The following is a 288,358-nucleotide window of genomic DNA, read 5'->3' as shown; positions in this document are numbered from 1 at the left end:
TTGGGAAATAACTGGATTATAGGTTGGGCTTCAAGTGGTGCAAAAAGTTACTATTATGAGAAAAATTATAAAAGAACAAAGATCAAAGTAAAGGGATTCGCATTAAACTACAACAATATTCAAAAGCTGAATGGCGAATCTATGGTAAGATTAATCAAGAGTGAAGTGAAGGAAAAGATACAGCTAGAATACAGTCAGATCACTAGAGATGTTAATACTAAAAATCTAGTCAACAAACACGCTAAGAAAGAATTCTCATTTCTGTGTGATAAAAGAGTAAATCTAGACAATTATGACACAGTGCCTTATGGATATTAAAAATTATTTATTATTTAATAAATTTTAATAAGATTAAAATATTTTTTCTATATTTTCTAATGTAAAAATAAAATTCACGCCAAATTTCTTATACCAATAATATAAATTTATTAGTTGATTTTTACAGTAATCTCTATTATCTAAATCTCTAATTATTGAGTGAGAAATTATTGAAGATAATGAATATGATTTAATATATTTTTGTATTAGTTTTGGTAAATTACTTATAGGTAAATTATAAGTAGCTAATTTTTAGAATCATAAAAAAGAGAAAATCTGAGTTTTCTGTTTCCTCCCATATTTCTATATCAGTTTTATTATAACTATTAAATTTTCATTTCGTATTCTCCTTTATAAATTTGCTTTAATATATTAATAATTTTGGTATGGTCCTCACTTCTCAAATGTTCCATAATTAAAGTTAGTTTAAAATATTCTTTGCAAATATTACATTGAACTTGGATCTGTCTTTGTTTATTATTTATATTAACAAAAGTATAAAATTTAAATTCATCTCACACATTAGCCTTATTTATATAGATAAAAAATTTGTAATATTATTTTTTTATTCTATGTAAATGGATACTCTACTGAAGAAGCTAAATAATGCAAGCAGTTCTAATTTGTTTAAAAAGATTAGTGAGCTAGAAGCAAATGAATTGTATTATGTTACAGGTTGTGAACATTTAAAAACTAGTTATAGGAAGAAAATTTATATGGAGCTTGATAATAAATGTAAAATTATTTTGCCAGACAGGTTTAATAAAATAATAAGTAACTGGAACTTTAAATGTTTTGAAGATGGTAATATTGAAGTATAAAGGAATGAAGAGAACTACAAATAATGATAACGAATTTCATTATCTAGAGTTCATTGTTTGAGTAAATTTTTATTGATTTAATTTTTCATCTTATTTTTGTGTGTAGATTGGGTTTGCTCAGTAAATAATCTCCTAGTGCACTCAAGGTACCCAATTAGTACTCTTACACAGTGACTCTTTACCTACAACTAGGGTGCAGGCATAAATGTGTATGCAGCTATCGTCCACAGGATTATGAGCCTTCTATCTCCTTTGTATTGCCGGCGCGAACTATGATAAATGGTGATGCATTTGTATCTACGAATTTCAGTTGGCAACCCTGACAAAAAGTTTGTTAATGCTGTACATGTGTGTATCGCTGAGTAGAAGGGTGGTTTGTGCTGAATGTGAATTGTGGCAGTGGAAGCCTTTATTTGATGTGGTTTTTTTTTCATGGAGGCTCAGTGGGCATTGCAATGGAACAGTAATGATCGCCATTGCAGTACCCTAGAGGCACAGCATTCTCAGGTGGTAGGGACATTGGAGGGCCATTGGTAGTGTTTTGAACAGACAGCCAACGGCCCAGGGAAGAAGTGTTCAAACAGGTGAAAATCTGCAATGAGCATGCGTTTCTGTTGAACGGCGTCTTAGGCATTCAGCATGGCGAAATGCAAGAACTTTACAACTGTCGTGACACTCACTAGGCCGCATATTAGATCTTTTGAAGTTTCATCCCTATAAGTTGCAGGTAGTTCAAGTATTGGAAGACACTGATAGGGAAAAAAAAGACGCGCCAAATGCAGTTTAACCAAGAACTATCGTTTCTTCAACTGTTGATGTCCGATTTACGGAGAATGGTCCTTTCAACAGATCCGCTATGTATTGCTTCTCGCAGCTGAACTTGTTCTGTCTGACGAAACCACAGTGACCAGGACACTGAACACTAACAAAGAATCCTAATATTTTTTTGATGACGAATCTGAAACATCAACCTGTTTACACTATTTTCTGTTTACATTACCAGAATCTGAAGACCTTATCTCCAAGCAGCTGCTTAGAATGCATATGCATACACTATGAACGGTGGTTGATGACCAGATCTGTGCCAGATAGCAGGCCAAGAAAAAATAGGCTGATAATTTTCTGTTCAAGTACGACATTTGAGAGTAACTGAAAAAAAAGGAACATAATGTTCGTCTTTACTTAATATCTTATCTCACCGACTTATGTAGGGACCAGTATATCCTCGACTCTTTAAAGAAACGAACTCCCAGGTATAAAACGTCTGATTAAAAATTAGTTAATGAGTTAGATATTTGTTTTAAGCATGTAAGCGAGAAAAAGTTATGGAACGGTTTGAAATTACTTTTAAAATTTGTTAGAAGTTGCTAAGTGCTCTCATGATGAAACACTGGACGAATATAAACTAGGCAATTTGCACATCATTTGAAGCAAAAGCTAGTTTATCACGCATCTCACTGTTTATGCCATCATAGTTACTGAACTACGTGTCGCACAGTGACATAATTGTGCGGGTACATTGTGTGCTGTATGCAGATACTGTCCAAATGCTCGCAAGCTTCCAACTCTCAATTGCAATCAAGACTAATAAAATTGCAAAGGTAATGCTAATCAGAACACTGGGTGGAGTTGTGGTCTAAATAACAAATGATTTATTCATTCTTAACTTCACATGACAAAAGATGGCTAAAGAAATGCCACACAAATATTTATATAGGAGAAAAGCTTTCAATAATTTGCGGTCTGTGGTGCACAAAGTGAGCAGCTGGGGATCAACACACTACACTAACCAGAACTAATCGCTTTATCTGACTTCATAAATGTGAATCCGTGGTATGGCCGAAAACTACGCTTCTATCAAGGATCTATACTCTACTATTCAATAAGAAAAAATATGGTTCCAAAGAACAGGGTGCTGAGAACCATACATCAGAGCCCTACGCCGAAGTGGCGAATACTTTACCCTTCTGCAGGTAGGGCAACACAGCACGACGCGGTCGCCAATTGAAGTCACAGAGAGTAACAATCTGTCATTAACAGCGGCCTGTGGAAATATCCCAATACGCGGTCTCGCGTTCGGTTGATTCGGAATGCAGGCACTTCCCTATGAGTGTCTGAAAGTCCGGTGGATTCCAGTGTGCAGACGGACCCGCTTGCTGGTCTGTCAAACCAATTTGACTCCGTGACATGACTATGTGTGTCAGAATATGGCAAACGTTTAGATGGCCGACTCAAAACAAATAAGTACACCCACGCATCACTCAGTGTGTGCACGACGCAAGAAGCAGTACCCCTGGCAGTTCAGATGGTGACTGGCACAGGCTGTCAGTGGCACACTAGCAAAGAACACAAGCCCCACCATTTAGGTAAAGACCTGCTATCTCGGTAGCATAGCGCATTTACATGCTTAGACTACTCCCACTTTAGCACAAGCCAATCACGAGCTGGAGCGCGGCATTCGAAGCTGGGAGACCGCCCCTTGCGCTGCATACACAGACTTGACCAACCAGCGACTTTAAAAATTAATTGGGAGAAAAGGAAAAAAGATTCAGCTTCGTGGCCTCTCTCGCGTGTGTTTACGCCCTGACCAGAACTGAACCACCCCCCCCCCCCCCCCCCCATAAAAAGATCGTTATCTCTCCTGTTGCGTCATTTCGAACTTTCCAATGAACGGCCATAAACTCGCTAAAACCTCGTGCCTTCACAAATATGTTTTGGAGCTGAGTGTGGGCACCTGGGCGCCACTGCCCTGTCCCACGGGCATTCGCAGAACCACACAGTCGTCTCATCCGCTTTCTCTACGCAACAAGGGCCCATCCTCTGCTTTACTGCCAGTAGTCAGTGCTCTGCTCACTGGTGCAGCGACTCATTGGCGATGGTCAACCTACCTGAACGCGGCCGCCGACCGACCGGCGCTTCCCAATGTGTCTGCACAATGAGACCGAGGGATCTGGCTGTCCACAAATGTTTCCACCCAAGTCCCGCAGAAAAAACGCTCCCCTCGGCCCTCAGCCGCAGTACGCTTTTACTGCAGTCAATTAACTCGGCACCCTCTTTTTTTGAACACAGGTAAAGCTTACCACTATGCCTTCACTAGAGCATACAAGCAGCAGCGTTAACTACTACCAACCATTCCATCACATGAATGAAGTCAGATCCTATTACATACAGCAAATAAGTAATAAAGATCATCTTCCATAAAAACATTAAGCAGCATGACACCATATCAAAGTGAGAGTGCCCTGAAACCTCTCAAACTGTGTTGCAAATAAAGTTATTGATAAAGAAATTATAAACTAAAAATGTCTAGAAGAAGTTTAAAATTACACGTAAAATTTATTGAAAGTCGCTAAGTGATCTCATTCTCAAATACTGGATGAATAAACTACAGGATTTGCATGCCATTAGTTGCACTGCCTCGAGACAAACACATAGTTTGTAACTGTAATACTTGTCCTTTATGCTACAGTTTTAAGCCAGGGTTAGACATTTCTACGACTCGAATATGACAGAATCCCAAATTTTTAAATTCCATCAGTAATTATGGGAAATATTTAAAATCAAATATTTGTTGCTTCTGGAAGTCGTTAGATAGGCAACCTGCATGTGCCCTGGGTTCCAGGATAGTCATTTGGTAATATAATTAAACTTACCCTATTTGTCACGTTATAACAAGGAAAGTCATTACCGTTCAAGGGCCAAACTTGGTAGCATTAATGTTAAGGGCATGGGGAAGAGAAATAATACAGAATCAATCCAAATGAAACACTTTTGATGTGTTGCTATAGTACATGATACCATTACATAGAAACACTTTTAATGTGTTGCTACAGTACATCATACCCTTAGACACCGGTACCATTACTGCTACAAAAGGGGCTCAATATGGCACCCATCAGTGCCCATAAGAGTCTGAAAGCACAGGATTGTATTTCGCACAGCAGAAAGAAGAATTCTGTGGGCATGCTGGCTACCTCTCTTGATTTGCTGCGCTACACAGCTGCACATTTGTGAATGTTTCCCTGGTAGACCCTGTCCTTCAGGTAGCCCCACAACCAGAAATCACCGGTATTGAGATCAAGTGATCATGCCTGCGAAGGATTTGGAAACAATGGGCTGATAATTCGATCGTTCCCAAATGTCTTTCGGGGAAGCAGGTGAACTTCACGAGCGATGTGAGGTGGCACGCCATCTTCCATGAAAACTGTCGAGTTCAATGCGTGTCTCTCCTATAGGACGGATATGACATGCGAAGCATATCATAGTAACGGTGGTCAGTCACACTGCACGTCTTTGCCCCTTGAACGCCAACTGCTCAAAAAAGAACATGCCAATGATGAACGTAGCCGTGAAGGCACACTATACAGAGGAACTTCATGCACAGTGACTGGGGGTGGAGATCCCCATACTCGACCATCCTGTGTGTTCACTACGTCTGTCCATAGGACGGTCCAGGGCCAGCCATCATCAACTTTCAATCTTTACGAGAAAGTGGAGAGCGTTGTGCGTCCTTTGGTGCAAGCTGTACGATATGGATCTTGTACGGATACCATTTGAGAATGGTTGGAAGCACCTTCCGTACTGTGGACCACGGGATGTTCGACTGTCGTGACACAGCAAGCGCAGTGCCTGATGACCGGGAATTGCGCGCAGCGTTGTCTGCCATAGCAACAGCGATTTCATCAACCACCTGTGGCGCAACCGGTCGTTGGCCTCTTCCCAGAGCGACGCCCGGTTCTCCAGTTGATTTGAACCCTTCATTATGCTCCACACAGCAGGTGCAGAAAGAGGACCCTTCCGTAATCTTTCAGCCAGCGATATTATCGAAGTGCATCTCCAGCATTACTGTTGTTTTTATAATATAACTTCACCAATAATCTCCCGCTCCTTTTGTCCAAGATCATGTTGATACGTCAACAAGTGCACTGTGTCTGGTCAGATGTGTGAGACCATGAGTCACGATGACTGATCACGGCACCTGGCGACCATAGTTTGAACTGCACGGCGGCGCTGTGACGCATGGAAATCATGCACCCCGTACTCTGGACATTAATGCTACCAGGTTAGTTTCCGTATTGTAACGTGTTAAACAGGGAAAGTTTAATTATAACCACCCAGTAGACTGTCCCGCGAAAGATAGGACTCGAGATCGCGTGCAGATCCACAGCACGCCAAACCATCACATTTGTCATTGGTTCATTATGACATCAACATTGCATGCTGCCAAATCACGGACACAGTGCAGACAAAGTAAAGAAGAATATGGTTTAACGTCCTGTCGACGACGAGGCCATTAAAGATGGAGCACAAGGTCGGAATGGAAAAGGAATTTGGCCATCCCCTTTTACAAAGACACCGTATCGGCATTTGCTTAGGCGATTTAGAATAACCACGGAAAACATACAAATCTGTTTCACGGAGATTTGAAATGCCGAAAAACCATGCAAGAAATTAAAACAAATTTAAAAACTGATGACGTTAGAATTAATCAGGTGAAACAATTTTTTGTTATCTCGGTAGTATAATCGCAGAGGACAATAGAGGCTTCATAGAATTGAAGAGAAGGATTGTATTGGCCAAACAGGTAGTTATGACTAATAAAAACATATAAGTAGTAAAAATATAAAACTTTTTTTGCAAAATCGTTTGTATTGTATACGTCGCTCTATGGAAGTGAAAGTTGAAGTCTGGGTAAATTGGAAAGGGGTCCATTTGAGGCTACTGAAATGTGGATACGATTCAAAATGACAAGAACTGGACAGAAAAAAACCCAACCTGGGAGTCTTAAGGCAAGTCAATGAAGAGAAAAGATTACTAAAGCAAATGTAAAGGAGAAAAGTAAAATCTATTGGACTTGCCATCAGACACAATAGTTTGATTGTTATTCTTGGAAGGAAAGTGTCCGGAAAGACAGACGACGTGTGTGTGTGAATTCCTAAAAAGAAATGTTCAAATGTGTGTGAATTCCTAAGGGACAAAACTGCTGAGGTCATCGGTCCCTAGACTTACACAGTACTTATGCTAAGAACAACACACACACCCATGCCCGAGGGAAGAGTCGAACCTCCGGCTGGAGCGGCCGCGCAATCCGGGACATGGCGCCTCTAACTATGCGACCACACCGCGCGGCAAAGAAAGACGAGAACGGCCTAGAACGAAGTAATTAGAAAGATATTGAGAAGAAGATAGGAAGATGGATGCGTCCATAACCTAGTGGTTGCATAGATAAGGCATTACTCTTTAGAAAATGTGTATATCTACGTGTGCTCCTGAAAGGGAGTCTCGTGGCTTAAACACTGTTACACCTCACACTCGGTAGAGCCTAATATGGATACAAACTCCACTGCAGGACAGGTTGGTCTTCTCTGAACACTACATTTTGCTACTCCGCACGCCAGCGAAGGCTCGACGAGTGGTTTCTGGAAAAAGGAAGACGACGTAAAAGTATGGTTGCCACCAGTCCTGTCCCCGAGAATTACTTTCGACTGACCGCGGAGTAGTAAGCCAAAGCTCGTCCAAATCGATGGTTCGCAGTGTGTGGCCTCTCCTTGAATATGTCGAAGATCCTCAGGAACGCCCAGGGCTACCGTCCTAACATTTGTCATGGAACCCGTGAAACCACACTTTAAGAGATGTACCAGACATCCAAAGACAACTGACATCAATAATGTCATCGATTCCAAAACAAACTTTCCTTGTCAGTTTCCAACAGTTTAATACACAGGGTGAAGAATAAATGCCGCACTTACCGGTCGGTATGCGGTTCCTCATCCCAGTTCAAGACAAAACGTTGTAACTGCATACAGCGTGGCCAAGAACAGGTAGCATGACCTCTGCACTGTGTCGGAACTGTCCCTTCAGCTCAGTGAGGCGAGGCACAGCGGTGGGGAACGGGTATGTAGACTCACCGATGTTCGAATCGCCTAACGGTTTTTCAGTTAAGGCATCAAACTGTGCCTAATTTACACATCCACAATGCGGTATCTTGTGTATTCCTTTTTGTTGCTACAAACTTGTCCCTGTCAGTAAATAGTTGCATAATTCATTGCAAAGTGTGGCGGTGTACCATTACGCTGGAAACATACCTGTCGCTAAACACCAACTGGAACGTTTTATAATGCGTCAGGAAAAGTACAGCAATAAAACGTACGATGCAGGGCCGCATTCAACTTGTCCTGTAGTAGGTAAGGGCCCAAAAGCACTTCTCCCACGGTTCCACTTGTTTATGCCAAAGCGTGCCTGAAAGCCACGTTCACTGGTGACATGCTAGTGGTGTTCCGACCAATAACTGCTGTTGCGGAGGTTGAAAATACCGTCACGAGTGAACCGAGGTTCGACAGTCCGTATCACATTATTTATGAATCGCTCGTTATGCTCCACTATCTGCAAAAGCCCTTCACAAAGCTGTACTGCTCGTCGAATGAAGTCCTCTGGCCGCTGGTGTTGAGTTCATGTGTAATGATATGGATGCAGTTCTTCATCTTGCAACTATTCAACAAGCAGTATTAGATATATCCGGTTGGTTGGTTTTGGGGTTTTATGGGGGCTAAACACCGAGCTCATCAGTCCCCAGTTCCAAATAGACACACTTGTAAAAGGCCTATACAGTAAATCGTAACCTCTGCACCCAGAGGGAGGGAACACCAACGGGTACAGAGTTAAAATGAACAGCGCAGTAACACAAAATAGAGGATACTTAAAAAGAGCAGAGCAAATAGTTGACTAGAGTAAAACAGATTACAGTGGTTGATGTATCACGTAAAAGGTCAACCACACAACTACAAACGAAGAACCTCCAGCCGGAAAGCGTTGATAGAGGTACCAACACAACTTTTTACCATAAAAGACACTATTTTGGCATCCACGTCACAAAAGTCGTTGGAGTGGGTGTAGCCTGTGAAATCATGCGAGAGGCGTACACTATAGCAAGTGATAAAACCCAGCTGGACGGATAAAGCGTAAAACTGAGTCAGCTATAGAAGCATCGTCACCGAGAATTAAAGAAAGTGCAGCTGGTAAATTAAAGGACTGCCGCAAGGGGGCTAAAACGGGGCAGTCCATCAGAAGATGGACCACTGTCAGCCCTGCATCACAGCGACACTTGGGCGGGTTCTCACGACGAAGGAGATAGCTGTGGGTCAACCGCGTATGTCCAATTCGGAGACGCCAGAGAACAACTGAGTCCCTACACGTGCCCCTCAAGGATGAGTTCCATACGGCCGTGGACGACTTGACCATGCGGAGCTTATTTGGCGTGTTCAAGACAGATCATTCAGAGCTCCAGACATCGCGGACCCTGCGATGTAGGGCTGACCCGAGGTCTCGTCCCACGAGACCAAGCTCCAGGGTTGGCGAAGTGGTGGCCTGCTTGGCCAACCGATCGACACGTTCGTTTCCTGGAATGCCGATTGGCCCGGAGTCCACACAAACGTCGCTGAACGACCACACTCGGCGAGAGCAAAAACAGCATCTTGAATACTGCGCACCAAAGGGTCCCGAGAAAAACACTGGTCGAGTGCTTGCAATCCACTCAGGGAGTCACTGCATATGACAAATGACTCCCCAGGGCAGGAGGAAAGGTGAGAGAGAAACCAGCTCCGCAGTGAAAACACTGCTCTCACAAGGCAGGGAATGCTGCTCAACGTAGTCGCCGTGGATGAAAGCAAACCCAGTGCGTCCGTCGACCACAGAACCATCGGTGTAGACTACATCTGCATCGCGAAACGAGGCAAGAAGAGCCAGGAATTGTTGACGAAGACTGGCAGGTGGAACGGAGGACTTGGAGTGACATGACAAATTCAAGCAAAGCCGCAAGCGAGGGAGGGACCAAGGAGGGGTAGTAGAAGAGGGCCGGAAGGATGGAGGAAGGGGAAAGGACTCGAGTGACGAGAGAAGGGAACGAACGTGGACCGCGATCGGGAGACCCGACCTAGACCGCCGTCGTGGGGAGGGGAGTGCAGGAGATGGAAAAAGGAGCCTGCGGTTTGGGTGGTCGGGCGAGACATGGAGGCGGGCGATGTATGGCGCAAGCAACTGTTGTCGGCGGAATCGCAGAGATATCTGGAACTTCCTTGTAGTATCTGGGGTACTTCGCCGAGATGACTGGCGATGTGAACAGTTTCAAGACTCAGGTCTTCTGTGTGTGGAGCACGTCGAGTCCCTGGACGACAGCTAACCATTACTTGTGTGCGATGATTACCGGTTCCCCGAAGGCGTTGCTCCAGACAATAAAAAACATTTTTACCGGGATGGAGTGTTTGAGGGTACCGTGCAGCATACGCACGAGCAGCAGTAGCAGCCTGGTTATCGGATGCGTGCAGCACCAAAAGCATATCGAAGTATTTTTCGTTTGTGTACTCCATCGGGAAACCGCCCTTCATGAACTCGACAGGACCAGTTCTGCTTGTGCACCATGTGGTTAGTAGACACATGCATGCGGTTTAATGGTTCCCACTGCCACGTGGTATGCTATTGCCATGTGACAAAATGATGTCCTGCTTATAAACGACAAGAACAAGTAAACGGACATCGGAAAAATAGAAAAGGAACCAGACAGGGATTCGAACCATAGCTCCATGGTGGACAGGGATTGCTATCCCAGAAGTCTACTCAATGGGTTCCAAAGGGTGGTACAACTGTTGTTGTTGTTGCGGTCTTCTGTCCTGAGACTGGTTTGATGCAGCTCGCCATGCTATTCTATCCTGTGCAAGCTTCTTCATCTCCCAGTACTTACTGTAACCTACATCCTTCTGAAGCTGCTTAGTGTATTCATCTCTTGGTCTCCCTCTACGATTTTTACCCTCCACGCTGCCCTCCAATGCTAAATTTGTGATCCCTTTATGCCTCAGAACATGCCCTACCAAACGGTCCCTTCTTCTTGTCCAGTTGTGCCACAAACTCCTCTACTCACCTATTCTATTCAGTACCTCCTCATTAGTTACGTGATCTCCCCATCTAATCTTCAGCATTCTTCTGTAGCACCACATTTCGAAAGTTCCTATTCTCTTCTTGTCTAAACTATTTATCGTCCATGTTTCACTTCTGAACATGGCTACACTCCATACAAATACTTTCGGAAACGACTTCCTGACACTTAAATCTATACTCCATGTTATCAAATTTCTCTTCTTCAGAAACGCTTTCCTTGCCATTGCCAGTCTACATTTTATATCCTCCTACTTCGACCATCATCAGTTATTTTGCTCCCTAAATAGCAAAACTCCTTTACTACTTTAAGTGTCTCATTTTCTAATCTAATTCCCTCAGCATCACCTGACTTTATTCGACTACATTCCATGATCCTCGTTTTGCTTTTGTTGATGTTCATCTTATATCCTCCTTTCAAGACACTGTCCATTCCGCTCAACTGCTCTTCCAAGTCCTTTGCTGTCTCTGACAGAATTACAATGTCATCGGCGAACCTCAAAGTTATTTATTTCTTCTCCATGGATTTTAATACCTACTCCGAATTTTTCTTTAGTTTCCTTTACTGCTTGCTCAATATACAGAGAGGGAGAGGCTACAACCCTGTCTCACTCCCTTCCCAACCACTGCTTCCCTATCATGCCCCTCGACTCTTACAACTGCCACCTGGTTTCTGTACAAATTGTAAATAGCCTTTCGCTCCCTGTATTTTCCCCCTGCCACCTTCAGAATTTGAAAGAGAGTATTCTAGTCAACATTGTCAAAAGTTTTCTCTAAGTCTACAAATGCTAGAAACGTATGTTTGCCTTTCCTTAATCTTTCTTCTAAGATAAGGCGCAAGGTTAGTATTGCCTCACGTGTTCCAACATTTCTACGGAATCCAAACTGATCTTCCCCGAGGTCGACTTCTACCAGTTTTTCCATTCGCCTGTAAAGAATTCGCTTAGTATTTTGCAGCTGCGACTTATTAAACTGATAGTTCGGTAATTTTCACATCTGTCAACACCTGTTGGGATTGGAATTATTATATTCTTCTTGAAGTCGGAGGGTATTTCACCTGTCTCATACATCTTGCTCACCAGATGGTATAGTTTTGCCATGACTGGCTCTCCCAAGGCCGTCAGTAGGTATAATGGTATGTTGTCTACTCCAGGAGCCTTGTTTCCTGTATAGATTCCGATGCGCTGCGTGATGTGACAGTGTTCCAGCTTCCCGTTTTCATACCTGTGTTTTCAAAATGCATCCGAAAATTGGAAATTTGTGGTGAGGTCCCAGGAGACCAAACTGTTGAGGTCATCGGTCCCTATGCTTACACACTACTACTTAACCTAAATTAACTTACGCTAAGGACGACACACACACCCGCGCCCGAGGGAGGCCTCCAAGTTCCGACGGGAGGAGCCGCGCGAACCGTGAGAGGACGCCCCAGACCGCGCAGCTGCCAAGCGCGGTAAAATGCATCCGATCTGATTTTGGTGGATTAACTTTTGTCTAGAATCTGGATGAGGAACCGCATGCCGATCTCCAAGTGCGGTATTTCTTCTTCAACATGTACATCGCTAAAAACACACTGTAGCAACTGAAAGTTACTCTAAAAGTAAATAAAGATGTTCATGGAATAATTTTATGCAAACGCGTCTTTTTCCTCCAGAGCGACGTCACATTGCACTCCTTAAAATTAACTGTATTTCCTGAGCTGGCTACGTTACACCAGTAGAAAAACAAAGTGATGTCGATAGCGCCGCTGTTCGTAGAAAACAGTACCTGACACTAAACATAGAAAAATACGTATCGTGCCGCAACAGTAAATGGAACTCGCTAATGTAACATGTTTCAAGTATCGCCTGGCGCAATCACTGACGCCGCCAAACGGCTAGAACTGCAGTAACACACTGCTTGGAAATACAGTGACGTTGAATGCGTGAACCTCCTAGAAGACTGTTGCACAGCTGTCGTTCTTTTAGGAAGAAGACACTCGCCAAAATCAGTATGGAATGCTTCTATTCGTTAGGCATTAACAGTAAAAAAATCAACAAGATGACCGGGATCATCTCGCTCCTATACAGAGTGGTCCATTGATTCTGACCATACCAAATATCTCACGAAAAAGCGTCAAACGAAAAAAATAGAAAGACTGAAACTTGTCTAGCTTGAAGGGGGAAACCAGATGGCGCTATGGTTGGCCCGCTAGATAGTGGATATCAACTGCGGTTTTTTTTTTTAAATATGAACCCCCCATTGTTTTATTACATATTCGTGTAGTACATAAACAAATATGATTGTTTTAGTTGGACCACTTTTTTCAGTTTGTGACAGATGGCGCTGTAATTGTCAAAAAACCTATGGCTCACAATTTTAGACGAACAGTTAGTAACAGGTAAGTTTTTTAAATTAAAATACGTAACGTAGGTACGTTTGAACATTATTTCGGTTGTTCCAATGTGGTACATGAACGTCTGTGAACATATCATTTCTGAGAACGCATGCAGTTACAGCGTGATTACCTGTAAATACAACATTAATGCAATAAATGCTCAAAATGATGCCCGTCAACCTCAATGCATTTGGCAATACGTGTAACGACATTCCTCTCAACAGCGAGTAGTGAGCCTTCCGTAATGTTCGCATATGCATTGACAATGCGCTGACGCATGTTGTCAGGCATTGTCGGTGGTTCACGATAGCAAATATCCTTCAACTTTCCCTACAGAAAGAATAAGATCCAGTGAACGTGCGGGCCATGGTATGGTGCTTCGACGACCACTCCACCTGTCGTGAAATATGCTATCCAATACTGCTTCAAACGCACGCGAGCTATGTGCGGGACATCCATCATTTTGGAAGTACATCGCCATTGTGTCATGCAGTGAAACATCTTTTAGTAACATCGGTAGAACATTACGTAGGAAATCAGCATACATTGCACCATTTACATTGCCATCGATAAAATGGGGGCCAATTATCCTTCCTCCCATAATGCCGCACCATACATTAACCCGCCAAGATCGCTGATGTTCCATTTGTCGCAGCCATCGTGGATTTTCCGTTGCCCAGTAGTGCATATTATGTCGGTTTACGTTACCGCTGTTGGTGAATGATGCTTCGTCGCTAAATAGAACGCGTGCGAAAAATCTGTCATCGTCCCGTAATTTCTCTTGTGCCCAGTGGCAGAACTGTACACGACGTTCAAAGTCGTCGCCATGCAATTCCTGGTGAATAGAAATATGGTACGGGTGCAATCGATGTCGATGTAGCATTCTCAACACCGACATTTTTGAGATTACCGATTCTCGCGCAATTTGTCTGCTACTGATGTGCGGATTAGCCGCGACAGCAGGTAAAACACCTACTTGGGCATCATCATTTGTTGCAGGTCGAGGTTGACTTTTCACATGTGGTTGAACACTTCCTGTTTCCTTAAATAACGTAACTAACCGGCGACGGTCCGGGTACTTGGATGATGTCGTCCAGGATACAGACCAGCAGAAATAGCACACGCCCGTTGGGCATTTTGATCACAATAGCCATACATCAACACGATATCGACCTTTTCCTCAATTGGTAAACGGTCCATTTTAACACGGGTAATGTATCACGAAGCGAATGCCGTCCGCACTGGCGGTATGTTTCGTGATACCCCTTACGTATACGTTTGTGACTATTACAGCGCCATCAATCACAAAGCGAAAAAAGTGGTCCAACTAAAACAGTCACATGACAGCGTCATCTAGCGGGCTAACCATAGCGCCATCTGGTTTCCCCCTTCAAGCTAGACGAGTTTCGTTCTTTGTAGTTTTTTCGTTTGATGCTTATTTCGTGAGATATTTGTCCCGGTTACTATCAATGGACCACCCTGACGTTCTTGAACCTCCTTGTTAACTACGATGCGCAGTGCCTTATCGTGCTCATATTTAAATTTTTCCTCCTCTCGTGCAGTAATGAGAATCAAGAATGTCTTCGTGACATTCTGAATGCAAACCACGTACTCCTAAGCAGAGCTGTTACCTCAGAGAGCTTACTGTATTCTTCCCTTGGATACCTCAACATACACCATGCCCCATTTATCTTGACCGCTCCAGATAACTTTTTCTCTAGATGAAAAATAAAAAATATACTAAGCAAATGTTGTTTAGCTATTAGGAGGATATCAAGCAGCACGATTGACTTTATCGTAACTTTCTTTTTAACGAAGATATAAACAGCAGTATGTCTTTTTGAAAAGCATACTATTTTTGTTCTTCCGTGTGTCATTTCTTCACCTACAGATGCCTCTTCATAGTTCCTTCAAAGCCCCATTACAGCAACACATCTTTTCCCATCTCCATCGTAAACATGATGATTTCCGTACAACAATAATATTATGTCAGTATCATTATCATCTTCATATATTTTAAACTGTTGTGCAAATAACCCAGCTAAGTCTCTTCCAATTCATGAAAATGTCTTGTGTTAAATCATAAACACAAGTATCATAAATAGTTTTTAAAGTGTGTTTATTACCTTGTTTGACTTTTATACTTATCCGTTATCGTATAATTGATATTTTTGGCTGAAGGCAATGTAGGATAAAACGAGTCATACTTCAATTAGTTTCGTTCTGAACGACGATGAGATTAACCGTCAAAACAAGGGCTCATTCAGACGATTTTAGAGGCTCTGTTACAGCCGTCGTTCACAAAACATCTACGAGTAAGTAACTTGTTTCCACGTGGTATGGTGAGTGACAGTACTATTTAAATCTGGATCTACACTGCAGGAAAAAAGAATGCAACACTGTCAAGAACTGTTTTCAGTGGCACTAGGAATTTATGTGCGCGCGCGCGCTCGTGTGTGTGTGTGTGTGTGTGTGTGTGTGTGTGTGTGTGTGTTTTCCACTTCTCCTTCTAAACCACTGGATCGATTTCAACTAAAATTTGCACATATGTTCCTTTCTTATTGTCAGGCAACAATCGCCGAGAGAGTAAGAACGACCTACCTTTATACTACCATAAACAATGAGATGCGTGAAAAAAACCCACATCATGCGTGACGTTTAAATTGATGACTTCTTTGCTACTATCTCCATTCGCAATATATTTTACAGGCAGTATCCACATATGCCGCCGAATGTACCTACACAAATATACCATTGTACGACACACAGTTCAAGAGATATGATATCACAAACACTGAGAAATGTGAAGAAATGCTGCGCCGTGTGTGACGTGATGGATTTATTCTTTATTACTAAGGCACTCCTACAGTTGAGTCTACTCAGGAAATCGCTAGCACCTGGCTGCGCTTTTAACAGGTTTCAGCTGCGAGCTCAAATGACATTAGGCTAAAATAGCTGTCTACAGAGCATTGACGGGACATTGTCATTGAGACGTTTACAAAATGGCACTTTAGACACGCAAAGCAGCTGCCACTGGCAAAATGAATGCCCGGGTCGTGCTTTAGTGATTCATTTGTCACGGTAAGCGGCGAATCTACCAGTAAAACATTCAATCCGTCTTGGTGTGTATCCCAAACACTCGAGATGTCCTGAAGACTGTTCTATACGCGGTCTCCTTTACAGGGCCTTCCATTTCTAATGTCTTTGCATCATTAAAACAAGATATTTAATCGACGTGACTGTGCCAAGGACCACTCTGCTAATGCTGTATTTCGCCAGTTGCTGCACTGCAGACAGTACAGAATATTGTAATGTGTTTTTACATCCTTTTACATTTAGCATTTTATCTGTATATTGAGCAAGCAGTAAAGGAAACAAAAGAAAAATTCGGAGTAGGTATTAAAATCCAGGGAGAAGAAATAAAAACTTTGAGGTTCGCCGATGACATTGTAATTCTATCAGAGACAGCAAAGGACTTAAAAGAGCAGTTGAATGGAATGGACAGTGTCTTGAAAGGAGGGTATAAGATGAACATCAACAAAAGCAAAACGAGGATAATGGAATGCACTCAAATTAAGTCGGGTGATGCTGAGGGAATTAGATTAGGAAATGAGACACTTAAAGTAGTAAAGGAGTTTTGCTATTTGGGGAGCAAAATAACTGATGATGGTCGAAGTAGAGAGGATATAAAATGTAGACTGGCAATGGCAAGGAAAGCGTTTCTGAAGAAGAGAAATTTGTTAACATCGAGTATAGATTTAAGTGTCAGGAAGTCGTTTCTGAAAGTATTTGTATGGAGTGTAGCCATGTTCAGAAGTGAAACATGGACAATAAATAGTTTGGACAAGAAGAGAATAGAAGCTTTCGAAATGTGGTGCTACAGAAGAATGCTGAAGATTAGATGGGTAGATCAGATAACTAACGAGGAGGTATTGAATAGGATTGGGGAGAAGAGAAGTTTGGAGCACAACTTGACGAGAAGAAGGAATCGGTTGGTAGGACATGTTCTGAGGCATCAAGGGATCATCAATTTAGTATTGGAGGGCAGCGTGGAGGGTAAAAATCGTAGAGGGAGACCAAGAGATGAATACACTAAGCAGATTCAGAAGGATGTAGGCTGCAGTAGGTACTGGGAGATGAAGAGGCTTGCACAGGATAGAGTAGCATGGAGAGCTGCATCAAACCAGTCTCAGGACTGAAGACCACAACAACAAACAGATCTTATAATTAAAATTTCCCCGAGACATTTTAATCTCTATGCACGATAATGATGGAAAAGAAGAAATGAATTAAAATTTGTGCCACCATAGCCGGGACTCGAACACGGCTTTTTTTTCCCCTCCCCTTTGATAAGAGAGTGTATTTATAATTTCGGATTTATCTACCTTATACATACTTTTCGTCTTGCAAATAAGTTCGAGTTAAGATACAGAATGACAATTATTGACCAGTATGAAATAAAATCGTCATAACCTCTGAACGGTTTGCGTTAAGACGTTCAAATTGCACTATTGGTCGCAGAGGATTATGGGAAACAGCATGCGTACTATGGTTTGGTTCATCGCCGAAGCCCACTTCCATTTCCGTGGTTCAAAAAATGGTTCAAATGGCGCTGAGCACTATGGGACTTAACATCTCAGGTCATCAGTCCCCTAGACTTAGAACTACGTAAACCTAACTAACCTAAGGACATCACACAGAGGTAGGATTCGAACCTGCGACCGTAGCGGTCGCGCGGTTCCAGACTGAAGCGCCTAGAACCGCGCGGCCACCAGGGCCGGCTCATTTCCGTGGGTTTGTGAATAAGCAAAACTTGTGCATAAGGGAACTGAGAATCCGCGTTTCGCGACCGAGAAGTCTCTTCACGCTCAATGGGTGACTGCGTGGTGTGCAATGTCTGGTCACGGAATACTCGGTGCGACATTCCTTGATGGCACAGTGACTACCGAACGGTACGTGTAGTTTCTGGAAGATGATTTTGTCCTCATTATCCAAAGTGACTCTTATGTCGACGAGATGTGGACATGCAAGACGGAGCTCGACCCCAAGAGTGTTTGATGACCTGGAGGAGTATTTTGGGATCGCATTCTGGCTCTGGGGTTCCTAGAGGCCATTGGCATGGGCTTCCATTGGCCGCCATATTCTCCAGATCTGAACACATGCGACTCCTTTTCGTCGGGTCACATTAAAAACAAAGTGTAGAGCAATAAGCCAAAACAATTGCTGAGCTGAAAACAGCCATTAAGGAGGTCATCGACAGCATCGATGTTCCGACACTTCAGCGGTTCATGCACAATTTCGCTATTCGTCTGCGCCACAACATTGCCAATGATGGCAGGCATATAGAACGTGCCATAACCGAAATCTGAATATCTGCAGTGACATCTACATCTTGAATAAAATTTGTGCACGCCATTGTTTGTCTTTTTCATATAATTCAATAACTGTTACCCTGTATCTGCCGAATGGATCACTCTTGCATGGCGCAGATCGTAGTACGAAATATTTGAGATAACTGTAGTTCAAAACTCATACTGAGTACTCTACGCTAAACAGTGCGGTGAGAAAAGTCGTGGGGCAGCGATACTCACATTTACAGATGGTAATATCGCGTACACAAGGTATAAAAGGAAGGTTAATTGGCGGAGCTGTCGTTTGTACTGACGTAATTCATGTGAAAAGGTATCTGACGTCATTCTGGCCGCACGACAGGAATTAACAGACTTTGAATGCGGAATGGTAGTTGGAGCTAGACGCATGGCACACTCCATTTCGGAAATCATAAGGGAATTCAGTATTCCGACATCCACAACATCAAGAGTGTGCTGAGAATACCATGTTTCAGGCATCACCTCTCATCAAGGACACAGTCGCCAGCGGCCTTCACTTAACGACCGAGAGCAGCGGCTTTTGCGTGCAGCTGTCAGTGCTGACAGACAAGCAATACTGCGTGTAATAACCGCAGATATCACTGTGGGACGTGCGACGAACGTATCCGTTAGCACAGTGAGACAAAATTTGGCGTTAATTGGCTACGGCAGCAGACGACCGATGTGAGTGCGTTTGCTAACAGCACGACAGCACCTACAGCGCCTCTCCTGGGCTCGTGACTGCGTGGGTTGGACCCCAGAGGATTGGAAAACCGTGATCTGGTCACGTGAATCCCGATTTCAGTTGATAAGAGGTGATGGTAGAGTTTGATTTTGGCGCTGACCCCACGAACCAATGGACCTAAATTGTCAACTAGGCACTGTGCGAGCTGGACGTGGTTCCATAGTGGTGTGGTCCAACTGAAACGATCATTGACTGGAAATGGTTATGTTCGGCTACGAGGAGACCATTTGCAGCCATTCGTGGGCGTCATTTTCCCAACCAAAGCTGGAATTTTTATGGATGTAAATGTGCCACGTCGCCAGCCCGGAATTGTTCGCAATTCGCTTGAAGAACATTCTGGACAATTCGAGCGAATGACTTGGCCACCCAGCTCGCCCAGCATGAGTCCCATCGAACATTAATGGGTCGTAATCGAGATCAGTTCGTGCACAAAATCCTGCTCTGGCAACAGTGTCGCAGTTATGGACAGCTTCATAGACAGCATGGCTGAATATTTCTGCAGGGGATTTCCAACGACTTGTTGAATCCACGTTACGTCGAGTTGCGCTAAGTCGAGTTGCTGTACCAAAAGACGATCCGACATGATATCAAAAAGTACACCGTGACTTTGTCACCTCAGTGCCTGTCACCTCGGCGCCTATTTCAGCTGTAGTCACAGCCAGTCAGTTAATCTTACGTCTTCTTGTAGCGAAGTCCTTCTGGATGCACCCATCCCCACTCTTACTGCCACGCTGTAGTCTTGAGTCCACCTCGTCAGCAAATATTCTGTAGGCATCGCAGTACAGCTAACTTTTTATGCACTCTATCAGTGTGATGCCTCCATTGAGTCCGACCTTTCTAAAATCCGGAAATTCGCGATAAGGAGCATGCTCTGATCTCCACCTGAAAAGTCCCTAGAATGTTTTCCCTCCTACTCCATTAATGTATTGAGTTATGGAAAAATGTTGATAAGCCCCTGTGCCTGCCTTACTCTCTCTCTCTCTCTTATATTATTCTGACCGATCTCTGCGCGAAATACACGACGGCGTCAGCAGAGTGGTTGCACAGTCTTCTAAAACACAGATTCCCTAAATCTAGCCAACATGTTATATATAGTCTTTCTTCCACGGATTATGATGTAACTTCTCTGAGCATTTCCGTTACACTTGTTGTTGTGGTCTTCAGTCCGAAGATTGGTTTCATGCGGTTCCCCATGCTGCACAATCCTCTTCATCTCCGAAAACCTACTGTAAGCTACATCCTTATGAATCTGCTTACTGTATTCATGTCCTGGTCACTCTCTACGTGTTTCGGCCCCCCCCCCCCCTCCCCAGGAACCCAGTGTTAGAATAGAATCAAAATTTAAAAGAGCTTTGGAGGCCTTAAGGTCTAAGGCAGAAGGGATAGATAACATTTCATCAGAATTTCTAAAATCATTGGGGGAAATGGCAACAAAACGACTATTCACGTTGGTGTGTAGAACGTATAAGTCTGGCGACATACCATCTGACTTTCGGAAAAGCATCATCCACACAGTTACGAAGACGGCAGGAGCTGACAAGAGCGAGAATGATCGTACAATCAGCTTAACAAGTTGCTTACAAGAATAACATACAGAAGAATGGAATAGAAAATGAAGGACGCGCTAGATGATGAGTTTGGCTTTAGAAAAAGTAAAGGAACGAAAGAGGCAATTCTGACATTGCGGTTAATAATGGAAGCAAACTAAAGAAAAATCCAGAAACGTTCATAGGATTTGATAGGATCTGTCGTCCTGGAAAAAGTGTTCGACAATGTAAAGTGGTGCAAAATGTTCGAAATACTGAAAAAAGTAGGGGTAAGTTATAGGGAAAGATGGGTCATACACAATATGTACAAGAGCCAAGAGGGAATAATAAGAGTGGGCGACCGAGAAGGAAGTGCTCGTTTTAAAAAGGGTGTAAGGCAAAGATGTAGCTTTTCGCCACTACTGTTCAGTCTGTACATCGAGGAAGCAATAATGGAAATAAAAGAAAGGTTCAGGAGTGGAATTAAAATTCAGGGTGAATGGATATCAATGCTACGATTCGCTGATGACGTTGCTATCCTGAGTGAAAGTGAATAAGAATTGCATGATCCGCTGAACGGAATGAACAGTCTAATGATGAACTGAGAGTAAACCGAAGAAGACGAAGGTAATGAGAAGTAGTAGGAATGAGAACGGCGAGAAACTTAACATCAGGATCGATGGACATGAAGTAGATGAAGTTAAGGAATACTGTTTTACTAAACAACCAATGACGGACGGAGCAAGGAGGACATTAAAAGCAGACTAGCTACGGCAAAAAGGCATTCCTGGCCAAGAGAAGTCTACTTATATCAAATATCGGCCTTAATTTGAGGAAGAAGTTTCTGAGAATGTACGTCTGGAGGACAGAATTGCATGGTAGTGAAACAAGGACTGTGGGAAACCCGGAACAGAAGAGAATCGAAGCATTTGAGATCTGGTGGTACAGACGAATGTTGAAAATTAGGTGGACTGATAAGGTAAGGAATGAGAACGTTCTACGCAGAATCGGAGAGGAAAGGAATATTTGGGCCGGCCGTTGGGGCAGAGCGGTTCTAGCTGCTTCAGTCGGGAGCCGCTCTGCTGCTACGGTCGTAGGTTCGAATCCTGCCTCGGGCATGGATGTATGTGATGTCCTTAGGTTAGTTAAGTTTCAGTAATTCTAAGTCTGGGGGACTGATGACCTCAATTGTTGAGTGCCATAGTGCTTAGAGCCATTTGAGCCATTTGCGAAATTTAGTACTCAGAGCTGACACATCTGGCAACAACAATGGCTCTAACCCAACCAGGTATTGAGTGGAACTAAGCTTTGATGACAGATGCGTGTACTTCATTCAATGCTGCTTCGAGTCTGTGACAAAGTTCATCAGATGGAGTGGCCAGCATGGGTTGCTGAGCCATCCGTCGGGATCCTATGACCAGTTGTTTTCAATGCGTCAGATCTGAAGACCGTGTTGCCCAGGGCAATAGTCAAACACGCTGTGTATCAAAATTGGTCAGCACAGCGCGGACAACTCACTTTTCAAATGAACCATCCCGGGATTTGCTTTAAGCGACTGAGGGAAATCACAAGAATAACCAGATAGGAACTGGAGCCCTAGTTTTCTAAAGGTTTGGTAGTCCCACAATTCAAACTCCTCATCTTTTCTGTAATTCTTTCACGCACTGCGAAGATATTCATTAACTTCCGCCGGATTACAAGGAAAGTGCAGACCCTGCAGACCACAGATTTAGAGGAGCTTAGGCACACTAAGTCGAGAGCCACTCGAAAGCATATCTTGTGCAAGGGTTTAGGTCACTAATATTCCGTTTACGATAAATTTAGATAAAAGTCATAATGTAGTATCCGTCTCAAACTAGGTGGAGTAGTTAGCACACAAGATGTTTACAGAGATATATAAGAACTTGTAATTTCGATATATTGCACGTGTAATTGAGATGGAAATGTTTGGCTTACTTAGGAGTGGATAGGAGATACAGTGGGGCGTTCAGATTACAGTCAACCTCTATGCAAATGGAAGGGACCACATGTTCTGCTTTTAAAATAAGAAAGCAACAGAATGAAAGTGTCGCGCAGTTTATATATTGGGATATAAATTGTTAAGAGTCAGTGTTTACGTTCTTCGAACATTTTTCCACTAACGTTTTAAAAGTATCATCAAGTATGTTTGTAAAATTATCGTGTTAAATCCGAAGCGTCTTTAATAAATCTATATCAGCGTATTCTGTGTGTGTGTGTGTGTGTGTGTGTGTGTGTGTGTGTGGTGTGTGTGTGTGTGTGTGTGTGTGTGTGTGTGTGTGTGTGTACACCAACAGCCAATAGGATAATGAATAAGCAATAAGTAAAAATGCTATCGATTGTGTTAAAAGAGCAATTCGTAACTCACATGAGTTGAACCGGCAGTTTTTCTGCAGCACTGTTGCTTAAGGCCTTTATCAGATTTCCTGTATCCGAACCAGTTGGCGAGGCACAAACGGAAGAGGACATCTCCGCTTAGCGACAGAGTAATTTCCTGCAAAACATCTCGCTCTACAGTCACACCGTTTCCGTCTCGAGGTGCGTAACTATGGTGCGTTGACGTGAAATCCATGGGTAAATGGCTCTGATACTGCTGGTGGAATATATTTGGTCAGAAGGAGGGAAAAAGGTGACGGCATTTGATTTCCAGTCATCATCTCCGCATTGTGGACGGATCATATGACACTGACGACGTAATCCACCTGTCAACAGACAATGTTATGGTCTACAGATCCCTTGCTGTAATTCGAAAATACTACATCCCACAAGCGATTTCGCACAATCGTTTACTTACATGACAATCATTCTTAATAACACTGTGTAGCAAACCATTGTTTTTTCTTCTCCACTTTAGTTTATCCTCTCGGCTAATGTGATGTTTTTACCTGAACGTTAATCCATATCCCAGTGGAGTTGGCAAAGCATGCTGTAGGAACCAGCATAGCATCCGCTTAACAGAGAGAGGGAACCCGCCTGAAACGGAACCATGCTGGCTCGATTTTCTAAGGAGATTGGGATCAATATGGGTCATTCTTCCCTGACCGTACAGAACAAGATCTATCCAGTTTCGAGGACAGCATCACACCACGAAATGAGCGTAAGTAATGCTTATCAATGACACTCTAAAAGGTATATTGTGGTAAGTATATAAATTCGTTGCTGTACTAGGACCGACCTATTCTGCATAATTTATTTTTTTACGAACAACACCGTCAGTTTCAGTTTTTGTTTTACACAAACTTCCCAAGCGCATTTTCTAATTATTTTCTTCTGGCACAATGTGTTGAGAACAAAGATTTTATTCTTTTTGGCAAAGTCTATTATTACACGACTATCATTTCTGATAACACAACCAAGGTTCCCACTGATGAATGTTATAACGTTACTTAATTTTGGCCCTTCCTTGCATTCAGATCAACTTCGGGTAATTTTTTTTAATTTTTTTTGTAATGAGGCACCCTCCAAGGATATTGGGAACATACAAACATGTTTTGGAGTGTACAGTTCTGAACTGTTTTTGTCCACATTAGCTACTTCTTCTTTAACATAGCCCCACCCAAAGCTACGTGTGCCTGGTTTGAACTACTTCATGCACGGAAAGGAAGATTTGAATGCCAAGTTACTGGGCTGAGTACAGACAGAGATCATTATCGATCGGTAACATGTGGGCAAAGGAGAAACCACGGAAAACCTACCGAGCCAGGTGGAGCAGTGGTTAGAGCACTGAATTCGAATTCTTAAGAAACAGCATTCTAATCCCCATCCCGTCTCATCGATTAAGGTTATCTCTATTTTCTGACAAATACCGATGATCATCCTTAAACAAGGTCATGACCGATAAAGCCTGCTCTAGTGATGTAGATTTCTAGCTTCTACTCCGTCTATATTGGCATCATTGCTAATAGTGCATTAAATCCCAGAGTTTCTTTGTTCCTTGCGCAAGACCTAAGTTAATATGGACGTCTAGGGATTTGAACTTACCGTTCCATATGGTGTACTAAATGGGCCACCATAGCACTCGCCTGAGGAAACTCAGAAAAAAATTCTGAATAGGCGCGACTGTTTGAAGCTGTGTTCTGGATCTCGTTTTTTTCCCTACTTTGGAGAGGAGAAAAACACACTAAAATGATATGTTCCTTTTTTCACGCTGTGTTCTTCACCAAATATTTGGTGGATACGGTATGCGTATTGACTAACATACGTGTTGACTCTATGAGAATTATACTTCTCTGGACCAGGATATAACCTAGGGAACACTGGAGCCAACAAAGTCAAACCGATACGATACATCAAACCTACGTTATTTTGGCTACAATTAGTCTGCTAGAAGCTTGATTGTCATTCGATTCACCATGTGATGATTAAGTGGTAGGTACGGTACTATAATAAAGTATTTCACCTCTAAATGCTAACCCATTCTAGCGATAAACGTTGAATTCAGAGGACAAGCGAAATAACTGCAAGGCGGTTGGTTAATTAGGAGGGGGAGGGAACCAAACAGTGAGGTCTTCAGTCCCGTCGCGTTAGGGAACGACGGGGAAGGAAATCAGCCAGGCCCTTTCAAAATAATCATACCCGGCATTTGCCTGAAGCGATTTTGGGAAATCATGGAAAACCTAAATCAGGATGGCTGGACGCTTGTTTGAACTGTCGCCCTCCCGAATGCGATTCCAGTGTGCTAACACTGCACCACCTCGATCGGGCCGGCCGGGGTGGCCGAGCGGTTCTAGGCGCTACAGTCTGGAACCGCGCGACCGCTACGGTCGCAGGTTCGAATTCTGCCTCGGGCATGGATGTTTGTGATGTCCTTAGGTTAGTTAGGTTTAAGTAGTTCTAAGTTCTAGGGGACTGATGACGTCAGCTGTTAAGTCCTATAGTGCTCAGAGCCATTTGAACCTCGATCGGTAGCAGGGTAGTTCCTACCCTTAAGCAAGACTAGGTGGCCGCCTAGGGCGGCAAAATTTTAGGGGCGGCAAAGCCTGGAAAAAAATAATTTCAAATCAATGGAACTGAGGATAAAGTATGAAAATTGAGGACTGCATCCAGAAAATAAGAGCATCTGGTCACCTTCGTTTAATTATTAAAAGTATAATAGGAGAACTGAATTGTTGCGCCGTTGGATTTTGGTGGTGGTGTTGGAGGAGGGGGGGGGGGGGGTATCGGGAAGACCGATGATAGAATAAAAGAGGGGGCGTCGTTTTTTCATTTCTCACCTAGGGCGGCAAAGCACCTAGCACCGACCCTGAATACCAATGTGATTGTCGAGTAAGGGGAGAATCGTCCTCCTAATTCGATAGAAAACGGAAATACTGTATTTTCTATAATCTACAGGGTGTACTAGTACGACAGTGTACCTCATTTTGTTAAATAATCAACAAAGAATTTGAATGCTGAGATCTTTTAATTTTTGCTTGCTGCCGCGACTTTGGAAAGAACCAAAGAGTTACTGATTAAATCTACTTACCCTAGGGGTGTTATCAAACAATTACGCAAATATCGACAGCTAGACGCATATACAGGACAGCTGCGAGAGTCTACTGCAACATTCTGATTAAAATATTTTAATAATCGGAATTACCAATATTATTTTAGCAGCGGAACATAATTGCAATTACCTTTAAAGTTCTGTACAACAGCTCGTCATTACGTGCTCTGACAACAGAATTAGTAGAAAAAATCATTAGCAATGCATTCACTGAGGAAAACCCTTCTTCCTAACTAACAACAGGAACACCAAGATATGAAAGAGCATTTGAGTCAACTAACAAGCATCAAAGGACAACGAAAGAGGCTTAACATTTCTCTAATGCTGTGACTTACCGTCATTTCCACTTTCATCATCGCCTAAACAGCTGTTCCAACAAGACAGAAAACCCGCAAGACCTTATACACACGCAGGCAACTCACTGTTAGACAGCGACAACAAATGTGGAAATTGCGACGCATGTACACATCCCGCAACTCATCGGTTTCCGCAGTCACCAATAGTGGCGCTGTCGGCAAGAACGCGATCGATAGTTCTACGGAGCGCCCAGAGATGACACTACATGCAAGGAACCTTCACACTTCATCTAATTTGTAAAGGCGTGAGTAGAGTGATGGCGGCTAATATGCAGAAAGTTCCACATCCTCTCCTGTACTCGGTGCTGTTAAGTCATAGGTTTGTACAAGCCTTTTGTTCTGCTTTTGGTCACTGGAATGCTGTAATGAGAGTGGCTCCCCAGGGCACTCTGCAGAGCCGGTACGCAAACGAAACATTTAGCGCTCTCCACGAAATTTGTTATTTTTCACTGGCTTCTTTGTAAATATAATTCTATATTTTCTTCATCATTGATGTAAACATTACACCATGTATTTTCCGCGTTTGCAGGAATCTCACTGGGTTGCTTTTCAGGTAGAGCGGAAGCAACATGTCTTGTGTACAGTCAAGTACTATAAATAAGAAGATAACGTTTTATGCCGTGTCTTGCGCGCACATCGACTCAGCGATCATACGGGATAACGGTTGTACCGGCGCATTTAACTTTGACAGCACACGATAGTCATCTGGGGCAATTAATATACAGTGTCGTGAACGGCTGCAGTTAAGATGTGAACGAGACGAACAGAGAAACAATTCGAATATCATTTAATTTTTAATCACAATGGAATAATACACAGCAGAACGTCAGCAATACGCTTCTTAGGGGACCGCTCGGAAAACATGACATGCTCTCGTTCTTAACGAACTACCATTCGTATATAAATACAGCATTGTAAATAGAAATGAGAGCGATGAAAATGCCTACATTAAACGCAGGGTAATTTTTCTGTATGAACTATGTCTGACGTATAAGCGTATTGCAGGGATTTTACAGTATAGGTGAATACTGAAGCCAATGAAGGTTATTAGTCTGTCCGATGATCTCTGAACACCTTCCATATCCGAAGCTGAGAAATCCATTTCAGTACTGGAATTCGCCACGTTGATAACGAGTCGATCAGGAACAGAATCCACGAAGCTATCCAAGCGCCATATTTTCTCCACTTCTTTCATGGCCTGCCGTTTTGTGTCCCGCCAGGGTACGGCACCACACGTATGACGTAGTTGCGGCAATAGTTCCAGTACGTCTGGCAGCGTTTTTTATTCCTCAACTTGGCTCCAGATCAGTTCAGTTCACACGTCAATTGTATGCTGGCAAATGTAAAAGTGTAACTTTCGTATGGTGTTCTCAACGTTGTGAAAATCACTGTTTTCCATGTCCAAATAAGGAGTATTTGATTTTTCGTTTTTGTCTTAAGTTGTTATGTTTCCTTAATCTAAACAACCTTATTAAAAACCTTTTATAAAATATCGATGATTAAGAATTTATACCTGCAATTAATACTGGAATTTTGCGTGCAATATGTAATTTGGAACAAAGACATACACGCTGATTATAGCATAAATATGACTAATTTTACGTTTGAAAGGTGTGCGTGCTCCAGACTGAACAAAAAAACAACAAACATCAAAGTGAGGTTTGAATAACCGATCCACAGAATGTACTAGGACTGTTGATATTTCTAAAACTATCGGAAATGCGATACATCGGTATTTAAAGCAGTATCACTATCGGCATTCGACATGTCCATAAAAGTTTCGACATACCGAAGGAAAAAATACCGGGTGATCAAAAAGTCAGTATAAATTTGCAAACTGAATAAATCACGGAATAATGTAGATAGAGAGGTACAAATTGACACACATGCTTGGAGTGACATGGGGTTTTATCAGAACCAAAAAAATACAAAAGTTCAAAAAAGTCTGACAGATGGCGCTTCATCTGATCTGAATAGCAATAATTAGCATAACAAAGTAAGACAAAGCAAAGATGATGTTCTTTAGAGGAAATGCTCAATATGTCCACCATCATTCTTCAACAATAGCTGTAGCCGAGGAATAATATTGTGAACAGCACTGTAAAGCATGTCCGGAGTTATGGTGAGGCACTGGCGTCGGATGTTGTCTTTCAGCATCCCTAGAGTTGTCTGTCGATCACGAAACACCTGCGACTTCAGGTAACCTCGCAGCCAATAATCGCACGGACTGAGGTCTGGGGACCTGGGAGGCCAAGCATGACGAAAGTGGCGGCTGAGCACACGATCATCACCAAACGGCGCGCGCAAGAGATCTTTCACGCGTCTAGCAATAAGGGGTGGTTTTAATAAAACCCCATGCCATTCCAAGAATGTGTGTCAATTTTTACCTCTCTATCTACATTATTCCGTGGTTTATTAAGTTTTCAAATTTATACTGACTTTTTGACCACCCGGTAAATGCATATCCCAAGTATAAATAACGGCTGCACGTCGTAAATATATTGCCGGTTTTAAAGTTGTATATTTAAGTACTGATTTATTATTAAATATTCTGAACAACAACAATCTATAGCCTGCCTATCCCTCTTAGAGCAAGAATTGAAAGAAAAACACTTAATCTGAAGATTTGTAAGTTAATAATGGGGCTTTGAGCAGAGGAAAAGCTTGTATTACAACACTTTTTTGGTCGACTGTTGCGCTGTTAATTCACAACTATGTAAGTGGTGCATTGTCATGTAATATCTCATTCCAGCTAACCTCTCATATCTTATTTTCTTAATTTGTCATTGGATAATGTCAAAATAAACATTTTTTTACGCTGATGTAGAAAAATTGCGTACTGACGCTAAAAGTTGCAGTTTCTGTTCGTAGCGTCGAGCACCGATTACGTCAATATTTCCTCTCACACATCTCAACCCGTCTCAAAGACAAATCTTGTCATTTACCTTTTTGTTCATCATTTCAGCAGCTGTTTTTGAAGAATGTCAATGCGAAGACGCAAGTGGCGTGCTATTTCCCCCCCCCCCCCCCCCCCCGCCCCCCCAGAATCGGGCTTCTTCTTTTGTGCCACCTGTACTCGCAGGGAAACGGAAAGACTGGATGTGATGAAAACTGAGAAAATAATAAAACTCCTTCACACAGTGAAACTAAAATTATGTTCTACTACAGTTTCAAAAGAGCAATTTCAAATATTTACCGAGAATTGCGAAAAAGCTATGATACAAAATACACTCCTGGAAACTGAAATAAGAACACCGTGAATTCATTGTCCCAGGAAGGGGAAACTTTATTGACACATTCCTGGGGTCAGATACATCACATGATCACACTGACAGAACCACAGGCACATAGACACAGGCAACAAAGCATGCACAATGTCGGCACTAGTACAGTGTATATCCACCTTTCGCAGCAATGCAGGCTGCTATTCTCCCATGGAGACGATCGTAGAGATGCTGGATGTAGTCCTGTGGAACGGCTTGCCATGCCATTTCCACCTGGCGCCTCAGTTGGACCAGCGTTCGTGCTGGACGTGCAGACCGCGTGAGACGACGCTACATCCAGTCCCAAACATGCTCAATGGGGGACAGATCCGGAGATCTTGCTGGCCAGGGTAGTTGACTTACACCTTCCAGAGCACGTTGGGTGGCACGGGATACATGCGGACGTGCATTGTCCTGTTGGAACAGCAAGTTCCCTTGCCGGTCTAGGAATGGTAGAACGATGGGTTCGATGACGGTTTGGATGTACCGTGCACTATTCAGTGTCCCCTCGACGATCACCAGAGGTGTACGGCCAGTGTAGGAGATCGCTCCCCACACCATGATGCCGGGTGTTGGCCCTGTGTGCCTCGGTCGTATGCAGTCCTGATTGTGGCGCTCAACTGCACGGCGCCAAACATGCATACGACCATCATTGGCACCAAGGCAGAAGCGACTCTCATCGCTGAAGACGACACGTCTCCATTCGTCCCTCCATTCACGCCTGTCGCGACACCACTGGAGGCGGGCTGCACGATGTTGGGGCGCGAGCGATAGACGGCCTAACGGTGTGCGGGACCGTAGCCCAGCTTCATGGAGACGGTTGCGAATGGTCCTCGCCGATACCCCAGGAGCAACAGTGTCCCTAATTTGCTGGGAAGTGGCGGTGCGGTCCCCTACGGCACTGCGTAGGATCCTACGGTCTTGGCGTGCATCCGTGCGTCGCTGCGGTCCGGTCCCAGGTCTACGGGCACGTGCACCTTCCGCCGACCACTGGCGACAACATCGATGTACTGTGGAGACCTCACGCCCCACGTGTTGTGCAATTCGGCGGTACGTCCACCCGGCCTCCCGCATGCCCACTATACGCCCTCGCTCAAAGTCCGTCAACTGCACATACGGTTCACGTCCACGCTGTCGCGGCATGCTACCAGTGTTAAAGACTGCGATGGAGCTCCGTATGCCACGGCAAACTGGCTGACACTGACGGCGGCGGTGCACAAATGCTGCGCAGCTAGCGCCATTCGACGGCCAACACCGCGGTTCCTGGTGTGTCCGCTGTGCCGTGCGTGTGATCATTGCTTGTACAGCCCTCTCGCAGTGTCCGGAGCAAGTATGGTGGGTCTGACACACCGGTGTCAATGTGTTCTTTTTTCCATTTCCAGGAGTGTAAAAACATCGGCAATTGATATTGCCATTTTGATATCGATATATCTTGTAACAGAATAACGTCGACTTACGTCGATATTTTCTGTGGTTGTGGGTTATGTTTACATCCACTCAGCGATAATACAGGCCAACAGCTTAAACGTCACCTTTAAGTTGGACAGCGATCTGATGCAGCTAACCTGCAGTGATGCGGACAGTTGCAGTAAGCTTTGCATGTCCTTCAGTTTTTAAACAGAACAAAAAAATGGCAAAATTTGGGCGATATGCTTCTTAGGCGATCTGATGGAAAACATAACATGCTCTGGATCTTAGCTAACATAGTACTGTAATTAAAAACGAGAGTGATGAAAATTCCTGGCTTCAACATGGGGAATTTTTGTGCATGAGGTATGTGTGGCGTAAAAGCCCACTGCTTGGTCTTCACCATGTAGTTAAATATTGATGCCACAGAAGGTATTATAGTCAGTCGTTTGGTAATCTCTTAACTCCTTCCATATCGGGCTCCGAGGAATACATCTCAGTACTGCTAGTCCACAGCTCGTGGTCGTGCGGTAGCGTTCTCGATTCCCGGCGGGGTCAGGGAGTTTCTCTGCCTCGTGATGACTGGGTGTTGTGTGCTGTCCATAGGTTAGTTAGGTTTAAGAATTTATAGGGGACTGATGACCATAGTTGTTAAGTCCCATAGTGCTCAGAGCCATTTGAACCATTTTTTTTTTTCAGTACTGCTACGTTGATAACGAGGTGATCAGCAACAGAATCCCAAGCTGTCAAAAAGTCCATTGCGACACATGCCTTAAGTTGGCTTCAGATCAACTCTACTGGGATCAGATTACAATGTTAAGGTAACAACTGTAAAAATGCAGCACATTTAAGAGTTCTCGGCGCCGTGAAAACAATTTCCCATGTTTCTATGACGCTTACCACTCTGGCTCGTGTGAAACAACATCTGCCCTACAAAACTTTTTGTATATTCAAATAAACAGTATCTGACTTTTTATTTTTTTCCAAAAATTTTTATTGTGTAATGTTTTCTTAACTTTAACAATCTTTTATAAAATATCGATGATTAGAAATGAGTATTTACAATGAAAACCAGAATTTTGCATGCGATATGTAATTGGAAACTAAAGGCGTGCATTTCTCTTGAAGAAAAAATGATAGTTAAGTATGAGTTAACTGACATATCTTTGATGAATTTCATATTTAAATGATGTAGGTATTCAAACGAAACAAAAAAGAATGGGAAACCACAAGGGATTTTGAGGCGCCGACCGTCAGTACAACCATTTTTCCTTTTTTTCATAGTAGTTTAAAATGATTCAGGATGCAGCTTACTCACATTAGAAAGGTAACATGGAAAGAGGGCTGCCAGTCAATGACGCTACCGATTACGCCACACAGATAATTCTACGGATTACACCACACAGATAATTTTGGTAAACTGCCTTATATTTAGAACACAGTGTTCCGTGATAAATATCATAGCTGATTTTTCTCTGTAATCTCGTGAAAAACATTAACAATAACTTCTTTCAAGCCAGTAATAGTGTTCCGCGCGCGCTTCACTACGAAGCATGAAGCAGTGTCATCCATTTTCACGGTGCTTCTGTCATCGTGACAGTCAGAACACAAGTAGGGCTTAGAGAGACTGTGACTGTACACGATTTTTGAAATGAAAATTACGTAGCTAAAGTAAGATTAGGAAAAACGTTGATAGCTGTTAATACATCAGAATGTCTTAAAAGCTTAATTTACAGTGGCACAGTAATAAGATAACTAATACATAAGTTGGACCTACTTCAAAGAGCAGCACAACACTAGTGTACGAGTGCTACGGCTATTGTCCAATCATCGCATTTGTGTTTGTTTACATCAGGTTTATTCTTATGATGAACGAAGTATAGCAGCGTGACAGGCAAAACACAACAGTACAGAGACTGCGACTGTACACGATCTCTGAAATAAAAGCAATAGCATAAGTTAGAGAAACTTTGATTACTTTATTACTAAGTAATGGTAAATGTATTATCTTAAAGTTTTATTTACCATTACTTAGTAATAAAGTATCTAATATATAATTAGGACCTACTTCCAAGAGCGTAACAACACCAGTGTACCCGTCCTACGGGTCTTGACCAATCACTACTTTTGTATTTATTTACATCAGGTTTATTCTTATATGAACAAACTATAGTGACAGTGGAAATGGGTTGGGTTTGTTTTTAAGTAAGTGCCACGTAGACATTCCTCGCTATCAGAAATAAGTTTCTGACTGTTATTCCAGTATTAAACCGTAAAAGAAGAAACAATACGTTTCCATTTAAGGTCATTACTGATATCTTTAAAGTTTTTATTGAAAGCAGACACGTTGTATTGTCCTAGCTTCAACGAAATGTGCTATCTATTAAATTTAGGGCACATGCATGATGGGGCATAGGCTAATTTTTCTGCTGTCTCAAGACAACATTTGTGGACCAAGATCAACAGGACGAGCACAGCCAGTACCTTGGCCTCTAAGATCATGTGATCTCTAATCTCTCGAAATTTTGTCTGGAGCAGTGGCGGATACAGATAAACCTCAAGGCGGGGGCGCTAAAGATATCTTTAGCTACCTTTACTTATACCGTAATAAAAAATAATCAAGTCACATGTAAAGCTTAAGACAGTTTTATTTAAACTGATTATACAAATATTCAAGAAAATGTCATCTTACGATATAAAAAAAAGTCATAATTATGGTTCTCTTCCTTAAATGATGAATTCTCTGCGCCTATTATTCCTGGCAAATTACATCGTCAATAGGACAATCAATGTCGGGGAGAGTGTTAAACAGAGTTAAGCCATAAAGTCGATCCTCCTCATTGTCGACCTCAGCCATGTCTCTGTACGCCGCAATGTTGAAAAACTTCTTTCCACTGCAGCAATAGATGCAGGCAGGCAAGCAAATATTTTGTACAGCGTGTGTGAAGTAGGATAGTCAGATCTTGGACAAACAGACAACGCTTGCGTAACAGGATCACGATCATTAAGGGTGTTTATGCTTGTTTGCTTTTATTGAAGAATCTCTCCCATTAGTCTCTTTTTAATCACAAAGAGTGATTCTTCTTCAAAGAACGGTAGTTCAGTTAAGCACTGATTCAATTTATGTGCCAGATCATTACCGTCTTGTTTCAGTAGTTGTGAGGGCTAAAGTATGTTGAATTTTAAATGATAAATATTTTCTTCAGAAAAACGTTCTCTCATATCAGTTGTAACATGGTCCAGTGTTGGGATAAAAACAGTTCTTTTCCAATATGTCATAGCATCATCATTATGATCGCAATTTTCCCTGTGACTTTGTCTGCCTGTAAGACGAGGAACACTCATCTCCACGTCTCACTTTGCAAACTCTTCCATAACAATCTTCGCCTCTTCAACAATACGAGCAAAATGGCTATCAGCATTAGGTATCATGCCGTCGTACACGTTGAGCGTCGAATCTAATTTTCCTTTTGTCATCGCGACGACCAAGCTAGGGTCTCTTAAGATTTTGCGGACTGCCAAGGGGGAGGTTACCATGAGAAAAAGATTGAATAATCAACGAAAGGATAATGTTCTACGAGTCGGGGCGTGGAATGTCAGAAGCTTGAACGTGGTAGGGAAACTAGAAAATCTGAAAAGGGAAATGGAAAGGCTCAATCTAGATATAGTAGGGGTCAGTGAAGTGAAGTGGAAGGAAGACAAGGATATCTGGTCAGATGATTATCGGGTAATATCAGCAGCAGCAGAAAATGGTATAACAGGTGTAGGATTCGTTATGAATAGGAAGGTAGGGCAGAGGGTGTGTTACTGTGAACAGTTCAGTGACCGGGTTGTTCTAATCAGAATCGACAGCAGACCAAGACCGACAACGATAGTTCAGGTATACATGCCGACGTCGCAAGCTGAAGATGAACAGATAGAGAAAGTGTATGAGGATATTGAAAGAGTAATGCAGTATGTAAAGGGGGACGAAAATCTAATAGTCATGGGCGGCTGGAATGCAGTTGTAGGGGAAGAAGTAGAAGAGGATACAGGAGAATATGGGCTTGGGACAAGGAATGAAAGAGGAGAAAGACTAATTGAGTTCTGTAACAAGTTTCAGCTAGTAATAGCGAATACCCTGTTCAAGAATCACAAGAGGAGGAAGTATACTTGGAAAAGGCCGGGAGATACGGGAAGATTTCAATTAGATTACATCATGGTCAGACAGAGACTGAAATCAGATACTGGATTGTAAGGCGTACCCAGGAGCAGATATAGACTCAGATCACAATATAGTAGTGATGAAGAGTAGGCTGAAGTTCAAGACATTAGTCACGAAGAATCAATACGCAAAGAAGTGGGATATGGAAGTTCTAAGGAATGATGAGATACGTTTGAAGTTCTCTAACGCTATAGATACAGCAATAAGGAATAGCGCAGTAGGCAGCACACTTGAAGAGGAATGGACATCTCTAAAAAGGGCCATCACAGAAGTTGGAAAGGAAAACATAGGTACAAAGAAGGTAGCTGCGAAGAAACCATGGGTAACAGAAGAAATACTTCAGTTGATTGATGAAAGGAGGAAGTACAAACATGTTCCGGGAAAATCAGGAATACAGAAATACAAGTCGCTGAGGAATGAAATAAATAGGAAGTGCAGGGAAGCTAAGACGAAATGGCTGCAGGAAAAATGTGAAGACATCGAAAAAGATATGATTGTCGGAAGGACAGACTCAGCATACAGGAAAATCAAAACAACCTTTGGTGACATTAAAAGCAACGGTGGTAACATTAAGAGCGCAACGGGAATTCCACTGTTAAATGCAGAGGAGAGAGCAGATAGGTGGAAAGAATACATTGAAAGCCTCTATGAGGGTGAAGATTTGTCTGATGTGATAGAAGAAAAAACAGGAGTCGATTTAGAAGAGATAGGGGATCCAGTATTAGAATCGGAATTTAAAAGAGCTTTGGAGGACTTACGGTCAAATAAGGCAGAAGGGATAGATAACATTCCATCAGAATTTCTAAAATCATAAGGGGAAGTGGCAACAAAACGACTATTCACGTTGGTGTGTAGAATATATGAGTCTGACGACATACCATCTGACTTTCGGAAAAGCATCATCCACAAAATTCCGAAGACGGCAAGAGCTGACAAGCGCGAGAATTATCGCACAATCAGCTTAACAGTCATGCATCGAAGCTGCTTGCAAGAATAATATACAGAAGAATGGAAAAGAAAATTGAGAATGCGCTAGCGACGATCAGTTTGGCTTTAGGAAAAGTAAAGGTACGAGAGAGGCAATTCTGACGTTACGGCTAATAATGGAAGCAAGGCTAAAGAAAAATCAAGACACGTTCATAGGATTTGTCGACCTGGAAAAAGCGTTCGAGAATGTGAAATGGTGCAAGCTGTTCGAGATTCTGAAAAAAGTAGGGGTAAGCTATAGGGAGAGACGGGTCATATACAATATGTACATCAACCAAGAGGGAATAATAAGAGTGGACGATCAAGAACGAAGTGCTCGTATTAAGAAGAGTGTAAGACAAGGCTGTAGCCTTTCGCCCTACTCTTCAATCTGTACATCGAGGAAGCAATGATAGAAATAAAAGAAAGGTTCAGGAGTGGAATTAAAATACAAGGTGAAAGGATATCAATGATACGATTCGCTGATGACATTGCTAACCTGAGTGAAAGTGAAGAAGAATTAAATGATCTGCTGAACGGAATGAACAGTCTAATGAGTACACAGTATGGTTTGAGAGTAAATCGGAGAAAGACGAAGGTAATGAGAAGTAGTAGAAATGAGAACAGCGAGAAACTTAACATCAGGATTGATGGTCACGAAGTCAATGAAGTTAAGGAATTCTGCTATCTAGCTAGTAAAATAACCAATGACGGACGGAGCAAAGAGGACATCAAAAGCAGACTCGCTATGGCAAAAAAGGCATTTCTGGCCAAGAGAAGTCTACTAATATCAAATACCGGCCTTAATTTGAGGAAGAAATTTCTGAGGATGTACGTCTGGAGTACAGCATTGTATGGTAGTGAAACATGGACTGTGGGAAAACCGGAACAGAAGGGAATCGAAGCATTTGAGATCTGGTGGTACAGACGAATGTTGAAAATTAGGTGGACTGATAAGGTAAGGAATGAAAAGGTTCTACGCAGAATCGCAGAGGAAAGGAATATGTGGAAAACACTGATAAGGAGAAGGGACAGGATGATAGGACATCTGCTAAGACATGAGGGAATGACTTCCATGGTACTAGAGGGAGCTGTAGAGGGCAAAAACTGTAGAGGAAGACAGAGATTGGAATACGTCCAGCAAATAATTGAGGACGTAGGTTGCAAGTGCTACTCTGAGATGAAGAGGTTAGCACAGGAAAGGAATTCGTGGCGGGCCGCATCAAACCAGTCAGTAGACTGATGACAAAAAAAAAAAAAAGTTATGCTCATAATGTCACTTAGTGTAAACAGAGCGATAATAAACTCGCAATTAGAGACAGCTCCAAGGAGATATTGGCTTTGGAAACCGTTGTTCTATCCCTCCAACACTGTATTTTCATTCAGTTGCTGTCAGACGGTCCATAAGTAAAAGTTATCTATATATCGTAATATTACACGCAACTGAGGAAAACAGGACTACAAAAGTTGAAGATGTCAACACTCTATTTCTTTAAGGACTTTGCAAACTGTTCCGAAATCAGTCGCGAATTGAATAACAGCATCATCTCGCCCAACCCATCTCGGTTGAGAAGGTGACTGCAGCGAGTGTTTTAGGTGACTCTTCATGTTGCGAGCCGCATGCTAGACGCTGTAAAGAACGTGCTGCTTTTTCAGTAGTATCAAGTGAGTTTCTCACACTTCTAACTTTTGCAACTGCGAGAAGAGTACTCACACTTCCAACTGCGAGAGACAGCGAGGTTGAGCTGACGACTTCGACACGGTGCTACTTGCGCGTTGATAGCTTTCATTTTTTTTATTTTAGCCACAGTTCCTTTCAATTCTGACATATTAACTGAGCAACCATCACAGCCTATACCTACGCACTTCTTCAGTGACTGAGAAAGGCTTTCTATTCTCCTTAGAATCGTAGTGCACAATACTTCGGCAGTAACGCTATGCTCTGTATCTTGACTCCTCTTGAGGTTCATCTTCAATGTCTCCACTACATCCATTGTCTTCATGGATATCAACAAAACCCAAAAATGTCTCGTGTAATTTGCCGTCACCAAAACATATCTTGCAGCTAAACTCAGTCGGGCGATGAGCGCTATGTCCATAGTCTCATCAAAGATTATGCTGTCATAACGAGAATCTTTGATTTCCTACAGTATTCTCGATAACATCACTGTTTCACAGCATGAAATAAGTCCGTTACGCGTTATTTTACTTGTGTAAGTGGCGTTCGCTTTGGTGGTCTCAAGGTGATGTTTTAGTTGCAAGTCTCCAGCGTCAATTCTAAATCTTAGAAGAGCTCTAAACTTTCCCTCGTTACTCACTATACTTTCACGATCATTTTCGTTTTCTAATAGACTCCCATCATCTCTATGCCCCCGCAGAGGAATATTTCGCTTTCCATGAAATGTGATTGTTTTTGTTATAGCTACAAGACGGTCTCAGTTTTCCTTAATTCTTTCCATTCCCTGCCTTGACAGTTGATTTATGACCTCAAGTTCGCGGTTGTCTCGTGTTGCGAAAAATAATTTTGCATCTGTTGACGCAAATTTAGGCGGTATCGTACAGTTCGTAAATTGAGCAGAAGTAAAGATGGGGTTACATTCATTACATACTGGACAGTGGATGGTCCACAGAAACTAAAATGACACTGGATGTCCAACAAGCAGCCCTAATAGGATCCTCTAATATTCTCAACTTATGTAAACGATTTATCAGGTAGAATAAGCAGCACTATAGATTGTTCACTGACGATTCTCTTGTGAACAGAAAACTATCGCCTTCGAACTGAAAAAAGATTTCGTCCGATCTTCCATATGGTGTAATGAGTGGCAGCTCTCTTTGAAACGTGGGTAACTGTTATATAATGTCTATAACAAAGAGAAAGAACACGACAGTATCTGATTTCAAGATTAGTGGCGAACATCTTCAGCACGTAAATCAGTATTAGGGAAGACAGATGGAAGACTTAAATTTGCTGGTTAGGGGAAAAATGTATTGCCTCTACAACGGAAATCACATACAAGACTCTAGAAGGACCGATTCTACAGTATTGTTCCAGTGTTTCGAGTCCTTATCAAGTAGGGATGGCAACAGATATCGAGAGAATTCAGAGGCACTCTGATAGTTCCGGCAACAGATGAGAATAGCCTATATGAACGTGTAACAGAAGTGCTCGTAGTTCTTAAATAGGAATCCTTTGAAGAAAGACAACGCAGTTTTGCGAAACCCTGTTGAGTAAAACGACGAGAATCCATAGAAGATAGTGCGATATTACTGTGGCATCATCCAAGAAAGTGAAATAGATTAAGGCATGTACAGAGGCATACGAACAGCCACTTCTTCCTCGAACAATATGCGGATAGAACGCGACAAAAATTTGTAATATTGATTAATGCACTTTTTGCCATGCACGTTGACAGTGGCTTGCGGAGTAAATACGTACGTGTAGATTAGATCTACCTGAGTTAGAAACCGCAAGTTGTCCGTACCCGAGTTGAAAATTAGGGGACTGGAACTAATAAACGCATCGTAAAGAAACAAACGAACCGTAAAACAATCTGAGAAACTTACATTCCAATTCAGTTCCTTCGCAGAAATTATCAAAGGGCGGCGCTAATTTTAATTCAGTAGAATACGAACAACCGAAGTTACTGTGAAACAAGTCGTGTTAGTGCACACTAGCTATTGCACTGTCAACAGTGCCAGACAATGTAAGAGTGGTTTCAAAAGAGCAAGTAAGAAGTTAATTTTTACAAAAAATAAACAAAATACATAATCATGTTAATCGAACCATGCATGCATGAAAAATGTGAGGCATATCAACACCTCTACTGCGCTGCCAGACAAGAACTCTGCCCATTAAATTCATTATGACTGCACTACAGGTTCCACTTTCATTTCTCTGACAACAAATAATGGGTGTTCCGGGGTTCACTGACATACACTATTGACTTAATATGACCCCAAAGATAAAAGTAACAAGAAATTAAGTCACACATGACGGTGGTGGCCATTGATGATCACCATTGCGCGAAATGAGGCGATCTGGGAACCGCTCATGGAGCAACTGAATGCTTTCGCAGGAAGTACAGAAGGTGGCACCAACCTGCTGCAATCACAGCTCTTCGACGTCCATTCCATCGAAATCAGACCACAAAAAACGGTCTTATAATCGTACGGTCGATGACACCGCCCGACCAAAGCCGCACCAAATTGTCACTCGTTGTGGATACGTTTCCCTGTCTTGGATCATGCAAGGATTTTATGACACCCAGATAAGGCAGTGCGGCTTATTCACTAAACCATAAGTGGAAATGTGCTTCATCGCTGGACATGATTTTGTTTGCAAAGCTGTCGTCCTCTCAGAAAACAGTCAACAATCTGTCATCTCTTCTGGTGATACCTCACTTTCAGCTGCTGCATCAACTGAATTGGGTGGTAATGGAGATCATACCGAAGCATTCTCCGTACTGAAGAAGAGCTTGATCCCAGTTGTTGGGAACGGTGACGAATTGATTTCATTGGGCTAACAGCCACACTGTCACGAACGACAGCAATGTTCTTCTCACTTCGACCAGAACGACGAGCCCAAGGACTTTTAAGGTTTACGACTGAACCCACCTCTAAAGACTTTTCCCTGATTTTGCGAATTGTCAATTCACTCGGTGTCTCATTACGCAGTAGAATCGCACGAAGTTGCCTGACAGTTGCTGCACAACTTTCTCCTTTCTGATAAAACGTTCTCACGATTAGCACACGTTGTGCGCAAGCGAACTGCTCCAAGGTTAGACACCGAATGCCAAAAATTCAAACTGAATCAACAATCGGAATGTTCCTGGAAACACAGACAAATCGAAACGTATCTGTGCACATTGTATGATCATATCTTGGTAATTAGTGGACAATGTCGTTCAGTGTAGACGTTGTTTCCGACAAAAAGGAAGACAAAATTTACCTCTACATCTGTATCTACTATTTCCAAAGCTGCTCTGTGTGAGTAAAGCAAGCTGTTTCTCACTCGAGTGGTTGTCCCCGAAGCAGTGCCGTATCTTGGAGAGAAGCTTATTTTATACTAGGAACGTCTTAAACTTCTAGCTTAAAATATATTATATTATGTTCTGCTGCAGATTAATTTCCGATTCTTTCCATTCGCCCTTTAACCCTTTTTGTAAACCGATGCGATCCTAAAGAAATATTCACAGAAGGCTCTTTCACTTCTTTGTCTCTGGTGATCCCTGTGAAGATGTCAGTCATTAAAAATTAATTTGCTATGACTCTAACGTACATTCTACGTTCTCGTACATAACTCTAACACTCTCCATAGTTACGTGATTATAACATAAACAGTAGCTCAGATAGGCGAAAGGTGGATTATGGGGAAATGTGGGGAATGATCCTGCCGTACTCGTGAGAGATGTTTTACCCGAGTACACTGGTTAATATCAAGGAGCGTTAGTTATCCCCATACAACAAGAAAGGAGGCGTATTTACGTTTAAGAGTGTCACTTTTCAGACCTCTAGCAGGGGCTTGTCGGCATCGATTCTAGACGAATTATTGATGGTATAAGTGAAACGTTTTGAAATTTCTATTGAATCTGCAGGAATTCCCAGTTTCTTACCTTATCTCTACAAGCAGCGGGTTAAGCATCAATCCGCCATATTATACAACTCTACTCTGCATCCAAGGCAGAGGGGTAATTTGCACCTGGAAAATATTTTTTTTCCTTATTTCTATGATGTAAACTGTAGTTGATTTATTTTGTCATTAGTTTTGGGAACTGGGTCAAAGCTTGAGAAATAAGCATGTACGTTCCTCTGCTGATCAATAAATGAACTACTTCATCAGCTGATCAGCGTGCTCAGTTTCAATTTATCCTCCAGATGGGCGCCAATGAATTTAACACAGTTAATTTAGTGTTTGTATTAGGAGCCCATTCTTCACTGATTTTAAATAGAAAACAAATTTTCTTTAAGACTGTTTACAGTTGAACAAATATAAACCTGTTCTGCTATCATCGGAACCACTTCTGGTATGGATGGTTGAGTCTGAATCTTCACTTAAATATGATAGTGACATTATCAAATATCACATGATTTAAACAGTCCATTACTATCATAGAATGGCTATTTATGTGTGTCAGAAAACGGTGGTGTGACTGGTATCACCATCATGTGTGGTTCTCATTTCATGCCTCCCCTTCGGAGTTTAGTTGTGGTAACGTGTCGTAAGTTTCCAATGTAGTCATCTGGTTGTTTCTACGAAGGCAAGATTACATACATAAAAACAGATGTATTAATGCCATAAGATTTCAGTTTTAGGAGCAAAATTTTATATTCCGCGGAAATACTTTGACAGGAGTTAGAGACCGCACAACTTGTGAATGGTAGATGTATAGCTGTTGATCTGCGCATGACTCCCACCAGCGTGCAAGGGGTTGAATTGTGATGAACGATTCCTCATCCATGCGAGCAAGCCCTGCTTTTTCAATACAGTTCATCATGTCCCTAGGTCTTTGTCTTTTTCTGCCATTAACCCTGTTCCCCTTATCCATGCAACATTTCTCATGCATGGATACTTGGTGCCATTCAACCTGTAGACTTCTCTAAAGATTTCATTTGCATATTCATTCACGAACAGCATGTCGGGTAGTTGCATAACAAGGTATAGCGCTATCTCATTAGGGCTGACTGACAGAGCCTGCGCAAAATAGATTGGCTCTTCGCAGAGCCGCATTCAAGTCGTGAGCGCTGGACGAGTCCATCGCTTTGTTCCGAATAGTCGTCTGGTTCAGGAGGCTGTCGCCTACCGACCCACACACATCAAGTGTTCTTGTTGCTGTCTGTTTAATACAAAGCATGCAGCCTTCATGCGCCGTAAGTGCTTGGCAAGTTAGTCACACTCAGGAAAGTGTGATCATATGTAATGCCAATAAATTGATGCTAGAAGAGGCAAACAAGGAAGCAAAAGTCTCATTACAGAGTCTGCTTGAGAGTGCCACAGGAACCGCTGGATATTCCAGTCGCACAACAAAGAGAATAAAGGAGGAGGGGGATAACGAGGTTGCAAATACTTCCCACGGCTTTAGCCCTTCAGGAAAGACTTTAAAGAAGGAAAAGAAAATTTTATATTTCGGTTATATTGAAGAGCAGATTGTCAGGGCACTTACACAATACTGTCTTTGTTTTAGACTAGTGAACACAGCAATGCTTTACAAATGGTAAATATGCATGGGAATTAGCTGTCCTTCTCCCGGTATCTCTGTCCGACTCCTCACCCTCTCTTTGTTCATCTCCTCCTCCCCCCCCCCCCTCCAATCTGTGTGCATCACCTCCTCCTCACACGTCCTCTCCATTTCCTCCAGCACCCTGTCTCTGTCCAAACTTTCTCCATCCCTACGTCCAATTCCTCTGTCTCCCCTCTGTCTGTCTCCTCTTCCCGTCTCTCTGTAATCTTTTGCCTTGTTTACTGATCTTCCTAATTCCGATTCTATAGTAGTACTCTAATAACAAGCCGATAGGCCATAAATACATCTTTCTTTTTTCTGCGAAAACCGACTGCGAGGAAAAAAAACAGCACTCGTTGTTTTTGTTTGAAAATATATTGAATGAGAAAGAACATGTATGGTAGAAACAATTTGTGTAATGCATAAAATGCCCTGCTATAGCAGTTAAAACTGACTGTGAGACAGGAAACAAAACCGAACGTTTTCAAAGGAGAGCACAGCATAGAATTTCTTTCTCGCAGTCGGTTTTAATAGAAAACCTGTACATTGTTGTTTAAAAAAATATACAGCATACGCCCGTCTAAATGTATGCTAGAATACCATGTAAATTACTGAAGTTAATCAGTCAAGCATTTTCCGAGATTTTGGTGAGGATTTTTTCTTTGTATATTAACATACATGTATATTGATATATTACATATAGTTGTTGTTGTTGTTGTTGTCTTCAGTCCTGAGACTGGTTTGATGCAGCTCTCCATGCTACTCTATCCTCTGCAAGCTTCTTCATCTCCCAGTACTTGCTGCAACCTACATCCTTCTGAATCTGCTGAGTGTATTCATCTCTTGGTCTCCCTCTACGATTTTTACCCTCCACGCTGCCCTCCAATGCTAAATTTGTGATCCCTTGATGCCTCAAAACATGTCCTACCAACCGGTCCCTTCTTTTTGTCAAGTTGTGCCACAAACTCCTCTTCTCCCCAATTCCATTCAATACCTCCTCGTTAGTTATGTGATCTACCCATCTAATCTTAAGCATTCTTCTGTAGCACCACATTTCGAAAGCTTCTATTCTCTTCTTGTCCAAACTAGTTATTGTCCATGTTTCACTTCCATACATGGCTACACTCCATACAAATACTTTCAGAAACGACTTCCTGACCATTAAATCTATACTCGATGTTAACAAATTTCTCTTCTTCAGAACTGCTTTCCTTGCCATTGCCAGTCAACATTTTATATCCTCTCTACTTCGACCATCATCAGTTATTTTACTCCCTAAATAGCAAAACTCCTTTACTACTTTAAGTGTCTCATTTCCTAATCTAATTCCCTCAGCATCACCCGATTTAATTTGACTACATTCCATTATCCTCGTTTTGCTTTTGTTGATGTTCATCTTATATCCTCCTTTTAAGACACTGTCCATTCCGTTCAACTGCTCTTCCAAGTCCTTTGCTGTCTCTGACAGAATTACAATGTCATCGGCGAACCTCAAAGTTTTTATTTCTTCTCCGTGAATTTTAATATCTACTCCAAATTTTTCTTTTGTTTCCTTTACTGCTTGCTCAATATACAGATTGAATAACATCGGGGAGAGGCTACAACCCTGTCTCACTCCCTTCCCAACCATTGCTTCCCTTTCATGTCCCTCGACTCTTATAACTGCCATCTGGTTCCTGTACAAATTGTAAATAGCCTTACGCTCCCTGTATTTTACCCCTGCCACCTTTAGAATTTGAAAGAGAGTATTCCAGTCAACATTGTCAAAAGCTTTCTCTAAATCTACAAATGCTAGAAACGTAGGTTTGCCTTTTCTTAATCTTTCTTCTAAGATAAGTCGTAAGGTTAGTATTGCCTCACGTGTTCCAACATTTCTACGGAATCCAAACTGATCTTTCTCAAGGTGCGCTTCTACCAGTTTTTCCATTCGTCTGTAAAGAATTCGTGTTAGTATTTTGCAGCTGTGACTTATTAAACTGATAGTTCGGTAATTTTCACATCTGTCAACACCTGCTTTCTTTGGGATTGGAATTATTATATTCTTCTTGAAGTCTGAGGGTATTTCGTCTGTCTCATACATCTTGCTTTCAAAAATCACACATAACAGATGTCACAAAGAAAAACAAACCATCGGAAAGAGTAACATGGGGCATTTCACAGACTTAACAATCCTCCATCAAAACATGCAATCAATAAAAAATAAAATACAAGCATTAGAAGTTGAGCTCCAATCTTTGAACTGCACAGTAGTTTGTATTACTGAGCACTGGTGTAGAGACACAGAAATCCAACATGTAGTGTTATCATTGTATGAAAGGGCAAACTCTTACTGCAGAACTACTTCAAGGGGTGGAGGATCATGCATTTATATCAGAAAAGGAACACAGTTCAAATCTAGACATGACCTCAGTACAGTAAGTGAAGACAAACACATTGAAATATCAGCTATTGAATTATCAGGGCTCGATATCACCAAGAAATTAATCATTTTGTGTGTGTATAGATCTCCCAGTGGTAGTGTGGACACTTTTTTCAATAAATTAACAGAAGTTCTGATAAAGTCTCAAGTACAAAGGTCAACACAATTCTGTGTGGGGACATAAACATCAACACTAATATCATAAATGAATCCAGCAGCACCTTCATAAATATCCTTCAAAGTTTTGGCATGTCCCTATTGGTCAATAGTGCAACAAGGGTTACTACAATGACTGCATCAGTAATTGACCATGTGGCCACAAATATAGACAGGGAAAAATGTGATGTAGCTGTAAAAGATCTCGGACTATCAGACCATCTCTGTCAAATAACAACAGTAAAATCAGGCATCGAATCATTCCCTAAACTACAAGCCTATAAACGACATCTATCAGAAATCAAAATAAAAGATTTTTCAAAAGAACTAGAAAAACAAAGCTGGGATGAAGTGTATAAGGAAACCAATGTGAATATGATATTCTCCAAATTCTCCACATTGTTTAAATTGAACTTTGAAACAGCATTTCCAAAACTATGCATGACTGTATCAACATCTCACAAAAACAGATGGATAACAGCAGGTATTATAAGTCCTCCCAAACACTTAAACACCTCAGTTCCATGAAAAAGATTCACAATGATCCAGAATTCTTAAATTTCTATCACAGATACAAAAAGATTTATAGGAAGGTGCTGATTGCTGCAAAAAAGTCATTTAATGACAAAATAATATATAATGCAGAGAATAAAAGCAAAGCAGTCTGGGATGTTATAAAAAAGGAAACGGGGAGAGGCAAACAAACGCAGAATAACATACTGCTAAGGGAGGGGGATAAGGTAATAAATGATCCACAACACTTAGCAAACTATGTAAACGAGCATTTTTCAAGTATTGCAGAGAAGTTACAGCAAAAATTCCCCAAAACAAATATAACACCTGCAAAAATTGTTGCACTAGATACAATGATGTTACTTCCAACCACAGAGAATGAAGTCAATAAAACTGTTCAAAAGCTAAAAAATAAAAAGTCAGAAGGCTTAGATGATGTACCAATGTGTGTACTGAAACAATGCATAGGGATTATACAAGGCCCATTAACAAATATAATAAATGAATCCTTCGCATCAGGGACATTTCCAGAGCAGCTAAAACAGGCAAGAGTTGTACCTTTGCTCAAGAAAGGTAATGCAGAAGACATAGAAAATTACCGGCCCATTTCCCTGCTGTCAGCATTCTCAAAAATAATAGAAGCAATTATGAAAGACAGATTAATGAATTATCTGAATAAATACAATCTTTTAAGCAAATCACAGTTTGGTTTTCAAAGTGGCAAAAATACGGAGTCAGCCATAGTAGAATTCACAAAAGTTGTACTTAATGCTCTTGATAAAGATGAGTGTGTCACAGGCATATTTTTGGATCTTTCTAAGGCTTTTGATACAGTCGACCACAAGATTCTATTAAATAAATTAGAAGCATTAGGAATAAGAGGGGTAGCTAATGACTGGTTTCGATCATACCTAACAGATAGGGTACAAAGAGTAGAGATAACACATACTTCAAATAGATCTAAACATTTAGTAAAATACTTATCAGAACCAAAACATATTAATATAGGGGTTCCACAAGGTAGCATATTAGGACCAATACTATTCCTGATATACATCAATGACTTTCCCAGTAGTGTTACTCATGGTGAGAAAATTCTCTTCGCTGATGACAGCAATATTATAGTCACTGAGAGAACAAGAGAACTCCTTACCGAGAAAGCAAATGAAACTCTCAAGGAAGTTTACGATTGGTCAATAAGCAACAAATTGACATTAAACATAAAGAAAACTAATGCCATGAACTTCAGTTTGAAGAGGAAAAATGACAATGTTAAATTAAATGTAGATGGCACCTCTATAGACTGTGTAACAAATGCAAAATTTCTAGGAATGAATATTGACTCTCAGCTGAAGTGGTGCGAACACACAAAGGTACTTGCAAACAGAATGTCATCAGCATGTTATGCCCTTAGAATTCTATTATCTGTGTTTAACATGCAGTGTCGTTTAGTTACATATTATTCATATGTACACTCAATTCTTAGCTATGGCATTCTTTTTTGGGGAACAAATCCACAAAATATAAACACAATTTTCAAACTCCAGAAAAGAGCCATAAGAATAATAACCAGAAATAGTAGTCGAGCTCATTGTAAAGATCTGTTCAAAACACTGGGAATTTTAACTGCTCCATGTGAACACATTTACCAGTCAGTTGTACACATCAAAAGTAACATTGGCAATTACTGCACAAACAGCTCTGTCCATGACCATGCAACAAGAGATAGACTCAACTTACAATTACCAAGAAAAAATAAACATAAAACTCAAAACAGCATTTTCTACCAAGGAATAAAACTGTACAATAAATTACCAAAAGAGATTAAAGAAATTTCAAAAATACACTTATTTAAGAAGGCAGCTAAAAAGTACCTGTTATGCAATACATTTTATACATTGAAGGATTACTTAGATAAAGCAGAGTAGGGGTTTGATAAAAAAATGTTATACAAACAAATAATAATAATAATAATGATTATAAAACATCCAATATTCCACATAACACCTTCACTTTATTATTTTTCTTCTTTTTTCCTTTCTAGAGACACTCTCCCCTCAAGCTATGCATAGCACAATACTAACACCTCTTCCTCTTTCTGAGCTCAACATCTCACTCATTATGAAGGGATGCTGACTCAGTTTTTCAGGATAGCAAATGGGAACTTGCAGTACAGAAAATGGCCCAAGGATCACCTGTGTGTGTGTGTGTGTGTGTGTGTGTGTGTGTGTGTGTGTGTGTGTGTGTGTAGTGAGTGAAGTGTTATGAAACAATGTGTGTATAGTGTGTGCAGTGACTGATAGTGAAATATGAGTGAATAGTGTGGCATTACATTATTTAATGAGTTATTTGTAAATAAATTATTGTATACCAGGAGTAAAATCTAATGATTGTCTCTAACTAGAAATCTGTAAATATATGTGTATACGAATTAGCTTATTGTAAATTGATCTAAGCTTGTAAATACTTTGACATGTCCTATATCCTTGTAAAAAGAGATCTACGGATGAATAAAACTACTACTACTACTACTACTACAGATGGTAGAGTTTTGTCATGACTGGCTCTCCCAAGGCCGTCAATAGTTCTAATGGAATGTTGTCTACTCCCGGGGCCTTGTTTCGACTCAGGTCTTTCAGTGCTCTGTCAAACTCTTCCCGCAGTATTGTATCTCCCATTTCATCTTCATCTGCATCCTCTTCCATTTCCAGTACATCGCCTTGTATAAACCTTCTATATACTCCTTCCACCTTTCCGCCTTCCCTTCTTTGCTTAGAACTGGGTTTCCATCTGAACTCTCGATATTCATACAAGTGGCTCTCTTTTCTCCAAAGGTCTCTTTAATTTTCCTATAGGCAGTATCTATCTTACCCCTAGTGAGATAGGCCTCTACATCCTTACATGTGTCCTCTAGCCATCCCTGCTTAGCCATTTTGCACTTCCTGTCGATCTCATTTTTTAGACGTTTGTATTCCTTTTTGCCTGCTTCATTTACTGCATTTTTATATTTTCTCCTTTCATCAATTAAATTCAATATTTCTTCTGTTACCCACGGATTTCTATTAGCCCTCGTCTTTTTACCTACTTTATCTTCTGCTGCCTTCACTACTTCATCCCTCAGAGCTACCCATTCTTCTTCTACTGTATTTCTTTCCTCCATTCCTGTCAATTGTTCCCTTATGCTCTCCCTGAACTCTCTACAACCTCTGGTTCTTTCAGTTGATCCAGGTCCCATCTCCTTAAATTAGGACCTTTTTGTAGTTTCTTCAGTTTTAATCTACAGTTCATAACCAATAGATTGTGGTCAGAGTCCACATCTGCCCCTGAAAATGTCTTACAATTTAAAACCTGATTCCTAAATCTCTGTCTTACCATTATATAATATATCTGATACTTTTTAGTATCTCCAGGATTCTTCCATGTATACAACCTTCTTTTATGATTCTTAAACCAAGTATTAGCTATGATTAAGTTATGCTCTGTGCAAAATTCTACCAGACGGCTTCCTCTTTCATTTCTTCCCCCCAATCCATATTCACCTACTATGTTTCCTTCTCTCCCTTTTCCTACTGACGAATTCCAGTCACCCATGACTATTAAATTTTCGTCTCCCTTCACTACCTGAATAATTTCTTTTATCTCATCATACATTTCATCAATTTCTTCATCATCTGCAGAGCTAGTTGGCATATAAACTTGTACTACTGTAGTAGGCATGGGCTTTGTGTCTATCTTGGCCACAATAATGCGTTCACTATGCTGTTTGTAGTAGCTTACCCGCACTCCTATTTTTTTATTCATTATTAAACCTACTCCTGCATTACCCCTATTTGATTTTGTATTTATAACCCTGTATTCACCTGACCAAAAGTCTTGTTCCTCCTGCCACTGAACTTCACTAATTCCCACTATATCTAACTTTAACCTGTCCATTTCCCTTTTCAAATTTTCTAACCTACCTGCCTGATTAAGGGATCTGACACTCCACGTTCCGATCCGTAGAACGCCAGTTTTCTTTCTCCTGATAACGACGTCCTCTTGGGTAGTTCCCGCCCGGAGATCCGAATGGGAGACTATTTTACCACCGGAATATTTTACCCAAGAGGATGCCATCATCATTTAATCATACAGTAAAGCTGCATGCCCTCGGGAAAGATTACGGCTGTAGTTTCCCCTTGCTTTCAGCCGTTCGCAGTACCAGCACAGCAAGGCCGTTTTGGTTAATGCTACAAGGCCAGATCAGTCAATCATCCAGACTGTTGCCCCTGCAAGTACTGAAAAGGCTGCTGCCCCTCTTCAGGAACCACACGTATGTCTGGCCTCTCAACAGATGCCCCTCCGTTGTGGTTGCACCTACGGTACGGCCATCTGTATCGCTGAGGCACGCAAGCCTCCCCACCAACGGCAAGGTCCATGGTTCATGGGGGGAGGATATTACATATACTAAAAAGTATATAGCCCACATCCATTCAAATATTCATTAGAGTATCGTCTACAAATTACACACACACTGATTAAAAAGATATATTGCCTATGCCCATCCGAATGTTCGTTACAATATCATGATGAAATCTGAAGTAAATTGGTGAAGATATTTTCGAGAGTTTTGCGAACAACCTTTCGCCTTTACATACCGCACATTTATTTACATGTTACATATATTAAAAATATGTAGCCTAAATCTGTTGAATGTTCATTAGAGTATCATGTAAAAATCTGAGGTAAATCAGTCAACCAATTTTCGAAATTTTTGGTAACAACATTAAACAACGACTTGTTCCTATATAGTAGTATATGTAGATTGTATCATATGTAGATTATCAGTATTGTAGTAAGTGATATTGTCCCCCACACTACACTTTATACTCCTTGCGTGTTGTATGAGATTTTAGACCTGTTTTGCTTTGGTTATTCCTTTATTTATGTAGCTACATGCGTGTCCAAAATTAAAGCAACAAACGGAAATTTTGGAAGGTTAGTTTATTTTGCCACAAAACAGTGTAAACAGGTGATAGTAAAGAATAAAGAACGTAATCAAATGTGACATGCATAACAATAGACCAAAATGTCCTTCGTTTTTTTACAACTTAACGGATTTGCACACCCAATCCGACAACAGTTTAATGTGCTCAGTACGGGGTGCGATGAATGATGTCATCAATCTCATGTTGAAGTATTAAAGCCCATTCTTCCTGCAGAGCTTCTCGCAAATCTTGGAGAGTGGTTGGTGGACTCTGACGTGACTCAACCCGTCTTGCTAATGCATCCCAGACATGCTCTATGGGATTCAAATCAGGAGAGTGAGCAGACCACGCCATGCATTCAGTATCTTCCGTTTCCAAAAAAACATCAACCACTTGTGGTCTATGAGGTGAAGCATTATTGTACATCAACAAGAAGTCTGGGATCAGAGCACCTCGCAAGAACCGCGTATAAGATCCTAAGCTCTCCTCACTGTACCTGACAGCAGCTAAATCTTGCTGATTCACCCATTTATGAAGAGGTGTTCATGTGGTCAACATAATCTCTGCCCACTCCATTAGGGATCCTTCTCGATATCAGTCTCTTTCCATAATGTCTGGGTCCCAAAATCGTGTTCCAGACGATGCGAATCCGTGGAGAATCACTCTCCAGACCAAATCGAGACTCATCTGTGAAAAGAACATTGGCCCAACCTTCGACCGTCCAGGTGGCATGTTGACGGCTCCACTCTAGACGTTTCCTTCTATGAAGACGCGCCAGTGGTAAACCGACAGCAGTTCTTCAATAAAGGCCACACTGCTGAAGCTCTCTATACACAGTCTGCCTCAATACAACACGTCCAGGGTATGCAACGAGGTCAGATGCCAGTTGCAGTGCAGTACTAAGGCGGTACCGACGTGCCCTTACAGCCAAATAAAGGTCTACTATTTCTAATGTCACACGTGGTCGGCCCTATCCTGGTCTCGGAATACAGTTTCGGGCTCTATAAACTGTCGCTTCATCTCAGAAACAGCAGAACGGTTCAGGTTAAGCCATCGAACCACATGAGTTTGTGACTGTCCTGCTTCCATTCTTCCTATGGCTCGCCACAGCAGGGAATCTGTAGGCGTTTTCTTTGTGCCATACTGCACCGTCTGTGATTGTATACACAGTGATTGTGGATGTGACACTACCCTGCAAACACTACCCCACTTGATAGGTGCCCTGACGTCATTGCTGGCTTGGTTGTCCTTTGATTTGAATGCCATCTTTCGTGCGGAACACGATCGTTACGACATCTGTTGAAAGTTTATATGATTATATCGTGAATTAGCCTCTGGAGGGGAAAATGACAGCTCGTTGCTTTAATTTTGGACACCAGTGTAATTATTTTACGAAATTCACGTGAGAAGTTATTGGTTATATTTGTTAAATCACTGGTGTTACAGACGTAGCTGGTTAATGCGATGGTTGCAGACTTACTAGCTGTAGTTTACAATTGATGCGAGGTATACGCTACACAGTTGTGGGTGGGAGTCAGGTGCACCTCCTCCCATCCTATCACAGGGCCCCAGGTTCGATTCCAGGCTGGGTTAGGGATTTTATCTGCCTGGGAACTGGTGTTGGTGTTGTCCTCATCATTTCTTCACCATCATCATTCGTGACAGTAGCTAGGTTGGATTGCGTAAAAAAAGTTGGACAATGTAAAAATTGGGTCTTTGTACGGGCTAATGACCATGTAGTTGAGCGCCCCACAAACGAAACATCATCATCATCCTCCCATCCTGCCCCCCAAATTATTTTGCGCCCCTTTCACGCTTCAATTACTGAAGTAATTGCAGAGCATTGCTTAAGGACTGACCACGCCATTTCACGCAATCCGCCATCTGCAGTGTGTTAGTGGAGTTTCCCATGCCTTGCTCTTCATGATGTATGCCTATATGTTACTTAGATTTGCATCTCCTACATCTGCATACATAATAAATTCAGTTCATTCATCGTACAAACAATGGTTCATAGGTTCTCGTATTCCATTGGCAGAGTTGTCTACAACATGTTTGACTTCATATTCTGTACAGTTTGTATTACTTTCTTGGAAACAACGTTCACCTCTAAGAACGGCGTCGGAAGCAACAATGGAAGACATACAATGTGCGGTGATGATTCTTGGTCTTCCCACTATGCTTAACTATAAAAATGTACTCTGGAGAGCCAACTGACGTCACACTGCTTGGAACACAAGCATGTAAACAGAAAATTGTCGCTGTTAAGAGCCAAACAGAAATAACAAGCCGTATCTTCCTCTGCTGAGTCTTGCCGACTGGCCGGTCGAACGTCCAAGAGCGACATAAATGCTGTAGGAAAGGGGACGTGACGTGGTCAAAGTAACATATGATGAGCAGAGATAATCCTTGTCAGAGATAAAACTTAGCTATCGATTGTCGCCTTGTCAATGGTAAAACTGTCTAGCGAGTCTGCAGAGCTGCTGTCCATATGTCGCTAAGTTTCATTGCCTCCTCTTTCCTATTAAAATTATCCTGAAGCTTATAAATTTCAATGGCTTCTCTACATAGTCTTGGATAATAATTTGACGTTTTAGATAAAATGTCTGTTTCAGAAAACTTCACTTCGTGGTTTCCTGATTGATTTTTCTATTTTTCCTAGGAACCATCAAGAGGAACATAAATACACGGCTAAAAGAGCACAAAAGGCTTGGCCGACTAGGAAAAATAGAAAAATCAGCTGTAGCACGATATATAAAGATCTTGAAATCATGATGTAATTAAAATAAATCGCTTGAAGCGGGTCGGCCATGCTTTTCGCACGGAACATCATAACCCAACAAAAATAGCGCTGCTACAAAACCCAGAGGGACGAAGAAGCAAGGGACTACCAAGGCTTCGATACTTGGATGATATACAGGAAGACTTAAAAATTATTGGTGTCAGAGGATGGAGACACAAGACGCTGGACCGGGACGGATACAATGATGTCCTACAGCAGGCCAAGGCCTGTCAAGGGTTGTAGAGCCAGGAAGAAGTGGGCCTAAGACTTCACTACCGAAGAACAGGAATTTTAATATGGTTACCACACTCTTATTTTAAAAGCTTAATCATTGCTTACTGATGAACTTCTGTGACATAAAAGACATGAGCGGTATACGGGAAATCCTGAATCTGCTACGGTTAAACTGATAATTTTAAGAGTAAATCATTCAATAACATTTATTTACCTTTAGACAAACTATTACTGTAGAATTATTGACACACTGGCTAGATAATGGAGGGGGGGGGGGGAGGAGGGCTAAAACTGTTTTGTCTATTAACAGGCCATTTGGCTAACCCTTTCAACATTATTCAGCAGCAACATAAATATATATAAACACGCAAAAGCGCTATTTACAAATCTGTTATATAAGTAGAAATTTTGAAAGACTTTAAACTGTTAAGGCTTAGTATCGATTCTGTAGTCATTGTTTTTGAGAACATTTCGTATTAAACATTCTTCTACAGTGTGTTGAACTGATCATCCTTAGCTACCACGGGAGCAGTTCACAAAAAAGATTACTTGCTAAACCAAAACTTATTGCTCCACGGAAATTAAAACTTCTTTCAATCATATCAGTTATTCAGAACCTCCCTATAACTTCTTCTTAAAGCACGAAATCTTTTCGGAAAAAGAACAGGACCTTATCAAGGTGAGTGACTTAGGATAAATTAAAGTTCGTGACACAAAGTGAATGTAAAACACTGTAACGTGAACACTCAATAAACACCGGTCAGTGCATGTCTAAACAAAACGAAGCATAACTTTTCCTGACAGTGGATGTAATAGCGATCTTCTGTGGCGATAGAACAATGTCGTATTATGCAATCATGGCTTTTGATGTATTATGCTCTGGATAGTCTTGCTGGCGTCGAAATTTCGCATTATCAAAGCCTTCGAAATAAGATTGTGATTCCACGACTAATAACAGTTCACATCCGAGGCATATTTAATCCGCTTTTTCAGAAATACTTGAGCACTCGGTATGTCAACTCGTCGAAGGCTAACCACAGACTATAAATACCACAAATGATTAGTCGCACTACTTCTCGCCTGTACACCTTCTACAACACCCACGGAAGCCTTTCCGTTGTGGAGGGACCATTCTTTAGCTTTTCTGTCTCATGCAATCCTACATTTCCTAAGCGTGAGCTAGTAATATATATTACAATTTAGTACAAAAAGATGGTTCTAATGGCTCTGAGCACTATGGGACTTTACATCTATGGTCATCAGTCCCCTAGAACTTAGAACTACTTAAACCTAACTAACCTAAGGACATCACACAACACCCAGCCATCACGAGGCAGAGAAAATCCCTGACCCCGCCGGGAATCGAACCCAGGAACCCGGGCGTGGGAAGCGAGAACGCTACCGCACAACCAATTTAGTACACACATAACGTAAAATAACATAGCTTTAGAAAGACATTTAAAAATATTTATGATCACATATAGTTACAGAAAGAGAAAAACTATTCTGCATACATCTTAAGTAAAAGAAGTTAAAGAACACAGATATTACAGTATCGATATTCGACATAAGTGTTACAAGCTATCACACCCTTTGAACATACATTGAAGAGCCAAAGAAACTGATTCACCTGTCTAATATAGTGCATGGCCCCCGTGAGCACGCAGAAGTGTCGAAACACAACGTGGCACGGAATTCACTAATGTCTGAAGTAATGATGGAGGAAACTGTCACCATGAATCCTACAGAGCTGCCCATAAATCCGTAACAGTCCGAGGGGTTGGAGGCAAGGCAACCAGATATTTTCAACAGTGTTCATTTGTGGAGAGTTTAGTGGCTAGCGGAAGTGTTTAAATTCAGGAGAGTATTCCTTGAGCCAATCTGTAGCATTCTGGACATACGGGGTGTCGCATTGTCCTGCTGGATTTGCCCAAGTCCGTCGGACTGCACAGTGGACACAGATGGATGCAGGTGATCAGACAGGCTGTTTATGTACGTGTCACCTGTCAGAGTCGTATCTGGAGGTATCAGGGGTCCTATATCACTCTGACTGCACATGGCTCACTCCATTACAGAGCCCCCACCGGCTTAAACAGTCCCCTGCTGACATGCAAGGTCCATAGATTCATGAGGTTGTCTCCATCCGATCGATGCAATTTGAAACTAGACTCGTCCGACCAGGCAACTGGTTTCCAGTAATCAACAGCCCAATGTCGGTGTTTACGGGCCTAGGCGAGGTGTAAAGCTTTGTGTTGTGCAGTCATCAAGGGTACACGAGTGGCTCCTCTGCTCCGAAAGCCCATATCGATGATGTTTCATTGAATGGTTTGCACGCTGACAGTTGCTGATAGCCTAGCATTAAAATCTGCAGCAATTTGCGGAAGGGTTGCACTTCTGTCACGTTGAACGATTCTCTTCAGCCGTCATTGGTCCCGTTCTTGCTGGATGCTCTTCCGGCGGATGTCGCAGATTTGATGTTTTCAGTGTGGGTGAGTCACGGCTTGTCGACAGCAAATACTTCCCTCTTGATGACGGGATTGTTTTAATCACACCATGGTAATCAAGGAGAAAATAAATTTACAGTACAACTTGATATAAAAACTGTAAATGAGTCCGCAGCTTGATTAGGGTTACAAGTTCAAGTGGATGTTAGTTTCCGTAGTTATGTAGAAATAACGAGACAAGCACGGGATACACAGCAATAATAACGATAAGAACAACAGAACTTTTTTCAGGCGACTTTTGTGCTCCCAATAAAGGCCTCAGCACTATAATATGTCATACAGAATCTATGACCGTTGTACTGGTGCGGGGACTTCAAGAAAGTAAGTTACACGTTGTTATGGCAGGGAAAGTAACTTTTTTTGATTGCTGCACTACACTTCAAAGTTACGCAGATATATGACAATATTTTTCAACGCGGTCACCAAGTTTCTGTAAACAACGGTTGGTGCTTTTTACCAATCGTTCAGTTCACCGATGACAGAAATCCGGTCCTTGGTCACGGAGCCACACGGGAACCGCTGTGTGAACGTCCACGTCGTTAGAAAATCTCTTTCCGCCAGCTTGCTTGAAAGATGTAGACTTCCTAATTAGCATCAGCCACGTCTGTACAGCACTGATCAAATCGTTGGCACCATTCTACTACAACTGGCTACGTCATTGCATTTAGTTCACGTACCGATAGAATTTCACGATAAAACTATGTGGAATTTAGACATTTTGACCACAGGAATCGCACTGTCCTGCGTACTTCAGTTTGGATCCAACTGCCGCGCCGTTTCTATCACACACTGTGATCCACCGCAGCAGAACTATGTCTGCAGGAAATCCGGGAGATCTACTCCATTCCGACTATCCGCAAGTCTTGTCCCGCAGTGGTCTTAGTGTGGAATGGTACGTATAACTTACACTACTGCCCATTAAAATTGCTACACCACGAAGATGACGTGTTACAGATGCGAAATTTAACCGACAGGAGTAAGATGCTGTGATATGCAAATCATTAGCTTTCCAGAGCATTCACACAACGTGCTGACATGAGGAAAGTTTCCAACCGATTTCTCATACATAAACAGCAGTTTACCGGCGTTGCCTGGTGAAACGCTGTTGTGATGCCTCGTGTAAGGAGGAGGAATGCGTACAATCACATTTTCGACTTTGATAAATGTCGGATTGTAGCCCATCGCGATTGCGGTTTATCGTATCGAGACATTGCTTCTCTCGTTGGTCGAGGTCCAATGACTGTTAGCAGAATATGGAATCGGTGGGTTCAGGAGGGTAATACGGAACGCCGTGCTGGATCCCAACGGCCTCGTATCACTAGCAGTCGAGATGACAGGTATCTTATCCGCATGGCTGTAACGGATCGTGCAGCCACGTCTCGATCTCTGAGTCAACAGATGGGGACGTTTACAAGACAAAAACCATCTGTACGAATAATTCGACGACGTTTGCAGCAGCATGGACTATCAGCTCGGAGACCATGACTGCGGTTACCCATGACGCTGCATCACAGACAGGAGCGCATGCGATGGTGTACTCTACGACGAACCTGGGTGCACGAATGGCAAAACGTCATTTTTTCGGATGAATCCAGGTTCTGTTTACAGCATCATGATGGTCACATCCATGTTTGGCGACATTGCGGTGAACGCACATTGGAAGCGTGTATTCGTCATTGCCATTCTGGCGTATCACCTGGCGTGATGGTATGGGCTGCCATTGGTTACACGTCCCGGCCACCTCTTGTTCGCATTGACGGCACTTTGAACAGTGAACGTTACATTTCAGATGTGTTACGACCCGTGGCTCTATCCTTCATTCGATCCCTGCGAAACCCTACATTTCTGCAGGATTATGCACGACTGCATGTTGCAGGTTCTGTACGGGTCTTTCGGAATACAGAAAATGTTCGACTGCTGCCCTGGCCAGCACATTCTCCAGATCTCTCACCAACTGAAAACGTCAGGTGAATGGTGGCCGAGCAACTGGCCCATCACAATACGCCAGTCACTGCTCTTGATGAACTGTGTTATCGTGTTGAAACTGCATGGGCAGCTGTACCTGTACACGCCATCCAAGCTCTGTTTGACTCAATGCCCAGTCGTATCAAGGCCATTAATACGGCCAGAGGTGGTTGTTCTGGGTACTGATTTCTCAGGATCTATGCACCCAAACTGCGTGAAAATGTTATGACATGTCAGTTCCTGTATAATATATTTGTCCAATGAATACCCGTTTATCATTTGCATTTCTTCTTATTGTAGCAATTTTAATGGCCAGTAGTGTATATTCTGAAGTCCCTACATACTTGCCAGAACTAACACAGCATGATCATTATTCACACGTTAATGTTAAGCCCTCATTTACTGTACCCTCGCCATTATACACTTATGTAAGTATATGAACAACTGCTTAGTTTAATTGCGACACCTACAGCAATTTACGTCGTTATTTTATTGCAGAAGTTACTCAGACGTGCATGGCAAAAGTACACACTGATAAAATTTTTGAACACCCGATAAATGATAATTAGAGATTTATTTGAAGAGTGCATAAATTTGCGACCTAACGTGTATTCGATTATCGCAGAACTCTATACGATCACATAATATTTGTCGAATAACCATTGTTGCTCTGTTTCGTTTATCATTCATCTGTTCTGACTTGGTAAAGTAACTAGCTGCAAATGACAAATGACTACTGAAGATACAACAATTCTTGTTCATGGTCTCCACTTCGTAGCTTGTTCTGCATTTCACCATTTACTTATCAGCTGAGAATAAAACGCAGAACGTAACATCACCGTTAATGCTACACTTCCGTTTTACGAGTGGTTGTTAGATGGCGACGTGAGGTGGAACCGCTATACAATTTTAGTGTTGACTTATCAGGCCAGCAGATGAAAAAAACTAGCTGTTGCGCGTTTTGTAGGAGTTATCTCGCTTCTGTTACAAAGAGCATTACTAAACTGCTGGCGAACTTGTAACAACCATATACAAGTATGTTCTGCGACATTTAATTTCCACTTATAAGGAATGTTATAACGTTCATTCTTGAAATAGCAATAAAGTTTCTATATGCAATGGTTCAAATGGCTCTGAGCACTATGGAACTTAACTTCTGAGGTCATCAGTCCCCTAGAACGTAGAACTACTTAAACCTAACTAACCTAAGGACATCACACACATCCACGCCCGAGGCAGGATTTGAACCTGCGACCGTAGCGGTCATGCGTTTCCAGACTGTAGCGCCTAGAACCTCTCGGCCACCCCGGCCGGCTCTATATGCATGGGGTATTCGGAATATGGAATGTGTATTGTCACAAAGTAACCCCCAGCTCAGACGACCATACTGACATGATGCCTGAAACAAAGAAAGTAAATTTATCTGTTACTTTATCACACATAGATATAGCTTTGTTACAAATTAGTTCAGTTTTACTAGTTTTGATTTATCCATACACATAAAAACATCTGTCACGAAGTTAGCTTTTATTTAATTTGCTTAATCACATCCAGTGCGTGTACTGATACAATTAGGCCTTCTCGTTGGTGTAACACTTATTGCTGCACGCCCCCGTGTGCCACGAACACAGGATTATGTTCAGGAAGTTGTTTACAAGTGGCTACACACAGTGCACGTTCGGAAATTACATGGTGTAGCGCTTCAGGAACAAGGCCACTAGGATTCCACCCCATTAACCGCGAAAGCACTCATTTTGTGCCCCTTATGATCTGTCGAAGCCCTACCCTCACCTCCACTGTAATGCTGTGCGTACGACCGAGAAAGACACCATCTACTCAATCAGGGCACCACACGGCTCCTATACCTGCACAACGCAACTCTGCCTGAGCTGACCATCGTTCGTCTGGAACTGTCCTGGGCACATTGCCTGAAGTCCTCAGACTTGGCTCCACCCAGAATTTACGTTTTTGGCGTCACCCCAGGAACTGACTACCATTAGCTGCCTATCCCGAAGCAGAGCACGAACCACCGCCAGCCTCGACCGCCGCCACACCCCTTAGCGCGGCTTGCTGACTGTTGACGACGCGTCGCTCGCTCCGACCATGGACACGGCACTGTCTTCAGGGAGATGTCGCTCGTTCCACTCATGCGCATGTGTCCCCAACTCGCAGCAGCGGCACTCACGTCCATCATACACTGAAGAGCGAAAGAAACTGGTACACCTGCCTAATATCGTGTAGGTCCCACACTAGCACGCAGAAGTGCCGCAACACGACGTGGCATGCATTCGACTAAGGTCCGTAAGTAGTGCTGAGGGGAAGTGACACCCTGAATCCTGCAGGGCTGTCCATAAATCCATAAGAGTACGAGGGGGTGGAGATCTCTTCTGAACAACACGTTCCAAAGTATCCCAGATTTGCTCAATAATGTTCATGTCTGTAGAGTTTGCTGACCAGCGGAAGTGTTTAAACTCGGAAGAGTGTTCCTGGAGCCACTCTGCAGCAACCCTGGACGTCTTGGATGTCGAATTTTTATTCGCACGAAGTAATGGCCGCTATCGACAGGGGATCTCAAGTTGATTCCGTATTTCGAGATTTCCGGAAAGCTTCTGACACCGTTCCTTTCAAGCGACTTCTAGTCAAGCTGCGGAGCTATGGGGTATCGTCTCAGTTGTGCGACTGGATTCGTGATTTCCTGTCAGGAAGGTCGCAGTTCGTAGTAATAGACGGCAAATCATCGAGTAAAACTGAAGTGATATCAGGTGTTCCCCAGGGAAGCGTCCTGGGACCTCTACTGTTCCTGATCTATATAAATTACCTGGGTGACAATCTGAGCAGTTCTCTTAGACTGTTCGCAGATGATGCTGTAATTTACCGTCTAGTAAGTTCATCCGAAGACCAGTATCAGTTGCAAAGCGATTTAGAAAAGATTGCTGTATGGTGTGTCAGGTGGCAGTTGACGCTAAATAACGAAAAGTGTGAGATGATCCACATGAGTTCCAAAAGAAATCCGTTGTAATTCGATTACTCGATAAATAGTACAATTCTCAAGGCTGTCAATTCAACTAAGTACTAGGTGTTAAAATTACGAACAACTTCAGTTGGAAGGACCACATAGATAATATTGTCGGGAAGGCGAGCCAAAGGTTGCGTTTCATTGGCAGGACACTTAGAAGATGCAACAAGTCCACTAAAGAGACAGCTTACACTACACTCGTTCGTCCTCTGTTAGAATATTGCTGCGCGGTGTGGGATCCTTACCAGGTGGGATTGACGGAGGACATCGAAAGGGTGCAAAAAAGGGCAGCTCGTTTTGTATTATCACGTTATAGGGGAGAGAGTGTGGCAGATATGATACACGAGTTGGGATGGAAGTAATTACAGCATAGACGTTTTTCGTCGCGGCGAGACCTTTTTACGAAATTTCAGTCACCAACTTTCTCTTCCGAATGCGAAAATATTTTGTTGAGCCCAACGTACATAGGTAGGAATGATCATCAAAATGAAATAAGAGAAATCAGAGCTCGAACAGAAAGGTTTAGGTGTTCGTTTTTCCCGCTCGCTGTTCGGGAGTGGAATAGTAGAGAGATAGTATGATTGTGGTTCGATGAACCCTCTGCCAAGCACTTAAATGTGAATTGCAGAGTAGTCATGTAGATGTAGATGAATTGTCCTGCTGGAATTGCCGAAGTCAGTCGGAATGCACAATGGACTTCAATGGATGCAGGTGATCAGACTGGATATTTACGTACGTGTCAGGTGCCAGAGTGGTATCTAGACGTTTAGGGGTCCCATATCACTCCGACAGCACACACTCCACACTATTACACAGCCTCTGCCGTCTTGAACAGTCCCTTGCTGACGTGCAGGGTCCATGAATTCTCAAGGTTGTCTCTATATCCGTACACGTCCATCCGCTCAATACAATTTGAAATGAGACTCGTCCGACCAGGCAACATGTTTCCAGTTATCAACAGTCCAATATCGGTGTTGACGGGCCCAGGCGACGGGCAGTCATCAAGGGTACATGAGGGGGCCTTCGGCTCCAATGTCTCATATCGATGATGTTTTGCTGAATGGTTCGCACGCTGACACTTGTTGTTGGCCCAGCATTGAAATCTGCAGCAATTTGCACGTCTGTCACGTTGAACGATTCTCTTCAGTCTTTGTTGGTCCCCTTCTTGCAGGATCTTTATCCGGCCGCAGCGATGTTACACATTTGATATTCTACCGGATTCCTGACATTCACGGTACACTCGTGAAATGGTCGTACGGCTAAATCGCCACTCCATGGCTGCCTCGGAGATACTGTGTCCCGTCGCTCGTGCGCCAACTGTAACACCACGTTCAAACTCACTTAAATCTTGGTAATCTGCCATTGCAGCAGCATTAACCGATCTAAGAACTGCGCCAGACAGTTGTCTTACACTATGTGATCAAAAGTATCCGGACACTCCCAAAAACATACGTTTTCATATTAGCTTCATTGTGCTGCCACCTACGGCCAGGTACTCCATATCAGCGACCTCAGTAGTCATTAGACATCGTGAGAGAGCAGAATGGGGCGCTCTGCGGAACTGACGGACTTAGAACGTGGTCAGGTGATTGGGTGTCACTTGTGTCACACGTCTGTATGCGAGATTTCGAGACTCCTAAACATCCCTAGGTCCACTGTTTCCTATGCGATAGTGAAGTGCAAACATAAAGGGACACGTACAGCACAAGAGCGTACAGGTCGACCTCGTCTGTTTGACAGAGACCGCCGAAAGTTGAAGAGGGTCGTTATGTGTAATAGGCAGACATCTAACCAGGTCATCACACTGGAATTCCAAACTGCATCAGGATCCACTGCAAGTACTATGAGAGTGGGTGGGAGGTGAGAAAACTTGAATTTCATGGTCGAGCGGCTGCTCATAAGCCACACGTCACACTAGTAAATGGCAAACGACACCTCGCTTGGTGTAAGGAGACGAAAGCATTGGACGATTGAACAGTGGAAAAACGTTGTGTGGAATGCGGATCACGGTACACAATGTGGCGATCCGTGACAGGGTGAGGGGTATGGCGAATGCCCGGTGAACTTCATCTGCCAGTGTGTGTAGTGCCAACAGTAAAGTTCGGAGGCGGTGGTGTTACGGTGTGGTCATGTTTTTCTTGGAGGGGGCTTGCATACCTTGTTGTTGTGCGTGGCACTACCACAGCACAGGCCTGCATTGATGATTTAAGCACCTTCTTGCTTCCCACTGCTGAAGAGCAATTCGGGGATGGCGATTGCATCTTTCAACACGATCGAGCACCTGTTCACAATGCGTGGCCTGTGGCGGAGTGGTTGCACGACAATAACATCCTTGTAATGGACTGACCGTCACAGAGTCCTGACCTGGATCCTATAGAACGCCCTTGGGATGTTTTGGAACGCCTACATCGTGCCAGGCCTCACCGACCAAAATCGACACCTTTCCTCAGTGCAGCGCCCCTTGAAGAATGGGCTGCCATTCCCCAAGAAACCTTCCAGCACCTGACTGAACGTATGCCTGAGAGAAGCTGTCATCAAGGCTAATGGTGGGCCGACGCCATACTGAATTCCAGCATTTCCGATGAAGGGCGCCACAAACTTGTAAGGCATTTTCAGCCAGGTAACCAGATGCTTTTGATCACGTAGTGTATATAGGCGTTGCCGATCGCAGCGCTGTATTCTGCCAGTTAGCATATATCTGTATTTGAATACGCATACCTATTCCAGTTTCTCTGGCGCTTCAGTGTATGACCTGCTCCGTCTGGCCTCTCGCTGCGCTCGGGGTGGGCAAAATTGACTGTGCTGTTCTACACAACACACCGCATGGGGAAAAAGAAAACGACAGGTCACAACTATCAAATTTAGCGAAATTTCCTGTTAGCAAGGTAATTATTTCAAATTATTTGACTCCTATTTGCTAGCTGCTTGATATGTAAGAAAACCAACTCATGACACAATATTCTGAGAAACGTCTACAGTTTTAGTTGTTATACTTGTCTCTGAAGATATAGATGCTTTCATAATTTCCCTTCCATTCCACGGAAATAACTTTATTCTCTTGGGAAAAGCTCGCGAATTTTTTTATAAAATTTGTTTGTTATACATAAATATCTGCCCATACGCTTAACTTGTTCATATCAACTTCTCTTCAGTTAACCAGCTCTTCAACGTTATCGGTAGCAGCAGAAAGTTCCTAAAAATCTACAAATACATTTTTCCACCTTCAGATGAAATGGCTTTGTGATCAGCTCAGGTGTAATACAAGTACTTGTCGTTTTCAACACTAATGGCAATACTATGCAAGAACACATTGCAACAGAGCTGCACGTTAATGTTGACCAGAGTTACAGTATTTAAGAATAAAGAGCTAGAATGCTAATTAACGCTTCTGTTACGAAACTGCCCAATTTTGCGGTACTACACATATTATTAGTTCGTTGTGGAAGCCGAACAGCTACTACTTTGAGTTGGAGCTGATGAATCAAAACGGTCCGTTTCAAATAAGTGGACAAACGTGTAAAATGATATATTTCATTCACAAACATTTGCTGTAAATGTACGATGGCAATTTTCTGCGTATCTGGTAATTAATTCGTTTGTAACGATCTAATTAGTGCTGCAATAAATCGCAACGATAGAGAGACAAAGGAAGCGCACGTATTCACATGTGACATGCAGTAATTGATGTTCCTTCTTACACCGATGATGCGCATTCTGCTCTGCTATTACAACAGTAGTGAACAGTGCACATGGGGAACGTCTTAGCTATTTATGCACATATGAAATAACTAGCAATTTGGCATCAAATTCCGCGTGGTGCACGACAGAAAGTGCAATGCGTTTTGTATATTTTGTTGTTTCAACGCAGTAATGTTACTGCATATTTCCAAAAATGAATTTATGTGTACACACTCTTTTTCTTGTCTAATATTAGAGCAACATGCAACGAGCAGGATAGTAATAATACGTTTATGGCTGGCAATTCTCCCATTCAGCACAAACAACACTTAAAAGACATTTTTGAAGAATGTTATATTTACAAAAAACTGTAATTAAATACTCTCATCAGAAAAAGACCTTATCGCTGATAATTAATACCGGGTGATAAAAAATTCAGTATAAATTTGAAAACTGAATAAATCACGGAATAATGTAGATAGAGGGGTACAAATTGACGCACCTGCTTGGAATGACATGGCGTTTTATTAGAACCAAAAGTTACAAAAGTTACAAAAATGTCCGACAGATGGCGCTTCATCTGATCAGAACAGCAATAATTAGCATAACAAAGTAAGACAAAGCAAAGGTGATGTTCTTTACAGTAAATGCTCAATATGTCCACCACCATTCCTCAACAACAGCTGTAGTCAGGGATTAATGTTGCGAACAGCACTGTAAGGCATGTCCGGAGTTATGGTGAGGCCTTGGCGTCGGATGTTGTCTTTCAGCATCCCTAGAGATGCCGGTCGATCACGATACACTTGCGACTTCAGGTAACCCCAAAGCCAGTAATCGCACGGACTGAAATCTGGGGACCTGGGAGGCCAAGAATGACGAAAGTGGCGGCTGAGCACACGATCATCACCAAAACGACGCGCATCTGTCAGACATTTTGTGAACTTTGTTTTTTCGGTTCTAATAAAACCCCATGTCATTCCAAGCATGTGTGTCAATTTTTACTTCTATATCTACATTTTTCCGTGATTTATTGTTTTCAAATTTATACTGACTTTCTGATCGTCCATTGTATTGAAGTAAAATATTTATGTCTTTGTGTAACTATATATAAGATGGACAAAACAAATCGATATTCTTCTGCTTCCTTTGTTATATGGAGATTGTGTGTAGCACTTAACGCTTCTAGATATTATTTTCTCTTGTTGATGATGTCAAGGTGTGTATTTGAATTATTGCTTAAAATACATGTATAAAAATAGCTCATGTTATTATTTCAAGATAATGCAGGCACCTCATTTTAAGGTTTCACTTGAAGAAAGAGATTAATTAGTATTTTTCACCTGCTACGCCCAAATATCAAGTCATTTTGCAATTTTCATTCATAGCAGAGGCTACAAAATCATTTCAAATCCTTATCTAATTTGATTTTGAGTATTTGAGTAATTCAAATTTGCGAGAGGTCAGATATTTTCAGCGATACCATTTGGGGCAGATATGTATATTCTGGCCTGGAGTTTATTTCGTGAAATTGTAAACTTGTAGGGAGCCTGGCGCTCATCTGAAATGAAAACAAACATTTATTTGGCCTCCTACAAATTATTCAACCTATATTGGTCTTACCTACGCAATGAAAATAACTAATGTTAAATTTTCATCGTACGTAGTTTAAAGTACGGAATCCTTATAAGGTGTAGCAAAGGCCGTTCGCGCGCGCCTAGCGAGCTTTGTGCAACATCTCAATGTTGGAATCAAAAGCAAGTCGATTGACTAGGATTCTAGGCGCTTCAGTCTGGAACCGCGCGACCGCTACGGTCGCAGGTTCGAATCCTGCCTCGGGCATGGATGTGTGTAATGTCCTTAGGTTAGATAGGTTTAAGTAGTTCTAAATTCTAGGGGACTGATGACCGCAGATGTTAAGTCCCATAGTGCTCAGAGCCATCTGAACCAACCCGCAGGGAAATGCCAATAACTCAAATCAGACGAGACATGTGAGGAGGGCTCATCTGGCTAATGCTGATACTGAAGACTCATGTGATTTTTGTAGTTAACCTAGGACTATTGCTAAAAATCGATGAGCGGCGGGCTTATGTGACAAAAAATAAGCTTTGTTTTTTGTGCACTCGCTCTGGTCATTTCTCGACTAAATACAAGATTTCTCCTTGTAAGACCTGTAAAGGAAGGCACAACATACTGCTCCACAAGCATGCTGAACCAAGGAATAGGCAGAATAGTGAATCAAGAGGCCATTCCTTGGCCCATCAAGCTACGAACGGAAAAGCAAACATCCATTGTAATGTTTTGTTGGAAACAGCTGTTGTCAACATTAAGGACAGCATGGGTAGACAGCAGGTTTGTAGAGTTGTGCTAGATAGTCAGCTATCCTTTATATCTAAGGGCATGGCAGAGAAATTAAAACTGAAACGAAGTAAACATTCGTTTCCTGTGAAAGGCATAAATAATTCCTTTCCAGCCTCAGTGTCTTACACCTGTAAAGTTGAACTGTCGACTAGGCTCAACGACTTTCATGTTAGAATCACTTGTGCTATCGCATACCATGTCATCAGTGACCTACCAGCGATCAAGAAAGACACAAGATCCTGGAGTGTCCCATTTAATCTTCCACTCGCTGATCCAGACTCCAACAAGCATGCCACAGTAGGTTTAATTCATGGTGCTGAGGTTTTCTTTAATGTTGTTTGTAAGGAAAGGCTGCAGAAACCAACTCATCCTTCACTGATCGAAACAAAATTGAGCTGGATTTTGCTTGGTAGGATGCTTTCACCTGATGCAACATGCCTCGTTCTACACTGACCTCGTGCTTTGTTAGGGATGACAATTTAGATCCAAACTGCAAAGGTTTTGGGAGTTAGAGGAACTGTCTACGAAAATGATGAGTAAGCAGGATAAAATATGTGAGGCTCACTTTCAGTGCCACACAGCACGAGATGAAGAAGGGAGATTTGTGGTTCGACTACCAGTGAAACCTGACTGCAAATCATTAGGCGAATCACGACAACAAGCCTGTTGGAGACTGGCGCATCATGAGATGAGATTTAAAAGGCAACCTAATCTGCAGAAGGAATGTGTTGCATTCGTGCATGAATATGTCGAACTGGGACACATGGAGATCTCTAATTCTCAAGATATTATTGGTCCGAGGTGTTACTTTCCACATCATGCTATCTTCAAAAGAATGCAGCTCCACTACTAAGTCGAGGGTGGTATTTGATGACTCTGCTGCCACTTCTAATGAAGTCTCTCTCAATGATATGGTTAGTCCCACAGATCAGCCAGATCTGTTTTTCATTACTATAAAATTTCACTCCTTTAATGTGGCTCTGTCAGCTGACATAGCAAAATGTATTGCCAAGAGTCTCTCCATCCTGATGAAAGGAACTTCCAGAGAGCCGATGCAACAATACAGACCGTATGGATTCATTTATGGAACCGCTCCTGCTGTCTTTCTTGCTACCAGATGTCTTCAACAGTTGGCTTTGGAAAATCAAAACAGGTTTCCAACGGTTTCCAACGGAATCGCAAGCGTTGAAGTCTAGCTTTTATGTGGACGACTTATTAGGTGGATCAGCTATGGAAGCCGAAGCTCAGGAACTTCAAACCCAGCTGACTCAACTACTTGCTTCCACTGAGGAAATGGTCTTCCAGTAGTCACAAGGTCATGCAAAAAAATTCCTCTGCAGGGCAGAGAAACGTCTTTGCCTTGTCATCTTATTGGTGAACAAGCCATAAAAACGTTAGGGATATTGTGGCACCCTGGCTCTGACACATTCTAACATTCATGGTGGTGTCTGTTTGTTCTATATCGTGTCTCCCTACCACTTTCGCGCAACGACGCTCTGAGCGTGTTTTTTAGGGAATTGACTAGTTTGAACCTGGGACCTGTTGCTGGTAAGAAGACGCCAGACCACACATGACATGTAGAATTCAGAAGAGTTCAGTGAGACTAGCGATGATATAACCAAATATTTCATGATCTCAGCGTCAGCTCCACTGCACTCCCTGTAAAAGAATCTTAATACTAACTAATTTTAGTGGAAGGGGTTCAAGGCTTTCCTATTTTTAGTTAGCTGGTAAAATAACGTCGAAAAAGCAGTTAAGTTTACCATTGGAAATTTTATTCTACTCACAAAACATTGCACTATTGATAAAAAGAAGTGTTTTAATACAGGATGGTAAAAACCAACTGCGTTCAACAAAAATGTGAACGAATATTCCCTGAATGGCCTTCCAGCTTAACACGGTTGTGCTCTCGGCTTCTGTTCTCGTTTCTCCCCTCGGAACTGCGTCTGCCTCACGGTGGGAGGGTATGACATGCATTTAGGCATTCTTGTGTTAGTCTGTGGTATTCCATTTGCTCACTCGTTACTCGTATTACTTTGGTTAATTTAATGTCACTATTTATTCAGGGCTATGTGACATACTACTGGATTTGCTTATCATGTCAGTGATTTCATGGAAGGTGTTGGATTTGCCTGACACCTTACATATCACCACCCTTCGAACTTAATTTTTGCACTGAATTTAGGCAATGACTGAATCGTTGTCTAAGTCAGTCAAAAATTTTCTAATTTATCTAAATTTTGTTGTGGACTGTTCAGCCACATTATTCTGTTCTATGCTAGTTTGTATTACTAATTTATATTTTTATATTCTTCCACATTATAATTAAAAATGACAAGAGTAGAATATTTTTATGCTATTATTAATTTTTAATTATTTTCTTTCTTTATTTAAGTGTGAAGTTTGTTTTTTAAGAAGTTTGTTTTCGAAAGTGAGAAGTCTTTCACATCGATGTTCTTAGAAATATTGTTTTTATAAATGTAGTAATTAAGTATCTGTTCCTAACACAGTTTCTAAATATCATGTGCAAATAAAATGTTTTTGTTTATAGACACCTATTTCAACATTGTTACGCTAACAAATAAGAATTATTTCCAAGAATTTCTTTGACAAAGAAATATACATACACAAGTATTGAGATATTATCCTAACAAATGGTACAAATGATAAAAAAAGAGAAAACATCCAACAAGATAATTGTTTATTCTTTGTTTTTATAAGGAGAAAATGAGTAAAATATAGTTATTCTTTTATTTTTATGAGGAGAAAATAAGTGGTATATAATTTTAGCGTTTATTATGCCTTACTTTGAGTTCTTTATGTACTGTCCATTTCAGAACTAATTACTTGTTTTTATCGATAGTCTATTTTTTACTTAAGCCCATAGTCAATGACTGTTATTTTTTAGTTTATTAGCTGTCTGGTGTGCTTAACGTATTTAGTTTTTCACACATTTCTTTTGCACAATTCCTACATCACATTATTTGATTTCACACATTCACACAATCCTATGAATGTTTAAGCATTAGGTTGGCGAATGTTTTTGCATGAAGGTGATGGACTTGAGCGAGATGGATGTGGGCAAGTATTTGATGTATAGCTTCGTTCATCATTCCTTGTTCGCTTTGCAAGTGTATGTTGCTGTTGTGGATTTCCTGTAATGGAATGGAGCTGTGAGTGCAGAATCTCGTGGTTTACTGGCTTTGTATGCGTGAAAGTCATCATTATGTGTCTCTGAAAGCGGTCGTTTTTCCTTGTAATACTTTGCAGACGACTAGTTTACAAGAGGATAGGGATATGGGAAGGTATGTCGTCTATTCTTCACCCATCTTCTTTCTTGGTCTCAATCTTGCGAATATTCAACTTCTGTTCTTCCTGCTTTTTCTCTGCTTCTTACTTGCTTCTTGGTTACTCTCTGGGTAGGATATGGAAATATTTATTGATAACTTGCCGCTTTGAAGTTCTCCTCCTAGTAACAGTTTGATAAATTGTTTGGGCGTGTCATTTTTAATTTGTGGAAGTTCTTCTTCAGTTTCGTGCATTAGTGTGTTGTTTAATAGCAGTAATGTGACTTTTACACATATTTTTTGCCAGCGGTGGCTTGCCCAAGCGGTCTTCGCGTCGGGCCGTTTTTGGCTCGCTCCGCTGAGTCGGGGGCGCCATGGGGTTTAGGAGTGGCGAAAGTCAGGTGTCTGCTTGTCTGTCCATGCACCAGTCCTTTCTGATGTTCGGCGTCCCGTCGCATCTCTGCAGGGCTCTGTCACTGTGTGGCTCCGTGTTCCATCCCAGCAGGGTTCCACCTAGCGGGTAAATTTATTGCCCACTTTCTATACAAGGGCCTTCTGTTGGCCTCGCTTCTACCTTGTAGGAATCGTGTCTTGCTAATTACGACCTTTACTTTCTTGATACTTCTCGTGTTGCAACTTGTGGGTCGTTGCATCTCTTCCTTGCTGGAGTTTTTACAATGGTTCTTACAAAAAGTTTTACTTATAGTCATCTAACATATGTCTAGTAGGTAAATTGTTTTGCGCCTTCTTAAAAAGCTTTACAAATTTCGGCGCCCTTTCCTTGTTACAATTCTAAGGTATTTGGAGTCTTAACGTCTACTCAAGAATCCTCAAATTCGTTTTTTTGTTTTTGTGCAGTGTCGTGGTGTACAGCATTTTAGTATTTCATGCTGTTAGACTATCTACGCTTTATCCCTTCACCTTAATCTATGGTACTATTGGTGTTATTATTGAAACTACTTTCTTTTTCCCACCTTCCTCTCTCTTCATTCTTCTTTCTCCTGACGATCTTATCTGCAACATAATCTTGAAATATTGTGCTGATTATTTACCAGTAATAAAATTAATCTTCAAACTTTTTGATATGGCTCACATGGTGAAGTCCTAAGGTTTTGCCTGTTTTTGGGTTCATTAGTTCCACAGCATTATCATGAGCAATTCAGCTAATTATGACAGGTCCTTTGTATGCAGCGTAAAACTTATGTAATTTGTGTTTCTATTTGCTGGAGAGATGGAGTGTTTTTACAAATACTTTCTGGCCTACTGAGAATGTTCTTTTAATTGCTGTTCTATCTCCTCTTTCTTTTCTTTTAATGGCTATATTTCTGATGTTGGAGAGTGCTGTTGCTATGACTTGTTTGTGCTGTCTACGTGGTACAATAGGAAATCTATGATTTTCTCTGGTTATGTTTGGGGGTTCAATATTTTTAAGTACAGTAACTGGAGGTAGTAGTGTAGTGCTATGTGGCATTTCATTTATTACTTCTTGAAAATCTTTAAGGTATATATCCCAAGTGTTGTGTCTTTTGCCTGCATATAATCGGCATAAAGTGCCTGTGTCCTTCATACACTCCTGGAAATTGAAATAAGAACACCGTGAATTCATTGTCCTAGCAAGAGGAAACTTTATTGACACATTCCTGGGGTCAGATACATCATATGATCACACTGACAGAACCACAGGCACATAGACACAGGCAACAGAGCATGCACAATGTCGGCACTAGTACAGTGTGTATCCACCTTTCGCAGCAATGCAGGCTGCTATTCTCCCATGGAGACGATCGTAGAGATGCTGGATGTAGTCCTGTGGAACGGCTTGCCATGCCATTTCCACCTGGCGCCTCAGTTGGACCAGCGTTCGTGCTGGACGTGCAGACCGCGTGAAACGACGCTTCATCCAGTCCCAAACATGCTCAATGGGGGACAGATCCGGAGATCTTGCTGGCCAGGGTAGTTGACTTACACCTTCTAGAGCACGTTGGGTGGCACGGGATACATGCGGACGTGCATTGTCCTGTAGGAACAGCAAGTTCCCTTGCCGGTCTAGGAATGGTAGAACGATGGGTTCGATGACGGTTTGGATGTACCGTGCACTATTCAGTGTCCCCTCGACGATCACCAGAGGTGTACGGCCAGTGTAGGAGATCGCTCCCCACACCATTATGCCGCGTGTTGGCCCTGTGTGCCTCAGTCGTATGCAGTCCTGATTGTGGCGCTGACCTGCACGGCGCCAAACACGCATACGACCATCATTGGCACCAAGGCAGAAGCGACTCTCATCGCTGAAAACGACACGTCTCCATTCGTCCCTCCATTCACGCCTGTCGCGACACCACTGGAGGCGGGCTGCACGATGTTGGGGCGTGAGCGGAAGACGGCCTAACGGTGTGCGGGACCGTAGCCCAGCTTCATGGAGACGGTTGCGAATGGTCCTCGCCGATACCCCAGGAGCAACAGTGTCCCTAATTTGCTGGGAAGTGGCGGTGCGGCCCCCTACAGCACTGCGTAGGATCCTTCGGTCTTGGCGTGCATCCGTAGGTCGCTGCGGTCCGGTCCCAGGTCGACGGGCACGTGCACCTTCCGCCGACCACTGGCGACAACATCGATGTACTGTGGAGACCTCACGCCCCACGTGTTGAGCAATTCGGCGGTACGTCCACCCGGCCTCTCGCATGCCCACTATACGCCCTTGCTCAAAGTCCGTCAACTGCACATACGGTTCACGTCCACGCTGTCGCGGCATGCTACCAGTGTTAAAGACTGCGATGGAGCTCCGTATGCCATGGCAAACTGGCTGACACTGACGGTGGCGGTGCACAAATGCTGCGCAGCTAGCGCCATTCGACGGCCAACACCGCGGTTTCTGGTGTGTCCGCTGTGCCGTGCGTGTGATCATTGCTTGTACAGCCCTCTCACAGTGTCTGGAGCAAGTATGGTGGGTCTGACACACCGGTGTCAATGCGTTCTTTTTTCCATTTCCAGGAGTGTAGATCGTTCTGCTGGATTTACGCTAGGTTTGTACATAGACAATCTATTGCTTATGACCTGTAGATTAAAACTGAAGAAACTGCAAAAAGGTGGGAATTTAAGGAGATGGGACCTGGATAAACTAAAAGAACCAGAGGTTATACAGAGTTCCAGGGAGAGCATAAGGGAGCAATTGACAGGAATGGGGGAAAGAAATACGGTAGAAGAAGAATGGGTAGCTTTGAGGGATTAAGTAGTGAAGGCAGCAGAGGATCAAGTAGGTAAAAAGACGAAGGCTAGCAGAAATCCTTGGGTAACAGAAGAGATATTGAATTTAATTGATGAAAGGAGACAATATAAAAATGCAGTAAATGAAGCAGGCAAAAAGGAATACAAACGTCTCAAAAATGAGATCGACAGTAAGTGCAAAATGGCTAAGCAGGGATGGCTAGAGGACAAATGTAAGGATGTAGAGGCTTATCTCACTAGGGGTAAGATAGATACTGCCTACAGGAAAATTAAAGAGACATTTGGCGAAAAGAGAACCACTTGTATGAATATCAAGAGCTGAGATGGAAACGCAGTTATAACCAAAGAAGGGAAAGTGGAAAGGTGGAAGGAGTATATAGAGGGTCTACACAGGGGCAATGTTCTTGAGGACAATATTTTGGAAATGGAAGAGGATGTAGATGAGGATGAAATGGGAGATACAATACTACGTGAAGAGTTTGAGAGAGCACTGAAAGACCTGAGTCGAAACAAGGCCCCGGGAGTAGACAACATTCCATTAGAACTACTGACGGCCTTGGGAGAGCCAGTCCTGACAAAACTCTACCATCTGGTGAGCAAGATGTATGAGACAGGCGAAATACCCTCAGACTTCAAGAAGAATATAATAATTCCAATCCCAAAGAGAGCAGGTGTTGACAGATGTGAAAATTACCGAACAATCAGTTTAATAAGCCACAGCTGCAAAATACTAACACGAATTCTTTACAGACGAATGGAAAAACTAGTAGAAGCCGACCTCGGGGAAAATGAGTTTGGATTCCGTAGAAATACTAGACACGTGAGGCAAAACTGACCTTACGACTTATCTTAGAAGAAAGATAAAGCAAAGGCAAACATACGTTTCTAGCATTTGTAGACTTAGAGAAAGCCTTTGACAATGTTGACTGGAATACTCTCTTTCAAATTCTATAGATGGCAGGGGTAAAATACAGGGAGCGAAAGGAGATTTACAATTTGTACAGAAACCAGATTGCAGTTATAAGAGTCGAGGGGCATGAAAGGGAAGCAGTGGTTGGGAAGGGAGTAAGACAGAGTTGTAGCCTCTCCTCGACGTTATTCAATCTGTATATTGAGCAAGCAGTAAAGGAAACAAAAGAAAAATTCGGAGTAGGTATTAAAACCCATGAGGAAGAAATAAAAACTTTGAGGTTCGCCGATGACATTGTAATCCTGTCAGAGACAGCAAAGGACTTGGAAGAGCAGTTGAATGGAATGGACAGTGTCTCGAAAGGAGGATATAAGATGAACATCAACAAAAGCAAAACAAGGATAATGGAATGTAGTCGAATTAAGTCGGGTGATGCTGAGGGAATTAGATTAGGAAAAGAGACACTTAAAGTAGTAAATGAGTATTGCTATTTGGGGAGCAAAATAACTGATGATGGTCGAAGTAGAGAGGATATAAAATGTAGACTGACAATGGCAAGGAAAGCGTTTCTGAAGAGGAGAAATTTGTTAACATCGAGTATAGATTTAAGTGTCGGGAAGTCATTTCTGAAAGTATTTGTATGGAGTGTAACCATGTATGGAAGTGAAACATGGACGATAAATAGTTTGGACAAGAAGAGAATAGAAGCTTTCGAAATGTGGTGATGCAGAAGAATGCTGAAGATTAGATGGGTAGATCACATAACTAATGAGGAAGTATTGAATAGGATTGGGGAGAAGAGAAGTTTGTGGCACAACTTGACCAGAAGAAGGGATCGGTTGGTAGGACATGTTCTGAGGCATCAAGGGATGACCAATTTAGTATTGGAGGGCATTGTGGAGGGTCAAAACCGTAGAGGGAGGCCAAGAGATGAATACACTAAGCAGTTTCAGAATGATGTAGGTTGCAGTAGGTACTGGCAGATGAAGAAGCTTGCACAGGATAGAGTAGCATGGATAGCTGCATCAAACCAGTCTCAGGACTGAAGACCACAACAACAAAATGTAGATGGGTTTTATTTTGTGTTGTTTTAACGTGTTCTGCCATTGCACTGTTTGTATTGTGGGTCATTATCAGAAATTATTCGTTCTACTCGACCTACTTGTCTGAGAAAATCTTGTCTAAATGCTTTACTTATAGCAAGACAAGTAATTTTTTTGTAAAATTTCAGGACTGAATATAGTATTAAGTCCCCTAATAAACGCTGCTGATGATATGTTTAAACCAAATGGAAATCGTTTAAACTGGTAACATCTACCGAATACGATAAATGCTGTACATTTTCTACATTCTGGGGCCAATTCTTTTTCCCAGGAACTACTCCGTAAATCAGTTGACGAAAATATCTTAGCACCGTGGAAGTTTTGGAGCAATTCCTCTAATTTTTCTGGGCGATCAGTCTAAGTGATTATGATTGTGTTGACCTGTCTGGAATCAAGCACTAACCTGATGCTCAAATCTCGATTTTGTAGAATATGGGGCGGGCTGTTATATGTGGAGGTAGCTGGTTCAATAATATCGTCATCTAACATTTTAGATATCTCCTGGAATACTTTATTCCTGTAGCTTAATGGGATTGTATAGGGTGGCACTCTAAATGGTTTGTGCTGTTTTACTTCAAACTTGTACTGGAAGTGTTTAATACTGCCAGCCTTAGGTAAAAATACCTCTGCTTTACCTCGTAAAATACCCTCTAATTCTCTTTTACTGTGTTCCGAAATACCTAGAACTTCTTGCAATTTTTCGTCGATTTCTTTATGGACTTCTAACATGAGTTGAGGCGATTTCCCCTTTTGTGCATACCATTCTAATTCTACATCCCCTTTATCTCGCGTCGTTCTTAATTGTTTGTTTATAACTGGTATTTCTTCTAATTTTAGCTTTTGCTCAAAGAGAAGTGTGACATTCCCGAATGTTACGCTACCTTTCCCCATATCTATTATCGCTCGTCTCTCATGTAAAAAATATGCACCTATAATCAAATCTACAGTTAGTTTAGGTATAATCACGAAGGTGGCTTCGATCTTTTGACCTTGGCACGAAAGAGTTTACATTGTTTGTCTCGTAACTTCCGCAGCGTTGTTTCTAATAGGACCTCTTACTTTAATCTTATGTGTTTTCAGAACTGGCAGTTCTTAATTGGCATTACACTGCATGAATAAATTTTCTGAGATCGCAGTCAGTTCACTTCCGCTATCAATTACAATATTGACTGGGATATGCTTTACCATGGCCTTCACAATTGGTTGAATTTGAAAGGGTTGGTTCTGTTCTTCTTCTTCTTGCATCAACGAATCCTCCACTGAATCATACATGAGTCTTTTTAGGAATTTCCCTTGTGAATTCCAACTTTCTGTAGGATAAGCTTCGGCTGCTACTTCTCTCTCTTTTATTTCCTCTTCTCTATTTCTTCCTTCAGTTACGCTTTCTTCTACATCCTCTACTTTTTCCTCATCCTCGTCTATCTTCTCCTTCTTCGTCGCTACTTCCACATAATCGCATCTAAATACACTAATTATCGCTTCATAACTTCCTTCATTATATACGTTGGGTTGTGTGCCCACTTGTAACTTATGTTCAACTTCTGTCGACTGCGCATTATCCTCATTGAATTCGCTTTCCCTGGGTTCCATCTCAAATAGCTCTGCAATACTCATCACTTCGTCCTTTCCTCCTACATTCGTTGTGCATGCCTCTGGTAATTCATCTTCCTCGTCAGTATTCTCCCAATTAATTTAGTCACAACACGATATTGTTATTTTCTTGTCTTAGTTTCCATCTGGTCCCTGCGGATTTGTTTCTTCCTTCTTCTCTTCTCGTGATAAGATTTATATTTCTCTGTTCAAGGTGCTGCAATTGTCCTGGGTCGGTGCGTCATTCTCTTTGGCATGGGCACTTAGCTGTCAATTCGAACGTTGATCTGGGTTTGGTGGTCTTACCTCCACCTCTTCTATCTGTATTCGCTTTTCTTGTTCAGCTTGTTGATAGTGGTTTCCTTGTTGATAATTTGTCGGTCTATTGGTTCTCCAGTACCTGTTCCGGTTGTCGTTATTCCCTCTGTAATAGTTGTTGCCGTTCCTGGGTGAATTATAGTTATTGCCATATTCTCTTCTAAATTCATAACCGGTTCTTTGTTGAAATCTGTTGTCGTTTCTTGGTGCAAAGTTATCACATGGTTCGTAATTATTGTTTCTTTGTACTGTGTCTTGTGGATTCCACTGCTTTTTCTTTCGTTTTCACGTGCGCTCCGTCTTTTTCTTGCGTCATCTTCCGAAAATATGAACTCTAGTTCCCTTAGAATACCTTTAAATGCTTCGACGTCATTACCTCCGCGACCTACTAATGATTGCTGGTATTTCAATGGTAGCTTCATCGCGCATAATTTAATCAACTCTCCGCCACTATATGGTACATCTAAGCATTGATTTTTCTTTGCCATTAATTCGAAAAACTTCACGGGACTCTTCTCTCCTGAATTTTCAAAATATGGGTTCTGTAATAATTCGTACTTCACTCTGTTCTGTGCTTCGCTGGACCAATATAGTGGGAGAAACTTCTCTCTGAAATCTTCGTACGATCGGCATGTCGCTGCAACATTCTGCATAGTTTCTGCGACTGTTCCTGACATGTGTGAAGATATAAAGTCTAATTTGTGTGCTAGCGTCCAGTGTTCTGGTAATCCTACTCGGAATTGATGAATAAAAGTTCGTGGATGTAATGAGTTTCCCTCGCGAAAGTGTTGAAATTTTCTGACTGTGGGGAAATGATAGTTGTCGTACTTCGTCATAGTTCCATATGAAATTCGCGATTCTTCGCCACTTTTAATTCTGATCATTTCTCCCGTCGTTCTTTCCGGTTGTGGTAGATCCATTGGATATTGTCCACTGTAACTTTCGCGTACCCGCGGTGCAGGCTGTCTGATTTCACGTATGTTACTTTCCGCCTGTGATTGGAATCGAAAATGCATGATATCTTCGTTAATTGCTTGTTTTTCCGGTGCTGTTACAGATGCGGATGTGGTTGCAGGCTCAGTGCTTGTTCGATCCTGTTCACTACGCTCTTCAATAGTTTGCAACAACTCTGTTCGCAATTTCTGAAATTGTCGCTTCGTTTGCGCTTCTATTTTGACTATGCGGTTATCATATCTTTTCAGCGCTGCTTTTGTGATATGTTTGTGTAACACACTGTTTTAGACAACTTCACGCGCTGTACCTGCTGCCTGTCTAGTAATTACGTTTATTTGTTTCTTTAGTTTCTTGACTTCTCCCTGGGTGTGTTACGTAATGTTTTGATCTCGTCCTGAGTGTCATTCCGCAATGTTTGTACGTCCGCTTCTACCTTGTCAATGTCTGTTCTCAATTGATTGTGACCTGTTATTAAGTTTCCTATCACTTCTCGAGATTCTTTTGCCTCGTCTTCAATATGACTTAAGTGTAACTGATTTTTTTTTGTTTTGTTCTTTAATCGCACTCATTTATCTCGTGGTTTCTGCATTTTGTTTCGTCATTTCTGAATTCTGGATTTTAATTTGGTTCGCAATTTCTTTATTTTGTCTTGTCATGGTTTCTGTCATTAATTGTAATAATTCTGCCACATTTGTGGGTCCTATTGCGTTTTCTTCCGACGTCCTACGCTCTGTGTTCTCGCCCAATTGTTGATTTGCAACCGATTGCATTGAACTGTGCTGTGACACGCTTCTGCTCGCATTCCTTGTACTCTGTGGTGAGGGAGCTCTGATTACTTGTACTATGGGTTCTAAGTATTCAAGACGCAAGTTATAATCCTCATCGACTGTCTCACTACTTTACTGCTCCTCTGTCGTATGCTGACCTAGATTTTCTGTGCCTTGGCGTACATTATCCTCGTTATGCTGCGTTATATGTCCTATTTCTCGCGATACTGCATCGTCTGTTTTACTGTCCTCTATTCTCTGTCCATTTTCATGCTGGGTTTCTACCTCAATTCGGTCAAGGTCTCGATCTGCCATTGCTGATCTTTCCGAATCCCTTATTTTCTGTTTTAAAAGCAATTCACGCGCCCTACTTTGCGTCAACATGAGCTCAAACGATCTCACGGGTTTCATAAACTTTTTGTTCACACAACTTGACAAACCATTCACTTACTTGTTGGGTCAGAAACAACTTGTAAACGATGTATCCGCCACCTGTGCGCTTGCATTGGAGAGAAAACTTAATTCTTACATTATTAAAATTAATAACTTAATTATGCTATTGTCTCTGCTAGAATTCTCACTTTTTCTTGATTACTTTTACTATCTATCGCTGCAGCTACTGTTTTCGACTTTGTATAACTTTAAGAAAAAAATTTTTACTACGGAAATTTTTCAGCAAGTATTTTTCTGACCTAGTTAGGCATGTGGCCAACGTTCAATCGTGGTATTTTACCATCCTGGCAGGGTCGCCATTTTCTAACATTCATAGTGGCGTCTGTTTGTTCTATATCGTGTCTCCCTACCACTTTCGCACAACGACGCTCTGAGCGTGTTTTTTAGGGAATTGACTAGTTTGAACCTGGGACCTGTTGCTGGTAAGGACACGCCAGACCACACATGACATGTAGTATTCAGAAGAGTTCAGTGAGACTAGCGATGATATAACCAAATATTTAATGATCTCAGCGTCAGCTCCACTGCACTCCCTGTAAAAGAATCTTAATACTAACTAAATTTAGTGGAAGGGGTTCAAGGCTTTCCTATTTTTAGTTAGCTGGTAAAATAATGTCGGAAAAGCAGTTACGTTTACCATTGGAAATTTTATTCTACTCACAAATCATTGCACTATTGATAAAAGGAAGTGTTTTAATACAGGATGGTAAAAACCAGCTGCGTTCAACAAAAATGTGAACGAATATTCCCCGAATGGGTTTCCAAGGATGATCGAAGGATGACCTATGCCGTATCACATTTTTAATCTAGGTTTAAATTAAGTTTCACAAAAGAGAAAACTATCAAAATGGTCTACAGCGAGCCTCAATTATCTTTAATTACTTATCTAACTTGTCGTAAATTACAGTGGCTGATGTGGCTTCTCACTAATTATACACTCCTGGAAATAGAAAAAAGAACACATTGACACCGGTGTGTCAGACCGACCATACTTGCTCCGGACACTGCGAGAGGGCTGTACAAGCAATGATCACACGCACGGCACAGCGGACACACCAGGAACCGCGGTGTTGGCCGTCGAATGGCGCTAGCTGCGCAGCATTTGTGCACCGCCGCCGTCAGTGTCAGCCAGTTTGCCATGGCATACGGAGCTCCATCGCAGTCTTTAACACAGGTAGCATGCCGCGACAGTGTGGACGTGAACCGTATGTGCAGTTGAGCGAGCTTTGAGCGAGGGCGTATAGTGGGCATGCGGGAGGCCGGGTGGACGTACCGCCGAATTGCTCAACAAGTGGGGCGTGTGGTCTCCACAGTACATCGATGTTGTCGCCAGTGGTCGGCGGAAGGTGCACTTGCCCGTCGACCTGGGACCGGACCGCAGCGACGCACGGATGCACGCCAAGACCGTAGGATCCTACGCAGTGCTGTAGGGGGCCGCACCGCCACTTCCCAGCAAATTAGGGACACTGTTGCTCCTGGGGTATCGGCGAGGACCATTCGCAACCGTCTCCATGAAGCTGGGCTACGGTCCCGCACACCGTTAGGCCGTCTTCCGCTCACGCCCCAACATCGTGCAGCCCGCCTCCAGTGATGTCGCGACAGGCGTGAATGGAGGGACGAATGGAGACGTGTCGTCTTCAGCGATGAGAGTCGCTTCTGCCTTGGTGCCAATGATGGTCGTATGCGTGTTTGGCGCCGTGCAGGTGAGCGCCACAATCAGGACTGCATACGACTGAGGCACACAGGGCCAACACCCGGCATCATGGTGTGGGGAGCAATCTCCTACACTGGCCGTACACCTCTGGTGATCGTCGAGGGGACACTGAATAGTGCACGGTACATCCAAACCGTCATCGAACCCATCGTTCTACCATTCCTAGACCGGCAAGGGAACTTGCTGTTCCAACAGGACAATGCATGTCCACATGTATCCCGTGCCACCCAACGTGCTCTATAAGGTGTAAGTCAACTACCCTGGCCAGCAAGATCTCCGGATCTGTCCCCCGTTGAGCATGTTTGGGACTGGATGAAGCGTTGTCTCACGCGGTCTGCACGTCCAGCACGAACGCTGGTCCAACTGAGGCGCCAGGTGGAAATGGCATGGCAGGCCGTTCCACAGGACTACATCCAGCATCTCTACGATCGTCTCCATGGGAGAATAGCAGCCTGCATTGCTGCGAAAGGTGGTTATACACTGTACTAGTGCCGACATTGTGCATGCTCTGTTGCCTGTGTCTATGTGCCTGTGGTTCTGTCAGTGTGATCATGTGATGTATCTGATCCCAGGAATGTGTCAATAAAGTTTCCCCTTCCTGGGGCAATGAATTCACGGTGTTCTTATTTCAATTTCCAGGAGTGTATAACAGAGAAATCATCGCGTTTCAGATTTTTACTTCAAGTGGAAATGTGAACACCATGAGCTTTAATTTACAATCGACACTAGTATTACGCAAAAAGGGGGTGCAACAGATGAGACTTCTGCAGTTCAGAGTGAAGCTTTATGAACTGTTATGTGTAATCTCATGCGTTCATTACCTTGTTGGTTAGGCAGCTTCAAGGGGGCACCGGGCAGCACGGCTCCGCTCACCTCGCCATCTCGGAACTAACTAACTCCTAACTTCTCCTTACGACCATTTACCGAAGTTGGTTTTAAAAAAAATATCTGGCTGTGTTTTCATCTGACCAATCAGGGTCTCAATGTTAACCTTAAGCTCCGACTACAAAAATTCTGTCTATCCAATGAGAAACGTTATACTTCTCATGGTGGGGCAATGTTTTTAAAGTTTGCAACGTAACAGAGACGTGAAAAAGTCTCACACTAAAACTTGCAGCTGGTGTGGTCCCTTTAGCGTTATCATAAGATCTATACTGTTTTTCTGCAGGGCTCTATCTTTTAACATGGGCTGGAGGGTGGTCCTAACGTAACAGAGACGCGAAAAAGTCTCACTCTAAAACTTGCGGGTGGTGTGGCCCTTTTTGTGTTATTGTAAGATCTTTACTGTTTTTCTGGAGGGCTGTAGCTTTTAACATGGGCTGGGGGGTGGTCCTTGACGTACCTGAGACGCGAAAAAGTCTCACGCTAAAACTTGCGGGTGGTGTGGTATTAGTGGTTAGCTGGCGACGTGGGTGTCCGTCCATCCCTTATCGTAGGGCCTTCCAGCTTAACACGGTTCTGCTCTCGGCTTCTGTTCTCGTTTCTTCCCTCGGAACTGCGTCTGTCTCACGGTGGGAAGGAATGACATGCATTTAGGCATTCTTGTGTTAGTCTGTGGTATTCCATTTGCTCACTCGTTACTCGTATTACTTTGATTAATTTAATGTCACGATTTATTCGGAGCTATGTGACATACTACTAGATTTGCTTATCATGTCAGGGTTTTCATAGAAGGTGTTGGATTTGCCTGACACCTTACAACATTCCAGTGCCATGTGCAGTTGAAGAGTCATCGGCTCTGAAAGGTTACCAAGCGCAATGTCCTGTCCACAATAGCATCAATCTATGACCGACAGTCATAATATTTAAATTGTTCTTGCAGTACTTGTGGCAACTAAGCCTTTACTGGGATGAAATTCTTACATCCAACCTCACTGATGAATGGAATGCTGTTTGTCGGCAACTGCCTTCCCCAAATGGTATTTTGATTAACAGGGAGATCATTCCTTGCCCCCAGTATTTTAAATTAGAAATTCATGGTTTTTGTGATGCTTCACAGTTGGCATATGGTGCGTTTGTAGATGTCACCTGTATTATTCCCACTAACAGTACCCGTGGTCTAGGGGTAGCGTCTTTGATCCCCGCCACTGCCTAAATTTTGATAAATAATCAGCATTGGCGACCGAAGAATTCCTGCATAATAAGTCAGCCTCATTCTGCCAACGGCCTTGTCAAAGAGGGCGGAGGAGCGGGTAGAGGTTCAGGGCACTCTCTTGTCCTAGGGGTGGGAAATTGCCCCTAAAGGCAGAAGAATCAGCAATGATCAACGACATGAGGATGCAGAAGGCAATGGAAACCACTGCATTAAAGACACGTAACGTGTATCCACAGGACATGTGGCCTGTAGTTGAATAAGTGTCATGATGATCTCTCCATTGGCAAAAGATTCCGGAATAGTCCCCCATTCGGATCTCCGGGAGGGGACTGCCAATGGGGAGGTTACCATGAGAAAAAGATTGTATAATCAACGAAAGGATAATGTTCTACGAGTCGGGGCGTGGAATGTCAGAAGCTTGAACGTGGTTGGGAAGCTAGAAAACCTGAAAAGGGAAATGCAAAGGCTCAATCTAGATATAGTAGGGGTCAGTGAAGTGAAGTGGAAGGAAGACAAGGATTTCTGGTCAGATGAGTATCCGGTAATATCAACAGCAGCAGAAAATGGTATAACAGGTGTAGGATTCGTTATGAATAGGAAGGTAGGGCAGAGGGTGTGTTACTGTGAACATTTCAGTGACCGCGTTGTTCTAATCAGAATCGACAGCAGACCAACACCGACAACGATAGTTCAGGTATACATGCCGACGTCACAAGCTGAAGATGAACAGATAGAGAAAGTGTATGAGGATATTGAAAGGGTAATGCAGTATGTAAAGGGGGACGAAAATCTAATAGTCATGGGCGGCTGGAATGCAGTTGTAGGGGAAGAAGTAGAAGAGGATACAGGAGAATATGGGCTTGGGACAAGGAATGAAAGAGGAAAAAGACTAATTGAGTTCTGTAACAAGTTTCAGCTAGTAATAGCGAATAACCTGTTCAAGAATCAAAAGAGGAGGAGGTATACTTGGAAAAGGCCGGGAGATACGGGAAGATTTCAATTAGATTACATCATGGTCAAACAGAGATCCCGAAATCAGACACTGGATTGTAAGGCGTATCCAGGAGCAGATATAGACTCAGATCACAATATAGTAGTGATGAAGAGTAGGCTGAAGTTCAAGACATTACTCAGGAAGAATCAATATGCAAAGAAGTGGGATACGGAAGTTCTAAGGAATGATGAGATACGTTTGAAGTTCTCTAACGCTATAGATACAGCAATAAGGAATAGCGCAGTAGGCAACACAGTTGAAGAGGAATGGACGTCTCTAAAAAGGGCCATCACAGAAGTTGGGAAGGAAAACATAGGTACAAAGAAGGTAGCTGCGAAGAAACCATGGGTAACAGAAGAAATACTTCAGCTGATTTATAAAAGGAGGAAGTAAAAACATGTTCCGGGAAAATCAGGAATACAGAAATACTAGTCGCTGAGTAATGAAATAAATAGGAAGTGCAGGGAAGCTAAGACGAAATGGCTGCAGGAAAACTGTGAAGACATCGAAAAAGATATGATTGTCGGAAGGACAGACTCAGCATACAGGAAAGTCAAAACAACCTTTGGTGACATTAAAAGCAACGGTGGTAACATTAAGAGTGCAACGGGAACTCCACTGTTAAATTCAGAGGAGAGAGCAGATAGGTGAAAAGAATACATTGAAAGCCTCTATGAGGGTGAAGATTTGTCTGATGTGATAGAAGAAGAAACAGGAGTCGATTTAGAAGAGATAGGGGATCAAGTATTAGAATCGGAATTTAAAAGAGCTTTGGAGGACTTACGGTCAAATAAGGCAGAAGGGATAGATAACATTCCATCAGAATTTCTAAAATCATTAGGGGAAGTGGCAACAAAACGACTATTCACGTTGGTGTGTAGAATAGATGAGTCTGGCGACATACCATCTGACTTTCAGAAAAGCATCATCCACACAATTCCGAAGACGGCAAGAGCTGACAAGTGCGAGAATTATCACACAATCAGCTTTACAGCTCATGCATCGAAGCTGCTTACAAGAATAATATACAGAAGAATGGAAAAGAAAATTGAGAATGCGCTGGTGATGATCAGTTTGGCTTTAGGAAAAGTAAAGGCACGAGAGAGGCAATTCCGACGTTACGGCTAATAATGGAAACAAGGCTAAAGAAAAATCAAGACACATTCATAGGATTTGTCGACCTGGAAAAAGCGTTCGACAATATAAAATGGTGCAAGCTGTTCAAGATTCTGAGAAAAGTGAGGGTAAGCTATAGGGAGAGACGGGTCATATACAATATGTACATCAACCAAGAGGGAATAATAAGAGTGGACGATCAAGAACGAAGTGCTCGTATTAGGAAGAGTGTAAGACAAGGCTGTAGCCTTTCGCCCCTACTCTTCAATCTGTACATCGAGGAAGCAATGATGTAAATAAAAGAAAGGTTCAGGAGTGGAATTAGAGTACAAGGTGAAAGGATATGAATGATCCGATTCGCTGATGACATTGCTATCCTGAGTGAAAGTGAAGAAGAATTAAATGATCTGCTGAACGGAATGAACAGTCTAATGAGTACACAGTATGGTTTGAGAGTAAATCGGAGAAAGACGAAGGTAATGAGAAGTAGTAGAAATGAGAACAGCGAGAAATTTAACATCAGGATTGATGGTCACGAAGTCAATGAAGTTAAGGAATTCTGCTACCTAGGCAGTAAAATAACCAATGACGGACGGAGCAAGGAGGACATCAAAAGCAGACTCGCTATGGCAAAAAAGGCATTTCTGGCCAAGAGAAGTCTACTAATATCAAATACCGGCCTTAATTTGAGGAAGAAATTTCTGAGGATGTACGTCTGGAGTACAGCATTGTATGGTAGTGAAACATGGACTGTGGGAAAACCGGAACAGAAGAGAATCGAAGCATTTCAGATGTGGTGCTATAGACGAGCGTTAAAAATTAGGTGGACTGATAAGGTAAGGAATGAGGAGGTTCTACGCAGGATCGGAAAGGAAAGGAATATGTGGAAAACACTGATAAGGAGAAGGGACAGGATGATAGGACATCTGCTAAGACATGAGGGAATGACTTCCATGGTACTAGAGGGAGCTGTAGAGGGCAAAAACTGTAGAGGAAGACAGAGATTGGAATACGTCAAGCAAATAATTGAGGACGTAGGTTGCAAGTGCTACTCTGAGATGAAGAGGTTAGCACAGGAAAGGAATTCGTGGCGGGCCGCATCAAACCAGTCAGTAGACTGATGACCAAAAAAAACCAGTGTATTGGAGTCATTGGCTGCAGACAAATGTCGGGTTGCCACTGTAAAACAACAGTCTCTTCCACGATTAGAATTATATGGTGCTCTGGTTATTGCTCGACTCATTCACAAGGTGGCCAGTGCCTACATCTACATTTACATGTACTTGACTATTCTGCAATTCACATTTATGTGCTTGGCAGAGGGTTCATCGAACCACAATTATACTATCTCTCTACCATTCCACTCCCGAACAGCGCGCGGGAAAAATGAACACCTAAACCTTTCTGTTCGACCTCTGGTTTCTCTTATTTTATTTTGATGATCATTCCTCCCTATGTAGGTTGGGCTCAACAAAATATGCCTTAGGCATCATAGATAGTGGCGACATTCATTTGTGGACGGACTCCACAATTAGTTCTCTGTTGGTTGCAGCATAGTCCTGGTCATTGGAAAACTTTTGTTGCCAATAGAGTCTCTGAAATCCAGGAACTGAGTTCAGTTGCCAACTGGAGACATGTCAAATCAGAGGATAATCCTGCTGACCACTTATTACATGGTATTAATTCAGCTGCTTTGAGTTCACTTGTTTAGTGGTGGTCTCGCCCGTCATGGCTATCCACTTGCGACCTCGACTGCAACACCTGCACTCTACTTAGTGTAGAAGATGCGCCCGACAGATGTCGGTCATTAAACATGATGATGAACTGCTCTGTAAATATTCATCATTCAAGAAAACTTTGGCCTATGCACTAAGATTTGCTAATAACACTAGGCTTCGGCAATCAGACAGGATAACTGGGCCACTCACTCCACAGGAATGCCAAAACGCTATCAAAAGGGCCTTTGGCACAGCTTAACATAGTGAATATGGTAATGAGATCAATTTGTTGAAGGGCAGTTCCTCTATTCCACATAACAGCTAACTATGGGATTTGCACCCGTTTGTTGATGCTGAAGGTATTTTACGAGTGGGAGGGAGATTAATGAATGCTGATGTACCATATAATGAGCGCCATCCTATTATCGTACCGCCTAAGCAACAGTTGACAAAAATTTTCATAACAGATGAACATGATAATCTGTTGCACGCTGGGTCCCAACTTTTTTTGGTTATGTTGCGTAGGAGGTTTTGGATCCCCAATGGGCGCAGCACAGTCAAACGCGTTATCAGGAAATGCTTAAAATGCTGAAGTCTTAAGTCCAAGACAGCAGTTCAACTCAAGGGTCAGGTACTGACAGCTAGAGTAAACCAGTCTCGTCCATTCCAGCACTGTGGAGAAGATTACACAGGCGCTATTGCTTTAAGGCATGGTGGAAGACGGAGTAAGGTTACCACCAAGGCTTATATTGCTTTATTCATTTGCATGGTAACTAAGGCCATCCATTTAGAATTACTTAGTGACTTGGTGACAAGTTCATTTTTGGCCGCCCTCAGGAGATTCATTGCAAAAGAGGGAAATCTTCTTACATGTACAGTGACAATGGCACCACATTTGGAGGTGCAAACAATGAACTTAAACGTTTTTTCTAAATTATGCTACTGTTGAAGGTGTGGTGAATTGTTCTACCTCACAGGGAATCAATTGGAGGCCTCTGAGAGGCAGGAATCAGATGTATGAAGTCACATCTCAAACTCGTCATCGGCAATGCAGTACTGATATTTGAAGAACTAACTAGTATGTTAATTCAGACAGAAGCATGCTTGATTTCAAGGCCGTTGTGTTTTCTCGCTGATGACCCAGATTCTTCTGCCGCTCTCACTCCTGGTCATTCCCTAATCGGACAGCCCCTTTGTGCTCATCCTGAACGCTCTGTCCTTGAGGTTTCCGCCAATAGGTTGCACAGATGGCGACTTTTACAGTAGTTGCACCAGTCCTTTTGGAACAGGTGGTCCACAGAATACATACATGATCCGCAGCAACGCAGAAAATGGACATGAGAAGCAGCATGGCAACCCCAGATCGGCGATCATGCGCTGGTCAAGGAGGATAACTTGGTGTGGGGCTGTGTTCGTCATTCATCTAATTACACCTTCTTCCACTTGACACTATTCTGGTGGAAGCACCGGGTTTTGGAACGTGTGATAGCGAACGTTATCGACGACAAATTGGCCCCCTTCAGGCCACGACAGAGCCGCAGTTTACGTGGCGAGAAACCCGAGTTCGACCATATTCAGCAGATCACAATCTATCGGACACAGAAGAAGAAGAGGGAATTACGATGACAGTAACTGTGTGCCATCACATGAGACATCCTTCCGGGTTCTCTGGTGACGATGGCCAAGATCCAAACAAGTGACTAAAGGTATATGAGCGTATAGCCAGATTGAACAAATGGAATGACACTGTGTGTTTGGCTAACGTTTTTTTTCTACTTGGAGGGCACTACCAAGCACTGGTATGAGAACAACGAGGAGAAGTTCACAAGCTGGGAAGTATTCCAGGCGGAACTGAGCAAGTATATTGGCGACACACAACGACAGAAGAGCAAGGCTGAAGATAAATTAAAGAGCAGGGCACAGCGTCCAGGAGAAACTACTGTGTAAAACAGTGGATCCTAGAACGAAGGAGGAAGATTAGGTTGCACATCTCATGAATGGTGTTGCTGAGGACATCAATCCCCACTCCTGAAGGAGGTTTCTACAGCAGACGACTTCATAAAATGGTGCCAGTATATCGAGATAATGCATCAAAAAAGAATTACACGCAAGAGGTTTGAACGGCTTCCAAACGTCGTATCCATGTCTTTGATGGAGGAAGCAACTGATTTCACACGTGTTCTTCGTCAGATAGTGAGAGAGGAAGTTCAGAAGGCACTTTGATTTCACGGTGAGCAAAAAACCGAGACGCTTCAAGAGGTCATAAGGGAGGAAGTGGAACAGACATTGAACCCAATCTCTCGACTTCATTTCCATTTAAATTGGTGAAAAAGTCGAGACCCAGGCGGAATTACGTTCTTATAATGCCGCATGAGGAACCTGTTTGGGCACCAAGGAAGACTGACGTCTGGAGGACCCAGGATAACCAATCAGTATGTTTCCACAGTAGACGACCGGGACACGTGGTGCGCTATTGTCGAGAAAGGCGGCGGATATTTGCTGACGCCCGCGCCAGTAGACAGCAGACCATCTTAACCAACGCTAACTCCGGGACGATGAAGATGAACAAGGTGTGGGTGCAGGACGACGTAGGTCACCATAAGTACAAGCTAGCCGCTGGAGAGGACGCTCCCCAACACGTCGATCAAGGTCTCCATAGCCGTTTAGAGGCTCCAGCCGATCACCTAGCCGCCGCTACCTAGAGAACTAAAGGGTGCGACCTTCCTTGGAGGTGAGGCCGCCGAAGAGAAAAATCCTCCGCCGTCGATCACAACAAAAATGATAGGAAACTACGTATACATCCTCATGGATGGCCGACTAGCCCAAGCTCTTGTGGACTCTGGAGCATCATGTTCAGTTCGGAGAAGTACCGTCGCCAGTTGCAGAAAACCGTATTCGTCGTCAGCAAAACATCTCTTCTGAAGGTGGCTAATGGGAAATATGTAAAACCTACAGGAATATGTGTCATTCGTGTGGGTATAAGTGGCCATACACAGCCTTTAGAATTCATCGTCTTACAAGAGTGCAGTCATGATGTCATTCTCAGATGGGGCTTTTTGAAAGCTTCTCAGGCAATTATAGATTGTGGTCGCTTGAAGATTATGCTAGACGAGATGAGATACTGTGCACAGGAAGATGCGCATCCGAGTGTGTGGAGCCTATGTGTACTGGATGAAGTGATCATTCCTGCAGTCAGCGCTAGAAAGGTGACTGTCACGTGTCAAGCCATGCATCAACCCATGGATCTTGTAGTGGAATGTAAGAGAAGCATACCACTGAAGAATAACTTGGTCATCCCAGCCTCTGTCGTCTCGTTTAAGAACGAATTCGGTGTTAACTGTCGTCGAGAATTGCATATTCTTCCAAGACGCCTGTGCATTGCAACCGGTGAGCCGTTAATTGAAGAATAGCTGAGCATCATAGAAACCTCTGTGGGCGAAATTGGCGCTACCACTACGAGACAAGATCTTCTAGCTCGACTATCACCAGATGTCACTAAGGAGCAACAGAAGAAGCTACTTCCCATTCTTCAAGAGTTCTCTGAATACTTCAATCCACTGGAGACCATCAACCAATAAGCCGGAGAGCATACCATGTGTCAGAACAGAATGTCGAATAATTCGCGACGAGGTAAAGAAAATGACGAAGAATGACATCATTCAGCCTTCAGAGAGCCCATGGTCGTCACCAATGGTCCTCGTCAGGAAGAAGGATGGCAGTTGGCGCTTTTGTGTTGATTACAGGAAGCTTAATAAGACAACTAAAAAGGGCGATTACCCTCGTCCACGAATTGACGATACACCAGATTGTCTTTCTCAACAATGACATGTACTCGGGATACTGGAAAATCGAAGTAGATGCGGCTGATCGTGAGAAAACTGCATTCATCTCCCCTGAGGGTCTGTATGACTTTAAGGTAATGCCGTTTGGTTTGTGTAATGCACCAGCAACTTTTGAACAGATGATGGATAATCTGCTAAGGCACCTGAAGTGGACGAGGTGCCTTTGTTACTTAAATGACATTACAGTGTTCTCAGAGACATTTGATGGACATATAAGAAGAAATGGCTCGAATGGCTCTGAGCACTATGGGACTTAACATCTGTGGTCATCAGTCCCCTAGAACGTAGAACTAATTGAACCTAACTAACCCAAGGACATCACACACATGCATGCCCGAGCCAGGATTTGAACCCGTGACCGTAGCGGTCGCGCAGTTCCAGACTGACGCACCTAAAACCGCTCTGTCACAATGGCCGGCACATGTAAGAAGACTGAGGGCCGTTCTTAAGTGTCTCCAACAAGATGGACTGGAACTTAATCCAAGAAAGTGTCTATTTGGAGCAAAAGAAATAAAAATACTTGGGCACCTTGTGTCAAACGAAGGTGTGCGGCCAGACCCAGAAAAGGTGAGATCTATAACAGAATTTCCTACTCCTAAAAGTCTTAGAGATGTGAGAAGCTTCCTCGGATTATGTTCTTATTACCGTCGTTTTATCAAAGACTTCTGTATCAAAGCCAGGACACTCCAAGAGTTGTTATAAGCCGATGCTAAATTTATCTGGAGTGGTACTCAACAGGATGCTTTCGATGTGCTGCGAAAAGTTCTAACGACTCGCCCTGTACTTGGTCTGTATGATAAGAGAGCGCCTACAGAACTACACACAGATGTCAGCGGGTATGGGATCGGTGCTGTTCTGGTGCAAATTTCGGATGGGAAAGAGAAGGTTATAGCCTATGCTTCCAGGACATTTGCAAAAGGCGAGAGAAACTATTCAACTATGGAAAGAGAATGTCTTGCTATAATCTGGGCCATGTGCAAATTTCGACAGTATCTCTTTGGAAGGCCATTCACAGGTGTTACAGACCATCATTCACTTTGTTCGTTGACAGGTCTTAAGGATCCAAGAGGACGACTCGCCAGGTGGGCACTACGTCTTCAAGAGTATGACATTACCATAGTGTACTAAAGTGGAAGAAAACATCAAGATGCCGACTGTCTGTCAAGAAACCCTGTGCAAGACCATCAATACTTTGATGAAGATAGTGACTGTCCGGCTGGGTTCCAGGATCTCTCTACTGAGCAGAAGAAGGACGCTAAGATATCTCAAATTATGTTTGCCTTAAACCGGTCAGAGGATGTGAAAGGACAATTTAAGGTAGTTAATGGATTACTTTGCAAGAAAAACTTTGATCCCTTTGGAAAGAGGTGGCTACCATTGATTCCTAAACACATGCGCTTAGATGTTCTACAGAAATTACATGACACACCTGAGGCTGGACATTTAGGCTTTATTAAGACATACGATAGAATCCGCAAAAGATTTTTCTGGCCAGGTTTATTTAGGAGTGTCCGTCACTATGTGTCGCACTGTCGAGAGTGCCAGAGCAGAAAGGCAGTTCCCCAGATATCACCTGGCCAACTCATACCAATTCCACCAGCCAAAACGCATTTTCAGCGTGTTGGGATTGACCTCCTCGGACGATTTCCAACATCTGTTAGTGGCAATAGATGGATTATTGTTTGCACTGATAATCTGACACGCTATGCCATTACAAGAGCCGTGAAAACAGCCGAAGCATCTGAGGTAACCAAATTCATCGTGAAAGACATTTCACTAAAACACGGTCCCCCAAGGTCGTTGATTACGTATTGAGGGAAAGTTTTTCAATAGAATCTTGTGACAGAGATAAACCGTCTGTGCAACATTACTCATTACTGCCTATCATCCGCAAACTAACAGGCTTACTGAACGCCTTAATAAGACCTTGGCCGACATGCTATCAATGTTCGTCAGTGTAGAGCAGAGCAACTGGGATGAGGTGCTGCCTTTCGTGACGTTTACCTACAACACCGCCAAACAAGACACCACAGGATTTACGCTATTTTTCCTGGTGCATGGGCGTGAGGCGACTACAACGATGGACACTGTGCTTCCGTTACGTCCTGATGACGTGGACGACGACTACATCAGCCACGTGTTTACCAGTGCTGAGGAAGCTCGGTAGTTAGGTCGACTCCGCTCTCTGAGAAGCTCCTCAGGCGCTACTTTGGACCTTATAAGGTTGTAAGACAGTTGTCTGATGTTACTTATGAAGTTGAAGATTTCGAGCCTGACACAAGACTACAAAAGATCAGAGATGAAGGCCTATAAGGATCCTGCAACCCAGGGTAAATTCGAAGCTCCAGCGACATACAACAAGCGGAAAGTTGACGAAGAGCGTAGCGGCAAAAGAAGTTCTATGAAGATCAACGCCACGGCGAGAATCAGTCAATAGGAGTTGGAGTATGCACGATCGATGACTCGTTCCCAGGCTAGGACAACGTAACACCGAGACACTGTTCACTTACAGAGGGATCAATGTCGCAGCACAAGCTGAGTAGCACCATGGTGTAGTGGATAAGATACTAAACTGTTGTATGGAGGGTCGTGAGTTCAAAACTCACCTGGACTGTATAATTTCTACATTCGGTTTGAGTACATTCTAGAAGTATCCACAAATGTCAAGAATCATTGTACTGGAATGCTCTATAGCTGTATAAATACTGTATGTGTTATGGCTGGAAGCAGTTCACTCTGCGCTCTTGTATGTGCAAGTGCTGAATAAACCTTCATTAAGTGAAGTTAGCCTTCGTCATTCATCTAATTACACCTTCTTCTACGTAGCAATATTAATATTTCATTGTTTTGTATCCTACATGTTAGTACCCATAGTGTTTCACATGCAGTGCGAGAGTGGTGATGGGTGGTGTGAGCATCCCAAATGTTAGTGTATTCATGTTTTATGTGCAGTGATATTGGGCCAAGTTATATTTTTATTGTTTTCCTTGTTTTGGTTTTGTAGTTTGTTAAAAGTATGATTATTTGTAGAATGAGAAAGCTCATTTTAGAGCGGGAGTATGTTTGGACTCTGCAACTCATTTGAAGTGCCATCTAGTGGCATCTTCCAAAGCGGGCAGGTCAGAATGTCCAGTATAGTCTGCTCCCTGTCAGGAGACCTTGCAACAATGTGCGGAAGTGGATCTCCCATGTCCTTCGTGCGTGCAGGTAAGATGACCCGCCGTTGTAAAGGCCAAGCAAGGTTGAAGGTAGTTTCGAGACCCCGTAGCGAACGGGCGTGTATGTCTCCCAGCTAAGCCACGAGCCGCAGTTGGCGTGCTGTCCGTGCACGTTGTACAGCTTATTCTAATAAACACTTATACCATATAATTTGTTCCGTCCAGTTATTGTGAGTGGAAAGAAGGGGAAGACAGTGAGTCCTCTCGCACTATACACTCAAACTCCAATGTACCACCACAGGAGGAATAGCCCGTGCATACAGACCCTTTGTATCGTTAACTTTGATTTTGTGAGCAGCCCAGATTAGAAGATTTTTTTGTGCCTTTTCTAATAGTCTTCCACTCTTTTTGGTACCTCCTCATAGTGTTAGCATCACTTTGTAATTTGATTTGAGTTTCAGTGAATTTTATTCTCTCAAAATTTTTATTGCGATTTTTGTCCCCATTAGAGCAAGTAAATGTTTGTTAACCTCTTTCCTGGTTTACATTACAAGATCCTTCACATTGTTGTACACCTTTTCCATGGTTACGCGACTCACTAGCTGATCTGTATGGGTCGTCTGGGTAGAATGGATTGCACACGTCATATTAGGTTTAGGTCCTCTGATGTGAATGGAAGAACTATGACAGTGCAGGGAAACTAGTGATACACATATATACACTTTAGTGTGCTGCAATACTTAACTAAAGTTGTACAGCAACTCACTGGCTGTGCTTGCAGACAGACACAACTAAGCAGTGCCTGTCAAGGCGTGCATTACTGAGTACAATGTTGACAGGACTACGTCCGTCCTGGGCGCTGCACTGCCAATCACTGTAGTAAACTCTTGTCTCTGTAGGCGAAAGCTGTAGGCAACTCCACTAGTAGACTAAGTCTCTCCGCTACAAACTGTAGCTATGAACTGCATCCCTTGAATCCCGTACTAGAACTGTCATACAGCGACACTGTACATGAACCATCCATTCCTGCCTGTGGCCACTGCTTATCGCAATGTCGAAGTCCATCTCATAGGCGGCAGCACAGAGGTTGCTGATTGGACCGCGCTTGTGGTTGATGGCGAACTGCAAAGCACCATCTGTGGGGCCAGTCGGAAACTGTCTCAGTACACCTGCTTCAGTTATGTCCATTGGTGAGGACACAACACTAATAAGAAAATTAAACAAGTGCGCACCTAAGCTTGTTGTTCTCACCATGACAGTGATATTGTACACAGTGGCCAAGCTCAACAATCAGTCATATCAAGAATTCAATGAAAACAAAGAGCATGGCATTTGCTCATCTTGTATGTTCATAGAGTCAGACATCACTGGATTGCTAACAAAAATTTAATTGTGAGATATAAGACGCAAAACAAAATTATCTTACCTGGAGAGCAAATTGTTGGCTGAAGTCAGCAGAAAGGTGGCACCCACATGGCTGCAAAACACCTCGTACTTACAGACTGCTTACGCATCATTGTCCTGTCGATAGAATCTACGCCTTGGCTCTGTCTTGTTTGTGACTCCATTGTGTAATACCCTTCCTACATAGGTTGCGTGGTATGTGACATTTTTCATGTCTGTATAAAGTGTTTGCAAAAACAGACATAATGTCTTATGGGATAACAGCAATCAGTGATTTTATAATGTTACTTAAAAACCGTCTTGATTGCAATTTTTTTTATTCATATGACCGGTTTCGGTTCATTCAGAACCATCTTCAGATCTGATATTTCAGTTACAGGAGTAGCCTGTCCAAATCCAGCAATTTTCACATGCTACGTGACATTGCTGGATTTGGACGGGTTACTTCTGTAACGGAAATATCAGATCTGAAGATGGTTCCGCATGAACTGAAACCGGTCATATGAATAAAAAAAATTTGCAATCAAGACGGTTTTTAAATAACATTGTATAAAGTGTCATCGCTATGATCATAGCAGAGGTATCCTCCCAGCACATGTCTATGTATGACGACAAGCAGATAAAAAATGTTAACAGGAATAAATACATGGGACTGCAACTTCATGACAAGTTCACCAGTATCCTCAGTCCTAGTTTTAAACCCCACCACAACTTAAATTTTCAGAAAAAATCATGAGCAACGATGGCCAAAGACTTCCAGCATTAGAAGTCATCCTCATTCTGCCAACAGCCTTGTCAAATAGGACAGAGAAGCAAACAGAGGTTCAGGGCACTCTCTTTGGAAACTGTCCCTGAAGCTGCTAGAATCAGCAATGATCAACATTGTGAGGATATAAAAGGGAATGGAAACCACTGCATTAAATACATAATGTGTATCCACAGGACAAATGGCCTGTAATAGAAAAAGTGTCATGATGATCTCAACATTGCCAAAACATTCCAGACTAGCCCCCATTCGGATCTCCAGGAGGGGAATGCCAAATTGGAGGTGACCATGAGGAAATGATTAAATAACCAACGGAAGGACAACATTCTATGACTCAAGGCGTGGAATGTCCGAAGTTTGAATGTGGTAGGGAAACTAGAAAATCTGAAAAGGGAAATGGTAAGGCTCACTCGAGATACAGTGTGAGTTTGTGAAGAAAAGTGGAAAGAAGACAAGGATTTCTGGTCAGATGAGTATAGTGTAATATCAACAGCAGCAGAACATGGAACAATGGGAGTAGGGTTGCTATGAATTGCGAGGTAGGCAGAGAGTGAGTTACCCAATTCAGTGATAAATTTGTTCTCATCAGAACCGACAGCAAACTAACACAGACACAGTAGTTCAGGAATACGTCCCAACATCGCAAGCTGAAGATGAAGAGTACGTGAGGATACTGAACAGGTAATTCAGTACCCACAGGGAGATGAAAATCTAATAGTTGTGGGGGACTGGAATGTCGTTGTAGGGGAAGGAGTAGAAGAAAGAGTTGTGGGAGGATATGGGCTTGGTACTAGAGATGAGAAATTAGAAGTAATTGTTCGAGAGTCGTAAGAGGGGAAAGTACAGTTGGAAAAGGCTGGAAGACATGGAAAGATTTCAGTTAGATCACATCATGGTCGGCCAGAGATTCCGAAATCGGATAACGGGTTGTAAAGTGCATCCAGGAGCAGATATTCTCAGAGTCTAGTTGATGAGACTGGTCAGGAGGAATAAATAAGTGAAGAAGTGGGATATGAAAGTACTAAAGAATAAAGAGATATGCTTAAGGTTGTTTGAGGCTATAGATACTGCAATAAGGAATACCTCAGTAGGCAATTGAGTTGAAGAGGAATGAACATCTCCAAAAAGGGGCAAGCACAGACGTTGGAAAGAAAACCACAGATACAAAGAAGAAAAAGAAAAAAAAAATGTGTTCTCAAGCTGTTTCGAATCCTTGAGAATGTTTTCACTAAGCGCTGATGACTAAAAAAAAGGTGTATTCACGTTTTATGGCATTTTCTGCATTCTTGACGATCTTCTCACTGTGCATCTATTGTACAAAATGTATGTGTAACCTGCTCTACGAGTTTATAATATGTGCTTTTCTAGTGCAAGAAATAAGCAACTAAAAGTTAGTTATGTTTCATGATAGCCAAATTTATTTTATAATACAGTAGACACAACTAGCACAGGTCAGTATAGAAGAGGTGCGGTCGGTGTTTTCTATTCCGCTCCAGGGAGCTTGCAGGTGGGGCAGTCGCCGCAGATGCCGCCGGGTTTGGTGAGGTAGCCTCCCTGGAGGGTGCATGCTGTCTCATTGACTGGTGGGCACACGAACAAGCAGATTATAGCCTCTGTGGCCACGTCCAGAGGAGACGCTTCTTGCTGTGGCATCAGCTCTCCAGGCCCCACCAGCACTAGCACCAACGCCGAGATCGCCAACACCTGTCGAAAGCAACACACAAGACATTGTACTAGAAACACACTGCATATATTGTGTTCGTTACTGGGAGGGGTAGTAGATTGTTACTGTATCTGTCTCCTTCTCCCCCCCTCCAGACTCCATCACCAAACCCTACGCAATATAACTTGCAGCCATCCACACTTTTACTGTGTGTCTCTATTCGTTTACAGTGATCACTAGCAACTGGATGAGTTTTGTTTCCCCAGGTACCTGGTTATGTGTTAATACAGGAGGGTCAGTCAATGTTTTTAACAATGGCATTTTTTCGTAGAGGATAAAGTATTCATTTATATTAACAACCCCAAATAATATTTGTAGGGAAGTAAAATAAAAAACGAACCAAGCAAATGTTGTTTGGCTAACCAGCAAGATTGCTTTTCTTCTAAATTTTTGTTCGTCACGAAAGTATGAACTGCAGTACGTTTTTAAAAATAGAATACTATATTTTGTAATCAGTAATCGACCTCCTGTTATCAAGACTTGTTCAAAAATTCATACAGTGTACCACTCACATAAACACGAGATTTACACTATATAAATACCAGCTAACCTTGCAACGCTTCAAAAAATGGTTCAAATGGCTCTGAGCACTATGGGACTTCACATCTGAGGTCATCAGTACCCTGGATTTAAAACTATTTAAACCTAACCAACCTAAGGACAGCACACACAGCCATGCCCGAGGCAGGATTCGAACCTGCTACCGTAGCAGCAGCACGGTTCTGGACTGAAGCGCCTAGAACCGCTCGGCCACAACGACCGGCTGCAACGCTTCACAACTGCTAAATATTTACCTCTATTTGATATACAATGATCAGCCAAAACATTATGATCAACTATCTAACAGCCAAAATGTCCATCTTTGGCACAGATAACGGCAGCATGGGAGCACTGAGGCCTTGGTAGGTCACTGGAGGGAGTTGGCACCTCATCTACACACACAAGTTACCGAATTCGCATGAATTCCGGTGTTGGGGGAATGATCTCATATGCCACATTCAAACACATCCCAGACTTTTTCGATCGTTTTCAGATCTGGCGAGTTGGGGGGGGGGGGGGGGCATCACATCAACTGAAACGTACCACTTTGTTCCTTGAACCACTCCATCATCACACTCCTGGCCTTGCGACATGGAGCATTATCTTGTTGAAAAATGTTACAGCCACTGGGAAACATGATTGTCATGCAAGGGTGTACATTTTCTGAAATCAGTGCATGATACTCGTTGGCCGTCATGGTACCTAGCATGAGCTCCACTGGATCCATGGATGCTCATGTGAATGTTCCCCAGAGCACAATGGAGCCGCAGTCAGCTTATCTCCATCCCCCAGTATGTGTTTCAAGGAGGTGTTCCTCTGAAAGATGACGGATCCGCGCCCTCCCATCAGCAGGATGAAGAAGATATCGGGATTCATCATACCATGCAATGCTCTGCCACTGCGCCAGCGTCCAGTGCCGATAGTCATGTGCCTATTTCAGTCATAGTTGGCGACGTTGTGGCGTCATCATTGGCACATGCTGGCTGCGGAGGTCAATCGTTAGGAATGTATGGTGCACTGTGTGTTCAGGCACACTTGTACTCTGCCCAGCATTAGAGTCTGATGTTAATTCCTCCACAGATCGCCGCCTGTTGTGTTTTACGACCCAGTCTAGCCTATGAGATCCGAGATCTGTAATGTGGAGTGACTGCCCAAGTCATGAGATCTGGATGTGGTTTCACCTTGGTGTGTTGAAGACACCACAGTACTACTCGAACACCTGACAAGTTGTGCAGTTTCCAAACTTGTCGTTCTGAGCCTACAGGTCATCACAAGCTGCCATTGGTCAAACGGAGATAGATCATGTACCTTCCCCATTGTACAGATGGACAGCACACTCACTGAGACTATATGCATCATGCATGTGTCTGACTAGCAGTCATTCCTCCACTTGTGACGCTGCTATCGTCTAGACTGGTTTATACCTACAGTAGGTCAGTGGGCATAATGTTCTGGCTGATCAGTGTACATTCTAATCTCCTTCTCTCCCCTCTCTGAGTCAATCTCCTCCTCCTCCCCCTATTTCTGTCCATCTCCTCCTTCTCCTTCTCTATGTCCATTTTCTCCATTCTTCCCTCCCTCTCCAGCTCCTCTTCCTCCCCTCCACCTTGCACTGACCTTGAACCTTTTTTTATTGTTACTGTCAAAGAAACTTTGATTGGGAATTGAAGTCGCTTAAAATACAAAACAGCAGTGACTGTACTATTAAGAAGTATAATGCAGACATGCATTCATCTCCGAAATAACATTGCATTGTACTTCTTAATAACACAGGCATTGCTATTTCGTTATTTATTCGCAAGTAGCAGGCCTTCGACTCTCAATAAAAATGTCCCTCCTGGGTGGAAATAGACTTGATGTACGAGTGCAGGTAGTGACACATGGACATGTGGGAGTTTGGGTCTAGTTGTGACTTGTGTTCGGATGGCCGAAGCAGTTGAGGCGACTGCTCAAGTAAAGTGAGAAATCTCAGTTCAACTCCCAGCATGGCATAAATGTTCATGGCCATCATTCCAATATACAGCTGATAATGGCACAAATTTGCGAATACCTTTGCTGTATTTATTGATGGCTTTAGCTGCTGCAGTGAACATTACATAGCACTTCTTAGAAACACAGGCGTTGCTATTTCATGTTGATTCGTCAATACGAGGCCCTCGAGTTTCAATAAATAAGATCTTCCCAGATCGGAATATATGAAACATATGAGTGCAGATTGTGGCACATGGATGATGACATATAGAAGTTTGAGTCTAGCCATGATTTGAGCTCGGTTGGCATAGTGGTTAAGGCGACCGCTTTGTTTGAGTCCCAAATCGGCATAAATGTTCATTGTCATCATTTGAATATACAACTAACAGTGTTTCTTATTCGCAACTGCCAATACATTTCCTGTATCACTTAAAATAAATGGCTTAATCGGTTGGGATCATTGCTATATAGACTGAGAGACATCTCCTGCTACTGGGTCTGTGATAGTATTTCTCATGTTTTTAATCTGCAAATGGATATGATTACAAAACTACAGATCATTCAGGTTCTGTAGTAATATACCCATCATAAGCCGATAAATGAAAAAATAAAAACTTTCCTATTTTCTGATAAAAGCGACTGTGAGAGAAAAAACAACACACCACATAGTTGTATATACAATATTTTTTTAAATTATCAGGGGAAAGAATTATATGAGAGAAATAATTTGTCTAATGACTTAAGTGCTCTGCTATTGTTGATAAAACATACTTCAAGAAAGAAAATGATATCATACATTTTCACAGTACGGCATTTCACAAATAGATATCCATTATACAATGTATTATAGAGACCATCTTCCTTCTGCCTGAGTCAGACTGAGGACAACCTCTGTTCAGGTGTATTTCGTTTACATCTGACATTGTCAGCTAAATGATTCGATTGGTTGTTGACTGAAATGTTTTTATACATAATGGGCAGCAAAAACTATATGTACATTAGTTCTGTGGAAATAACTAAAATTTAAACTATAATAGGAACTTACATGAATAAAATACTTTTACAGTTATTGTTATATCTCTTATTGTATAATGTAAAATTTCTTATTCTTAGCCCAGATTGTGATGAAACATAAATATTTAATTTTTAAACCAATGTCAATGTATAGTCCTGTAAAGTGTCTATATTTGGAGGATAATATTTAGTACTGTTTCTTGAATACCTGACGAATATGCACTATGGAGTATTTAGTAGGAACATTTTGTTATTTAAGTACAGTTCACTCAAAATAATTCTATCAACTGTTTGTGAAAAATGTGGCAGGCAATGTGATTCTGATGTATGAAAGAAATGTTAGCACATTTTCTCTACCAGCATAAAATTATAGAAGCTAGATGAAATTTTATTATGGAATGAATACCCCTAGCTGCATATGGGTGTTGATATAAGTCAACGGGGACAGTTGAAAATGTGTGCCCCGACCGGGACTCGAACCTGGGATCTCCTGCTTACGTGGCAGACGCTCTATCCATCTTTTTTTCTTCTTCTTTTTTTCTTCATTTTGTTCGGTATTGTTCGTCGTGTGTGGTCTGGGCGCACGTCACAAGACATCCGTTCAAGTTGATCGATGATTCCTTTACTTAGTTTTTTATTACAGAGGGCGAGCAGCCCTCTGACCGAACATGCTGAGCCACCGTGACGGCAACCATCTGAGCCATCGAGGACACAGAGGATAGTGCGACTGCAGGGACTTATCTCTGGCACGCCTCCCGTGAGACACATTCTCAACTTATTGTCCCGCACTATATTCTTAGTTACCCTGCCCATTATACTCATTACTCGCGGCTTTTTGCCGATTTCCTAAGGGTTCGAGCGCTGTTTGTGCATCCGTACAGAAGAATATGGTCAAATGGCCGGTGAGCCTTTTATATATATGGTATCTGTTCTTTCGGACATGTCCGAAAGAACATATACCATCTTCATATATAGATGAAATTTTGTAGAAACAGTCCCGCTTCTTAAACCAAGTTAGCCATTCAGAATGCAGTCAGGGTTATTGTGATTGTGGTGGTATATTTTTACAACAAATTCATCTGTACTCCTTTCTCAACAAAATGTAGTATCTCTGTTTTCTTCATTGTTATTCGGTGCATCTTTATTGGACAATGTTCACCAAATAAAATTATTAATTTAGATGCTTTAGTCTGAGAGCATCATTGTGTAATTAGTATTGTACAGTAAAACTCGTACTAATTTTACCAATAAACGATTTGGGCCATGCAGAGCAGTCCAGTTGTGTGCGCTTCTAAATTTTAAGTTATGAATTAGTTTATCTTTCATTTTATTATTTGTGGAAAAATTCATCTGGATAATTTTAACAGGTATCATGTTCACAAGAAATGAGAAACAATCCTTCAACGATATGCAGACATTTCAAAGAAGTGTGCCGTGAAAACTGTGATAAAGTGCTGTTTGTTGTGGATGTGGCGCTGCTTCTGCAATTGTATTTATTTTTAAAACTTTTCTGGTGTTTATTACTTAATGCAGCAGCTGTATGAACTATTAGTTTAATCTGTTTAATTTCTGTACCACATCTTCAGTATCCAATGGAATTCTTTCTGTTCTACTGAGAAATGCTCCACAGTATGCCATTTCATGTTGCTTGGGGTTAACGATGTGCTACTTGTCCTAATATCAGTTGAGGTTGCATCCCTATAATTTAAGATTTATGTGTGCCATTGTATTTACAAATCTTTAGTTCAAGAAAGTTTATGCCATTATCCATTTCACATTCTACACTAGAGAACGATTTTATACAATACTTCAGTGGCCATTCAGGTAGGCATAGGCGATATATTTTTAATACACACAACAAATGAATTCCTATGCCACAAATAAAAAATCTCGAAAAGTTCTTCAGCGATTTACTTCAAATTTTGACACAATACACTAATAAATATTCATATGGACATAGGCTATATATTTTTTCAAACGATAATGTAAAGATTTCCACTGAAACTGCGAGAATGAAAATGCAGTACTGTGCTATGGAAACGTGCAGTTTAGATTTCTGTCTTGCAATCAGCTTCAACTAGGATAGGAAGGCATGTAAATCATTAAACAAACTGTTTCTCACATGTGTATTCTTTCGACTTTTAAATAATTCCAAACTAAAATTGTAGGAACAAGTAGTACCAAGTAATATAGTGAGAGCTGATTGTTTTCTTGATATATAGTTTGGCATCTTCCACACATCTGAAAGTTCTCCTTCTTGATAAGACCTACAGGTCAGCATGGATGAATGAATGAATAAGAAGCTGAAGAGCCACAGATATGCCAGTGAACGTCGTCTCTGGAACGTTAGACTAATCGTTCGACACCAGGCACAGTGTGCGCACCTCGTAGCCATGTTCTCGCCAGAATGTGACATCAGAGAGAACTGTGCACTTTCTGATGATGCGTGATAAATGGTGTTCACACGTTGGGTAATCACAGAAAAATTTAGCGGTGTTAAATTTGCACAAATCCATTGTCGCTGTCACGTGGAAAAGTCACACAAGCACTAATCTCAACCATCGCTCACGATCTGGAGTAAGAATTCAACATGATTACCGAACTATGAAACACACTGGACGATACACTTGTCAGGCAGCTTTTGCAGCTATTGCAGATGACTGTCATTGGACACCAGACTCGGAAGTCAGTGGCAAAACGATTCGTCAAGGGTGAAAGGACTCTTCTCTCATGATCGCACTCCTGCTTACAGGTACGATGTGACGTGGCTAGATGTTGCTTACAGTCCTTCGAACAGTGAGACAATTAGTCTGTGGACCAGTTGGAGTGATATTCTCCGTGTACACTATAGGATCAAAAATATCCAGATACCTATATGATTTGTAATCCAGAACTGACCATCAGATGTCACGAGAGGCTGGCCTGCCAGAATAAAAAGAGGCAGGAGAGTTGTATAGTCAGTAGAGAAGCAGTGATACCAAACGGGTTAGTCATAAGCGATCTACGAGTTCGTACGTGGACTAGTCATTGCATGTCACCTGAGTAACAAACCCATCAGTCATTTCAACCGCCCTTCTAATGCTGCCTAAGTCGACTGCTGGCGATTTTGAACGCGGAACGGAAAAGCGAAGGAAAATTCACAGCTAAACCAAGACCGTGCAGACCTTATATGCTGACGGCGAATTGTGACAGTAAAAATCGCGTGAAATCAGCAGAAGGAATCACTCGCGAGTTCCGAAGTGATACCAGCAGTCCAGCCAGCACAACGACTGTGCATAGGGAGTTAAAAAGAATGAGGTACGATGGTCGATTGGCTTCTCATACGCAACACATTTCTGCAGTCATTGACTGACGCTTTAGGTGGGGTGAGGAGAGACGCCACTGGACCGTGAATGACTGGAAACGAGTGATGGAGTGAAGAATCACGCTGTACCCTGCGGCAATCCGATGGAAGGATTTGAGTTTGGCGAGTGCCTAGAGAACGTTACCTGCCGCCATCTATAGTGCCAACAGCGAAAGAAGGAAGAGATGGAGGTTCGATATGGAGAAGTTTTGCCTGCAGATCGCTAAATGCGAAAGGGATATTATTGATCAGATAGTGTACGCAGGAAGTTGGACATAAGAAGCTGGCTGCCAAAGGGAAAAGGAGTTTTCGTACCAAGCACAGATCTTAGTTCGAGAAAGAAATTTGTCAGAATTTACATCTGGAGCAAAGCATTATGTGGAAGTGACTCGTAAACAGTTTGAGAAAAAAGAGAATCGAAAAGTTGGAGATGAGATATACAACAAAATGCAGAAAATTACATGAACTGGCGCAGTTATGAGGTGGTTCTTTGCAGAAGGAGAGGAGTAGGTAGTAAACATTAACTAGAGTAAGGGATAGGATGATTGGACATATCTTAAGACATCAACGAATAGCTTACATCGTACAAGATGGAGCCATAGAGAGCTACACCTGTAGGGGATGGCAGAGACTATGCACAACAAAGAAATGAGAACGTTCGGTGTAAAAACTGTTGCGACGAGGAGGTAGGCACAAGACAGGTAACAGTGGCGGACTGCTGCATCAGTCCAGTCAGCAACATTGAGATGTGCTGCAGGTCGCGTGAGGACAGATTCTTGGGCTCCGTCCATTAGTTTATGATGTGGCAGTTTGGAAGTGGACATCAGCTCTGTCAGTATGATAACGCTTTACTATCAATAAAGGTCCATTGTGCAGTGCATTTGACAACTTGAAACACCAACGTGAACCGCTTTGGAAGAAGGAAGGAAAGAACACCGAAGTTTAACGTTCTATCTACAACATGGTCACTATCGACGGGTCTCAAGTTCAAATTGAACAGCATGGAGCAAAAAAAATCTTACGTGTCTTTTTCTAAGGAATCACATTGGCATTTCACTGAAGTGACAGCCAAACTATGTAACTTCTAAGTCTGGATTACTGAATAGGGATCTGAACCCTTAACCTCTTCCGTAATGCGAGACTAGTAAAAACTTTAATCATTGCGCCACTTCACCAGATAACATCTCCGCGGTGAATTAATCCCTTGCTAGCGGACCAGTGCACCCCAAACACGCAGTTAACATACATTCATAATGGTACAAGAAGAATAAAGCTAACCGCCCCATTTTTCTATAAATTAGTGTTTGTTTTCTTCGAGTATTAAACACTTCCATAATAGCAAGTTGTTGTCTTTCAAACAGTTGGTTGGCTGCATAACTGCTTTGAAAGGAAATTTACAATGGCCCGAAGACTTTTGGCCATACACACTGAGGTGACGGAGGTCATAGGATAGCGATATGCACATATACAGATGGCGGTAGTATCGCGTATTCAAGATATGAAAGGGCAGTGTGTTGGTGGAGCTGTCATTACTACTCACATGAGCCATGTGAAGAGGTTTCCAGCGTGTTTAGGATGCACGACGGGAATTAACAGACTTTAAACGTAGAATAGACGTGTGAGCTTGACGCATCGGACATTCCTTCTCGGAAATCGTTCGTGTATTCAATATTCCGAGATCCACAGCGTCAAGAGTGTGCCGAGAATACCAAATTTCAGCCATTACCGCTCACCACTGATAACGCAGTGACCAACAGGCTTCACTTAACGACCGAGAGTGTGCTAACAGGCAAGTAACACCGTGTGAAATTGTGGAAATAAGGTGGGACATACGACGAACGTATCCGTTAGGACAGTGCGGCAAAATTTCGCTTTAATGGGATATGGAACAGTCGTTAATGAGATATGGCATGGACGACCGAGCGAGTGCCTTTCCTAACAGCTTGCCGTCTCTTCTCCTGGGCTCGTCACCATGTCGGTCGGACCCTAGACTACTGGAAAACCGTGGCCTAGCCGCATGAGACCCGATTTCGGTTGACAGGAGCTGATGGTAGGACTCGAGTGCGACGCAGACCCCACCAAGTCATGGATCCAAATTCTGAACAAAGCACTGTGCAAGCTCGTGGTGGCTCCATAATGGTGTGGACTGCGTTTGAATGGAAGGGGCTGGACCCTCTGACTCAGCTTTGCCGATCATTGACTGGATATGATTATGGTCGGCTACTTGGAGACCATTTGCATTCATGGACTTTCTGTTCTCAGACAACGATACTACTGGGACTCAATTATTCGGTAGTGGTTTGAAGAATAGTCTGGACAATAGGAGCGAATGATTTGGCCACTCAGATCGTCCAACATGAATCCCTTAGAGGATTTATGGGATATAATCGAGAGATCAGTTCGTGCGTAAAATCGTCGATTGGCAACACTTTCGCAATTGTGGCTAAGAATTTCTGCAGGGAACTTCCAACAACTTTGGTCCATGCCACGTCGAGGTGCTGCACTATACTGGGCAAAAGCAGATTTGACAAGATATCAGAACGTATTCCATGACCTTTGTCACCTCAGTGTAGCGCAGGGTGATTCACGTATGGCGTTAAGGGCTGTCTACGCGTTGCGTGAGAGCCAATACGAGGCGGTCTACCTTTGTACTCCGTGTAGCAAATGCTGCAGGCGCTGCGTTGTCGGAGAACTCTCGGCGCACTGTCGAGTTTTTTGAGGGAAATTAGCAGGCAATAGTTTTGAATTGAAAATAACAACACTTTTCTATGCTTATGGGTGTGTACGGTATTTTCAAAGCACGGGAAAAACGTATGATTGACATAAAATTTTGGGTATTTTCAAAGTCTGAAGAATACATTCGCAATAATTTTATTTCACTAAATTAGATTTTACTTCTTTTTCAGGACTTTTGTTTACATACTTGCTGTGCTGTGAATTATTATGAATTTTCGTTATAATAAATTGACAGAGATTATTTTATTTACCTTATTACCAAAGCTCGCCTAGTAATTGTTGATAACCTGGCACCATTAGACCACAGGTACGAGGGCGTTCAGTAAGTAATGCAACGCAGGTTGATTTTATTCAGGATTCGAATACATCATATTATTTCCCACTCTTTTGGCTATAAACGCCTGTTTATACACGTTCAATGCAGCTGCTTTGGGCTATCTTACTGGGAGAATCTGTATACCCGCATTCTACCATTCTATTGGTCGACATCGGAGCCAACGTTTTGCTGCGTCAATAACAACCGCATCAACCATGAACTGCTTCCCGCGCAGTGCATCCTTCATTGAGTCAAACAGATGGACGTCGTAAGGTGCGCGATCCAGGCTGTAGGGTGGATGACGAAGTACAGTCAAATGGAGTTTTGTGAGCTCCTCTCGGATGCGCAGACTTCTGTGAGTCCTTGCGTTGTCATGGCGTTTGAGAAGTTCGTTTCCTTTTTTGTGGCGACGAACACACTGAAGTCGTTTCTTCAGTTTCCTAAGGGTAGCATAATATTCAGAGCTGATCGTTGCATCATGAGGAAGGACACCTAACTGAATAATGCCTTCACAGTAACAGAAGACCGTGGCCTTGACTTTATCCGCTGAGTGTACGGCTTGAACTTTTTCTTCAGAAGAGAGGTGGTATGGCGCCACTACATGGATTGCCGTTTTGTTTCCGCTTCGAAGTGGTGAACCTATGTTTCACAGCCTATGACAACGTTCGACAAAATAATTGTCACGTTCAACCTCGTAACGCACAAGCAATTCGGCACATATGTTCCTTCCTTCCTCTTTATGGCCTTGTGTTAGGTGGCGGTGACTCCAGTAGGCACACATCTTCGAGAAATCGAACTGTTGGGCGAGTGTGTCAGCACTACCGACAGAGACGTCCAGTTGTGCTGTGAAGTGTCTGAGATCCGTCGATCAGTTCTAATGAGAGTGTCCGCACGTTCCAATGTTACAGGAGTCACAGCTGTGTGCGATCGGCGCGCCGCGCGGAAGATCGGACAGATTTGCGCGACCTTGCGGCGATGGCATATGCCTTGCCCAGCTACTCTGAGCTGTATTCCTGCTCAAATTACGCGTTAGAGAAACTAAAATTGCAATTTAACCACAGCTAATCAAAGGAGATAGGAAGTTAGGGATCTTAGCTGATGGACAACCTCGTGGTTGATATATCATTTTACTTTCAACTAAAGAACAAATTTCATTATTACAGAATCAGAATGACAATATAAAAATTTAATTCGGACCTTTGTCCTCTTAAAAAAATACAAAATACAAAACAGGATTACCAAAGATCAAGTCTTTAAATTTCGGATGCTCGTCCTTCACCAAACTTAGGAAAACTATGTGACTGTATCATGAATTAATAGCCGATCGCGGTGGTCTCGCGGTTCTAGGCGCGCAGTCCGGAACCGTGCGACTGCTACGGTCGCAGGTTCGAATCCTGCCTCGGGCATGGATGTGTGTGATGTCCTTAGGTTAGTTAGGTTTAAATAGTTCTAAGTTCTAGGGGACTAATGACCACAGCAGTTGAGTCCCATAGTGCTCAGAGCCATTTGAACCATTTGAACCATGAATTAATATGACAAACAGCATTATAAAAATAATGATTAGATCTGTTTGCAAAAGGATCACAGACTGTGACCACCACAAGCACACTACTAAAGTTCATTGGTTACGTAACTAAAATTTACACAACCCTAATGATCCGTCTTGAGTTACTTATGAAAAGATCTCGTCCGTCCCGGCGGACAGGCCGGATATTTAACCAAAGGATGGAAGTGTGGTTTATACACGGCGGTACTCGGAACAAACGACTGGAAAGCAACGGCCAAGCAATTTCGAAGATGATCAGGCTGCAAGCCAGGGCAGAAAACACGCCGAACACACACGATCTCAGCCTGCGCGCCAAGTGACAAACTCCGTCTACCCCACATGCCAGACCATTTCTGTAACAGCAAATCGTTCACGCGGCAGACACCTTCAACTCGTGATTCGCCTTTTTCAAGACCATGCAAGGCTTACTAACTACGCGACTATCTGTAACTTAACTGAAAACCCAACTCAGACATTTACCGAATAAAAGAACAACTAAAATTACACTGACTTAACAAAAACTCTGCCCTTCATATTAGAAGAAAGTCTAAAACCAAAACTGGGCGAAGAGCACACTAACGTATTTCAACAAATTAACATAACAAGGAACCTTTAAAACAATCAGTAAAACTCTATTCCCTTTTGCATTTGCCGAAATAATTAGACTTCACTCCGCGGAAACAACACTTCAAAGCCTTACACTTCATAACTACAGTATAACACTCTCTTATTCAGTACCATCCTTAACTGATCTCCGACAGATACAACGTGCCACCATAAGTTTCACAAATCTTCACAGGTCGAAAGCAGAATATGAACCACACGTAACTTAATGCTTCCAGTTACGCGATAAGATGTCCAGCCTGAGATGACGGACCCGCCACCGTTTCACACGCAGACGCGTCGACTAATCAGCACCCTACAACCGGCGCGCGGCAAAACGGCGAGGACGGCGGGGCCCAGGCATAGTGAATACAGAAGAGGGCGTGCCTCCAAAACACGTTACCTCGTTGAACGCCGACCGGAGAGAGACCCCGGCCAGACGCCAAGCCGGAAAACCCGAGGCGGTACCGTCAGAGATACAAGACCAGGCGAGTGTCGATATCAGCGACGCAAGTGGAGCATAACTAGCGCCAGTCGCCACGGCTCAGACTCACCATGGGTTTGTTCAGTGTAGACATTCTGCAAGCGTCTATGAATACCTACGATGGTGTGGTTTTCCACCAAATGAAACTCAATGACGGCTCTCTGCTTGGAACGCACCTCCGATGCCATTTTCAAGGAAGCGTATAGCCCCGCCACCTATTGGACCTTCATGACTGAAGGGGAATATTCCACGATATCCCACAACAAGTTCCGCATATTTTTTAACCACAACTGGGCAGGGAAAAAATGTAAAACGTGTTGCATTAACTATAGACCGCTTCTCACACATACATACTACGCTCGTCCTTGATTCTGCTCTGTTAAGAGTTTGAAACCAGCATCAGCCACGTGAGTCAAGTTTCTGTCGATGCACGCAATGCAAAGTGGAGCCGACAGTAACAGTTCTTCCCATTTATGCCTGAAATGGAGCACTGATTTTAACAATTGAACATCTTGTTGTATTAGTGTGATATATATATAGTATTACAGTTCTAATATGTCAGTATTAAAATACGACGGTTATAACTTTTACATTTGATCTGGTTAAGGAGTAACAAACAGTTTGAGAAATTTCATTGACATGTCTTTCTTTTTACAAACGACAAAATTCACAGTTCTTCAGTGAATTCATGTTTCTGTTGCACTGTGCAGTCACATAATTCGCTGCTTTCACAGGAGTAGAAGATGGTGGTGGTGGTTAGTGTTTAACGTCCCGTCGACAACGAGGTCATTAGAGACGGAGCGCAAGCTCGGGTTAGGGAAGGATTGGGAAGAAAATCGGCCGCGCCCTTTCAAAGGAACCATCCCGGCATTCGCCTGAAACGATTTAGGGAAATCACGGAAAACCTAAATCAGGATGGCTGGAGACGGGATTGAACCGTCGTCCTCCCGAATGCGAGTCCAGTGTGCTAACCACTGCGCCACCTCGCTCGGTGAGTAGAAGATGAAATATCAGTTCGGCAAGAAGCATTTATTCTTCTGACGATTTCCTCAACAGTCATTGTGACATGTTTCACAGTGCTCATAGAAGAAATGATATCCATTCCGACCCAAAGAGTCCGCTTTAGGCCGCGCGGGGTAGCCGCGCGGTATAGCCGCGTGGTCTCAGGCGCGTTGTATCGGTCCAAGCTTCTCCCGCCCCCCTCCCCCCCCCCCCCAACCCTCTTAGGTTCGAGTCCTCCTCCCCACGGGCATGGATGTGTGTGTTGTCCTTAGCGTATGTTAGTTTAAGTTAGAATAAGTAGTGCGTAGCCTTAGTGACCGATGATCTCAGCAGTTTGGTCCCATAACACCTTACCACAAAAATCCGCTTTTACACATAAAAACATTGGTTTCATGACTTTTGCTTAATACCGTACAGACACCGAAACATCAAAATAAGAAGTTTTATAAGTTAGAAAACGTTGGTTAAACAGAACTCTTGTAGTGAATAAAAATTAGCATTTTGGTCTCTCAAAATATTCGTCATTCATCAAGCTTTCGATTTGAGGACCAAAGTATAAGGGGCAGTCAAAAGAAAACGTGACTGAAAGAAAAAATTCAGTTAACTGTCTACTATTTTAAAAGTAATAGACATAACTGTTAATACATTTATCCCGCTGTGAGGCAACACAGTCAATGCCTTCATGGAAAATTGTTCGCCGTTGCCCTATGGAACTACGGTTGTACCCAGGTGTGCACCTCTTAGTCCGAAGCAAATAGATGACCACAAATGTCTCCTAAAATACGGAAATTGCTTGGGGTTGGATCGGGATTGTATAGAGAGAGTGTAATGGTTCCCAGCGAAACAATTTTTGGAACATGTGCCCTCCTCTCCTCCCCCCCCCCCTCCCCCTCCATGTTTCGACTAAGTTCTTTACCTTTCAAGATCGTGTTCAGAGTTACTTTGACTAATGTTGAGTCCACGCACAGTGTGTTTCATTGTATGTTTGTCTACCATGGTTGAACGAATTTGTGAACTTGTTTCCGTGCATGCTTTCGAACACACCAATGTGCCGATTTTCTCCCGCTTCCCTCCAGTGTCAAAGTTGCAGCTTTCTGACACAATTCGCTGCATAGATGAGGCTTTTCCAACCAGTGTGCCCCAATGTTTTACTGCTTGCCACATTCGTATGGAGTTTTCTGGGAAATTTTGTTCTTTCCGTAAGTTTAAACGTGAGAAAGTTCCGAGACATTTTATTTTCCATCGCGAGCAAACTGTCGTTTCGTCTACCGGTAATTCGAACGTTGGTGAAAATTAAGAGCTCCCTGGCCACCGATCAGTTTCAGTGTATTCAAAGCCTTTATTTCACTTTTATAATGGAGATATTTTATTCGCAAACAGTCATTTTCCCTTGCAGTTTGCATGGAGACATTGGGATTCTGCTGAGACGGGTAAATTTTAGTGTCTTGACCCAGATGATCGTTCAAAAATCAAGGTGTATAGTATCTGTTAGAGCTTTCGTTGGTGAAATACAATTTTACTAATCGATACCTTGACACATTACATGCAAATAATATAACCCGTATAAAAATACAATAATACAGGGTGACACAGAAAACGGGAACATTTCCACAATCCAATAAAACTAGAACCGATAAAGGAAAAAAATTGTGTTCATAGTAATTGAAACCCTACAACTTCGAAATTTACGAAACACTGATGGCATTGAAACTTCCTGCGAGATTGAAACTGTGTCCCGAACGGAGACTCAAACTCGGGACCTTTGCCTTTCACGGGCAAGTGCTCTATCAACTGAGCGACCCCAGCACGACCCACGACCCTTCTTCACAGCTTTACTTCTGCCAGTACCTCGTCTCCTACCTTCCAAACTTTACAGAAGCTCTCCTGCGAACCTTGCAGAACTAGCACTCTTGAAAGAAAGGATATTGCGGAGACATGGCTTAGCCACAGCCTGGGGGATGTTTCCAGAATGAGATTTTCACTCTGCAGAGGAGTGTGTACTGATATGAAACTTCCTGGCAGATTAAAACTGTTTGTCGGACCGAGAAAGGCTCGCGAAAGACAAAGATCCCGAACTGGAGTCTCGGTCCGGCAAACAGTTTTAATCTGCCAGGAAGTTTCATATCAGCGGACACTCCGCTGCGGAGTGAAAATCTCATTCTGGATTGATGGCATTTGTCATTTTTTAAAAAAAATTTCGTTCTTCAGATGGCGTCCTCCTGTAAGAATGCATTCCTGAAATCTGCTGCTGAGATTCCTCATTGACTGCTGCGGCATCTTAGCTGGGATACTGTGAAGTGCATCCCGAATTTCTGTTTTAATTCATCCAGGGTTCTTGGTCGAGTCGTGTAGACTTTGCTCTTGAGGTAGCCCCACAAGAAAAAATCACAAACGGATAAATCTGGCGATCTAGGGGGACAGGGAATGTTACCGAATTGTGAGACCACACGGTTGCCAAACAATTCTTGCACATAAGCCACTGATTGTCATGCATTGTGTGATGTCACTCCGTCCTGCTGAAACCAGGCTTCTTGAACTTTTGGAAAATTGTTCGTAAGATCTCCACGCAACGATTTGACGCCACTTCGGCGACTTGTGCGTCGATGGGGATGAAATGACAGTGATTAGGACAAAACCACACCCAACCCCTGAGCGGAGAAAAATCTCCGACCCAGCCGGGAATCGAACCAGCCACTCCCCCCTTTTTTATTAATTTTTTTATTTTTGCATTTTGTTCGTTATTGATCGTTGTGTTTGGTCGTTGCGGGCGTCGCAAGACATCCTGTTCGAGTTCGGTGGTTGATCGTTCCACTCAGTTATTTTATTACAGAGGCCAACCGGCTCTCTGACCGAAAACGCTGAGCTACCGTGCCGGCAACCCTTAGGATTGACATTCTGTCGCGCTGACCACTCATCTGCCGGCGGTGGACGGCAGGGAGGTTAGGGTTTAACTCTCCGTGCACAATGTTTCACTGTGATACAGCCGAAAAAAATCGTCTGTGGACTTTCGGAATAGCTATTCAGACATTAGCTCGAAGCTATGCAGGGGAACCTATATTAGGGTTACGAAGCTACAACTTGTGTTATAATTGAAATAAATGATTGTAGCTCCGTCATAAGTTGCATTGAGAAGTATCATTTTTTATTTCTTGATGGTGACTAGTTCCGGACACTTGTATCTATTCTCAGGCCATCTGCATCGTAAGTGTGACAAATACAGGCAATAGCCTATGCACAAAACTGCCTCTGCAGCTATGATCAAAGCGGCACTATGGTCGACTCAACAACAGTAAATAGACGACTTATGACGGACATCAGAGAACTTCTCGATATGACGACTCGTTCCTGAGAAAAAGGGCAGACAGACACACACACACACACACACACACACACACACACACACACACACACGCACACACAAAGCTGACAACAAAGCGATCCTACAAGGGTTCCATTTTTACAGATTGACGCACGGAACCCTGAAAGTAAAGAATACATGCGAAAATAAGCAGAGGTTCTCGCAGTCATAATATTATTCTAGTTGTGGCCCAGCAAATTTTAATTTATGATTTTTAATCACACATTGTTATAGACGTTCAGTTTTAACTTTTCGTCTTTACAGAATTCACGTTATTTTTTGGAAACTTTTCTGATAAAAAAGACAAATTGAAGACTAGCACTGAATACAACAGATACAAAATTAAAGGCTTCATAGGGAAATAAACGGTGAGGAGGATGTAGAAACATATTTAACTAATATTTTCAAGTATTTAAATTAAATGAGCTACCAGAGGATGAGTTTACATAAAGCTATAAACGTTTTGTTTCCCGAAAGAAACCACAATTCCAAACACTCAGGAAAGATAAATTTCCAAGATTTCTTGGTTTGTGGAAATACTAGAAATACAATTGGACCTAATTGCTGGCGGCCTATCGTCCTAGGACGATAATGTGACATATTTTTCTCCCTACAAGAAAGCACCAAAGAGATAATTTTATATTTAGAATTATATATTAATACTTTCAGCTGCTGACGGGCGTTGATATATATCAACGGGGAGAGGTGTCCCGACCGGTACCCGAACCCGGGATGTCCCACTTACATGGCAGACGATCTATCCCTCTGAGCCACCGAGGGCACAGAGGATAGTCTGACTGCGGGGACTATCTCGCGCACGCCTCCCGCGAGACCCACATTCTCACCTTAAAAAAATTGGTTCAAATGGCTCTGGGCACTATGGGACTTAACATCTGTGGTCATCAGTCCCCTAGAACTTAGAACTACTTAAACCTAACTAACCTAACTAACCTAAGGACATCACACACATCCATGCCCGAGGCAGGATTCGAAACTGCGACCGTAGCAGTCGCGCGGTTCCGGACTGAGCGCCTAGAACCGCTAGACCACCACGGCCGGCTTCTCACCTTGTATGTCAGCACACTACATTCGTAGTGTCCCTACCCAACACACTCATTACTCGTGGAAGACATTCTTACCAAGTCCCGTAAGAGTTCGGGTAATATGTGTGCATCCGCAAAGAAGAAGAAGGTCATGGCTAGTACCGCCATAACTATATCCAGACACCATATCCATATAAGCATAAACTTCAAATTTCGTGCATATGTGAAATTTTACCATAGGTGAGACGCCCCCAAGCTTCGAATTACTATCTTACAGCTTAACAAATGTGTCATTCGCGAAAAAAGTCTTAGCACTCAACTGCAATAGATTGAAATACACTCCTGGAAATTGAAATAAGAACACCGTGAATTCATTGTCCCAGGAAGGGGAAACTTCATTGACACATTCCTGGGGTAAGATACATCACATGATCACACTGACAGAACCACAGGCACAGGCACATAGACACAGGCAACAGAACATGCACAATGTCGGCACTAGTACAGTGTATATCCACCTTTCGCAGCAATGCAGGCTGCTATTCTCCCATGGAGACGATCGTAGAGATGCTGGATGTAGTCCTGTGGAACGGCTTGCCATGCCATTTCCACCTGGCGCCTCAGCTGGACCAGCGTTCGTGCTGGACGTGCAGACCGCGTGAGACGACGCTTCATCCAGTCCAAAACATGCTCAATGGGGGACAGATCCGGAGATCTTGCTGGCCAGGGTAGTTGACTTACACCTTCTAGAGCACGTTGGGTGGCACGGGATACATGCGGACGTGCATTGTCCTGTTGGAACACCAAGTTCCCTTGCCGGTCTAGGAATGGTAGAACGATGGGTTCGATGACGGTTTGGTTGTACCGTGCACTATTCAGTGTCCCTTCGACGATCACCAGAGGTGTACGGCCAGTGTAGGAGATCGCTCCCCACACCATGATGCCGGGTGTTGGCCCTGTGTGCCTCGGTCATATGAAGTCCTGATTGTGGCGCTCACCTGCACGGCGCCAAACACACATATGACCATCATTGGCACCAAGGCAGAAGCGACTCTCATCGCTGAAGACGACACGTCTCCATTCGTCCCTCCATTCACGCCTGTCGCAACACCACTGGAGGCGGGCTGCACGATGTTGGGGCGTGAGCGGAAGACAGCCTAACGGTGTGCGGGACCGTAGCCCAGCTTCATGGAGACGGTTGCGAATGGTCCTCGCCGATACTCCAGGAGCAACAGTGTCCCTAATTTGCTGGGAAGTGGCGGTGCGGTCCCCTACGGCACTGCGTAGGATCCTACGGTCTTGGCGTGCATCCGTGCGTCGCTGCGGTCCGGTCCCAGGTCGACGGGCATGTGCACCTTCCGCCGACCACTGGCGACAACATCGATGTACTGTGGAGACCTTATGCCCCACGTGTTGAGCAACTCGGCGGTACGTCCAACTGGCCTCCCGCATGCCCACTATATGCCCTCGCTTAAAGTCCGTCAACTGCACATACGGTTCACGTCCACGCTGTCGCGGCATGCTACCAGTGTTAAAGACTGCGATGGAGCTCCGTATGCCATGGCAAACTGGCTGACACTGACGGCGGCGGTGCACAAATGCTGCGCACCTAGCGCCATTCGACGGCCAACAACGCGGTTCCTGGTGCGTCCGCTGTGCCGTGCGTGTGATCATTGCTTGTACAGCCCTCTCGCAGTGTCCGAAGCAAGTATGGTGGGTCTGACACACCGGTGTCAATGTGTTCTTTTTTCCATTTCCGGGAGTGTATTTACAGACGTAACCCGAAAGCGATATTTTTGCGATGTTACTGTCGAAGAACGTGTCCACAGAATAGTGTTAACAGATTCATTTCCTTTCAGCAACGGCGTTCCCTCAGTGCTAACTATTGAATTTGCTATAAAAACAACGCACAAGATGACGTCAGATAGCACTCACCTTGTATGCGATCATCGTGGCAGCGTCTCAACTGAAGCACCGCCAACTGCTGTGCCTTATTTATATGCTGCACAGACGGTTCAAAACATGACTCATCTCTAATCGCTGTTGCGTTGCGTCCGGCCTCACATCACGTCTACCGACTGTCGACACGCATTACATGATTTCCCGCATTATGGAAACAAAGCAGCCCTGATACGGGAACTCAGGAACTTGCCACGATTAGTCTCTCTGGATGATCACCCCGCAAACCGGGCACTGAAATTTCTTTCAGTTTACTACTTCGACACGGTCTTTCGCTACGTGACAAAACATTACTCAACGGGACTGGCGCAGACACCGAAACTTTCAAAGAAGACCAGCTCGGTTCATACTACCGCGAAATAGGTGAGAGACTGCCACGGATTTGATACGCGAGTTGAGTTGGTAATCCTTAGAACAAAGGTGGATTTCGTTGTAGCGGGATCATCTTACACTGCTCGAGTGTTTGGGATCCGCACCAGTTCGGATTAAAAGAAGACACCGAAGCTATTCAGAAGTGGGCTGCTAGATTTGTTACCATTATGTTCGTACAACACACAAATGCTACGGAGATGCTTCCGGAACTCAAATCGGAAACCCTGGAAGGAAGGCTACTTACTTTTCGAGGAGCACTATTGAGAAAATTTAGAGAATCGGCATTTGAACCTGATAGCAAAATGATGCTGATGCCGCCAGCATACATTTTGCATAAGGACCACGAAGATAGATATCCAGAAATTAAGGCTCATACGGAGGCATATGGACAGTGGTTTTTCCGTCGCTCTCTCTGCGAGTCGCGCAGGAAAGGAAACGAGTAGCAGTGGTACTGGGTACGCTCCGCCACGCACCGTACGGTGGCTTGCGACGTAATGTCACCAACTGTATGCTCCGAATGCGAAAATATACTTCGTGGGGTGATATGATCATTGGAATCAAATAAATCACAGCTCGTACTGAAATACCGTATTTAAGTGTTCGTTTCCCCCGTACTCTTCGATAGCGGAACAGTGGAGCAATAGTGTGAAAGCAGTCTGATGAACCCTCTGTCAGGCACTTAAGTGTGAAATGCATAGTTCTGTACACATAGAAGTAGATAAAAGACGACCGAATTTTGTGTAAAATATGAATAATTAAATGCCATATTGCCAGACTCAGAATACTCAAAGTAAACCTTAAGCTATCAACAATGATCACAGCAGATATCATATTGACACTAATACTGGTCATATAAGGGAGAATTAAAATTTAGGGAGAAGAAGTAAAATTTTGGATGTAACTATGACAGTGTAATTTTGTCAGAGACAGCAAATATAACTCGTTCTTGATAGCATTTGCAAACCTTGCCCAGTTATGATTTACGTTTACTTGAAGATACACTGTCAGCAGAATGACCGACCAGTCGCGTATATTCAATTCTGAGTATAACACAGGAGCACTCTCGTGGTTATCCCACGCACCCTGACTGCAAATTTGGACGTCAGCCTGGTGATTTGCCCTGTTGTGCAGCCATTCATGAACAGCACCCAGGGGGATTTTCCAACAGAATAACGCTCGCCTACATACGGCTGTTGTGACACAACAATCTCTACCAATGTCGACGAGTTTCCGTGGCCTGCTCGATCATCAGATCTGTCTCTAATAGACCACATATGGGATATCATCGAACGACAACCCCAACGCCGTCCACAAACAGCATAACCGATAGTGTATTGACCGACCAGGCGCAACAGGCATGGAACACCGTAACACAAACTGACATCCGGCACCTGTAAAACGCAATGCATGCACGTTTGCATGCCTGTATTTTAAATTCGGTCAATAATCAGGCGAAACATTTGAAATGAAGTGTTTGTTGTCCCTGGAAGCCGTTAGATACGAACCTGCATATATATATATATATATATATATATATATATATATATATATATATATATATATATATATAATGTGCCCTCGGTTCCGGGATAGTCGTTTAGTAATATATGATAGGTTGTCCGTAAAACATAGGAATCGAGGTTGCGTACAGTATCTACGGCGCTCCAAACCATCATAATTTTCATTAGTTCACTATGACGTCTGCACTGGAAGCTGTAACATTACGGTCACTGCGTAGAAAAGTAAAGAAGAATATGACTTAAGCCGGCCGTTGTGGCCGAGCAGTTCTAGGCGCTTCAGTCCGGAACCGCGCTGCTGCTACGGTCGCAGGTTCGAGTCCTGCCTCGGGCATGGATGTGTCTGACGTCCTTAGGTTAGTTAGGTTTGAGTAGTTCTAAGTCTAGGAGACATGATCTCAGATGTTAAGTCCCATAGTGCTCAGAACCATTTGAACCATTTTTGAAGAATATGACTTACCGTTCTGTCGACGACTAGATCACTGAAGATGGATCACAAGGTTTGAATGCGAAAGGAATTTGGCCATGTCCCTTTACTAAGACACCATCTCGGCATTTGCTTAGGCGATTAGGAAAACCATGCAAAACATACAACTAGTGGCTTTCATGGGGATTTAAATACCGAAAAAAATATACGAGAAATTAAACAAATATTAAAATTGATGACATCAGAATCGATCAGGTGAAACAAATTTTTGTCATATCGGTAGCATAATCGCAGAGAACAACAGAGGGTACAAGGAAATGAAGAGAAGGATTGCATTGGCCAAACAAGCAGTTATTACTAACAAAAACATTTTAACTACTAAAAATATAAACATTCTTTACTAAATCATTTGTATGGAATACATAGATCCAGGGAAGTGAAAGTTGGCGTCTGGGTAAATTGAAAAAGGATCAATTTGAGGTTCCTGAAATGTGGGTACGACGCAAAGTGACAAGAACAAACTGAACGGAAAGAGAAACCAACCTGGAAGTCTTAAGGAAAGTCAATGAAGAGAAAAGATTATTACAGGAAATGGAAAAGAGAAAAGTAAAATTTATTGGACATGTCATCAGACACAAGAATTTGATTATTAACTTTCTTGGAGGGAAAGTGTTAGGAAAGACAGAGGGGAACGGCCTAGGACGAAGTAATTGGAAAGATATCGAGAAGAGGATAGGATGTGACAGTTACATAGTGGTTGCATCGACAAGGCACTAGCCTTTAGAATATGTGTGTGTGTGTGTGTACGTGTGCTCCAGAAGGGGATTCCAGTGACTTAAGCACTGTGACACCACACACTCGACAGCGCCTAATATGGATAAAAACTCCACTGCAGGACAGGTTGGTCTTCTCTGAACACTACGTTTTGCCAGCCCGCACGCCAGCGAAGGCACGACGTGTGGTTTCTGGACAAAGGAAGACGACGTAAAAGTGTGGTTGCCACCAGTTCTACCCACAACAGACACAGACAAGGACTCTTGCAGCAGTGCTTCAGTGTTGAGTCTCTACAGTTGACGAAGCTGTACAGTTTTTCGACCTCAGTTTTGTCTTCTTTTTTGAGACTGGGTGTGTGGAGGGGGGGAGCCGGGGGGGGGGGGGGGGGGGGGGGACGTAAGCCTAGTAGACTAACCAGCTCCCAGGAGTTATTTTCGACTGGTCGCCGACTAGTATACCAAAGCTCATCAAAATCGATGGATCGCAGTGTGTGGCCTCTACTTGACTGTGCCGAAGATTCGCAGTACTGCCAGGGACTACCATTCAAACATTTATGTCAGTTTCTCATGGGAACCGTGAAGCCGAACTTTTCGCTTACGTGCCAGACATCCAGAGACAGCTGACACGAATACTGTCATCGATTCCAAAACAAACTTTCCTTTGCAATTCCCAACAGTTTAATATACAGGATGAAGAATAAATGCCGCACTTGCCGATCGGCATGCGATTCCTCGTCCCAATTCAAGACAAATGTGTTCTAGCAAAATCTAGTCCCTCCTACAGGTTTAACAGATGTGCGATTTTACAAAACGAAGCTCAGGCAACGCTGTAACTGCGTATCATGAACTCTGCGCTGTGACGGTGCTGTGTCATAAGATCAGTCAGACGAGGCACATGCTTGGGGAACGGATATGTAGATTCGCCGATGTTCGAATCACGTTCGCGCCAAACGGATTTTTCAGTTGAAGTATCAATCTGTACTTAATTTACACCTACACAATACGATATCTTGTGAATTTCTTTCTGTTGGTATAAACTTGTCTGTGTAAGTGATCCACAAACTGAATTTTCGTAGTTTAAGGTTCGGGAACGTCGAGGCCAGGATATTAGACCTATACGACCAATTCATTTTCTCTGGAAACGCTTCATTTGAATAGTTACGCACATTCATTGCAAAGTGTGAGCCGGCCAGTGTGGCTGATCGGTTCTAGGCGCTTCAATCTGGAACCGCGCGACTGCTACGGTCGCATGTTCGAGTCCTGCCTTGGACATGGATGTATGCGATGTCCTTAAGTTAGTTAGGTTTAAGTAGTTCTAAGTTCTAGGGGACTGATGACCTCAGATGTTAAGTCCCATAGTGCTCAGAGCCATTTGAACCACTTTGCAAAGTGTGGCGGTGTACCATCACGCTGGAAACATACCTGTCGCTGAACACCAACTGGAACGTTTTATAATGTGTCAGGAAAAGTACAGCAATAAAACGTACGATACAGGGCCGCATTCAACTTGTCCTGTAGTAGGTAAGGGCCCAAAAGCACTTCTCCCACGGTTCCGCATGGTTATGCCAAAGCGTGCCTGAAAGCCACGTTCACTGGTGACATGCGGGTGGTGTTTCGACCAATAACTGCTGTTGCGGAGGTTGAAAATAACCTCACGAGTAAACCGAGGTTCGTCAGTCCGTATCACGTTATTTATAAAACTTCGTTGTGCTCCACTAACTGCAAAAGTCATTCACAAAACTGTACTGCTCGTCGAATTCAGTCGTATGGCCGCTGCGCTCGTCGAATGCAGTTCTCTGGTCGCTGGTTCATATGGTTCAAATGGCTCTAAGCACTGTGGGACTTAACATCTGAGTTCATCGGTCCCCTAGACTTAGAACTACTTAAACCTAACTAACCTAAGGACATCACACAAATCCATGCCCGAGGCAGGATTCGAACTTGCGACCGTAGCAGCACCGACATTCCAGACTGAAGCGCCTAGAACCGCTCGGGCATAGTGGCCGGCGTCCGCTGGTGTTGAGTTAACGTGTAATGATATCGATACAGTACTTCATCGTGCTACAATTCAACAACCAGTCTTCGAGTTATCTGGAACTGCCTTGAAATATCAGGGGTACTTTGCCTAGCTGACTGGTAAACGGTTTCAAGACTCAGGTCTTCTGTGTGTGGAGTACGTCGAATCCCTGGACGACTGCTATCCATTACGTGTGTCCGATGATTACCAGTTCCCCGAAGGCGTTGCTCCAGACAAGGAAAAACATTCTCATCAGGATGGCGTCTTTGAGGGTACCGCGCAGCATACGCACGAGCAACAGTAGCAACTCGGTTATCGGATGCGCCCGGTACCAAAAGGGTATCCAAGTGTTTGTCGTTAATGTAGTTCATAGGGAAACAGGACTAGTTCTGCTTGTCCACTCTGCGGTTAGTAGACACACGAACGCATTTGTCATGTGATAGTCTACTGAATGTGACAAAATGATGTCCTGCTTACAAAAGACAAGAACAAGGGAACGGACGTCTGAAAAATGAAAAAGGAACCCGAAGGAGATTCGAACCATAGCTCCATGGTAGATACGGATTTGACATCCCAGAAGTCTACCCAGTGGGTTACAAATGGTGGTAAACTACGCGGGATGATGTATGTTTTTGTATAGATTCTGAAGGGCTGCGTGATGTGACAGTGTTCCAGTTTTTCGTTTTCATACCTGTGTTTTCAAAATGCATCCGAAAATTGGAAATTTGTGGTGAGGTCCCAGGAGACCAAACTGTTGAGGTCATCGGTCCCTATGCTTACACACTACTACGTAACCTAACTTAAACTAACTTACCCTAAGGACGACACACACACCCATGCCTGAGGGAGGCCTCGAACCACCGACCGGAGGAGCCGCGCGAACCGTGAGAGGACGACCATAGACCGCGCGGCTACCCAGCGCGGCGAAATGCATCCGATCTGATTCTGGTAGATTAACTTTTGTCTACAATCTGGATGAGGAATCGCATGCCGATCTCCAAGTGCGGCACTTTTTCTTCAACGTGTACATAGCTAAAAACACACTGTAGCAACTTGAAGTTACTCTAAAAGTGAATAAAGATATCCTGTTTGTATCTTCATGGAATAATTTTATACAAAAGTCTCTTTAATCCTCCAGAATGACATCACACTAAATTCCTAGAAGTTAACTGTGTTTCCTGAGTTGGCTATGTTACGCCAGTAGGAAACAAAGTGATGTCGATAGCGCTGCTGTTCATAAGAAATAGTTTCTTTCTTTCTCGGACCTTTGTCCCGCTCCAACCCGGGACGGAAGTAGTATACCCCAGCTGCCTGCGTCTAGTGTGAGTCACGAAATAGTGCGAACGTTTTCAAATGCCTGTGAGTCGTGTAACTGAGGCGGAACGTGGGGACCAGCCCAGTATTTACCTAGCGGGGTGTGGAAAACCGCCTAAAAACCACATGCAGGCTGGCCGGCATACCGGCCCTTGTCGTTAATCCGCCGGGCGTATTAGATCGGGGGTCGGCGCGCCTACCCGAGTCCAGGAAGCAGCGGCTTAGCGCTCTCGGTTCATAAGAAATACTGCCTGACACAAAATATAGAAAAATACGTACCGTGGAGCAACACTAAATGGAACACGCTAATGTAACATGTTTCTACTATCGCCTGTCGCAATCGCTGACGCCACTAAACGGCTAGAACTGCAGTAACATGCTGCTTTGAAATACAGTAACGTCGAATGCGTAAAACTCCTTGAAGACTGTTACATAACTGTCGTTCTTCTAGGAAGGAAAAGACACTCGCCAACCTCAGTATGGACTGTTTCTATACGTTAGGCTTTAACAGTAAAAAAAATCTACAACATGAGCGGGGTCACCTCGCTGCTATATATTCTTGAGTCTATTTGTGAACTACGTTGCGCAATGCCTTATCGTGTCCAGCGTTATACTTTTCCTCCTCTCGGGCGATAATGAGAATCAAGAATGTCTTCGTAATCGTTTTGGTGACGACATTCTGTATACGAACCACTAACTCCTAAGCACAGCTGTTACCTCGGAGAGGGCTTACTGTATTCTTCCCTTGAACACCTCAACATACAGCCTGTCCCATTTATGTTGACCGCTCTAGATAACTTTTTCTCTAGGTGAAAAATAAAAGATATACAAAGGCAATGTTGTTTGGCTAGTAGGGGAACATAGTGGAGCATGATTTCCTTCATTGTAACTTTGTTTTTTACGAAGACATAAACAGCACTATGTCTTTTTTGGAAAGCATCCTATATTTGTTCTTCCGTGTGTCATTTCTTCACGTTCAGATGCCTCTTCATAGATCCTTCACAGCCCCATTACTTCAACCATCTTTCTATCTCCATCGTAAACATGATGATTTCCATACAACCATAATATCATGTCAGTATCAACATCATCTGCATATATTTTTAACTGTTGCACAAATAACCCATCTAAGTCTCTTCAAATTAATGAAACTGTCTTGTGTGAAATTATAAACACAAGTTTCATAAATAATTTTTAAAGTGTGTGTATTACCGTGTTTGACTTTTATACTTATCCGTTATCGGATAATTGATATCTTTGGCTGAAAAGCCATCATGGTCCCCTGCTAGCCTTTTCCCATTGTAGGAAAAAAAGCAATTAAAGAAAAAGAAACAATGACGGAAAAACGAGTCATACTTCAATTTAGTTTCGTTTAGAACGACGGAGAGGTTACCCGTCGAAACAAGGGCTGATTTAGAAGAATTTAGAGGCTCTGTTACAACAAAAGAGATAAAATACCGTAGGGAGGCAACACCGAAACCATACTGAAACGCCCGCCGCCGTCGTTCACAAAGTATATCCGAGTAAGTAACTTGTTTCCACGCGGTATGATGACTGACAGCGCTCTTTAAATCTGCTTATACACTGTCGGAAAAAGAATGCAACACCGTCAAGAATTCAGTGTGTGTGTGTGTGTGTGTGTGTGTGTGTGTGTGTGTGTGTGTGCGTGTGGGTGTCAGACATCTCCTCCCGAAACAACAGGACAGATTTGAACTAAACTTTGCACACATGTTTCTTACAGTCAGGCAACAACCGCTGAGGGGATTAAGAACCACCTGCCTACCTTAGTTCAGGAGGTATGTCACCATAAACAATGAGATACGTGAAAAACACACACATCATGCGTGATGTTTAAATTTAGCGCTTCTTTGCTACTAGCTATATTCTCAACATATTTTGCAGACAGTATCCACATACGCCGCCGAATGTACCTACACAACAAATATACCATTGTACGACACACAGTTCAAGAGATATGATGTCACAAACGCTGAGAAGCGTGGAGAAATGCTGCGTCATGTGTGAAGTTGTGATGGATTTAGTCTTTACTACTAAGACACTCCTACAGTTGAGTCTACTCAGGAAATCCCTAGCACCTGGCAGCGTTTTTGACAGCTTTCAGCTGCGAGCTCAAATGACATTAGGCGAAAATAGCCGTTTACAGAGCAATGACGGGACGTTGCCATTGAGACTTTTACAAAATGGCGTTTGGACACGTGAAGCAGCTGCCATTGGCAAAATTAATGCCCGGGCCATTCTGGTTATGTCAACTAGTATGTGCTTACTTTAATGACTCATTTGTCACGGTACGCGGCGAATCTACAAGTAAAAAATTCAGTCCGTCTTGTTGGGTATACCGTAGACTCGAGATGAACTGAAGACTGTGTTCTATACGTAGTCTCCTTTACAGGGCCTTCCATTATTATCACTTTCCGTCGTTAAAACGAGATATTTAATCGACGTGACTGTACCAAGCAGCACACTGCTAATGTTGTATTCCGCCAGTTTCTGCACTGTAGACAGTACAAAATATTGTAATGTGTTTTCATATCCTTTTATATTTAGCATTTTGCAGATCTTATAATTAATTTTTCCTTGAGACATTTTAGTTTTACGATAATGATGGGAAAGAAGAAATGAATTAAAATTTGTGCCATCATAGCGGGGACTCAAACCCGGGCACTTTATTTCCCTAGTCCACGTCTGAAGTCACTGACCTCTGTTAACCGATTTATTCAGCTATTGCTGCATCTCAACTGACAATGCAATATTCACTGCATACCTTTGATAAGAGACAGTATTTATAATTTCCGATTTATCTGCCTTATATTTTATAAGTACTGATGCTAGATTTCTAATCCCGATTTCAGTAGATAAGAGCTGATGATAGATTTCGAATGTGGCGCTTATCCCACGAAGCAATGGATCTAAATCGTCAACAAGTCACTATGCGAGCTGGGGATGGCTCCATAATCAAGTGTATTGTGTTTACATGTAATGGACTGGGTCCTCTAGTACAACTGAAACGATGATTGACTGTAAATGCTTATGTTCGGCTGATTGAAGAGCATTTGTAGCCATTCATGGACGTCATTTTCCCAAACAAGGATGGAACTTTTATGGATGACAATGCGCCCTGTCACCAGACCGCAATTGTTCGCGATTGGTTTGAAGAACATTCTGGACAATTCGAGCGAATGATTTGGCCACCCATATCGCCCAATATGAATCCCATTCAACATTTATGGTACATAAACGAGAGATCAGTTCGTACACAAAATCCTGCAGCGGCAACACTGCTGCCGTTATGGCGGCTATAGAGGCAGGATGGCTGAATATTTCTTGCAACGACTTGTTGAATCCATGCCACGTAGAGTTGCGCCATGTGGAGTTGCCGTACAACGCTGGACAAAAGGAGATCCGACACGATATTAGGAGGCGTACCACGACTTTGTCACCTCAGTGTATGTCGTTGTACGCTGCCTGTATCCTCGGCCCGTATTTCAGCTGCATTCACAGCCAGTCAATCAATCTTATGTCTTCTTCTGGTGAGGTCCTTCTGGATGTACCCGCGTCTACTCTTACTGCCGCGCTGTAGTCTTGAGTCCATCTCGTAAGCAATACTCTGCAGGCATTGCTGTACAGGTAACTTTATGCAATTTATAAGTGTGACAGACGTTGCAGTACAGCTAACTGTTTATGCAATTTATAAGTGTGACAGACATTGCAGTACAGCTAACTGTTTATGCAATCTATAAGTGTGACACCTCCAGGACCACTGAGTCCCACCTTTCTAATATCCGGAACTTGGCGGTAAGGAGCATGTTGTGATCTCCATCTGAAAAATCCCGATAACGTTTTCTGTCCTACTCCATTAACGTATTGGGCTAGGGAAAAATGTTGACAAGCCCCTGTGCCTGCCTTACCCTCTATATATTATTCTGACGATCCCTACGCGAGATAATCTAGGCCATAGGGTTTCTCGAGGAGTACATAGTCTTCCCTCCACAAATTTTGATTTAACTTCTCTGAGCATTTCCGTTAAACTTGTGGTCTTCCGTCCGAAGACTGGTTTGATGGAACTCCCCATGTTATGCAAGCCTGTTCATCCTCGAAAATCTACTGCAGCCTACCTCCTTCTGAATCTGCTTACTGTATTCATGTTTGGTCACTCCCCCCAATTTTTACCCCTCTCTCCCCCCCCCCCTCCACCCTGCCCCACTCCCGACACACACACACACACACACACACACACACACACACACACACACACAAACTTCACTCCAATACTAAATTGGTGATCCCATCATGTCTCTGCATCACATGTCAAAAGCCTCTGCTGTCTTCTTGTCTAAACTATTTACACTCCATTGCTAAACTCCATACGAATACTTTCAGATACAGACTTCCTATCACTTGAATCTATATTCGATGTTAACAAATTACTCCTCTTCAAAAAATTTTTTCTTGCCATTTCCAATCTATGTTTTATATCCAATCTACTTCGCGCATCGCCGGCAGATGTGGCCGAGCGGTTCTAGGCGGTTCAATCTGTAACCGCAGGTTCGAATCCTGCCTCGGGCATGGATGTGTGTAATGTCCTTAGGTTAGTTAGGTTTAAGTTGATCTAAATTCTAGGCTGATGACCTCAGATGTTAAGTCCAATGGTGCTCAGAACCATTTGAACTTCGCCCATCGTTATTTTTCTGCCCGAATAGCAACCCTTATCTACTGCTTTTAATGTCTCATTTCCTAAACTAATTCCCTCAGTATCGCTTGATTTAATTCGGCTACATTCCATTATCCGTGGTTTGCTTTTGTTGATGTTTATCTTCTATCCTCTTTTCAAGACACTGTCCATTCGGTTCAGCTGCTCTTCCAAGTTCTGTGCTGTCTCTGGCAGAATTACAACGTCATCGAAAAACGTCAAAGTTTTTATTTCTTCTCTGTGGGTTTTAATCCTTACCCTACATTTCCTTTGGTTTGCTTTATTGCTCAAGGTTCAAATTGAATAACATCGGGTATAGACTACAAACTAGTCTTACTTCCTTCTCGACCACTGCTTCCCTTTCATGTCCCTCGACTCATAACTGGCGCCCGGATTCTGCGCAAATTTTCCGCCTGCTTAGCTGGGTGGTAACGTGCTTGCCTCTCATGCAAGCGGGCCCGGGTTCGGTTCCCGACCGGGTTGGAGATTTTCTCCGCTCGTGGACTGGGTGTTGTGTTGTCCTCATCATCATTTCACCTTCATCAGTGGCGCGCAAGTCGCCCACTGTGGAGTCGACTGAAATAAGACTTGCACTTGGCGGCCGAACTACCCCGAATGGGGCCTCCCTGGCAACGATGCCATACGCTGCTGTCCATTTTTGTGCAAGTTGAAAATAGCCTTTTGGTCCCTGCATTTTACACCTGATGCATCGAGAATTCAAAGAGAGTACTCCAGTCATCATTTTCATAAACTTTCTCTACGTCTACAAATCCTAAAACGTTGGTTTGTCTTTCTTTAACATACCTTCCAAGAGAAGTCGTAGGATCAGTGCTGCTTCGCGTGTTCCTACATTTCTCCGGATTTCGTAATGATCTTCCTCGAGATCGGCTTCTGCCGGTTTTTCCATTCTTCTGTAAAGAAGTCGTGTTAGTCTTTTGCAACCATGATATACACTGATAGTTGGGTAATATTCCCGCCTGTCAGTACCTAATTTCTTTGGGATTGGAATTACTACATTATTCTTGAAGTCTGCGGCCGTTTCGTCTGTCTCATACACTGAGGTGACAAAAGTCACAGGATATCTCGAGTATCGTTTTGAACGGCCTTTTGCATGGCGTAGTGCAGCATTTCGTCGTAGCACGGACTCAACAAGTCTTTGGAAGTCCCCTGGAGAAATATTCAGCCATGCTGCCATCTATAGCCGTTCATAATTGCGACAGTGTTGACGGTGCAGGATTCTGTGCACGAACTGATCTCTGGATTATGTCCCATAAATGTTCGATGAGATTCACGTCGGGCGGTCTGGGTGCAGAATTGTCCATAATGTTCTTCAAACCAGTCGTCAACAATAGTGGCCTGGTTTGGGAAAATGTCGTCCATTAATGGCTGCAAATGGTCTCCAAGTAGCTGAACGTAACCATTTCCAATGATCGTTTCAGTTGGACCAAAGGACCCATTCCATTCCATGTGAACACTGCCCACACCATTATGGTGCACCACCAGCTCGCACAGTGCCTTGTTGACAATTTGGACCCATGGCTTCGTGGGGTCAGCGTCTCACTCGAACGCTACCATCAGCTATCAACCGAAATCGGGACTCATCTGACTAGATCACGAGTTTCCAGTCGTCTAGGGTCCAGCCGACGTGGTCACGAGTCCCGGAGAGGCTACGTCGTGCTGTCAGCAAAGACACTCCGATCGGTCGTCTGCTGCCATAGCCCATTAAACCCAAATTTCGTCACACTGTCCTAACGGACGCGTTCGTCGTATGACCCACATTCATTTCTGAGGTTATTTTTCACAATCTTGCTTGTCTATTAGCACTGAGAATTCTACGCAAACGCCGCTGCCCTCGGTCGTTAATTGAAGCGTGTCGGCGACTGCGTTGTCCATGGTGAGAGGTAATGCCTGAAATTTGGTATTCTCGGCACACTCTTGGCGTTGTAGGTCCCGGAACACTAAATTCCTTACAATTCCCGAAATAGAATGCCCCATGCGTCTAGCTCCAACTAACATTCCGCATTCATAGTCTAATTGCCGTGGTGCGGCCATAATGACGTCGGAAACCTTTTCACACGAATCACCTGAGTACAGTCATCTCTCAGTACATCTTTGACACCGGACGGAAGAGTTTTGTCATGGCCACCTCTTCCACGGCTAATAGCAGATCTGACGGAGTATCGTCTACCCCCGGAGCCTTGTTTCGACTTACGTCTTTCAGTGCTCTGTTAAATCCTTCTCATCTTCATCTACGTCCTTTACCATTCCTATAATATTACTTATAGAATGATACAGTCTCCAAGGACTGGAACAGTATTCTGGTCGCACTGGCGTCTTGTATGTGATTTGCTTTATATTGCATATAAATGGTTCAAATGGCTCTGAGCACTATGGGACTTAACTTCTGAGGTCATCAGTCCCCTAGAACTTTGAACTACTTAAACCTAACTAAACTAAGGGCATCACACACATCCATGCCCGAGTCAGAATTCGAACCTGCGATCATAGCGGTCGCGCGGTTTTAGACTGAAGAGCCTAGAACCTCTCAGCTTCTATTTACAACGGGATGCAGTGATGAAGGTGAAGTTGAGACGAAGACATTGATACAGTACACTTGAGCCCTATCAAAGAGCCTCAAAAACCACCTAAACTTCTGCAAAACACGCCGCGAGAGATTTTGGCTAAAATAGTCTTTGATTGCGAGAAACCAGTTGGTCTTGCACTTTCGAATTTGTAATTTGACGTTTGTGTAAATTTTACCACGAAATACTGTGAATTTTAATAGCAGAAAAATAACACTAAAATCGTTTTGTTTATCTGGCCTTCTTACTGCAAAACTATTGTGGCTTGTATGGGTTATGTCTAGATCGAATTGCAAACTAATTAATTATTTTTGTATTATGTTTACAAAAATCTTTTTTCTTTCATTACCCCAATTGGAAAGTTTAACTTAGTATTGTTAACGAAGCAGTCGACTAAACCGTTGGCATTAAAAGAACGAGAGGATTTTGAAAGTTTCGTGCGGCGCATACGCGCAGTAGCTTAGGTGGCTTTTGTAAGCCAATATGATGTTATTTCCCAGCTTGATAGATCGCAAGCGTCCCGTATCGAACTGTTCGTCTGGGCTTTCCCTACAGGCAAGTACCAGAAGAGACACATGTCCGGCACTCTACACTTTTTGCGTTTCATAAGGGCAAGAACGCAACAGTTGCCACCAAAAACATTTGCGATGTGCCAGAGATGGTTTTCTACGTGCAAATCCGGTAATTCTGATCTTTTCCGTTCCTATCCATCAGGAAGACTAACAACTTTAGACAGTGATATATTACGGGTGGAAGTGAAAGTAAACCCGAATCAAGACAACCAAAGAACTGTCAAACACTCTTAATCAACCTCGGTCGTCCATCCAAGAACATTTGCGGCAGGTTGGTAAAGACAAACAAAAGCTAACCAAAACGTCCTGGCAGATTAAAAAATGCCTTTCGCGGGCAAGTGCTCTACCGACTCAGGTACCCAAGCTCGACTCACGACCCGTCCTCGCAGCTTCAATTCTGCCGGTACCTCATCTCCTTTTCATTCTGGAAAGAGCTAACCGGCTCCACAACACGCAACTTATTCCTTCTGCGGCACGATGCAGAACCGTTTTTTGATCTCTTGATCACAGGAGATGGAAAATTGGTCCTCTATGATAAAACAAAATGCAAATGGCAGTGGTTATCTCCGAGTGAATCCCCATGAAGTTCACCTAAGCCAGTTTACACCCCAAAAAAGGCGCTTTTGTGTATTTGGAGAAGTATTCGCGGGGTTGTTCGTTTCGAAGTGTTGAAACCTAGACAAAATGTAAATGCAGACCTTTACTTTGATCGAGTAAATCAATCTTTAATTGAGAACTGCACAACGATTGTCAGCAGAAGAAGCGTTATTCTGCTGCACGATAATGCGAGACCGCAATGCGAAGTACGAGACACGAAAAAAATTTATCAATTGGCGTGGGCGGTATTGCTCACCCACCATATTCGCTCCATATTGTTCGACCGGATTTTCATTTATTCCGCTCGCTACAACAATTTGTAAGAGGAAGAAATCTGAAAATGCTATCTCCCGACATTTTGTCCAAAAACCAACTGATTTTTATCGATCCCCGGCATAGGAAATTTGCGCATAGTTGGAAAAAGTTTATCGATAACAAATTTATTAACAAAAACCTTATTTAATAATTTTTCTGTTTGAATACAACGTAAAAAATCATTACTTTAGCGTACCTCTAATACTTTAGGATCCTCAAACGGACGGAGCTCAGCGATATTCGTCAGTGGTTCTTTGCATCCTATCCTTTAGCGTTTCTGAAAATAGTAGTGACGTGGGCTCGTTCGCACTGACATGCAGCTATTCTCCGCGCCAGAGTCTCGATAAAGATGAGCTAGGAAACGAGCGTTTCGAAGCGTATTGAGGATTCTGCACCACTCGAAGCGTGCTGAGGATTCTGCACCATATGTGGTTTTCACGAAATGTAATTTGTGATTCCTATTAAAAAATGATAGGCAGTTATGTTCTCAGAAGCTGGAGCTATTGCCTCAAACAGTGTATTGCTTTTCAAAAAAATTGTTAACGCCCCAGCTCAGATGGCCGTAAAAACTCGAGGTCAGTTTGACGAGCAGAGTCTGATACACCCAGCCCACTTCGCATCAGCAACCGCCGCGTTTGAACATCATTGAACCACTATGGGTTGTGTGGCAAAAACATTGTTGCGCTAATCCCTCATCTCTCGAGGAAATGAAACACTTGATCTGCGTATAATGCCATTATGATCTACTGACTACCAAATAGAATTTACATCCAGTAATGAGGCTGTTCTGAATTACAAAGGTGGTTCTACAAAATATTGCACTACTGTTGTGGTCCTCAGTCCGAAGACTGATTTTATGCAGGTCTCCAAGCTACTCTACACCGTGCAAGCCTCTTTATCTCCGAATAGCTACTGCAACCGAGACCCATTTCAACCTACTTACTGCACTCGTCTCTTGGTCTCCCTCTGCAGTTTTTAACACCTCCCACCCACGCCCCTTTCACACACACACACACACACACACACACACACACACACACTCACACACACACCTCCAATATTAAACTGACGATTCCTTGTTATCACAGAATGTATCTATCAACCGATCCCTCCTTTTACAATTAGTCAAATTACGCCTAAAATTTCTTTTCTCCCCCAGTTCTGTTCAGTGCCTACTCATTAATTACGGGATGTACCCATCTAATCATCAGCATTCTTCTGTAGCTCCACATTTCAAAAGCTTCTGTTCTCTTCTTGTCTGAAGTGCTTATGGTTCACGTTGCGCTCCCGTACAAGGCTACACTCCAGGCAAATACCTTCTGAAAAGACCTAACACTTAAATTTATAGTCAATGTCAAGCAATTTCTCTTCTTCTGAGAGGCTTGTCCTGCTATTACCAGTCTAGATTTTATGTCTACTGCAGCCATCATAAGTTACACTCCTGGAAATGGAAAAAAGAACACATTGACACCGGTGTGTCAGACCCACCATACTTGCTCCGGACACTGCGAGAGGGCTGTACAAGCAATGATCACACGCACGGCACAGCGGACACACCAGGAATCGCGGTGTTGGCCGTCGAATGGCGCTAGCTGCGCAGCATTTGCGCACCGCCGCCGTCAGTGTCAGCCAGTTTGCCGTGGCATACGGAGCTCCATCGCAGTCTTTAACACTGGTAGCATGCCGCGACAGCGTGGACGTGAACCGTATGTGCAGTTGACGGACTTTGAGTGAGGGCGTATAGTGGGCATGCGGGAGGCCGGCTGGACGTACCGCCGAATTGCTCAACACGTGGGGCGTGAGGTCTCCACAGTACATCGATGTTGTCGCCAGTGGTCGGCGGAAGGTGCACGTGCCCGTCGACCTGGGACCGGACCGCAGCGACGCACAGATGCACGCCAAGACCGTAGGATCCTACGCAGTGCCGCAGGGGACCGCACCGCCACTTCCCAGCAAATTAGGGACACTGTTGCTCCTGGGGTATCGGCGAGGACCATTCGCAACCGTCTCCATGAAGCTGGGCTACGGTCCCGCACACCGTTAGGCCGTCTTCCGCTCATGCCCTAACATCGTGCAGCCCGCCTCCAGTGGAGTCGCGACAGGCGTGAATGGAGGGACGAATGGAGACGTGTCGTCTTCAGCGATGAGAGTCGCTTCTGCCTTGGTGCCAATGATGGTCGTATGCGTGTTTGACGCCGTGCAGGTGAGCGCCACAATTAGGACTGCATACGACCGAGGCACACAGGGCCAACACCCGGCATCATGGTGTGGGGAGCGATCTCCTACACTGGCCGTACACCTCTGGTGATCGTCGAGGGGACACTGAATAGTGCACGGTACATACAAACCGTCATCGAACCCATCGTTCTACCATTCCTAGACCGGCAAGTGAACTTGCTGTTCCAACAGGACAACGCACGTCCGCATGTATCCCGTGCCACCCAACGTGCTCTAGAAGGTGTAAATCAACTACCCTGGCCAGCAAGATCTCCGGATCTGTCCCCCATTGAGCATGTTTGGGACTGGATGAAGCGTCGTCTCACGCGGTCTGCACGTCCAGCACGAACGCTGGTCCAATTGAGGCGCCAGGTGGAAATGGCATGGCAAGCCGTTCCACAGGACTACATCCAGCATCTCTACGATCGTCTCCATGGGAGAATAGCAGCCTGCATTGCTGCGAAAGGTGGATATACACTGTACTAGTGCCGACATTGTGCATGCTCTGTTGCCTGTGTCTATGTGCCTATGGTTCTGTCAGTGTGATCATGTGATGTATCTGACCCCAGGAATGTGTCAATAAAGTTTCCCCTTCCTGGGACAATGAATTCACGGTGTTCTTATTTCAATTTCCAGGAGTGTATTTTACTACTCACTACTTCTAGTGTCTCATTTCTTAATCTAATTCCCGTTTTGCTTTTGTTAATGCACATTTTATATCCTTCTTTCTTACGGTAAAGGAAAATGTTGCGCTATTAACACCTTGACAGAACGATACCAAACATATTCTATTGCTAGTTTTTATAGTGCTTTTATCCTAACTGTATTGGCGTTTTATTACTAAGTGACTTTTATCCATACTCGTCTCATACAATTTTACTAAGGGCACTGGGGCCTTGATGTCGTACGCCGAAGCCAACCGATCATTCTCTTCTTCATCATCATCATCTTCATCATCATCATCTAGTACTTCCACGCCTGTAGGACACGTTGATTAAACTTTCGTCCTTATGTGAGCTTATGTTCAGTATTTTCAATACAGAAAAAAGTCTTCCTTCGGTTGAAGGATGCTGTGAGTTCATGATCGCTATTAGGCATGTCTAACATTACTGGAACTTTTCCAGTGGAGATGACGCAGCATGCCCAAAGGACGTACACGTGCTGCTTATCACCAATTTCCAGATTTTGAGACAGGTAGAATTAATCATGTGAGCGACATGGTTGCATTATATCGACAGATTGCATATAGGGTACGTCAGGAGGGTGATAGTATAAATGATACAGCAGAAAAAAACTTCATATGGACATAGGGCCTATCCCGAATGGTTTCCGAGAGAAAAATTTAATCTACATTTTTACGATTCACCACAGTATTAAGGTGAGACGAACAATTTGATATGGGACACTTGCGGTCTATCAAGGTAGGAAAACTGTGAATCATTTAGAAAAACTGAACACGACATTTTTTGGGGAAATTTAATGTAGTTTAATTTTCTATTGCGACGCGATCTCGCTGGAGAGTGCGGTTTCCGAATTATTTAATAAATACGTACAAAAGTGATACTGAATGTGTTCTATCTCGGAAACCATTCGGAACTGGGCATATATCCAGATGAATATCTTTGCTGAGAATCACTGATATTGTCACCCCTCAAAGCATGTACCTTCCCTCCTGACTCAACCTGTAGACAGATGACTGTACTGCGATGACTTGCTGACGAGGTGGACTCGAGACTACAGTGTGGCAGTTAGAGTAGGCACGGGTACATGCAGAAGGACGTCACCACAAGAAGAGCGCAAAATTGATTGACTGGCTACGACTAATAGACGGATTAAAACAGCTGAAATCCGAGCAGAGGTTGTCACATACATTAGTTCCTACCTGTTATCGAATAAGCCTTGGTAGCTGCACAGTTTCGCTGGATCACCGTATGAAAGTGCTGCAGCAGAATTTGTCCTTAAAGAGAATAGCCAGAAGTTTCTATGTAAAGTTCGAGACTGGAGTTCACCGATTTCGTTGAACAAGTCACAGAAGTGTTATTAGTCACAAACATTGTTCAAATGATCCAAAATATATTTTGATTGTCTGTTGCCCATTATCATAAAGCAAATTCTCTCTGCACGAACAGAGACGCAACTCTTTAATCCACAGTACATTATAAATTCTGTAAGTCAGGAAGTTCATATTCTACTGGCCACTGATTTTGTCATTATATTTCGTTTGTGTATTATTTCTCATCAGCAGTACCTATTAGGGTATTTGGGCCTAGGTAACGGGAATTCCGAATTTATGATCATGGGATCTTGATACCTCTCACTGAGTGTGTAGTCAGAAGTGTCTGCACAGATAACACTTCGCCACATTTTGTGTAAGTGCGTGTGAGGTGAAGTAGTGAGCGGAAATTTGTGAAAAACTGAGTGAAACAATGCACTAAATAGCTGCTGATTAAGACTCCAACCAGCGACACGAAACAGGACGGATAAATATGCACATGACATACTGAAAAAAAAAACGACTTAAACGAGCACTAAAATCGATGTATAACAAAACAGTTCAGATAACTATGTAATTTTAAGAAATAAAAATTTGATCCACAGAAGATGACGCATTGGTGTCGATACATGTCTGGGTAAATATAAAAATAAACTAATTGTGTTTGCATAAGGCCGATTTCCAAAACAACCCAGTTTTCAAATCGCAAACACGGACGAACGAAAAGAGGAACTTCAAACTTTAGTAAAAAGTGCATTGCATGTTAAAATTTAGTTACTGAAAATTTAGTAATTTTTAATTAAGGACTCTTACTCATTAAAATAAGGGTATCAACAGATTCAGAAAAAGCAGATCAAAAGTATACCTTGGCAATTTACAGTAGTTTGATTGTAATTGGCACTGAAAATTTGGACCAAGTGAAGTCTTAAATTAACAATATCTTTTAAACTAATTAAGTCTGGATTAATGTGATTACTGTCCCGAAAAGCTCAATAATTTGCAAGTGGTCTTTCCTTCCCATCATTCCGTATAACTGCAATAACTTTCGATGGCCATCATTTCTGATGAAATTAATTAACTCGTTTCAACGGGAACAACAAAGTGGATGATCCGAATAATGAAGTTTTGAAGGGGTTTGGGGGGGGGGGCGGAGGGTATTTGTTTCTACATTTTGATGTAAATGTCGTGTGACTGGGGCCTCCCGTCGGGTAGACCGTTCGCCGGGTGCAAGTCTTTCAATTTGACGCAACTTCGGCGACTTGCGCGTCAATGGGGATGAAATGATGATGATTAGTATAACACAACACCCAGTCCCTGTGCAGAGAAAATCTCCGACCCAGCCGGGAATCGAACCCAGGCCCTTACGATTGTCATTCTGTCGCGCTGACCACTTAGCTACCTGGGGCGGACTACATTTTTATAATATGCATGACATGTGCTTAACGTAAGAACCTTAAAATCGGAATACTGGAAAGAAAATTGGCGAACATTTTATGTAGACTTTAATAAATGAAACGATTGCATAGAAAGTTAGACGGTGAGCGTGAACCTGCTCTATCACCAGGTTACATACGGGCAGAGTGTCACAACGAGATGTCGGAACAGATTGGAGGAAACTGGGTTGAGATCTGTGCCGCTTAAAGCTGGCACCAAGCCACAGCGAATAGACGCTATCACTCTGTAGAGCCAGAGACTACTGCGCAACTGAGTGGAATTGCGTGATAATTAGCGATAAGTTTCTCTTTTTTTGGAGTCAGGTCGACGCCTAAGTATCTGGTGAAAGGTCTCAGAAAGCAGCGATTCTCGAGACCCATGCCTCTCCAATTCCTGAAGATATTGGATGTGACAGCGGGACTGATTTGGTAATTACTAGAGGCAATATTTGGCAATATTTGACAAGTATGGTAAACCATGTTGTCACGCCCTTCATGGTCAGGATACCAAATGGCATATCCCAGAAGGGACATGCGAGACCCCGCACTACATTTTGTAGTACAGGTGCCTGAGGAGTGTGCGGATCCTCGACTGACCTGCCAGCTCCGCTGACCTTCTTACGCATAGTCACGTCTAGGGCAGGATGAGAAGTATACTTCCATACTAGTCTCCAGCCACAATATTCGCGAACGCAAACACCACTGATTTGAGGCACTGCAGGAAATTCCTCAAGGTGAGACTCAGACACTCCTTCAGTGTCACAAAGAATGCAGGAGTGTATTTCTTTCAGCATTGGGCAATAGTAACTTTATTCATTTATTTATTTTATGTATTTATTGCTTATTTAGACAGAGCAGTTTATGGCTGCAAGGCCCTCTCTTACATCTGGCACTGTAAAAAGATGAAAAACGAAAATTGTAAGATGTACGACCTGTTTTAAGCATCAGGTAACAGGTCTATAATTTGGCAATAAATAAATAAAAAATAAATAAAGTAAATCTGACAAGGAACAACAAATGCAAAAAACGTTGCATATCAATCGCAATGATAACAATAATTTGCATTATTAACAAAATAATAATTGGCAATAATAACAACAGTAAAACTACCAATGGCGGAATTCAGAAAGAAATCAATTAGTTATTAAGCAGCATACTTAATAATGTTGTGTTAGTAACAAAAGAAATAATTTGCTATAATATTAGTGATAATAACAATAATAATAAAATAATTAAAGGCGTTGAAATGATGTTGATTAGTTTAGCACTTCTGAAGACTTGTTTCGTATTTAAAAAAGTGAAAGGGATAATGAAACGAAAGTGTCAACGGTTGCTAGGAAAGAAGAGAATTTCAGTAGAGAACTCTGTACACAAGAGGAGGGAAAATTGATGAGGGAGGGTTGACGAGAGCTACAAGAAGAAATAGCTATTGTGGTAGAAGCTGAGCCATTAGCTGTCTTTTGAACTTTGAAAGGATGTCAATTTCTCATATATTTTGAGAAAGATAGTTCCAAAGTCGGGTTCCTGATACAGAAAATGAATTACAGAACATGGCAGTGTTGTCAGGTGGGACTGAGAGGATTTTACTTTGTTGGTCAGGTAGTAGAGTTAGGGCTAGAGATAAATAGAACGAGTGCACTCATTGAGAAGACGTATATCAAACACAGGACATGAAAATCTCTAAGCTTATTGGCACGTAGTCATGATAACTGTTCATAGGCAGGAGTGGTATGGTCGAAATAGCGTACTTCACGAACGTGTCGCACACAAGCAGTCATCGCCAGTTCCAGCCGACGTAAGCACTCTTTATCTGTTGTTCTCTTTCATTTTTTTTTATCGCTACCGCAACTGCAGTCATGACTTTGCCACCATGGTGTGTATGTTAAGCAGTCGTACGTCTGGTGGAAGAATGTCCACATAAGACGCAGTGTGCTGCTGTTACTCAGCACACGGGCTGGCATCCTCACAGGACGTCACCCACTTAGTGCGCTTGTCATGTGCCGCCACAAATCGGCAGGTGGTACAACCGGACACGCAATGGGCGGCTATTTCCGAGCCATATGTATCAGCTCATGACAGAACAAAGAAAACTCGTTTTAAAAATGACTTCCTGAGTAAGCTTCCATCTCCTGGTATCTGGCACTACATTATAGCGAGGAGATTTGGATGGAAAGTATTATCTTTAAAGTCATTTCACTAGCCATAACTCAACATTTCGTCTGAGAGATACCATGGCTTTGTGAAACATCACGAGCTACTCACCTAGCTAAACAAAGAGAAAAGTTAGCTAGATCGTAACATATATTACTGACCGCTTGCGTTGTTATGATTCCGATTACACCACTGGACTTGTTTGAACATGTTCAAATGTGTGTGAAATCTTATGGGACTTAACTGTTAAGGTCATCAGTCTCTAAGCTTACACACTACTTAACCTAAATTATCCTAAGGACAAACACACACACCCATGCCCAAGGGAGGACTCGAACCTCCACCGGGATCAGCCGTACAGTCCATGACTGCAGGGCCTTACAGATTTGTTTGAGTTTCTTGTCTTAGACGAATAACATGCAGCATTGAGATACATGTAGGCCTGTACAGGGTATCCCAGGAGGAATTGTCTGTGTTCAGGGATACGACAGGAATTATCATTCGAAGCAAAAAGGTCTAGTAAACAGGGGCAATAAAATGCATACCTTAAAAGCTATGAACATTTCTTCATCTTCGATACTGTGAAACACGTTTCTTCTGCTGAAAACTCTTTACTTTCCATAGTTCGGTAGGAGGTAGTATGGACCAAAATAAGGAAAAAGTGTCCAGTAAACGTGTACTCTAAAATGTATATCGTTAGAGCTATAAGCACTTGTTGATCTTCGCTTCTGTAAAATACACTTCACTGAACAAGTGCTCATAGCCCTTAGGTGAGCATTTTACAGTCCATGTTTACTGAACAATTTTTCATTGTTTGGGGTCCATGCTACCTCCTCCTATAATATGGCAAGCAAAGACAATGCAATAGAAGACATTTGTTTTACAGTATCAAAGATGAAGATGTGTCCATTGCTCATAAGGTATACATTTTAAAGCTCATGTTTGTCTATTAATGACTGGAACTGGAAAACAAGTGATGTACTGGATCACGAGTAATCAATTAATTGTACTGGAATTTCTAAATATCCTGGAGAGAGGGGCTCAAGCATTTGAAACCTTCTTTAAGTATACCCGACGCCAGACATTGAAAGAATTCAGAGTCTTCATGATAGAACCGCAGCAAGTCAGTAAAGTCATAGAAAATATAACAAACACACAGGAAAAGTAATTGGAGATTCGTTAAAAGAAACATGATATTAATCTCGCGAAATCCAAGGGGATAAATTTAGAGGACCGATATTATAGGAAGACTGAGCAACAATATCGCTACCTTCATCGAGTCTCTATGATATGGCCGCCCAAATCATCATCGATCTCCCGCCATGCTTCACTCTTGGGACGTAAACTTGGCCAGAAATTTGAAACAGTGCGAAACAAGGCTCATCCATCCAAGTGACAGTCCTTCAATTGCTCCATAGTCCAACTTTTATGGCGTTGGCACTTCGTTTCCTGTGCTTCTGGAGCTCCTTTTAGGTTAATACGCGTAGATCTGCAGTTAAGCTGGCTAGGCCGCATAAAAAGAGCACTTTCCTGCAAAACATCTCGCTCTACTTCCGTGTCGAAGTGGGTAACTGTGGTGTGATGACGTGAAACCCAGTTGTAAGTGGCTCTGATACTGCTGGTGGAACATATTTGGCCTGAGAGAGGAGGAAAGGTGACGGTATTTGATTCCCTATCATAATTTCCACGTTGTGGATGGGTCACATGACACTGATAATGTTAATCCACCTGTCAAAAGATAATGTTACGGTCCACAGACCCCTTGGTGCAATTCGAAAATACTGCGACCCACAACGGAATTCGCACAATCCTTTACTCACCTGACAATCATTCTTAATAATACGAACACAGTAATGCGCATGTATTCATCAGAAACACGGAGTGTTGCTGTGTAGCAAAACATTATTTTTTCTTCTTCACATAATTTTAAATTTTAGTTTATCCTCTCGGCTAAAATGACGTTTTTACCTGAACCTCAATCCATATCCGAGTCGAGTGGCTGGCCGGGGTGGCGGAGCGATTCTAGGCGCTACAGTCTGGAACCGCCCGACCGCTACGTCGCAGGTTCGAATCCTGCCTCGGGCATGGATGTGTGTGATGTCCTTAGGTTACTTAGGTTTAAGTAGTTCTAAGTTCTAGGGGACTGATGACCTCAGAAGTGAAGGCCCATAGTGCTCAGAGCCTTTTTTTTCGAGTGGAGTGGGTAAAGCACGCTGTAGGAAACAGCATGGCATCCGCTTCACAGAGACAGGAAAACCGCCTGAAACGGAACCTTGCTGGCTCGATTTTCTCTGGACGATGGGTTCCAAACGGGTCATATCTCCCTGCCCTGACTGTACGGTACAAGACCTATCCAGTTTCATGGACAGCATTCCACCGTGAAATGTGCACCTCATTTTTATCAATGATATTTTGCTTTACTAGGACCGACCTATACTGCAGTTTATTTATTTTTTTTTCATAAAATACAGTCAGTTTCAGTTTTTTTAGACAAACTTCCCAGGCGTATTTTCTAATTATTTTCTTCTGGGATAATATATTGATAACAAAACTTTTATTCTTTTTGACAAAGTCTATTATTACATGACCTCTGCCATTTCTGATAACACAGCCAAAATTCCCAGTGATGAATGTTATAGTGTTGCTTAGGTTTGGTCCTTCCTTGCATTCAGATCAACGTTGGGTAATTTCTATATACTGAGCACCCTCCAAGGATATCGGGGACATACAAACCCGTTTTGGAGTGTACTGTTCTGAAATGTTTTCGTCCACATCAGCTACTTCTTCCTTAACAAAGCCCCATCCAAAGCCATGGGTGCATGATTTGAACTACTCCATGCGCGGAAAGGAAAGAAACGCTTGAATGTCAGGTCATCGAGGTCAGTAGTGACAGTGATCATCATCGATTGGCAATATGTGGGTAAAGGGAAATTACGGGAAACCTACCGAGCCAGGTGGTGCAGTGGTTAGAGCAGTGAATACGAATTCATAAGAAACAGGATTGTAGTCCCCATCCCGTCGCCTCGGTTAAGGTTATCCCTATTTTTCTTACTCACTTCAAGCAGATACCGACGATGATCCTTAAACAAGGTCATGGCCGACAAGGTGCTCCAGTCATGTACATTCCTACCTTCTCCATCTACAATGGTATCATTGCTGACTGTCCATTAAATCCCAGTGTTTCTTTATTACTTACGCAAGACCTGAGTTACTATGGACGTTTAGGGATTTGAACGTATTGCTCCAGATGGTGTACAAATGGCGACCATAGCACTCACGTGAGAAAACTCAGAAAAAAATTCTGAATAAGGGCGCCTCTTTGAAATCAGATCTTCACGTGCTACGTCCTAGGGCGCGTTTGTTTTGTCGCCTTCTTTGGAGAGGAGAAGCATGCACTGAAACGGTATGTTCGTTTTTTTTCGCTCTCCTTATATGACGTTATGTCCTTCGCCAAATATTTAGTGGGTATACGGTCGGCGTATTAGCTAACATATGCATTGACTCAGTGATGAGAATTATACTTCTCTGAACCAGGATGATACTTTGAGAATATTACACCCATTAAAGTCAAACCGATACTCAACTCCACAGGATATCTCAAGCCTGCGTTCTTTTAGCAACTAGGCAACTAGAAGTGTGATGGTAATTCAATTTACCATGTGATGACATGTGGTCCATACGCTACTGTAGTAAAGTACTTACCTCTAAATGCTAACCAATTCTCGTGATACACGTTGAATTTGGAGAACACGGGAAATACAGCAGGGCAGTTCCTACCATTGGGCAAAACTAGGCGGCCGCCTAGGACGGCAATGGGCGGAAAAAATTAATTTCAAATCAATGGAATTAAGGACAAAGAAGGAAAATTGAGGACTGCACCTAGAAAATAAGGGCGTCTAGTCACCTTGGTTCAATGATTAAAAGTATAATAGGAGCATTGCATTGTTGCGCCATTTGATGTTGGTGGTGGTGATGGAGGGGGAAGGGTATTGGGAAGAGCGATGGTAGTAAAAAAGAGGGGGCGTCGTTTTTTACTTTTCGCCTATGGCGGCAAAACACCTAGCAATGGCCCTGAATAGCAAAGTAAGTGATTTCGAGTAAGGGGAGAATCATCCTCCTAATTCGATAGAAAACGGTAATATTTTCTATAATCTATTGGATGTATTAGTACGACAATGTACCTCATGTAGTACTATGATGGTAAAAAAAATTAACAAAGACATTTATTTGAATATTGAGACCTTTGCTGCCGCAACTTTGGACATATCCAACGAGTTACTGATTAAACCTGCCAAACCTAGCGGTATTGCCAAACAACTACGCAAATATCGACAGCTGAACGCATATACAGAATACCTTCAAGATTCTACTGCAAAGTTTTGGCTAAAATATCGTAATCATCGGGATTATCAAAATATTTTTCGAGCCGGAAAAAAGATGCATTAGAAATTACCGTTAATGTTCCCTACAACAGCTCGTCATTATGTGCTCTGACAGCAGAATTGGTAGCAAAAATTATTAACAATTCATTCACTGTGGAAAACCCTTCTTCCTAATGTGACAATAGAAGACCAAGATATGAAAGAGCATTTGACGCAACTAACAAACATCAAACGACAACGTGGAGCCTTAACATTTTTAATTATGTGTCTTACCGTCATTTGCAGTTTCATAATCGCCTAAACAGCTGATCCCACAAAACAGAAAGCCCGCAAGATCTTATACACACAAGCAATAATTAACCGTTCGTCAGCGACAATTGTGGAAGTCTGAGACGCACGTATATACGCATCCCGTATCTAATCGGTTTCCGCAGTCACCAATAGTGGCGCTGTCGGCGAGAACCCGATCTATAGTTCTACTGACGGTCCAGAGATGACACTACATGCTACGATCCTTCACACTCCATCTCATTTGTACAGGCGTGATTACCGGCTAGTACGCAGAAAGATAATGATGATGATGTTTGGTTTGTGGGGCGCTCAACTTCGCGGTTATCAGCGCTCGTACAAATTCTCAATCTTTGCTCAGTCCGAACTCGATATCCTTTCGTGTATACGGTGTTATTATATCATAGGTGTATAAAGCCTTTTGTTATGTTTTCGTTATTGGTATGCTCTAATGAAAGTGTTTCCCTACAGCACACTTCAGAGAACGTTTTTACACGCAAACGAAGCATTTAGCGCTCTCCTCGAAGCAGGTTCTGGGTTCTCTGTAAATCTAATTTTATACTGTCTTCATCTTGAAAATAAACTTGATGTAAGTATTACACCACGTATTTTCCGTGTTTGCTGTAATCTCGGCAGGTTACGTTTCAGGTGGAGCGGAAGCCAAGATGTCTTGAGCACAGTCAAGTACTATAGATAATAAGGATACGTTTTAAGCTGTGCGTTACGCGCACATGGACTCAGCGATAATAAGGACTAACAGTTTTACCGGCGCATTTAACTTGTACAGTACTGGATAGTCATCTGATGCAACTAACCTACAGTGACATTAACGGTTGCAGTAAGGCGCAAACGAGACGAGCAGAGAACCAATACAGCTTCGAATATCATTTAATTTTTAAACACAATGGAATAATGTACGACAAAATGTCAGCAGTACGCTTCTTGGGGGACCGAACGGAAACGTAACATGCTCTCATTCTTAACTAACGACAGAATTGTTAATAGAAATGAGAGCAATGAAATTGCCTAAATTAAACACACCGTAAAAGTGTATTGTAGGGTTTTCGGCGTAAATATACTGAAGCCAATGTAGGTTATTAGTCAGTCTGGTAATCTCTGAAATCCTTCCATATCCGAATCCGAGAAATCCGTTTCAGTGTTGGAACTGTCATCCGCCACGTTGATAACAAGTCGATCATCAACACAATCCACAAAGCCACCGTATTTTCTCTACTACTTTCATGGCATGCCGTTCTGTGTCCCGCCAGGGTTCGGCAGTGACGTGTGACGTTGCTTCGGCATTATTATGTCTGGCAACTTAAATGTGTTATTTCTGTCGATAAATCCCTAGACTTGGCTCCAAACCAGTTCGGTTCACACATCGATATCACGGTGGCAAATTTAAAACTGTAGCATTCGTACGGTATTCTCAATGTTGTGAAACTCATTGTTTTCCATGTTTCTGCAACACTTATTGCGTGAGACTACTGCTTTGGTATGAAACAATGAATAGTCCAAATAAGGAGTATTTGATTTTCATTTTTGTCTTAAAATTTAATTTGTTATGTTTTCTTAATATAAACAACCATTATTAAAAAGTCTTTCATAAAAAACCGATAATTAAGAATTTATATCTGCAATTAAAACTGGAATTTTGCGTGTGATATGTAGTTAGAAACAAGGAGATACGTGTTAATGAGCATAAATTTCATGAAAGTTATGTTTGAAACATGTAGGTACTACGAACAGAACGAAAAAACAACAAACATCAAAGTGAGATTTGAACCACTGATCCATAGAATGTACTAACACTGTTGATATTTCTGAAACTATCGGGAATGCGATGTACCGATATTTAAAATAATATCATTATTGGCACTCGCAGTGGCGGACACAGAAATACCTCAAGGAGGAGACGCTAAAGATGTCTTGAGCAACCTTTGCTTTTACCGTAAAAAAAAAAATCAAGTCACATGCAAAGTTTAAGAAAGTTTTATTTAAACGGTTTATATACATACACAAGAAAATGCCCTATTATGATACAAAAAAAGTTACAGTTGTGGTTCTCTTCCTATTCTATGAGCGTATTCTTCCTGGCAAATTGGTTAGTTACACCGTCAACGGGACAATCAATGTCAGGGTAAGTGTTCAACACAGCTATGCTATAAAGTCGATCCCAAAGTGCCAGGTAGAATCGTATAAAATACAATGAAGCGGACGCGCGTGCTACATAGGAAAGTACAACTACTCGATAACTCGATTCAGTCGAGTCGACTGACGAAAGAAACGAACAAATAGCGTGCGAGCTGACTCGCGGGGGCGGCGTGGGTGGCAATGCGGGCGGCCCTGCAAGGAAGGGGGTGGGGGGCGCCCCGCGATTCACCCATATCTATCGATAAAAGTAAGGAAATAGTATATGCCTAGCGGCCTATAAAAATACGGGCTGCATATTGTAAATATATTCCCGGTTTAAAAGTTGTATATTAAAGTATTGATTTAGTATTAAATATGCTGTATATCAATAAGTTAGAGCCTGCCTGTCCCCCTTTGAGCAACATTTGAAAGAAAAACATTTACTTTGAAGATTTGTAAGTTAATAATGGGGCTTTGAGCAGACAAAAGCGTGTATTACATTTTTCGTCGACTGTTGCGTTGTTAATTCACAACTGTGTGCACGGTGCACTGTCATGCAATATCTCGTTCCAGTTAATCTCTCATACCTTACTTTTCTAATTTGTCGTTGGCTAACTGTTGAAATAAACCTTTTTGCCCGCTAATGTAGAGAAATTGCATGGTGAAGCTAAAAGTTCCTGTTTCTGTTCGTAGCACCGAGCGCCGATTACGTCAGTATTTCCCCTCACACGTCTCCACCCGCCGCAAAGACCAATCTTGGCGGAACTTAATCGAAAAATTTACATTTCAAATACGTTTCTACCAACTACGCCAATATTTCACATTGAATTCAATGGCGGCTCGTAGCCAGCAAACTAAAAACTATACTCTAAGAAGACAGCGCGATCATTAGGCTGGTACCACCCAATAAGGTAAAATAGATTAAGCTACTTACAGAGACATATCAACAGCCATTTCTCCTTCGTTCAATATGCGCATAGAACAGGACAGAATGTTTAAAATGTTGACTAATGTTCCTTTGCCATGCACTGTACAGCGGCTTGCTGAGTTAATAAGTAAATGTAGATTCGATCTGTCTGAGTTAGAAATCACAAGTTATCCGAATCCGAGTTCAAAATCAGGGGACTGGAGCTAATAAACGCATGGTAAAAGAACAAACGAACCGTAAAACAATCTGAAAAACTTACATTCCAAGTCAGGTCATTCGTTCACAAATATTCATGGAATGAGATGATTGCCGTGACGAAGGGCATTAATTTGTGAAGGCATTATTACAGAAATCGCGCTGCAAACGGTTTTTTCTTCGAAATTTGACAAATAAGAAGCTCTATTGAGCCGACACAAGTCGCCACTCAGTCCCTTCGCAGATATTATCAGAGGGTGACGATAACTTTAATTCAATAGAATACAAACAACAGAAGTTACCGTGAACCAACTTGTGTTAGTGCACATCAACTGCTGCGCTGTCAATAGCGACAGACAAGGAAAGAGTCGTTCCAAAAGAGCGCCGGTTTTTATATATCAAAGTAAGAAGTTCATTTTTTAGAAACAACAAACAAAATACGTAAATATGTTCATCTAATCTTGCCATTTCATGTATGAAAAATGTGAGGTGTATGACCTCCTCTACTGCGATGGCATGCAAGAAATCTGTCCGTGAAACTCACTATGACTACACTACAAGTTTCCACATCCACTTTACTGACAACTCGTCTGATTTACTCCTTCATATCATGAATATTTCGGACATTCACTATTGACTTAAGATGACCCTCAGAGAAAAAAGTCAAAAGGAGTTAGGTCACATGACGTTAGTGCCCATTGACGATCAACATTGCGCGAAATGAGGTGGTCCGGGAAACGCTCATGAACAACTGAATGGTTTCGCGGGAAGTATGGCAGGTGGCACCATTCTGCTGAAACCACAAATCTTCTATGTCCGTTCCATCCAAATGAGTCAACAAAAACGTCCTTATCATCGTATGGTTGATGATACTGACAGACCAAAAGTCGCACCAATTTGTAACTCGTTGTGGATGCGTTACCCTTTCTTGGATCATGCAAGAATTTTCTGACCCCCAGATAAGGCAGTTCTGCTTATTCACAAAACCATTTAAGTGTAAATGTGCTTCATCACTAAAGATGATTTTGTTTGCAAAGCTGTCGTCTTCTCAGAACCCAGTCAATAAGCTGCCCTCTCGTCTGGCACAAGGAAAATATTTTTTGTCTTATTTTGATGGAGTGAACAGCAGCTGATGTATTCTGTCATTATTTTTTTGAAGAATTAAGGAGAAAAATATACTGGGAACTGCGTCAAAGCTTAAGAAATAAGTAGGTACGTTTCTCTGCTGCTCAATAAATGAACTACTTCATCAGCTGATCAGTGTACTCAGTTTCAATTTATTCTCCAGCTAGGCGCCAATCAATTTAACACAGTTAATTTAGTGTATGAACGTTGTACCATATATGCAACCAATATGTGACGTTCCTACAACAAATATATGCCATTGTGTATCTGTGAAAATAAGACTCGATAAACAACCTGAGCTATCAGAACGGAATCTAGTTTGCATAACACTGCGTGCGTGTTGTATGAGTGTCAGTTTCACTGTCATTTAAGCCTTCAACTGATCGTTACATGAAAAACTTAAAACTAGCATTTGAATAAGGTATCTGATTAGAGTACATGACATGTTGTGGTGTGTCAGTGTCTCTCTTTTGACCCTAAGTTTTGCACTCACCTCTTTAGATGACTGCCTTTTTCGATATGGCTTACAGCAATTCGCAGCAGCAATCAGGAGCAGTGGCTAAAACTTATTGTTACTAAGAATGAATTTAATAAAAAGGAAGTTTGCTTGGGTCCTTTTAACTACTAAATAACTTGTGAGCAGGGTGTTCAAAAATTAAGTCTATTTAAAACTTCTGAATCCTCATAACAATGACATAGGTGTGAATAATGGCTGAGTGGCAGATTAACAAATTATTTTAGTTTCAAAAATACAATAATATTTAATAACCACAGCATTTATTTATTAATTATATGTGGCTAATAGTAATTATTATTTGTAGGATAAGGAGGCTTCTTTAACTGACAAGCAAAACATGGGATTATTGCAAAATAGGACTAACAATCACGAGCCTAACCCTGCAATTGCTTTTGTTGTATACTTGCGAATTTTGTCTTGAATTCCATCTTCAAGCGTAGTTAAGCCATCTAAATCTCTCCAGGCTATATAAATGAAATCAGGCCTTGAGTGCGGTAAGATGTGCCAGCACGTGAGGGCAGCTGACACATTTTCTCTCTCTGAGCTCTCGACTAACACTACTACTTACACTGTCGCAGACAGACATCATCTCACAACAATGCTCAGAATCGCGCTCCCATGTTTCGCCCTCAGATTGTTACTATCAATATCTGAGTGCTTACCTAATGTAAAAGAATAGCGTTACGTTGGATATATTGTTTTCAGTGTAACGGAGAGTTCTGACACACTCCTTACAACGTTAGGGTCCATTCTTCACACATTTTAAATAAAAAAAGAATTCTCTTTAAGATTGTTTGCAGTTAAGCAAATGTAAACCTGTTCGGCTATCATGGGGACCATTTCTGGTATGGACAGTTAGGTCAAAGTCTTCATTTAAAAATGATAGTGACATTACCAAATATCACATGATTTAAAGAGTCCATCAGTATCATAGGATCACCATTTATGTGTGTTGGGAAATGGAGGTGTGACTGGTATCAAATCTTGTGTGGTTTCTCATTTCATGCCTCTCCTTCTGAGTTTAGTTGTGGTAATGTGTCATAAGATTCCATAGTAGCCATCTGGTTGTTTCTAACGGCAAGACTACATCCATAAAAACATACCTATTAATGCCATGACATATTAGTTTTACAAACAAAATTTTATATTCCACAGAAATACTTTGACATGAATTAAGGACCGCACAGCTAGTGAATGGTAGGTATACAGGGTGTTACAAAAAGGTACGGCCAAGCTTTCAGGAAACATTCCTCACACACAAAGAAAGAAAATATGTTATGTGGACATGTGTCCGGAAATGCTTACTTTCCATGTTAGAACTGATTTTATTACTTATCTTCAAATCACATTAATCATGGAATGGAAACACACAGCAATAGAACGTACCAGCGTGACTTCAAACACTTTGTTACAGGAAATGTTCAAAATGTACTCCGTTAGCGAGGATACATGCATCCACCCTCCGTCGCATGGAATCCCTAATGCGCTGATGCAGCCCTGGAGAATGGCGTATTGTATCACAGCCGTCCACAATACAGGCACGAAGAGTCTCTACATTTGGTACCGGGGTTGCGTAGACAAGAGCTTTCAAATGCCCCCATAAATGAAAGTCAAGAGGGTTGAGGTCAGGAGAGCGTGGAGGCCATGGCATTGGTCCGCCTCTACCAATCCATCGGTCACCGAATCTGTTGTTGAGAAGCGTACGAACACTTCGACTGAAATGTGCAGGAGCTCCATCGTGCATGAACCACATGTTGTGTCGTACTTGTAAAGACACATGTTCTAGCAGCACAGGTAGAATATCCCGTATGAAATCATGATAACGTGCTCCATTGAACGTAGGTGGACGAAACTAAAATGAGCTCTAACATGGAAATTAAGCGTTTCCGGACAGATGTCCACGTAACATCTTTTCTTTATTTGTGTGTGAGGAATGTTTCCTGAAAGTTCGGCCGCACCTTTTTGTAACACCCTGGATAAAAGCATTTTGAGACCCAAAATTAAGGCTCTCTCTGTCTTCGCTCTCTCTCTCTCTCTCTCTCTCTCTCTCTCTGTCTCGCTCTCTCTCTTGTCTCCTAGCGGACGGCACCAGCGTGTGGAAATAAGCGAAGGCGTTGGGAGTTTGCTTTCTGCGAAGTGAGATCGATACACTTCATGTATCGTGGCGACAGATAGCAAAGCGGTAGTTAATTATTCCTGTGGGAATGTTTGCGTGCAAAGAAATTGTGCACTTCGCTCCAACTCATAGCAAGTGTGCAAATAGCTATTATTTCGAGTAGGGAAAGATTAGTTCTACAGAATGCAGGAAAGTTGCAACTGAGTGAATTCAGTCAAGGCCAGAGTAGGGAATTAGCGTTTCAGATCTAGCACAGAGACAACAGCATTGCAGATGCCACTTGGTAAAGTAACATCGCGAGTTACGTCACAGTAAATGTTGAGTCTAGATTTTGCTCACTCCAACTTGCGTACGCTTTGACCATTGAATATCAAAAGCTAGGATACTAACCTATCCCCACATTGAGTACAAGAGAGTTTTTCCATTGGTTCAGAAAGTAAATTTATGCTCCACCAACTCGGTGTACTGACCAGCTACAACAATGTAGATTAAAATAAGCTGATGAGGATTTTTAATACTCATTCTTTCCTGTGGTAGAAAATTTTCATGTGTAGAGATAACGAATTTAATAAGCTTCATTTCAATATGTCCAAGAATTAAATATTTTGTGATTGAGTATGAAAAGTAATTGAACATGATTGTTGTTTACCACTTGACACCTGAAAGCAACAGTTGGTAAATTATGTGTAGAATAAAAAAGAGAAGAGCTGTTTTGTGTTTCTAGAATAAACCCCAGACTTCCACTTTTATAAATTCATCCATTCTAGGTACTTGACAGCAGCATTTCTAATGATTTTTGTTACGATCCACACCTGATATTACCTGCCTTACAGGGACAGGGTCATATTTATTTAGAATGTCTGTTTGACAGCCTGGGCTTGAGAAGACAGTTTAGAAGTTTTATCCATTTGCGTTCTAAGTGATAAGCTAAGTTTGGACACATTAGTACACTCACTGTGCAGATACAAAGGTCGGTTGTACGACAATGTGAATGTCCATTCCTGCACATTTCCTGCTCCACATGTCTAAGCCGTCTGGATGCACATTTTAAACAATGTAGAAGATAAGCAGCATTCCTGTTTTAATCTTTTTGTAATTTTAAAACGCTGTGATGAAATTTTATTCCTCACGTTGATTTCACACTCTGCAAACTTGTGAAGGCTGTAAATACTTCTAACAAATGTCTTTTTCAAGTTCGCTTCCCCTCAGGATTTCAGTTTCTTTAGCGGCATTGCGTCATACGTGTTCTCGAGATCTATGAACACTAAAATAGCTACTCAGATTCCTTTCTACCTTCTTTGCCATTAGTTGTCTTAAAGTAAAAAATGTTACTAAAGGATCTTCCCTTCTGGAATCCTCTTGTCTCTTCGACGTCCTTAACATCCCCTCTACCCTGTCTTTTAGGACTCTAATATGCAACCTTCAAACCTACCTCGCTTTTCCGTGTAACCACCATTCAGTCCAAAGCATTTTTCGTAGCGTTGCACTGGCTTCTTCAATTCCACTGCATAGAAGTCCTCAGCCTGAGAACTGCACCAATTTACTACTGCGTTTTTGAGTTCAACTTCAACTTCAAATCGTTGTCCAACACGCCATTGTTTCATAGATCGCGCACACTACTTCCCATTCTCAGGTCACCTCGACGAAAATCACGAAATTCGCCAAATCCTGAAATAGTGGACCCTGTGCTAGATGGGATACACACAAAACAAAAGGAAGTTCTGTTTCAAGGTAAACGGAACTTTAACTACTGTAGAGTTTACAGAAATATTTTGTTTATAACAGGCAAGTCAAAGTTCATTAGTTTCTATACATTCTCGTTTACTGTAATTTTGTACATTTTGCCTTCTACACACAATTAGAGTACGATAAAAAATAATAAAGTGCTAGTGACGAGAACCTTAAAGAGAAAGAAAAAACGAAGATTTGAAGCTTTGACTGAAATAAAACTAAAGTTTCCTCAACCATTTTTTTATTTCGACAGGGCATTAGTCACTTTCATGTAATAAACTTACAAGGCAAAATAAAATAAACGCAAGCGTATACAGCAAAGCTGGAACGGTAAGCTGACAGTAATTTACTACGAGCAATGCATAGTAATGTACAGTGTGGTACATAAGAACAAAAATTATTATAGAATTGCAAGGAAATAAAAAATGTATGTATTAAAAATACCCTAGCGAACATTGCTTGACTCTCCATTTGTCACTGTACGCTAATCGCCCCTTTCTTCTCTTGCAGAAGTCACTACTTCGCTTTGTGTCCCAAAACTAGCAAACCGAATTTTCCAAAATATGCTTACTTTAATTTATCTTTCAGAATTGAACATTTATCTCCTTTTCTTGTTCGTTTCATCCGGTTGTGTCCGCTTGGTCGCTGAGTTCTCGCTTGTCTCTCTCTGTGACTTGTAAATTCTGTAGCCGAGGAACACTGAAACAAAACAATGCGCGTTTTGTTATCCTCCAGTTAGAGATCATCATATCAGAACAGTCATAAAAAGAGAAACTGTATAGCTACTGAGTGTGTATGACAGGGATCTGGGTTCAAATCCCGATTCAGGATAAATATTAACTTGTCGATTGGATCCACTACAGCATTTTCTTTGTGTAGAGCAAGATAATTCAGAATTAGCAACTACAGCTTGCTGCACAATTGGAGTGTGGTCAGTATCACACAGAAGTTGGAAGACAGCTTTGGGGTTTTGAAAAGCGTGTGTTTAGAGTAGATACTTATACTTAGACAGTTTATATCTGATTTGAAGGAGAGGCAGGTGAATCTCTGCTGTGATACTTTTTTAAGTGTTCAGCGATGACAGTTAATTTTTTTTTCATTCGAGTGACAGGATGTGAAATAGGAACATATCTTCACAGTCTGTAATTGAAGAATTATTTGTCGCTGTGGTGTAAGATCAAGAAGCTTAAGAGCCAGTGACCAGAATAGAAAATTATAGTGAGTGTTTTCTTTAGCATGATTTTTATGAAAAGCAGCCGTTTCATCAACAGGAACTGGTATATTGGCTCACTCTAGAGGCTTAAGCCGTTTACGAGGGCGTCCTGTAAAGTGATGCCTCCGAATTCATTATGTGAAACCTCTTACAGCTTTTCCAATGAAACAAACGTTATTAACACTCTACATCTTTATTTTTTCTCGTCTACACGTTTATTTCTCAACAAAGTTATCTTGTAGATGAACACATTTCTCCCAACGAGAGACCAATTTGTTGATACCGGCACTGTGGAGCTACTTTGTTGATGGAGCTACAGCTTCACATCTGCCTGCACCGCTTCATCACTATCAGAGTGAAGTGATCGAAGGTATTCCTTACGTTTTGGAAACAGATGAAAGTCGGATTGGGCCAAGTCGCGACTATATGGAGGATGGTCGATGTCAGTGAATCCAAGGCGACGGGCTGTTGCAGATGTCGTGGCGCTGGTGTGTGATTCGGCATTGGCATTCTGAAGGAGAGGGTGCTCCGTGTGTGGACGAATTCTTCTAATTCGAGACTCGATTAAAGTATGCTATTTCTCACATACCGATACTGTTAAGTTACACGCCACCATTTTACACGCTGCAATCCGGAGCCCTCTAGCCGCAGAGGGCTGCATATACGAGGGCTATCCACAATTAAAAATAAATAAAGTACTGGATTTTTTTGTTATAGACAGATGAAAGCCACACTTAAATACTACATTTCTACATAGTTGCCATTTAAATTAAGGCACTTATCGTAGCGATGGACGAACTTGCAAATTCCTTCGTCGTAAAATTGGGCCGCCTGCGCCTTCAACCACGTGGTTACCTCTTCTTTTGGGACAGAAAAGGTGTGATTTTTGTGGATTTCCTGGAAAGAGGCACTACAATAAACTCTCAAGGGTATTGCCAAACTCTGCACAACCTCAGAAGAGCAATACAAAACAAGCGAAGGGGGAAAGTTGGGCTCAAAGATCTTGCTGATTCACGACAACGCCCGGGCCCACACGGCAAATGCCACTCGTGAAGTTCTCGAATCTTTTAAGTGGGAGTTGTTTCCTCATCCGCCGTACAGTCCCGACCTGGCACCGAGCGACTTCCACTTGTTCCCGGCAATGAAGAAGTGGCTAGCTATGCAGTGTTTTGATGACGAGCACAGCTTCAAAAAGAGGAAACCACGTGGTTGAAGACGCAGGTGGCCAAATTTTACGACGAAGGAATTTCCAAGCTCGTCCATCGCTACGACAAATGCCTTAATTTAAATGGCAACTATGTAGAAAAGTAGTATTTAAGTGTGGCTTTCATCTGTATATAATAAAAAAAATTCCAATACTTTATTTATTTTTAATTCCAAAACGTAATGTACTTTGTGGATAGCCCCATATGTAGACATGAAGAATAAAGACGTAGAAAGTTAATAACTTTTCAGCTATAAAACTTTAAGAGTTTTCACATAAAACATTTGGAAGAATTACTTTTTACCAAGCCCCTGTAAACGGAAAATACACACCTCAAAAAAAATTTAGCTTCACCTCGGTTCCGAGAGTTCCGGAACCTGTACAGAAAATTGGAATTGAGAACAACATAAACATCATTTCCGCCCTTTTAATTGCACATGAAAACCACACATTGCATGTTGTACCACCATACAGCGAGACCTTCAGAGGTGGTGACCACAAGTTCATCAAGGCACTGTTGGTCCAGATAGTCCCACTCCTGAACGGCGATTCGGTGTAGATCCCTCAGAGTGGTTGGTGGGTCACATCGTCCATAAACAGCCCTTTTAAATCCATCCCATGCTTTTTCGATAGGTTTCGTGTATGGAGAACACGCTGGCCACATGTCTAAGGCGTTCAGTCTGAACTGGTTGCCTCCAAACACGTCTCCGACGATTGTATGGTTGAAGGCATATGCGGCACTCATCGGTGAAAAGAACGTGGTGCCAATCCTGAACTGTCCATTCGGCATGTTGTTGGGCCTATCTGTACTACACTGCATGGTGTCGTGGTTGCAAAGATGGACCTCGCCATGGATGTCGGGAGTGAAGTTGCGCATCATGCAGCCTATTGCGCACAGTTTGAGTCGTAAAACGACGTCTTGTGGTTGCGCGAAAAGTATTATTGAACATGGTCACGTTGCTGTCAGGGTTCCTCTGAGCCATAATCTGTAGGTAGTGGTAATCCATTGCAGCAGTAGCCTTTGGGCGGCCTGAGCGAGGCATGTCATCGACAGTTCCTGTCTCTCTGTATCTCCTCCATGTCCAAACAATATCGCTTTGGTTCACTCCGTGACGCCTGCACACTTCCCTTGTTGAGAGCCCTTCCTGGCGGACGCGATAGAACCGCAGTATTGACCGTATAGGCATGGTTGAACTACAGACAACATAAGCCTTGTACCTCCTTCCTGGTGGAATGACTGGAATTGATAGGCTGTCGGGCCCCCTCCGTCTAATAGGGGCAGCTCATGCATGGATGTTTACATCTTTGTGCGGGTTTAGTAACATCTCTGAACAGTCAGAGGGACTGTGTTTGCGATACAGTGCCCACAGTCAACGTCTATCTTCTGCAGTTCTGGGTACTGTGCTGATGCAAAACTTTTTTTGATGTGTGTCCATTACACAAAACTGAAATCGATCCGAATTCACCACGATAATGTGTCACCACACTGCTCTTAGACACCAATTTGGTTATATGCAAATTGAATTATTCTGTGATTGCCTGTCTATAGGATATATTATAATAAATAATGAAAGCGAACACAGGTGAAAGTATACGGGTGTAGAAACAGAGATGTTTCAGTAACATGAAATTGTCTTAGTTAGTATGTTGTAATGGAAATGCAAGGCAAGCTTTTCGATTAAGTCTCCATCAAAATGGGATCAAATTTCACCCAAGTTCCGTGGTTGGGAATTCGGTACATGGATGATGGGGCACCAGCACATTTTGGTATTAGCCGGCCGCGGTGGCCGTGCGGTTCTGGCGCTGCAGTCCGGAACCGCGGGGCTGCTACGGTCGCAGGTTCGAATCCTGCCTCGGGCATGGATGTGTGTGATGTCCTTAGGTTAGTTAGGTTTAAGTAGTTCTAAGTTCTAGGGGACTTATGACCTAAGATGTTGAGTCCCATAGTGCTCAGAGCCATTTTTGAACATTTTGGTATTGATGTAGGACCACATCTAACATGCCAGGTCTAAGGTGGACAGCTGGAGCAGCGACTGTTACCTCGGCTCACACCTCAGTTCTCTGGATTTTTCCATCTGGAGTCATCTCGAAACTGTAAAGCACTCTCATTGATGGGGATGCAGAATTAGAGAAGCATATTATACAGTCTTGTCAAACTTTATGTAATGACCCAGCGGTAACTTGCCGCAGAGGCGGGTAGAATAATGCACGCGAGGACTAGAAGTTGAACACCACCTTTAGAAAGAAAAGAGTGTTGAGTACAGGGTATCCAGACTAGAGGTGTACAAAAACATTTGTTTGTATTTCAGTACCTATTAAGGTTTATAACTTTATTTGTCCAGCATTGTACCCAGGACTGAAACATTTTAATGCAAGTTGGCACAGTTTAATGTGGCTACCGTTCGTAGCTCGACACATATCGAGACGATACTCCACTTCTTGCCTCATGTTCGTTATGACAGATGTTAAAGCCTCTAATACAGCTTAGATCCGTTGTCTCAAATGTACCAGATCTTGAAACTTTGTTCTGTGAACAACGTACTTCATAAACCCTTGTATACTGAGGTCCAGTGGAGTCAAATCGGAAGACCGTGGGGGCCAGACAACGCTCAGGAAACGTCTAATGAGAAATGTGGTAACATACTTACTTCGCAATCCACGTCTCACGGTTCCTTCATTTACATGAGTTTTAGGATGTCTTCCAGCATTTGAAATGAAACTTCACGTTTCTCGAGGAGTTATATCCCGATGATAAATGGATTTACGTGTGGGAGGATCCACATTCAATTCTCTTCTTGGACGCCACTGAAGACGAATTACAGATTTTAACTCTGCTAGTGATAGCACCCACTGTGGCGTCCACATGTCGACTGTCAGGAGAGATTCTGCCTGCTGGACAGTAAACATTTGTGCGCATGCGCGCACGTGTGCTATACGACTCAGCGCTGTTCATAAAGTGGTGAGGATCACACCTTTGGAAGTGTCTCTATCGATTACGTGTTTAACCAACAACATAAAAATTTCGAGTTCTTTCGTTATAAGCATTTGTTTGTGTATAAGTGTAGCCTGTACACCCTGTATATCGTGACATGTAACGTACTGAAGTAGTATTCTATTCCTTGCTAAGGTACAGTACATCATAGTTGACATCCGAGCCCAATTAGATGGGGAAGTTTGCATTTCAAATAGACTTATACGAACCACGACAATATTTCATATCAAAAATTGTGGCGGCTCGTAATCACGTATTCACAACTATCTCGCAAATGACTCATTTGCAGACTCACATTTACTCTGACGTTTTTGCTTCTTTAACTTTTAAAGTCTTCCGTGTCAGTTTTCACTATTACACTACTGGTTATTAAAATTGCTACGCCACGAAGATGACGTGCTACAGACGCGAAATTTAAGCGACAGGAAGAAGTAGCTGTGATATCCAAATTATTAGCTTTTCAGAGCATTCACACAAGGTTGGCGCCGGTGGCGACATCTTCAACGTGTTAACATGAGGAAAGTTTCCAACCGATTACTCATTCACAAATAGCAGTTGACCCGGCGTTGCCTGGTGAAACGTTTTTGTGATGCCTCGTGTAAGAAGGAGAAATGGCCACCATCACATTTCCGACTCTGATAAAGGTCGGATTGTAGCCTATCGCGATTGCGGTTTATCGTATCGCGACACTGCTGCTCGCGTTGGTCGACATCCAATGACTATTAGCAGAATATGGAATCGGTGGGTTCAGGAGGGTAATACGGAACGCCGTGCTGGATCTCAACGGCCTCGTATCACTAGCAGTCGAGATGACAGGCATCCTATCCGCATGGCTATAGCGGATCGTGCAGCCACGTCTCGATCCCTGAGTCAACAGATGGGGACGTTTGCAAGAGAACAACCATCTGCACGAACAGTTCGACGACGTTTAGAGCAAAATGGACTATCAGCTCAGAGACCATGGCTGCGGTTACCCTTGACGCTGCAATGGTGTACCCAACGACGAATCTGGGTGCACGAATGGCAAAGTGTCATTTTTTTCGGATGTATCCAGGTTCTCTTTACAACCTCATGATGGTCGCATCCGTATTTGGCGACATCGCGGTGAACGTACATTGCCATACTGGCGTATCACCCGGCGTGATGGTATGGGGTTCACATTGACGGCACTTTGAACAGTGGACGTTACATTTCAGATGTGTCACGACCCGTGGCTCTACCCTTCATTCGATCCCTGCGATACCCCACATTTCTGCAGGTTAATGCACGACCGCATGTTGCAGGTCCTGTAAGGCCCTTTCTGGATACAGAAAATGTTCGATTGCTGCCCTGGGCAGCACATTCTCCAGATCTCTCACGAATTGAAAACGTCTGGTCAACGGTGGCTGAGCAACTGGCTCGTCACAATACGCCAGTCACTACTCTTGATGAACTGTGGTATCGTGTTGAATCTGCATGGGCAGCTGTACCTGTACACGCCATCCAAGCTCTGTTTGACTCAATGCCCTGGCGTATCAAGGCCGTTATTACGGCCAGAGGTGGTTGTTCTGGGTACTGATTTCTCAGGATCTATGCACACAAATTGCGTGAAAATGTAATCACACGTCAGTACTAGTATAATATACTTGTCCAATGGACACCCGTTTGTCATCTGCATTTCTTCTTCGTGTAGCAATTTTAATGGCCAGTAATGCAATTATGGTACACACTGCGTGCTGCTGCCTGGATATGGCACTCCATTCTTCAGTATGCTTATCGAGGACAACGGTTTGTGCAATGTCGAGCTCCACGTTTGTCTCGCCAACGACCAAAGTGTCATTCTTGGCGCCAGCGTCACGAGACGGCGGACTGCACGTGCATCTGATCGCCATGAGCACCCTTGGGGCTGAGCTGGAGCAATGACGAATGGGCGGGAGTGCCGGCGCAAGGGTGAGACGCCAGTGGCGGTCAGATATGGGGAGGGTGCTCTGTGGACACAAACAACCTAGTAGAGTGGTTCGTTTCCTTTCTCCGGCCAGAGGACGATTCGAATGTACTAGGAGAAAAAGGGCTTCTGTATTTCAAGAGCAGCATTACCTACTTGCTTTAGTATCCGACGGCGGTATCTCGGTGCCTGAGTGATCCAGTAAAGTGTGCAGTGCAGAGTACAAGCGGTGCATTGAGAGTGTTGGTTAGCTAGTAATATACATGGCAATCAAAAAATTTAGTTTCAGCGCGCTGCTGCAGCATATAAGCAACGTAGTGCGACTCCGATGCAAGTATAAGTACCGACATGCAGTCAGGCTATTAGTGTTGCGGTCCCGTCTTTCCGGCGTGTTTGCAGTGAATGAGGTTCAAAATGGCTCTAAGCACTATAGGACTTAACATCTGAGGTTATCCGTCCCCTAGACCTAGAACTACTTAAACCTAACTAACCTAAGGACATCATACACATCCATACCAAGGCAGGATTCGAACCTGCGATCGTAACAGAATCGCGGTTACAGACTGAAGAGCGTAGAACCGCTCGGCCACAGCGGCCGGCCGTTAATAAGGAAATGTAAACCTACTGTGACCTTAGAAAACTTTAATAAATTTTGTTATATGTCAGGTCATAACGAGAGAAGTGAGTTTGGAATCATAAGCAAAACGGCCCGCGTGCGTGAAAGAGGCAAGATGGACAGAATATTGGAGGCAGATAAAGTTTCTGAAAGCAGCTGGATACATTTATTTCATCGAGGCTGGTCAAACACGTCAGCAAGTAATACACTTGGCATCTCGCCGCCGGCGCTGACAGTCGAGGCCAACAGAATAATTGGAAACTTTCCAACGTACATTATGGGAGGGTCCCAGTACGATTTACAGAGACAGACATTAAGGCAGTGAATAACAGGAAAAAGTTACTGCTTGGTACTTGTCCCTTGTAAGGTATTCAAAGTAGCCTGTGGGTGCTAGTGAAATAATTCAGTGTTGCTGATTGTGTAGTTAGGCCAAGCGGTCGGTAATTAGTCAGTCATTCGCCTCTAATAGAAACCCTGCCCAGTAAATATTGAAAGCATCAGATATTCTGATAAGGTTTTTTGGTCCAACACCTTGCTATGTAAACATGTTTGTCAGAACAATAAACTGATTAAAGAAGGAGTAATAACTTACTGCTTCAGCAAACCATTCCTGCCAACTCCACGGGAGTTACCAATCGTCTACAATATAATTCTCTCCACTCAAAAGATTTTCTCCCTCTCATCTCCGCTATAAAGATCGATAACAAAGCAAACTAAACACACAATGTGTTAACGTCCACATTACGCCATGGAAGGGTAGGGAACCTGTGCCGGTACACAACCAACTATGGCGACGTTATCATTGATGCGTCCAAACAGCTGTTATTTCTTACTTGCCTGCAGAATGACAAACACCAGTAGACGTCCATTGGAGAATGACGAATGTCTATGAGGCAGCATGTCTGTCAAAAACCACCACTGTGGCATGGCAATTCGACACAAGAAGCCAGTCGATTTGAGAGGGCGGTAGATTTTATACCATCTCATGTACAGACACTCAAGAACCCATCCTATATTCTTGATCTCTCTCCATGCGATTACGACTCCTTCAGTCCTTTAAAAATGACTTGAAGTAGCCAGTTCCCGCCGGACGAAGATGTGCAGCAGGCAGTTATGGACCCCTCATTGTCTAGGCTCACAGTGATTTTGTCTGATTGGCATACTGTACGGCCTTTGAATGGAAACTTTTTGAGTGCCTCTTATCTTGAACACACAAAATTCGTGGTTATAATGCGACGAGTAAAGGCCTGTGTATGGTGGTACGGTGGCCTCGCGAATGTATTCCCTAAAGACAAAACCCATTTTCGTTTGTTAATGCGCCGTGAGCATGGCTGATTTCTATGTTACGCTGCAAGTGTGACTGAGTTGGTTTATGCCACTTGTGCAATGAAACGTTTTCTGTGTTATATTATCTGAGGCGGAATTATTTTTCTCTGTGAGAGTGATTTATTTATATATTTCTTTGTACAGAAGACTGTATTCAGATATATTCATAGGTAATCCTGTATACAGCTGATAGTAGCTTCTCGTAGTGACCAGCTGGTGATGGGAGGAGTCATAGACCAATGTTCATCTGTATGCATGCGGGTGATCTTGATTAAATCTGAAAGTTGTCTTACTGTCCTATGGTTAATTGCAGAAGCTATATTTATTGTCTTTTTGTTTGACACCAAGGTCCTCATATTGTAATTATTATTGTACATATCCGATCCTGTGTGCAGGAGCAAAGTTGTTTTCAATTATGGATCACTGAATTAGATTTCAATGCGTTGAAGGTATTTTAAGAGTTGTTCTCTTGTTTGAGCCCTACTTTCAAAAACCAAATCGGGCTGCAAATTGAGTTGTGTCTTATTGTTATTGTTCTGCTGTCAGGACGATTTTATGATTAATAAATTAGATGTTAAATTGACCCCACACCTGCACAATCCCAAACCGAGCCCCCACACCACACCCAAATCCTATGCTACAGGTTTGATGACTTAGGCGCCATGACACTGTGAACTAGTTGGTACAAAAGCATGTATATTCTTCTTCTTAAGAGCCCTAGGACAGATCCATGCAAAAAGCGCCCAAGAAAACATACCTACAGTGTTACACTTGCAGTGATGAGTGCTTCGTCATCATTCGCAGTACTCACATAACTTTCTACATTTACATCTACATCTACATCTACATCTAAATGGATACTCTGCAAATCACATTTAAGTGCCTGGCAGCGGGTTCATCGAACCACCTTCACAATTCTCTATTATTCCAATCTCGTATAGAGCGCGGAAAGAACGAACACCTATATCTTTCCGTACGAGCACTGATTTCCCTTATTTTATCGTACTGGTCGTTTCTCCCTATGTAGGTCGGTGTCAACAAAATATTTTAGCATTCGGAGGTGATTGGAATTTCTTGAGAGGATTCCGTCGCAACGATAAACGCCTTTCTTTTAATGATGTCCAGCCCAAATCCTGTGTCATTTCTGTGACACTCTCTCCCATATTTCTCGACAATACAAAACGTGCTGCCTTTCTTTGAACTTTTTGGATGTACTGCGTCAGTCCTATCTGGTAAGAATCCCACACCGCGCAGCAGTATTCTAAAAGCGGTCGGACAAGCGTAGTGTAGGCAGTGTCCTCAGTAGATCTGTTACATTCTCTAAGTGTCCTGCCAATGAAACACAGTCTTTGGTTAACCTTCCCCATAACGTTTTCTGTTCCTTCCAATTTAAGTTGTTCGTAATCGTAATATCTAGGTATTTGGTTGAATTTACGGCTTTTAGATTAGACTGATTTGTCGTGCAACCGATGTTTAACGAATTCCTTTTAGCAATCATGTGTATGACCTCATACTTTTCGTTATTTAGGGTCAACTGCTAATTTTCGCACCATTCAGATATCTTTTCTAAATCGTTTTGCAATTTGTTTCGATCTTCTGATGACTTTATTAATCGATAAACGAGAGCGTCATCTCCAAACAACTTAAGACGGCTGCTTAGATTGTCTCCCAAATCGTTTATATAGATAAGGAATAGCAGAGGCCTACAACACTACCTTGGGGAACACCAGAAATCACTTCTGTTTTACTCGATGACTTTCCGTCAGTTACTATGAACTGTGACCTCTCTGACAGAAAGTCACAAATCCAGTCATATAACTGAGACGATATTCCATAAGCACGCAATTTCACTACAATCCGCTTGTGTGGTACGTTGTCAAAATCTATCCAGAAATACGGAATCGATCTGAAATACCTTGTCAAAAGCACTCAACATTTCACGCGAATAAAGAGCTTGTTGTGTTTCACAAGAACGATGTTTTCTAAATCCATGTCGACTGTGTCTCAATAGACAGTTTTCTTCGAGGTAATTCATAATGTTTGAACACAGTATATGTTCTAAAATCCTGCTGCATATCGACGTTAACGATATGGGCCTGTAATTTAGTGGATCACTCCTACTACCTTTCTTGAGTATTGGTGTGACCAGTGCAACTTTCCAGTCTTTGAATACGGTTCTTTCGTCGACGAACGGATGTATAACGGTTGTACATGATTGTTAAGTATGGCGCTAATGCATCAGCGTACGCCGAAAGAAACCTAATTGGTATACAGTCTGGACCAGAAGCTCTGTCTGCCTGTCTGTCTCTCTCTCTCTCTCTCTCTCTCTCTCTGTCTCTGTCTCTCTCTCTCTCTCTGTCTTCCCCTTCGCCCTCACAATCACAACCCAGTATTCTACGTCATAAAAAATGAACGAGCCAATCAGCGCCGACAACAGAGTCGCCATATGGTAGTTCGAGCTCTGGACCCTTGTGCATCATATTTGTTCTTGTAGTATCTGTGTGCCACACTTGGCACTAAAATCGCGAAACTTCGATCTCTGACCCCTGCTCCACAATATTGTTCTTGTAGTTCGTTATACATACCCTAGAGCTGCCACCTTGCTCTACTGAAACTCGAACTGGAACATATCGAAGTCAAAAAACGTATTCTGGAGTATTTGACCAGAACATTTGCTACAAACTAAGAATATAAACTGTTTCTTTTACGAATAAGTCATTGCAGAGGTACAAACAATCTTTACAAATTACTTTCTATGCGATATACACAAAGAAGGGGTTACGACTGGAAATACAAGATATCAGAGTATACTGTAAGTACTCACTGACGGTAGCAAACCGAGCAGCCACCTTGTAGATCTAAGCGTTAAGGAAGCTAAAATGTTGTGTTGTTGTTGTTGTGGTCCTCAGTCCAGAGACTGGTTTGATGCAGCTCTCCATGCTACTCTATTCTGTGCAAGCTTCTTCAACTCCTAGTACCTACTGCAACCTACGTCCTTCTGAATCTGCTTAGTATATTCATCTCTTGGTCTCCCTCTACGATTTTTACCCTCCACGCTGCCCTCCAATACTAAATTGGTGATCCCTCGATGCCTCAGAATATGTCGTACCAACCGATCCCTTCCTCTAGTCAAGTTGTGCCACAAATTCTATTCAATACCTCCTCATTAGTTATGTGATCTACCCATCTAATCTTCAGTATTCTTCTATAGCACCTCAAATGTTGTATGCGTGCATTTCGTAGTTATGCTTGTATGTTACGAAAATATGCAATTTAAGTGATACATGGCATTAAAGATCTCTCCAAAACATGCGGTCTTTAGTTTATTTGTTGGGCTAAAGTGTCGGGAAATGTGACCTTGGCAGGTAAAAATGCTATAAATCTTAGATCTTGGTAGTATTTAGTGGTTGGTTATGAAAAGAAAAAGAGATACAAACTTTTTAAAAATCCCTGGGGTGATAGTTTCGATGCTAAATGTCGCAGCCTTCCCCAGTAAGGCAACCACGAACAGTGCCCGTTCAAACTTAAAGCTATGTCGGAACTTTCGCGAAGAACAGTAAACATCCAGCCAATCAGTAACGTCAGTTATATTTTTCTAGTGGAAATCGTGATGCATTATCTCCTTTCTCCCCCTAAAATTCAGCCCCTTTTGCTTGGAATTTAATGACATAACAGCACAAAACTGTGCAGTATAATAGGTAAAAACTCGTTTTACATTTTAAAAATATGTTCAAATTAAGCAAAACAAAAGTAAGTGATCGTGGAGATGGGTGCAACTTCAAACCTTTTTTCTCGCAAAGCCTTAGAATATGAAATAAAGGTGCCATATAGTTCAGACATCAACACGGTCGAACACAGACAACTGCTGCTCACAACACCTAAATTGAAAGCAGAGAAGTCTAGCAAAGAGGAAGGCTCGCATCGTCACATACGTTGCGCCCTGATCATCTGATTACTCTGGACGTGTGTTGTACGGGTGCTTCACATATGAATCTGTGTCAGAAGTTGGGTGGATTTCAGTACCGGGGCGCCAGGCTCCGGTCGCCACAAATGCGGCACCGTGATTATTGTATATGAGAGTTGTACAGGATGTTTCATGTACGATCCATGAGCTACATCCGGCATTGTGCAGGTTCTAGTACCAGGGAGGAGCGCTCCGATCACTACATACGCTGTGCCATAATCATCAAGCTTTGGCGGTCTGACAGAGCAGTTTTAGCTGAATTACGACGTATTAGGAGCCAGCATGAAAAGAAGTCTGAATAATCTTTGGCTCATTTAACATTTCAGTCTTAGTATGCTGATAAAAGATTACTTATTACACTACTGGCCATTAAAATTGCTACACCAAGAAGAAATGCAGATGATAAACGGGTATTCATTGGACAAATATATTATACTAGAACTGACATGTGATTCCATTTTCACGCAATTGGGTGCGTAGATCCTGAGAAATCGGTACCCAGAACAACCACCTATGGCCGCAATAACGGCCTTCGTACCCCTGGGCATTGAGTCAAACAGAGCTCGGATGGCGTGTACAGGTACAGCTGCCCATGCAGATTCAACACGATACCACAGTTCATCAAGAGTAGTGACTGGCTTATTGTGACGAGCCAGTTGCTCGGCCACCATTGACGAGACGTTTTTAGTTGGTGAGAGATCTGAAGAATGTGCTGGTCACCCTTCCAATGTGCGTTCACCGTGATGTCGCCAAACACGGATGCGATCATCATGATGCTGTAAACAGAACCTGGATGACATTTTGCCATTCGTCTATCCAGGTTCGTCGTTGAATACACCATCGCAGGCGCTCCTGTCTGTGATGCAGCGTCAAGGGTAACCGCAGTCATGGTCTCTGAGCTGCTGCAAACGTCGTCGAACTGTTAGTGCACATGGTTGTTCTCTTGCAAACGTCCCCATCTGTTGACTCAGGTATCGAGACGTGGCTGCACGATCCGTTACAGCCATGCGGATAAGATGCCTGTCATCTCGACTGCTAGTGATAGGAGGCCGTTGAGATCCAGCACGGCGTTCCGTATTACCCTCCTGAACCCACCGATTCTATATTCTGCTAACAGTCATTGGATCTCGACCAACGCGAGCACCAATATCGTGATACGATACACAGCAATCGCGATAGGCTACAGTCCGATCTTTATTAAAGTCGGAAACGTGATGGCTGGGAGTGGTGGCGTGCTCCTGTAATCCAGCGACCTGGAGGGATGGGAGCACTGTTTCACAGAATCCTGTGTTGATCTGGCGTCCGCACTGAGATCGCCATCAATATGGTCGCTTGAGAAGAGTCTTGGGCGACCAGGTTAGCTAAGGAGGGGTGCGCCGGGCCAGGCAGGAAACTGAGCAGCCAAAATTCCCCGTGGCGGTTAGCAGAGGGATAGCGTCAGTGAGTGGGCAATATGTAGCAGCCTATCCGATACGATCAGATCTACACCCATTTTGGGGGTCTCATCCGAGATGTGGAGGAGGCCCTGCCGGCGGCGAAAGAGAGCACTGTGTGCACCCGACTGCAAATTGTTGCTCATGTCGGCACCAATGACTCCTGCCGTCTGGGTTCAGAGGTCATCCTCAGTTCGTAGAGGCGGTTGGCGGAACTGATGAAGGCCGAAAGCCTCGCCCGCGGGGTGGAATCAGAGCTAACTATTTGTAGTATTGTTCCCAGAACCGATCGCAGTCCTCTGGTTTGGAGCTGAGTGGAAGGCTTAAACAGGAGGCTCAGACGATTCTGCGGAGATCTGGGGTGCAAATTTCTCGACCTCCGCTATCGGGTGGAGAAATGTAGGGTCCCCCTGAATAGGTCAGGCGTGCACTACACGCCGGAAGCGGCTACAAGGTTAGCGGAGTACGTGTGGAGTGCACATGGTTTTTTTTTTTTTTTAGGTTAGAGAATTCCTTCCCTAGGCCCGACAAGACGCCTCCTGACACGCGGCAAGGTAGGAGTAGTCAAAATGCAAAAGGAAACATCAATATTAATGTGCTAATAACTGCAGGAGCGTCTATAGAAAGGTCCCAGAACTGCTCTCATTAATAAACGGTCACAACACCCATATAGTACTAGGGACAGAAAGTTGGCTGAAACCAGACGTAAACAGTAATGAAATCCTAAACTCAGATTGGAATGTATACCGCAGAGACAGGCTGGACAGTGAAGGGGGAGGCGTGTTTATAGCGGTAAGAAGTGCAATAGTATCGAAGGAAACTGACGGAGATCCGAAAAGTGAAATGAGTTGGGTGAATGTCACGGGTAAAGCAGGCCCAGACCTGGTAATTGGATGTCTCTATAGGACCCCTGGCTCAGCAGCTCTTGTGGCTGAGCACCTGATGGATAATTTGGAAAATATTTCGAGTAGATTTCCCCACCATGTTATAATTCTGGGTGAGAATTTTAATTTGCCGGATATAGACTGGGAGACTCAAACGTTCATGGTGGGTGGCAGGGACAAAGAAACCAGTAAAATGTTTTTAAGTGCTTTATCTGAAAACTACCTTGAGCAGTTAAACAGAGAACCGACTCGTGGCATAACATACTAGACCTTCTGGTGACAAACAGACCCGAACTATTTGAAACAGTTAACGCTTTACAGAGAATCAGCGATCATAAAGCTGTTACGGCATCGATGATTTCAGCCGTAAATATAAATATTAAAAAAGGTAGGAAGATTTTTCTGTTAAGCAAAAGTGACAAAAAGCAGATTACAGGGTACCTGACGGCTCAACACAAAAGTTTTGTCTCAAATACAGACAGTGTTGAGGATCAGTGGACAAAGTTCAAAACCATCGTACAATATGCGATAGATGAGTATGTGCCAAGAAAGATCGTAAGAGATGGAAAAGAGCCACCGTGGTACAACAACCGAGTTAGAAAACTGCTGCGGAAGCAAAGGGAATCTCACAGCAAACATAAACATAGCCAAAGCCTTGCAGACAAACAAAAATTACTTGAAGCGAAATGTACTGTGAGGAGGGCAATGCGAGATGCGTTCAATGAATTCGAAAGTAAAGTTCTGTGTACTGACTTGGCAGGAAATCCTAAGAAGTTTTGGTCTTATATCAAAGTGGTAGGTGGATCAAAACAAAATGTCCAGACACTCTGTGACCAAAATGGTACTGAAACAGAGGATGACAGACTAAAGGCCGAATTACTAAATGTCTTCTTCCAAAGCTGTTTCACAGAGGAAGATTGCACTGTAGTTCCATCTCTAGATTGTCGTGCAGATGACAAAATGGTAGATATCTAAATAGATGACAGAGGGATAGAAAACAATTAAAATTGCTCAAAAGAGGAAAGGCCGCTGGACCTGATGGGATACCGGTTCGATTTTACACAGAGTACGCGAAGGAACTTGCCCCCCTTCTTGCAGCGGTGTGCCGTAGGTCTCTAGAAGAGCGAAGCGTTCCAAAGGATTTCAAAAGGGCACAGGTCATCCCCGTTTTCAAGAAGGGACGTCGAACAGATGTGCAGAACTATAGACCTATATCTCTAACGTCGATCAGTTGTAGAATTTTGGAACACGTATTATGTTCGAGTATAATGACTTTTCTGGAGACTAGAAATCTAGTCTGCAGGAATTAGAAGGGGTTTCGAAAAAGACGGTCGTGTGAAACCCAGCTCGCGCTATTTGTCCACGAGACTCAGAGGGTCATAGACACGGGTTCCCAGGTAGATGCCGTGTTTCTTGACTTCCGCAAGGCGTTCGATACAGTTCCCCACAGTCGTTTAATGAACAAAGTAAGAGCATATGGACTATCAGACCAATTGTGTGATTGGATTGAAGAGTAGATAACAGAACGCAGCATGTCATTCTCAATGGAGAGAAGTCTTCCGAAGTAAGTGATTTCAGGTGTGCCGCAGGGGAGTGTCATGGGACCGTTGCTATTCACAATATACATAAATGACCTTGTGGATGACATCGGAAGTTCACTGAGGCTTTTTGCAGATGATTCTGTGGTACATCGAGAGGTTGTAACAATGGAAAATTGTACTAAAATGCAGGAGGATCTGCAGCGAATTGACGCATGGTACAGGGAATGGCAATTGAATCTCAATATAGACGAGTGTAACGTGCTGCGAATACATAGAAAGATAGACCCCTTATCATTTAGCTACAAAATAGCAGGTCAGCAACTGGAAGCAGTTAATTTCATAAATTATCTGGGAGTACGGATTAGGAGTGATTTGAAATGGAATAATCATAAAAAGTTGATCGTCGGTAAAGCAGATGCCAGACTGAGGTTCATTGGAAGAATCCTAAGGAAATGCAATCCGAAAACAAAGGAAGTAGGTTACAGTACGCTTGTTCGCCCACTGCTTGAATACTGCTCAGCAGTGTGGGATCCGTACCAGATAGGGTTGATAGAAGAGATAGGGAAGATCCAACGGAGAGCAGCGCGCTTCGTTACAGGATCATTTAGTTATAGAGAAAGCGGTACGGAGATGATAGATAAACTCCAATGGAAGACTCTGCAGGAGAGACGCTCAGTAGCTCGGCACGGTCTTTTGTTAAAGTTTCGAGAACATACCTTCACCGAAGAGTCAAACAGTATATTGCTCCATCCTCCGTATATCTCGCGAAGAGATCATGAGGATAAAATCAGAGAGATTAGAGCCCACACAGAAGCATACCGACAATCCTTCTTTCCACGAACAATACGAGACTGGAATAGATGGGAGATTCGATAGAGGTACTCAGGGTACCCTCCGCCACACACCGTCACGTGGCTTGCGGAGTATGGATGTAGATGTAGATGGTAAACATTACTCCTCATTACACGAGGCATCACAACAACGATTCACCAGGCAACGCCGGTCAACTACTGTTTGTGTATGAGTAATCGGTTGGAAACTTTCCCCATGTCAGCACGTTGTAGGTGTCGCCACCGGCGCCAACCTTGTGTGAATACTCTAAAAAGCTAATAATTTGCATATCACAGCATCTTCTTCCTGTCAGTCAAATTTCGCGTCTGTAGCACGTCATGTTCGTGGTGTAGCAATTTCAATGACCAGTAGTGAATATAATTCGATCTAAGCTGCATGCAGGTTCACTATAAAGCAACATAAACTGGCATTATCAGCAAAGACAGTAAAAACTTCATACTCGATTATAAGAGTGAACATTGTAGCGTGGGGGTGGGAACCCACTTAAGGCTCCAAAGCTAGATGACAACCCTTCACCAGCTTATACAGTCTAAATTCATTGGGCACATAGAACGAACTGTGAGAACAAAACTGGTGGAGGTCGGGGCACAGATCAAACTACCACAGTTCGAGAGTTAGGGAACGAACCAGCAAAGCAATCTGGCTGTTCTTGTTTATGTAGAACGAACAACGAGAACAAAGATAGCGGAGAAGTGATTAGAGATCGAACTTTTACGATTTTTGCGCCACGTGGAGTACAGAGAGCACACTAAAAAGATAAATATGACAGAATAGGTGTTAGAGATGGCGGCTCTGAAGTACATACTGATTTGCAGTTTCATGTTTTAGTGTGGTGAAATACTGGGTTGTGATTGGAAGAACGAAGTTTATGTCTGTGTGTATGTGGGAATTGCAAGAGAAGGACTGTGGTCACGGATTCTATCCTTCATAGGTCTTCAAACTACAAAGTGAGCAGTTGATTCCCCACTACCTCCCCCAGTAGATAACAAGAAGCAACTACAGGTTGCTTCACAAAGTTACACTGACCCTTAGCAGCGCGCCTCGATGCAGTATGCAGACATGTCTGGCGTGTGCATATTTTGAACAAAGTGCGTTAACACTAGCTGCAATACAGTCGACTTACTAAAAATACTAAGGCAGGAAACATATGGACAGAATCAAGTTTTTGCACACTGTTCTGCACTGCTAGAGGCGAAATTCATTCTTAGTCATCCTGCAAGGCATCTATAGCGTACTCCTGGGACAGTCATCTCACACCCACCACGAGCAATACTCCCTTTCCAGCTTAGAGACAGTCTAACAGTATACATCCCCAGCATTTCCTGTCTGTTCTCTTACGTGAGCAGACAAAATAATTCCACTGAGCTCTTGTTTATGCGATGGAGCTATTTTCAATTTATTAAATGTGTACTTAGTTGCAGTTGTTAAGCGAGCTAATATGTAAAAACGCTTTATGACTGAAGCCTTAACTGTCTACCAACATGCTGATAGTATGTATTCGCCAACGTCGATTTCATTGCCTCCGCTGTCAATGGCTGGAATACTTTTCACAGTTTAGGGAGTATCAAACACATCACCCCAGCCTCAGCTCTTCCAGTGTCTGAAAAGGCCCAGAGGCTTAAATTGTTTCCGTCTGCAACAGAAATAGGTCACAGAGGTGTTATGGAACTTCAGATATTCCAATACAGCCAGGCGCTTCATTACCGCAGATTACTGCTCTACACTTTAACATGATCAGTCAGTCCCATTCCACCATAGATATCCTCACCTACACTATGTGATCAAAAGTATCCGGACACCCTCAAACACATACGTTTTTCCTATTAGGTGCATAGTGCTGCCACCTACTGCCAGGTACTCCATATGAGCGACCTTAGTCGACGTTAGACATCGTGAGAGAGCGGAACTCAAGGACTTCGAACGTGGTCAGCTGATTGGGCGCCACTTGTTTCATACGTCTGTACGCGAGATTTCCACACTCCTAAACATCCCTAGGTTCACTGTTTCCGATGTAATAGTGAAGTGGAAACCAGAAGGGACTAGTACAGCACAAAAGCGTACAGTCCGACCTCGTCTGTTGACTGACAAGAGACCGCCGACAGTTGAAGAGGGTCGTAGTGTTTTGCGTGGCACTATCACAGCACAGGCCTACATTGATGTTTTAAGCACCTTCTTCCTTCCCACTTTTGAAGAGCAATTCGGGGATGGCGATTTCACCTTTCAACACGATCGAGCACCTGTTCATAATGCACGGCCTGTGGCGGAATGGTTACACGGCAATAACCCTGTAATGGACTGGCCCGCACAGAGTCCTGACCTGAATCCTATAGAACACCTTTGGGATGTTTTGGAACACCGACTTCGTGCCAGGCCTCACCGGCAGACATCGATACCTCTCCTCAGTACAGCACTCCGCGAAGAATGGGCTGCCGTTCCCCGAGAAAACTTCCGGCACCTGATTGAACGTGTGCCTACGAGAGTGGAAGCTAAGGTTGGGCCCACACCCTGTTGAATTCCAGCACGAACTTGTGCGTCATTTTCAGCCAGGTGTTCGGATACTTTTGGTCAGATAGTGTACGATGCAAGATACGCAATAGACAGCAGCAAGGTGCCACATTTACCAAAACCAATCCATTTCCCAACAGCAGGTCACTGACATATCACGCTTCTAAATTATTCTTCACAGCCATTGTTTATAAAGATAAATTTTACATAAAATCTCACGTAACAACTGCAAGTAAGTACTCACTTAACAACTGCACATATAAATATGAGGTTAATGAAGTTATTTTGTCTGTTAACGTAAGAGAATTGGACAGGAAGTGCCGGGTAGGTACAACCTTTCTGTAAACCGAAAAGCAAGCAGCGCTCATGGTGGGAGAAATTTCCTTTGCCGGAAGAACGCTACAGCTGCTGTGCGGGATGACTAAGAATCAATTCGCTAAGAATCAATGTGCTCAGAGATTTACGTATATTTAATAGCTCGTATCCGTATTTCAGATAGCGTATAGAAAATAAACACCCCCACACCCCAGGCATATCTGCTCATTGCGTCACCAATGATTCATAAGGCGTGCAGACCTATGAAAATGGAAATGCATGGCACTAATCTGGCAACCTACCTTCCCTTGCATTGCTCCTCCACCTCCCTCCGCCCTGTTACGCTCCCAGAACACAATTTATTCCTTAATACAGCTCTACTACATTTAGATGTGGTACACATATTGAATATTTGTTCTTAACCCACATTATTTAACAATAAGCATTAATTTTATTCCGTTAAAATCTGTTTTTAAATAATCTGCGGTTTTTCAGTCCCCTACAACGAGGACGTTATTAGTACTTGAGAGAAAAAAAAGTGTAAAACTTTTTTTATAGGAAATTTAATGTAGTTTACTGGGAAACATCTTCACTAGAAGCTGCGGTTTTCGAATTCTTCGAGAAAGACATAGCAAAGTGACCCTCCACATCCCCACGTTCACACCCCACCGGGGAGAATTTTTAGTATGTTGTTAATTCACTGTCTTCTACCACTGTACAAATATTTGCGGCTATACAATTTTTTCCCCGAATTTTCCTCCGTTGACTGGACTAGTGCATTTTACGTGCAAGTTATGGATGCACTTTGATGAATCTTCTCCAAGAGGGCCTCGCATCGCGTATCTAAATTATACTACGCAAACAATTCTTTCTCGGGAAACTGTGGCTTGAATTTCACAGTTTCGCGTAAGTTTCTGTCAACATTGAAAAATTTCTTCCAGTTCGGGCAAAGCCTGTTCAGAAACATTTCTTCGCACATTCATTTGGCTCTCTGGGCGCTGGGGCTGCTGCTCTACGCATCGAATAACTGTCCACATGGTCCTGTAACGAGTAATGTCCCACCTTCGAAACCAGCTACGAACAGAAAACAGTGCTAAACGCTAACGCGGATTGTGGCGATTGTGAACTGATTGTTAAGGCAGCGCCATCATCATTGTTGCGGCGGGCTGTTGTTTGTTATGAAGCTTGAGGAGCTTGCAGACGCTTACCTATTGCGAAAATCTCATTCAAGGCTTCGTGCCGCCCTATATATTCATATGCGACCATTAATTTCTGGTCTCAAAGTATTATATTTTGGTTCCCCTACTGTCTTTCTATTTTGATCCTGACGGTTTGCAATCTCTTGTATATTTATTTGATCAATTTTGAGTGGCTAACTGAAGTAGTGAAATTGTGCTCTAGAAAACTTGAATCGCACGATTTGTCTTCCATACAATAACTAAATAAATAAAGTTTTCGGCCTGCCACTTAGAACAACGTCTAACACAACAGAAACCGTTATTTTAAATCATCTATGACAGTCTCGCCCACATACGAAAGATAAACAACCGAAGATTAGCTACAAATTAAATCACCAAAGTCAATTGTCTAATGTAACTTGCAAATGAAAAACTTTTATACCGGCCTCCGTGAATCAAAAGCAAATCACAAGAATCAAGACAACTCATAAATTTACATTCGACGTGTGACGATAAAGGTGCTGAGTACGGTACAGAAAACACGCAGCTCATAGATTTAGGTTCCGGAAAAATAATTTTAGTTAGAATTTAGAACATATTTTGAATAAAATGCCAGCATAAGTTGGCCCCAAGGCCATTTGCAATGCTGTATTTCAGGCGTCCTGAGATAACAAAACTACTCAAGAAGGGGCAGCATATAAATTTAAAATAAATACACTACTGGCCATTAATATTGCTACAACCCGCTCCCGGGTTCGATTCCCGGCGGGGTATTGTGTGATGTCCTTAGGTTAGTTAGGTTTAAGTAGTTCTAAGTTCTAGGGGATTGATGACCATAGATGTTAAGTCCCACAGTGCTCAGAACCATTTGAACCATTGCTACACCACGAAGATGACGTGCTACAGACGCGAAATTTAGCCGACAGGAAGAAGATGCTGTGATATGCAAATGATTAGCTTTTCAGAGCATTCACACTAGGTTGGCGCCGATGGCGACACCTACAACGTGCTGACATGAGGAAAGTTTCCAAACGATTTCTCATACACAAACAGCAGTTGACCGGCATTGCCTGGTGAAACGTTGTTGTGATGCCTCGTGTAAGGGGGAGAAATGCGTACCATCACGTTTCCGACTTCGATAAAGGTCTGATTGTTGCCTATCGCGACTGCAGTTTATCGTATCGCGACATTGTTGCTCGCGTTGGTCGAGATCCAATGACTGTTACCAGAATATGGAATCGGTGGGTTCAGGAGGGTAATACGGAACGCCGTGCTGGATCATAACGGCCTCGTATCACTAGCAGTCGAGATGACAGGCATCTTATCCGCATGGCTGTAACGGATCGTGCAGCCACGTCTCGATCTCTGAGCCAACAGATGGTGACGTTTGCAAGACTATATCCATCTGCGCGAACATCTCGAAGACGTTTGCGGCAGCATGGACTATCAGCTCAGAGTCCATGGCTGCGGTTACCCTTGACGCTGCATCACAGACAGGAAAGCCTGCGATGGTGTACTTTACGACGAACCTGGCTGCACGAATGGTAAAACGTCATTTTTTTGTATGAATCCAAGTTCTGTTTTCAGGACCGTGATGGTCGCTTCCGTATTTGGCGACATCGCTGTGAACGTACATTGGAAGCGTGTATTCGTCATCGCCCTACTGGCGTATCACCCGGCGTGATGGTATGGGGTGCCATTGGTTACACGTCTCAGTCACCTCTTGTTCGCATTGAAGGCACTTAGAACAGTGGACGTTACATTTCAGATGTCCTACGACCAGTGGCTCTACCCTTCATTCGATCCCTGCGAAACCCTACATTTGAGCAGGATAATGCACGACCGCATGTTGCAGGTCCTGTACGGGCCTTTCTGGATACAGAAAATGTTCGACTACTGCCCTAACCAGCACTTTCTTCAGATCTCTCACCAATTGAGAACGTCTGGTCAATGGTGGCGGAGCAACTGGCTCGTCACAACACGCCAATCACTACTCTTGATGAACTGTGGTATAGTATTGAAGCTGCATGGGCAGCTGTATCTGTACACGCCATCCAAGCTCTATTTGACTCAATGCCCAGGCGTGTCAAGGCCGTTAGTATGCTCAGAGGTGGCTGTTCTGGGTACTGATTTCTCAGGATCTATGCACCCAAATTGCGTGAAAACGTAATCACATGTCAGTTCTAGTATAATATATTTGTCCAATGAATCTGCATCTCTTCTTGGTGTAACAATTTTAATGGCCAGTAGTGTATTACAGTTGCGGAACCTGCTCCAACATGTCCCATACGATGGTCAAGAACTTTAAAACGTTCCTGAAGTTTCGGTATTGCAGCTGGTTGATGTCGATTCCTTGCTACGATATTCAGGTTGACAACCATTCAGCCATCTTCAGGTGAGTCCTCAGCACTGGAGATTGCTTGTTCACGTCGCAAGCTTTATTCTGAAAGAATAAAAAATAAAATAAAACTAAAATGGTGCGGTGGTCCATGTGCAAAGGTAGCCACTACTTGAGCTACCCCCTCAAGTTTCGCGCCCTCTCCGCATACTGTTCCATCTATGACCAGCAGGCGAATACGAAGCGCACATCCGTGCTCTCTGTCGGAATGCGGTCTTGTGGGATCAAAATTCAGATCCAAAATTAACTGTCGCTAACCGCAAAATGTTTCCTTTTTGTAGATGTTAAAGAAATCTACCGGTTCCCAGGCCTTATCCAGTCGAAAGCCGATGTTGTAATTAATAAGGTATTCCTTAATAACTTAATCCCGAAACGATCTCGTCGAAGCCAAGATTTCTGGGGCAGAAATAATCCATGGAACGTCCTGTGGCAAGACAATGCTAGTTTACGGCTGACTCATTGGGCTGCGAAAGGCGAGAATCGCGCACCGTTCACGCGATTGCGCGTTGTCTGGTAGGCTTTGACACACTGGCACGATTTTCTGTAGACTCCAGCCACACTGAACTTTCGCAGCCCAGTAAGCCAACTATAGGCGAACATCGTCTCTCCACAGGACATTCAAGGGATTATAACGCTACGGAAATCTTGGCCTCGACGAGATCCTTCTGGGATTCAGTCATTAAAGGATCGATGAAAATACGTTTGACAGAAGATCTTACTAGGCGAGATAGCGGCTTTCGACTGAATAAAACCTGGAACCCGGCAATTTCCTTAATATCTACAGAAAGGAAATGTTTTATGACTACTCGCTATTAATTCTGACTTTAACTCGGTGAGCCTGCTTTCCGGCAGAAAGCGCACACGTGGTATTACCATTATGCATGCGTTTTCGCGCCGTAGATGGAACAGTATCCCAAGAGGGCGAGAAAGTCGACAGGGGTCGCTCATGTAGCGGCTGCCTTTGTGCATGCGTATCCGCACCAATTTTTGGTATAAAGTTAGCGCCGTGAATTAGCAACCTCCAGTGCTAAACACTTGCCTGAAGATGGCTGAACGGCTGTCAGCCGTAATATCGTGACAAGAAGTCATCGGCGTCTGGCTGAGATCCCAAAACCTCATAGAATACTCTTTGCGCCTGGGAGATGCAACAGTGTAGAACATATTTGAAATAAACAAAATGTTTGTGGCAGTTTCCTCCACACGTGTGACCCGAACACATTACGACGCCACCGGTAACTCCAGCGACACATTCGAAACTGGCTCGCAGCTAAGAAATGCCGGGACTGGCGACAGACATGCACCCGTTTAAATGCTGCACTTCCTATAAACTCGTCCAAGTTATGGTCAGCCTTCCGCCGCCTTACTGGATCTAAACCATCCCCCTCCTACTATCCTCTCCTTCATGATAATCAACCCTTCCCTGACAACCTTAGTAAAGCCAATCACAATGCCTCCTACCTCTCCGAGGTCTTTACCATCCCCGACGATCCCCAGTTCGATTACTCCCTCTTCCCGGACGTCCGCGATCGAACTGACACCTCTGTCCCTCCCCTTGCACCTGGTTTCCAGTACTTGGACAACACTCCACACACCGAACTCAATGCCCCTATCACTACAAAGGATCTCATCGCTACACTCCGCCCGAAACGCCACACTGCTGCTGGTCACGATAGTGTCATCTAAGGCCACCTTAGTGAAGCTCTTGCCTCTTTCCTCTCCACTCTCGCCAGGCTCTATAATGTAGTCCTGTCCACCAGCTACTACCCCGACCTGTGGAAAACCTCCCGTATCCTGATGTTCCTTAAACCCAGTAAACCGCCATCTGCTGTCTCCTCCTACCATCCCATCAGCCTTACCTCGGTCTTCAGCAAGGTCCTGGAATCCATCCTAACCCGACACATCCACCAGCATCTCCGCCAGCACCGCCTCCCTCCCGTTACCCAGTGTGGCTTTAGGGCGTCCTTCTCTTCCGATGACCTTCTCCTTCACCTCACTCATCTTCTCTCCGAACAGCTTAATTCCCATCGCTCCGCTATCTTCCCCTCCCTTGACCTTGAACGAGACTATGACCACATGTGGCATTCTGGTCTCCTCTTCAAGCTACAAATCTTCGCCCTTCCTATTAACTACGTCCATCTGATAGGCTCCTTTCTTTCCTAACGTTCTCCCTACGTCATCATCCATAACACGGATTCCTACACCTTTTTCCCTTCCGCTGGTGTGCCCCAAGGTTCCGTCCTCTACCCTCTTCTGTAACTTTTGTATACGGCGCCTTCACCCCCCCCCCCATCCACCATCTCCAGTATCCTGATGACACCGCCTTCCTTGCCCTTGCCCCCACCCTGCAGCGCTCCTAACACCTTCTCCAATCCCATCTTGACTGGTTCACCACTTGGTGCAACCAGTGTTTGCTTAAGGTCAATCCTTCCAAAACCCAGGCAATCATTGTAGGCAATACCACCCCTTCCTTCCGCCTCCTCGATTTCTATATCTCCATCTATGGCCGTCCTATCGCCCTCACCCCCACTCTTAAGTACCTTGGCGTTACCCTCGACCGTTGCCTCTCCTGGACCCACCATCTCCAGACAATCCAAGTCAAGGCATGCTCCCAGCTCCGTCTCCTCAAGCTCCTTTCTGGCTGTACATGGGGTCTGCACCCCTCCACCATCCTCCACACCTATAAATCCCTCATCTGCCCTATCCTCTGCTATGCCCATCCTGCCTGGATCTCCGCCTCTCCTACCTTTTACAAATCCCTTCAAATCCTTGAACGCCATGCTCTCCGCCTCGCCTATCGTATCTGTCTCCCCTCCCCCATGCGGATCCTGTACAATCTTATTCCGTTGCCCCACCTCCTCCTCTTCCTCGAACGGATATGAATCCTATACACCTCCCCTAAACTAGATCCCCCTCACCCGCTTGTCTCTCACATCCTCTCCCACCCCCGTCCGCTGCCGCACCTGTATTTCCATGTCCCACCTGCTCTCCATCTCTCCACCCTCCTTACCCTCTCCCAAGGTGGCTTCCGCCAGCTCCCCCTCGCTGAAGATATCCTCCTCCCCTCCATCTACCTCTCCTATCAACTTTGATCCTCCCCTCCCACTTCCTGTGTTTTTTCCTTAGGGCACCCTCTCTCCCTTCTCTCTCCTTTCCCTCCATCCTCCCTTCCTCCCCCCTTTCATCCCCGGGCTTCCCCTACCCCCTCCTCCCTTCATTCCTCCCACCATCCACCCTGCCATTGGCATCCCTGCTCTCCCCTCTCCCACCCCAATCACTTTCCTCCCCTCTTGGCAGGTCCCCGGACTCGCACACGCTCAGTGGACATTCGCACGCCGGAAATCATCGCCACCAGTTTATCGTGTGTGTGCCATCTTTTGTGCTTTAGTGTTTTTCGCCGTCACGCTCCTTCGTTCACCTGTACCGTCTAATTCATCAGTGTCCATGTGCAGAGCCAATAGTTTCTTTCGCTGTCTTCGCATGTGAACGGCTACGTGTTCTTTGTTTATGTGTCTACTGGTTTTTGCCCCACAATTTTGTTCTGTCTGTTCTGTGTCTCCATTGTTTTTTCAATTGTTAAACTTGTGGCTGAAGGGCAGCGTAGTATGCTGCTGCCAGCCCACCTTATGTAAAGGTGTTTAAATGAGAATAAAGAAAAACATTTGTGGCAGTTTTGTACAGCACAAATAACACTACTACAGAATGCAATTACTCCAAGCATAAGTACGCGCTGGGATGCGTGGTGTTCTCAGTAATAGTGCGTATGAAATCTACGAGACGTGAATACCGTTCGCTTTATAAATTTGGTTTCAGCGCCGCAAAAGCTAGGAGAAGAGGACTACGAATAGCAACTTGTCTTATGGGATTTAGTATGAAAGATGTAGCTGGCCATTGCATGCAAAGAATTGATTGTTAGAGATGAGCCCTGTGAGTTCAGGCGTTGGCATTATTCAAGGGAAAATTATCTTCGTTTACAATGCGGTATCCTTGTGTTTAAACCAGACATCTAATTTTTCCTTCGTGCTCCCTGTTAGAAAGAGAAAGGAAATAGCACAACATCTGTTCACTATCGAAGCAGAACCTCTGTCCATTTTTATCACTATCTGTGGTCCATTTGGAAATTCTCCTGAGTGCATGTGGTACTCAGGACACAACATTGCATCTGCTGTACAGTAGCTTTTGTCCTCCGTGACACACTAAGAATTCCTTTCTGTGCGAACACAAAAAGCTGAACAGGTAACCAGGCATCGCATATCTACACAGTGCTCTGTCGTATCTTCCGTATCAGACTGAAAAGCTCACCTTTAAGAAATACATAACCTCTTTAAAAATATTTATTTTAAATTATTAAGGAATAAAGTGAAGGTCTAGGACAGAAAACCAAAGCAAGTTAACGGTTGTTACCTCATTCAATTTTATAATCCCCAAGTTACGTTAATACAAAATTTTATGCAACACGTCTTCACTGACGAGGAAAGAGAGGAGACATTGTGGTGCAGAAGTCCTTGTGAGAAAATTCTTTCGTTTATCTCGAATATTTACCACTGTTAAACGCTAAGTTCTCCGCTGAATATTATGATGTAGTACAGGCATTGACATTAGAATGCACTGTGAGATTCTTGAGCAAATCCGTCGACTGAAGTACATTTTACGTGCTAAAATGAAAGCATGTAGAATCGGGAAACTATTTTGTATGCTCCAAACGAGATGACAGGCACTGGAAAAGCGAACAAACAAAGCATTAACGAATTTTCATACAAACAATGTACATTAGCAAACTCCAGGATGTTCAAAAGTTCAGTACCCAGACTGACAGATATCACGACAGAGCCAAATTAAATGTATTTCGTTAAGCAACCAGGTGCCGGAAATATATATATATATATATATATATTGAGCACTAAGCAAGCAAAAATACGCCCGTGCTGAAGAAAGCAAAAGAAAAAATAACTTCCTCAAATATTGTTACACCAAAACTGATTTAAGGCACTTAGTGTTGTGAAGTCATGACGACTCTTATTGAGTCAGCAAATAGCCCGTAGCGCTTAGTGCGAGGCACCATACTTGGTGCCAAAACCGGGCAAAAGCAAAATTTTGCTGCAACAGTTTGGATGTTTTATACACATTATATCCTTCTATGGTTGGTGTCTCACAGAAAAGTTTAAAACTGTAACCTTATTTTATTCTTAATCACACCCAGTGACCTATTGGATACTCAGTACTAAGTATGCATTTCCGACTGTTGTTTACTTAACGAAATGTGTTTGTTGTTTCCTCCGTCATCGTACCTGCCAATTTGGGCATTTAATTTTTGAACGCCCTGTCTATTATGACTTGACAGTAAAGACATTACACTGTAACGAACACGACACTGCAGAAACTTGTACGACGCAATTAACAGTTCATGTATCACAGTAAACAATAAAATGTGCATTTCTAAACGTGTAAATTAGTGGTTCTGTGGGCAACAATTAGACCATAAATTCATATGTCTCACATTAATTTAACTGAAAGCATGTACAATCTGGAAACTGTTTCGCATGCTCTATACAAGAAGACACGCACTGCAAAAGCGAACACGCCAAGTATTAACGTCATACAAGCACTTTATAACATCAAACAATATCATTAACTCACAGTCAAGACATTATAGTATGACAGACACGGTAGTCCAGAAACTTGTATTTCGTCATTAACAGCTCATACACCAAAGCATGCACCAAAGTAACAATAAAATGTAGATTTCTAAAGGTGTAAATCAGTGGTTTTGTTGCTAAGACGAAGACCATAACTCTAGTTGTCTCAGCGTAAAACACGGTGCGATTCTCTTTTGGGATTCCAAGCCCCATCTTCAAAAACGGGTCCCTTCTGGATCGCTTTATTGTCTGTCTGTCTGTCTTCCGATTGTTAAGAACCGTTTTTGTCATGAACGAGTGGACGTATAAGGTACAAATTTATGGCACACATTAAGGTCCATGATCCCTTAGCGGTATAAAAATTTTAAGCTTCTAAGTCAATTCAGTCAAACGATACGGCCATTTATGTCACATATTTTGAGACTAAAAATCTCACTTATCGAAACCTATAGGGTACTTTCCGTTGACCTAGAAACATGAAGTTGCGCAAGAATAAAGATTTTACTGCAAAAATAAAGGTTAAAATCCGAAATTGTTACTTTCTTATTTTATCACACATAAAATAATTTCATTTTTCATTTGTTATCCGACTTCAAACTTGAAATAACATTCTCGAAAGTACAATGAAATGAATACCCCTAGCTGCATACAGGCGTTGATATAAGTCAGCTGGGACAGTTGAAAATGTGTGCCCCGACCGGGACTCGAAGCCGAGATCTCCTGCTTACAAGCAGGAAAGTTTTGGAATCCCTGGGACTGATATGGTGCCAGTATCAGTGTCGATAACACGCAAAAATAGTCAGTATGCTCGATTCCCGAAATGGATGAATTGTCTTACATGCATACTAAGTTTGCACAGGGTGACAACTATTGAACTATAAGAAATAAAATTTTCATAACTTCTGAACGGTTTGCGTTAGGACGTTCAAACTGCACAATTGGCCACGGGCATGATGGGAATTAGTATGCGCTGTATGGTTTGGTTTAGCGACGATGCGCACTTTCATTTGGTTGGGTTCGTCAATAAGCAAAATTGGCGCATTATGGAGACAGAATCCACATTTCGCGATCGAGAAGTCTCTTCACCCTCAACGGATGACTGCGTGCTGTGCAATATCCACTCACGGAAAAGTCAGTGCGATACTCCTTGATGGCACAGCGACTACCGAACGGTATGTGTAGGTGTTAGAAGATGATCCCCATTATCCAAAGTGAATCTGATTTCGATAAGATGCGGTTCATGCAAGACAGAGCTCGACCCCATCGAAGCAGGAGAGTGTTAGATGTCCTAGAGGAGCACTTTGGGGACCGTATTCTGGCTCTAGGGAACACAGAGACCACTGGCGTGCGCCTCGATTGGCCGCCATATTTCCGGATCTGAACACTTGCGACTGTTTTTTTGTTGGGGCTATGTTAACGACAAGGTGTGCAGCAACAATCCCAAACTATTGCTAAGCTGAAAACAGTCATTCAGGAAGCCATCGACAGCACTGATGTTCCGACACTACAGCCGGTCATGCAGAATTTCGCTATTCCTTTGCGCCACATCATCGCCAATGATGCAGGCATTTTGAACATGCCATAGCCTAAATCTATATATCTGTAGTGATATTTACATATTGAATAAAGAGTGTGCAAGCTGCAGTTTGTAACTAATTTACGTTTTTTTTTCAAATACACTCCTGGAAATTGAAATAAGAACACCGTGAATTCATCGTCCCAGGAAGGGGAAACTTTATTGACACATTCCTGGGGTCAGATACATCACATGATCACACTGACAGAACCACAGGCACATAGACACAGGCAACAGAGCATGCACAATGTCGGCACTAGTACAGTGTATATCCACCTTTCGCAGCAATGCAGGCTGCTATTCTCCCATGGAGACGATCGTAGAGATGCTGGATGTAGTCCTGTGGAACGGCTTGCCATGCCATTTCCACCTGGCGCCTCAGTTGGACCAGCGTTCGTGCTGGACGTGCAGACCCTGTGAGACGACGCTTCATCCAGTCCCAAACATGCTCAATGGGGGACAGATCCGGAGATCTTGCTGGCCAGGGTAGTTGACTTACACCTTCTAGAGCACGTTGGGTGGCACGGGATACATGCGGACGTGCATTGTCCTGTTGGAACAGCAAGTTCCCTTGCCGGTCTAGGAATGGTAGAACGATGGGTTCGATGACGGTTTGGAAGTACCGTGCACTATTCAGTGTCCCCTTGACAATCACCAGAGGTGTACGGCCAGTGTAGGAGATCGCTCCCCACACCATGATGCCGGGTGTTGGCCCTGTGTGCCTCGGTCGTATGCAGTCCTGATTGTGGCGCTCACCTGCACGGCGCCAAACACGCATACGACCATCATTGGCACCAAGGCAGAAGCGAGTCTCATCGCTGAAGACGACACGTCTCCATTCGTCCCTCCATTCACGCCTGTCGCGATACCACTGGAGGCGGTCTGCACGATGTTGGGGCGTGAGCGGAAGACGGCCTAACGGTGTGCGGGACCGTAGCCCAGCTTCATGGAGACGGTTGCGAATGGTCCTCGCCGATACCCCAGGAGCAACAGTGTCCCTAATTTGCTTGGAAGTGGCGGTGCGGTCCCCTACGGCACTGCGTAGGATCCTACGGTCTTGGCGTGCATCCGTGCGTCGCTGCGGTCCGGTCTCAGGTCGACGGGCACGTGCACCTTCCGCCGACCACTGGCGACAACATCGATGTACTGTGGAGACCTCACGCCGCACGTGTTGAGCAATTCGGCGGTACGTCCACCCGGCCTCCCGCATGCCCACTATACGCCCTCGCTCAAAGTCCGTCAACTGCACATACGGTTCACGTCCACACTGTCGCGGCATGCTACCAGTGTTAAAGACTGCGATGGAGCTCCGTATGCCACGGCAAACTGGCTGACACTGACGGCGGCGGTGCACAAATGCTGCGCAGCTAGCGCCATTCGACGGCCAACACTGCGGTTCGTGGTGTGTCCGCTGTGCCGTGCGTGTGATCATTGCTTGTACAGCCCTCTCGCAGTGTCCGGAGCAAGTATGGTGGGTCTGACATACCGGTGTCAATGTGTTCTTTTTGCCATTTCCAGGAGTGTAGTTCAATAATTGTCACCCTGTACTGTTTTTTTTTTCTTTTTTTCTCGTGACACTGGACACTGCTTTCGCCTGTAGCGATGATGTATTTATGCGAAAGATTACAAGCTACATCGTGGTTTGAATATCGCGTTAAGGCGCAACTTCACCTACAACAGGTCGTGTGAGCCAAGTCACTGAAAGTACAATACCATCATGCTCAGAAACGACTGCGGTGTTTTAACCAACGATCATTTTCATTACTGCTTTTGTAAAAAGTTGTTGTTCGTCATTTCTCACTTCCTCTGCTCGAAGTCATTCTATTGAGGTGGTACGAAGTGATACGTCAGACCTGTTGCATCTAACTGGGAAACTTTAGAAGAATGTCACTTGGTTGTAGCACTTAATTTGTGGACAAAGTACATGCCGTAATAGAAAAATGTTTATCAGTTGCCTAGAAACTACACAAGTTGAAGGAAACTCGATGTGCACAAATGACAGCTCTAACGCCTAATCATCAACATCAGGGAAACTCACGATATAGGAGTAATTCGTTACACATCCTCGTCCATCAAAGAATGGCGGCTTAGCACTGGAGAATTTCAGCACATGATCGCTGAGGACTATTTTCCTCCTCCTCCTCTATTGCATTTTTTTCTTTTTTGTTAGAAATTTGTTGTAATTTCCCCTGGGGCCAAACTGCTGAGGTCATCGGTCCCTAGGCTTACACACTACTTAATCTAACTTAAACTAACTTACGCTAAGGACAATACACACATCCATGCACGTACGAAGGAGGGGGGGGGGGAGGGGGTGGAGCCGCGCGAACCGTGCAAGGCGCCCTAGACCGTGCGGCTAACTCTCGCGGCATTGCATTTTCAATTAAGTTCCCGACCTGGTAATGGCTCTGGCTCTGACTGTGCGTTCGAGAAATTTATATCCGTTTTAATCTGTGGTTTCTCAGAGTAGCCCCTTTTTTTACTTGCAACTTTGAGGAGCTTGTCTCGGGTATCTCTGCTCCAGGCTGTCGTGGGTGCGGATAGCCGTCACAATGAGCGACGCATGTAACATGGAACTTGGAGATGGAAGGGAAGTTACCTCTCGTATGGAAATTAAAATGTGCTTCTCTTCCGCATGTCCTTACAAATGTTTCCACAAATTTTCATTGTCTTATAAGCACTAGTTTTTCATGCTGGCCCTCTCGACTAGCGAAAGTTTCACCCTGTATTATGACCAATGTCCACCGGCAGACTGAAAACCACCTAGTGACACTGCGGGCGTGTGACGTGGTAAGGAAAGTAGACAGGGTGTTCGTAAATTCCCGTTACAAACTTTTAGGACTTATAGAGGGGAGTGAGTACTTAATATTTTGAATAGGAAACCATTTCCGGAAACGTATCGTTTCCGTGCTACAGCCGTTTGAAAAAGTGTTTGCTTTGTAGGTATGCAACAGGGTAGTAATGGTGATAGGTGGCTGAAGTCATCTGACGTCTACCCTACCTCTCTGACGTGCTACGCTCGACATTTTCATCAAAAGTACGAGGCCGACCAGTGGTGTTCCCTTTCCATATGCATCCAACTTCCAAGACTTTTTTTGTACCAGTCATAAATCTGCGTGTGCAAAGGTGGCTTCTTGCTGAATTGATAGCGGAATGCACGTTGCACGTGAACAATGGATTGACTTCGCGCAAATTCCAAATCACAAAACGTAGTCTATCCGCAATGTTGATACAAATAGTCAGTGCGGCTGTGTCAAAGCTTTGAATCTTCTTCTACCCAGTACCATTCGCAACGTCTTCCTATCTTTTATACACTGAAGCGGTAAAGAAACTGGTATAGGCATGCGTATTCAAATACAGAGATATGTCAACAGGCAGAATATGGCACTGCGGTCGGCAACGACTAAATACGACAACAAATGTCTCGCGCAGTTGTTACACCGGTTACCGCTGCTACAATGGCAGGTTCTCAACATTTGAGTGAGTTTGAACGTGGTGTTATAGTGGGGGCACGAGCGAAGGGACACAGCACCTCCGAGGTAGTGATGAAGTGAGTCCATTTCACGAGGAATCCGGTAAAATATCACCTCTCCGACTTCATCGTGGCCGGAAAAAGATCAAGAACGGGACCAACGACGACTGAAGAGCATCGTTAAACGTAACATAAGTGCAACCCTTCCGCAAATTGTTGCTGTTTCAATGCTGGGCCATCAACAAGTGTCAGCGTGCGAACCATTCAATAAAACATAATCGATAGGGGCTTTCGGAGCCTAAGGCCCAGTCCTGTATCCTTGATGACTGATAGACACTCTTGTGAGTTTAAACACTTCCGCTGGCCACCAAACTCCCCAGGGATGAAATTATTGGGCACATCTGGGATGCTTTGCCGTTCAGAAGAGATATCCGGCCCCTCGTAATCTTAAGGATTTCTGGGCAATCCTGCAGCATTCATGATGTCAGTTCCCGTTAGTCGAGTCCATGTCACGTCGTGTTGCGGCACTTCTGCGTGCTCGCGGGGGCCCTATACGATATTAAGTAGGTGTACGAGTCTTTTGTCTGTAATAAACAATTCAAACCTATCCTTCCTTTTTGAATGACACTGTACAATACAATGAAATTTGCTTTTTACTGTGACCCATAATATTTCATAACAGAATTTGGAGACACTTTGCACAAGCCAGTGCCAGAAGCAGCAGCAGGCAAGTGTCAGTTTTGTTTTCTGGTAATTCGAGTGACGGTGAAGTTCTGGAATGTTTGTTACAGTACTCTCACACTGTAGTGGAGAGAAGAGTAAGTTAACATTTATGATTCACCGGTTTCCGTTTATACTCGCCCAGAGCACATAGGGATTCAAAACTTTTATTTCAGTTTTATGATGGAGTGACTTATTATTTACAAGCTAAGTTGTGCGTCCTCCTTGCGTTTGAATGGAGCTAGTAAGAAATCAACTAAGACGGGTAGTTTTACTTTCGATTAATATTGATTATAACGCTCAGGTAACGGTTCAGAAATAGAGGTGCTATTGATACTTAAATCAGTGAAATAGGATTTTTATTAGTCATTACGTTCAAGTTTCGTATGGAATTGAAATAATACATTTGAAAAAAAAATGAAAACATGTTGCTGAATAGGGACTCTGCAGACCATCGGTGATACAGGTCGTGTGCCCCGCTTGAACTTAAACCGACGCTGAAGAACAATAAAACATTTTAGCAGCTTTGTTGTGGTCATACATCAAAATCGCTATGGAGCACAACTTCAAGCGGAAAGAAACTCTCGCGTGTTCGACAACATTTGCGTATCATTGGATGCGCTTTCACCCATGGATGTAGACATGTCTACCGTGCGGGGAAATCTCCTGAGACAGGGAGGATCTTCCGATTGTATGCAGTATGCGCGAACTCTGCGGACTTTTGTTGTAAACGAAAAGGAACTTGTAAAAAGGCACTAACTATCTCTTGGAGTACTCCCAAAGTTCCAGGGTCTCTCAAAAAGGGCCTTGCAACTTTGAAAATTCATGTAAATTAATTCATAGTACCTACAGAGGTGATTGTAGTGTCAGATTGTAGGGAAATACATCAAGTTTTGTCTCGCGTAGTTCGCTAGTGCCGAATCGCACCGTAAGGAGCGCTAGCGGCAGTTTCGTTAAAAGAAGGCTGCCTTCACTGGACCAGAGTTTACTAGCTGTGTGTTTTGGTTTGGAGAATCGAAGTCGGCGACAACAGGCGAGGATGACCTATAACGAAATATTTATTTCATGCAGATGGTGCGCTACCCCACTACCTGATTGACGTCCGGGATTTTCTCAGTGACCGATTTCCGGGTCAATGGATTGGCTGTGATACGCCAATTGCATGGCTCTCACGTTCCCCAGACCTGACATCACTCGATTTTTTTTATGGGTATTCATCAAGGATATCGTGTTTGTACGTCCTGTGCCGGCATCTCTACCTGAACTTACAAGGAGACGGCACGAAGGTGGGGTCGGGGATTAGTCCGAAATTTTGTGTGGTGAAAGACGACCTATAACACCTCACGTGGTTAAAATATTAGGACGCACTACCCGGAAAATCCAGGGGAAAATCGATCCAAGCTTTCTTAGGTGTTTTATGAGTATAAAATGTTAGTCCACTGCCGAGCCGCCGTCTGGCGTAGATGTTATAGGCCTTGGAGTCTTACGCCAAAGGTCTCGGCTTCGATTCCACCTCTGGCACTTATTTTCATCTCTTTCATTTTCTTTTGTTATTCCACCAATTATTCAGTACGTTTTGCAAACCTACATTATCTTTAACAAATTAGTTACATTACTGAATAAAAATTATTTTCTTTTTGTCCAACAACACAGTTCATGGCAGTGGGTTTTCCACTTTTAATTGTAAATTATATGAGGGGAAACATTTGGTTTTTAATCAGAATAACAAAGTCGATTGGGAAACATTTAGTGTTTATACATATAATAATTATAAACAAGAACCACAGTGGTAATTATCGTAAAAACAAACAAAGCAATAATTTTTGCGACATCTTGCGCAACATATAAAGGCGGATATTTTTCAATCACAGGGCGATTGCAATAAATCTGTACAAAAACATGCCCCATTAACATATACGAAAATGTTTTGTGTTTCTGATAATTTTGTGGCAAACCAGGCATATTGAATCATGTCTCGGACTATTGGTGACGATAATTGAAAGTGAATTATAGAATGAATTTTTATAGAATCTTCTCGGGAATTAATTTCACGATTCTTCTGTTACAATGCGCTGCAATTTTACAAGCAACAGAAGGATAAAAAAAGTGCCGTGGGAGGAATCGAACCCAAGACCTCTGGGGTAAGGGTCCAAGGGCTAACCATGTAGGCCAGACGGTCGGTCAGCAATGAACTAACATTTTATACTCATAAGGCACCTAAGAAACTTTGGATTGATTTTTACCGGGATTTTTCGAGTAGTGAGTCGTAATATTTTAACCACTTGAGGTGTTTTAACCACACAAAATTTCGGACAAATTCCCGACTCCACGGTCGTGCCGTCTCCTTGTTAGAGCAAGAATTTACGCCGCCACTGAGCAAGTTACACCTGCAATACTACAGCGAGTTTGGGAAGAAATTGACTTCGGATGGGATGTGTGCATGATAACCAAAGGAAGCCACATACAACGTCTTTAGTGTAAGGCAAAAAAACTTGTTGTGTTTCCCTACAACATAACAGTAAACCCAGCTCTGTATCTTCTTTCAGTAAACTTATATGAATTTTTAAAGTTGTAAAGTCCTTTCAGAAACACCCTGTACTTTTACGTCACTGATAATGCAGGGTCCAGCAGCGTGGACAGTAGCATTTGAGTCACGTAATATGGCGTCGCTGTTCTTCCTGCCCGAAATAAGAATGCGTGCGCTGCATTGAGGAAAGACAGCCATTTGTAATTAGGGCTCTGTAGAGTTTGGAGTACGGAGCATGTGTCGTCGCGGCGTCTTTCAAAAACAATGAGTCTCCCATCACGGTTCAGCCACTCTTTCACCGCCATTTCTAGTTCAAACGAAATGGTGAGAGCCTGGATCATCGGACGATGATTTCAGGACTTCTGCATCTTGTGCGAAGAAGAAAAGCGCAGAGCGGCAATGGACACAACAGATCGTGGAGCGAGTAGAGGAGATGCGTCACTCATTCATTAGAAATTCTCACCGTTCTACTGCAACACGTGTCTTGGCGCTAACAATGTCAGATCGTTCCCAGCGGTGCACCGTCCGTAACTACCTACACTGCCGTCCATAAAAATTGTAGGTCGTATAGAAATTAAATGAACAAGATACAGACGAAGCTTAGCCTTGCGCTTCGTACAACTTTTAGCAGAAGCGAAAGAGGATACTGATGTCGGATAAAGGCCATTTTCATCCAGAAAGTGGTGTAAATTGACAGAATTAGAGGTACTGGGTGCCTCATAGCCAAGTTAATCCTCGTCAGTTGCACGATAAATCCCTGCACTGTGAACATGTGACTGTGTGGTGCTGCGTGGCTATGTTTGACATCCACAGTCCAAATATTTTTGAGGATAATCATGGTCATGCAGTAATGGTTACCAGCGATCGTTATGTCCAAATTTTAAATTGTTACCTTCTCCCAAATTTGGAAGACGACGTAATGGTTCCACGAGATGGGGATGTAGATTATGGTGCCTGTTAATCCACGAATTGTCTTGGAGCATTTTCCTGGTCGATTGGTTCCCAGGTAGGGAGACATTGATTAACCACGACGGTAACCCTATTTGACTGCCCTTGACTTCCTCTTTTTGGGATACTTGAAGAGTGAAATGTTTGTTATATCTCCTCATACCGTAGTTGAACTCACGTAACGATATGTAGAACGGTGGAGGGGATCCCATGAATGTGCTGAATCGGGTGATGAACGCTTTTCTTTGCCACCGGGAGGAATGTACAGAACGTGATGGTGACCATGTGTATGGAGTTGTATTCAAAACCAAGTAAAGGGCGTATATGATACACAGGGTGAGACACCTAAATCTTGCACCGAAAATATCGCGGAAATGGAAAGTGCTACTGATGTGCGGTTTTTACAGAATGGATTGGTAGTCAGAAGCTCATGTTGTTCGCCAATCAATAGACTGTAATAATACTTAGAAAATGTATTTTTTGTGCGATCATACAATTTTTAAATGGAACAATGGCTTTAAATGCGAACATTTTTTGTTAGGCTTTACCGTGACTGTTACTGACATTAAATGAAACAACAAGTTTACTGTTACCAATCACCGTTTACTGGTAACAGTAAACTTGTTGTTTCATTTAAGGAGCAATGGCTATTGACATAGCAAATAAAAGTAGGGTAAATTAGAATGTCAGAGTTATTTAGGCAACGGCCTTGCCGCAGTGGATACAACGGTTCTCGTCAGATCTCCTAAGCTAAGCGCTGTCGGGCGTAGCCGGCATTTGGATGGGTGACCATCTGGGCCGCCATGCGCTGTTGCCATTTTTCGGCGTGCGCTCAGCCTCGTGATGCAAATTGAGCAGCTACTCGACCAAATAGTGGCGGCTCCGGTCAAAGAAAACCATCGCTACGACCGGGAGAGCGGTGTGCTGACCACACGCCCCTCCTATCCGCATCCTCAGCTGAGGATGACACGGCGGTCGGATGGTCCCGATGGGCCACTTCCGGCCTGAAGACGGAGTGCAGTGTTATTTTGGCAGGATTCTAATAAGAGTCGTTTACGAGATGTCGTATTTTGAAAAAGTTCACATGGACAAAAAAATGTTCAAATGTGTGTGAAATGTTATGGGACTTAACTGCTAAGGTCATCAGTCCCTAAGCTTACACACAACTTAACTTAAATTATCCTAAGGACAAACACACACCCATGCCCGAGGGAGGATTCGAAGCTCCGCCAGGACCAGCCGCACAGTCCATGACTCACATGGACACTTTTTGTACTGTTCAACCTGTGTCTTTGCCAGTAACAAAGTTGTTATGTTTGCTTAAATTTTGTTTGTGTGTTCCTTGAGTGCATTGCGGCTTGCTAGACAGTTAGTCAGTGACAGTCCAAGCAGTAGGCTGTGAGCAGACAACAGGATTTACCAATATATAAAATGCGACATCCCCATGGTGTATGAAGAGTGTAGGAAGAATGCAATTGATTCTTGTATAGTGTTTGCACTAAATATCCCAACAGACGTCAACCATACTGGCAGTTACTTTGATTTGTTGACAGTCTGCGTTGGCTTCATCAGTGGAACGTCTGCGTCAATAGAGTGTAAACATGTGGTGTGGGATAGTGAAACCATCAGCTTATAGCCCTATTGCCACAGGCAGAGTGCTGAACCCACACAAGTATTACAGCCTCCTAACAGACCATCTTCCACAGGTGACAAAAGACATTCCTCTGCAGATTAAGAGGAACCTGTAGTACCAACACGATAGCTGTCCACCCTATAGTGCACCTCAGCACGTCTTCACGAATTGTTTCCAAATCGTTGGATTGGATGCAGAGGACGTGTACTTCGACTGGCCCATTCCCTGAATCTGACGCCTGTCGACTTTTTTCAGTGGTGGGAAGCTGAAAGAAGCTGTCTACAAGAACATATCAGCTACATCTGATGGTATGCAATGACGTATTACTGCAGCCTTGTTAGACATATTCGTTGAAATATCAGCAAATGTTGGACAATCATTCCATATCAGACTGGAAGTGTGTATTGCCGCTGAACACAACCTGCGATGGTCAAATGTGTCATTACTGCTCAGAATCCACATAACTAGTGTAAGCACTTGCGTTGTTCTTTAGTGTGTGCTACTACAGGCATTGTCCAAATCTCTTGAAACATCCCCTTAGAAAAATCAGTGAATTACTGTGCTGATAAACCTCTTACAATATTTGATTTTCAAACAGCTGAGCAGAGCTGAACGTACTCAGACATTTCGCTCTTTACCTATTCTGATCAACACTAAACTGACACAAAATATTTTTTCCGTAACGCAATCTGACTTTCAAAAATCCCTACAAAAGAATGGCCCTGACTAACAATAACCTATACATTTCATGAGTCACATACCTCACAAAAATCTTCGTTACTCGTACTAATGCAACGCAGCGAGCGCCACTGCTGCCAGCTAAATAAAAGATTCTAACTACTGAAGGCACTAACTACTGATAGGCATAGTTAACAAATGAAAGATTTTGATAGAGAACAAACAATGTGTTTACATTAATAGTGTTCAAATGGTTCAAATGGCTCTGAGCACTATGGGACTAAACATCTGTGGTCATCAGTCCCCTAGAACTTAGAACTACTTAAACCTAACTAACCTAAGGACATCACGCACACCCCTGCCCGAGGCAGGATTCGAACCTGCGACCGTAGCAGTCGCGCGGTTCCGGACTGCGCGCCTAGAACCGCTAGACCACCGCGGCCGGCCCTTAATAGTGTTCAAAAGCCATTAGCATATGTGTTTTTTAACTCAAACTTACGTTTTTTTAAATGGACCTCCTATATTTTTTCTTCAGAAATCCATAGCATGACAAAGCACATACACAATGGCGTTGATTGGATCGCAATATTCCCATTACACCCCGAGATATTAATACGCGAAGTTGACGCATGATACACCCGACATGTGCTGTTAGCGCACGTCCTGAGGCTCAGGGGTGAACCCCATGCTGCCCGTAATCGCAGCAGACCGTATTATTCGTTTCGGACCTCTTGATAAGTATGGAGGTGTGATTGCACAAATCAATCACATCGCGATTACGGGCAGCATGGGGTTCACGCCTGAGCGTGAGGACGTGCGCTAGCAGCGCATGTCGTGTGTTTCAAGCGTCAAAATCGCGTCTCAATATCTCGGAATGTAATGGGAATATTGCGATGCAATCAACGCCATTGTGTATGTGCTTTGTCATGCTATGGATTGCTGAAGAAAAAATATAGGAGGTCTGTTAAAAAACACATATGCTTTCGTTTTAGAATGTTTCCAAATATGTACATTCATCGGCCCCAGCCCTACATTGATACCGGTGAAAGTCGTTTTCCAATAGCTGTTATTGTTCCAGAGATATTTTGGGTGGACAAGATAGCAGGGACACTATATATATATATATATATATATATATATATATATATATATATATATATATATATAGGGTGTTACAAAAAGGTAAGGCCAAACTTTCAGGAAACATTCCTCACACACAAAGAAAGAAAATATGTTATGTGGACATGTGTCCGGAAACGCTTACTTTCCATGTTAGAGTTCATTTTATTACTTCTCTTCAAATCACATTAATCATGGAATGGAAACACACAGCAACAGAACGTACCAGCGTGACTTCAAACACTTTGTCACAGGAAATGTTCAAAATGTCTTCCTTTAGCGAGGATACATGCCTCCACCCTCCGTCGCATGGAATCCCTGATGCGCTGATGCAGCCCTGGAGAATGGCGGATTTTATCACAGCTGCCCACAATACGAGCACGAAGAGTCTCTACATTTGGTACTGGGGTTGTGTAGACAAGAGCTTTCAAATGCCCCCATAAATGAAAGTCAAGACGGTAGAGGTCAGGAGAGCGTGGAGGCCATGGAATTGGTCCGCCTCTACCAATCCATCAGTCACCGAATCTGTTGTTGAGAAGCATACGAGCACTTCGACTGAAATGTGCAGGAGCTCCATCGTGCATAAACCACATGTTGTGTCGTACTTGTAAAGGCACATGTTCTAGCAGCACAGGTAGAGTATCCCGTATGAAATCATGGCGGTGAATCGAGGAAGTACAGTACATACTGACGAAACTAAAATGAGCTCTAACATGGAAATTAAGCGTTTCCGGACACATGTCCACATAATATCTTTTCTTTATTTGTGTGTGAGGAATGTTTCCTGAAAGTTTGGCCGTACCTTTTTGTAACACCTTGTATATATATGAGTTCATGACATCCAGTCTTACAAATTTACTCTCTCTGATGGACACACGTCCAGATCATCCGCTCTCAAAACTCCGCCGTCTCACTCCCCACATTCACCACTGCTGGCGGCTCACCTCCAACTGCACAACGCTACGCACCTGTTCACATCCAACTGCCCAACACTACAATAGCGAATATTACAACAATGCCAACCAGCCACGGACTGCACACAGCACAGCCGGTGATTTTCATACAGAGCGCTACGTGGCGTTATCAATACAAAAACTTAAACAGCCTACTTACACTCTGTGTGGAAACTTTTCAAAATACGATATCTCATAAACAACTCAAACTACAATCCTCCAACAAACATCACTGAGGTTCTAATTTGCTCTACTTTTAGTTTGTTAATGTCAACACGCATTTTCTCATTTGAAAAGTGTCTGTTTGCACGAAAAATACACATTTTAAGTATTATTACAATCTGTCGATTGGTTAACAGTACCAGCACCGAGCTACCAATCCATTCTGTGGAAACCGCCCATCAGAATCACTTTGAATTTCCGCATTATTTGCGGTGCAAGTGTCAGATGATTCACCCTGTATAATGGGACATATTTTTCTTTATTGTGTTGTGTACATAGTTCCGCGTAGTCAGCGCTTACACAACTTTCCCACTAGAGCGCGCCCCGCTAAGCACAACAGCGCAGGCGCAGCGCTCGTCCGGCCCCGCACTACGAGATGGCGCTGCAATAGAGACGGACCAAATTCTGCTTCCGCCGATCCGCGTATTAATATGTAGCCCAGCCAATGAGATTGCTGCTAACGTAGAACCTTTTCTCCTCGCGGATCACACTCACGCAGTGATACCTGAACGCGCGAGGTATTATACAGAGTGCACAGACCTCCGGTTAGTCAGTCTGCATTTATCTGCATTAGTCTGTACCAGTCTATAGTCAAGTTCAGTCTGCGCCTAAACAGATTATCATATTCCTGTACACAACCATGAAGAGAAATGTGTAGACACTTTGTCAAGTATCAGAGATATGTGAGAATAAGATTAACGTACCAAGACCAAAGGAACTTCAGATTGTCAATTGTAAACAGCATCCAGAATCAAGTTGCTTTTTGTTATTTTAATAAATGTGTGTGAAAATTAATCAAGTTCTGTTTAAAGTTGGTTACCGTCAATCTGCTACTCTAAACGTGCAAGTGGCATTTCTACCGCCTGACCTAACGGCAGGAGATAAACACGCCACGACAAGACCACGAGACATATTGCTGACACTCGCCTACTTCGTTAGAGCGACAAGTCAAATAATCTGATAGTGTGTGTAGCGAAGGTCTTACAGTACGCACGCCACATATTGGCAATGTGTTTTTCAATAAACTTGTTTCGAAGCTCTGTCTTTCTTAGGTCCTAGTATGTACTCTGCGGGAGCCTATACAGTGAAGGCTAGCAGTGGGGAGGAAGCAGTGTAGAGACGCACGCAGTATGAAGGCGACGGTGACGGCGAGCGCGGTGAGCACCAGGTCGTGCGCCTGCGGCGGGCCGGACGCCAGCGTGCTGGCGCCAGCGGCGGCGGCGGCCGCCAGGCGCTGGCTGGCCTCGTACTGGCGCGCCAGGCTCTCGCGCAGCGCCTCGCGTTCCGACTCCTCCATCGGCATGTTCTCCACCATCGACAGCAGCTGCTCCAGCGTCATCGGGGGTCCGCCGCCCGCCGCGCCGCCCCATTCCGCCATGGCTGTTGAGACCTGCGTGCGCGAAGCAGGAATGGGCATGTGTTACTATGACAATCAAATCATTAAGCGGGCATGACCATATGCGTGATGGATTTCGAGGTGTCTGCTATACACATCAGCTTGGCAATCTATTCTGGACAATTGCTGCTGAGAGAGCTCGATTCGGAATTTCTATGCTGCACACTCCAATTGAGGCGTAACGCCGTATACCGATCCTGACTTGGAAGCAGTTAAGTGGGAGATGTGTCTCAGAGCTGGATAGTGACAGATGGTGACGCGAGACTGGACGCGCATATAGTTTATGTATCAGCCGATAGAGGACAATATTGGATAGGGGACTGTGATTTCGTTTCGATTGTACCCACTACAGTGCACTAAAAATAGAATGTTTTTCATAAACTGTTCTAGTACTTTCATAAAGTGTTATTATGTTTTTTTTGTGTATGTAAAATGTTATAAAAGTGAAACTTCCTGGCAGATTAAAACTGTGTGCCCGACCGAGACTCGAACTCGGGACCTTTGCCTTTCGCGGGCAAGTGCTCTACCATCTGTGCCACCGAAGCACGACTCTCGTCTGGTACTCACAGCTTTACTTCTGCCAGTATCCGTCTCCTCCTGGTTTGCAGGAGAGCTTCTGTAAAGTTTGGAAGGTAGGAGACGGACACTCTCAGAAGTAAAGCTGTGAGTACCAGCCGTGAGTCGTGCTTCGGTAGCTCACATGGTAGAGCACTTGCCCGCGAAAGGCAAAGGTCCCGAGTTCGAGTCTCGGTCGGGCACACAGTTTTAATCTGCCAGAAAGTTTCATATCAGCGCACACTCCGCTGCAGAGTGAAAATCTCATTCTGTTATAAACGTGTTTTAGCAGTATGAATGATGCGTGAGTGTGGATTAATGTTAATATGAAGATAATTGTTTAACGAGTTATGTAGTGGGATTTAGTGTGGGAACATTTCGAAGAAGTATGGATGTGGACAAAGGGGATTTTTGTAGAATAGATTTCTAAAGTAAGTTTATGATAAAGGGAGAGTTAATTCAAGTATAAATAACAATAGTAAATAACTGTATGCATAAACAAAACTTCAACATATTAGATAATTACGTCGGTAAAGAGTGCAGTCGTTGGGTTTACTATTTTGCGATTGGGTATTGATGAAAAGCGCGGACTGACGCGGGAGAATGTTGTTTTGCTGTTGGCTGTTGAGTAAACTGAACAATGGTAAAGCAATATTCTTCGCGCGCCTTCCTCTGCTGGTAGAGAAGACTTTGAGTATTCTAGAGAGGAGTCGGAGCCTAGTCGTGAAACAGTTCGGACGTGTGTAGTAGTAGTTCCGATGGAAATGATAAGTTGCCGGATCTAGCATTGTTTCATACATCAAAAGTGTTACAAAGTGACGGCATAATTATTCCCATGGGTGTGTAGAAATTTCGGAATTTTTAAGTGAATTTTGTGACGAGAGAAGACATAAATTCCGCGTGGCGTATTGAGCAGGTCGGTGGCTAAAAACTGTGACGGCATTAGGTACCGACAGACTTAATATTTGGCGAGCATTCTCAATCAAAAACAATCTGTATTTTTGTAGCTATTACGTTCTCGGGAAATGCAACACCATACACTTTCTAACGTGAGTGAAAAGTATTGTGAGTGCCTGTGTTGAGACTAGCACAGGCTTGGCAGTGATACTTGTTCACCTAAGTTTCAGAATATATTAATTAAGGACAAAATTTCCAACTTTTCATTTCGTGTGAAAACGTTCTCCAGAGACGTACACTCCTGGAAATTGAAATAAGAACACCGTGAATTCATTGTCCCAGGAAGGGGAAACTTTATTGACACATTCCTGAGGTCAGATACATCACATGATCACACTAACAGAACCACAGGCACATAGACACAGGCAACAGAGCATGCACAATGTCGGCACTAGTACAGTGTATATCCACCTTTCGCAGCAATGCAGGCTGCTATTCTCCCATGGAGACGATCGTAGAGATGCTGGATGTAGTCCTGTGGAACGGCTTGCCATGCCATTTCCACCTGGCGCCTCAGTTGGACCAGCGTTCGTGCTGGACGTGCAGACCGCGTGAGACGACGCTTCATCCAGTCCCAAACATGCTCAATGGGGGACAGATCCGGAGATCTTGCTGGCCAGGGTAGTTGACTTACACGTTCTAGAGCACTTTGGGTGGCACGGGATACATGCGGACGTGCATTGTCCTGTTGGAACAGCAAGTTCCCTTGTCGGTCTAGGAATGGTAGAACGATGGGTTCTATGACGGTTTGGATGTACCGTGCACTATTCAGTGTCCCCTTGACGATCACCAGAGGTGTACGGCCAGTGTAGGAGATCGCTCCCCACACCATGATGCCGGGTGTTGGCCCTGTGTGCCTCGGTCGTATGCAGTCCTGATAGTGGCGCTCACCTGCACGGCGCCAAACACGCATACGACCATCACTGGCACCAAGGCAGAAGCGACTCTCATCGCTGAAGACGACACGTCTCCATTCGTCTCTCCATTCACGCCTGTCGCGACACCACTGGAGGCGGTCTGCACGATGTTGGGGCGTGAGCGGAAGACGGCCTAACGGTGTGCGGGACCGAAGCCCAGCTTCATGGAGACAGTTGCGAATGGTCCTCGCCGATACCATAGGAGCAACAGTGTCGCTAATTTGCTGGGAAGTGGCGGTGCGGTCCCCTACGGCACTGCGTAGGATTCTACGGTCTTGGCGTGCATCCGTGCGTCGCTGCGGTCCGGTCTCAGGTCGACGGGCACGTGCACCTTCCGCCGACCACTGGCGACAACATCGATGTACTGTGGAGACCTCACGCCCCACGTGTTGAGCAATTCGGCGGTACGTCCACCCGGCCTCCCGCATGCCCACTATACGCCTTCACTCAAAGTCCGTCAACTGCATATACGGTTCACGTCCACGCTGTCGCGGCATGCTACCAGTTTTTAAGACTGCGATGGAGCTCCGTATGCCACGGCAAACTGGCTGACACTGACGGCGGCGGTGCACAAATGCTGCGCAGCTAGCGCCATTCGACGGCCAACACCGCGGTTCCTGGTGTGTCCGCTGTGCCGTGCGTGTGATCATTGCTTGTACAGTCCTCTCGCAGTGTCCGGAGCAAGTATGGTGGGTCTGACACACCGGTGTCAATGTGTTCTTTTTTCCATTTCCAGGAGTGTAGATTAGTGACTTTAACTGCAGCCTGGTTCACGTCGAAGTACAGTAGGTTTCGCTCGGCTTCCCTACTGATGATCTGCTGAAGCAATGTTCACAGGTAGGTGCAGGTTCGTTACAAAGGGACGGAAGGAACCGCGCCGCTGCGCAATGAAGACTTTTGCAATGGACGATCTCAAACTACTGCAGAACATTCATGCAGTAGAAATGATCCTTACATCTACCTATATGAATAAGTTACGGAAATAATAATTGTTTGAAATAAACTGACAAGAGGCTACCAGCATGCTGCTCTCAAAGAATTCTAGGATACACTTAAATGCAATTTCATTTTTTCCTGAAATATTGGTAAACGTTGTGTACTCGTACGAGGTGCTATTCAAAATTTTTGAGACTGGTGCTGCCATCTTTTGAAAACCTTACCTTTGGACTAATGGTCACCATCACCCTCGAAGTAGTTCCCATCTGCACGTACACACCGGTCCCAGAGCTCCTGCCACTGGTCAAACGTATTCTGGATGTCCTGTTCTTTGAGGGCGCTTATCACCGCCAGCGATGCTTCTTGAATCCTCTCTAGAGTGTCAAACCGACGGCCTTTCAACTTGAGTTTCAGTTTTGGGAATAGCGCGAAGTCGCAAGGCGCCAAATCTGACGAGTACGGTGGGAGGGGTACAACCGCTATGTTGTTTTCTGCCAAAGAGTTCCCGGTGAGCAAGGACGGGTGACGCGTTGTCGTGATGCAGTAGCCAAAGCTCGGGCCGTCATTGCACGTTTTCACGGAGACGTCACAAAACGTCACAGTAGCATGCGGAATTGTTTGGGTGGGTGGGACGAATACTTTGTGCGCAATTCCCTTGGTATCAAAGGGATCGATGATCATGCTCTTCACTTTGCTCTTCATCTGTCTCGCTTTTTTGGGTCTTGGAGAGCCTGGGCTCTTCCACTGGGACGATTATTGCTTTCTCTGGGTCATAACCGTAAATCCAGCTCTCGTCGCCGGTGATAACCTGTGACAAGAAGGTTGGATCATCAGATGCGGTCTGACGAAGGTCCGTGCACACTTCAACACGCCGTGCCTTCTAATCGGCAGTGAAGACCCTTCGCACAAATTTTGCGGCGACACGATGCATGCCCAAGTCATTAGTCAACATTCGTTGACATGTCTCATAACCAATACCCACTTCATCTGCAAGATTTCGAATGGGTCGACGTCGATCCACACGAACCAATTGTTGAAGTTTGGCAATAATGTCTGGCGTTCTGCGGCTAACGGGCCTTCCAGTGTGAGCAGCACCTTCAACATCTGTATGGCCGTCCCTGATCCGAGCATGCCACTCAAACACACGCGTACGGCTTATGCTCTGTCCCCCAAACCCTTGTTGACTCGTTGCAAGAATCTCCGTAGCACTTTCCCCGAGATTCGCACAGAATTTGATACATATGCTCTGTTCTGTTTGCGGATCCATCGTAAAATCGCCACGCACCAAACACAGAGTATTACAGACATCACTGTGGAGACGCAACATGTCCTCCCAACTGAATACTACCCCGCACTCTGACTCATCAGATATGCAACTCTCTCCACCTAGCGGTGCATAGATCTACTACTCCTACTTTCCAGATGGCAGCACCAGTCCCGAAAATTTTGAATTCCACCTCGTAGATGGTGTGTATTGTTAGATTTCATTACTGCAATAACTACGTAAACATGTATTTACTCACGACCAGAGTACAGAGAATAACCTTGCAATGAAATGGTTGCTGAAGTATCTGTATTCCAATTCTTTGCCACTATGGCCCCCACCCAAATTTTTAAATTATTGTTCCCATACACATTTTTAATTACGTACATCGCAAAGGTGAATCCACCTTACATTACTTTTCGTGACTGAGAGAGGCGTTTAACATATTTTGGAGGGCTGCTGTGCTAAACAGACATTCCAGTTGATTTGTATTTCATCAAGATGTGTCGCGCTGTTATCGATCTTGTAACCATCACATAGTGGTGGCTGTTCTTCATGGAGGGGAAAGCCATGTATCAAGGGAAAGTCAAATACTTGGCAGTGGATTATCATTATTTCATTATGTCTGCTTGATAGGAAGGAGATACATCATGGTTGGATGATTTGGTTTAACCGACTGGAGGTTATTGTCTCTCATTTATATCCATTCTTCGTTCCATATGTGAGACTACCCTCCTTCACAAATGAATTGGTGTACATTACAAGATGGTGTATTCAGTTACAGCATCTCCTCGCATCTCATATCACCTGCTGCACCTATGTGTCTTATATCTGCAGAATTCAGACTGTTTTGGTCCCAGAAGACTGATATCTTTCTAGCCTACCTCAAGTGAAGGAAGGGGAATTCTGGACCTCATGGATAAACTTGTCAGTTGGATTCGTTCGCTGGAAAATCGGTAGAGCACCGAGAAAATCGGTGCAGGTGAGGTACTTCAGCAGCATCAAAAAGTATGAATTCAGTCGGTTTGTTTTTTTATCTGAGACATAAAATGAGCAGTTAACTAAATTCTCTTGTGTTCAGCCATTAGTATCATACCAGTTAACAGTCAGAGACCAAGCTTAAAACATGACACACTGAATGTTAGTGGATAAAATTGCACGCACGAGATTCATTGTATGCGAATGGTTCAAAATTTATTCTGATACTCCTTGTTTAATACTTGCAATACAATTTCATCTGTGCTCTGAAAGCCACCATGGAGTGTGCGGCCAATGACACCAGAATCTTTTTCCTCCAAACCTTTTCCATTTGTGGATAGCGAGTGAAACAAAAGACTTTCAGTGTAGTTCCGTATAAGCCTGAAAAACCTCATATTTTATGTCATGAGCATTGTGTGAGTGGCGGTGCAAACATCTTTACTCGTCCAGGAACGTACGCTACTCTAAATTTTCAAAGTAGTCCTTTCCCAGAGTGTCTCCCTCCGGGAACTGTCACAACTCTGAAGCACTTGCAACAAATAAACAAACGCGTAATGCATTACATTGACTCTCTTTGAATCTGTTATCTCATCTTCCTTACAGGGTGAGTCATCTCCCTATATTTTTCATACCATCAAAAGAATCAATAGAACAATTTTTTTGTATGTGACCCCGTTTGTGAATGATGTGCACTTCTTAAGTTTATCCGAGTTACTCTGTCTAGAACATACATTCCTGGCTGTTCCAATTGCAACACCACATGCTGCAAAAGTTGATGGTATCTGTTCTTTTCGGAAATGTCCGAAGGAAGAGATGCCATTTTCATGTAGATAAGGCTTACCGGCCAATGATCTTCTTGAGTGCGGATGCACTCACATTGCCCGAACTCTTACGGGAATCGGTAGACTGACTGCCACGAGTAATGAGTATGGTGGGCTAGGGCACTACAAATGTAGTGTGTGGACAGAAAGTTGGAAGTGTGGTTCTCACGCGGAGCGTGCCAGGGATAAGTCCCTACAGTCGTACTATCCTCTGTGTCCTCAGTGGCTCAGTCGGATAGAGTTGTTGTAACCGCAGAAAAGCCAAGTCTAAATGCAGTTGTTCTCAGACGATACACCAGAAATCATACGGGGAGATAGAGTTAACAGGGGACGCCAGGCGTGTCAGAGGGGTCACAAAAGATAACGACGCAGCCAGATAGCCGAGGCGGCGGTCCAAGCGGCCAGGCAGCTGCGCGTGATAACCAAGGAAGCAGACTCAGCTATTAAGATAAACAGGGCGCTCTGGGCAGGTCCCTTAATAAACAATAACTTGCAGTATCAACACTCTTGGCTAGAGGGAGAAGTCTGGGAGCGGAGAGAGAAAGAAAGAGGGCCCTAGGTGGGGACCGCACTACGTCATGAGGAGCCAATGAAGGGCTCAGGACGCAGTGCGTGACCATATAGGGAGAGGCCCCTCTACCCCTCCACCCAGCTTCTGAAGAAAAGTACTGAAGTTAATACTAAAACAATCCCTAATAAGGAAAAGTTGCACTCGACGCTACGTCATGCCAAGCGCTGGCGGGGTCGAAGGGGAAGAGCTAACAAAACTCGGAGGCACGCCGCTCCGGGGATCTCTCTCTCTCGGGTTTAGGCAGCGACGGTAGTCAGCGTGAGTAGCAGCCGACTTGGGCTGAGGGCGGGCTGCAGGCAGACAGTTGGAGATAGTCGCCGATGAGCGTTTAGGCAGCGACCGCGGGACTCTGACGTAGGGTGCTAGTGTGGGCAGCAAAGTGCTGGAAAGTTCTATCAGGCAGCCAGAACGGTGGAAGTCAGTCACCGTCTCTGTAATGGGCTTGGCTATTCTGTAGGTACAATCACTACACAGTTAGGGTGATCTGTATTCTTTATGAATAAATTAGAACTTTTATAACGTCCATACGAGTTTACTTCTACCAACATCCTAGCCTTGTACCTTCACACCAGGGAATTTAACATCTTAGCCAGATCAAAAGTCTCCCTCTCAATTAGGTCAACCGGCTAATTCCCGTTTACGAACCGTGTCGCTCAATCCCTCGCAAAACCCACGCTTGGGACGCGACATAAATAAAAGTTTTGGTGCCAGGTGTGGGGTACCACAAAGGCATATAGGCAAAAAGGAGATAGGAGCCAGTAGATTTTGCTACAGCGACTGTGGCAATTAGCAGGAAGTTGTGGCGACTCGCAACTTTCAGCATTAGTAGCCCCACTACGACAGAGTCCAGAGAAGTAGTCCTCGCGGGTGCAGGGCAACGCAGGATAGCGGCAGCACGACGCGGAGCGACGAGGCACAGAGGTGCCTAAGCAGCCAGCGTTCGAGACCGGGGGTCCGGGCCGAGCAACGGCAGCAGCCGTAGCAGCGGCAGCCGAGGCGAGCGACGAGGTCGGCACAGCCCAGCAGAGCGGCGGCCGACGCATCGCGGCAGCGCGGAACAGCGCGGGCATAGAGAGCACAGAGACAGCGCGGAGCAGCGCGGCACAACGCGGGACAACGCGGATCAGCGGAACAGACGGCGCACCACAAGAGAAGCGGTACATATAAAATTATATTAAGAATTTTGTATCTTGTATTGTAAAGTGCTAACATAGTTAAGTTGGTAAGATGGCCCAAACTAACGAAGTTCCGTCATCCTCCAGTAGCGGTAAGATATCAGTGAAAGAAGCCTTGTGTATAGTTCCAAAAGTGTTCGAAGGAAATAAGAGAGATCTTAGGGAGTTTATTGAAAATGTAGACGCTGCATTTGAACTTGTGAAACCGGAGGAACACGAAACGTTACTGAAGTTTGTTAACGCCAAAATAACCGGAGAGGCCAGATCGAGGCTGCAAGTAAGGGAACGCACGGGGACATGGCAGGAAGTAAAACATGTTCTAGAGGAAAATTATGCGAGTAAGCGTACCATTGACTACTACGCGTGCAAGGTATTTCAATCGAGACAGGGACAAGGAGAGCCAATTGCGACATGGGCAAGCCGAATAGTTGAAATGCAAAGGGATTTCAGGGAAGCAGTAAGCAAAGTTACGGCTAGGGAGAACTTAAAGGGCGCAATAGAACTGGTTGATTCACTAGGAAGAGCATGCTTTATACAAGGGTTAAGCAATGATAGAATACAGACGATAGTAAGAAGTAGAGGCGATGAAATCACGCTAGCAGCGGCCGTGGAACTAGCATTGCAAGAAGAAAGTGCAATACTGTCAATGAAAGAGCGGGGACTAGCCCCAAGAGTAACTTTCAACCGGGGAAAGGAAACGGTGAAGAATACCAGAGATATTAGAGATTTGAAATGTTTCAATTGTGGATTGAGAGGGCACATGGCAAGCAAGTGTAGAAAGAATAGGCCAGAGGGAAGAGTACGGATAATGACGGGCAAAGAGTTTACGAATTTTTGTTACGGGTGCGACAAGCCAGGACATACAGACGCGGAATGCCGGGTAAGATTAAGAAAAATTCAGCCGATAGATACAAGAGACTTTAGAGGAAATCATAGGGAAGCTGATGGAGGGTTACGAGAGTGGAGGTGCCCACAATGTAATCTACCAGGGAACTGTGGAGTTCCGTGTACGAGGGTAAAAGACGTTGCTTGTTTCAAGTGTAAGCGGCCGGGACATTACGCGAAAGATTGTCACGCAGGGCCCTGGCACGCATGGAGAAAAGGCAGGGTGCCAGTATCGAGCAAAACCGGTAAAGTGGTGCAGGGAAACTAAGAGGCGGCAAGGCCGCACAGTCGGGCCTTGTTGCGATAGGTAAACCCTCAGTTAGGGTAATCGACTGTGCAACAGAAAATGACGTTTTGGTTTTATACTGCATAGAATTAAAAAGATATTTGAAGTTGCTAATAGACACTGGAGCACAGTTGTGTCTGCTCAAGAGAACGAGTATTCCGATAAATAGTACACTTGCAATTAATGAAGCGGAAAGGCTTCGGCTAAAAGGTGTAACCAGTGAGGCCGTCAGCACAATAGGTACGGTACAGGTACACTTAAGTGTGGACGGTTCTGAGCAAGTAGGGCAAAAATTTCACGTGTACGGGAGAGGATTAGATATTCCGTACGACGGACTGATAGGCAGAAATTTCTTGACAGAGCATAGAGTTAAGTTAGACTATGCAGGTAAAATAGTGAGACTAAAAGGGCGAGATATACCCTTAGTAGTAGAGGAAGAGCCAAAGGGACATGAGAACGAACAAGATTCAGAAGTAGGCGGGGAAATAGGGCCCCGAGAGGAAAAAATAATGTTATTAAAGGTGGAAGGAAATGTAAAAAGGGGAATCGAAAAGGAAATGATTATTCCTAGGCAGGAGATTGCACAAGGGGTACATGTACCTGAAGCGTTAGTAAAAGTGCGAAATGGGAAATGCATAGTAAGTGCATTAAACTTGTCAGAAGACAGAGTGCAGTTAGGAAACGTCAGGTTAATGACGGAAGAATTAGAAAAAGTAGGGAAAATACGCGAAGTAAAATGTTGTACTAATGTCATAGGAAAGACAGAAAGTCGTACTAGTGTGTTGCGAAGGCAATTAAGAATGGATCATTTGAACGCTGAAGAGAAAAGCGCTCTAGCAGAGGTTTGCGCGGAATACGGAGATGTATTTCATCTACCAGGGGACAACCTGTCCTATACTTCCGCAGTGAAGCACAGAATACCGATTGCACCGGAACACGCGGGAAAGGTAGTAAACGCTAGACCGTACAGGATCCCGGAAGCGCAAAAGGAAGTGCTAAGGGAGCAAATAGAGCAGATGCTAAGAGATGACATAATTGTCGAGAGTAAGAGCGCTTGGAACGCACCGTTACTGTTAGTTCCAAAGAAGCTAGACGCTAGTGGCAAACAGAAATGGAGAATCGTAGTGGACTACAGACGATTAAATGATATCACTGTAGGCGATGCATTTCCACTACCGAATATCTCCGAGATACTGGATCAGTTAGGGCAAGCTAAGTACTTCTCGACGCTTGACCTCGCAAGCGGGTACCATCAAATATTGACGAACGAGAAGGACAGAGAGAAAACGGCATTTAGCTCAAACTATCAGCATTACGAATACAAACGAATGCCGATGGGACTGAAGGGAGCCCCAGGATGTTTTCAGAGACTGATGAATACAGTCTTGGCAGGTTTACAAGGAGTGAAATGCTTTGTATATCTAGACGACATAGTATGCCATGGGAAAAACCTGCAGGAGCATAACGAAAAGCTCCGGGAAATATTTGACAGGTTGCGAGAGCACAATTTGAAGCTGCAACCAGACAAGTGTGAATTCCTGAGGAGGCAAGTAATCTTCCTAGGTCATTGCATCACTGACAAAGGAATATCACCAGATATGGCGAAGGTGGAGAAGGTGAAGTTCTTCCCACAGCCAAAGACAACTAAGGAACTAAAAGGGTTTCTCGGATTGATAGGTTACTACCGCCGTTTCATTGCTAACTTCAGCAAGATTGCGAAACCTCTCCATGAGCTCTTAAAAAAGGGAGTGGAGTACCGATGGAGCGAACGTCAGAACAATGCGTTCGAAGAACTAAAAGAGAAATTAATAAACCCTCCGTTACTTCAGTACCCTGACTTTACGAAACCGTTCATCATTACAACGGATGCGAGTAACGCAGCCTTGGGTGCAGTGTTATCGCAAGGTAAGAAGATTGGCGAAGACTTGCCCATCGCATATGCATCCAGAGCATTGAACAAAGCCGAACTAAATTATAGCACAACGGAAAAAGAGTTGTTGGCTATAGTTTACGCAGTAAAACAGTTCAGACCATATGTATATGGCAGAAAGTTCACTGTAGTGACAGACCATAAGCCACTAACGTGGATATTTAGTGTCAAAGATCCGAGTTCGAGACTCCTGAAGTGGAGACTGAAACTCGAGGAGTATGATTAGGAAGTAATATACAAGCCAGGAAAGTTAAATAGTAATGCGGATGCGCTGAGTAGAATAAGGCATGAAGGGAAGGAAGAGATAGATGCGAAGCAGAAGGTGGAGACAGAGATCTCGGCAGCAAAAGCAAATGGGGAAGAAAGTTCCGTAAACGTGCGGCAAGCACAAGTGTCGAGTGAAATAGAACAGGAAACGGATAGTGGTGAGGAAATTAGTCCCGAAGAAAAAGAAAATATACTAAAGGAAATGCATGACAATCCCTTGGGAGGTCACCAAGGAATGCACAGGACACTCGAAAGAATTAAAGCATACAAGCAGTGGCGCGAAATGAAGCGTGACATTGAAAATTACATTAGGAAATGCCCATCGTGTCAAAAGAATAAAAACACGCAAATGAAAACTAGGATGCCCTTAGAAATTACAGACACAGCAGAAACAGTATTCGGAAAGTGTGCGATGGATATAGTGGGTCCACTAGATGTATCTAATACAGGAAAAAGGTACATGTTAACATTCCAAGACGATCTGAGTAAATTTACCTTAGCAATCCCAATTGACAAACAAGATGCCGAAACAGTAGCTGAGGCATTTGTGGAAAACGTAGTATTAAGGTATGGAATTCCATCAGTTTTATTAACAGATCAAGGGTCTAACTTTCTGAGTGATGTATTTAAAAGTGTATGTAAATTGTTGAAGGTAAAGCGTATAAATACTACAGCGTACCACCCTGAATCAAATGGCGCACTAGAAAGAAGTCATAGAACTATTGTAGAGTATCTCAGACACTTTGTAACAGGAGATCAAAGTTCTTGGGACAAATGGGTACCGTATGCAATTTTTGTGTTCAATACTACACCACACAGCAGCACAGGATACACACCATTTGAATTACTATACGGAAGAAAGGTTAACATACCAGGAGTACTGCAGCAAGAAACACAGCAGGTAAGTTACAATTATGAAATTATGTAAATAAACTAAGAGCGAGAATGCAGGAAGCCCACAGAGTGGCCAGAGACTCGATTATAAGAAGTAAGAAAATCAGTAAGGAACAGTATGACATGAAACAAAATCCAAAAAACTTCAAGGTAGGAGATAAAGTATTACTGCACGATGAGTCGGTGAGACGGGGTAGATCTCGGAAATTAGATTCACAATGGAGAGGTCCATTTGAAGTACTAAAAGTGGAAGGTCCTAACGTAGTAATAAAAGTTAAAAGAAATAAGGAAACAAAAGTACATGCCAACAGGCTGAAACAATTCTTTTAAATTTCAGGTATGGCACTCAAGTGGCAGGTCGTGAAATTCGTCATAGTGATAACAGCATACTACATCACTGCATCAGAGCATGCAACAAATGAGTACCAAGTGACGCCATTTCCGAGTTCATCAGAACTATATTACGATAATAGAGGACAGGTAGAAATATACAGTACCACATGGAGAATAGTCACATACGTAAATCTAGATATAATAACAGAAAGGTTTCAGAATGCAGAGAGGTATGGTAGGGCAGCGGTACAAAGGTGCCGAGAAACACTAACACAATTAAATGTAGGATTAATAGAATGCAGGGTACTAGACCAACAAGTAACCCATCATGTGGAAAAAATCACAGGATTGCAACTTTTAGTACAGCAGCTAACGAAACACGAGACCAGAAGGAAGAGAGGAGTATTCAACTTCGTCGGGCAGGTAAGTAAAATACTGTTCGGGACGTTGGACGAAGCAGATGCAGCATACTATAAGGAAAGAATAGATGCTATGGAGAAAAACTCAGAAGGGTTGTTGAGGCTAACAAAGGAACAGGTGGCAGTGGTAAGAGCCACATTGGCGGGAGTAAACAGGACGGTATATACACTAGAGTCAAATGAGCACGTTCTGAAGACAGGTATGCAAAGACTAGAACGATTCATGAAGGAATACGTGAAGGAAACCGATATAGGGTTTAAACGTGTAGCGTCCTTCGCCACAGTAACAGAGCAAGTATTACAACTATCGGCAGTGTTTGGTCAGATCGAAGAGGAATACGAACAAATGATAAATGCCATTGTAAATGCTCAGAAGGGAATACTACAGCCTCATATAATTAATCCAGTCCAAATTGTAAAATACCTAAGTTTAATACGGGAAGAACTAAAAGATGTAAAGTTTCCTGTTCCTCTTACGGAGTCCTCAGGTTATCTATTGTTAAGAATAATTGATTTATATGTTTTCATCTCGGGTAGCATACTAGGATATGTAATTAATATTCCATTAATAAATAATAACAATTTCAATTTGTATAGAGTACTCCCACTACCAAAAGAAATTCCAAACATGAAAGGTAAATATGTGTACATACAGCCAGAGAAAGATTTCTTACTAATAGATGAATCCAAAAGGCAGTACGCGAAACTTTCTGCGGAGGAACTAAAATGCAAGGAGCTAAGTAAAAATAGGAGACTGTGCAAACAAGCATTCGCCTTGCTGTCAACATTCGACCACGAAGAGTGCGAAGCCAAATTGTTGCAACCGGTAAGAGAAATTCCGGAAGATTGTGTGCGAAAAATAGTCGCACTGAATCAGAGCCTTTGGACTCATCTAAACAGTAACGAATGGCTATATGTAGCACCGAAGGAAGAAGGCTTAACAGTATTGTGTGGAAGGGAACCACCAAAGGACCCAGTAATAAAAGGGGTAGGAAAAATTAGTTTTTACAGTAAATGTGAGGGGTATGGCACTAGAGTGTTCATACAAACAGATAGAGTGATTCAGAGTAATGTGACGAAGAAAGACATAGTTCCGCAGATCAATCTAGAATTCGATTGTTGCGTGGTAAACAAGGAAAAAAGGAATGTCTCAACGTTAGCATTAGATTTGCCATTGGACCAGGTAATAACACAGTTAGACGACTTGAAAGTCGCAGGAAAAAGACTGGATGATGTCCAGAAGATGGTAGAGAGACAAGAGGAGGAAATGAAGTACTTCAGGTACTTCACACATTACTCCATAACTACGATGTAGCCATATCAGTAGTTATTCTAATCATAATAACATGCTGTTGTAAAAACTGTAAATGTTGTAAAGACTGTTTTAAAAGTAAATGGAAATATTTTGAAGACAGTGATTGTTGTGGAAAAGTATGTATAAGAAATACCATAGTGAACCAATACCCAGAGACTAGTTCAGCTAAAAGACACAGTAATAAAGAAACTGAAGAGAAAGTAATTTATGAAAGATGTGGAAAAGACCAAGGTGATACGGTCGCTTTCAGAAACAGACGTTAAATAACTGTATTTGAAATGTGTAATTGAAATGTAACTGTATTTGAAATATGTAATTGAAATGTAACTGTATTTGAAATGTGTAATTGAAATGTAACTGTATTTGAAATGTAATTCTAATTGAAATGTGAATGTATGTATCAATGAAAGTGTCTTTTGATTTTAATGCAAATGCTTTTGACATAACTGAATGTTAGGCATGTATAATGTAATTGTATTATTGTGTGTTTAATGAATTTGACTTTACTAAATGAAAATGAAAAATATAACATATCAGATGCTAATGTAATAATTAAATCTGTAAAGCATGTAATGGAAAAAAAATAAAAGAGTCACAATTGACGCTACTCTGAGGAGTAACGCCAATTTCCCTGGCGGGGGAGGTGTTGTAACCGCAGAAAAGCCAAGTCTAAATGCAGTTGTTCTCAGACGATACACCAGAAATCATACGGGGAGATAGAGTTAACAGGGGACGCCAGGCGTGTCAGAGGGGTCACAAAAGATAGCGACGCAGCCAGATAGCCGAGGCGGCGGTCCAAGCGGCCAGGCAGCTGCGCGTGATAAGCAAGGAAGCAGACTCAGCTATTAAGATAAAAAGGGCGCTCTGGGCAGGTCCCTTAATAAGCAATAACTTACAGTATCAACACTCTTGGCTAGAGGGAGAAGTCTGGGAGCGGAGAGAGAAAGAAAGAGGGCCCTAGGTGGGGACCGCACTACGTCATGAGGAGCCAATGAAGGGCTCAGGACGCAGTGCGTGACCATATAGGGAGAGGCCCCTCTACCCCTCCACCCAGCTTCTGAAGAAAAGTACTGAAGTTAATACTAAAACAATCCCTAATAAGGAAAAGTTGCACTCGACGCTACGTCATGCCAAGCGCTGGCGGGGTCGAAGGGGAAGAGCTAACAAAACTCGGAGGCACGCCGCTCCGGGGATCTCTCTCTCTCGGGTTTAGGCAGCGACGGTAGTCAGCGTGAGTAGCAGCCGACTTGGGCTGAGGGCGGGCTGCAGGCAGACAGTTGGAGATAGTCGCCGATGAGCGTTTAGGCAGCGACCGCGGGACTCTGACGTAGGGTGCTAGAGTGGGCAGCAAAGTGCTGGAAAGTTCTATCAGGCAGCCAGAACGGTGGAAGTAAGTCACCGTCTCTGTAATGGGCTTGGCTATTCTGTAGGTACAATCACTACACAGTTAGGGTGATCTGTATTCTTTATGATTAAATTAGAACTTTTATAACGTCCATACGAGTTTACTTCTACCAACATCCTAGCCTTGTACCTTCACACCAGGGAATTTAACATCTTAGCCAGATCAAAAGTCTCCCTCTCAATTAGGTCAACCGGCTAATTCCCGTTTACGTGTCGCTCAATCCCTCGCAAAACCCACGCTTGGGACGCGACAGAGTGTCTGCCATGTAAGCAGGACGTCCCAGGTTAGAGCCCCGATCGGGGTACGCATTTTTCAACTGTCCCCGTTGATATTTATCAACGCCTGTAAGCAGCTAAAGGTCTGGATTTCATTGTAATTTCATTCTTCGAGAGCTGCAAGATCACCAATGGTAACTGTACAGATACCAGCTTCATACATACATTAAAGGTTGGTTCCCTTGATAAAATACCAGCAGGTATGGGAAAGTTGGTGTGGAATTCTGTTGATGCTACTTGAAAGCCAAAACTGTCACTGATGCATGTCTCATACCCATCACCACTAGTAGAATGCAGAAACTGTCACTGATGTCTGTCCCATCCCCAACACTACACCTTAGGACAGTATCAGTGCCTTACAACAATGGATCCAAGAAGCAACTATCATAAACAAGAGGTAGTCCCATAAGATACAATGAAGACAGCTTGGATAGTTCCATGGGAGACATTAAAAGTATAGCTCGATGCCGTTTGGGCATGAAAATGCCCTAGTTACATTCCAGAGTTTATAGATAATAAATGTACCGAATATTTGGACGATATCATTGCTTTCTCGAAGGATATGCCTGAGCATCCAAAACATGTGGAAGACATCAGCGGCATCGAGCTATACTTTTAATGTCTCCCATGGAACTATCCAAGCTGTCTTCATTGTATCTTATGGGACTACCTCTTGTTTATGATAGTTGCTTCTTGGATCCATTGTTGTAAGGCACTGATACTGTCCTAAGGTGTAGTGTTGGGGATGGGACAGACATCAGTGACAGGCAACGATCAGCACGTCTGATGCTCGGCATGTATAAGTGTCATTTTGTGAACTACCTTGGACACTAATTAGCGGTAAAGGTGTTCAAAATAATCTTCACTGAACAGAGGCAATCGAGAACTTTGCAACACCACAGATCATGAAAAATCTACAGTCATTCCTGGATTTATAAAATTATCATCACAAATCCGTAAAAATTTTATCACAGATTGCAGAATAGTTATACTGGTTACTAATAAACGATGTGAAATTTTAGTGGTCAGCAGAATGTCAAACATTGGAGAAAGTCTTAGTTACCGATCCGCCAGTGGTTGTATATGGGATCAAAATTTTCGTTGTTATTTATATTGCTGGACGTTTAAGGTTTTAATAGATCATGCATTGTTGCAATGTCTGTTGGGACTGAAAAACCCTTCGAGCAGATTCACGAGGTGGGTATTCAAACTCAGTGAGTTTTATTATGAGGTGGTTCATAAACCGGTCAGGTAACATACAAATTTGGATACACTGAGTAGGAAAGTTTTAGTGTTGAACGCACTAGCGAAAAGTGTAATGGAGTGGGAGACACAGCTGGTGGCCAACAAAGACTGTCAGGGATTCAGGTCACAACTGCAGCTTGTGACACATGAGGGGTTACTCTGCAGAACGATGAAATGCAATCATACATAGTGGTTTTGACAGCCTTGAAAGATGAGATGTTGTGAGAAGCGCAAGATCGTTCTCAGGTCATGGAGGACTCAGAATGATGGGCAGATAAGCCGTGGTAAGGTTCTGGTGTAGAAAAAGAAAATGGAATGTGGAGTAGTACATAAAGGACCTTCTGCAAAAAAAGCTGATCTTAGTCGTCAGAAAATCCCTTTGCAAAGACTGACAGAGGCCTCTAAATCTTTCAATAGAACACCCATTGGAAGTAGATTCCTGGCAATCGATAGCAGGCAACTATCAGCACGACTATTGCTTAACACAGATAAGTGCCATTTTGTGCAGACACGGGTGGACTACCTTGGACACTAATTAGCGGTAAAGGTGCTGAAACTATTCCTCACTCGACAGAGCCAATCGAGAACTTTGCTACGCCACAGATCATAAAACAACTACAGTCATGGCGATTATTGGCGATGGTGGCGATTTCTGATCAGCAGGGTAGGACAGCAGCTCAGTTAACAGCCGGATACTTAAAACTGGTGAGCCTGATACCTTAATATGGATCAGCGTACAAATTTTGTATAAGACTTGATGAAGCAGTTATGTATTTCATGTCCAGAAGATATGGACAAGGCCCTTCTACCCACAAACTAATGATAGAGCAGAATGACGTCATAGAACCACCTCTAAAAAGACGAACTTATTATGTTAATAGCCAGCAAAAGGAGTGGGATACGAATTTACGCTTATTGGTTTGCGTGTACAGTTCTAATTTACCTATGATATAGGTCTGTCATCGTTTGAGGTGGTATATGGAAGGAAAACGCTGTCCTCCTTTGATGCCATAATTCCTAAATTGAGACCTAACTGTGAATCAGTCAAAAAATTTGCAAAAAGGATACATGGGGTGTGGCAGAATGTAAAGAGGGACAAGACCTTGGAAGAACAAGGACAGGTGGAGCAGTATGTAGGGAAAATACCACAGCACTGAGTGGGTCAATAGACGCTGGTCACTAATCCTTACAGGTGTAAAGGAAAGACAAAGGAATTCTTGACTACGTGTCAGGGTTCTCATCAAATCATCAAGAGAAAATTACAGTGCAGTTTCCGACTAAAACGTCATTGTTTATGTTAGTAGAGTTAAACCTCTTAAAGGAACAGAGGATGTGATACCACAAATTCCAGCAACCGGTTCGTCAGCAGGAAAACGACTAAGAAAGCCTAAGGGCATGCACCAGTGGATGAGTGTGATGTGTGTATGTACCCTATGCACTGGCGTTGTGCTACAAATAGTCATATTTGTGTTTAGTTGTGTTACTTCGCAGAGCTATTTAATGCATGTGCCATTTTTTTCTACAGGGTGGTCCATTGATAGTGATCGGGCCAAATATCTCACGAAATAAGCGACAAACGAAAAAACTACAAAGAACGAAACTCGTCTAGCTTGAAGGGAGAAACCAGATGACGCAATGGTTGGCCCGCTAGATGGCGCTACCATAGGTCAAACGGATATCAACTGCGTTTTTTAAAAATAGGAACCCCCATTTTTATTACATATTCATGTAGTACGTAAAGAAATATGAATATTTTAGTTGGACCACTTTTTTCGCTTTGTGATAGATGGCGCATTAATAGTCACAAACGTATAAGTACGTGGTATCACGTAACATTCCGCCAGTGCGGGCGGTATTTGCTTCATGAAACATTACCCGTGTTAAAATGGACCGTTTAACAATTGCGGAAAAGGTCGATATCGTATTGATGTATGGCTATTGTGATCAATATGCCCAACGGGAGTGTGCTATGTATGCTGCCGGGTATCCGGACGACATCATCCAAGTGTTCGGACCGTTCGCCAGATACTTACGTTATCTAAGGAAACAGAAAGTGTTCAGCCACATGTGAAACGTCAACCACGACCTGCAACTAATGATGATGCCCAAGTAGGTGTTTCAGCTGCTGTCGCGGCTAATCCGCACATCAGTAGCAGACAAATTGCGCGAGAATCGAGAATCTAAAACGTCGGTGTTGAGAATGTACATCAACATCGTTTGCACCCGTACCGTATTTCTATGCACCGGGAATTGCATGGCGACGACTTTCAACGTCGTGCACAGTTCTGCCACTGGGCACAAGAGAAATTACAATTTTTTTGCACGCGTTCTATTTAGCGACGAAGCGTCATTCACCAACAGCGGTAACGTAAACCGGCATAATATGCACTATTGGGCAACGGAAAATCCACAATGGCTGCGACAGGTGGAAAATCAGCGACCTTGGCGGGTTAATGTATGGTGCGGCATTATGGCATTTTATCGATGGCAATCTAAATGGTGTAATGTATGCTCTTTTCCTACGTAATGTTCTACCGATGTTACTACAAGATGTTTAACTGCACGATAGAATGGCGATGCACTTCCAACATGATGGATGTCCGGCAGGTAGCTCGCGTGCGGTTGAAGCGGTATTGAATAGCATATTTCATGACAGGTGGATTGGTCGTTGAAGCACCCGCACGTTCACCGGACCTGCGTCCCCGGATTTCTTTCTGTGGGGAAATTTGAAGGATATTTGCTATCGTGATCCACCGACAACGCCTGACAACATGCGTCAGCGCATTGTCAATGCATGTGCGAACATTACGGAAGGCGATCTACTCGCTGATGAGAGGAATGTCGTTACACGTATTGCCAAATGAAGTGAGGTTGACTGACATAATTTTGAGCATTTATTGCATTAATGTGGTATTTACAGGTAATCACGCTGCAACAGCATGCGTTCTCAGAAATGATAAGTTCACAAAAGTACATGTATCACATTGGAACAACCGAAATAAAATGTCCAAACGTACCTACGTTACGTATTTTAATTTAAAAAACCTACCTGTTAACAACTGTTCGTCTAAAATTGTGAGCCATATGTTTGTGACTATTACAGCGCCATCTATCACAAAGCGAAAAAAGTGGACCAACTAAAACATTCATATTTCCTTACGTGTTACACGAATATGTAATAAAAAATGGGAGTTCCTATTTAAAAAAACGCAGTTGATATCCGTTTGACCTATGGCAGCGCCATCTAGCGGGCCAACCATAGCGCCATCTGGGTTCCCCCTTCAAGCTAGACAAGTTTCGTTCTTTGTAGTTTTTTCGTTTGACGTTTATTTCGTGAGATATTTGTCCCGGTCACGATCAATGGACCACCCTGTATTCTTACTTTAGTGTACTGTCATTTTGCATTTATATTATTTGGTCGTTAAAATGTGTTGGATACTTATTATTTCATGATTTTTTTAAAATTCTAAATACGCATTTTCGAAGAAGAGAGGGAATGATGAAAGTTCCTTTCCTCTGGTATCAGATCGCCAGGAACAACCTGACAGATTATTGTATTCGTGATGTTACTGCATGTCATCGATAGAGGAACTATGCATAAAGTTCGCATTCAACAGTTAGAGTAGGGTTTGTTAGTTTCCAGGCAAAAGGATGTGCAATTAACCAGTCATCAATGGGCATTGAGGTTGATTGTTGATGTATGGGAAATATGGAATGAAGATCGCATGTTGCAGGCACTGAGAAAAGCGCAAGGAAACAAAATTCTCATTGAAGTGTAGGGTGACTACCAGGAACTGAGGCTACCAAATGGCAAGACGAAGCTCAAATGACGCAAATAACACATTGTAAGACGGACACGAGTTAATAGGAAAAGAGTGTGGCTGGGCGAAAGTGGAAAAATATTTGGAGTGGCAGGTAACGAGGGTACTCAGAAGTTGAACGACACAACTTGGCTAGTGCAACTGATGTGCGGACATGCAAATGACAACTGTCTTTAGGGAAAGCAGACCAAGAGAATGCAGGACTAAATATTGGCCCGACAACCTCATTTTTAGAAGACAGGAGAAAATTAATCATGCATTGCTATGAAAATGAGAAACCTAAGCGCATGGAAAAGTTCGATTTACAGTATAAGTTACATAACAGCGATATTTTGGTGAATGCCACAACTTTTGAGGTAGCTGAGAGAAACTTTACCTACCGGCAGCAGTGGCTGGTACGACTGTACTCAAACTAATCCACTCCGTGTTGCCTTGGCCACAGAAACTGTTAGAAATACCGCCAGCAGAAAATATAATCTATCTCACAAACAGCCTAAATCCTGACCTTACACACTCATTTTAGATAAATTAATGGAATCTCAGCAAGGGAAAATTTCCATGAGACAAAAATTTAACATTAATCGATATCAAGAGAACTATAACCGTTGCAGCTAACAGGCTTGCAGTGTTTCTGGTAGCATTTTGCGTACTTTAATTTTGTCTCAGATACAGAAGTATACATACTCTAGATCTACTGACACTTCAGATACCTGTCGAGTGGCTCAATGACGTAATCCAGAATGTATAGCATAAGGAAAATCGTGAATTTGTGATAGATAATAAGGCTGGATATTGAGATACCATGACTTAGATATGAAAAGGGTTCAGTGAACCAAAACTTAGGAATAATAGTATAGAATTAAGAAACAAAAGGAATACCTATGTGGGTCACCTTACATGAGCAAAAAGTTGGTGCTATGAGCACAGTATACAGTTACATATGTAAATGATGGGATCGTTGCAGAGGATGATCAGAGGAAAATTCAGGATGAAATTTTTGGAAGAACGGAGGAGTGATGCGACCCAGAATGAATTCGATGTGGAAGCTTAAAACGTTTAAAGTTTTACCGGGCTAGCGCAGATCCCAGAAGGCAAGCTCAGGGCTAGTGTACCAATTCGCAAGTAAAACGGCGTACCGCCGATGTAGCGGAAGACAGGACACCAGGTAAGCATTGCGATACATCCCCTGAGTGAGGGAAGCAAAAGAGCAAACGCTGCAATACAACATAACAGGGCAGTATGAAGTACACTCCATAGCATCAAGCACCAAAGAGCAACTGCAGTAGTCAAACGTTGCAGGAAGACCCAAGCGCAGCAACCCAGAATAATTATTGAGCCACCACAGTAAGACAAGAAGCAACGGCGAGTCCAATAAACAAGGACAAATTCAGTCATGCACCCACGTCATAGGCGTGGCCTAGCTTTTTAAATAATGGGGGTTTCAGAACTTAAGAACATAGTGCATGTTTCAGCGCCATATAGAAGAACATACCAGACATTTTATGAGTCTCTTCCTGAGTTCTCTGTCCAGACCGGTGCAGAAAATTCTCCTTTTCCTATAAAACGCCTCTTTTGCCATTGCTATCCTCGTTTTAATTTCTGTGGTGCACTTCCAGTCGGTGTCTAACGTGCTTCCAGGAAACTTAAAGTTTTGCACCTGTTCTAGTATTTCTCCATTCAGCATAATTTTTATTTCCTTATTTCCTCGTAGTGCCAATACTTTTTCCCCTGTGGCTAGAAGGACCATGTCATCAGCAAACTTCAAACACCCTACTCTTCTTCCTACAATTTCTACTCCTTTGTCGTCTAATGAGCATTGGTCAATCATGTTTTCCAAGTAGAGGTTGAAAAGGGTAGGTGACAGACAGCATCCTTGTCTTACTCCTCTTCCTAATTTGATCCAGTTTGTACTTTCTCCTCTCACTTTAATCGAAACTTTTTGATTAAGATATAATGAGTTCCAAGTCTTCTGGTTTTCCAGCCCACTCTCTTTTCCCTCATTATAGTCGCCAGCTTGTCCCAAACCACATTGTCAAATGCCTTTTCTAGATCGATGAAGCACATATATAGGTGTCTTCCTTTTTTAATAAAAATTTCTCCCAAGATTCGCAGGAGCCCTATTGCATCTCTGGTGCCCGTGTTCCGTCTAAAGCCAAACTGCTCCTCGCCAAGATTCTCCTCCATTACTTTTTCAAGTCTTTTATTAATTATCCTTAACATCACTTTGGCTGTATGTGAAATGAGGCTGATTGTCCTGTGCTCGCTGCATTTCTTGGTTCCTTGTTTTTTTCGGTAATGGAATCATTACAGTTGTCAGAAAGTCGTCTGGCTATTCACCACTGTCATATATCTTATTACATAATCTCAATATTTCTCTTATCCCATCTTGGTTCAAACATTTTAATATTTCTCCCGGTATCGTATCTGTACCTACCGCTTTGCCATTTTTCATTGCAGATATGGCAGAGTTTACTTCTTCCATTATGATGGTTGGTCCTTTCTCGTCATCACTTACACTGTTGTTTGATTCAAGTTCCAGAGTTTCAGGTTTGCTATTTGTGTCTTATAGCTCTTTTAGATATTCTTCCCATCTCTGGAGGACATCGTCACGATCTTTGTACACTACCTCTTCGTCTTTACTCAAAATTTCCATAGTAGCACTTCCTGCTCTGTTTTGTTCCCATTTCATAGTCTTTACTCTGTTGTATAGTAAGTCGTATCTTCCCTTCCTGTCCAGTTCTTCAATTTCATCACATTCCTCTTTTAGCCATTTTTTCCTAGACTGCTCTGTTATTCTTCGCAGTTCATTATTTAACCTTCGGTATATCTTTCTTGCATCCTCAGTGCTCTTGTTTTTTAATTTTCTTCTCTCCTCCATCTTGGAAATCATTTCTTGTGTGACCCATGGCTTTTTTTACCTTTTCCCTTTTACGTATCCTATATTTTGCTGTCCTGCTTTAGTGATTCCTTCTTTCAGCATATTCCAGTACTCGTCGGCATTATCAGGTGGTTGTTTGTCTCGTAATGTGTTTAGAAATTCCCGAGACAGCATTTCCGTAATTTGTTCTTTGTTGGATCTTATCTTCTCTAGATCCCACTTCTTGACCATGGTCGCCTTCTTCAGTTTTTTCATTCTTATTCCTATTTCTGCCATAAGTAAGTTGTGGTGGCTATTAATATCTGCACCTGGTAATGTGTGCACCTTCTTGATTCCATTCCTGTATCTTTCTTCGACCAGTATAAAATCGATTTGGTTTCTGTATTTATCCCATAGTGATTTCCAATTGTAGAGCCTCCTCTCGTGATTCTTGAACCATGTGTTCTTCCGCAGTTCTGGAGGCCGCCCCTAACATGGGATACAGACGCCTTTTGCAGCCGCCCGGTCCGGGTCAGACGTTGCATGAGAAGTATAGGTTGGAAAATGAAAGACCCCTAGCCCTCGAAACCTAATAGCGTCAGAGTCTGAAAAGAACAAGAGCTGGCCGAGGGTGGGCAGACTGGAAAGATAAAAGTGAGGAGCGTGGCATAAGTAAGTGGAAGCAATGCCCGGACTCTGCTCGGAGCCCCGTGGTCGCCAGCCACGTACTCACTAGGTGTGAGTCCCTGGGGTAATGTTGATGCTACGTCTCCGTATATGGCCCGTCTACTTACAGCTTCAGGGTGGGTACACAGACACATCTATAAATATTTTGTTCTCAAATCAAAATACACTGTAGACATCCAGGTAGAAAATTCAAAATAAAAAGTAAAGACTCATCTAAAACAATTTCTTGCACCAATATGTTCTATAAATCCAGTTTCACATAACAAATGCTCCTTCAGACACAGTATCGTTGCGTAAAGTTGGTAAGTATGTATGACGGTGGTTATAACGCGAAAGAAGTGATCTCTCAGGTGCTTTCTCGGCGTTCTTGACAGATACTGTGCTTTCAAGCGTTCAGTCGACTTGTTGACTGAATTTCTCTGCTCGATATTTCGACGACAGATCCTGTCGTTTTCCGCAGCTGCTGCAAACTGTATGCTACTATGGGCATTCGCTGCGTGCACGCCAGCCAGGCTGTGAAGCGTGTTGGCGTTGCGCTTGCATTTATAGACGAGTTTCTTTGCTCTCTGATGCTCATTTCTTCTTTCTCCGTATCCGCACAGTAATTGCGTGAAAGGACATTTTCGGCGCCTTCCAGCTGTGCTGGATGAGATGGCTGGCGAATTCTTAATAGATGCGATGGTGCCGGATCCCGCACCTTGCTCAAATTGTAATTTCCGTCCCCGTTTACTAAGTTAAACTTGTCTTTATAAGGAACATCACTGACTTATCCGACTAAAACAACCAGGCAAATCAGCTTTCGCTGAGTATTGCCTCGAATATAATCGTGAAATGAAATACTTTTACACTGAGACCAGCATCACGGTGCAGACGCCGAGTTTGTGGGGCAGTGTATAGGACTCTATCGAAATAACGACACTAGAAAGTAGACCAGAGCTTACTTTCTGCCGGAACGGTGTTTCTGCACCTCCAGACAGATATTGTTTATTGGACTGGTTACAGTTCACAAGGGGGGTAAAAATCGTAGAGGGAGATCAAGAGATGAATACAGCAAGCAGATTAAAAAAGACGTAGATTACAGTAGTTATTCAGAAATGGAGAGGCTTCTCTTCTGGAAGTCGGAATTGTACGTGACCCCGACTAACCAGAAATATGTTCATAGTCATTCATCGCTAAATGCGCTATTCATAAATACTGTACACACGTCCACCGAACAGCTACGTTCAACTGTCTAAACACTGAGGCTGACAGCAGTTAAAACATGACGTCATAGCTACGAAGACTACCACCATGCGCCACATCTACATTTACGTCCTACTCCACAAGCCACCTAATGGTTTGTGGCGGAGGGAACTTTTCGTACCACTAACTGAGCCCTCCAACCCTGTTCCCCTCGCAAACAGCGCTTGGGAAAGGATGATTGTCGGTAAGCCTCTGTATTGGCTCTAATTTCTCGAATTTTCTCCTCGTAGTCATAGGCGAGACGTATATGAGGGGAAGTAATATGTTGTCCGACTCTTCCCGGAAGGTGTTTTTTTCGAAAATTCGATAGAAAATCTCCAGAGATGCACAACACCTCCTTAGTAACGTCGGCCGATGTCTCCGTAACGCTATCACGGCGGCTACACGATCTTATGACGAAACTCGCCGCTCTGCTTGAGATATTCTCTATCTCCTCTATCAGTCCCAGCTGGTAAAGATCCCAGATAGATGAACAATACTCAAGAATCGGTGGAACAAGCGCCTTATAACCCATTTCCCTAGTGCATGAATTACAAATGGTTCAAATGGCTCTGAGCACTATGAGACTTAACATATGAGGTCATCAGTCCCCTAGACTTAGAACTACTTAAACCTAACTAACCAAAGGACATTATACACATCCATGCCCGAGGCAGGATTCGAACCTGCGACCTTAGCAGCAGCGCGGCTCCGGACTGAAGCCCCTAGAACAGCTCGGCCACAACGGCCGACCATGAATTACATTTCCTTAAGATTCTTCCCATGAATCTCTTTTCATCTTCTTTCCTTACTATTTGTTTTATGTGGTCATTCCAAATGGTTCAAATAGCTCTGAGCACTATGCGACCTAACTTCTGTGGTCATCAGTCGCCTAGAACTTAGAACTACTTAAACCTAACTAACCTAAGAACATCACACACATCCATGCCCGAGGCAGGATTCGAACCTGCGACCGTGGCAGTCGCACGGTTCCGGACTGAGCGCCTAGAACTGCGAGACCACCGCGGCCGGCTGGTCATTCCATTTAAGGCCGCTCTGGATAGTTAATCGTAGATATTTTACCGTAGGTACTGTTTCAAATGTTTGTCATTAATAGTGTAGCTGTACAGTAGCGAATTTCTTGTCCTATGTGTGCGCAGTATGTTACATTTATTTTCGTTATGACAAGAACTAGGGAGTAACGTGATACTGCTATGGGGACAGACGGTAACACCTATTGTTTATATTAAATACTGTGGTTTTACTCTTTTTATTACAAGGAATTATGTTGAAAGAACCTGGATTTCAGAACAGTAGTTGGTAAAAAAGTTCCTCATAGAATGTTGTTTCACGCTTTCAAAAACCGAAACTTTTAATTTTGTGTGGAGACACAACATCGTTGTTACAGGTAGTCTGCGAACACCAATTCATAGATGTTGGCCACTGATGAATCGTTTGTACGCCACTGGAATTAACCCCCCCCCCCCCCCCCCCCCAGTGTCAGTTAAGGACTGAATTTGGCGCACTGAAGAGCCGAAACCGGTAACCACATAATAAATAAAACTGCAAGGACGGCTGTAGCTGTTACATTTTATTACGCAAGCGAACGGCCGAAGTCCGTCAAACCTCCAATCAGACGGATGGACACACAAAAGCTTGATAGTCCATCATTGTCGGAGTATATGACAACAAGCTTATGTCAAATGAAACTCAAACGATACTCGTACCGATACACTGTGTTTCCCTTACCGACGGCAACGGAGGCGTGTGTTATCGCATGCAAACCATCATAAGGGTGGCGGTTGCCAACCAGTGATTAGACTGTCACAAGCATTTTGCACCTTTAGTTGCAAATTGGCAGTGGTTCTTGGAGACTCGGGAAAACGAGGAGGTTACAGTTTAACAATATCCCATAGAAGTTCAATCGGCGAGAGATGTGGTGATCTTGCTGGCAAGGGGGGCAGTTGACATCTTCCAGCAGCCTTATGTGCATTGTAAAAGTTGACGTAATGTCCTTGGAGAACAAATCTGCAATCACTCGTTTTCGAATAGATTTAATATCCCTCTTTCCTACATATATATTTAAAATAACAGGCTTCGGCAAAACCGTCCTTAGATCTCAGTGTATCAGTTACGGGAGTAACCTGCCCAACTGTCGGCAAATTTATACTATTAGCCATTAAAATTTGCTACACCAGGAAGAAACGCTCAAGAGAAACTGGTATTCATTGGACAAATATATTATACTAGAACTGACATGTGATTACATTTTCACGCAATTTCGGTGCATAGATCCTGAAAAATCAGTATCCAGAACAAAGAACAACCACCTCTGGCCATAATAACGGCCTTGATACGCCTGGGCATTGAGTCAAACAGAGCTCGGATGGCATGTACAGGTACAGCTGCCCATGCAGCTTCAACACGATGCCACAGTTCATCACGAGTAGTGACTGGCGTATTGTGACGAGCCAGTTTCTCGGCTACCAATAAAAAGACGTTTTCAATTGGCGAGAGATCTGGAGAATGTGCTGGCCAGGGCAGCTGTCGAACATTTTCTGTATCCAGAAAATGACGTTTTGCCATTCGTGCTCCCAGGTGCGTCGTTGAGAACATCATCGCAGGCGCTCCTGTCTGTGATTCAGCGTCAAGGGTAACCGCAGCCATGGTTTCCGAGCTGATAGTCCATGCTGCCGCAAACGTCGTCGAACTGTTCGTACAGACGGTTGTTGTCTTGCAAACGTCCTCATCTGTTGACTCAGGGATCGAGACGGCTGCACGATCCGTTACAGCCATGCGGATAAGATGCCTGTCATCTCGAATGCTAGTGATACGAGGTCGTTGGGATCCAGCACGGCGTTCCGTATTACCTTCCTGAACCCACCGATTCCATATTGTGCTAACATTCATTGGATCTCGACCAACGCTAGCAGCAATGTCGAAATACGATAAACCGCAATCGCGATAGGCTACAATCGAACCTTTATCAAAGTCTGAAACGTGATGGTACGCATTTCTCCCTCTCACACGAGGCATCACAACAACGCTTCACCAGGCAACGCCGGTCAACTGCTGTTTGTGTATGAGAAATCGGTTGGAAACTTTCCTCATGTCAGCACGTTGTAGGTGTCGCCACCGGCGCCAACCTTGTGTGAATGCTCTGAGGAGCTAATCATTTTTATATCACAGCATCTTCTTCCTGTCGGTTAAATTTCACGTCTGTAGCACGTCATCTTCGTGGTGTAGCAATTTTAATGGCCAGTAAATTACTTGCTACGTCACATCAATGTGATGTAGTATGTAAATTTGCTGATTGGAATTTTCAACAGGATAATGCTCGTCCACACACAGCACCTGCCTCTATGAACTGTCTGCGTGCCGTCGAGCTAGATCCGCAGGTCTGTACCCGGTAGAACGTAGGTGGAACCTGCTCCGATGTCAACTCCGTCCGAGTGCCAGTATCCAGGAGCTTAAGGTCCAGTTACAACAGTTTCTGGCCAGCCTGCCTCAGGCCAGAGTGTAATGGCTTTGTGATAACCTCCCAAACTAATCAGTGCGGAGGTGGCGCAATGGCGTGCTGAAAAGTGCGCTCGTACTGGAAAATTCTTTGTAAATTTGAATCTTTGTTGTAATCACTAAAATGCGAGTAACATCACATACCCTCCCAACGCGTGAAATCATTTCCTTTCCTGCTCCCGTCCTGGTTGCTTCAATTTCTTGTCAGACAACGTACGTACAACTTGTTGGCTCTAAAACACCGTGCTCTTTGCCCACCTTGTTATAATTCATGAGCTCTATGTTATAAATGTAGGTCCACACAGACTCAATATGTGCTGAACATAACTAACCTGATAAGACGATTAATTTTACAACACACCGCACCCAAGTGGCGACGTGGTGTTCATTACGAGCAGGTGTACTCTTGAGTCGCCACGAAGTGGGTTGCCTCGCTGCCAGACTTCGGAACCATGAGCTGAGCTACTGAGTGGAGTACAGTTGTACTAGTGGAGAAAGCGACACCATTCCGTAGCACACAGGTGCCACTGTCATTCCTCTCTGTTTGTCACGCAAGGCATACCACCAGAATGAGACGCTAGCCGTCACAAAGAAGGTAGTCTGCCTGTGCCCGTTGTGCCTACCGTTGCTGTTCGGCCTTGAACGTCTTCGGTCGCGAAGAGGAAATACGGTGGGAAATAGCCTGCAGGCTCGTAAACCTAGCGTATTTTAGGGCGTTTGCTACATTCAGATGAGCCGGGTAATATACAGGGGGAATACTAAATAACTTATGGAGTGATTTAAACTTTGTGTTCTGCCTTACGGCAGGTCTGGTCATGGGAGAAGCCTCGTCAGAGAGGTCCACCGCATGAGCGTCTAGAAAAGTGATTCCAGTGGTGATTTCATGGGGTGATAGTATAGGCTAATTCGAATAAAACATTCCATACAATGTTTGTCCATTTTTTAATGATTACAGAGGCACAGCTAGCTACAGAGATAAGTTTTCATTTCACGTGTTCGTAATCCAATTACTATGGGTTTATTGACCAACTATTATTATATCGTGTGACGACGGCCTCCCGTCGGGTAGACCGTTCGCCTGGTGCAAGTCTTTCGATTTGACGCCACTTCGGCGACTTGCGCGTCGATGGGGATGAAATGATGATGATTAGGACAACACAACACCCACTCCCTGACCGGAGAAAATCTCCGAGCCAGCCGGGAATCGAACCCGTGCCCTCAGGATTGATATTCTGTCGCGCTGACCACTCAGCTACCGGGAGCGGACTATTGACCAACTGTCATTTTTGTTTTGACGTTCAAGTTGTGAAGTTGTGCTTGAGTTTACACGTCTTAATTTTTCAATTGTGATTGTGATTTGTTAGCCAAATATACTCTATTGTAAGTGTCTTATTATAGAGCCCCGTCTTCCAGACTCTTTAAAACGAGCTACTAGCGTGACTGGAAGAGGTTCATTTGATTACAAGGATGGGTATGTTATTCCACAATGACGGCGGCTCTCCTCTTCTAGTCGTTAGATGACACATAATCTAAGCCTCAGAGTCCCCAGAAGATCGATCGGGAGAAATAATTGCCTTTGTTGATCATCAACGTCCCCGTACTTTACCCCGTTAGACAGTTGCCTGGGGGGGGGGGGGGGGGTCTTGAAAGGCGAAACCTACAAATAAAAACTAAACACAACTAACAAATTGAACTTCTTATAAAGTAATGTCTACGCAGCTTTAGATGAGCTACACGTAGTACTGCTAACAGAATCGAAAGCGAATTGACGTTGAAGGTGGGATTTATGAAAATCAAATTTTAACTTTGCCTATGCATATTTGTTTGGATTACTTTCTAACAGCTGTTTCTCTGAACCGATAGAAGTTGGATGAATGTTATACGGAATGTTTTATTCGAATTAGTCTACACTGCTGTCTCCTAAAATGTCTCCCATTCTTCCTGAGACACCAGTTATAAGGCGTTCTAAATCTTTAGTGTAAAAATTATACAGGTGGTAGAGGGCCATAAACTGACTTCATTGAGATAAGGAAATAATTGTAGGAAAATTATGTTTAATTTTTATTCGCACTTCCTAAAATATTCCGGACTATTACGCCGTGCTCGGGAGAGTTTCTTGTTGAAACCCCATTCACATCTGCGCAGTAAGTCTTCACGGGAGCTAGGGAGGGCGTTGCAACTTTCTCAAAGGTCCGATGCACACACTGGCTCGCTACTGACTGAGGTAAAATTCCGTTTTCGTGTGCTCCCACGCAGAGCTTTGACGTCACATGTTTGGGAAATTCAATGCGATTGGCCATTGTCGTTTGCTGTCGTTGTCACCCCATGCTAGAAGGTTCGCTGACATCTTCCTAAGCACCTCAATCAAAATATAATTCAATTTCACACCCTCCTCCCTCCGATTAAATTTATTTGGGTGTTTAGTAATCTGAGTCCTCTCTGTATATCCTCTCGTATCTGCTCGTCGCGGCCAGTACCAAAGTCTTGTTGTTGTGGGCTTCAGTCCAGAGACTGGCTTGATGCAGCTCTTCATGCTACTCTATCCTGTGCAAGCTTCTTCATCTCCCAGTACCTACTGCAACCTACATCCTTCTGAATCTGTTTAGTGTATTCATCTCTTGGTCTCCCGCTACGATTCTCACCCTCCACGCTGCCCTCCAATACTAAATTGGTGATCCCTTGATGTCTCAGAATATGTCCTACCAAGCGATCCTTTCTCCTAGTCAAGTTGTGCGACAAATTTCTCTTCTCCCCAATTCTATTCAACACCTCCTCATTAGTTATGTGATCTACCCATCTAATCTTCAGCATTCTTCTGTAGCACCACATTTCGACAGCTTCTATTCTCTTATTGTCTATACTATTTATCGTCCACGTTTCACTTCCATACATGGCTACACTCCATACAAATATTTTCAGAAACGACTTCCTGACACTTAAAATCTATACTCGATGTTAACAAATTCCTCTTCTTCAGAAACGCTTTCCTTGACATTGCCAGTCTACATTTTATATCCTCTCTACTTCAACCATCATCAGTTATTTCGCTCCCCAAACAGCAAAACTCCTTTCCTACTTTGTCTCATTTCCTAATGTAATTCCCTCAGCATTACCCGGTTTAATTCGATTGATTTTGTTGATGTTCATCTTATATCCTCCTTTCAAGACACTGTCCATTCCGTTCAACTGCTCTACCAGGTCCTTTGCTGTCTCTGACAGTCTTATTAAATCGAATCTGAAAGTTTCCTGGCTGCAGGGCGTGATCCTCAACAGCCAACCTTGTTTCTCGTCTTCCATAGTTGTCCTTATGTTCTTCTAGTCGTTTTTCGGCCGTTCTTTCACAAGTACCGACGTACACGTCTCCACAACTAGAAGGAATCTAGTAAATGCCTGCTTTTTCTTCAGAGGTTTGCGAGCATCCTTGGCTGACTTTAGAGGTCCTGTATCTTTCGGCTGGGTTCGTAGATTACAGCGATATTCCATTGTATCAAGATCTTTCCCATGTGATCAGTAATGTCTTTCACGAACAACAGAACAAACCTTAGATTCTGCAGACGCCTGCACATAACTACAATCTTTTTATGGCTGCCTTAACGCTCTTTTACTCTCACCGGGCAAATATCCACTCTTCAGCAATGCATTGATGAGATATATTAATTCTGCGACGAGCAGCTTCGGTTCACAGTGTTCCTTGCTCTATCCGCTATCGTTTTTATAGCACCTCGCTTTTGTGTGGGTGATTATTTGAGCCCCAGTGGAGGTAATGGGCCATGTGCGTGACTTTTCCGTATGCTGGGTGGCCTAAGCTACTATCCTCTTTCTTGAAGACTAGCAATCAAGGAACTCTACCTCCTCTTCTCTGGTGAACTAAATCTTTGGAATAATTTCATTTAGATGTTCATGAAAACGACCTAGTTCCTCTGTGCTATGTCTTCATGGCACAAATGTATCATCTAGGCAACGGAACCATATGTTCGGTTTTTTATTGGCAGTTCCTGATGCCTGTTCTTCATATCTGTCCACGCAGAAATTTGATATCAGGGCGCTTAACGGTTTCCCCATAGCCACGCCATCCATCTGTTCGTAGAACTCGTCATCCCATTTGAAGTAAGTGGTTGTGCGACAATACTTAAAAAGTTCTGTAATATCGACAGGAAAAATCAGATTCAGCTGTTCCAACACCTCATTAAGCATGACCATAGTAAACAGCGATACCATATCAAAACTGGCTAATATGTCATCTGGCTGGAACACTATGCCATTTAGTTTAGTGATAAAGAGCTGAATTGTTAACAGAGAGATCGGCCCACATACAGTTGTAATAGTGTTGTCAATTATTTGGGAATTGAATAGGTGGGTTAACTAATGGCACTTTAACTACAGTATATGTCTGAGCAGAACATTTCCTTTATGAATTTTCGGTAACTCATAAAGTCTTGGTGGCAGCGCAACTGAATTGAACGGATCTTTCTGGGTACTGTGTTCGATTGTGGACTTTCAACGGTGTAACAGTTCTAAAAGCTTTGTCACAGCTATCCTTATTCAGCTTCCTCTATGTCCGTGGATCTAGTAAGCCAGTAATCTTACTATGACACGTCGATAATTACAGCTGTATTTCCCTCATGGCATGTGGCCTCACGCCTCTACGCAGAAACAATTTGAAATCGAATTTTACTTCAGTCATGAGTCAGCTGTGGAAAACTGTGCATTGGTTTGAGGAATAAATTTGTGTGTATTCTTGAATAACTAACAGGATTGTTTGGGGGAGGAGACCACACAGCTAGGTCATCGGTCTCATCGGATTAGGGAGGGACGGGGAAGGAAGTCGGCCTTGGCCTTTCAAAGGAACCATCCCGGCATTTGCCTGGAGTGATTTAGGGAAATCACGGAAAGCCTAAATCAAGATGGCCGGACGTGATATTGAACCATCGTCCTCCCGAATGCGAGGCCAGTGTGCTAGAATAACTAACAGTAATTGACCTTGGACCCTTTCCACAACGTTATCCGCTCTGTCCTGTGAAACCAGATTGCACTAAGCTGTACAAAATTCTTTGGTTTAGGAATGTAATCGCCAATGGAAATTCCTCCAGTGTTATAAGGCGTTAATAGTGACAGGAAACAAATTAGCTGCTAATTACTCACCCCGTGCGTCACGAGGTCGACAGAAAATGAGTGTCTGGGATTTATTACATTTCACAAAATGGATATCGTCGACTCTCAACAAATTGTCAAAACAAACCTTTAACTTGTGCCATAAACACCGAATGAAAAATGACGCCCAACAGTGATCACAAATGTATGAACCATCAAAATCGAAAGCGAACTCCTTAGGAGTTCACCTAGGTATCTAGGTGTCCGCTCTAAAGCTTGCATATAGACTTATATTCTTATAACGGTATGATGAGAACTGATGGAATGTGATGGCATGGGAAACAGTCTATCGTGGAGCTTATCGTGATTGGGGCTATCTTTTAAGGAGTAGCTGCAGTGGGGCGATAATGTGTTGTGTAGGTAAAAACACGCGGAGGCTGAACGTGTCCTGTGGTTCCAGATGGTTGGTATAAACTGCCACTTCACACACTTTTCAGGAGGAATAGTTTGCTCTAAATTTTTATTCACAAACCAGGAATAAAGCAAAAGCAAGTTATTTTGATCAGCTATTGGCCAAAAGAAGTGCTCATGCCATAGATGTAGTTCTCTTAAGCCCTTTTCCCACTCATTCTTGCTGTGACATAAATATTCCCTACTGCCCTTGCAAGATCACACACACGAGAAAGAATCGTAGCGGGCAGAGCATGTCCAATGTCCTGCAACACAATAAATAACTTTCCTGACAATTTATCATCCAGATTAAGAGTTGGCATAATTCTATACGCATGCATTCAGGCATTGATGTTAGTTGATCTTAATACAATTCTCTTGGTACCTCTAATTTCCAGGGTTCCTTTAATGTATTTTCTCTTCAAATCTCGATTGTTCGGAATTGAAAATAAATTCCTTACTGAACGAAAGGATAAGTTTGTTTATCCATCTACAAATTTTCGAGCCGATTTCACAGTTTACTGTGCATCGTCAAGCTGACGCTGTAAATTGTGTCGATCATGCTTGAAACGCGGAAACACCACTTTTTCCAACAAGTGCGCCTTGTTCTTCCTTGAATATTCGTAGATTTTCTTATGCACTCTACTGTCATACTGTTGCTGCGGACTTATTCGAAATCTCTCTCTCTCTCTCTCTCTCTCTCTCTCTCTCTCTTTTTTTTTTTTTTTTTTTTTTTTTTTTTTTTTTTTTTTTTTTTTTTTACTATGCTGTGGATGATCTTCCATGCACGCAAACATGTTTAGTACCTGCTCCTTAGACAACTTGTTCCTTTACCGGATTCGCTGGAGACGGGATTTGTAGCTCCATCTCCGACAAGGATAATGAACTAAATGGTTCGCCACTTGTTTCAGTATCACTCTCTGTTGTTAAGAGCGCAACGTCGTCTTATACTCCTCACGTGCATTGTCAACACAGTTGAGCGTATACGACACCACACATTCCTCTACAGAAACCCTAGTATTTCATCTGCTACTTCTTTCTCGCTCTGCGAAATTTCTTGAGTTCCTTTCTGACCAAATGTCGACTTCGGCAACTATTGTTGTAGATATAATGCAATGTTTGCTTTGTTTACCGTTGCCATTGCTCTGCTACGTATCAACACCACTAGCGGTGTAGCACTGTTGTCAGTTCCTCGTCGACTAAGCAGTTCAACTAAGCTCCGTATCTCATGCTGGACCATTAGATATCTCCAGTCCCACCCTCTTTCGCCATTAGCAGCCAATATTGTGGTTGCATGGCTGACAATATGTGGGGTGTCGAATGCCGTAAACATCATTGACCATTTGCTAACTCGCATTCATGGGGTTCCTTGTCAGGTTCCGCCTCCGACAACAGTACTGATACAGCACCATCGCTGACGTGCAACGCAACCCGTGCTAGAAGGCGCTCGCAAGACGACACAGCTGGTGCTAGGAGCCAGTTGCAAAACATCGAATTGTACCCACAAATGCGGTTCGTGGCTAACATGTAGGGATCAGCGTATTCTGTACTAGAGCACTTCAGATCGTCAAGCACCTACAGCCTTTGCTTGAACACATCAAGAAAACCTGCTGTAGCCTGTGGATTTGGATGTGTACCAGATTAATACATTGAAGGAATTTGTTACTGCGTACAGTGACTTGGCTTTGGATCCCATTGACATTCTGGATATTTATCTTGTTCTGTTGTGGTGGCCAGTGGACTTTGACCCAGCACGAACAAGTAAAAAATTGTTTCACTGATACTGGGACTGTGTTGCATAAATCAGTGTATCCGTCAACTTCAGTGCGAAACACTTCAGTAAGAGGTCTGTTGCTTTATTTTCAAGGGTGTAGTTGAACTGAACGTGGCTGTACTTTTCTTGATGAAGATCTAGGCGTAGGATGTCATAAAATGGGAACCAAAGACAAAAACGTTGCGAATGTCCACAATATATTAATGGACAACGGCTATTAAAAGCGTATTATGCCTGTAAGAAGAAAGATGATGTTGCTTTCTACAAGGGGAAAAACTATGACGAGATTTGCATATGATGACTCCCACAGTTCTGGGATGTTGACTAAAGAAAATATTGAAACTAATTTCTCACCAAGTATTTGGCTGTTTCAAAAGATTCTGGTTAATTTTGAGCGTTAATTTCTTACTGAGAATGAGACGTGGGTATACCACTTCACGCTAGAAACAAAGCATATATGAATGGGTAATAAGTCTATGATTCTGCACCATAAAGGCTGAGTCGTGTTCATGTACAATGAAGGTTATGTAAAAACTGACATACATTCTTATTTGGAGAAAATCCGCAATCAATGCATACATAACAAATTTTATTGTCCGTCTAGACTGCGAATATTTCTGATATCTATAGATCCGAAAGAGCCATAACTTTAGAATTATATACAATGTAAATGGATAATAAGATTAGTCGTAAGGGCGATGGCCAGTGCTTTCTCGTACACTAAAGAGACTCTTCTTGCTGACTGCCTAGTTAAGGCTAAAAAAAGAACTTGACATGTGAAAATTGCGCACGTCTGCTAGGCTAACTGAATGAAGACCGAGCGAGGTGGCGCAGCGGTTAGCTCACCGGACTCACATTTGGGAGGACGACGGTTCAAACCCGCCTCCGGCCATCCGGATTTAGGTTTTCCGTGATTTCCCCTTAATCGCTCCACGCATATGCTGGGATCGTTCTTTTCAAAGGGCGCAGCCGATTTCCTTCCCATCCTTGACACAATCCGAGCTTGTGCTCAGTTTCTAATGATCTCGGTGTCGACGGAACTTAAACTCAATCTTCCTTTTATAAGGTTCAACTGAATGAAAGGATATGTGACAAGACTAACTGAAAAAAGACAAAACAGTAGCATCCGTCATCAGGACAATACACCTTGATACAAGGTGATTTTTTTTAATGGGAAAACTGAAGAATTTGATGAATTGATGTACCACTCGTCATTTTAACTACATCTGTCCGTTCTTGACATATTTCCCAACCTAACTATTTTTGCTTTACTTAACGTTACGTCAGAAGATTATGGCAACCTATGTGAGTATTTTTTTCACTGTTTTCAGAATCGCACTCAGAGAGGGGATTCACTCATTGAAAAACGATGGGGGAAAGCCACTGAGCTACAAGGCGACTACATCTAAAATGAAGTACATTCTGGCCTGCAAACCACAGGCGCTTAAATATTATCCTCGCCCATGTAATATAAATATACATTTGATAATAAACTCGCTTGAAACAAGAACCACATTGATGCTAATGTTAAATATATAATCAGAGAATCGAAGAGATTAAGATGTGGTTTTTCCGAAGGAAGCCGAAAATAGAGGATAAGATAAGAAATGAGGAAATTCTTGCCAGCTTGGTGAGGGAAGGAATGTGTAGCAAACATTAATTACAACGCTGGTCTCCAATCTGCGGGCTAAAACTTTTCTGAGGAGTAAAATGAAAAAAATGCTCCTTTATGGCTTAGTCACGACCCTAAAGTATTTTTAAAGAATTATCTCTGTTCTCACTAGTTCGTTTGGTTGTAATATTGTTAGAACATCATCATCACCTATTTAACATCCACTGTTGGGATAAAGGTCTCGTCCACACTTTTCGATGCACTGTAATTTTTAGTGGTATGCATCCTCGCTACTCCTGCTTGTCTCCTAATATCGGCCACCCATTTTCTTGTCCTTTGTAAATGAGCAAAGAACTTCCTTTATTCATTTACGATCATTCGCCTGCTTACATATCCCGACTGTCGACATATAGTTTCAGTTCAGTCTCAACTATCTTCCACCAAAGTCTGTTCTCTGATCCACATATTTATTTTCCAGTTTCCTGTAGTAGTTCTCAACTTATACATATACATACAGTTTGAATTTTGCACGTTAGAAGTCCATGTATCACTACCATAAGTTAAAAAACACACAGAAAATTTTCAGTTCCAGACACGTAAGTAGTTTCATTTTGAAAAACCTATTTAGTTTACCCAGAACACCGTAAGCCATCTTCACCCTTCTGTTTATTTCAGGTTCTATGCATCCGGCTGCAGTAGATATCAAATGGCTCTGAGCACTATGGGACTTAACATCTGTGGTCATCAGTCCCCTAGAACTTAGAACTACTGAAACCTAACTAACCTAAGGACATCACACACATCCATGCCCGAGACAGGATTCGAACCTGCGACCGTAGCAGTCGAGCGGTTCCGGACTGAGCGCCTAGAACCGCTAGACCACCGCAGCCGGCAGTAGATATCAGTAATTAATTCGGTTAACAATTATTTCCCCAGTTTTGACAATAGCCAAATTAATGCCTGGATTCTACGACCGATTTCAGTGCATGATGGAATTTTTTAAGACGTGAAGTTTATTAGACTCTGTGGCAATAACACTGAAAGTAGAGTTTGATAAAACGGAAAGGGCAACACTTTGGTGAAAGTTTGGTAGCGAGTATCCATTATTTTCGGATAAAGGCAAAAGTGAAAGTGGATTATTGACTGTGGTACCAATTACAGCAAAATCTAGACACCGAATTAAGACATACGGAGCGATTGGTTGAAACCAAACCGAATCTGGAAGAGATTGTTAGAAATAGAAAGTGCCCTTCGTCTCACAGGCCGGTTTAATAAGACACCTAAAAAGCCCAATAATTCTATTTGAATACGAAAGCCGGTCGCAGTGGCCGAGCGGTTCTACGCGCTACAGTCTGGAACCGCGTGACCGCTACGGTCGCAGGTTCAAATCCTGCCTCAGGCATGGATGTGTGTGATGTCCTCAGGTTAGTTAGGTTGAAGTATTTTTAAGCTCTAGGCGACTGATGACATCAGAAGTTAAGTCCCATAGAGCCATTTGAACCATTTTAAATAGGAAACACTTTCCTGGTGTGACCAAATAAACAATATTTTGCACCATAACAGGGGAAAAAACATTTCATATTCAATATAGTTGTCATGTTCTGTCAATTACTTGCGGAGAATAGAATCAATGAGTTTTATTTGTTCGAACGCTAACTAAGTATTATTAATATTTGAAGGAATTAAAAACAGATTTTAAATCGTAGGTTCAGTTAGAGGCTTAACTTTGTTGGCTGCTCGTTCAGGGTCAATAGCCTTTGAAATATTGATAAGCTCTGAACTAGAAGAAGAGATAGGATGATAGGACATGTGTTAAGACATCAGAAAATTACTTTCAGGGCACCACTGGCTGCCATATAGGGTAAAAACTATAAGGGAAGACAAGGACACAAATAACTGAAGCCGTTGTTTGTAATAGGCACTCTGAGATTGGTAAAGCATACGATATCGTGGCGGACCGCTTCAAACAATTCAGTAGATTGACGTTATGCGGATACCGTACTTCCTGAGATCCATTAAATTAGCTGGGGAAACAGTCGGCATCGAAACCACAGAAACTTCATACCCAGACTGAATGAACGTTAGAAATACGTCTTACGACCGTACATGTAGATACGGATAAGAGCGACTTGCTAGGGTTGTAATTATGTTATAATCGTCCAAAAATTGCAGCATTGGTGTAACGCCATTATCAGCCATTATATTTTCGTTATCTATCTACTACCGCATCGGTGACGACTACATATGCAAAAAGAATTCACTCGCCTCACATAAAGAATATGCTGTCTGAGCAGAATGTTATCACATCATAATAGTTTCATGTTTTTGGCCATAACCTCGTTTCATACCAGTTATCCTTCACCCTCGGATCTTAGCATCGACAAAAAGTATTAAAAAAAGCCATATCTGAGATTATCTACTGAGGCATATACAAACTAAAGTTTCTAATCGCCTGAATTGCGCCTAATACTGCCCGGCAGAAGATTCTGGTGAAGCTGATGATGGTACAATTTAAACTAAGACGCTCGTGTTACTCGTGCAGAAGAAACAGCTCTTATTCTTGGTACATACCGTGAATGCCAAGTGCGAAGCTTCCAAAACTGGACACGTCTGCACTCACAGTACCTGACTCGTGTGCGACGTCACACCTGTGAAATCTTATCGGACGTTAACGAGAGTTGCCGCTGATACGGAGCTGTGTATCTGACACGTTTAGGGGTATCGCAGCAGCAATGACATCTTCGACTCGGCGAGTTCACGCTACAGGTGAAATGAACGTGATCCAGAAGCAAATCGTGCTGCTTTTGTTTGAAGCTTCTCTAATGATTTCCGTTACTAGAAATTAATTAGGTTCCCAGATCAACGCACAATGCTCAGACACTGGACTTAGCGGAGTTTCGTAAGTGGCCTACTTCGTGGGCGATTCATAGAGCCCAAGTATCCTTCCGATGCTTCAGGTTAATGCCTGTCTTCCTTACGTTTTCATACATTAAACCATTCTGGACACATCGATGATGCAAAACATTATCTCCTCCTGCTTAATAGGAAGCTGGTCCACGTTTGGAACACAACAGACGCGATTTTACGCGGCATGGATTCGACAAGATCTTGGTAGGCTTCCAGGTGTACGTGCCACCAGATATTTACGTACAGGTCACACAGTTTCCGTAGATTAGGGTTGGTGGTTTGTGTTCACAGGTAGCGCCCCAAATATGTTCCATCCGTTTCAGATGACGCGACTGCCAGCTAAGCCTTCACCGTGAGTTCAACATCATGCTCCCCAAACCACTCTATCATGATTCTAGCTATGCGACACGGGCGGTTATTCTGCTGAAGATGCTGTAGTACACCACTTTCTCATCATTCTTTTGTCGTGTAACACAAATGTTTATTATAACCGAGCAAGTAATTTATATGGCTCAAAGACCCCTTACGACTACGAGGGACAGATTATTTTTGAAGTTTGATATAAAGAATCTGTAGATATAATGAGCAACATTACGTGTGCAGTGGACTGACTACTTCTGATTTTGAAATGCGGAGAGTAGGAATGCAGTGGGACTTTAATTAGCGGCATTGTTGTAAGCTGCCATATTGGACACAGAATGAAATTTGATTAATTGTGATAACAATTCATCTCGTACAAGAGGATGATGTTTACTGGAATAAAGCTGGGAAAATCGTTTATGCAAAATAATAATTTTACGAATGGGAAAGGTACGTTCAGTTCTTTGGTTATTTTAACTTCGTCCTTGTTTGTGGCTCGGAGCGTTATTTGTTGCGTCGCAACTCGCAGCGAACTTTGTACCCTGGGAAAAAATAGAGCATGCGCCACGGTCGTTTTGCTCTATTTTAAGAGATTAAATTCTGGACTTTGATACACAACTTGGACACTGATTCCCATGCTGCAGAGTCAATACGTTTATCATCTGTAACACGTCCACTTATATTATTTTGTTTTGCTATTGTTATTGTTAGAAAAATCTTTATTCAGTCGGTCGTCGAAATTTTGAAATAAAAGTAGCGTAATAAATAATTCGCGGGAAGCGCTGCTGCGACACAGGCAAAGATCAATTGTGGAAACTAAGCCACAAAATATTACAAATAATGTTATTAAATAACACGGCCGACTGACTACATCAAATAATAAGAAGGCATGCACATTCGCGAATGAGTGGTAAAAAAAATCGTTAATACTGTGTAGGAAATGGATCTTAGATATAGTTACGCTTGTACAAACTCAAATGTATGAGGACAAACGAACGGGATAGAGGCATGTACATTTTGAGTGCAACCATCCCCCGTGGCCTGGATAAAAAGAATTACAGTTAAATGCATCTTAGAACGTAAATGCGTGGGCTTCGAAATTAAATGAAAAGAAACACTGCAGGTTCTGAATGTCGTGGCAAATATATTGAAATTGACGGTAGCGGCCACGGAAGGAAAAACATGAACAGATTCACGTACCTCTCTTGTTCTAAATTCTTTGCATAAAATTAAAATAATAGTAATAATTTTCCAGACTTTCAGGAGATGGGATCCATGGTATCACAAAAAACGAAATCGCTCTGCTTCAAAATCACTTTCATTATTTAACCCAATTTTAACAGTAACAAATGGCACAACACGTCTTAACACTAGGACAGGATAACAGCGAAAGGTAACTTATTCTAAAACAAATAAACGAAGAGCGTAAAGCTTCTTTTATGAGCAAATGCTTTACTCGTTAATTTCTGGTAGTTGAACTAGTGTCTATATATTCATAAATTTTTTCATATACACTCCTGGAAATTGAAATAAGAACACCGTGAATTCATTGTCCCAGGAAGGGGAAACTTTATTGACACATTCCTGGGGTCAGATACATCACATGATCACACTGACAGAACCACAGGCACATAGACACAGGCAACAGAGCAAGCACAATGTCGGCACTAGTACAGTGTATATCCACTTTTCGCAGCAATGCAGGCTGCTATTCTCCCATGGAGACGATCGTAGAGATGCTGGATGTAGTCCTGTGGAACGGCTTGCCATGCCATTTCCATCTGGCGCCTCAGTTGGACCAGCGTTGGTGCTGGACGTGCAGACCGCGTGAGACGACGCTTCATCCAGTCCCAAACATGCTCAATGGGGGACAGATCCGGAGATCTTGCTGGCCAGGGTAGTTGACTTACACCTTCTAGAGCACGTTGGGTGGCACGGGATACATGCGGACGTGCATTGTCCTGTTGGAACAGCAAGTTCCCTTGCCGGTCTAGGAATGGTAGAGCGATGGGTTCGATGACGGTTTGGATGTACCGTGCACTATTCAGTGTCCCCTTGACGATCACCAGAGGTGTACGGCCAGTGTAGGAGATCGCTCCCCACACCATGATGCCGGGTGTTGGCCCTGTGTGCCTCGGTCGTATGCAGTCCTGATTGTGGCGCTCACCTGCACGGCGCCAAACACGCATACGACCATCATTGGCACCAAGGCAGAAGCGACTCTCATCGCTGAAGACGACACGTCTCCATTCGTCCCTCCATTCACGCCTGTCGCGAAACCACTGGAGGCGGGCTGCATGATGTTGGGGCGTGAGCGGAAGACGGCCTAACGGTGTGCGGGACCGTAGCCCAGCTTCATGGAGACGGTTGCGAATGGTCCTCGCCGATACCCCAGGAGCAACAGTGTCCCTAATTTGCTGGGAAGTGGCGGTGCGGTCCCCTACGGCACTGCGTAGGATCCTACGGTCTTGGCGTGCATCCGTGCGTCGCTGCGGTCCGGTCCCAGGTCGACGGGCACGTGCACCTTCCGCCGACCACTGGCGACAACATCGATGTACTGTGGAGACCTCACGCCCCACGTGTTGAGCAATTCGGCGGTACGTCCACCCGGCCTCCCGCATGCCCACTATACGCCCTCGCTCAAAGTCCGTCAACTGCACATACGGTTCACGTCCACGCTGTCGCGGCATGCTACCAGTGTTAAGGACTGCGATGGAGCTCCGTATGCCACGGCAAACTGGCTGACACTGACGGCGGCGGTGCACAAATGCTGCGCAGCTAGCGCCATTCGACGGCCAACATCGCGGTTCCTGGTGTGCCCGCTGTGCCGTGCGTGTGATCATTGCTTGTACAGCCCTCTCGCAGTGTCCGGAGCAAGTATGGTGGGTCTGACACACCGGTGTCAATGTGTTCTTTTTTCCATTTCCAGGAGTGTAATTCCTTTACACGCCCAAGACGGATTCCCCATGGCGTACGATTGTGCTTCTGATTATTTTATGAATTTTCAGAGTCGACGATCGATGAAATTCTGCAGAGCCACAGAGATTTTGTTCCAGGTACTAAGTTAAAAACGACAGTCAGACAGAGTATGATTATGAACTGTAACATCTAATCATTTTGTTTTATACATTTCAGACTTCAACTAATAATTAATTTTATACCTGGAAGTGTGGGAGATACTTGTGTAAGAAATTGGGGAAGCGACATCTCTCGCCCAAAAATTTCCAGTCAAGTAACTACATATTATTCAGCCATAATAACTTCAAATTTCAGGGTGATGGAAATTAAAATGCCATCGCCATCGGGGAAGATATCAAGCATGCAGGGACAAGATGGTCCGTAAAAATATTCACGCAGTCCACAGGCCGTAAAAAAAATCACGTAATCCACATCTGTCACGGTGTCTTCGATTACTCTCACAGATCGCACGGAAACCCAGGTGAATATCCACCATCGCATAGTACTGTACCCATTGCGCTGCATCCGTGGAGCACTGCATGTTTACAGAAGCCGTTCGACTGGATGACGGAGTACTAGACACGGCCGTAGACCTAGAATAACAAGAACCGTAATTTATCTGGCAAGACGACACGTTTTCACTGATCCACGGCCTAATCTCGAAGATCCCGTGCCCAGTGCGGCAGTAACTGACGAGGTAGTTCAGTCAGTTTGGGAGCACGGAGGGATCGCCTGCTGCAGAGCTCCATGTTCCACGTTGTGCGCTGAACCGTGTACACTGAAACCCTTGTGCCAGCACCAGCAGATCACCACCTGTCCTGTTTTACATAGCAGGCAAACCTCCATCCTTCAACACACCTTGCCACCTACTCGTTGTTTCACCGTCCTTCAATCACTTTCCATAGAAGCTAACGACAGTAGCACCCGAACAGCCGAACAGCTCCATAGCTCATCCCAAGGCACCGAGCCGTAACAATCTGCCTTGTGTCGAAGTCGCTCACATCAGTCGATTTTCCCATTTACGACTCGTATCGCCGCTATAACGATTCTCTGTTGTCTTTGCTTCCCTTCCATAGATTTTTTTTTATCGCGTCACGTGCCCGCTAGCCACCAGGTGTCATTCAGTCTAGCGGCTCGCAGTGGTCATAATGGTTTGGCTAATGAGTGTAAGGAATTCTGCTACCTAGGCAGTAAAATAACCAATGACGGACGGAGCAAGGAGAACATCAAAAGCAGACTCGCTATGGCAAAAAAGGCATTTCTGGCCAAGAGAAGTCTACTAATATCAAATACCGGCCTTAATTTGAGGAAGAAATTTCTGAGGATGTACGTCTGGAGTACAGCATTGTATGGTAGTGAAACATGGACTGTGGGAAAACCGGAACAGAAGAGAATCGAAGAATTTGAGATGTGGTGCTATAGACGAATGTTGAAAATTAGGTGGACTGATAAGGTAAGGAATGAGGAGGTTCTACGCAGAATCGGAGAGGAAAGGAAAGGAATATGTGGAAAACACTGATAAGGAGAAGATAACAGGATGATAGGACTTCCATGGTACTAAAGGGAGCAGTAGAGGGGAAAAACTGTAGAGGAAGACAGAGATTGGAATACGTCAAGCAAATAATTGAGGACGTAGGTTGCAAGTGCTACTCTGAGATGAAGAGGTTAGCACAGGAAAGGAATTCGTGGCGGGCCGCATCAAACCAGTCAGTAGACTGATGACAAAAAAAAAAAAAAAAAAAAATGAGTGTATACACCTACACGACGGCAGATAGCCGATCGCGTAATATTATAGTCAATCGGCATCGAATCTTTCCGTCTCTTTATGAGCATAACGGTCGACTGGTTTATTTTTACATGGATCTGTCAGGGTTTCCAACAGGCGCAGATGAGCTACAAGTCACTCTGCAGCTTTTATCAGCTTCCTAACGACCTCAGTTCCTTGTGAACAATTTCCTCATCTGCGAACATTTATTTATTTTAGCATTTTATCCATACTCAGCAGCTGTAGTTGTGTATAACGAAATAGTAAGCAACCAATTGCATAACAGAAATTTAATTTCTTTACCGGTTTCAAGCACTTAATATCCTTCTTCAGAAGGTTATACCTATCGCATTATTTGAGAATGTCAGCAATAAGATGGATACAACAAAATGCCGTGGTAATGTGGTTCATAAACTCTGTACACTGTACCTGAAGAAGGGCATCATCATCATCATCTTGGACAGTTTACAGCCTGTGGCCGGGTCTGTCTGGAACATAAGCCTCTCCATCGTCTTCTGTCTTGCCACCATCTCTCCGTCTTCACCTTGGTCCGGTCTTCTCCTTTCTTCTGGACGCATTCCTCCACTCTTCTCCACCATTTATCTCTCGGTCTTCCTCTTGGTCTCTTTCCTTCTAGTTTCAGCTCGTTTATCCTCCTGAGTATCCTCTTCTCCTCCTTAACATGCCCATACCATCTCAGTCTTGATATCTCTATCTCCTCCTGTAATGGATCCACCTCTCTGATCCTCTCATTTCTTAACCTTTCTATCTTTGTCACTCTAATACTGTTTCTCAGATATTTCATCTCACTAGTTTGTACTTTGCTTTTCTCTCTTTCTTTCATAACCTAGGTTTCTGATGCATATGTCAGGATCTGGACATAGTATGACCGGTATATAATCTTTTTACTGATTTGGGGTACATCCTTACTCCATATCAGGCTTCCAACACTCTTCCGAAATGCATCTGCTTTTCTCCCCCACTCGTTTATTTCTCTGTCATTTTTTCCATCTTCCTGTATCAGGCTTCCTAGTTACTTGAAACTCTCCACTCTCCTCAACCATTCTCCACCAGTTATTGTTATTTCAGTTGTTCCTTTCTCCATTGTTCTTGTTGTGATTATCATCTCACTCTTACCTATACTAAATTTCATCCCATATTCTTGTACTGTTCGTTCCCATACGTCCAACTGCTCTTGTACTTCCTCCTCCTTATTCCCCCAAATCATCAGATCATCTGCAAATACCACAGGTTTCATCTCTCAAATGTTCAAATGTGTGTGAAATCTTATGGGACTTAACTGCTAAAGTCATCAATCCCTAAGCTTACACACTACTTAACGTAATTATCCTAAGGACAAACACACACACCCATGCCCGAGGGAGGACTCGAACCTCCACTGGGACCAGCCGCACAGTCCATGACTGTAGCGCCCAAGACCGCTCGGCTAATCCCGCGTGGCTTTCGTCTTTCCTTCGCCAATGACTAATGCTACTGTACTCATTATATCATCCGTCATTACGATGAAGAGTAATGGTGACAGTTCACTTGTCTTACAGCAAAAATTAGATCCACCGTAGACATTCCTGTTCTGAAGCCATGTTGCTCTTCTCTCATCCCTCCTTGTAATTTTGCCCGAATTCGTGCTTCCAAAATTTTCTCAAAAATCTTTGCACAATGACCCATCAATGTTATCCCCCGATAGTTCTTGCACTCTTTTCTATTTCCCTTCTTAAAGATCGGAATAATTATTCCCTATTTCCAGCCTTCTGGGATCATCTTCTGTCTCCACACAATTTTCATTACTCGATATAACCATTGTGTCCCCACCTCTCCTGCTGCTCTCACCATCTTTACACTTAGCTCATTCAGACCTGATGACTTCCATGCATGCGTGTTGCCCAATGCCTCTTCCACTTCTCCCCACCTAATATTTGCGTACCTCGTCTTTTTATCCTCGGCTTGTTCCTCCTCACCCAGGTCTCCATTCGGGTTCAGAATTTCTTCAAAATACTTCTTCTGAAATCGGTAAAAAAATTAAATTTCTTTTGAGTAACTAGTTGTTTATTATTTCGTTATATCTATTTATTTATTTGATACTCAAACCTGTTACCTAAATTCTCAAACAGACCGTTTGTTGCAGATATACCAGTTAATAAGGCCAAAAGTTTGGGAGCTGACGCTTATGTTAGTAAAATGTGAACTACGTAATGATATAAATGGAATAACGACCACACTTAAACCACAGTCTAACATATACAGTCAGGACACTCATTACTGCGAAAATTGTTAGTCTGACAGTTGGCACATCACTAGCGCTCCTAGCGCCGAAAGAGCTAACAATAAGATTAATGTTTGTTTCTTATTATTTTACTGCTTAGTTAACGATATATTTATTACATTTTTTCGTTCCAAGCGTTAATAAATTGTTAAGAGACGGCCTAACGGTGTGCGGGACCGTAGCCCAGCTTCATGGAGACGGTTGCGAATGGTCCTCGCCGATACCCCAGGAGCAACAGTGTCCCTAATTTGCTGGGAAGTGGCGGTGCGGTCCCCTACGGCACTGCGTAGGATCCTACGGTCTTGGCGTGCATCCGTGCGTCGCTGCGGTCCGGTCCCAGGTCGACGGGCACGTGCACCTTCCGCCGACCACTGGCGACAATATCGATGTACTGTGGAGACCTCACGCCCCACGTGTTGAGCAATTCGGCGGTACGTCCACCCGGCCTCCCGCATGTCCACTATACGCCCTCGCTCAAAGTCCGTCAACTGCACATACGGTTCACGTCCACGCTGTCGCGGCATGCTACCAGTGTTAAAGACTGCGATGGAGCTCCGTATGCCACGGCAAACTGGCTGGCACTGACGGCGGCGGTGCACAAATGCTGCGCAGCTAGCGCCATTCGACGGCCAACATCGCGGTTCCTGGTGTGTCCGCTGTGCCGTGCGTGTGATCATTGCTTGTACAGCCCTCTCGCAGTGTCCGGAGCAAGTATGGTGGGTCTGACACACCGGTGTCAATGTGTTCTTTTTTCCATTTCCAGGAGTGTACATTGTTTGTTCTCTATTACAATCTTTCATTTGATAACTATCCCTATCAGTAGTTAGTGAGTTCAGTAGTTAGAATCTTTTATTTAGCTGGCAGTAGTGGCGCTCGCTGTATTGCAGTAGTTCGAGTAACGAAGATTTTTGGTGAGGTAAGTGATTTGTGAAAGGTATAGGTTAATGTTAGTCAGGGCCATTCTTTTGTAGGGATTATTGAAAGTCAGATTGCGTTGCGCTATAAATATTATGTTTCAGTTTAAGCACAGTCTTGTATAATTTTTCAAAGGGGACGTTTCATATGTCGACCCTTAGCCGAGGATACCTCACTGATACCTCACTGGAATCTTCTGATTTTTTTTCTTGTGGTTTGTGTAGTTAGTGTAGCCTTTGTTTATTGCTAGCGCGTAACTGTAGAGAGAATTTCCTCTGTAGTTGTAGTTTTTCATTGCTGTACAGTAAAACAGTTGTTGCATGCATGTAGATTTGCACCATGCATATTGCAGCTGCGCTTGCAATTAACTAGATATTATTTTCAGTGCTATGTTAATGTGTTCTCTTATTTTTGCTCTTCAAATTGTACTTTTCTGTGTTATCGTGTGAAATATTGTGACAATAATGGCGTGCGAAAAACGTAATACTAGGCTCCAAAGTAAACTGAGAAATGACAGTGAAGACAAAAGCAGTGTGTTAGCGCCACCGAGTAATGAATTAACTAATGTTCAAAGTAATAATTTGGTAATTGTGCATAGGGAAATGGTGCGGGCTGCAAACAATGGTGTAGGCAGCGAAACAATTAGTGAACAGGGAAGCATTATCGATCGATCGGTCGGCAACAGCTCGCCTCAGGATTCCGAAATGACAGGACACAATCTTGCAAATACTGTAGATTCAGGTTTTGGGTCCTCACCGTTTTCTCAAATAAGTCAAGACACATTTTCTGTTTTTCAAACTGCGAATATTGCCGGTTCAAATACATTGCAGAATAGCGCAGAGGAACATGTTTCAGACACCAGTGCATTGTTATTACAATTAATGCAACAAATGGGACAAAAGCTTCAAAAGTTAGACACAATGGAACAAAATCTTCAAAAGTTAGACACAATGGAACAAAATCAGAGACAAACACAGCAAAATCTTCAAAAGTTAGACACCACACTTGAACCAACACGTGAAGATTTAACTAATGAGTTACATAACATTGAGTCGAAATGTCAAAAAATCTGTAATGATGTAAAAACACAAATTTGTGAGCATTTTCAACCTATTTTTTCGCGGCATGAAAATGCATTACAGAATCACGAAGCAGCCATAAAAGAACTGCAAACTATTGTTCATGAAAATCATGAGACCTTGCAAGCTAAAATTGACTCAGTTGCAACTACCGATTCGGTTACACAACTTGCAAAAACACAGGAAAACTTAAAGGACACAGTAGATACAATTTCAACACAAATGGACACTCTGAAACTTGGTTCAGAAAAACACACTGAGGAAATAATTTCACTATCGGATAAAGTAGACGAACTTTCAGATCAGTTCACTAACTTATCTACAAAGGTAGATGATGATCTGAACGACACAAAACCTGTAGCCTTCACTGACACCGAAGAGTATGAACAAATTAGAAAATTCAAACAGAATCAAAATCAAATCAACACACAGTACAAAAGAGAAATGCGGGAAGTACAAGATCAGTTGACTCAAGTAATACAAGAATTACATATTTCAGAGGACACTTGCGCTCCAATACGGGAAGAGGGACATAGAAATACAGAACAACCACAAAATAATAACACAGGACACTTCGGAAATTATGAAAGAAATTGGCAAGGCGCATTGAATTTTGAGATGGAACCGCCGAAACGATGTAACAATGACCAACATGCGACTCGCCGACATGATGATTTTGACTATAAGCTGTTCATTACTACACGTAAATTCAAAACATTTAAGAATTCTGGCAACGACATTCATCCACAAGCGTGGCTCCATCAATTCTCTCATTGTTTTCCTCCCAACTGGTCATTGCAGCACAGGTTAGAATTTACGTGTGGCTACTTGGAGGATGAACCAGCTGTAAGAATGCGATCGGTCATTCACGATTGTCACAGTGAAGGAGAATTTTATCATGCCTTCCTCTCAGCATATTGGTCTCAAGCTACACAAGACCGAGTAAAACATAGAATCATTATGATGAAACATTTCGAACAATCTGAATTTTCCAATCTTGTGAAATATTTTGAAGACATGTTACATAAGGATCAGTATCTTTCAAAGCCATACAGCCCCACAGAACTCATCCGTATTTGCTTAATGAAATTGCCTGAACATTTACGACATATTATTTTCGCAGGACGTTGCAAAGACGACATTGAAGCTTTTCAGGGACTCTTACAAGAATTAGAAATTGACACAGACAGTAGCAGGATGCGAAAACAGGAAAACAATCACTACACGTCACATCCGTCGCAATTCCGCGATGAAAGAAACAATAACTGGACACGACAAGGCTATTCTCACAACACAAATCGTGACTAAAACAGACACCACCCATATGACAACCACTGGCAGAGTAATAGTTACAGAGAAAGATCGCATTTCCGTAGTAATGAATATTACACAGACAATCATAGAAACAGACAATATGGCAACCAGAAATATTATTATCACGGGAGACAGAATAATTTCAGACGCAAGGGTCCACCGCGCAGTGATAACTCAGGGAGATTTTATCCACTACTTAACTGACAAGAAAGAAACTACAGGAACTACCGACATGACGACAGACGATATAATCATAACGACAGACCGGAATTTCGTCAGAACTGGCGGGATTCAAACAGGGCTGGGCCCTCTCGACAAGGTGAATTTGTAGAAGTTAGGTCTCCTTATCCCAATAAAGACGTGCAAAAACAAAGACACAGACAATGACTCGCACCACAGCCAGCCTCGTGCGCCCGCTGGCTCCGAGAAAAATAACATAGACGCTAACCTTGAGCAAATTTTAGCTTTCCTTACCGACGTATACAACATGATAATTGCTTCGAAGTTGAAACTCTGCACACTAGAAAGGGTAAAAGATTGCACTACATTAAGGGGGAAAACCGCTTATTGAAAGATAATCTGCTTTTTAACTTTATCTTTGCCATATAACTTTTCACTTTACATTACTAGCGTGCTTTGTCAGACTTAGAATTTGTTAACATGCAACAAAGTTTGAAGTTAAATGTCCAGTCAAGAACCAAGAGAACTTATTTAAACAGAAATTGCGAATGGATTATTATTGTGAACAGACGACACAGTGTTACAGTGTGTGTACATTCTTGCTTGTTAGTTGCACGATTGCGTAACGACTATAAGGCTGACATACTTCAAACATGTACCGGTACTGCTAATGAGATTTTAATGCAACATTTTGGTTTAGTTGAAAAGACATTCTTTATTTGATGTACTTTCTGTGAGATTAAAGATGACATAGCATTTAGTTTCTTTGATAGCTACACGATTATATCACGACGCTACTAATGAGTGACACAATTTATATTATTGCTTTTGCACTGTATCTGTTTTATATCTGCACAGTTTTTCTGTATTATTCTGGAAAGTAAAACATGTTTTAGTAGTAACTTTGTGGTATAGCTACAATGAGACAGCCTTTTCTGTAGCACAGCAATACGTTACAGTACAGAACTTACTTCATCACGGCAATAAGCCTAGTAACTACGATATCTATACGCAAAGCATTTCACTTTTGTTTATCATGAGGTAAGTACATTGACTTCTGCAGAACTTAGCTTTCGGAGGACGATAACTACGACACTTCCACAGAGATTATCTTACAACACGACGCACAGTTTAGTGCTACAGTACACGTAGTTGAGTGATTAATTTTGTACTTAAAACATTTATTTTTAAAGGTATTTGAAGTAGAATCATACAAAGGTTTTCCGTGATACATTTCATTCCATTGCTGTAATCTGTAACACCTGAGGTTATAATTACATTAATCCTCAGGGGGGTACACTCTTACTTTGTGTACCATGTGTTTGGCAAGCACAAGGAGCCCTAGCTAATATGGTATTTGCTTATACAACTTTACACATCGGTACCATATTTCTATAACACATAAATTACACAGCTATTTGATATATTTAACTGAGGGAAACAAACATTTATTATACTACATCAGTGACAGATGTTTACGTATTTACACGGTTGGATAACTTCACACTTATGAAATTGTATTTTGTCTGTACTTTGTGAACTGTTCATATTTTTTCAGAACCATTGTGATACTATGAGAGCTTTGAATAATATATTTAGTATGGGATCATGATTTTAAAGTACGTCTGAGGTAGATGACACTTTTGACATGAGCAGAGAATTTTTTTAGGTTTTGAAATTATTGAAGGAAGCTACGACGATTTTGAGATTTCAGATGGTTCAAATGGCTCTGAGCACTATGGGACTCAACTGCTGTGGTCATTAGTCCCCTAGAACTTAGAACTACTTAAACCTAACTAACCTAAGGACATCACACACATCCATGCCCAAGGCGGGAGTCGAACCTGCGACCGTAGCAGTCGCACGGTTCCGGACTTCGCGCCTAGGACTGCGAGACCACCGTGGCCGGCTTATGAGATTTGGCTGAGGTTTTATGATGTTATGATGACGATATGTATTACGCTGTTGCGGTATGTTTATGATCAATAGGCTGGTGCTATATGAGTTATTTGATTATGCTATGCCTCTGTTATGATGAAATATTGAAGACGTGTCAACGAATAAGGTAAGGAATAATAAGTAGTGGTTAGGGACTCTGGTTTGTGAAAAAGGTTGTTGGAAACCAAGAATCGTACTTTAAGAGTTATGAAATGTATGTAAATGCGTGAATGTATTACAATGCCGACGAAAATTTTTTGGACACTGTTATATTTATAGGATTTTATTTTCCAGACATTTGTAACGCAAATTCTCAACCTGTGAACATATTTTTATATGAGACTGCCACTGTAGCGGAAACTGGTGTCGTAAATATTTCGTTAAGGAAGTTAAGTGACCACGTGCACGTAATGCGTTGTGCGCACCCAGCTGCGCGACAGCCACCTGGAAACAAGCCATTAGTGTGTGCCTTTCAGAGGCACAAGAAAAAAATAGGAGGCCATTATCCTCGCTATTGACATTCCTTTGTAGAAAGCATCGCAAAAACGACACACTCATTACTTGGAAAAGATACTTATTTACATCTGCACATCTGATAATGACAAGCGTCTTTCTACGAGAGTTGAGAGAATTTGTACTAACTTATGAAATGTCACATGACTATTGAATGATATTTTTATGCTTTGCCTTCATAGTTGCTTATTTCATTTGATATCTGGTTTCCAGCTGTGTTACAGCATTGGTTTTATAAAATAAAATTAATTGCATTTGCTAATTGAACGCTTTCTGTCAACAGATCTATTAAATAATCATTTTATGATCCACATTCTTCAAAAAAAGGAGCACTTGGAAAGGAAAGAACAATAAGAAGGGACTAGTAACAGTAACTGCATACATAATTTTCTTTTCAAGTACCTGGTAATTTATTTCATAGAATTAGTTTTGTGGTGCACCACTTTAATGACATAGACATTAAGATGTGAATATACATTTCCCTTATCTGCATTGTTGTCTTTAGTGTAATATTTTTTCTGCTTGAGCTTTGTCATGTTTAGATATAAGTTATTGTATTTGCTGCTGCTCTTTGCCAGACATAGTGCTACTAAATTTCACTTTGTATTATTACTCTGTTAAGCTACTTTTACTACTGGTTTATTTTTCTTGTTGCTGCACATTGGCTCATATTAGTTGTAATGTTGCATTGCTTGGGAATTTAGATTTACTGTAGCTTGCTTTGCCAATTTCATTTTTTTGTCATTGCTGTTTAGATTAATTGTTTTGTGCTGCTGCATTGCCTCGTCCCTTAATTTAGCATCTGAGCTCGGTAGATTTAAGTTAGCTTAAGATGCGGTAGGCTACAAAAGAGAACGAGTTGTGATGTACTTGAAGAAATGCATTGAGAAGCTATAAGAAAATGATTTGGCCAAAAAAGGAGTGTACAGTGGAGGAAAACTATTTCTGAAAGAGGATGTGGACAAAATACAGAAAGCGTGCTTGGGTAGGATATTTTTGGTGGAAACAAATGTTGCGATAAGACGAAAGATCTACAGAATGACGTTTTGGGTTGGACTGCAGTATCAAATGTCACACTGAAAACAAACCCTGTCCTGTATTTTGTGTTATTACTCTATGTGAATCTGTGTTTGTACTGTCTTTATGTGTTTAGGTAATAAGATTTCCGTTGTACAATTTTTCTGATAATATTTTATTTTCTTTGTAAAGATGTTTAGACATTATTTATTCTGTTCTGTTTTAATGCTCATGTGTGAAGTTGATGTTTCAATAATTTAATTATGTCATAATTCCTGTAACACTGATGTATATGTTTATTTCTATTCTTTTGTAAAGCCCGTTATACTACAAATGTTATCTGTATTGTTATGTTCTTTAATGATGTATTTTGGCCCTTTGTAATTGTTTTCTTATGTTGCAAATTTATAATTGTATAGACACCAGTTCTTCAAATTAAGTATCATTTCACTGCACACGTTTCTGTTAGTCATAGTATATGGACAGTATGTGAGAAGTAGGGACTGTTAGTCATAGTTTATGGACAATATGTGAGAAGTATGGACTGTTAGTGTTTGCACATGTGTTGATAATTCAGCAAGGGACTGGTTAACAGCATTTCTGGTTCTAAGGACAATTCCAAAAACTTAGTGCATGCACATGTGGTGGTTGATGGACTTGCTATATTCTCCGCAAGACTCTTCGATGGTGATTGTGCACCTGCACAGTCGAAACAGATGGCTGCTGGCTATCTCTACAAGGACTGAAGTGGGTCTACACCTTTGATGACTCACCAATACCATTTTTTCTACAAGGACTGCAGTGGGTCTGCACCTCTGGTGGCCCAACAATACCGTAATCTCTACCAGGACTACAATGGGTCTACTCTGTGTTGACCTACCTACCAATATTCTTCAAAACTTCGACTGACTCTGCTGTGGGTTTGCTCTGTTGTGGCCCATTACCTGTCTGCATGTCAAGAGTCAGCACTGTCTTTCCGTTGGAAAGACAACACTACTTCTTCAAGACTGCATGGAAATCCAATACTTCCGTGTGCATTCTCTTTTACTACTCAGACTTTGAGAAAAACACTGCAATTTTACTTTGATGAATGATCAGGACTGTCTTTATGGACTGTGAGAAAATTTTAGCCTTTGACCAACATTGTATCGATAAGTGTGTGCATTTCATTTCATTGTTATTGTAATTATGAAAAAAAATTTCAAATTTGTATTGGCCACTGCCCAAAACAATTTGTAAATTTTTTGTGGGGAGCGTGGGGGCTATGTAAGTAGGCTGTTTAGGTTTTTTTATTGGTAACGCCGCCGCCACGTAGCGCTCTGTATGAAAATCACTGGCTGTGCCATGTGCAGTCTGTGGCTGGTTTGCATTGTTGTCTGCCATTATAGTGTTGGGCAGCGGCAGCTGGATGCTAACAGCACGTAGCGTTGCGCAGTTGGAGGCGAGCCGACAGCAGTGATGGATGTGGGGAGAGAGATGGCGGAGTTTTGAAATTTGTAAGACTGGATGTCATGAACTGCTATATATACAGGGTGTTTCAAAAATGACCGGTATATTTAAAACGGCAATAAAAACTAAACGAGCAGCGATAGAAATACACCGTTTGTTGCAATATGCTTGGGACAACAGTACATCTTCAGGCAGACAAACTTTCGAAATTACAGTAGTTACAATTGTCAACAACAGATAGCGCTGCGGTCTGGGAAACTCTATAGTACGATATTTTCCACATATCCACCATGCGTAGCAATAATATGGCGTAGTCTCTGAATGAAATTACCCGAAACCTTTGACAACGTGTCTGGCGGAATGGCTTCACATGCAGATGAGATGTACTGCTTAAGCTGTTCAATTGTTTCTGGATTCTGGCGGTACACCTGGTCTTTGAAGCGTCCCCACAGAAAGAAGTCACAGGGGTTCATGTCTGGCGAATAGGGAGGCCAATCCACGCCGCCTCCTGTATGTTTCGGATAGCCCAAAGCAATCACACGATCATCGAAATATTCATTCAGGAAATTAAAGACGTCGGCCGTGTGATGTGGCCGGGCACCATCTTGCATAAACCACGAGGTGTTCGCAGTGTCGTCTAAGGCAGTTTGTACCGCCACAAATTCACGAAGAATGTCCAGAAAGCGTGATGCAGTAATCGTTTCGGATCTGAAAAATTGGCCAATGATTCCTTTGGAAGAAATGGCGGCCCAGACCAGTACTTTTTGAGGATGCAGGGACGATGGGACTGCAACATGGGGCTTTTCGGTTCCCCATATGCGCCGTCCAGGTAAAAATAAGCTTCGTCAGTAAACCAAATGCTGCCCACATGCATATCGCCGTCATCCATCCTGTGCACTATATCGTTAGCGAATGTCTCTCGTGCAGCAATGGTAGCGGTGCTGAGAGGTTGCCGCATTTGAATTTTGTATGGATAGAGGTGTAAACTCTGGCGCATGAGACGATACGTGGACGTTGGCGTCATTTGGACTGCAGCTGCAACACGGCGAACGGGAACCCGATGCCGCTGTTGGATCACCTGCTACACTAGCTACGCGTTGCCCTCTGTGGTTGCCGTACGCGGTCGCCCTACCTTTCCAGCACGTTCATCCGTCACGTTCCCAGTCCGTTGAAATTTTTCAAACAGATCCTTCATTGTATCGCTTTTCGGTCCTTTGGTTACATTAAACCTCCGTTGAAAACTTCGTCTTGTTGCAACAACACTGTGTTCTAGGCGGTGGAATTCCAACACCAGAAAAATCCTCTGTTCTAAGGAATAAACCATGTTGTCCACAGCACACTTGCACGTTGTGAACAGCACACGCTTACAGCAGAAAGACGGCGTACAGAATGGCGCACGCACAGACTGCGTTGTCTTCTATATCTTTCACATCACTTGCAGCGCCATCTGTTGTTGAAAATTGTAACAACTGTAATTTCGAAAGTTTGTCCGCCTGAAAATGTACTGTTGTCCCAAGCATATTGCAACAAACGGTGTATTTCTATCGCTGATCGTTTAGTTTTTATTGCCGTTTCAAATATACCGGTCATTTTTGAAACACCCTGTATTATGACTATTAAGGTAAATACATTGTTTGTTCTCTATTAAATTCTTTCATTTGCTAACTATCCCTATCAGTAGTTAGTGACTTCCGTAGTTTGAATCTTTTATTTAGCTGGCAGTAATGGCGCCCGCTGTATTGCAGTAGATTGAGTAACGAAGATTTTTGTGAGGTAAGTGATTTGTGAAAGGTATAGTTTAATGTTAGCCAGGGCCATTCTTTTGTAGGGATTATTGAAAGTCAGATTCCGGTGCACCAAAAATATTGTGTGTCAGTTTAAGCACAGTCGTGTACAATTTTTCTAAGGGACGTTACAGTCGTAAACATTGTAGGAGTAAGTGACCGGAGCTGCAGGACCCCTCCTCCCAGACGGTAAATGGTGATCGGTCGGCCTATCCACCCATCGGCAGTGGATGCATAACGCTAATAAATAATTATTTCTTAAGGTATGACTACGAAATTGATGTTCTAGATGACGTATTTGCAGATAAGGCAAACTATGTAGAAGGTACAAACGATGAAGTACAGGCTGTGGTTAATGACAAAATAGGAACAATAGATGTACCGTTGATACTAGACACAGGGGTGACTACGAATCTTGTTTCGTACTGCTTGTTCAACGAAATAAAAAGAAAACTGAAACTACATACCTTACCTGTGCAGAAGTGCCATAGTTTAAGAGCTATAGGAAATAAGTCAAAATGCATCAATTTACAACCCTACAATCCAATAACCTTTACTGGAACCAGAATTATTTGTACATTTCTTGTGGCAGAAAAACTGATAGTTAACTGTCTCCTAGAAATGGATTTTTCAGGGAATATTGTTGCAAATTAACCATGATAATTAAAATCAAAATGTAGATATAATAAGTTCCGCTACTCGCACACTGACAGAATGTGAAAGTGCTTATTCCGTAACCGAGTTTGAAGCGCTCGCAGCCGTAGGGGAATTCTGTACATTCCAATATTTCTTATGGAGAAATCACACCAAAGTATATTGTGATCATCAAGCACTTTTATTCTTGTTGACATGTAATTTGCAGCTCAAAAGATTACACAGATGGTGTCTTTTTTCTTCAGGAGTTCGAGTTTGAGGTAATTTATATCACAGGTGAACGGAATATTTTGACAGATGCCCTATCTAGACTTCTACAAGAATTAAATGAATATTCAGAAGTAACAGAACAAGCGTCCGATTTTAGGATTCTACTCATGTACGATGGTACATAAAGGTCCTATTTTGTGAAAATGTGAAAAAAATTTGAGCTTCTTCAAGAAGAAGATACTCGATGGGACAAGGTAAGGCAACAACTAATAAGTATTGACGATGCAGACTTGTGGACACGTTATAAATTACGTTATAGGGTTTCGTTTTATCGTCGAACTCCTCTATCTGGTAACTGATGTGTACGTTTACGCGAAGGCATATGTAGACAATTTTATCAGGTGTACTCGTAACTTGTGGGGTCACTACGGTGTAGCCCGGTGTGCTCATAAAATGTCATTCTGCTATTACCCTAACATTAGACGTACAGTACAACAGGCTATCAAGAAATGTGTAATCCGCCAAAAGACCAAACACTTTAACAGATCACGATTCATTGTATTACATTATATTATACCATTACAGTCTCTTGACCTCTTATCAATCGATGCCGCAGTACCTTTTCAGAAAGCAAAAGGAGGATTGAAATATGTATTAGCCTTGTATCATGTGTTTTATAAATATCTGCAGATGTATGCCACTAACACTCTAACGGCAGGGCTTATAGTTAAGCGAATCCTCACACAATATTTTGTGTGAGTGGATAGACCAAAAGCTAATCTTACTGATAATGCAACTAACTTCACAAGTGCGAAGTTGAAAGAATTTGTCAAGTCACATAACATAAAACATTTCCAATTCAAAAACTCTAATTCACTATCCAGCCAACAACTAGTACAAAAAAAAGAATAGAATACAGAGGAAATCCATAGGATGTACCCGTGTGCTCATTCAAGGCTCAGAGTGCAGCCAGAGTTTTGCATGCAATCTACAGAAACCTACTCGCCGCACCAGCCGAGCATCAGCAATTCCTGGTGGGTGTGTCTGGTTCAGTCACCAGCTCTTCTGCTTCACGCATTTGACTCTAGGCCACGGAAAAAAAAAAAAAAAAAAAAAAAAAAAAAAAAAAAAAAAAAAGGGTTCGATTCCCGGCTGGGACGGGGATTTTCTGTGCTCGGGACTGGTGTGTCTTTGTGTGTATGTGTTGCCCTCACCATCAGTTTATTATCATCGACGTGCAATTCGGTTAAGTGACGTCAATAAGAAGACGTAGCAGGCACCCGAACTGCCGTGAGTAGACACCCGGCAAACGTTGTCAAACGCGCATTTAATTTTTTTCTTTCTTTCTTTTTTTTTTATATGGCTTGCTCTGTTGCAACGTTTGTGTTCCAAACAATACAGGTCTCAGTTGCTACAAGCTCTTCACGATGGTGATTTTATTTTGGCCTGAAGATGGAAGATAATTTTCTTCTACGTTCAGTGTTTGTTGACTAGTCTACGTTCCATTTAACTGAAAAAGTCAACCACCTCACATTAAGGATATGGGAAACACATCAACCACAAACTGTGTTTTTTGTACAGTTTGTGAATTATATTTGGGTTCAAATTATTTTGTTGGGCTATATAATGGAAAAAATGAGACAAATCATTCACACAGACATATAATTAATAAGGGAAAATAAAACCAAACAAAAAGCAAATCACGTACCTAGGACATACTTGGGACAAATATCGAAAAAATAAACCAAATCTTAAACAAAACAAACACAAAACTAGCTTTCCGAACAAACAACAATCTAAAAACGAAAATTCGATCAGAAAAAATCAAAATCCCGACTTTTGACAAACCAGGCATATACAAAATTTCGTGCAACGACTGCGCAAAGTTCTTTATCGGACAAACAGGAAGAAATTTTAACAATATATTCCAAGAACGCACAAGAAATTGCGACACCAATCAATCAAGCTGTTACCGACACCACAAAAACCAAATCCATAAAACATCGATGTCCTTAATGAACAAACTGATCTCAAACATAAAAATTAGATACAAAATATTACTGACTTTTGGAAAACGAGAACGGATAAAAATTACAGTAAACTGAAAATCAAAGACAGCTTTAGATACAAACGATAAACAAAATTATAATAGGAATTACCTCCATGGTAGCAACGAAACCCAGCTCACATCACTGACAAGCAAAGATTGCGCTGTGAACATTAAGCATCTATGAGAATAAACTGTCATTCCAGCTGTCAAAAGTATTTCGCGAAAATAATCTATACAAACATAATTTATGAGATTATTGCGATCTAGCAACATATGGTCGACAGTTTACTCACTGTTGCAATATGGGCATCTATTCAAACTAGATGTAAGTATGCAAAATGACCTTTCTGTGCATCTTTCACAACCGTGAGTAGACTCACCAAATGTAGCATTTACAGATTTACTTGAGAATGGCGCAGTAACCGAAATAAGCTTTTAGTAAAAAGGAAGGGTTACTAATTATCACATCTGCAACTTACCTGGAGTTATTCATTACAAAATGCCTTATTTTGACGTATTGTATGCTGCGGGTCCGATTAGAAAGAAGATAAAACATTTAAGTTCGGCTACATTTTCCATAAAAACTATTGACAGTTGTGGAGATAACAGAAGTCAGTAAGTTAACATTTTTTCACATATTCATTCAATGATGCCTTATGGGATAATATTCTGGTGTAACACCCTCGCTTGGACAAAAAGTATTCATTGCACTAAAGAAGGTGCTAAAAATCATGTACAGGGCTCAAAGACTTAATCATTCAGGCATGTCTTTAAGCAACTGGGGCTACTAAACGCAGCCTCACAGACCATTTATTAACTTACGAAATTTATTATCAACAATCCATATGAATTTGAGAGTAGCAGAGAGATTCAGAAGTTCAACACTAGAAAGAAAAACTATCTGCATTGTTGTTGTTGTGGTCTTCAGTCCTGAGACTGGTTTGATGCATCTCTCCATGCTACTCTATCCTGTGCAAGCTTCTTCATCTCCCAGTACCTACTGCAGCCTGCATCCTTCTGAATCTGCTTAGTGTATTCATCTCTTGGTCTCCCTCTACGATCTGCATTATCCTTTAATTATTAACTTTGGAACAGAAAGGATTGAAATATGCAACTATAAGCCTCTTTGACAGTCTGTGAATGGAAAGAAAGTATGTGACATACAATAGAAGGGTCTTGAGATGTAGGTTTAAGATTTTATTCGTTAACATTTCATTCTGTACTACAGAGGAATTCTTGAGCAGGGCTAAGTATTCATTTATACAGCAGAAAACATGAACGTGGTTATGTGGCTATATAATTCTTCCCTTTAATTTTTCACTTTTTTTTTGTATATAAGGGTTATAATGAGAAAAATTGAAGTGAGCTATAGGGAAAGATGAGCAGTATACGATATGTACAAGACCCAAGAGAAAACAATAAGACTGGAAGACCAAAAGGAAGTGCTCACATTAAAAAGGGTGTAAGAAAAGGATGCAGTCTTTGTCCACTACTGTTCAATCAGTACGTCTGAGAAGCAATGATGGAAATTAAACTAAGGTTTAAGAGTGAAATTAAAATTCAGAGTGAAGGATACCAATGATAAGATTCTCCGATGATATTGTTAACCTCAGTGAAAGTGAAGAACTGCAGGATCTGTTGAATGGAATGAAGTCTAGTGAGTATAAAATACAGACTGACAATAAACAGAAGAGAAACGAAAGAAATGAGATGCAGCAGAAATGAGAATAGCGAGAAACTTAGCATTAAGATGGTTGATCACGAAATATGAGTAGACTAAATTAAGAATTCTGCTACCTAGGTAGCAAAATAGCCCATGACAGACGGAGCAAGGACGTAAAAGCCGACTAACACTGAAAAAAGGGCGTTTCTGGCCAAGAGAAATCTACTGGTATCAAGCATAGGCCTTAATTTGAAGAAGAAATTACTGAGAATGTACGTGTGAAGTACAGTCTTTTGTGGAATAGAATGTGGGAAAATGGGACTTGAGAGAAGTGAAGCATTCGATATATGGTGCTACAGAAGATTGTTGAAAATTATATGGGCTGGTAAATAAGGAATGAGGTGGTTCTCTAGAAAATTGGCAAGGAAATGAATATATGGGAAACATTGACAAGAGGAACAGACAAGATGACAGGACATCCGTTAAGACATCACGGAATAACTTCCATGGTACTAGAGAGAGCTGTAGAGTGTAAAAACTGTAGAGGAAGACGGAGATTGGAATACATCCAGCAAATAATTGAGGACGTAAATTGCAAGTACTACTCTGAGATGAAGAGGTTGGCACAGGAGAGGAATTTGTGGTTGAGCGCATTAAATCAGTCAGAAATCTGATGACTCAAAATGTGTTTGTTCTGTTGACACGTTCCACATCATAAAGTTTATCGTAAATTTAATCTAAGGAATGAGTAACTAACTAAATAACTAACTAAATGGGGAAAAGACTAAAAAAGGATTCTACTTTATGGCGTTTCGCACTTGATTTAGGAATAATGAAGTATGGGTGTATCTGAAAACACCGGGAGTTTTAGCTGCATTCTACGATTGCATAACAGTGTCCGATACCAGATCTTAACCACTAAAACATCTGCAGTGGTACATGTGAACTGACCATAGTTTATTGATTATGAAAAATTAAGGTGATTGGACGTGGATAAGTTTAAAACCCCTAAGGTTACTGAGAAACTCAAAGTGGGCATTAGGCAACAACTGCAACAGGGGAAAGGGATACACACTAGGAGACGAATGATGAAATAGTAAATGCAGCAGGGAATCAAAATGGGGAAAAGATAGAGTAGAAACCCTTGGATAACACACGACTAATGATATTTAATTGAGAAAAAGGGAAAATATAAACATGTAGCAAATGAAGTTAGTAAAAACGAATACAGACTCCTGAAAATGGTATTGACAGAATGTGCAAAATGGCAAATCAAAGAGAGCCAAAGGAAAAACGCAAGGCTGTGGAATCATGCGTGGAAAAAATCGATGGTCCATATAGGAAAATCAAATTTAAAAAAAAAACTTTGGAGAAAATATAAGCAGCTGTACGAGTATGAACATCAAGAGATCATATGGCAGACCAGGAGTAATTAAAGAAGGGAAGGCTGGAAGGCGGAAGAAGTACATAGAAAGAGGGAGGAGGGACGAACGAAATTGAATAGTGAGTGCAATGTTAGTTCCCAGTGAAACGTCTGAACACGAGAGGCAATACTGGTCCTACGACATATCTTAGAAGATAGAGTAGAAGGAGGCAAACCTACATTTAAATAGCTGGAGTCACGAACGGTGTTCAGTCGCGATTAGGCTGGTTCCGTGCAACCGCGTCACGCATTCTAGACAGTCAGTGAGTTTTCAGCGCTCTGTTGTCGATGCCGCAGCCATTGCGAGCATAAAACGTGATCGTAGCAAATTATTTAGTGAACTTTTATTGTATCTGTTGCTTGTTGTCATCGTTGATGTTGGTGTTGCCTCGGTCTGCACGAACCGCCATCATTTGTGAATCGGACTCTAGTATCTGTAGTTGCAGAGAAAGCTTTCTAGAGTCTCAACTGGAATACACTCTGAGAAATTTTGAAAGCAGTAGGGATAAAACAACGCACACAAGGTTATCTACATCTAGAAAAAAAAAAATGGCTCTGAGCACTATGGGACTCAACTGCTGTGGTCATCAGTCCCCTAGAACTTAGAACTACTTAAACCTAACTAACCTAAGGACATCACACACATCCACGCCCGAGGCAGGATTCGAACCTGCGACCGTAGCAGTCGCACGGTTCCGGACTGCGCGCCTAGAACCGCGAGACCACCGCGGCCGGCTACATCTAGAACAGAGATCACATTGCAGTTGTGAGAGTTGAACAACATTAAAGGGCAGCAATAGTTCAGAGGCCAGTAGTGGAGAGACTGTGAAATGTAGCCTGACAATAGCAAGAAAATCGTTTCTGCAACAGAGAAATTTGTGGACATCGAATATAAATTTAAATGTTAGGAAGTCATTACTGAAAGTATTTGTCTGAAGTGTAGCTTTGTACGAAAGCGAAACGTGGACGATAAACAGTCCAGTCAAGAAGTGAACAGAAGCTTTAGAAACGAAATACCACAGAAGAATGCCAATAAATTGGATGGATAGATCGTATATCTGAGGAAGAGGTGCTCCCTCATACCAGGGAAAAAAGGAATCTGCACATCTCGTCTACAAGAAGGTATTTGTTGATAAGATATATCCTGAGGCATCAAGGAATAGCCATTTTGGCAATGGAAAACAGTGTGGGAGTTAAAAATTGCGGGCGAGACCAAGGCTGGTCTACAGTAAGCTGATTCAAATGGATGTAAGTTCAGTAGTTTTACAGAGATGGAAAGGCTTACACGAGACAGACTAGCGATAAAAGCTGTATCGAATACACACGCACTTTTTTATGATACATTCATAACTAGTTTCGGTCTTCAGAAGCCATCTTCAGATTCTATGAGCGGCATTTGAAGAACAATGTTCACTTGTTGCCGATTCTGTCAGATGAGTTGACAACTCATGAACATTTGTTCATCAAACGCAGTTCATAGCACCTGAAGATGGCCTTTGAAGGCCGAAACCTGTTATTATTGTATTACAGAAAAAATTGACCGTATAAAAAATTTAAAGAAAAATAATAATAGCCCACAATAAGTCAATAACCGTTTCCGCAAGCGACATGTTGTTCTTTCCAGAAGATACGGGCTCTAGCAGTGATCATTTGATATATACGTTGTACACATCCATGTTACTGTAAACAACGTTGCGATAAAATTTACAGATACAAATTGCAAATGGCACATTAGATACCATTAAGCATATACACTGAGGTGACAAAAGTCATGGAATTCCTCCTAATATCGTGTTGAATCTCTTCTTGCTACCGCAGCACAAAAACTCAACGTGGCATGGATTCAGCAAGTCGTTCGAAGTCCCTGCAGAAGTATTGAGCCGTCTATAATTGCGAAAGTGTTATAGGAGCAGGGCTTTGTGAAGGAACCGATTTCACGAGTACGTCCCATAAATGTTCAGTGGGATTTATGTCGGGAAATCTGGGTGGCCAAATCATTCGCTCAAATTGTTCTTCAAACCAATCGCTAACAATTGTGGCCCGCTGACATGGTGTATAGTCACCCATAAAAATTCCAACTTTGTTTAGGAATATGATACCCATGAACGGTTTCAAATGTTCTCCAAGTGGCCGAAATAACCATTTCCAGCCAATAATCTGTTCAGTTGGACCAGAGGATCCAGTGCATTCCATGTAAACATAGTCCACACTCTTACGGAACCACCACCAGCTTGCACGGTGCCTTGTTGATAACTTGGGTCCACAGCTTCGTGGAGTCTACGCCACACTCGACCACTACCATCAGTTCTTTCAACTGAAATCGGGACTCATCTGACCGAACCAAGATTTTCCAGTCGTCCAGGGGCCAACTGTATGGCCACGAACCCAGAAGAGGCGCTGCAGGCGATGGTGCTGTTAGCAAAGGCACTCGAGTCGGTCGGCGGCTTCCATAGCCCATTTATGCCAAATTTCGCCGCGCTGTCCTAACGTTCGTCGTACGTCCCACATTGATTGCTGCACTTATTTCACTCACTGTTGCTTGCACGTTATCACTGACAACTTCACGCAATCACCGCTACTCTCAGTCGTTAAGTGAAGGTTGTCGGCCACTGCGTTCAAATGGTTCTGAGCACTATGCGACTTAACTTCTGAGGTCATCAGTCGCCTAGAACTTAGAACTAATTAAACCTAACTAACCTAAGGATATCACACACATCCATGCCCAAGGCAGGATTCGAACCTGTGACCGTAGCGGTCGCTCGGTTCCAGACTGTAGCGCCTAGAACCGCACGGCCACTCAGGCCGGGGCCTCTGCGTTGACTGTTGTGAGAGGTAATGTCTGAAATTTGGTGTTATCGGCACACTCTTCACACTGTGGGTCGCGGAACGTTAAATTCCCTAGTGATTTCCGAAATGGAATGTCCCATGCATCTAGCTCCAACTACTATTCCGCGTTCAAAGTCTGCTGATTTCCGTCGTGCGGCCATTATCACGTAGACAGCATTTTTACATGAATCACCTGAGTTCAAATGATCGCTGTGCCAATACGAGTATACTGCCAATTATACCTTGTGTACGCGATATTACCGCCGTCTAAATATGTGCATAATGCTATCCCACGCCTTTTGTCACGTCAGTGTATTTATAAATGAACTGTGCTGACCATGCAAGAACGTGAAGTTATACAAGATTAACTACTGAAGACATGATGTGCAAATTACTTCTGTTCTTGATCCAGATCATCGTTGCATTACTTTGTTTTCTTGGGTTCTGGTATGTTATGATTAGGAACAATGTATTAAAGATGCTCTAGTCAACTTTTTATGTATTTTACTTATTGGTAGCAAGTGATTGTATTGAACTAGTGTATTGCTCATTCTATATCTATAGCATTATCCGTAAGGTATGTCCAACTTCTATTATGAGTTTCTTCCTGAACCAACAACCGATAACTAATTACTTATTTCTAATAACGCTAGGGTGCACTGGCAATTCTCAGAGTGAAAGAGTCATCGATGGCAAAATACAGTAATATAGTGTTCTGTAAATGCTGGCATCCACAGTTTGTGCAGAGGAGTTTTTTGTGCTGACTCCAGATATTGTGCAGTCAAACGTAAGCTGACAGAAGGGAGCAATAATTTCAAATGAAACTGTTTTTAATTATTATCTAGCGTGGGCATGCAGGTTAATCAAAAGTGCATTCGATATTTTGGCACTGAAGTGGCGAATGTACCGTCGTATCATCACAAGAGAAATAGAAACGGTAAAGCTAGGTGGAAACCATAGAGTAATTATTCCGTCAGCTGTCGCTCTACGTACCTACTAATCAGTCTTTGATCAGTGGGTACATTCATCTACTATGCTGTATTTTTCTGCAGAACGTGCGGATTCTGAAAATGATGACAGGCTGTTATACATCATATTTGACATCACAGGATGATGACATCAGGGATGTCTGATCTTTCGGAGAAAGAAACTGAAGTAATCAGACGCCTGCCGATAAAGATCATTTCTTGTTTATTCGAGGCATGCTGCCACGGAATGGTAGGTCCCAACTGTTCAGCACTGAGGAAAATGGATAGCTTTTTTTATTTCGTCCGTGTCACTTGCATTAATATAAAATTCAACTGTAGTGGTTACCAGTTTCGGGCTGACACGCCCATTTTCGGACGACACACTTGCTATCAACCATAGTTATTCATAGAATATGTTGCCTTTTTTTCGAAAATGTGTGTTTCAGCCCGAAACCGGTAACCACCACAGCTGAATTTTATATCAGTTAAACTAAGATGAACGAAATGTAAAAAAAGTCCAATTTTCTCTAAGATCATTTGAACAGCAATCCTGGAAAGACTAATTGGCAAGCTAGTGTCATTACATGTAGTTAAAAAGCATTGTAAAAACTGAAAATAAAAAAGGTCTCGACGCAGGCTGAAATAATTAATACATATAGTTACTTTACTAGGCGATTACATCTTGTGACAACAACACGTCGGTTTTCACTGAAGCATGTAATATCGTAAATATTAACGTGTGGCACGCCATTTGATTCTTCTTTGATGAGCTGTTAAATCTGTTAAAGAATTTCATCGTCCTATGGAAAAAACGTATTGTTACCTCCAAATCAGGATAGATAAAAAGTTTTATGTATTAATCACACGACAAAAATTCTTTGCGTGCTGTCATTTGCAGTATCATTCATTTCGATATCTTTCACTGTTTAATGAAGTATAACAAGTGTTACAACCACATGATCCATGCTGCGTACAGACAGAATTGGGCGCGCTGTGTGCAAGCCTCCTGTAGATATACAAACTAATATTTCAAGAACGGAAATATTGTTCTGGTCTCAGCTAGAAATACAGTTTCAATATGTTAGGTATACTTCATATGCACTAATATATGATCTAAAATGAACCAAGAGGAAAGTGTATGTAATGAGCTTTTAACACAGTAAACTCGTAAAATTTCGTGAAATGGTTTATTTTATTACGATGCAGCACAGAAACAATGAGCATTAGCGAAAATAAATCTCATCCATTAACGAGCGAAGATATGAGACTGTAAGATGCAAAGGAAACAACTTTTTATCAAAAATTTTCTTAAAATTTGGTGAGAAGTGGTCATAGTGACCGGCCTGTCAGTTCCATTCGCACATTAACGTGACACAGTAAATAGTTCTTTCGTGTTGTAATTGGGCTAGATCCTTCTGTGTAGTATTTATTGAACCCAATAAGGTTAAACAATTCTCCTCTCTTGGTGTAACTTGTTGTTACAGTAGGAAGGGCACTGAGTCATGCGGTTTACTCTAGCTCTGAAGCCCATCATATGTCAGATCAAAGAAAGTCTGCCATCACTATGAGCCAGTAAAGTGACAGCTAAATGAAAGTGCATTTCCTACTGTAACACCATCATGTGACAGATCAACGGAAGTGTGCCTTAACTGTGATTCCCATGATGATTGATCAACGAAGAAGAACCCTCTCTATGACGCCCATCGTATCACAGACAAGGGAAAGCACACCCTCACTGCGAGTCCCATCATATGACAGGACACTGAACGCGTGCTCTCATCGTGAGGAATGTCATATGACAGACCAACGATGCATGCTGTCACTACTAGGCCAACCATATGATTAATAGATGAAAGTATGCGCTCACCACGAGGCACGCATATCTTGGACCAATAAGGGAATACCTTCGCTACGACGCTCATCATATGACAGACTAATGAAAGCGTTCTCTCACTAAGAGGCCCATTATAGGACGGAAGAATGAACGTGTGCTCTCGCTGTGAGACTCATCATATGATAGATCAATGAAAGTGTGCCCTCACTGGGAGATCCATTACATAATAGAACCATGAAAACGTACCTTCAGTGTGAGTACTATCATATGATGGAGCAACGAAAGTATAGTCTTAGTATGAGACCCATTATGTGACCACCCACTGAAAGTTTGTCCTCACTACCAGGCCTGTCAAATGATGAACCAGTGAATGCATGCTATCAGTTGGAGTCCTTTCGCACGATAGACTAATGAAAGTATACCCCACTACGAAGCCCATTACATGACAGATTGAGGAAAGTATGCCCTCACCATGAGTTCCATCATGTTATGGACCAATGAATGAAAGTGTGCCATCTTCATAAAATCGACAATAAAATTTAAGCTATTCAATAATACAGGGTACGTTCTGAAAGTAATGCAATTGAATTTCCCGCGCCGCTCCTAGTAGTCGGAGTGGGAGCGGGCCACATGGTGTAGGTGGGGGGGACGCTAAGCTTTGCCGCGAAACCGGTTTCAGTGCTCTCCGAGCTGTGGAAGCGGCAGGACGTCTGTTATTGTAAACCTCTGCGCGCCGACCGTGTCACGGAAAAAATGGAATCGACGATCGAGCAACGTTACGCGATTAAAATTTGTGCTAAACTGAACAAATATTTTGAGGAGACTAACAAAATGATTCGTGAGGCTTACGGGGACTCTGCTCGGTCCTACCCACAAGTTTCGAGGTGGTTAAAGGCCTTTAAGGAAGGCCGGGAAGAGGTTCACGACGAACAACGCTCTGGGCGGCCGTCAACCAGCAAAACCGACAACAATGTGGCTCGTGTGCGACAACTGTTGGACTCTGACCGTCGATTGAGTATCAGGATGGTTGCCAATGAACTGAACTTGTCGTCTACTGTTGTTTTTCGCATTGTTACTGAAGATTTAGCTATGAGGAAAGTGTGCGCCAAGCTCGTGCCCAAGGTGTTGTCAGACGACGAAAAGACCAACCGAGCGGAAATTTCAAGTGAACTTTTGCAACGTGTTGAAATTGAACCTGATTATTTGGACAACGTCATCACTGGTGATGAAACCTGGGTTTTTGAATACGACCCAGAAACAAAACGCCAAAGCTCTGAGTGGCACACTGATCAGTCCCCCAAGCCCAAAAAGGCAAGAATGAGCAAATCAAAAGTGAAAACAATGCTCATTGTCTTTTTCGACAGCAAAGGAGTGGTCCATAAGGAGTTTGTTCCTCAAGGACAGACAGTTAACGCTGCCTACTACGTGGATGTGCTGGAAAGACTCCGCAAAAGGGTCGTCAGGACGAGAAAGGACATCTCCGCTACCTGGCAACTCCATCACGACAACGCGCCTTGCCACAACGCGCTACGAGTCCGCGAGTTCCTGGCCAAACACCAGGTGCCAACGCTGCCCCACCCCCCCTATAGTCCTGACCTCGCCCCAGCTGACTTCTTTTTGTTTCCTAGGATTAAGTCAGCCCTGAAAGGAACCCGTTTTTCGTCCATAGACGAGATCCAATCCGCCGTGACGAAGACCTTGCGAGAGGTCCCAGAAGACGTCTTCCAGGGCGCGTACCGGTCATGGCAGAGTCGCTGGAAAAAATGTGTTTAGGCCCAAGGACAGTACTTTGAAGAATTTTAAGTGTTTGTGCAAATCTGTTCAATAAATTACTTTAAAAAAAATAATTGCATTACTTTCGGAACGCACCCTGTACTATTACAGAGTTATGAAATGTAAACCCTGTCAAGCAAAGATTCAATCCTCCTTTCTTTCATTTCTTAATTTTCTGTCGCTGTATTTACAGTGAAGCAATATACAAACACACTTTATTGAAATGATCAGTTTTGGATCATTTGCTCTAGGTTGTTGACTGATAAAGAAATGAAATAAGAAAATTATAACTACAATATATGGTATAATCGTATAATTAAGTATCTGTAAAACAACATAAAACACTACTTAATACCAGTAATATCACGGAAAAAAGTAACTTCAATCATCCATTACGTAACGTAGAAAAGAATTTTTTATTTTTGAGCATACATGGATGTTTCTTTTCAGAACGGAAAGATAACAACGTGAATCGCATTTATTATATAAAATAAATTCCATATGTCATGTGAAACGTAATGCGAGGGTAATCCCAAAAGTAAGGTCTCCTATTTTTTTTTATAAGTACATAGACCTGTTTATTTCTACAATGGTTTACATCAGTTTACGGCTTGAACATTTAGCTATTTTTCAAAATAATCACCATTTCTGTCGATGCATTTCTGTAGACGCTGTGGAAGTTTTTGTATACCCGTGTCATATCAGCTCACTGCCATGCTGTTCAGAAAGTTATGAACCTCTTCTTTCACCTGGTCGTCGGAGCTGAATCGCTGGGCCCGCAATTAACGCTGACAGGTACTGTGAGACTCTGAAAATACTCAAACGGGCAATTCAGAACCGGAGAAGAAGAATTTTGAGCAAGAGCGCACACATTCTCCATGACAACGCTCGCCCACACATTGCTCGGCAAACCGTTGCTCTCCTGCAACAGTTTCAGTGGAACATAATAACCCACCCACCCTATAGTCCTGACTTGGCGCCCAGTGACTATCACCTGTTCCCTAGGTTAAAAGAATATTTGACCGAAAGCGATTCAGCTCCGACGACGAGGTGAAAGAGGAGGTACATATCTTTCTGAACTGCATGGCGGCGAGCTGGTATGGCATGGGGATACAGAAACTGCCACAGGGTCTACAAAAATACATCGACAGAAATGGTGATTATGTTGAAAAATAGCTAAATGTTCAAGCTGTAAACTGATGTAAACCATTGTAGAAATAAACAGGTCTATGTACTTATAAAAGAATAGGAGATTTTACTTTTGGGATAACCCTCGTAATATGCAATAATTTACAAGTAAACACGTAACAGCCTATAGAAGTAAGTATCTGTAACTTAGCCACTGCTGGCGCAAAGTCCAGACCCGAAAGAAGGACTAGAAATGTGCACTTTATTTCGTGGTGTGTAGTCACGTGTCTGGTGTCCGTTCCGCTGACACATGATTTCCGTGTACAGAAGAGTTCTTTCAGGCGGGCAATTTCGTACTAAGCGAGGCCCACCGTGTGGTACTCGCCTGGGTTAAAGGATTAGAACTGAAATAATTATCGAATTAAGGATGGGCGATTGTCTCTCTTTAGTGACGCCTGCTACAGACATGACAAGCGTCGAAAGAAAAGGGGGGATAAGTACGGTGAAACATTATTTGGTAAAGAGCCCACTGCAGGCGATCATCAGATATGCACTGGAATTCACCCCCTCCCTTCCTTTCAGTTAGCAATCATCTGTTATTGCATTACGCTGTATAAAAACTGATCAAAGTAATTCACATGATGTAGATAACCCCATTTCCAGGCCACAGCAAGGCTTTGTCTAAATAATTCCTCCACGATCCTGCTCAGATAACAACTTCGGTGTTTGTTATTGCCTCTATGTTCAGAGGTGAGTACCATGATGCAGTCAATCAGCTCCAAAGTTTGACCATAGACTTGTGTACCTTGTACTGAGTACTGCCTATAAGCATTTCCTGCGTCAGTAAAAATAACGTACTGTGGGTAACGTAAGCCGCGTAGTGCTGTAGGTAAAGCTACTCAAAATGCCAACAACAATGAAACTTACCAGCCACCGGTCCTTTCTGCACGGAGGCCGATTTCTCCCGTGCCACTGACGGTGCAGGCTGACCGTTAACTGGTCGCTAAGCGGGTGAAAATTACCTGCTGACACACAGTCAGAACGTGGGCAAACGTCGGCGGGCGAATAACATCGGAAGTGTGTCTTGTAAGAGTAGCATACTGAAAGATTCCACCCCACACCTTCCCCCTTTCGCTGTATTTCGATGATCGTTAGTGATAAAGTGATCATATTTTCTAGACCAATATCTGGGCACGTTACTGATTTTGATACTGCAGAGAGAGCTCTAAATTAAATGTAATAAATAAAATATATCAGTTTAATTCGTGACTTTATACTCATTTTGTACCCCCGAAGACGAAGGAGTACGAGTAGACCAATTTTATTTACCAGTGCTGTGAATTTTCTTTAGCATGTCTGTATTCTTCAACTGCATATGAAACAAAAACGACTCCAGTTTCATCATAATTCACTGTTGTCATTAAAATTGCTTTCACAGTTTCTACTAAAGGCTGTGTTTTATCACTGGTCCATATATTATTCATGTGGGAAAATACCCTTTTAATAGCAACACTAGAGTCAGGAAGGCAAAAGAGAACTCTACTAACCTTAGTAAATTTGAGAATGGCTCATGATTCTGTCTCAAACAAGGAATCATTTCATCCCATTTCCGAGTTCCTAAAGTGTTGTCACCAGTCCAGTCACTGATGTTTTTCACTGGTTGTAAACTGCTTGACACAGATAAACTCATCATTCATTTCCTTTTCTGCAAACTGAACACTTGACACAGTTTTAATAACTAGAGAAGTTGAAACTTCCTGGCAGATTATAACTGTGTGCCGGACCTAGACTCGAACTCGGGACCTTTGCCTTTCGCGGGCAAGTGCTCTACCGAGTTCGAGTCTCGGTCCGGCACACAGATTTAATCTACCAGGAAGTTTCATATCAGCGCACACTCCGCTGCAGAGTGAAAATCTCATTCTGGAAACATCCCCCAGGCTGTGGCTAAGCCATGTCTCCGCAATATCCTTTCTTTCAGGAGTGCTAGTTCTGCAAGGTTCGCAGGAGAGCTTCTGTAAAGTTTGGAAGGTAGGAGACGAGGTACTGCCGGAAGTAAAGCTGTGAGGACGGGCCGTGAGTCGTGCTTGGGTAGCTCAGCTGGCATCGGACACGGCAGCTCAGCGTGTTCGTTCAGAGGGTTACGCGCCCCCTGTAATAAAAAAACTGAGTTAATCGATCATCAACGAACTTAAAGGGATTTCTTACGACGACGTCCGCCCCGATCAGACGCAACGAACAAAAACGAACAAAATGAGATAAAAAAAGTTGGTAGAACACTTGCCCGCGAAAGGCAAAGGTCACGAGTTCGAGTCTCGGTCCGGCACACAGTTTTAATCTGCCAGGAAGTTTCATATCAGCGCACACTCCGCTGTAGAGTGAAAATCTCATTCTCGAAACTAGAGAAGTTCTTTCAATGTCATCCCCTATAGGTAATCCAGCTGTAGGATTCCAAGTTCTGGAAACTTTCTTCAGTACAGTTTTTTTTAAGTAGGGTCTAGCAGTTTCATAGAAAAATGAGAGCAGCGCTATGAATCCTTTTTACCTCTACTGGGCAGCACAGCTAACCTCCACCAGTCCACGGCCGAGTTACTCTTATAGTTTGGTAAAAACACTGTTCTGACCTTTTCTTTCAGATCCTCCAAAATTGCAGTTAGTATTACCAACAAAAAAAGTCCAAATTTTTTTCTTCTAGACTATTTTCTCTGAGGCAATCTGTCAAATTGTCAATCACTATGGTAGATGTTCCGCCAAGCAATGATTTTCATTGTAATATTTTTACTTTTACACCAGTTTTTTAATCAAAATATCTGACAAGGAGAGGAAAAACGTCAATCACACGTGTTGCATCTCAATTTTCATTTCGAATACAAAGAACTAACGTCGTTGATGAATACAAATTCTTTCCGCAGTTGTTCATTGAAAGAGCACTTGAACTTCTTTGACTTGATCTTTGCCCATTTACATCTATCATTACACTGAGGTGACATAATTCACGTGAGACTTCCCAATACCGTGGCGGACCTCCTTTTGCCTGACATAGTGCGGCAGCCCGTCGTTGCATGGGCTCAACAAGTCGTCAGAAGTCCCCTGTGGAAATACTGAGCCATGCTGCCTCTACAGACGTCAATAATTGCCAAAGTGTTGCCGGTGCAGGATGTTGCGCATGAACTGATCTCTCGAGTACATCCCATGAATGTACGACCGGATTTACGTTGGGCGATCCGGATGGCCAAATCATTTGCCCGAACTGTCCAGAATGTTTTTCAAAGCAATCGCTAACAATTGTTGCCCGTTGAAATGACGCATTATCATCTATAAAAAGTGCATCGTTGTTTGGGAGATTGAAATGCATGAATAAGTGCAAATGGTCTCCAACTAGCCGAACATAACCATTTCTAGTCAATGGTCGATTCAGTTTGACCAGAGGACCCAATCCGTTCCATGTGAAAACACTCCACACCATTATGAAGCCCCCACCAGCTTGCACAGTGCCTTGTCGGCTACTTGAATCCATAGCTTCGTGCGGTCTTCGCTAAACTCGAGCTTTACCATCAGCTCTTCGCAACTGAAATCGGGTTTCATCTGATCAGGCCATGGTTTTCCAGTCATCTAGAATCCAACCGATATGGTCACGAGCCAAGGAGAAGCGCTGGAAGCGATGTCGTGCTGTTATCAAAGGCACTCGTGTCGATCCTCTGCTTCAGTAGCCCATTAACGCCGAAGTTCATCGCACTGTCCTAACGGATACGTTTGACCTACATCACACATTGATTACTGAGGTTATTTCACGCAGTATTGATTATCTATTAGCACTGACAACTCAACGCAAACGCTGCTGCTCTCGGTCGTTAAGTGAAGGTCATCAGTCACAGCGTTGACCGTGGCGAGATGTAGCGCCTGAAATTTAGTATTCTCAGCACACCCTTATCACTGTGGATCTCCGTATATTGAGTGTCCTGTGCTTCTGCCTACAACTGCCATTCCGCGTTCAAAGTCTGTGAATTCCCGTTGTGAGGCCATCATCACGTCGGAAACTTTTCATATGAATCAGCTGAGTACAAATGACAGCTCCGCCAATGTGCTGCCATTATATACCTTGTGTACGCGTACCACCGCCATCGGTATATGCGTATATCGCTCATGACGTTTGTCATCTCAGTGTACAACGTAAATGGGTACGCTTTAGTAAGAGTACAATCTCTTCGTCAAATAGTTTTTCCAACTTAACTAAAATATAAAATATACCGCTATAGTAGAATAAATATATAATTGGAGATAAATCGTTTCATGATTGTTAAACCTGGGAGGAATGTTGTGGTCTTCAGTCCGAAAACTGTTTTGAAGCAGCACTTCATAGTCCTCTATCCCGTGCAAGTCTCTTTGTCTCCGAATAACCACTGCTATCTACATCCTTTTGAACCTGGTCATTCTATTCATCTCTTAGTCTCCCCCTACTATTTTTACCCCCCTAACCCAACCTACACATCCACCCCCCCCCCCCCCCCCCAATACTGAACTTGAGATCCCTTGTCGTCTCAGAATGTGTTCTATCAATCGATCCCTTCTTTACTTCTTTTAGTCAAGTTGTAACACAAACTTCTTATCTCCCCAGCCTTATTCAATACTTCCTCGTTGGCTGCATGATCTACTCTTCACCCTTTTCTGCTGCACCACATTTCAAAAGCTTCTATTCTCTTCTTGTCTGAACCGTTTATCGTCCACGTTTCACTCCCATACAAGGCTTCACTCCAAACAAATACCTTAAAACAGACTTCCAAACATTTAAATCCGTATTAAATGTTAATAAGTTTCTATTCTTCAAAAACGTTTTTCTTGCCCTTTCCAGTCCATATTTTATATCATCTCTACTTCGCCCATCATCACCAGTTTTGCTGCTCTAATAACAAAACGCATCAGCTACTACTGGCGCCTCATTTTCTAATCTGATTCCCTCAGCATCGCCTGACTTAATTCTACTACACTCCATTGCTCTTGTTTAACTTTTGTTAATGTTCAGCTTACATCCTCCATTCAAGATACTGTCCATTCAGTTCATCTAATCTTCCAAGTTCTTCACTGTCTCTGACAGCACTGCAATGTCATCGACGAACATGAAACTTTTTAGAATGAGATTTTCACTTTGCAGCGGGGTGTGCGCTGTTATGAAACTTCCTAGCAAATTAAAATTGTGAAACTTCCTGGCAGATTAAAACTGTGTGCCGGACCGAGACTCAAACTGTGTGTCGGACCAATACTCGAACTGAGGACCTTTGCCTTTCGCAGGCAAGTGCTCTACCGACCTTTTTTCCAATAACGCCTTCTTCGGCATGACCTCCTTACCATTTAGAATACGAACGTATTCCTAAAAATTTTTATTGTTTTTATTTTTGTGACTATTTTTTGATTTTGATTTTTTTAAATTTTTAAACTGTTTTCCCGTCTGGAACCTGTCGAACTGAAACTAGAGCCCTTGTTAATGAAAATTATACTTCATTCGTAAGTTTATTCTTTCATATAAGAAATTAATTTCTTTCTTCATGACTGGGAATCTCAGTGGCAGACTGCGGTGGTTCCTGGTTAGACCCAGAAAGTTAATTGTAAAAATAAAACAAACATTTTCTTCTTATCCCGATTACATAGCAGTTAAGGTACGTACGTATTTAATTCTTTACATGTCTACATATGTATTTAGAAGCAGTACATATTAGATACACCTTTGAAGAACGTGTTTCATCATCATATTTCTGTCTGTCGGTTTTTTCCCTATTTGCCCTTGTTTTTATATGTGGTGGACAAATGTTAAAAACGTTTCTCTTGTCCATTTATTGCAGAGAATGCTGTATTGTTTAAAGTCATTTACAGAGTCTCCTTCCTCGTTAAAGAAATGTATAGAGCAAAATATAAACCATGAGAGTGTTTTGGCTTTGGACACTGGAAACGCTTTAACGTTTACCTACATTATTTTCTTGGTGTTTATTTCATTAACATTGGTTGATAACAATTTCGATCATTTAAACTTTATTCATTTCCATAGACTTTGGTGCGACATACAGTTCGATGTGTGGCAGCGTCAAATCATTCCGCAGTACAGGCAATGCGGATGACTAGTTTGTTGTATTCTATGGCATAGCGCAGCCGTTGAAAGTAAATCATTTATAAACAGATAAGCTGTTGAGATCAAACGTGAACTTCAGGATTTGTCTGCAAAATTCAACCAGGCTATCTTCCAATGTAGGTCTTTGTTTTTTGTCTGGTTTGCAAAGGGGCTTGCAGTTTTGTTCCCAAAGGTATCTAATATTTACTTTGTCGTATAGAACGTTACATTGGGAGTCTTCCCTGAAAAAGATGCTGCTGTTTGCAAGCCACAAATTATAATTGCTGGCATCCTTCTGTAATCTATATTTCCCGTCACGATACCCCACTCAGCTGTCAGTAAGTCTGACAGGCTAGCTGGTAATTTGAGAGCATTTGTGAGATTTTTCACTACAGGGCCGAACATTTTCCTCACACTCTGCTAAGGCTAGACCACCTTCGTTAAGTCATTTCGCCAGTCGATTCCTGTCAACCCGAAATAAACTACCTTTCGAAATAAACCACCCTATGTGCTTCTTTACTTGGTCGATACATTTCGTATCGATGGGTGTGGTTTATGCAACATATCAAATTTTCGATGGACTAGTATGTTTACACATATGATCCTTTGAATGATTTTTTATTGTCTCTTACTATTCCCTCCCCCCATGAACCATGGACCTTGCCGTTGGTGGGGAGGCTTGCGTGCCTCAGCGATACAGATGGCCGTACCGTAGGTGCAACCACAACGGAGGGGTATCTGTTGAGAGGCCAGACAAACATGTGGTTCCTGAAGAGGGGCAGCAGCCTTTTCAGTAGTTGCAGGGGCAACAGGCTGGATGATTGACTGATCTGGCCTTGTAACATTAACCAAAACGGCCTTGCTGTGCTGGTACTGCGAATGGCTGAAAGCAAGAGGAAAATTGAGCCGTAATTTTTCCCGAGGACATGCAGCTTTACTGTAGGATGAAATGATGATGGCGTCCTCTTGGGTAAAATATTCCGGAGGTAAAATAGTCCCCCATTCGGAACTCCGGGCGGGGACTTCTCAGGAGGACGTCGTTAACAGGAGAAAGAAAACTGGCGTTCTACGAATCGGAACGTGGAATGTCATATCCCTTAATCGGGCAGGTAGGTTAGAAAATTTGAAAAGGGAAATGGATAGGTTAAAGTTAGATATAGTGGGAATTAGTGAAGTTCGGTGGCAGAAGGAACAAGACTTCTGGTCAGGTGAATACAGGGTTATAAATACAAAATCAAATGGGGTAAAGCAGGAGTAGGTTTAATAATGAATAAAAAATACGAGTGCGGGTAAGCTACTACAAACAGCATAGTGAACGCATTATTGAGACCAAGATAGACACGAAGTCCATGCCTACTACAGTAGTACAAGTTTATATGCCAACTAGCTCTGCAGATGATGATGAAATTGATGAAATGTATGATGAGATAAAAGAAATTATTCGAGTAGTGAAGGGATACGAAAATTTAATAGTCATGGGTGACTGGAATTCGGTAGTAGGAAAAGGGAGAGAAGGAAACATAGTAGGTGAATATGGACTGGGGCAAATTTAATGAAAGAGGAAGCCGTCTGGTAGAATTTTGCACAGAGCATAACTTAATCATAGCTAACACTTGGTTCAAGAATCATAAAAGAAGGTTTTATACATGGAAGAATCCTGGAGATACTAAAAGGTATCAGATAGATTATATAATGGTAAGACAGAGATTTCGGAATCAGGTTTTAAATTGTAGGACATTTCCAGGGGCAGATGTGGACTCTGACCACAATCTATTGGTTATGACCTGTAGATTAAAACTGAAGAAACTGCAAAAAGGTGGGAATTTAAGGACATGGGATCTGGATAAGCTGAAAGAACCAGAGGTTGTACAGAGTTTCAAGGAGAGCATAAGGGAACAATTGACAGGAATGGGGGAAAGAAACACAGTAGAAGAAGAATGGGTAGCTCTGAGGGATGAAGTAGTGAAGGCAGCAGAGGATCAAGTAGGTAAAAAGACGAGGGCTGCTAGAAATCCTTGGGTAACAGAAGAAATATTGAATTTAATTGATGAAAGGAGAAAATATAAAAATGCAGTAAATGAAGCAGGCAAAAAGGAATACAAACGTCTCAAAAATGAGATCGACAGGAAGTGCAAAATGGCTAAGCAGGGATGGCTAGAGGACAAATGTAAGGATGTAGAGGCTTATGTCACTAGGGGTAAGATAGATACTGCCTACAGGAAAATTAAAGAGACCTTTGGAGAGAAGAGAACCACTTGTATGAATATCAAGAACTCAGATGGCAACCCAGTTCTAAGCAAAGAAGGGAAGGCAGAAAGGTGGAAGGAGTATATAGAAGGTTTATACAATGGCGATGTACTTGAGGACAATATTATGGAAATGGAAGAGGATGTAGATAAAGATGAAATGGGAGATAAGATACTGCGTGAAGAGTTGGACAGAGCACTGAAAGACCTGAGTCGAAACAAGGCCCCGGGGGTAGACAACATTCCATTAGAACTACTGACGGCCTTAGGATAGCCAGTCATGACAAAACTCTACCAGCTGGTGAGCAAGATGTATGAGACAGGCGAAATACCCTCAGATTTCAATATGAATATAATAATTCCAATCCCAAAGAAAGCAGGTGCTGACAGATGTGAAAATTACCGAACTATCAGTTTAATAAGTCACAGCTGCAAAATACTAACGCGAATTCTTTACAGACGAATGGAAAAAACTGGTAGATGCGGACCTCGGGGAGGATCAGTTTGGATTCCGTAGAAATGTTGGAACCCGTGAGGCAATACTGACTTTACGACTTTTCTGAGAAGAAAGATTAAGAAAAGGCAAACCTACGTTTCTAGCATTTGCAGACTTGGAAAAAGCTTTTGACAATGTTGACTGGAATACTCTCTTTCAAATTCTGAAAGTGGCAGGGGTAAAATACAGGGAGCGAAAGGCTATTTACAATTTGTACAGAAACCAGATGGCAGTTATAAGAGTCGAGGGGCATGAAAAGGGAGCAGTGGTTGGGAAGGGAGTGAGACAGGGTTGTAGCCTATCCCCGATGTTATTCAATCTGTATATTGAGCAAGCAGTAAAGAAAACAAAAGAAAAATTCGGAGTAGGTATTAAAATTCATGGAGAAGAAGTAAAAACTTTGAGGTTCGCCGATGACATTGTAATTGTGTCAGAGACAGCAATGCACTTGGAAGAGCAGTTGAAGGGAATGGACAGAGTCTTGAAAGGAGGATATAAGATGAACATCAACAAAAGCAAAACGAGGATAATGGAATGTGGTCAAATTAAATCGGGTGATGCTGAGGGAATTAGATTAGGAACTGAGACACTTAAAGTAGTAAAGGAGTTTTGCTATTTAGGAAGTAAAATAACTGATGATGGTCGAAGTAGATAGGATATAAAATGTAGACAGGCAATGGCAAGGAAAGCGTTTCTGAAGAAGAGAAATTTGTTAACATCGAATATAGATTTATGTATCAGGAAGTCGTTTCTGAAAGTATTTGTATGGAGTGTAGCCATGGATGGAAGTGAAACATGGACGATAAATAGTTTGGACAAGAAGAGAATAGAAGCTTTCGAAATGTGGTGCCACAGAAGAATGCTGAAGATAAGGTGGATAGATCACGTAACTAATGAGGAGGTATTGAATAGGATTGGGGAGAAGAGAAGTTTGTGGCACAACTTGACTAGAAGAAGGGATCGGTTGATAGGACATGTCCTGAGGCATCAAGGGATCACAAATTTAGCATTGGAGGGCAGCGTGGAGGGTAAAAATCGTAGAGGGAGACCAAGAGATGAATACACTAAGCAGATTCAGAAGGATGTTGGTTGCAGTAGGTACTGGGAGATGAAGAAGCTAGCACAGGACAGAGTAGCATGGAGAGCTGCATCAAACCAGTCTCAGGACTGAAGACAACAACAACATCTTACTATTCATTATAAGAACACTTCTCACTTTTTCTACCATTTCTTTGGAATTTACATCAACTGACTCGTTGATATTTTTCCCTAATTTCGCTCCTAGTGCTTTCAGTTCAACACATTCATTGAAGGAATGTGGCATGCGATGAGCACCTTCATTTAGCTACAAGAGCCATGTTTGTTCGTTGTTCATCTTTGCCCCTGCTGTTTCTTTATAATCGTTTATTTTTGCTGTCTCTAAAACTGTATTCAAAAGCCCTAGTGGTTTTTCTTGATTTTTCCATGAATATATGGTCGTATCCCTTAAGGAACAAATTCAGTCTATAATACTTTAGCAGGTACGCTACACGTCTGTCCCGGCGCGAGGCTGTTTGGAAGGATTTCTTTTAATACTGCCGCTATGACACGAGAAATTATATTCGAGTTAGCGTATAACAACATCATCGACCTGAAACCTTTTATTGGTCGTGGGATCGTTTTCTTGAGAACGGCTACGATAATTCCGGATTCCTTTCCGCAGTATAGGTGTCCGCGTCACTATTTCTCTCTCGCCGCTTCCACAAACACTTTCTTAATAGTTGACCAGAAGGACTTATAAAATTCACAGGGGTTACCGTCTGCTCCTGGACTCCTGTGTCTTGGGAAAATTTTGAGATCATCTGGAATTTTTTTCCTCAGGTGCTGATTCTGATAAGAGAATGATACTTTCGTCTGTTAGATGTGACGTACAATTTTGTAGGAGCTATGGTATTTTTGGAGTATCTGATGGTTGTGCACTATACAGTCTCCGGAAATGTTCTCTGATCCCTTCAAGACAAAAATATGTTTTCCCATCTGTGGACAGTATGATACTTACGAATCTCTGTTTGTAACTTTTTCGTTCTCTTGTGAGGTGATAAAGTCTGTTTCTCATCTGGTATACGTCCGTAATCCTTGCGATAATTTTCCTTCCTAGTTCTCTTTCCTGCAGTTCTAATATTTTCGTTTTGGATTTTTTGGAGTAACTTCCTCGATCTTCCCCGTTGTCTACTTTTCTACACTATTCACGAGTGATAAGGTAGTAGTGCTCTCTATGTTATTTCTTGTGGTTTCATTAATGGTGTAGTCGACATCTAGAAATACACTCCTGGAAATTGAAATAAGAGCACCGTGAATTCATTGTCCCAGGAAGGGGAAACTTTATTGACACATTCCTGGGGTCAGATACATCACATGACCACACTGACAGAACCACAGGCACATAGACACAGGCAACAGAGCATGCACAATGTCGGCACTAGTACAGTGTATATCCACCTTTCGCAGCAATGCAGGCTGCTATTCTCCCATGGAGACGATCGTAGAGATGCTGGATGTAGTCCTGTGGAACGGCTTGCCATGCCATTTCCACCTGGCGCCTCAGTTGGACCAGCGTTCGTGCTGGACGTGCAGACCGCGTGAGACGACGCTTCATCCAAACCCAAACATGCTCAATGGGGGACAGATCCGGAGGTCTTGCTGGCCAGGGTAGTTGACTTACACATTCTAGAGCACGTTGGGTGGCACGGGATACATGCGGACGTGCATTGTCCTGTTGGAACAGCAATTTCCCTTGCCGGTCTAGGAATGGTAGAACGATGGGTTCGATGACGGTTTGGATGTACCGTGCACTATTCAGTGTCCCCTCGACGATCACCAGAGGTGTACGGCCAGTGTAGGAGATCGCTCCCCACACCATGATGCCGGGTGTTGGCCCTGTGTGCCTCGGTCGTATGCAGTCCTGATTGTGGCGCTCACCTGCACGGCGCCAAACACGCATACGACCATCATTGGCACCAAGGCAGAAGCGACTCTCATCGCTGAAGACGACACGTCTCCATTCGACCCTCCGTTCACGCCTGTCGCGACACCACTGGAGGCGGGCTGCACGATGTTGGGGCGTGAGCGGAAGACGGCCTAACGGTGTGCGGGACCGTAGCCCAGCTTCAGGGAGACGGTTGCGAATGGTCCTCGCCGATACCCGAGGAGCAACAGTGTCCCTAATTTGCTGGGAAGTGGCGGTGCGGTCCCCTACGGCACTGCGTAGGATCCTACGGTCTTGGCGTGCATCCGTGCGTCGCTGCGGTCCGGTCCCAGGTCGACGGGCACGTGCACCTTCCGCCGACCACTGGCGACAACATCGATGTACTGTGGAGACCTCACGCCCCACGTGTTGAGCAATTCGGCGGTACGTCCACCCGGCCTCCCGCATGCCCACTATACGCCCTCGCTCAAAGTCCGTCAACTGCACATACGGTTCAAGTCCACGCTGTCGCGGCATGCTACCAGTGTTAAGGACTGCGATGGAGCTCCGTATGCCACGGCAAACTGTCTGACACTGACGGCGGAGGTGCACAAATGCTGTTCTTTTTTCCATTTCCCGGAGTGTAGTTTTTGAATACCGGGTTTTACAAGGCTCTCACACAGCGCAGTCGCGTTACTAAAGAAACATTCCCGGCTTACCCACTATTTGTAACGAGCACTAAACTCTGTTTGCGCTCATTGTATGTGGAGCAGATTACAGTTTAATTTCCAGTATCCTCTACAAGTTATTTTGGGACGAAGGAGACGTTTTGCTTTAACCATTACAGCGTGATGGTCGGAAAAGCTGACAGGGATTACGTCGTAATCTTGCATAGTTACAGTCGCTCAACCAGATCTTTCAAGTGAAGACCTCTGATCATGTTTTGCGGGAGCCTCGGAAGGGTGCTGCGCCATTCAAATCTATCGCCCTTAGAATGCAATTAAAATCTCCTGCGATGATGATCTCGTCTTTCGCCTGCTTCATATAATACGAGACATGTTCGGTAAAAAACTTTGCTCCTGCAGATCTGTTATTGGATCCGGAGAGAGCGAAGAGACTCGAAAGCGTTACCCCATTCAGACTTCGATTATGCGTCCTCCAGGCTCTTCTTCTACGTCCTCTAATTCTAAGCCATCCTTGATTGCACTATAGAAACCCCTGCTATCGATGCCAGCGTTGTTATACACATTATAATAATAAAAGGAAACCATATCTTCGCAAACGACTTCTCGCAAAAGGCAACATCGATGTTTTTAGCTCAAGAAAATTTCCCCAAAATATTTATCTTTCTTTTCTTAAGGTCAGGAGACCGCGACGTCTTACAATTGGCTCATTCTTTTTAGGCAGGTTGGCGCTCAAGGGCAATGTGACGGTCCGGCGCTATTTCTATGTGGTTCGTCTGCTTGTCATACTCTCCCTACAGGAGAGAGACGCACTGAACTCAACAGTTTTTATGTAAGATGGGGCCCCACCGCACATCGCTTATGAAGTTCACCTGTATGTTCGAAACACATTTGGAAACGATCGAATTATCAGTCGATCGTTTCCTAATACTTGGCCGGCACGATCACCTGATCTCACTTCCTCAGATTTCTGGTTGTGGGGGTACCTGAAGGATAGGGTTTACCAGGGGAACATTCACACTTCTGCCGATCTGAAGAGCAGCATTTCAAGAGAGGTAGCAAGAGTACCTACGGACATGCTTCGTTCTGCTGAGCAGAATGCCATTCTGCGTTTTCAGTTTCCTCCGGACACTTATGGGCGCCATATTGAGCCCCATTTGTGGCAGTAATGGTACCGGTACGGTATACTGTAG

General features: G+C 42.9%; 1 protein-coding gene across 1 annotated transcript; it reads right to left on the bottom strand.

The window, feature by feature from the left end:
• Positions 1 to 156,258: 156,258 nt before the first annotated feature.
• On the bottom strand, positions 156,259 to 275,680 carry LOC126336958 (uncharacterized). The gene is made up of 3 exons (XM_050001158.1): positions 275,630 to 275,680; positions 200,986 to 201,250; positions 156,259 to 156,733 (listed from the first exon to the last, which is right to left on the bottom strand). The coding sequence occupies exons 2-3, from the start codon at positions 201,236 to 201,238 to the stop codon at positions 156,633 to 156,635; spliced, it is 354 nt and encodes a 117-aa protein (XP_049857115.1). The 5' UTR covers positions 201,239 to 201,250; positions 275,630 to 275,680; the 3' UTR covers positions 156,259 to 156,632.
• Positions 275,681 to 288,358: the final 12,678 nt, after the last annotated feature.

This window comes from Schistocerca gregaria, chromosome 2, assembly GCF_023897955.1.
Source record: "Schistocerca gregaria isolate iqSchGreg1 chromosome 2, iqSchGreg1.2, whole genome shotgun sequence".
NCBI lineage: Eukaryota > Metazoa > Arthropoda > Insecta > Orthoptera > Acrididae > Schistocerca > Schistocerca gregaria.
This window is presented reverse-complemented; position numbering and strand designations above follow the sequence as displayed.

Coding starts and splice junctions, on each gene's coding strand:
- LOC126336958 (XM_050001158.1), bottom strand. CDS start 201,238: ATGGCGGAATGGGGCGGCGCGGCGGGCGGCGGACCCCCGATGACGCTG. Junction 156,734..200,985: donor CACCGTCGCCTTCATACTGC/GTGCGTCTCTAC, acceptor GTTTTGTTTCAG/TGTTCCTCGGCTACAGAATT.